At 45.9% G+C, this 283,222-nt stretch overlaps 9 protein-coding genes and 1 pseudogene across 23 annotated transcripts in view; 5 read left to right on the forward strand and 5 right to left on the reverse strand.

Annotated features, from left to right (window-relative positions):
* Positions 1-676: 676 nt before the first annotated feature.
* On the forward strand, positions 677-130,087 carry GBF1 (golgi brefeldin A resistant guanine nucleotide exchange factor 1). 10 transcript variants are annotated; one of them, XM_054581421.1, is made up of 42 exons: positions 677-947; positions 7,998-8,050; positions 12,592-12,697; positions 14,257-14,323; positions 97,825-97,956; positions 103,236-103,354; positions 103,898-104,006; positions 104,497-104,557; positions 105,834-105,888; positions 106,607-106,705; positions 109,687-109,834; positions 110,200-110,423; positions 110,944-111,112; positions 111,537-111,748; positions 112,089-112,187; positions 112,792-112,986; positions 113,222-113,411; positions 113,984-114,130; positions 114,447-114,535; positions 115,606-115,808; positions 116,260-116,383; positions 116,664-116,789; positions 117,057-117,139; positions 117,794-118,030; positions 118,494-118,587; positions 118,953-119,129; positions 119,445-119,509; positions 119,595-119,718; positions 119,912-119,983; positions 120,115-120,209; positions 120,470-120,623; positions 124,598-124,823; positions 125,335-125,495; positions 125,625-125,883; positions 126,007-126,212; positions 127,181-127,331; positions 127,438-127,568; positions 127,749-127,850; positions 128,118-128,231; positions 128,378-128,558; positions 128,705-128,833; positions 129,255-130,087. In XM_054581421.1, the coding sequence occupies exons 3-42, from the start codon at positions 12,602-12,604 to the stop codon at positions 129,533-129,535; spliced, it is 5,706 nt and encodes a 1,901-aa protein (XP_054437396.1). In that variant the 5' UTR covers positions 677-947; positions 7,998-8,050; positions 12,592-12,601; the 3' UTR covers positions 129,536-130,087. The 10 variants fall into 10 exon arrangements, with proteins under 10 accessions (XP_054437396.1, XP_054437397.1, XP_054437392.1 ...); XM_054581422.1 differs by lacking the exon at positions 7,998-8,050; XM_054581417.1 differs by lacking the exons at positions 677-947; positions 7,998-8,050 and adding an exon at positions 9,181-9,205.
* LOC129077021 (guanylate kinase-like) lies at positions 55,509-55,981 on the reverse strand (annotated as a pseudogene).
* A 6,541-nt stretch (positions 130,088-136,628) lies between the features above and the next one.
* Positions 136,629-143,047, forward strand: NFKB2 (nuclear factor kappa B subunit 2). Of its 2 annotated transcripts, none has more exons than XM_054581736.1 (22): positions 136,629-136,895; positions 137,173-137,254; positions 137,372-137,412; positions 137,658-137,756; positions 137,835-137,986; positions 138,238-138,344; positions 138,438-138,596; positions 138,894-138,998; positions 139,127-139,212; positions 139,295-139,433; positions 139,671-139,799; positions 139,925-140,134; positions 140,220-140,361; positions 140,713-140,827; positions 140,920-141,133; positions 141,274-141,443; positions 141,542-141,644; positions 141,761-141,912; positions 142,042-142,111; positions 142,272-142,444; positions 142,578-142,689; positions 142,777-143,047. In XM_054581736.1, the coding sequence occupies exons 1-22, from the start codon at positions 136,875-136,877 to the stop codon at positions 142,899-142,901; spliced, it is 2,706 nt and encodes a 901-aa protein (XP_054437711.1). In that variant the 5' UTR covers positions 136,629-136,874; the 3' UTR covers positions 142,902-143,047. The 2 variants fall into 2 exon arrangements, with proteins under 2 accessions (XP_054437711.1, XP_054437712.1); XM_054581737.1 differs by having other exon boundaries at positions 142,780-143,047.
* Positions 143,048-143,622: 575 nt separating this feature from the next.
* PSD (pleckstrin and Sec7 domain containing) lies at positions 143,623-159,650 on the reverse strand. Of its 3 annotated transcripts, none has more exons than XM_054581739.1 (18): positions 159,514-159,650; positions 158,555-158,615; positions 156,618-157,354; positions 156,236-156,338; positions 155,381-155,741; positions 154,212-154,652; positions 152,846-153,040; positions 152,602-152,682; positions 152,308-152,420; positions 151,603-151,661; positions 151,420-151,509; positions 147,541-147,584; positions 145,909-146,099; positions 145,756-145,826; positions 145,489-145,646; positions 145,173-145,317; positions 144,752-144,895; positions 143,623-143,931 (listed from the first exon to the last, which is right to left on the reverse strand). In XM_054581739.1, the coding sequence occupies exons 3-18, from the start codon at positions 157,269-157,271 to the stop codon at positions 143,701-143,703; spliced, it is 3,081 nt and encodes a 1,026-aa protein (XP_054437714.1). In that variant the 5' UTR covers positions 157,272-157,354; positions 158,555-158,615; positions 159,514-159,650; the 3' UTR covers positions 143,623-143,700. The 3 variants fall into 3 exon arrangements, with proteins under 3 accessions (XP_054437714.1, XP_054437715.1, XP_054437713.1); XM_054581740.1 differs by lacking the exon at positions 159,514-159,650 and adding an exon at positions 158,930-158,983; XM_054581738.1 differs by lacking the exon at positions 159,514-159,650 and having other exon boundaries at positions 158,555-158,653.
* A 1,260-nt stretch (positions 159,651-160,910) lies between these two features.
* Positions 160,911-162,974, forward strand: FBXL15 (F-box and leucine rich repeat protein 15). The gene is made up of 4 exons (XM_054581741.1): positions 160,911-161,036; positions 161,216-161,369; positions 161,681-162,186; positions 162,645-162,974. Exons 1-4 carry the CDS (start codon positions 160,996-160,998, stop codon positions 162,832-162,834), a joined length of 891 nt encoding a protein of 296 aa, XP_054437716.1. The 5' UTR covers positions 160,911-160,995; the 3' UTR covers positions 162,835-162,974.
* A 123-nt stretch (positions 162,975-163,097) lies between these two features.
* Positions 163,098-169,939, reverse strand: CUEDC2 (CUE domain containing 2). Of its 2 annotated transcripts, none has more exons than XM_054581742.1 (9): positions 169,833-169,939; positions 164,975-165,061; positions 164,480-164,623; positions 164,327-164,388; positions 164,112-164,239; positions 163,846-164,028; positions 163,647-163,708; positions 163,510-163,570; positions 163,098-163,429 (listed from the first exon to the last, which is right to left on the reverse strand). In XM_054581742.1, exons 2-9 carry the CDS (start codon positions 165,046-165,048, stop codon positions 163,283-163,285), a joined length of 861 nt encoding a protein of 286 aa, XP_054437717.1. In that variant the 5' UTR covers positions 165,049-165,061; positions 169,833-169,939; the 3' UTR covers positions 163,098-163,282. The 2 variants fall into 2 exon arrangements, with proteins under 2 accessions (XP_054437717.1, XP_054437718.1); XM_054581743.1 differs by having other exon boundaries at positions 164,975-165,058; positions 169,833-169,917.
* A 9,031-nt stretch (positions 169,940-178,970) lies between these two features.
* CUNH10orf95 (chromosome unknown C10orf95 homolog) lies at positions 178,971-179,642 on the reverse strand. The gene has a single exon (XM_054581219.1). The coding sequence runs from the start codon at positions 179,640-179,642 to the stop codon at positions 178,971-178,973; it is 672 nt and encodes a 223-aa protein (XP_054437194.1).
* A 6,503-nt stretch (positions 179,643-186,145) lies between these two features.
* MFSD13A (major facilitator superfamily domain containing 13A) lies at positions 186,146-202,322 on the forward strand. The gene is made up of 9 exons (XM_054581428.1): positions 186,146-186,229; positions 192,980-193,219; positions 193,646-193,728; positions 194,187-194,639; positions 194,764-194,887; positions 195,496-195,592; positions 196,362-196,533; positions 196,611-196,804; positions 201,344-202,322. The coding sequence occupies exons 2-9, from the start codon at positions 193,052-193,054 to the stop codon at positions 201,604-201,606; spliced, it is 1,554 nt and encodes a 517-aa protein (XP_054437403.1). The 5' UTR covers positions 186,146-186,229; positions 192,980-193,051; the 3' UTR covers positions 201,607-202,322.
* Positions 202,323-203,282: 960 nt separating this feature from the next.
* On the reverse strand, positions 203,283-220,459 carry ACTR1A (actin related protein 1A). Its single transcript, XM_054581429.1, has 11 exons — positions 220,316-220,459; positions 211,521-211,585; positions 210,329-210,404; positions 209,469-209,594; positions 208,566-208,690; positions 207,657-207,873; positions 206,833-206,925; positions 206,032-206,206; positions 205,866-205,927; positions 205,156-205,196; positions 203,283-205,065 (listed from the first exon to the last, which is right to left on the reverse strand). The coding sequence occupies exons 1-11, from the start codon at positions 220,361-220,363 to the stop codon at positions 204,963-204,965; spliced, it is 1,131 nt and encodes a 376-aa protein (XP_054437404.1). The 5' UTR covers positions 220,364-220,459; the 3' UTR covers positions 203,283-204,962.
* A 1,527-nt stretch (positions 220,460-221,986) lies between these two features.
* The window catches only part of SUFU (SUFU negative regulator of hedgehog signaling), a 95,691-nt gene continuing 34,455 nt past the window's right edge, over positions 221,987-283,222 (forward strand). For both annotated transcript variants that reach the window (XM_054581430.1, XM_054581431.1), the window contains exons 1-6: positions 221,987-222,332; positions 226,665-226,799; positions 251,752-251,888; positions 281,468-281,610; positions 282,491-282,576; positions 282,821-282,893. In XM_054581430.1, the coding sequence (XP_054437405.1) occupies positions 222,151-222,332; positions 226,665-226,799; positions 251,752-251,888; positions 281,468-281,610; positions 282,491-282,576; positions 282,821-282,893 (756 nt within the window). In that variant the 5' untranslated portion in view covers positions 221,987-222,150. The remainder of the gene's footprint in view (positions 222,333-226,664; positions 226,800-251,751; positions 251,889-281,467; positions 281,611-282,490; positions 282,577-282,820; positions 282,894-283,222) is intronic.

The following is a 283,222-nucleotide window of genomic DNA, read 5'->3' on the forward strand; positions in this document are numbered from 1 at the left end:
TGCTCTGTGAAATGAAGAGACCTGAATTAGATACCCAAGGTTTCCGCCACCTCTCACTTTTTCTATTTCTGCATGATAGGAATGGGTACAAGACACAGAAACAGAGTTGGAATGGAACAGATGAATCTGAGAAGCCAGACAGGACAGGCAGAATGAAAAGTGGGTAAGGGCAGGTTGGAATAAATTGTGGGACTGGTCCTAGGATGGAGGGAGCCTAGAAGCTGCCTCCTGTTGAAGCGTCCCCTTAAAGGGCACGATTTTGGTCTAGGTGATTTTGATACCGAGCGGCCTGGATGGGGCAGGAAGGAGGGAGTCGAGTAGCCCGCTCAGGGTCTCAAAATGCACCCCGCCCCCTTTCCAGCAAATCGTAGCTTTCCTCCCCATAATGCCCAGCAGATATTGCCAAGTTGCACTGCAACCGATCTCTAGCTAGCTCCACCTCTCCAACCGCCCAGCACAATTTTTCCCTTTTTATTGGCTTTTATTACTGTCACTCAGAGATCCCTTGTATCCATTGGTTGTTTCCTACCTACACTTTCCTTTTGCTGGTCATCTCACCTCCTTAGGCACAACCCACCTCTCGAAGCCAATTTTCTTTCTTCGATTGGATAGTTGGAATGTCACTTTTCACGGTGCAAAGTTATGATTGGCCGCGCGAGGCAGGGCTCGCGCAGTTACCAGGCAGCGGGATAGACTGAGGCTAGTTACCACGTCAGTGAGCTGACAGGGAAGGTAGCCGGCTCCACCACCCGTTCCGGCCGACTCTTCTCGGCCGCTGTGCGGTCCCTGATTACAGCTTCAACTTTCAGGAAAAGGGTTACTTCCTTTTTCCCATCTGCCATCATACTCGGGAGAGCCGCTCGGAGACGCCTTCGGGGCCCGGGCTGGACATGAGCAGCGGCTGCCGGTCCTGGGACTAGGCCCCGCCATTTTGGATCGGCTGACAGGTCAGCGAAGTCTCTTCTTAGAGTTCCAGGGTCGTGAAGGCCGCCCTGACATCGCGATAGGGAATAAGGGGACGAAGGCCTTTAAATTGGACGAGCCGGGGTGGATTAAGGGCTCAGGGGCAAGATTAAGACGAGGGAGAGAGTGCTGTGGAAGGCAACTGGGAGGAAAGTGAGGGCAAAGGTCAGGCCCCTGCCGCAGGTGGGGCGACTTAAACTCTGATTTCTGATCCCTTGCAGATGCCGGAATCCTTTTTCCCGTGTTCCCAGACTTGACTTAGACTTTAGCTCCTCTCATCCTGAGCTTTGTGCACTCTAAAAAGCATTGTACAATATCTGCTTTTCAGGGTTGATTTTTAGACCTTAGTTTCGATATGAGAGTCTCTTCAGGTTGTGTACAGCGACGACTCCTGTGTGACTGCCACATTAACGCAGCCATAGTGCTTCATTAATACTGGATGATGAACTAGTGCAACCTGGACTCCGGTAGTGAGGAGAGGTGTGCAAGGATTGAGGCCAGCAGTGTGGAGGCCTGGGCTCTGAGAGGCTTTCTTCTTATAGGGCAGCTCAAATGCCAGTCTGGATGTGGATGTGAGCTCTGGATTTATCTTCTGAGATTGTTTCTTCCTTTATACAAGTTGTTTTACAGATATTGTCTCCTGGTGTATATTTTTGGCTAGCATTTTCTCCCCAGGTCTTCTCACTTGCCTTAAGGAGATGAAGTTCAATCACAAGGAAGTCACTCTTTGATGACATATTTGGTAGAAAGCAGAGAGAGATTTGAAGAGTGGTAAAGTTTTATACTGTTGGCCTATCATTTTTAGTGGGTAAAAAGAGTCATAAGAGATGTTCAGGCAGTTTAAAAGTGTAGTGTCAAGAGAGCAGTGTGAATGATGGAACATAACCCCAAAAAGTGTAGTTCACGGCACTGTGATGACATTTGCTAAACTGCTATATTGTAAACCTTAAAGTCCTCCAAGGATAAAGAGTGCCTTTAGAAATGAGGAATAGTGTAGATAGTGTTTCTAAATGTACAACATAAAAATTTATATGCCTGAAAATAACTCTTTTATTTATTGATTTTTAGAGAGAGAAACATCGATTTGTTGTTCCAGTTAATTATGCATTTATTGGTTGATACTTATATGTGCCCTGACTGGGGATTGAACCCACAATCTTGAACCTGTAGCTTTGGTATATCGAGGACAACACTTTAACCAACTGAACTATCCAGCCAGGGCAGAAATTTTATGCCTTTAATTCAGGTGCCCAAGGCACTCCTCTGGGCTCTGTGGAGGATACAACCGAAAAGGTCTGTTTTGGGATTGCTCTGTTCAGTTTATTCACTTTTTAAAAGCAGAGGCATATACTGGTATGTGCAGTGGCCTAGTTACAGCATGTAGTAGGAATAAAGCAGTATCAATCTAATGCCTTTGAGCATGTAGTGGACACTCAATAAATGTTATCTGTACCCAGTATTAGTTTTAGTATGTGATCCTAAGTTATGACATGGTTCTGGTCCTGGCAGTCAGGACTTTTGCGTGGTGAGGTAGTAGTAACAAGGAGAGTCAAAAGCTCATTGTGTTAGAATGGGAAACTATCTGTAATCTAGACTGACTAAACTGTTTGTTTCTACCTAATGCCTTCTCCCATCCTGAAATTGTGTGTGTATGTGTGTGATTTAAAATAAGTGGGATGGAAATGGTACAGGCAACTATTTGCATTTTAAGTTGATGATCTAAGTTGCAGAATTTTCAAAAAAGTAGTTGAAAACGGGTGATGAAATGACATAGCCCAGGAAGTACCTAGGTTTGATGGGGCAGCCTTGCTCATCTGGGTTGATATGCCCTGTTAAGCCCTGTTGAGTTGAGATGCTTTGAATAAGAGACAATTTAGTCTTTGGGTAGATAGTGCAACCAATCCAGCATCTTTTCACTTTGGCCTGGAGGTGACTCAGGTATTAAAGATTTTCCCTTTTTTTAACTTAAAAAGTAATTTTCTAAATAAGAATAGTTCTTCACCCCCAGCCCTCACCCCAAATCAGAAAATTTGTACTTTCTTTAAGACTAGTGTTTGAGTTTTTTTAAAAGATGGGCAGTAGCCTGTATGTTCTAATCTTTACAGTGATGCTCATTGGCACAGTGGGAACTCAGGTTATAGACACTTCTCCTCTTGAGTAGCTGGGCACCAATCCCAGTTCAGCTTGTAGTTCTCAGAGTTCCACTACTATTTCACTTTCTTGTGTTCCAGAAGGCAGAATGACTGCCACTTTTAGGTGATAGCTTCATTGCAAAGGTACTGTAGGCAGCTAGAGTGGAAAAAGACACAGCTCCTGCTTTTGAGGAGACCCATAATATTTATACAGTACTCCTACAGGAAGGATTATTCTAGCCTTTGTATGCCACTTCTGTGGCTTGATCACAGTCTGTTCCTGTAGTTCGGTGTGACAAATTAGAATGATGCTGCCATCGGGGTATTAGTGGAGTTGAGCTGAAGGAGAGGGAAGGTTCATTTTACCCTCAGGCTGGAAGAGCTATGTAATTGTAATTGGCAGCTGTTTAGCTATTATTGTTCCGTTTTCTGTCAGTGTGTCCAACAGTAATTATTTAATTAAATAAGAATATAATAGAGCAGTGTGGGGACTTGGAGTCCCAATTATAGTGGAAGTGATCATGGAAGTAATGATTTGTTGCCATTATATAAACCAGGGATTATAAGCTCAAATGCCTGCGTATCAAGCAGGTAAATGAGTGAAGTGAGCCAAGTGGGAATGTATCAGGATGTGGTGGGGACTGTAGTTACACTGGAATGTGGGCACCGGATGCCAGGTTTCCTGTTTTCAGAAGAAATTGGAAATTCAGATCATTGGATTTGAAACTGTTGGCAACTAGTGAATCTTTAAAAAAATCTTTGCAGGTGGAGCAAAATCTGTCTGTGGACTGGATTCTGCCCCTATGACAGTGGGTGACCCCTGATAAGCGAGATGGGCAGGCCTTATGAGACTGCAGTTCTTTTTATATACTCACTCAGACTAAGTTTTTATCTTTGTCCTACTCTGCCACTGTCACCCTTATACCTTGGGTACCTTGAGTGGTTAAAAGATGAGTGAGAGAAACCTTGTTTTATTTTTCATCTTCTAACTGGCAGGTGGGACATCTTTGGACAGCTTTGGCCATATCTTACTGACTCACTTTGCAATATAGTTCTTGGGATAAACTCAGAATCTCCAGAAGGGGCAGGTGCCATGGCAGAGCTAAAGTACACTGGTCACCTGATTATCAGGTTTGGGAGGATTTTCCAGTCCTGTTCTGTCACGGCACCAGCTTTTTCCCTGGTTTGACTTTCTCTTTCCTCCACCCTTTGTGTAAATTTCTCGAGCCCAATTAGTTGTTTACTAGTGCAGTAATTCTTGGTCACTTTCAATAAAGCACAACTATGATGTGTTCCTTGGCCAGCTCTGGAAACCTTGTAAACTCTGCATCTTTAGTGCTCTTCTGCAACGTTTGAGAAATTGAGTGAAGATAAACCTTGGAAGGGCTAAGGTACCAGGGAGCTGAACAGAAAACCCTCTCAGAAAACCCATCAGCGTTCTCTTGGTTTGCAGAGCTCTGTATTAGACACAAAATCACCACGAAAAAGAAAAAAACAACAACAACTGAGTCTTTGCCTTTGGAGAATCTAATTTCTAATTTGTTAAGGACAACCCTTAAAAAAGTTAGGAAAAAAATAGCTTAAATAATGATGTACTAATGACAACTAGAACCAAAGGAAATAATATATAAACATATATGAAGAATTGACAGTTACATAAAGAATTATATACAGGGTCTGGCACAGATAATGGCCTGTTTTTGTTACAAAATCTTTTATTACAAAACCATAGCCATATACTATATTTTGCCATGTATAATGCGCTCCTGTCTATAATGAGTACCCATGTTTTTGGCCCAAACTTTCAGGAAAAAAATGTTTTAATTTTTAATTCTATTATTTATTTATTTATATTTAGAAACAAAACTGATTATTGAATTCCAGGGTATTATTTTGCATATGGATATCTTTATTGCTTCCTAGATTTACACTTTTAATGCATAAATAAGAGTTAAAAACATTTATATAGATGCAGGATTAGTACTATCCATGTATAATATGCATCCTTATTTTTCCCTCAAAAATTTGGGCAAAAAATACACATTATACATGGCAAAATGCAGTAATTCTGTAACATACCACACTCAAGCATACCATATGACATTTTAGGTGAAATGTTCAAATTAAAATTATAAATTATTACAATCATATTATTACCCTAACAACCACACTCAGGCAAGCCTTACTTCTGCAGAACCCTGTATTTCACCTAGGAAATGTGAACATGCAAATAGCATATGAGGAGACTTCAGGAAGATAGATGTAAGAATGGAAGCATTATGATTTGGTTGGTGGGTAAATGTGGATTCATTTTGTCTCTAGGGTGGCGTGTATGGAAGGTTTGTAATTTCTCGTACAGAAACAAATATGGGATGCAGAAAGGTTCGTTTGCCTGGCTTAGAGTCCTTGTCTTCTGTGAAGTTACTGTTTTCACAAGAGGTGGATGTAGCTGCACCACTATTAAAGAGTCAACCTTGGTGTTAGTTCATTAATTTTTTTGTTCATTTAGTATTTATTATTTTCTTTAGTATATATCAGACATTTGGAATAAAAATGTGAATAGTTATGGTTTCTTCTTGAGTTGCTCATAAGCTCACGGGAAAGACAGACAAAACAATTTAAATCAGTATAAAATGTGTTTAAATAGAGCTATGCACAATGCTATGGAGTGACACTAAAGGAGCACTAATACTCTCTGGGGGCAGGGGCTAGCTAGGAAATAGTAAACAGAGCTGGCATTATCATAGTAATAGCTAACATGTTTTGGGTTTTAATATCCCTGGTACTATGCTAGGTGCTTCATAGGCTTCTTATTTAGGCCCCACAACAAATGGATGAGGAAGTACTATCTCCATTTTGTGATGGAGAACTGTGATCTGGGGGTCAAGAAGTTAAGAAACTTGGCTAAGATCATATGGGTGGTAACAGTCAGGATTGGAGCTCAGGTCTGTATTGACTCTGAAGCTTGTTCTTGTCACCACTGTGGTATTCATTGAGTTTTGGATGGACTGAGGAAGGCTTTTCCAAGAGGATAAGAGTGGAGGAAAAGATTAAAAATGGAAAGGGAACAGCATGTGCAAATGCAGAGAGAGAACAATGACTGTACCTTTAAAAAGAAGGAACTTTTGGTAGTCTATTTTATATATACAAAGAATACGAGGTCTGTCCAGAAGGTACCCAGCCATGTGATAAGAAAAGTAGAGACATTTATTGAAGAAGATACCAGATACAAGAAACATTGTACATAGGACAATGATACCTCAGTTCCCTTCAAAGTAGGCACTTTAGGACCTCACATAGTTCTCCCAATTGCCATGAGCTGCCCCATTGTATTTTTCTGAATCCCATTCATGGTCTGAAATCTATTCTCTTTCAAAGGTGGTTTTAGTTTTGGGGAAAGCCAGAAGTCTCCGTGACAAATCTGGGCTGTAGCGGGGCTGAGTCCCCTGGGTGACTTGATGTTTTGCAAAAAAAACCCTGCATGAGATGTGATGCATGAGAGGACGTGTTGTTGTGATGAAACTGCCAATCACCAGTTGCCTATAGCTGCAGCCTTCTGAATGAATCATCTGGATATTTTCCATAGAGGAATGTTCAAGCTTAACACAAATTTGATGCAGATTCATTGCTCTACTCACTCAGTCATTTTGAATGCGACAGCTACACAGTATACAGCCTCACTCAGGGGCGTCTATGGCCCCCACTGACTAGTACATTGGAGTCGCCATTGTTCATACATGTGCATTCCAGTCCACTCTTCTTGGCTGCCAGGTTACATCGATGTTGCACAAACCATTTTTGTTATACTAACAATGGCTGGACTTTTTCCACGCAGACCTTGTATATATAGCATACACAGGGCATCAATATTCTCCACTCAGCTTAAAAAACAACATCACCAAAACTGAGGCCACATGTATGCCCTTTCCTGACAGTCACACCCTCCTCCCCCAGCTGCTATTCTAAATTTTGGGGGAATTTCCTTGGGATATAGTCCTAGCAGTGTAATTGCTGAAATATAGAACATGAAGTTCTCCAACTTTGCAAGATACTGTCAAATTATTATCCATGAGTTTTATCAAAATTTACATACCAGCCACTTGGTTTGCATTTTTACCAATTCTTAGTACTGTCAGATTAAAATTTTTGTCCTAACGTGGGGGTGTAAAATGGTATCTCATTATAATCTTATTTTATAATTTTTTTGATTATTAATGAAGCTCATAATCTTTTTAATTGTTTGCTGTTTGTATTTCCTTATTCTGTAAAATACCTATGTCTCTTGCCAATTTTGGGGAGGGTTTATATGTCTATTCTTATAGTTTAGTAGAAGTTATTTTATATTATGAATATTGCTTCTTTATTAGTCATGTTACAATTATTTTATCCATTTGTAATTTATCTTTTCCCTCTTTTTTATGGTGTCTTTTGAATAAATCTTTAATTTTTAAAAAAATCCTCACCTGAGGATATGTTTATTGCTTTGGGGGGTGGGGGGGCGGAAAGAAAGAAACATTGATGTGAGAGAGAAACATTGATCTGTTGTACCTTGGAGACTGAACCACAACCTGGTATGTGCACTGACCGGGGATTGAACTCATAATCTTTTGGTGTACAAGACATGACTCCAACCAGCTGAGCCATCCAGGCAGGGCTAAATGTCTTTAATTTTAACACTGCTTAATTTACCAATTTTTTTATGGGTTGTGTGTTTTGCTTCCTGACTCGGTGTTTCTCCCCTATGTTGAGATTATGAAAATATTCTTATATATTATCTTCTAAAAGTTCTCAAGTTTTGTTTTGTTTTACATTTAAATCTTTAATTTATTTGAAATAGAATTTTTGGTATTCCATGAAGTAAGGATCCACTTTATTGTTTCTGTTTCTCCTGCTTTTGTTTAGATCTAGAGGGAGTTGCTGGTTGATACAGCGATTCCGCTTTGGAACCTCTTGGGGTGAGTAACTGGCATGCTGCAAAGCGTCATTCTGAATGCTATATAGATCCGGCTTTAAACAGAGAGGACTTTTAAAGAACATAGGAGTATGTTGCTCAGAGTCTCTGGGTCAGTGGCTTTATCTGACCAGGGATGTTACTTAGTGTGTACTTTTTGGTTGTTCCTTCTCATGTTATTTCTGATACAACATAAACCTTAAGTTCTTCTCTGCCACACTTATATGCAGTCTCCACAGGTCTTTGTGACTTTGTGACAAGGGGTTCTGAGTCATTAGGTACCAGACAGCAAGTGGTTCATCAGAGCTTCCCATCTGAAGCTGAAGGACTGATTCCCTTGGAAGATTCGCTGTGTGAAGAGAGAAATACTCAGAGGCTGGAGGGAGATTAGGCAGCTGTGCATAGTCTTTAAAAATAATTCCTTTTTTATTCCCTAAATTTTTTTTCCCCTAAGAAAAGAAGTTTAAGACTTTTTTTTTCTTTTTTTTTTGCTTAGATCTTTGCTAGCTTAGAAAGTTGTTAGCTTTTGGTGCCTAATGAATTTTGATCGAATGTTAGGTTGATTACTTCAGTTGGAATCCCGGTTCAAAATTTATCTCTTCCAGGAAGCTTCCCAAATAGCATGTAGCTTCTACTAGTTATCGGTTAGTCCCATTGGCACTTTCGTTCGCAATTTGTAGTACAGTGTTGTTGTTTTCTTGTTGCTGTTGTTTTTAGTATGGGTGTTTTCTCTCATTCTTTTAGTTCTCTGAAAGAGAAATTAAGTATATTCTTATTTTACAATTCCCTTTCTAGGCCCTCCAAAATAATTTTACAATGAGGTACAATGATAGGTATTCTGGGGGCCCTGTCTTGTGCAAAATATGGAAATGGAATAATAATCTTACATTGAAGGACTTCCAAAGTATGCCCCTCACTTGCTATTCTAGCTTTACCTCTAGTTACTTCCCTAGAAATAATGTTCCAGCCAGTCTGGAATAATCATGATCCCCTAAATACATACCAAATTTTCCTACCTATAAGCCTTTATTCATGCCATTCTCTCCTTACAATTTTGACTTTCTAAACCCTGTCTTTCAGTTGCCTTTCTAGGGCTTCTGCCAGAAATAATATTCTTTTCTTCACTCCTGTAACACTGTGTGTCACTCATGTATTGGAGGTATGATATAGTTTGTGTGTATGTATATGTTTCATCTACTAGATTATAAATTCCTTGTGGGCTGGGCACAATATAGGGACCATTCTATACCACTGTGCCTAGGATTTTGCTTGGCAGGAGCTAAGGAATGTCTGATTGACTGAAGTAAATGTTATTTAATTAACTTTGCTGCTTTTAATCATTTATGGAAGGAATATTACAACTACTTTTCTAAGGAGCCTACTCATTTAAAAAAAATCAGGTAATTAAAAATTTAAAATAGGTAACAGGTAATACATGTATGTGACACAAAATTCAAAAAGTACAAAATAATGTACAGAGAAAAGTAAGTCTTCCTATCACCCCTCTTCTGCAGTCCCCCAGTTCTTTTCTCTGGAAATAGCTTCTGAGTTTCTTAAAAATCCTTCCAGAGATGTAGAGCATACGCATCTTGCCTAAATAATTTAAGGAAGGAGGAATACTAGAGATTTATCTTTACTGATGCTTTTAATTATTTTCAAATTTCTTCTTGGTTCCCCTTCTCCTCAAAAGAAAAGTTATATATTCTCATTTTTTAATCTTCTCAGAAAGAGAACATTGTTGTGTGCCTAAGCCATTTGGAAAGAAGATAGTCTTCTAAGACTAAGCTAGTTATTTATTTAAATTGTCATTAAAATAAATTCTGTCTTGCCCTTGCTGGATGGCTCAGTTGGTTGGAGTGTCATCCTTCACACCCAAGTGTTCTGGGTTGAATTCCCGATCAGGGCACATACCTGGGTTGTAGGTTTGATTCCTGGTTGGGGTGCGTGTGGGAGGCAGCCAGTTGATGTTTTCTCACATCCATGTTCCTCTCTCTTTCTCTTTCTCTCTAATCAATATCACATGTCCTTGGGTGAGGATTAAAATAAATAAATGAACAAAATAAATTTAGTCTTGTGTTGGATTCCATTATGGATTGGGGAAGGTGTTATGGGCCTGGACAAAATTTGTACCAGTTCTTTCCTTTATTGTAGTGTTTTTCATACTTCTTACTTTCTGGAGGGCCCTGTCTTGTGTAAAGTATGCAAATAGAGCTACTTGCAGGATTCATTTTTTTCTCTATAACTCTGGTTCAGTTTTCTTTTAGATCTCACTGAACTCTGTAAATGCTTTATGGGCAGAAATGTACAGTAATACATTCTTCTTGTAAAAAAAATTAAAACATTAGAGATAAGGCTAGAATATTCTCTGATTATATTCAGATTTCACAATACCTTCTCTAAAGATAACTATTATTATTGAGGTTGGGGTACATTGCCCAAGACCTTTTATTCTGTGTTTATATCTGTGTGTGTGTGTGTGTGTGTGTGTGTGTGTGTGTACACACCCCTGTATAAAATATATTTAGTATACTTAACAACATGGATGATTCGCAAACATAATGTTTCAAGGGAAAAGGGCAAATTACAGAATATATATGATATATTAGTTACATAAAGTATAAAAATGCAGGATAATACTGTATATTGTTTAAAGATACATACCAATGAAGTAAAAGTATAAAACAATATAAAAGTTTAATAAACATCAGATTTAGAATAGTGGGACCTGTGGATGAAAGGGAGAAGGATATGATTAGGGAGGATACAGAGAGACTTCAGTTGTACTATTCTTAATTGGGATACTGGCCATAATATTACTCTTTGTATCTTACCATATGTTAAATACTGCATTTTAAAATTTTTATTTATTGATTTGGGAGAGAGCGGGGAGGGGAGAGAGAGAGACATTGATTTGTTGTTCCACTTATTTATTCATTCATTGGTTGACTTTTGTATGTGCCCTGATTGGGGATTGAATCTGCAAACTTGATGTATCGGGACGATCCTCTAACCAACTGAGCTACCTGGCCAGGGCAATATTGAATATATGTGTGTGTGTGTGTATAAAAATACATATATATATAAATACATATATGTGTGTATATGTATACACATACACAAATTAAGCACAAATCAGAGTAGCCAAGACTTTTTTCTTTAAAGATTTTATTTATTTTTTTAGAGAGAGGGAAAAAGGGAGAGAAACATTGATCGGTTGCTTCTCTCATACCCCTATCTGGGGACCTGGCCAACAACCCAGGCATGTGCCCTGATTGGGAATCAAACTGGTGACCTTTTGGTTCGCAGGTGGGCACTCAACCCACTGAGCTACACCAGCCAGGGCAGTATTGAATATTTTTAAAAACAAAAATCTAGGGAGGAGGGGACAGTGGAGGAAAAATGGAGGCAAAATCTGCAATATTGTCAACAATAAAAATAAAGAAACCCTCCCCCCCAAAAGCTAGCCTTTTGTGTATGATGGGTTGGTTTCTACGTTAGTGGTAACACACAGTACGCCTGACTGCTCTTTCCATGTCTTAATTTGTTTTGTATCGTTAGCACTCAGAAAGATGTTTTATGCATAGTAGGTCCTGGAATTCCTTCGCTTACCCTAATAGCTACACTATTTAACTTTCCTTTAAGCCTGATCTGAATGTTTGTCTAACTGTATACAATACCACCCCCTCCTTTTTTCCCCCTTTATTTTTAAAATTTTGTGTTTCTGAGGAGGGTTTCTAAATAATGGAAAGTGGTAAGTTGGTTTTACATGCTTTTAGGGTTTCTCTATGCCAAGAAGAAATTCTGGGGGTTTTTTGTTTTTGATTTTTGGTTTTTAATATTTTCACCTGGGAAGAGAATGAAATATCTTTCCCAAGTGCTGTTCTAGACATCAAAGAAAGTGGTAGTTAAGTGGTAATTAAGTTGGGAGCACTTAAAATACTAAAATAGTATTTCAGCTTCTCTTCAGAGATTCATATAGAAGCAGTTTTAGAAAGAGTCTATCTTTCAGTCTGCTTATTAGAGGTTTCCTGCTATAAGCAAATGAACTTGACTTTTCAGAACTTCTTAAAGGTTATATCACTGCTACTGTCCAGTTTTATGGAGCTGACTTGGTAGAATGGATGTAGCCTATAAGTTGACATTGTAACTGTGGTTCTTAACTAAGGCTATTTTTCTAACAGCCCTCATTCTTTTAACTTGAGCTTTTACTATTTATTGAATGAATAAAAAAGAACAAAGGGAAGATCTGAAATATTGATAATATATCTTTAACAACAGAGACATACCTGCATACATTATGGCCTCATAGGAGAGAATTTTGGGGACCATTAGCTTTGAAGAATTTGACATGTTTACTAGAGATTGTTGATGGGCCTTTGAGAAATTGTCTGGATTGTTGCTTGTTGGTTTATATCTTAAACTTCCAGAAATCTTGGTACTGAAAAGTTAAATTGTAGTTTTAACCTTACCAGCTACAGATTCAAGTGTGGATATGCTCTGCATAAGCAAATATTAACTAGACTTTTTTCTTAACTGTTTTGATAGGTTTGCCAGGATGGTGGATAAGAATATTTACATCATTCAAGGGGAGATTAACATTGTGGTTGGGGCTATCAAACGAAATGCCCGATGGAGCACCCATACTCCATTGGTAAGTGAGGAATAGTCAGAAAGCTTGGTCACTGATTTGTTGTTGGGGATCTGTGCATGGTTAAAACAGTAATCAATTGCCCGGTAATAATGAGAATAATAGGAATTCAGAGTTGTTCTTGGTATCAAGGACCCTTCTGTTTATTCCAACTAGTGTCAAATTTATAGGCTGCCTTTTTTCTCTGAGACCCAAAAGATGAAACCATTCTTTTCTTTATTTTTAAAGCAGTCTTTTAAAAATTTGATTTAAGGGGATGGAAGGGGAGGGCACGGGGGGAGAGAGAGAGAGAGGGAGAAACACCAATTTGTTGTTCCACTTATTTATACATTTATTGGTTAATTCTTGTACGTGCCCTAACTGAGGATCAAACCCGCAACCTTGGCATATTGGGACCAACGTTCTAATCAAGTGAGCTACCTGGCCGGGGCCTGATACAGATCTTCAAACTATTTTTGTAAACAACGTAAGCTAGTATTTGGGACTTCTTTAAAATACCTAAAAATTTCAGAAAGAGTTCTTATCTTCTAATTCCCTAGGGCTATCAAATTCATTTAAGTTAGTTTAGTTATTTATACATGGAGTATGGCTTGGTAACGGTACTCCTTGGGAGTTCAGCAAGCTTCTATATATAGAGCAGGCCATATCTTGCCAGTCAGATGAATAAGAAATTTACCTACTGTAAAGCTGGCTTCTTTGTTGCATATGTTATGTTCAAGGTTTTGTTTTTTTTTTTGTACAGTTGTACAAAACACTTTGTGGCACAATTGTAAAAACAGGTTTAGACATTTCCAACTTGGTGTTTGGAAATTTCTTATGTTTATTTATAAAAATTGTTTTAGAAGTGAGATGGGGTCAGGAACATCTTTGAAATGAATATGTGTGATTATACAGTGAGTATGAAGAAGGAGAAGAGATAGAATAACACACATGTCTTAGTCTGTTTGGGGCGCTATAACAAAATACCACAAACTGGGTAGCTTATAAACAACAGACATTTATTTTTCACAGTTCTGGAGCCTGAAAGTCTGAGATCAGGATGCCAGCATGGTCAAGTGGGGGCCCTCTTCTGGGTCTCAGACTTCTCGTTCTGTCCTCAACATGGTGGAAGGGGCAAGGGAGCTCTCTTGGGCCTCTTTTATAGGGCACTTATTCCATTCATGAAGGTTCTGCCTTCATGACCTAATCATCCACCTTTTAAAGAACCCCACCTTCTGATACCATCACCTTGGACATTAGAATTTCAACATATAAGTTTTGAGGTGACACAAACATTCAGACCATGGCAAATATGAAGGACCTGGCAGTCTGTGGTAGCTTGAGTGCTGTGGTCATGGTATTGATTAGTATTTCAGGATTTACTATTTTAGGTAAGCCCAGAGGACCTCTGTGAATTAAGAAATTAAGGAACTGAAAAAGTGTACAGCTAACTTTTTTTCCTAAAAAGAAAAACTTACCGGATTTTCTGGTTGGATTCAGAGAAAGAGCCCTTGATCGGACCTTTATTTCCCTCTTCCTCTTTGTCCAACATTGACTTTTTAAAAAATACCTATGTGTTACAGGATGAAGAACGGGATCCTTTGCTGCATAGTTTCAGTCATCTGAAGGAGGTTTTAAACAATATAACAGGTAAGTCTTCACATCTATGTAGACTATTTATCCTGGTTAAAAAAAACCAAACAATAAAAACATGTGTTTGATTTACTGCAGGGATAGACAACTTTTTCTGTAAAAAAGTGTTGCAGGGATGGACAGACTTTTTCTGTAAAAAAATGTTGCAGGGATGGACAAACTTTTTCTGTAAAGTAAATATTGTAGGCTTTGCAGGCCATAGCAACTGTGCAAGTACTCAAATCTGCCATTGTAGTTCAAAAGCAGACATAGATAATACTTAAATAAATGAGTGATAAATCAAATAAAAAAAGAAGGTTGCAATCCAGGTTTTACCCTCGTGTGTAGATTGCCTCTGGTTTACTGTATTGCTGGTCCTTTTCCTAGAGTTACTACAAGGGTGTCCCACTTCAGTGGGAAATCAGCATTCATACAGTGATAAATTTCCTTCATTATTTGTAAGTTATTTTGGTTAATTTTTGTTTTGTTTTGTTTTAACTACTTTCTTTGTGTACCTGATGCATGCTCTGAGATGTAGGAAGTTTGCGGCACAAATAAAGTTTTTAGTATTTGCAACAAAACCTTTCTGTTGTAGAAAGTCATTGTCACTTTTAGGGCCTTAACGTTCTCTAATGCAGATTTTTCATTCTCCATGTGTTCCCAGAAAATTTTTTCCCACCGTGTTTCCCTAATCATAATAAGCTTATGTAATATTTACGGGGGTGGGGGACCCCTCAAAACCCCCAGAATTTATTTATAAAAATAAACAAGTGCCTAATTTTGTATAAAATATTGTGTATTTATTCTTACGTGTTTAAACTTCAGTCACCTCTCTATTAGATGCAATACACCTATTGAGATGTTTTTTCTACTGCTCAAAACAATTTTTGAGCTTGTCAATTTTGATACCTTTTAGTACTTCTGCCGTTTTTTGTTTCACCACATTGGCAAAGCATTCCCCTTTAAGGACTCTTTTCATCTGGGGATACAAACAAAAAAAGTCACTTGGGGCAAGATCAGGTGAATAAAGGAGAGTGGCACACAGGGGTCATGACATTTGTGGTCAACAACTACTGAACTCTCAGTGCAGTGTGGACAGGTGCACTGGTAAATCACCCATCATGAAATGGGCAAACGTGTTGAAAGAGTCTTAAAAAAAATCCACTGAAGCTGAACACAACCTTTCACAACCACACCAGCCGGTACACTGATAGAGATGGGTTCCTAGAACACTCACCTAGTGGGGGAAGCTTGCTTGTACTAGAAGGGGTCTGTCCTCCAGAAAATAATTCTGGGTTTTTTTGGGGTCCCTCTTTGTATATGTTTAGAATTTTAAAATCCACTTTCATGTTTATTACGTTATTGAACTCATACACTACCCTGTAAGGGAGGCTTGGCGTATATTGTCCCTTTTTATGAATGAAGTTGAAACCCAGAGACTTTTTAAGTGATTTAGCTGAGGTCACACTGATCCTAAGGGGTGGAGTCAAAGCTAGAATTTGGTCCCTAATGCCTGGTTTAGTACAGTGTTTTGTATTGCTTCTGTTCATACAATTAGAGGAGAATGTACAGAGGAATTGCCTTATGTATGTGTATATATGTGTGTTTTGGGGGAGGCAAGTCTCAATACTGTTGGGTTTTTCAAGGAGGGAGGAGGCGATCAAGACTGAAACGGGAAGCCTCAGAGCTGTGCTGCTCTGTTGACTGTAAGGGACTTTTGCAATGTTACATCCCTGGAATGGTTTTTAGCTAATAACAGATCTAAGACCACAATTGAAATTGTTTTTTAGGCTTATGGAAATTAAGTAACAATAAACAAATACATTTCCTTCTTTCATGAGGAATATAGGAGAATATCTGGAGGGAAAAACATCTTTTTTACTTTCCTAAACATTGGCTGAAGTTATCTAAGGATTCTCTACATGTTTTCTTTAAGAGAGTAAATTCCAAGCTATTGAAAAGCATTGGAAATGTTAGTCAAGAAGGATCAAGTATAGAGGAGGTAGTTGTTAGCTATTTAGCAGGGTGAATGTTGCAACTAGGTGGTAGGTTCTTATTTTATGGCCTATATTGTAAGTGACTTCAGTGCTTTAGAAAGGGTTGTCTGCTTGCACAGTTTTATTTATTTTTTATTTTTTTTTACACTTTACAGATAAAGCTTACATATCCAAATAAGAAAGAAAATATAGTGAGTAGATATTTACAGCTCTTCTTGGAGGGTCAGAATTCAGAGTACTGTCTAAGAGCTGTTAAGTGGATTAAATAAATGAATATATTTAGAAACATTTAACAACTTTTAAACATTTATTTTTAGAGAGAGGGGAAGGGAGGGAAAAAAAGAGAAACATCAATGTAGTAGAGAAACATTGATCAGCTGCCTCTCGCATATACCCCAATCAGAATCTAAATCTGCAACCTAGCCATGTGCCTTGGCTGGAATTGAACCATTTGCTTTGTGGGACCACATCCAACTAACAAAGCTGCAAGCATCAGAGCTGGCAAACATTTTATACACAGCCTGGGATTGTTGTATTGGTTAGTAACGCCTTCAAATGGCTGAGATCAGACTGGAGTAGCCTTGTAGGCCTTTTGGACACTCTGTGGACATAGAGGAGCTGAGGTGGTGCCGTTATCCTGACAGCCACAATTCCTGTTTGCCATCCAATCCATATCCCATACTTATTTTCTCTACCCTGACATACCCTGAGACTTCAACTCAGAGGCTGTATCTGTGGTGAGTAGTACAGTCCAGGACTTGGGTGTCGACAGACCATGTAAGAGCTACCAGGCTGAGTCTGCTGCCTAATTTTCTTACACCCTTGAGTTAGGAATCCAGGTTATCTGCTGCTTGAAACTAATATAAACCAGAATGTGCTGAGAAGCTAGTTCTATTAGTGGTACTAGGAACATACCTGGGTGTTACCAAGCTTTCCTCTGGGGGAAGGAAGAGGGTGCTAGTATTTTCTAGGGGCCAACAGTATGGCAAATGCTGAAATTGTGCCTGCCAAGGTTGTCCCATTGGTCTTGGGTTTTAGCATTTTACCTGCCTGAGAAAATGACAGAGTGGACCCAAAATAGAGCATTTCATGGTCTTTTGATTGGTTCTGACCCCCCACACAGTGCTGGCTTCTAGGGCAGGTTTATGGGTTAGCTGCCCCTGTGGTCCTGGACTCTGCAATCCATGACCAATTCCTTGTTCCTTTTACTGAAACAAACAGATTTTTCTGATTGGCAGTGTCAGGAGGACTGCTTTCTTGGAAGCCTGTTAATGGTTGGAGGCTGGGAAAGGGTTTTGAACTTGGAGAGAGTAACTAATGAGACTGCTCTTGCTCTGTGACTAGAAATGGTGTACTGCTTAGATTGGAGGAGGTATGGCAGGAATTCTAGGACTTCCACTCAATTTAACTCATGAAACTCACTTCGGCATGATGTGTTTTTACAAAGGCTTTCTATTTGCATTCTTCTATGTTTTCTCCTGGCTTAGTTGGTTAAGAATATTACTTTTGGAAAGAGGTGCTTCATTGGACATTGTCAGTAAACCAAAATGATTTTTTTTTCTTTTCTTGTAAGTAGTCAGAGGATCATTTAAATACATAAGCACTATCTATTCCTTCTGGAGTATTTGAGCATTGTGAAGGAAATAAGTCCATTGTCTCTAGTAAGGTTGGCTAAGTTCATACCTTTTATTCTCACAGATATGTATCTCTGGACCACATTTGGAGTCAGTATTTGCCCACACTGCATGATGACTTCATGCTCTGTAGCATTTGGAGTAATAGAATATTCTAATACCAAATCTAAAGACAAGGTTGCACTTGGAAGATACAGGGTGCCTAAGAGCAAAGTTTGCATATTGCTACTTTGGGTAAAGCTTTTGTTCATGACCAGTGAGACCTGACTGCTGCCCCTTTAAGAATCCTTTTAGGAGGTTATTCTGAAAAAGTTAAAGCATATATGTTGATTGCTGGGGGTGGGGAGTCGGGGGTGGGAAGGGGGTGTGGAGAAGGGGTACAGGTTTCTTTTTGGGGTGATGAAATGTTCTGGAATTAGATAGTTGGTGATGTTTGTAGCATTCCATGAATATAGTAAAAACTATTGAATTGTACACTTCAACAGGGTGAATTTTATGGAATATGAATTATCTTGATTTTTAAAAACAGCAAATGTAGGTTGGAAAAGTGATGGGGTTTACCAGTTCTTTCTCAGGGTTCAGAACTATGGAGGGAAGCCTCTACTGTATTTGATTCTGTGCTTTAAACCCATTGTCCAGCAAAGGCAGTGTAAGGCTCTGTTCAGTCTCCTGGCCCAGTTTGTCCTTTTATGTCTCTCTCATTAACTCCAGAAGCACATGGCTTTTATATTTAAATTTATTCAAGCTGTAATCTTTGACATTTGAGTTAGCTTTTAGTACAGTTTTGCATTTATAGTAATATATATTATGTATTTTCTCTATCCCCAAAGAATCCATTTTAATCTTTTCCGGTTGCAAATTTCAGTCTGTCTTGTCCCATCTTCCCTCTGTTGCTCTCTTTCCCCTCCCCCCACAGAGTGTGTTTGATCAGGTGTGGCAGGAATATCCACTGTCAAGCTGCGCCCTTTATATTAGTCAATATTATCTTTCTCCCCCCTCCCTGTCTGTCTGCTCCTTTGGGCTTTCCCAGTTGATTTATAATTTTGGAATTCTCATCGGAGTCTGTAATACAGTTTGTTCATTATTTAACCAAAACCTGTTTAATGAGCAGAGAGAGGCAATGTAAATGTTAGGCATGTTGCAGTGAGGTACCTTTGTGCTTCTCAAAGCGGGTGGGTGGTTAACTCTGTGCTGCCTGCAGGGCTGGGGAGTCCTGGCCTTAGGGGCAGAAGGACCACTGCCTCTCCTTTTCATGTGCTTAAGCCCCTCCATGGGGTTAGATTCCAAAGACACGTTTCCTTTTATCCTTCTAGAGATCTTGTAGGGGCTCTTGCAAAGTAAAGGTATCTTCAGTCTCAGCTAGACTGTGTGGAAAGATCTGTGGCATGCGATGGGGATGGAAGGGAAAGTGAAATATCAGAATACTTGATATTGCTCTCGGTTTTAGGTCTGAAGAGAGTAGATGGTTTAAAAGAATCCTTCCAGGTGACATGGTCTGTGATCTTTGATTTCTTTGTTCCCGGACTAGACAAGTGTTTGCAAACCTTAGTGCCCTTCATCCAGTGAGCTTCATTGAAAAGGCTCTAGTCAGTTGTGATTTGTGGTGTTTGGCTGTGGTCATTTGCCTCCAGGTTTAGGCTACCTCTGTCCTTGGTCTTAAACTTAAATCATTACAAAGAGATTCTTTTCCAGAAAATGTTTGGTTTAAAGAAAAGAGAACAGTCTAAAAAGTCTAAAAGTCTAAGTAGCCTAAAAGTCACAACCAGAATTTTCTCCTAAGGAATCACCTCTCTCTTTTTTTTTTTTTTTAAGACTTTATATATTTATTTTTAGAGAGAGGGGAAGTGATAGAAAAAGAGAACGAGAGAAACATTGATGTGAAAGAGAAACGTCAATGAGTTGCAACCCAAGCATGTGCCCTGACCGGGAATTGAACTGGTAACTTTTTGCTTTGCAGAAGGATGTCCAACTTACTGAGCAACACCAATCAGGGCAGGCATCACCTCTTAAAGACTTTAAAGCCTTCAGGGCCAGGGCTTGAGGAACACTTCTTAGTGGTGTGTATGTTGGGGGTGGTGTTGGGGTAGGTAGTGAGTTTGCCTTTGGCGATTTAACCCCAGGTGTTTTTAATTTTGAGGAACTCTGAGGAATGAGGGTATTCAGCATAAGACTAAGGTGATCTTCAGGTCCAGTACAAGCACATGTAGTAATTATGGAACTGTTTTAGCTTCTTAGACCTCTTCTTTCTGGGATCCACCAAGATTTGGATTCTTTCTGGTTCTTACTTATTGAATTGCTTTTAACCAATATTTATTGACTGTCTGTTATGTGGCAGGCATTTTGCTCAGGCACGTAGGCATTGGGTCTGTCATAATAGACAAATAGGTAAACTTTCTTCCTGCCCTCATAGCCACTGGTTTACAAGCTTAGTAGCTCTAGTCGACCATTTCAAGGCTAACCTTTGTGTCCTGTACTCTATGGCATATGGTTCCCTATCAGGTATGGAATGGATGATATTGAAAGGGAGCAATCTCTTGACATCTTTTCTTACCTTTGCTAATGAAACAAGCCAAAGAAATGAACAGAAATTATAGCTTATACAATTGCCAATTTGACTTTCTCATTTAAAACCATTCTTGCCAGAGTTTAGATATTCCCAAAGACTGGTGAGTTGCATAGAGTAACTCTGAGGGATAGGCTTTTTCTTTATTGAGCTTACCTGGACAGCAAGATATGGCATATTTGAGTTTAAGGGGGAGAAGCAGGTGCCTGGAGAAAGTGGATATATCAGGAATTTATTTAAGTATAGTTTATCCTGGACAAACACACCTGTAAGATACTGTCTATCTCAAGCTTTGTGAATTAAGAGTCGGAGCTAGGAGGTTTGAATCCATGTAACCTCCAGAGGTTTGCAGAGAACATTTAAACAGAGTCTGGATGCCGACCTGTGAGGAACTAATACCTAACATTTATCTGGCCTAGGTCTCTTAGAAATAGCCTTCTAAGTAGAAGTGAAACTATCCAAGTATGCATCATACCTGAATTTTAATGTTTCAGTCAGAAGATGGGGAGGTATAGGGAAAAGAAATTTTAGTAGTCATTGTCTGGAAAAAGATTGAGTAAGGATACATGAAAAAATTTTTTACCAGAGTTACCATCTCCCATACTGAGTGAATGTATACTTTTCATTTTTTTTTTGTAGTTGCTTATGGTTTGGGGAATAGTAAACAATATATCACTATTAATCAGTATGAGAAGAAGAATGAGCTTTGTCCTACTTGGAATTGAGCTTGTGAACTGTTCAAGGCGTGACTACCTGGAGGCTAAAAGAACCAAGTTAATAAAAATTGGCAGACAAATTCACATAATGGGCTGAGTGTTGGAAGAGGCAAGGTTGGACACACTTATGCAAGTATCTATTTCCAGTGCGCTTTTTGTTTTTCTTGTTCTATGGTAAAATATAAGACTATATTAGTTTGGAGATTATTGAGCAACACATTAGGATATGACTTGAGTTTGAGTCAGACTGATTTTGGCACTTTAGAATCTTGGTAGCTTGATTGGCCTCAGACTTGTGGGCATTTTAGCACAGTTAGAGGAAATAAAAATATTGTGATTCTTTATTCCCCAGGTAATATTTATATAAATAAGGTAGCTTCAAGAGGCCCATATTTTGATCACTTGTCTCTGTCATTTCTTTTTTACAAGGGCCTTTCCCAACTGAGCTGAACCCTCTTGACTTGACATCTCTAAACAGTGAAGTTCTTCCAAACATTTATTTATCTTTGGGGTTAGAGAATGAAGACTTTCTTGAGAAAATGCAGCTCTGCATAGTCTGGCTTCTTATGGGTCCAGCTCTCCCTTTTTCTCTTCCTAATACTCAAACTTAGCCATCAGAACTAGTCTGCTGGCACATTTTCCACTACATGTAAAATGAAAGGGGGTTGTAAAAAAAGTAGGGGGAGGGGGTCATTCTTACTAGCTTGACTCTCAAAGGCAGCGGCAAAGGAACCTAATTTCTAATAGAGGTTAGGGAAGGGTAGGGACAGTGTGGTCTGTGGTGTGTTATAGTTGCTGGTATTGTTCTCATTGCCATTGTCCTCTTGAGCACAGTCACCTCTTTAGAGTCCCGAAATTATTCTCTGGGTATGTGTCCAACTTGCTATGACAGCAGTTAGATGAGTAAAAAGAGGAAAAGCCAGCTGCTGCTTTGTTTTTAACAAGGAGGCAGGCAGAGTCCCTTTCTTTTTTTCCACCCACTCAAACTCAGGGCAAGTGCCAGGAGGGTTTCAGAAGAAGCCAAATGTTTGAAATTCAATGTGCAGTTTTGATGAGAGATAGTAAAAGGTTATTTGTCTTAGCCTTGCCCCCTGTAACCACCTCTTTATGTTCATAGATGCTTAATTGGTCACATTAATTTCTAAAGTGATATTGAATATGTGTATGGAAAGAATAAGTGCATTTGTCTTTTCTCCCTGGCGCCCCGTTGAAAGATAGAGCTGGGTATTCATAAAACAATATGGAGATTGTATCATTTCAGCTCAGATCACCTCATTAAAAAAGGGTGGTAAATGGAGAACAGTGACTACCTTAAGCTCTCCATTTTGCTTCTGGAAACTAGGTGATAAGATGTTCCTTACCAGTTCTGAGGCCTTTGTTTCTTCACTTTGCTCTTGAGAGATCCTGAAGGACTTAGATGGACAAGCACTCCTGGCTGCCTGTTGGCTGGCTTCTCATTGCATCTCTTCTGTAATACCAGCCTTCTCTTACCACTGATACTACTGTAGGTTGAGTTGTGAAAGGTTGCCACATGTGCACTCCTCACAACTGACCTTTCCTTGTTCCATGCCTTTTGAGCGATTAATTGACCATTTGTGGAACTCACATTATTGCCTTGGATTTTTGGCCCAGTGTGAAGTGGAAGCATCCAGGAAGTGGACTGATAGACTGTACATCAGAGGGCAATAAATTGGCATTTGATTTGGTGGAAAGGCAGGGCCAGATGTGGTTGTGGGAGCAAGTGTTTTTCTGCAGTCAGCCATGCAGCTTGCCTCCAGGTGTCCTGGAAAGCAGCTTGGGAACTGGAGGCTAAGGGTAGTTGGGGACATTTGTTGTGGAGGAAAAGGATCAAAGGGACTTCTATGTTATTTGCCCTGAATTGGGAAAAATCCTCTAAAAGTAGGATGAATAAAGTTTCCCTGACATTATTAGGAATTGTTCTGCTGATTATTCTTATTTTTCAAATAAAGTGAGTTATTAATTGGCAGGAAAAAAATATAAAATTTGGGAGACTCTTGACAAGGGCTTGCAGAATAAGAAAGCCTTATCCCACCGACATGGGCATTTTCATGAAGGTTCATTCTCCTTTTTGGGCAAACACAGGTTTAAGAAAACTGGCTCCAAACTGATAATAATGTGAGAACTAAGATATTACTATGACTGCCCTACCATGGGCTACAAGTGGTATTTTTCAGTCTGTAGCTTGCATTCCATTAGTGGATTGTGATGGTATTTTAAAGGGTTGCACAGCATTTTTCCTCAATTTTTTTATTATGAAAAATTTCAAACATACTAACAATTGAAATAGTATACCACAGTGACCACTCACATCCACAATAGGAGTCAAAATTTTTAACATTTAGCCATATTTGCTTTATCCATATATATGTGTGTTTTTTCATAAGCCATTTGAAAATAAGTTATAGACATGATGACATTTCACCCTCAAATACATACCCATAAATAAGGACATTGGCCAACATAATTATAGTACCATTATTACACCTAAGAAACTTAACAGTAATTTACCTATATTAGCTAATATGCAGTCTATATTTTAATATTTCCCATTTGTCCCCAGATTTCCTTTTGTAGTTATAGTTGGTTTCATAAGCCAAAATCCAAGCAAAATTGTCATTTCATAAGGCAGTTATATCTCGTTAGACTTTTAAAATCTAACACAGTTTTCTCCACCCTTTTTTTCTTGGCATTGACTTTTTGAAGAGACCAGGGCATTTATTTTTAGAATGTTCTACAATCTGGGTTTGTTTTTGTCATTGTGGTGTCATTTTACTTGTTTCTCTATCCCATATATTTCCTATATTGTAGAAGTTAGGATTAAAGGTTTAGTTCGATTCAGGTTAAACATTTTTGGCAAGAATATGTCATTAGGTGCTACTATGCACTTCGTATTGTATCACCACATACTGTCAGGTTGTCCCCACTATTGGTGGCATTAAGTTTTACTTCTTCTGGTGGTGACTGCCATATCTCTCATTGTACAATAACTTTATTTTTCTCCTTGCATTTAGTAAGGATCCTGTGAAGTAATAATTTGGCACCTCCTGAATATCCTGTTCTGTAATTTTCTTTTACCTAATGATCATTCACTGATGAATTTTTGCCAGAATCATCTATTCCAGTAGAGGTTGAAGAATGATGATTTTCTTATTGACATTCTTTCTACATTTATTAGGTGACATTCTTTGTAAAGAATTTTTTCCTTCATACACTGAAGAATGAACCACAATTTCTCCTAAAATGTCAGGGGAAATGCTTAATTTTTTTCCTTTTAATTGCCAATTTTCAAAGTAAAGAGTTAGTGTTAATGACCACTAATGTTTGCAAATGAGGAGTTCTCCCCCTTTCTGGGCTTGTGAATATTTATTTATTCAGTCTTTTTTAATAATTACATTTATGATTATTTTGGGGGCTCAATCATTCCAAGTTTGGCCAGTGAGAGCCCCTTCAAACTAGTTTCTTTGTTCCTTTGATTATAACCCCTTTGAGCACTTCCTTGCTTTCTGGTACAAGCCATAGGCATTAAAGGGGGGGGGGGGGAAGAAATAGAATAGAAAGCATCAGCGTATCATATAATAAGGCTACTATTTAGAGAAACTTTTATTTCAGTTAGAAACATGTACATGTTCTGGGTTGCAGTGTAAATTGTATTCATTGCAGTGAAACTGTATTTCTTTCTGTAGGTCATGGTCCAAAAAAATTAGAAAGTTCTGGTAGAGAGAGCTTGTGATTTACTACTGTTCCAGCACTGGTTTGAATTTGTCTCTTTGCAATGTTATTTCTTAGGCAAGGAATCAAAGAGGGTGTTGAGTCAGGGTGCCTCTTCCACCATATTCTTGGCATTCTTTGAGGGACTCTGTGAAGGTGCCTTCGCCCCTCGGTCCTTAGGACTGTTACATCTAGGTTTCATCTCCATTAACTTTATTTATTATTACATATTATTTCATCCCTCCAGCTTTACTGTGATACAGTTGACATGATACTGTGTTAGTTTAAGGTACACAACATGATAATTTGATACATGTATATGTTGAGAAATGATAACCACAATAAGGTTAGTTAACACAACCATCATCTAACATAATTACAATGTGTGTGTGTGTGTGTGTGTGTGTGTGTGTGTGTGTGTGTATGGGGGCAGTGAGAACATTTAAGACCTACACTTGTCCTGACTGGTGTGATTCAGTGGATTGGGCGTCATTCTGAAAACCGAAAGGTTACCAGTTTGATTCCTGGTCAGGGTATGTGCCTGGGTTGCGGGCCAGGTCCCTGGCTGGGGGCATGTGAGCAGCAACCAATGTTTCTCTTACACATTGATGTTTTTCTCCCTCTCTTTCCCTCTCCCCCTCTCTCTGAAAACAAATAAATTCTTAAAAAAAAAAAAGACCTACTCTCTTAGCAACTTTCAAATATATAATATAGTAGTTAACTATAGTTCCACCATGCTGTATATCAGATCCCAGAACTTATTTATCTTACAACTGGAAGTTTGTACCCTTTGATCAACATCTTCCCATTTCCCCTGTCACCTAGTCCCTTGGTAACTACCAGTCTATTCTCTGTTTTTATGAATTTGGCTTTTTCTTACATTCTGCATATGAGATCATATATTATTTATCTTTCTCTGTCTGATTTATTTCACTTAGTATAATGTTCTCAAGGCCCATCCATGTTGTTGCAAATGGCTGTATTTCCTTCTTTTTTACATCTGAAACAGTTCTATTTTTATGGTTGTTTCTCTCTGGATTAATCAGCTTTCTTAAGGCAGAGATTAGTTTGAGACCATTTGAGTCATAATAATCCTAGAGAATGTTATTCTTCCTCAAGGAAATAAGGATTGGGGATGTAATTGTGACTGACTAGTCACTTTGCATCTTGTACCTTATCCCTTCTATGTGATGTCAAGTTGATTGTCCAGGGAAAGGGAGATAGCAAGTCATGATAGACATGGTGTGGCTATCCTTTTAAGTCCTTTTGGTGGGTTGAGGAAGAGTCACTTGTCCTGGAAAAAGTCCAAAACAGCAACTTCTCCAGGAACTTTGCTCTTGGCACTTAATGTGTGCCAGACACTGAACGTGTGCCAGACACTGAACTCTAGGTATTAGGGACCTAATATTCAAGGAGACAGACACAGTTCCTGTCCTCCTAAAGTTTCTTGTTGAGTGGGCTGGTGTTTTGAGAAGCTCTGGAATTTGAGTAGACAGCTGGGCACTGGTTTGAAGTCTGCCCAGCTTCCACATGTGACCTCAGGAAATTATTGTATGCCCTGTGTGCTGAAAGAGGTTCTAGGACGGTCTGAAGAACAGCAGTGGTATTTGTATGCATTGTCCATCCCACCCCCACCTTCTTTCCCACCTTCTGCCTGGTAGTAACTGAGTACATGGGGGTTTCATTAGATGCTTAAAGGTCTTGGATGTCTTAGGGCTCAGTTAGTCCATTTTTACTCACCTTTGATTAATCAGTCTGTGCATCGCAGAACTGGATTGACTAAAACTGTACTGTAGGAGAAGATGTTGTGAAAATTAATAAACAGAAACCTCATTTAAAATGTAATGGGGGGCTATGAGAGAACTCTCACAGGTGTCATTCAATGCACATTAACCCCAACAGGAAGAGATGTACCTTGCCTTTCCAATAGGAAGTGATACTACCTTGTTAGGTCAGCAGGAGGAAGAAAAGATTCCTCCTTACCCAGTGACAGCTCAGCCAATGACAGACTGCCATAACTCAGCCAGTGAAAAGGTACTGTACTTAGAACTTCACTTTGTTCCAAGACACTCCCAAGTCCATAAAAGACCAGTCCTCTTATTTGTTTTTCTTGTGTTTGCATGTGGTCCACCATTAGACTTACAGGTCCTGAATTGTAACTCTTTGTTGCCAAGTAAACCCATTTTGCTGGAGAAATATCTGGCTCTTTGTTTAGGGTCAACAATGTTAGTGGCTGATTGACTTTTCTAATAAAATTTAGTTTTGCATGTAAATCTTCTCAGGCTTGGGCTTCAGACAAAATTGTTAGGATTTTGAAGTCTGGGGACACAAAACAAAGATTTTTAATAGCTAGCTAAGGAGCTAAAAGGATAAGGAATGTTCTTTTCAATAGCTTAGATGTAATAGTCCCAGTTCAAAAATAACATGAGCAGTTTTTAGGAGCAACCCATTGTCTTTAGCCCAAGGACCTCATGCGAGGAAAGAAGTATCAAAACCCATGTAACTTTGTGTAGGTCTTGACTTAAGTAGTTTAACATCCCAACATATATTTATCTTTTGAATCTCAGAGAAAACACTCATATTTAGACTAGGCCTTGGGAACCTTGGGTCCTTAGAGAGAATACTCTGAAAAAATGTCCTTTTTTCCTTAGGAAAGGTATTCCTAGGATTTTCAAGGGCTGAAAGAGATAGTGAGGCAGTGGAGCAATTAAATAGGGGTTAAGATTGTTCTAAAAGAGAAAGTTGGAGTGGATGTTGGAATATAAATGTATTCCGTGGAAAGACCTGTGAACCTATCATTTTCTTAATAGTTTGTGTTCTGGATTTAAAGTGAATTTCTCCTTTGCCTCTTTTTTTTTTTTGGTATGAGTCTACATCAATGGGAATACAAGGTATGTCATTAATACCTCTTTGCCAAATATGTTTTGTGACCAGAATCTGGTGAAAAGAAGATCCTGGTTCCCTCTGGCTCTATTAGAAAACTACTTGGTTCAGCCCTGGACAGAAGCATTGTGGGGAAAGTAGTCAAGGGAAATGGATTCTTTTGCCAGAATTCAGATATGGCTCATTAATCCTCCCAGGTCAGCCCAAGATTAGCATATTACTCAGTCTCATTTCAAGGGTTTTAAAGACTCATTCTGTTCTCTAGGTTTATTATAAGGAAGTGGCTGCATTAGGTAGAACTCTTCAGTATCTAGAGATGGGAAACATTGCCAGGGTCCTGAAGTGTTTTAGGTTGGCTGCAGGCTAAAGAGTCAACAAAACTGTGTTGTGTGCATGCAGTAACAGAAGGCAGAGAGTGGGAAATACTGTATTTATGTTGGTAATAGTCTTCCTCTAAGCTCCCAGAAAGGAAAAAGTTGACTTGCTCCCCTACCAGAGGTTGTTTTAGTGTTATCTAGAATGTGAGTTCATCCATATTTCCTCTTTACCTAATTGATGTCAGGACATTTAATCATGTCAACTGATGATGAGTGTGTTGTTTTTTTTAAATCCTCACCCAAGGATATGTTTCTATTGATTTGAGAGAGATAAAGAGAGAAACTCTGAACTTCTGGCCAAGATGGAGGTGCAGGTAGATACACTTTGTCTCCTACACAACCAAAAGAAGGACAACAACAATTTAAAAATAAAAAATAACCAGAACTGCCAGAAAATCAAACTGTATGGAAGTTGACAATCAAGGAGTTAAAGAAGAAACATTCATCCAGACTGGTAGGAGGGGCGGAGATGAGCAGTTGGGGTGGAGAGAATGCACAGCAAGGCGGCAGCGGCTGGAAAACCAGGAGGGCGAGGTGGCGGCTAGCGGACTGGTCAGTCCCACATTTGCATGCAGATAAACTGGGAGGGACAGCTGGGGAGTGAGACAGACTGTGCAATCCAGGATTCCGGTGTGGGAAAATAAAACTTCAAAATCTCTGGCTGTAAAAACCTGTGGGGGTTTGTGGTGGCAGGAGAAACTCCCAGTGTCACAGGAGAGTCTTTTGGAGAGAATCATGGGGTCCTAGAATGTACACAAACCCACCCACCTGGGAATCAGCACTAGAAGGGCCCAATTTGCTTGTGGCTAGTAGGGAAGTGACTGAAAGCTGGCGAGAGCTGAGCAAGGGGCATTGTTCCCTCTTGGACCCCTCCCCCACACATGGCGTCACAACACAGTGACCTGGGTTGCCTCGCCCTGGCAAATACTTAATGCTCTGCCCCTTCCAATGTAACAGGCATGCTGAGACAAAGAAATATGGCCCAAAATGAAAGACTGGATCAAAGCTCTAAAAATAGAACTAAGTGATGAAGTGATAACCAACCTATCAGATGCATAGTTCAAAACACTGGTAATCAGGATGCTCACAGAAATGGTTGAGTATGGTTGCAAAATAGAAGACAAAGTGAAGGCTATGCAAAGTGAAATAAAGAAAAATATACAGGGAACCAACAGTGAAGGGAAGGAAATCGGGACTCAAATCAATGATTGGGAGCAGAAGGAAGAGAGAAACATTCAACTGGACTAGAACGAAGAAACAAGAATTCAAAGAAATTAGGAGAGGCATAGGACTCTGGGACAACTTTAAAGATTCCAACATCCAAATCACAGGGGTGCCAAAAGGAGAAGAGGAAGAGCAAGAAATTGAACACTTCTTTGAAAAAAATAGTAAAGGAGCACTTCCCCAATCTGGCCAAGGAAATAGACTTCTAGGAGATCCAGGAAGCTACAGTCCCAAAGAAGCTGAACCCAAGGAAGCACACACCAAGATAGCTCATAATGACATTACCCAAGATTAAAGATAAGGAGAGAATCTTAAAAGCAGCAAGAGAAAAGGAGACAGTTACCTACAAAGGAGTTCCCATAAGACTATCAGCTGATTTCTCAAAAGAAACCTTGCAGGCAAGAAGGGGCTGGCAAGAAGTATTCAAAGCGTGAAAGACAAGGACCTACATCCAAGATTACTCTATCCAGCAAAGCTATCATTTGGAATGGAAGGACAGATAAAGTGCTTCCCAGATAAGGTAAAGTTAAAGGAGTTCATCATCACCAAGCCTTTATTGTATGAAATGTTAAGGAGACTTATCTAAGAAAAAGAAGATCAAAAACTATGAACAGTAAAATGACAACTAACTCACAACTATCAACAGCTGAACCTAAAAACAAACAAACAAACAAACAAAAAGAAAAACCAACTAAGCGAACAACTAGAACAGAAACAGAATCATAGAAATGATGATCAGAGGGGAGAGGGAGAGGAGAAGAATGGGGAAAAGGTACAGGGAATAAGCAGCATAAAAAGTAGGTACAAAATAGGAAGGGGGAAGGTAAGAATAGTACAGGAAATGGAGAAGCCAAAGAATTTATATGTACATTCCATGGACATGAACTAAGGGGAGGGGGGAATGCTGGGGGGGGGGGGTGCATGGTGGAGGAGAATAAAGGGGAGAAAAAAATGGGACAACTGTAATAGCATAATCAATAAAATATATATTAAAAAACAGAGAGAGAGAGAGAAACATTTATATGAGAGAGAAACATTGATTAGTTGCCTTCCATATGTGTCCCGACTGGGGCTTGAACCTGCAAACCTGTCTATGTGCTCTGATTGGGGATTAACACATAACCTTTTGATGTAGAGAGTGACGCTCCAACCAACTGAGCCACCTGGCCAGGACTGATGGCGAATTTTTATTTGAAGTAATTTCAAATTTACAGAAATGTTGCAAGAATAATACAGAGGTCTCTCATACCTTTTGTGAATTGTTTTTATTATTTTCTTTTTCTCTGTACACACACATACATATGTATGTAAAATTTTTTCTAAACCATTTGAGAATAGGTTATATACATCATGACCTTTTTATTCCTTAATACTTTAGTGTATATTTCCTAAGAATAAGGATATTCTTTTACATAATTTATATTTAGTACAGTTATTAAATTTAAGAAATTTAATATTGTTACAATACTTTACTATTCATCTTTCAATTTTGTCAATTGTCCCAATTAATTAACTTAAGAAAATTTTCCACCTTCAAAAAAAATTCCCCCCCCTTTCAGTCAATGATCATATACTGCGTTTAATTGTTATGTTTCTTTAGTCTCCTTTACTTTGGAACAGTTCCCCCGCCTTTCTTTATCCTTCATGGCATTGACATTTGCTATGAACACAGGCCAGGTTTTTCTTCCTTCCCTTCCTTTCATTACCCTCCCTTCCCTTCTTCCCTCCCTCCCTTCCTTTCTTTTCTCTCTCTCTTTCTTCCTTCTTTCCCTCCTTCTCTCACTGTTCCTCTCTTCCTTTCTTCCTTTCCTCCTATTTCCCCTCCTTTTTTTTTTCTTTAGAATGTTCCTGATTTTTGATTTGACTGATGTATCCTCATGACTAGATTCGGGTTATTCATGTCTGGCATGAATCTACATACCACTAATGATAATAGTATCCTTGTCGGGATATATGTGGAGATACCTTCATTGGTGATATTAATTTTGATCAAGATGTTACTGTATTTGCCACTCAGTAGATAACTGATTTTTCTTTGGAACTCATAAGCCGTCTGGGGAGTCATGTTAAGACCATACTTTGCTCCTCATTAAACTTTCCCCCCACAGTTTATCATACATTGATGATTCTTGCCTGAACTATTTTCAGGTTGCAGTGATGGTTGCTTAAATTACCTATTCTTAAAGTACTTGTCCTTTAAGAACAGAAATGTTGACGTGAACTATCTCCCCAGCTTGCTTGTGTTAAGAGTTTCTCTTCTTTTTAAGAAACACCATTGCATGCCTAAAGGTCTGTATTTCTTTATGGCTTTGGTGGTTCTGTTTTAAGAAACATTAACTAAAAAAGAGTTTTGAAAATTGATAATTTTCTAGAATATGACAACATCACCCATCACCCATGAAATTTGTTCTCCATTCAACAAACAGCATAAATGCTTCTCTAAGCCAGAATGGGAACAGCCATGTCAAGCTGATTCCCTTTTCTTTCTCTCTTTCTTTTTTCTCCCTCCCTTTAAATATTTTATTTATTTTTAGAGAGAGGGAAATGGAGGGAGAAACAGAGAGAGAGAAACATCGATATGTGAAAGACACATTGATTGGTTGCCTCTCACATGCCCCCAGCCAAGGACCTGGCCTGCAACCCAGGCAGGTGCCCTGACAGGGAATCAAACCAGTGATCTTTTGGTTTGCAGAATGACGCCCAATACACAGAGCCACACCAGTCAGGGCTCTCCCTTCTTTTAATAAGTGGGATAGCAAATGAATTCATTATAGTATTTCAACTTTTATTTTCCGATCTATTTTAAAAGCCTGATTGGGCACATTAAGAACTTCTATGTCAGCTTTTTAAAATCTGCAATTTTAAACTGTCCAGGAGCTTTAAGAGAGAAATGATAAAAAAAACAAACCAAAACAAAAATAATTTCTCCATTATTTACTATTACCCTTTTCTCTCCTTTTCTTTTTTCTCTGCATTTTTCCTTTTGCCTCTACTTTCCTTTTATTCTTTTGAAGGATCTGATCAATATGCATGACTGTCTCTTCTTAAGAAAAGAAAAGGCGAGAAAAAGAGGTGTTGCTCTTGAGCCTCAGGTTCTTTGCTGTTACTAATGTGAAGAGTAAGCTAATGATATGATATTACTAATGGAGGCTTGTCAGCTAGTATTATGTTTTGTTGAGGGAATCTTGCCCATGATAAGTAGAAAAAAGATAAGTAGGAAAAGAAGAACAGCAACTAGAGAGGCAGGAAGTATGGAGAAATGAACAGAAACGAGCATAAAAAAAGGACTTTGGGACTGGGGGTACCGACATGGGTGGGAAGGACCAAGAATACAGAGTTAAAATAGGAAAATGGAAGTGAGCTCTAAAATTTACCTTTGGCCAGTCCAGTGTTTGGGCGTTTCCCCTTCCAGTAGAGTGTGTTACAGAGTAGTGTGAGGTAGAGTGAATGAAATGGTCCCATTCTTGACTCCTTGGATCCATCTACCCAGAACTGAAGAATTTACCCTGTCATAAGGTGACTTGATAGCCTGATCCTAATAGGATGGGGTGGAAGAGGCTATTAAGTCATGCTTTTTGGGTAGCTAGCATTAACAGTTATTTTTAATTTCCCATTTCAATCCCTTCATTGTTTAGCCTCCTCCATTGGTTACCACGAGCGCAGTCAAAATTAGCAACTATATAAAATGAAGTACCTCTTGTCTCCCCAGTCACTTCCAAAATAAACAAAGAGTAATACTGTCCATATTTTGTCTCACTTTACTCTGAAGGCTACTGATAGAGGAAGCATGGATTAGTGTGTAGTGATTTCTAGGCTCTGTGTTCTGGACAGATTCCCCTCTGAGTGCTGTGGCTGAGTGACAGGACCATGTGGCAGGAGTGCAGCTGGAAGTATATCATCGGCAGATTTGGGTTGAGTAAATATAGCAGGAGCAGGATGTCAGTGTGGGAGATGGATTGTTCTGGGAAAGGAAGTGTTGTCTTTCGTCTGAGAAGCAATTTCCTGCACTTCTGGGACTCTTGCTTTCTTCTTCTTCTTCTTCTTTTCTTCTTTTTTTTTTTATAAGGGCAGAACAGGAGTTGGCAGGGGTTGGGTACACTTGCTCTATTCTATCTCTGGGTGTCTGTCTGAGACATTTGAAGTTGGAAGTAGATGTGTTCTCAGATCTATTTCAGCCAGTTAAGAATGGACCCAATAAAAAGCCATACTATGCCTTCCAGTTTGCTTTTTACAGTTAAAGCACATACCTGCATAGAGTCTCTTAAAAAAGTAACCATTCTTTTAGTAATACAGACAGGTTGAGAGACAAAAATAATTATACAAAGAAAATCAACTCTATTGAAAGTCAGACATGAGACACCAGCTGGCAGGAAACAGCTGGGATGTTTCTGGGGGCTAGGCTCTTCTATACCAGAACTTAACTCTTCAAGCTATCTCTTGTTATCTGAGCTACTTAAAATGGCTGCCCACTTACTAACAATCTACGTAAAAGACTAAATCTACTAATTTTATGTGGTATTTTATAATTGACTAGAACTTTACAATTTATAAAGTGCTTTTGCACTTTCTGCTTTTTAAAATAGCCTTTTTATTTTAGAATAGATTTAGGTTTATTGTAAAGAAGTTCCCATATTCTCCACACTAAGTTTCTCCTATTATTAACATTTTTATTAGTATGGTACATTTGTCACAATAAATGAACAAATATTGATGTGTTATATTAACTAAAGTTATTTTTTAATTTAATTGTTATTGTATGTTTTCCATTATCATTTAGTCCCCATATGGGGTCTACACCTCCCTCCTCCTGCAGTCACCACATTGTTGTCCATGTCCATGAGTCCTTTTTCCTTTTTGCTCAATCCCACCACCCCTTAATCTCCTCCTCTACCAGCTGTCATCTGCTCTCCATCTATGAGTCTGTTTCTCTTTTGCTTGTTCAGTTTGTTCATTAGATTCCACATATGAGTGAAATCATATGGTATTTGTCTTTCTCTGGCAGGCTTATTTCACCTAGCGTAATGTTCTCCAAGTCCATCCATACTGTCACAAAAGATAAAACTTTCTTCTTTTTTTACAGCTGAGTAGTATTCCATTGTGCCAATGTCCCATAGCTGTTTTATCCACTCATTCATTGATGGACACTCAGGCTGCTTCCATATGTTGGTGATTGTAAATAACGCTGTAATGAACATAGAGGTGATTATGTTCTTTTGAATTAGTGTTTTAGGTTCCTTTGGATATATTTCCAAAAGTGGGATCGCTGGATCAAAAGGCAGACCCATTTTTAATTTTTTGCAGTATCTCTGTAGTGCTTTCCATAGTGGCTGCACCAGTCTGCACTCCCACCAATAGTGCAAAAGGGTTCCCCTTTCTCTACGTCCTTGGCAGCACTTATTGTTTGTTGATTTATTGATAGTAGCCATTCTGACAGGTATGAGGTGATATCTCATTGTGGTTTTCATTTGCATTTCTCTGATGATTAGTGACATTGAGCATCTTTTCATATGTCTATTGGCCATATGTATGTCCTCTTTCAAGAAGTGTCTGTTCAGGTCCTGCCCATTTTTTAATGGTGGTGTTTGTTTTTTTTTGTATTGAGTTTTGTAAGTACTTTATACATTTTGGATATTAACCCCTCAACAAATGTATCAGTGAATATGTTCTTCCATTTTGTGAGTTGTCTTTTTATTTTGTTGATGGTGTCCTTTGCTGTGCAAAAACTTTTTAGTTTGATATAGTCCCATTGGTATATTTTTTTATTTTGTTTCCCTTGCCTGGGGAGATGTAGCCAATAAGAAATTGCTGTGAGCAATGTCTGAGATTTTGCTGCCTATGTTTTCTTCTAGGATATTTATGCTTTCAGGTCTAACATTTAAGTCTTCGAACCCTTTGGAATTTATTCTTGTCTGTGGTGTAAGAAGAGAGTCTAGTTTCATTTTTCTATACACATCTGTCCAATGTTCCCAACACCATTTATTGAATAAACTATTTTTAGCCCATTTTATGTGCTTGCTTCCTCTAACATTAATTGACTATAAAAGTGTGGGTTTATTTCTAGGCTCTCTATTCTGTTCCATTGATCTGTTTTTATGCCAGTGCTGTGCTGTTTTGATTACTGTGGCTTTAAAGTTTATACTTTATTCAAATTTCTTTGGTTTTTATATAATGGCCTTTTTCTGTTTTAGGATTACATCCAGGATACCACATGACATTTAGTTGTTATGTCTCCTTAGGCTTTTCTTGGCCGTGACAGTTTGCATATATTTTTTCATTTACCTCTTATAACAACCTACAAAATAGAATGGGCCTTTGTTAAGTATCCCCCTCTTACAGATAAAACTCAGGCTTTAGGGAGGTTAAGTGACATGTTCAATGTTACACAGTAAAAGCTTCTATTAAAGTGTGATTATGATATATAGAAAAGGCAATGAGGTAACTATTCATTTGCTTTTTATGTGGATGAGGGCAGAATGTAGCTAACTTTCAGGTGGGCTGTTTGCAGAAGAGGAACAGGAGACAGGTGAATATAGCTTCTTTCTGGACAATTCTGTCTTACCTGGATACAAATTATTATTTTAATCATAATACAGTTTCTCTCTGTAATTCTGCACTACCAAAGGAGGTGATCCCAGAGAATCGTGGGCTGCCTGTCCAGTTACATTCTCTAGCAGCAGACTTCATGGGTCCCTGTTGTTAAGACACCCAAGTTCAATAGGAACATCCACTGAAAACATGACATACACATTAACACAAGCAGGCTGTTTTTGGCATGTGTGAAAGGTTACTATCTGGGACAAAAGCACATGAGTTTTTTAGTTCTGGTGTTTAGTTGGGCAGGCTGAAGTTCTGGGATGGGGTTAGGTGATTTGCAGAACTGTAATGCTGATAGTAGAAAAATAAAAAATCTAACGACTTGGCAATTACTAGCAATGAATGCTCTACTCAAAGGGATGAGTGAGAGGGAGGGGTAAGAGAAGGTAAAGTATAGTATGTTACCCATGATTCTAGATACTACTAAAAGGTCATCCCAGGGTGATGGGAACTGCGGGGGCACAAACCATGAGATCTTAAGGGAGGGAATAACACCTGTTGCCTATAGAAGTAGTCATAGGATTGTATTTGTATCCTAAAAGGCAGCTTTTAAAATGCTCCAACTTAAGCTGACAGGGTAAGCAAATTATTGATGCCATTAACAACCACTTTTATTAGAACAGTTTTGTTTTGTTTTTTTTTAATTAATGGGGATGGGGATACTTCTCAGTTGATGCTTTTATGATATGTTTCTGTGAGCCTAGAGGCTGATTTGGGAAAATCAGTAGTAGTGAGTCACTGTTGCTCTTTTTTGTTGACTCTGAGGCTGGGAAAAACCTGATGTTTTTCTCCAAAAATAAGCTAAGAAAATAGAAGGGAGTAAAACAATGAGGAAGAGCTTTAGGAAGTTTGCGTTATGTTGTGTATCTTCCTGGCATCATGGAGTGGGTTGAGGGCAGGGTAGGTATTTCAAACCACCAATTGTAGGAGTCTTTGAATTAAAGATACGGGTGACTGAGGCCTCCAGGAGGATGGAAGGTTAATAATGGGAGCAAAGATCACAACAGGTATTAAACATCACAGATTGGACCTTATACTGTGAAAATGCTTTGCTTCAAAAATTTGAAAGAAAAAAATGTGAAAGACAAGTGACAATATGAAAAAGGACTATTTGAAGTTCTGCCAGAAAATCCTATCCATTTGGTGAGATTTAAACTGTCCTTTGGTAGGGGAAAAGACAGGGAGAGGATCTCTTATTTAGAACCAAGTATAAGAGATGATTAAGTACTGTGGTCTTTGATAATGTGAAATCTTCATACGAGTTTCAGCAGATGTAGTCTCCAAGGAGGAGTTTGTGGCTAGCTGAAGCAGCTTGGGTTCAGTAAGCCTCCACTGAGATTGCAAGACAGAGATCAGAGATGGCTCCCTGACATTTTTGCTTTGGGGCAACCAGTTTTGGTGAATGGAAAGCTACCAGGTCTACTTCACTTTTGCAAGAATCCAGAATGATCCCTTTGCGCTATGGGCTGAGGTGACTTCTTGTCTCTACAAAAGCTACAGAAAAAACACCACAGGCTTTAACTGGAATTTGTTTATGGTTTCCCAGAAGCAAAGCTCTTACTCTGTTAAAGCACTTTAGAAAAATAAAGCAGAATTAGAGATAAGAAAATCTTTGCTTTCATTTTCAAGAGCTTTTTTTTTTTTTAAAAAAGGGTAAAATTCATAAAACATAAAATTAATCATTTTAAAATAAACAATTTAGTGGCATTTAGTGCATTTACATATTGTACAACCACCATCTCTACGTAGTTCATTTTCTTTCTTTTTTTAAAATCCTCATCTGAGGGTATGTTTATTGATTTTAGAGAGTGAGGAAGGGAGAGAGAAAGAGAGAAACATTGATGTGAGAGAGAAACATCAATCCATTGCCTCTTGTATGTGTCCCGACCACAGATCAAACATGCAACCTAGGCATGTGCCCTGACCAGGTATTGAACCTGCAACCTTTTGGTATGTGGGACGGTGCTCCAACCTAGTTACCCAGCCAGGGCTAGTTCATTTTCATCACCACAAAAAGAAAGCCTGTATCCATTAAGTAATTGCTTCCCCTTCTTCCTTCCCTCCAAACCTGGCAACCACCAATTTGCATTCTCTCTCTATGGATTTACCTATTCTGGATATTTAATATAAACAGAATAATATAATATGTGATCTTTTGTATCTGGCTTGTTTGACTTAGTATAGTGTTTTCAAGGTTCATCCACATTATAGCATGAATCAGTACTTTATTCCTTTTTATGGTGAATCATATTCTATTGCATGTATATACCACAGTTTGTTTTTCCATTCACCCACTAATGGACACTTGAACTGTTTCTACATTTTGGTGATTGTTAATGGTACTGCTAAGGAATGTGTGTATGTATATATGAGTACTTGTTTTCTTTCTTTCTTTCTTTTTTTTTTTTTAAGTATATACCTATGAGTGGGGTTACTGGATCATATGGTTAGTCTAACTTTTCAAGGAACTGCCATACTGTTTTTCACAGTGGCTGAACCATCCTATAGTCCCAGCACTAATGTGTGAGGATTCTGGTTTCTCCACATCCTCACCAACACTTGTGATTTTCTGTTTTGTTTTGTTCTTTTTCCTGATAGCTTCAAAATATTTTGAGATTGGATACATAGGAATTTGATGATATAACTTCTTCCAGTCCTTATGGAGCTCCTAGCATGTTTTTCTTGAAGTAGCTGGATCGCTCTTCTAGGCCAAATAAAGCATTGCAATGGTTCTAGCTTTGTGCTGAAGAATGACTTCTAAAATTTGCAGCAAACGTGATTACAGCTGATGTGGGTTGCCTAGAGAGGGTCGAAATCTGATTTGCCAAAAGTGTCGGTTACACTTTGGGTCTTGAAAGTAGATGATGGTATTTCAAGTTTCATCCGCAGTCAGAATCCTCAACCAGGCAATGGTCTTGCTGACTATACAGGAGGCTCAGTTTGCTTACATATTGCCAGCTTATTATCGTGCTTGCTGAATAACCTTCTGGAGATGGAGTTAACTCTAATTCCTCAGTGACTGGTTCTGTAAAAGGCATTATATAAACTGATTTCAGTTGTTATTCCATTACCTCTTATATGAGATTACATACAGATACTAAAACTAATGTTCCCATTTCTTTGCTATCTGGCAGGATAGTTTCTTATTTTGCTGTCTTCTGCATCAAATTATTGAATTCCTAAATGCTTTTTACTTACCTTCTCTCTTTTTTTTTAGGCCATCAGTTTCTACTTGTGTCTATATATTATGATTTGTCTAATAGTAGTCGCTATGGTTAATGTTTTAGCATGTCTTATCTAAATTTATTTTTCTTTTATGAAAATTCTTCTTGCGGAAGGAGAAAATTGATGCTGGGGTCTAGGATGCTTGAACTTCTAGTTCTTTCAGGTTATGCTATAAATCTAATTTTCCTTTTTTTCTTAACACTGCTTTCTCTAGTTTATGTGTTGGGTGGTCAGTTTTTCTGACTCTTAGAAAAAAAGTTTGCTACTGTATTGTTCTCTGTGTTTTTTCCTTATAATATCTTAAATCAGAATGTATTTCAGTGTTTATTGCTTCCATTGGTTATTTTTTTTAAATGAGTTTGGAGCAGTTTTCAAAGTAAACAAAATTGTAGTCTCTACTGTATCTTCCCCTCATCCCCATGTTAGATTTGCAAATGTATCCTAACCATTTGATCAAAGTCAGTCTTTGAATAAGGCTTTATATTATAGTCAGGTGTGGTTGAATGACAGGTATGTCTGGATTTGGTCTCGAGAGATTTGGGGATGTACAAGTAGGAGGGTTTTTTCTTTTTCTCTCTCTTCCAATAATGTGGTATGGTCTATAATAGGTTGAGTTGTAACATTCATTAAACCACTTCTTACTTCGCCTGTTTTCAAAGCTTATCAGGATGACTTTGATTTAGTTATTTGGAACCAAAAAGGCAGTTTGTGGAGCCCGATCTGGAGTTGTGGAGCAGTAATATATCAGAAATCAGATTTAGGCCCCAGTGGGATTATTCCTTGAGATTTATTTGCGTGGAAGTACACACAGCAGTCAAATGGTATGTATGGAAAGCTTTGCTGGAATGCAAATTAGACGCATTTTGTTGGGACCTGTAGGGGATTTTCATTGCTTCGTAATTTTTCAAAGGTTTGTTATACATCAGACAGTCACTGCCTCTTCTTTAAATCTTTAAATCCCCCCTCTTTTTCCTGTTGTAAAGGTCAGATTTTTTTTTTTGACAACTGTGTGCAGGAACAAGATTTGCTAAATCCCTTCATTTTTATTCATACAAATATCAGCATTCAGTGAGCATCAGTTGTCCCAGCATTTAGAAGTAAGGAAAACTCAGGGAGAATCTTGTGAGTCTCAGCCCAGTGCCAGGCATATATCTCTGGGGATAAGTTTCCTGCCTCAACTTTAACCCTTGACTGCTCTGATGTGGGACAGCACCCTTACAGTGGCTAGCATGTGAAGCCTACCCTTTACTCATCTGATGTCAATGGCTGTAGGACAGATAATATAATTAGTGGGAGGGAGCTGTGTTGGACTCTTCTAATGGGGCTTCTGTGCCTGCGAAAATCCTTAGTGTTGGAGAAGGAAGACAATTCATTCCTTTCATTAGTGCCCCTTTAGCCTTACTTAGTTTTTAGTGGTATCGTGGGCAGCAGATCACTTTTAATTTGAAAATGATATTTTTTTCACCCAGTAGGTGAAGTCATGATATTACCATATACTACAGTTTCCCATCAAACTTGTTTAGTTTGAGATTATGTTATCATGTCATCTATCTATAGGTATATAACAAAATACCCTAAAACTTTAACTGCTTAAAAATTGTTTTATTATTTCATACTCTTTCTGATGGTCAGGAATCTGGGAGCCACTTAGCTAATGGTTCTGGCTTATGGTCTTTCAAGATGGTCTACCAGGTCGGTAGTCACGGCTTGGCTGGGCTGGAGGATCCTTTATGAAGCTCACTCATGTGGCTCTTGGTAAGGAGCCTCAGTTTCTCACAGGCTCCTTGTCCAGAGGCCTCAGTTGCTCACAGTGCGGGCCTCTTCATAGCACTGCTTGCAGTATGGCAGTTGGCTTCCCCCTAGGTGAATGATCTAAGGGAGAACACAAAAGCCACACTGTCTTCTTTTGACCTGGTGTCTGGAGTAATATACATCACTTCTGCCATACTATATTGGTCACCCAGACCAACCCTGATACAATCTTAGAGAGGACTACACAAAAGTCATTGTCATTGGGAGTCATCTTGGAGGCTGGCTGCATAGGAAATTAATTGGAAACTTTCAAATATTCACTTGGACTTAAAGACTGATTTTATTTTTCCCCCACTGGCCAGTGTGGCTCAGTTGGTTGGGCATTGCCCTGTAAGCCAAAAGGTCATGGGTTTGATTTCCGATCACGGCATATGCCTGGGTTGCAGGTTCGGTCCCCAGTCGGGGTGTATATAGAAAGCAGCCAATTAATGTTTTTCTCTCACACTGGTATTTCTCTCCCTCTCTTTCTCCCTCCCTTCTCCTGTCTCTAAAAATAAAAAATAAAAATAATAAAATAAAAAAAATTGCTTTTTTTCCCCCTGAAAAATTATGTTTTTTGCACTCAGCCCCCTCTCTCTTTTTTCAACTGTCATGTCCCTGAAATTATCCAAGGTGTATATGGCAAATATATGTGTGAATATTGCTTCAACATGTGACTTTCTTTCTTTTCCATTGCCATCTTAGCTCTAAGCACTAATTAAAACCTTCTCTTTTTCTTTGTCTAAAGCAAGCCAGTAAGCTTTCTCCCTCCCTCCCCCCTTTCTCTTTTTTACTTCCTTTCAAGGGGGCATCTGTAGAAGCTGGTCTAAGGAACTCTCTCATGAGAACTTGTTACCTGGATTCAAGTAATCTTTTGTTTCCTCAACCCATTTACCACAGATCCTGTAAAATTTAGAGCAAATAGATGAGATTGACCAGAGTAATGAGGCCACCGTTGATCTTCCAGACTGAGATATGTAATGATATGAGCTCTTCTTGGATTTTATCCATGAGCTCTGAAATGTAGATAAATGCCTTATACATGGGAGATATTTTTAAACTAAACTATTTGTCTGTTACTTGATGGTTTCATTTGGTCCTTTGTATACCAATCAGAAGAGAGCCTGAAGAATTATCTGAATGAACTCTGGTCCCATGTTCCTTTTGCCATTGACTGGCCTAGTAGCAAATTTATACCTGGGAAAATCTGTTGAATGCTTTTTTGGCTTAGACTTTACAGAACCAGAGAGGATCCAAACTTGTGCAGACCACATGCAGACCAGGATGGCTATGAATGTAGCCCAACACAAAATTGTAAATTTACTTAAAACATTATGAGATTTTTTTTGTGATTACATACCACAATGTATTTAATGTGTGGCCCAAGACAACTCTTCTCCAAGTGTGGCGTAGAAACGCCAAGAGGTTGGGCACTAACAAAAGTAACAGAGTAGTCAAACAAGAACAAAACTTTTCTCCATAAAAGCACTATTTACCTAACTCACTGACCTCCTTTAATCCTTACTATATATACATAACTTAAATAGTTTAATCGTCATTTTTGTTCCTTTTAGTCATTTAGCATAATTTAACCCATTTCTCCTTTGCCCTGAGAATACTCACTGGCAGCACTTGTGGCTGCAGCATTTACCCCAAGATAATTCGCGGATTACAGTCCTAACCTTACTCATGAAATATCTCACTTTTATTATTTTTGCATCACTCTAGTATATCGATAGCATTTGGAAACAAATGACATCATTCTATTTATAGCATTCTGTTTTTAGTAATGACAGTGAGCTACCCTTTTTTTTCCTAAATGGGAAATGATTTAATATAGAGTTTTCAATCAGTTTACCTACATATTTATCATCTTTAATGGCACTATAATAATACATCAAGTTAGAATGCCATAAGTTAATTATTCTTTTTAAATTTTCAATTTATTACATATAGTGAACTTTAATTATCTTTGTACTGATAACATTATTTCTCTTTCTAATTATTTTCATGAAATAGTAGCCCCAGTAGTAGAATGACTGAGTTTTATAGCTGTGCTGTATCTGATGTTGAGTTTTCTAACTTATTTTATTTTTGCTAATTTAGTTGACAAGGTGACACCTTTATAATTTGTTTTAGATTTTTTAATTATTAGCAATTTTTAAAGGAATTTATTCTTTGGCTATTTTCCTGTGTGAATGGCTGTGTGTCTGTTCTTAATTCTTGGCCACTTATTTGATGGAAACTGGATAGTGTCCTTTCAGATTTGTATTAGCAACTTTCGTACTTGGATAATGCTTTTTTATCTTTTCATATTTATTGCCAGTGTCCTTTTCCCCCTATAACTATGGACTATTTGAAACCTAAGTTAAGTAGAGATATCTTTAATCTTTACAAAGAGATGCTTGGGCATCAACTAGTTTATTTGCATTTGAAGTGCAGAAATGAGAGATCCTGTGAGAACCTTTGGCTCAGAGTGTGCATGGGAGCCTTTCTGAGTGGAGAGGAGGCAGTCCAAGGTGTAAGGAGGGGAGATGAGGACAAGGCTGACACCAGAGCTATAAATAATCTAAGGTTTAGCTTTGTACTTTGAAATAGGAATTAGCTCACTTTATTGTCTTCCCCAAGTTATTCACTGTTTGGCCATGAAGAGGAGACATTAGGATTTTTGGAGAAAATGTTACAGTTTTCAGCTCTCAGAAAGTGAAAAGTGCTAATATGGGTCAATTCTGTCTCTTGTTTTCTCATTTCTCTTAGAGTGAGATGACTGAATGAAAAGTGTGGGTTTCAGGATTTGTTTAACTAGATATGCTATCCAGCTTCCTAAGTAAGAAATGGAATTCTAAATAGTGAAAGGTCCTGTACTCCTTTGTCATGGTACCATGCCTAGGACAGATTGACCATGTGAAAGATAGAGCTAGTAATCCAGCATGTCATTTTCCTCACCATTGAGCAAAAATTTTTGTTTTACCTCTATTATCAACTGACATGCCTAATCATTTTCATTGGTCTCTGCAGAGAGTTAGAGGCCCAGACTCTTAGAACTTTTTCTGGGGTCCTACATTCTAGAATTCTCTCTGGGCTGTCAGTGTTCTTCTCTAAAATGAGAAAAGTATACCAAATGATCTCTAATGTCCCTAAAGTTCCAAGATTCTTTGGGTCCATAATCCTGTCACAGTTTAGAAATACTTTCAGAGGGATTCTATTGTATATGATTGCCATTGCACTTATTTGTAATGAAAATTTTGATGTTGGAATATTACAGAATGTAATTTAAAAAAGAAAATATACTCACTACTTACTTCCATGCATTTTGAGGTAGCCTAACTTTTCAGTTTCCCTTTGTCTTGCTCTTGGCTAGTAAGGGCAATTTTCAGATAAACTGTGCTTCATACTTGTTATTTAATTTTAAAATGGCCATTTAGCTCCAAGCAAATGAGTCCAAGATTTTTGTATCTTTTAAAATTTTTAATAATTCTTGAAAATGGATTAATACTGCTTGAGTTCCAAGTGAATGTGTTCTATTCTGATTTAAAAATTTTTACTCGTTAAAATATCTTACATTTCATATATTAATATATATGTGAATATATATAAATATATCTCAGTTAAGCTTCACAACACTCCTGTGAGTTAGGCATGAGGATGTGGAATAGCAGTCCTCGATACCTACTCTTTCCAACTCTCTGTCAAGATGACAGCATAGGTAAACATGGTACTCACCTTCTCCCACAACCATATCAAAATTACATCTAAGTTACAGAACAACCATCATGCATAACCACCTGAAATGTGGCTGAATGGACATCCTACAACCAGGGAATTGAAGAAAAAGCCACATTGAGACTGTTAGGAGGGGCAGAGACATGGGACTGGGTGGTCCCACCTCCATGGGTGGCGGATAAAAATTGGAAGGTTTACCTTGGCTGCAGAGATCCCCCAGGAGCAAGTGGTTCCAGCCCCACATCCAGATCTCTAGCCCAGGGTTCAAGTGCCAAGAAGAGATGCCCCATAACTTCTGGCTGTAAAAGCCAGCAGGGATTGAGGCTGAGGGAGACAGAGGGCTTCTGGAGTCCCAGGCAGATCCTCCTAAAGGGCCTTCATGAAAACTTACTTAGACTCACTCCCTCTGAGCTCCGACACTGGGGAGCAGCTTAAACGGCACCTGGCATCAGGGCAAGACAAAAGTGCTGGCAGAGGCTATTGTTCCTTTGATGAGCTCTCCCCTCAACAGGGCCTGCAGGTGGGGACCATATCTGAGACTCCATCAACCAGGTTCTCACTGTCCTCCCTAACTTGTTGATTCCCTGGGGTCCTGCCCCACTAGAATTTTGGCCCCACCCAAGCTATTTCCAATGGCTTTTCCATACGAATCGTCTGTCTTGGCTTATGCCTCAGATTTTCTGAAAATCTCTCAAACAAGCAAGCAGCTGGTTTTAGCGTATTCTATACCTTTTGCTAAGTGAGTGACACCAGGCCTGGCACTAGCAGCAGCAGGCCTTGGTTCACAACTTGGCCTCACCTGGACACCTCCAAGCCCAGCACAAGTAACAGCCATCTGCAGCTTGCTTTGTAGCTCATGCCAGTGGCTCCTGGCAGAACACAGACAATGGCTGACCTTGGCCTGTACTTCTCAGGAGGCCTGAGTCAGAGCACCCAGTGGATAGCTTCAGGCCATACAAAGCACCACCACCCAGCCACTTGCACAAGCAACACACTTAAGGGGTGGACTCAGTGGGCACTGGAGCCTGGTTGAAGTAAGTCCTGCTCTGTGGATGGGCCCCTGCACAGCTGATTGTCCACGGTGGTCAGTGGGCACAGCCAGTCCTTGTAAATGATTGACCTGGGGGTAGAACCCTCGCATTGACATGTCAACAGCAATCAAAGCTCAACTGTAATAGGATGGTGTACACAGCCCACAGGGAGATGCACTTGGAGTACCCAGATTGAGTGATGAGAGAGGTTGTGCCACTGGACCCTACAGAACATTTACTACATGAGGCCACTCTAGCCTGGGAGATGTAGCAGTTCTACCTAATACATAGAAACAAACATAGGGAGGCTGCCAAAATGAGGAGACAAAGAAACATGGCCCAAATTAAAGAACAGAACAAAACTCCAGAAAAAGAACTAAACAAAAGGGAGACAAGCAGAGTTCAAAACACTGATTATAACAATGCTCAGTGAACTTACAGGAAGAATAGATGAACTTAGTAAGAACTTTAACAAAAAGGAAACAAAAACAGAGATAGAAAACAAACTTCCGGCCAAGATGGAGGCGTAGGTAGATTCACTTTGCCTCCTCGCACAACCCAAGAGGACAAAAAATTTAAAAACAAAAAATAACCAAACTGCCAGGAAATCAAACTGTATAGAGTCTGACAACCAAGGAGTTAGAGAAGAAACATTCATCCAGACTGGTAGGAGGGGTAGGCAGCGGGGGTGAAGAGGATGGGTGGCAAGGTGGCAGCTGGAGGACTGGGCAGGCAAGGCGGTGGCTGCAGGTCAGGTGTGTGGATAAACCAGGAGGAACAGCTGGGGAATGAGACAGACTGCGCAATCCAGGGTTCCAGTGTGGGAAAAGAAAGCCTCAAAACCTCTGGCTGTAAAAAATCCGTATGTGTTGCATTGGTGGGAGAAACTCCCAGCCACACAGGAGAGTTCATTGGAGAGACCCACAGGGTCCTAGAATGCCCACAAACCCCCCCACCCAAATTGGCACTGGAAGGGCCCAATTTGCTTGTGGGTAGCAGGGGAAGTGACTGAAAGCCAGCCAAGAGGTGAGCAAGTGGCATTGTTCCCTCTCAGACCCCTCCCCCACATACAGCACCACAATGCAGTGATCCGGGTTGCCCCACACTAGTGAATACCTAGGGCTCTGCTTCTCCCAATGTAAAAGGCCCGCTGAGACAAAGAAATACAGCCCAGATGAAAGAACAGATCAAAGCCCCCAAAACAGAACTAAGTGATGAACAGATAGCCAACTATCAGATGCACAGTTCAAAACACTGGTAATCTGGATGCTTACTGAATTGGTTGAGTATGGTTGCAAAATGGACGGAAAAGTGAAGGCTATGCAAAGTGAAATACAGAAAAAATTAAAAGGGAACCAACAGTAAAGGGAAGGAAACTGGGACTCAAATCAACAATTTGGGACCGAAGCAAGAAAGAAACATTCAACCAAAACAGAATGAAGAAACAAGAATTCAAAAAAAATGAGGAGAGGCTTAGGAACCTCTGAGACAACTTTTAACCTTCCAACATCCAAATCATAGGGGTGCCAGAAGGAGAAGAGGAAGAGTAAGAAAGCAAAAATTTATTTGAAAAAACACTGAAGGAGAATCTCCCCCATCTGGCAAAGGAAATAGACTTCCAGGAGATCAGGAAGCTCAGAGAGTCCCAAAGAAGTTAGACCCAAGGAGGCACACACCAAAATAGCTCATAATCATATTACCCAAGATTAAAGATAGGGAGAGAATCTTAAAAGCAGCAAGAAAAAAGGGGACAGTTACCTACAAAGGAGTTCCCATAAAGCTGTCAGCTGATTTCTCAAAATAAACCTTGCAGGCAAGAAGGGGCTGGCAAGAGGTATTCAAAATCATGAAAGGCAAGGACCTACATCCAATATTACTCTATCCAGCAAAGCTATCATTTAGAATGGAAGATCAGATAAAGTGCTTCCCAGATAAGGTAAAGTTAAAGGAGTTCATCATCACCAAGCCCATATTATATGAAGAGACTTATCTAAGAAAAAGAAGTTCAAAAACTATGAACAGTAAAATGACAACTAACTCACAACTATCAACAACTGAACCTAAAAAAAAGAAAAAAACCCCCACCCCAAAACCAAGTAAGTAAACAACTAGAAAAAGAACAGAATCACAGAAACAGAGATCAGTGGGAAGAGGGAAGGAGAATGGGGGGAAAAGGTACTGGGAATAAGAAGCATAAATAGTAGGTACAAAATAGGGGAGGTTAAGAATATTATAGGAAATGGAGAAGCGAAAGAACTTACATGTATGACCCATGGACATACATGGGTCCATACTAAGGGTGGGGGAATGCTGGTGGGAGAGGGCGTGCAGGGCAGAGGAGAATAAAGGGGAGAAAAAATGGGACAACTGTGATAGCATAATCAATAAAATATATATATTTTTTAAAAGGGGGAGTATTGGAAAAAATAAAAAGGAAAATTTTAAACCAAAAAAAAGAAAAAAAAGAAAAAAAAGAAAACATAAAAATGAACCAGTCTGAATGAAGAATACTTAACTGAAATGTAGAATATATTACAGGGAATCAACAGTAGAGTAGATGAAGTCAAGAATGAAACCAGCAATTTGGAATATAAGGAAGCAAAAAGCACTCAATCAGAACAGGAAAAAAAAAAAAGAATTTTTAAAATATGAGAATAGTGTAAGGAACCTTTGGGAAAACTTCAAGTATACTAACATTCACATCATGGGAGTGCTGGAAGGAGAAGAGAGAACAAGAAATTGCAAACTTATTTGAAAAAATAATGATAAAAATTCCCGAACTTGCTGACGGAAGTAGACACACAAGTCCAGGAAGCACAGAGAATCTCAAACAAGATGAACTCAAAGAGACTCATACCAAGACACATCATAATTAAAATGCCAAAGATTAAAGACAAAGAAAATTTTAAAAGCAGCAAGAGAAAAGGAGTTAGTTACCTACAAGGGAGCTCCCATAAGACTGTAAGTTGCTTTCTCAACAGAAATTGCGCAGGCCAGAAGAAATTGGCAAGAACTACTCAAATAATCCCAAATAATTGCTTGGGCTAATTATTGAGATGGGTTTGGGGTACTTGGAAGTTCATTGTACTAGTCTGTTTGCTTTCATATCATTTAGAACATTTTTATAATAAATGTTAAAAAGTTATGTATTTCAGAACCTGGTCACTTTAGCACAGGAGATTTAAAATGAGGAGGAAAGGAATCCAGAATAGGCTAGAACAAAGGCACTTCTATTACCTATACTGCTTAAAGGTTGTCACCAGACTCTTAATAGTATATTCAGTTAAATAGGTATTTATTTGGTTTCTTTTTGTTTTTTTAAATTTCTTGTTGTATATTCATTTGTCTAGTGTATTCTGTTAAATAATCACTTGTGTAGTCATTAAATATTTATTTCTGTTTTTTAAAATTTATGGATTGAGAGAGAAATATTGTTTTGTTGTTCTACCTATATATGCATTTATTGACTTCTTATAAGTGCTCTGACTGGAGATGAAACCAGCAACCTTGGCATATGGCAACAATGCTCTCACCAACTGAGCAACCCTGTCAGGGCCCCGCCTCATCATTTTACAGATGAAGAAACTAAAGCCAGAGTGGTTATGATTTGACCACAGTCACACAGCTTATTAGTGGGGAAAGCTAGAACTCAGGTCTCCTGAATTCCATATCCCTTGCTTCTTATGAGAAAATTGCCCAACTGACTTAAATAAGAAAAAAAGATTATGGTTTTTCCTGGCAGTTTTCTTCTGTTTCTTAACCTTAGCTCTTGTTTTTAGAACACTGGCTAGAGGTTTGGCTTCTCTCTTTTTGTAAGGTGATAGGGATAAGAGAGTCAGCCTTAAAGTGTGATAAAAATCCAGGGCTAGGGATGGTTGTTTTTCTTAGAATGATAAGGAACTGGAGAGTTTAGGCAGGCAAGTTACAAGCATAAAACTTTAGATGAGGCAGGACTGGAGAAATGAACCTCTTGGTTCTCTTTGATCTGCAAGTGAGATTTCATTCCCACTAAAAACTACTTCTGTGTGTAGAATTTAGCTTTTTTAAAAAATGGTTTCCTTTATCTCCAAAGCACTAAGCCAGTAGCATATCTATACAGACTTGCCAACTGTGATGAATATGTTGCTAAGTAGCTGTGACAGAGCCTTGGTAAAATGCTTTGCTATAGAGCTGTGACTGCACTTTGATACCAGGTCAAGTTGGGAAGTAAGGATTTGGGCAGATTTACTTTATATATGTTTTATTTACGTGCTTAATTTAAAAGCCTAATAAACTTGAGCTTACTTTCGGAGAGTTACTGCTTTACTGGCAAACATGTACATAGTAAACATCAGTTGAAGGAAGAGGATTTATAGAAAGCACCAGAAGAAAGCAGAAAAACTCTTATAGATAGATGTTAATAGTCTTTTCCCCATTCCATCTTATTCTCCTATTTTTTCCCTTCTTACCCCACGCCTGTTTGTTTATACATTTTCTAAGACCAGAGGCAGGAGGGAAGGAAATGATCTTACATAATTCCTTTCAGCAGAGAATTTGAGTTCTTTTAGACTTTAGTTCAATAACCCTTTTGAAACATACCCTGTTTTCCCAAAGAACGAGTCACTTGTCACGTGTCACAGAACTCAAGCTTTTATGTATTTTTCTTCCTCTCAGGTGTCAAAAATTATGCCATATACCATTTTGAAATTGATACAGATACCTGGAATGAAAGAATTGGAACTAGTAGTTTTTAGAATACATCCTAGATATTGACTAGTAAAGATTTTGCCCCTACCTATGCCAGCGGACTGTTCTAGACCAAAAGATGGATAGATTCCATACCTGAAACTTCATTCTTATTTTTTTAAAAAATGAATAGAAAATGAAAGCTATTCGCTATCTCTATATATTATTTATAGATCCAGCCACACAATTTAGTATGTTATATAATGGCATCCATTCTATTTTTAGGAAAGTGTTTGTCTCTTGAGCTAGAATATATGCTTCATGTGTTTAAGGACAACAGCTTTTATGTCTTTCAGAGCTTAATAAATACTGTCTTGTATTTTTAGCAGGTACTTTGGCATGTGTTTATTGGCTCTATTCAATACAGGACATGATAATATTATGGTGTGTCAGGAACTTTACATATATCATCTCATTTAATCTTTCCAACAATATTTCAACATAATATCATCCTTATTTTATAGAAGAGGGAACTGAGGTTTCAAAAAGTTAAGGACTTGTGTAAGGTCCATACTTTTTAAGTGGCAGAACTGGGATTCTAAACCTAGGCCGGTTTCACTAATGATAGCTCCTGCTCTTACGTCCATATCATGCTCTCCTAAGAGCTTTGGGATGATTGCTAGAAGTCTTGACAAACTTCTCAGTCTTCTTTTTGGTAAATATGAAACTCATTATTCTGTTGTTCCAAAAGAGTCCTTCATGTTTAAATCAGGATTATGGACTTCTCTTCTGGGAGCCTATGCTAATAGGGGACATTATAGCATAGTAGTTAAGAATGTGGGTTCTGGAGCCACACAGAGCTGGGCTGAAGTACTGTCCTCACCTTGGTGACCTTCAGTAGGTTACTTAACCTTTTTAAACGTCAGCTGCTTTATCTGTAAAATGAAGACAGTATGGAATACTACTCAACAATAAGAAGTAATGAACTTGATACACATAAGACCTTGGATGAATCTCAAAGCCATTATGCCAAGTGAATGATTTCATTATATGGTATTCTGGAAAGGCAAAACTATGGAGGCAAGGAATATATTATGATTGCCAAGGATGAGAGGTGGGGACAAGGTGTGACTACAAAAATGGGCAGTTGAGGGAATGTTTGAGGTGATGGAACTCTTCCATGTATCCTTATCGTGGTGGTTACATGACTTTATTTATATGTTAAAACTAATAGTAAAGTACACCAAAAAAAAGAAGGAGGTCAATTTACTGTGTGTTCACTATTGAAAATAAGTAAGAGTAAAAAATGGGGAAAATGGGGATAGTAATGGGGATAGTGATCTTTATTATAAGATCATTGTGGAAATTATAAATGAGATAATCTATCTAAAGTGTTTATCACAATACCTGGTATGTAGTATATGACTAAATGATTGTTTATTGTTATTTTTATCATTAAAAGTATGATATTAAATTTAGTGACATTCATTGAAAGGACTATGGAGTCAATTGTCATACCATCTGCATGGGTACAGTTACTAAACAGGATAATGAATAACCATGAGTCAGGTGGACTGTGTTTTCACATGACTCAGCAAGGGACTTGAGGTCTTCTGGAAGGTAGGAGAAGATTAGGTCTGGTATTTCTGGAGTATCTTGTAGCTGGCTTCTCCTCTGGCTGTGTATACTGTTCCCTTGATATTATTCTTTAACAAAATAGCTTTGGTCTTGGAAGCCACAGCTCCTTTCACTGGCTTCAGATTAGATCTGAAATTCTGATTGAGCAAACTGATCAAAGAAGGAGCTGGAAGTGGTTCTCATACTTGGAAGATGGTAACTGGTTTGTATAACAGCTGTGGCTTCCAGAGCCATTTCCTCCCGCCAGCCAGTCTTTGGATTAGTTACTGACAGTAGCAGGGCAAACATTATTCAAGAGCTAAAGAAAAAGAAGTTAAAGTCAAAGTGGTATTGTAGTTGTACTAGCAGTGAAAAAGAAGCTCTAAAGTGAAACCTTGACCTTTCCATAATGTAAGTTGGTTGTCTTGTACAAGAGCTCAGAACCTGAATCAAAACAAGTTGAATTCATAGTAAAAAGGATTCTGACCTTACAATACTTGCTACAGTAGTTACTTATTAGTCTTACTAGCACTTACTGGTCTGTGAATTATATTCATTTTAGCTAATGACACTGAAATTCAGGAAACAGAAAAAAAAAGGTTTGGGTTTCTTGGTATAGGACTTTGGTTTAGGAATGACTTATTTTTTCCTAATTTCTTTACAGCATTGACACTAAATTTCAAGCAAGGCTTTATCATTTGATTTGTTTCTTTCATAGCTTGTCTTTTTTCTATATGTGGCTAAGTCATTGATTGCTATAAGGAATATTACTTTTTTGTAGGTTGTGAGGAGACAATGCCAGTGTGACTAGTCAATTGATTTGCTTTGGTTTGGGTTTTGGTGTTTAGTTCCCTGGTAGTTATGCCAAGTGGTTGGTTAGAACAATGGTTTAAAATATAAGGGGATCAGTAATTGTCAAAATCATCATGGTTAGTTGCACAACTCTGAATATACTAAAAATACATTGAATTATATACTTTAATTGGGGTGAATTGGGGTAAAAGGGGTGAATTGTATGTGAATTATGTCTTAATAAAGTTGTTACCAAAAAAATGCCATACCAAAAAAATCATTATACTGATCTGTGACCTTTTAATGGAAGGATTTGGACTAAGAACTTTTCAAAATGGCCCCTGGCCGGGTGGCTCAGTTAGTTAGAGCATTGTCCTAATACACCAAGGTTGTGGGTTCAATCCCCAGTAAGGGCATATACTAGAATCAACAAGTGAGTGCATAAGTAAGTGGAACAACAAATCGATGTTTCTCTTCCCCCCCTTCCCCCCCTTCCCCTTCTACTCCCTCTCAAAAAAAAAAAAATTATTAAAAAGGAACTTTCAAAATGGGACACATTTCAAAGTGGGACTAACTGGTGTCCTGAGATCATCTCAAATGATGGATTATGGAGTATTAAATGACTTTTCTAAACAGTTCTTTTACTTTGTCTACTATGGAAATAACCATTCAGGTAATCATGGCATAGGAATTGGTAATTTTGCAAGGATCCAGGAGGATAAGGAGCATTATTTAATCTAAAATAATGATTGTCAACTGGGTGATTGCCTCCCAAGGGAAATCTGGCAACATCTTGAGGTATTTTCGGTTGTCAACACTGAGGAGAGAGGTGTGCTACTAGTATATAATGGATAAAGGTCGGGGGGGGGGGGGAGGATGATGCTAAACATCCTGCATGGCACAACAAAGAATTACCTGGCTCAGACTGTTATTAGTGCCAAGGATGAGAAACTCTGGTGTAAAATTTACACTTATGTTTTCTTCTAAGAGTTTTATTGTTTTAGCTCTTACATTTAATTTAGGTCTTTGATGCATTTTGAGTTAATTTTTGTATATGGTGTGAAGTAGGGGTCCAACTCCATTCTTTTTCATGTGGATATCTTATTAAAAAGACTACCCTGTACATATAAAATGGTCTTGGCACTTTCATCAAAATCAGTTGACCATAAATAACTCTGGTGTAAAGTGACTTTGTATCTATCAGATTTTTGCTAGAGAATCCTTACACAGCCTTTCTAAAGTCTTTGATAATCTTGATGACTGTACTGCTTCAGCTATTTGAAGAGTAACCCAGGGTATTTCCATACAGATGCTGCTACACCTGAGTGAGAACAGGTTAAGGGTTATGGTGTCTCTAAGCTTCTTCCAGTGATACATTCAGGCATCTCATATCGTGCAGCCTCAGGATTCCCCAGGCTAAGATGTAGCATTAAAGTTGTGAAGAACCCTAATGATCTTTTGACCTAATTCTCTACCAAGTACTGAAATCTGAATTCTGCCTAACATTATATTTTTTTAAGATTTTATTTATTCATTTTTAGAGAGAGGAAGGGAAGGAGAAAGAGAGGGAGAAACATCAGTCAGATGCCTCTTGCAACCCCCCAACTGGGTACCTGGCCTACAACCCAGGCACGTGCCCTGATTGGGACTCGAACCAGAAATCTTTTGGTTTGTAGGCCAGCACTCAGTGCACTGAGCCACACCAGCCAGGGCTGTCTAACATTATTGTTTATAATGCATTTCAATATACAAGGCAGGTTCCCTCTCAGTACCTAGCTTTTTCAAAAATTTTCTTAACTATTCTTATCTGAATGTTTTATATACATTATTCTATTTAATTTTGAGGCAACCCTATGAGTTAGGGTTATTAAAATCTCTGTTTTACAGATCCGGAAACTGAGGCTTAGAGAAGTTTATTTGCCATGGTCGTACCAAAACTGGGATTTCAGTATACACCTTTTTGAGGCCAAAGTTACTGCCTTTAGAGAGCATATAATGAATTCTCCATCTTCACATAAAATTGAGTTCTTCTAATGGGAATAAAATAACTACAAAAACATATGCAAACAGAAAAATAGTACATGAGATTTAAGTTTAAGCCAATATATGCTAAGAGGAAAAATCTAAACTATATTAAGAGTCATTAACCTTTTATACAGAAAGAAAATGTAAACTGTTCTTTGAATACACTGGCTTCTGATTTACTCTGTTGCTAAAAAGGTCCTTACAGTAGTGGGCCTCATCCTGCAGGATTTTGAAAACAGAATTGAAGCATGCCAACACCTCAGATACCCTATGTGGTTCTGGTTACAACATCTGAGAGAAAGAGAGACAGAGAGACAAAGAGAGATCTAAAAAATATTCAGAGAATGGTAAAGTAAAATGAAGAAGGAACTTCCAGGTCTCGGAATATTACAACTCTGGAACAGTATTTTTCAAAACAATTTATTGACACTCTGACCAGCACCTCTTTATTAGGACGCCTGCCCAGCTCACACAAGAGAGTGGGGTTGATCAGGGAGTACCCAGAAATGGGCATGTAGAGCAAGGTGAGAGGCAGACAGACCCACCTGGCCAGAGACAACCTCACCCCTGGGGTGGATGCAGGGTCCTATCCAGGGAGGACACAGCTGTTGGCATCCTCAGGAGCATCCAGCCCCTTGAACCTTCCATTTCCTCAAGAGCGCCTTCTTCGGGGCCCAGTAGGCCTTGTCTGGGCTGTTGTTGATGATGGCCAGGTCAAACAGGCTGAGCTCCTTGCTGCTTTCCATGCCTGCCAGGGCAGTGGCAGCCACTTGGCCAAGCGCTCGTCTCTCTTCGTGTTCTGCTCCCGCATCCTCTGCCCCTGGACTTCCAGTAAAGGTGGTTGCACAAAGATGGGCCTCAGGTTGGTCTTTTTTATGTTACACACCCATGTCACACTGCGTTACCTCCCTGGTCACAAAGTAAAATAGTAATCTTTGCTATTCTCCTTTTTTGGGCCTCAGGTCCTTTGTGGTATGGGACACACTGAACCCAAAGATGCTGTCATGCTCCTGCAGGAGTCTCTTGAACAGGGTACTCTCTTCCCAGCCCAAGAAGGTCCACTCAGAATTGTAGGCCTTGGTCCTGACATCTCTTGGGGAGAAGTGTCAGGCTTCTTCCCCTCTCTGCCCCTCTGCATCCTTCATGGTCTACAATGGCATCCAACATGAGGTCCACAGGATTTGGGGTTTTACAAGCTGTCTGGAACTTTCCATGCCAGGAGAATTTCCACCTACATTTTGAGAACTGGCTCAGAGGAACCAGCTTTTAACGTGATGTCCAATGGGGTACAGCCAGCAGGTGCTGCAGCCTGAAGGAACAAGGTGAGAGGCAGGCAGAGCCAGCACCGCACCAGCCCACTTCTGCTTGCAGGGCCTATGTCAGTGCCTGGAACATAATCTTGAAATTGGAATTAGGTATAATAAGAAAGAGTTCCTCCTTGTGTAGCGTAAGTAAATTTGTAAAATTTTATACAAGAGAGCAATTTAAGAAGGATTGAAATCAGACATTCTGATCTGTGGTCTAGGAATGGGATTCAGGGGATTAGACATCCTGAAACCATGAGGTCTGTCCTGAAAGTATCCAGCCATGTGCTATGGAAAACATATTTATTGAAGAAGATACAGGATACAAGAAACACTGTACATAGGACACTGATGCCTCAGTACCCTTCAAAGTAGGCACCTTAGGACCTCACACACTTTTCCCAGTCTCCATGAACTGCCCTGTTGTATTTTCCTGAATCTCATCTATGGTTTGAAATCTCTTCCCTTTCAATGGTGATTTTAATTTTGGGAAAAACCAGAAGTCACGGGGCACCAAACCTAGGCTGTAGGGGGGCTGAGTCACCTGGGTGATTTGATGTTGCACCAAAAAGCTCTGCACAAGACGTGATGCATGAGAGGGCACATGTCATGTTGAAGCTGCCGGTCGCCAGTTGCCCATAGCTGTAGCCTTCTGAATCATCTGAATAGTTTCTGTGGAGGAATGCTCAAGCTTAACAGAAAATTTGATGCAGATTTGTTGCTCTACTTGCTCAGTCATTTTGAATGTGACAGCCACACAGTACACATGCTCAGTCAATGGTATCTACTGCCCCCACTGACTAGTACAGTGAAGTTGTCATTGTTCACACATGTGCATTCCAGTCCACTCTCCTTGGCTGCCAGTTACATTAATGTAGTGCAAACTGTTCTTGTTATATTAACAACAGTTGGAGTGTTACTAGACAGATGTATGCACACACACACTTTTCTGGGGAAAAGATTCATGTCTCATCAGCATCTCAAAGGGATCTATTACATTCTATATTTGAAAGCTCTGTGAACTTCGGACAAGTAACTTTACCTTTTTGTGCTTCATTTACTTTCACCTGTAAAATGATGGCGCTATCCTGTGATCCTTAGTTTCTTCCCAATCCTGGTGTTAAGACTTCCTTTTTTCTATGAATTGGCATTCTCGGTTCCACATGCCTGATAAAAGTGTAAGCTTTAAACTCAGTCACCTCAGCGAAAAAGTATCAAGAGGTACCACTGCATTTCTAATAATGAACATTGTCTCTTTCCTAGCTTTAGAAGTTGAAGTCCTTTCAACCATGTTTCTCTTCTAAAGGTCACTTCAATAAATTTTTATTTAATGTCTTCGCTATGCCAGACACTTTTGGGTGCTTTGTGGAATACAAAGGTAATCATATTTAATGGGTGTCATGTACTGTCCTGGACAGATAAAGAATAAAAGGTGAACATTCCTGCCGAGAGGATAGAGGTAGGACAGTGCAAGGTGTGGGCAAGAGCAGGGAATCCAGTGGGAGTGAAAGGTTGGATTCATGTTATAGACAGCCTTAACTGCCAACTGAGAGAAGTCCCTAGTATAATGGAAAGAGACCTAACTGGAAACCTGAAGACTTGAGATATAGATTGGCCTTTGTCATAATTATATGTGTGATTTTGAGTAAGTGACTTAATCTCTCTTGACTTGAGTTTCAATACATACACTCACAACATTCTCTAAAAATACTATGCAGCCTCATGGTACTTCTCTAAAATTCTATTATTCTTTTTAATTCAGTTAGAAGTGGGAAGTAACTGAAGGTTTCTGAGCATGGTAATTTTTATCAGCAGACTTACTGCTGTTTCACTGCTCAGAGGCTCCTATTAATACTGTTTCTTCCACTTTGATGTGATTGCTCTGGAGGTATTGTCACTTTAGATAGTTCTTGATGTGGTCAAGAAGTTGGCTATCATTAACATTATTAGTTTACATTATCAAGAACATGGGAATTACCAGGTGTTTGTTCTTGAATGGGATCTGAAGCTAGTCTTGTTTCCTCATGTTATCAGTCACTGACCTGAGAGCTAGACCGAATATCTAGTGTGTGGGCAGCAGGTAAGTGCTGACATTTTGATGGCCACATCATATTTCAGGGATCTATGAGAAGGCCCGTAATGACCATGGACAGCCAGCCAAGAATCTCCTTGCCATGGACAAATGGGAGAAGTTACTAAATTTAGCTGACATTAAGCCGCAAATTATTTGAAAGGTGGAAAAGGATTCTATTCAGAGGCTATCTAGAATTTCCATTTACTAACCAGGCCTGTGTGCTGTAGGGACTTTCATCCCAGGAAAAGTATTTCTTTCTCTCTTCCTCTTTCCCCACACTTTGTCCCTGTTATATTGGGAAGATGATTTGCAGCTCTTATTGGGACCTGGCACTTTAGTGCTTCCTGCTATTCTTAGATGCCCAGGACCTCAGGATGATAGAATCAAAAGTTGGAACTGCTGGTTAAAAATCAGAATGTGAGCTTATTTGGACTTGAGTTTCATCCAGAGAATGACAGAGACATGTATGAAGTACAGTACACTCCTGATTGTTGAGAGGAATATTTCTAGCAATATTCACAAATCACCAAACTTGGCAAACAAAAAAAAGTCTCTATAAGAACTTGTATAATCAGTAAGGGCAGATTTACCCACAGAAAAAATGGACAGACTTGAACAGATACCTCACAAAAGAGTATACCTGAATAGTCAATAACCATAAGAAAAGGTGCTCAACTTCATTAGTCATTAGAGAAATTCAAAGCCACACTAGAATACTACACATAGAGTAGAATGACTGAAATGAACTGATACATTTACACCCTGTAAGCCAGCAATTCCTTATCTAGAGATATGCACAATAGGAATTTATACATATGTTCACCAAAAGATGTGTATGGGAATATTTATAGTAGTGCTAATCATAAAAGTCAAAAAAGAGGAAGCTATCCAAATGTCCATCAGAAGTAAAATGGGTAAGTAAAATGTGGTGTATCCTCACAATGGAAGACTACACACAGCAAGTAGAATTTAATGAACTACAACATATTACAACACAAATGAAATATTAAGTGTTTTTCATTGATTATGCAAAGTAAATCAGTGGTATTAAAAGTCAAGATAATGGTTAACTTTGGGGGGATTGTGACTGGAAAAAATCATGATAGGGATTTCTGGGTCCTGGTAATATTCTGGGCGCTGGTGACATGAGCGGTTAAGCTTGTAAGTATTCCTTGAGCTGTATATTTAATGATGTTATGTAAATTAACAGTTTCTTAAAATGTGGAGGATGGGCTTAAATTTGCAGATGCTGGGCAGTTTTTCAGGCTTACTTACAAGCTAAATAACTTACTGGTACAAATTAATCTTAGAGCAGTATTCAAACTTTTGTCTCAGAAAAGTTATTAATTAGTTTATCTTGGATCTTCAGAGCCACTCTTAGTAGTTGAAACAATAAATACTAAATCTTTGGATGCGAAGGTATATATTATTTTGGTCATCAATACTGATAAGATGGCCTTTGGGGAAATGAGTGTAAGATCACTAAAATGAAATGGCAAGAAGAGGTCTCTCATTATTTCCCCTGATAATACTGGTTTTCTCCTGTATGAGAGTCAGGCTTCAGAGGTTGTAAATGTGAAGTTCGCTCTTTCTCTTTAGGCAGCTCAGTGTGTGGCTTTCTTAGCTTTGCCTCACTATCCTCCTTTGTAATATACTGCTTGCCCACTTTCCCTGGCTGATAAGCAGTTCTGATGCACTGTATTTATTTAAATTAGGTTGCCATTTTTTATTCTTTTGAGAATTTTTGGTCTTTCTAGTTATGACTGTTGTGTGTCCTTGTGGATCTGGAACTTAATAATTAGTTGTGGAATGAAAGGTAAGATATATTTTGTTCACCTGAATTTTCTCCCTGTTATAGGTCTGCAGTTATAAAGCTTTTAATCAGAAGCTAATTTAATGATGCTGGGTTAGGCTTAGAAATTGCCTTCAGTTCAAGTTTAATTTATTCTGTGTTTCTGGGTTATAGACAAATCTCATTTTATGATTCTTGGTTTACATTTGTATAATTTAGTTTATACAAATTCTTGGTTTACATATGAAAATATGCCAACCTATATTTTAAATATATATATACACACACATACATACATACATATATATATATATATATGTCTTATCTTTTCTGTTGGGCTAAAGAGCTGTGTTGGATATTGTTAAATCAGTAAGAGGCTATGTGGATATTTATGGGATTTAGGCAAATTTGTAGTTAATAGAAGTAGTGAATTGGAAAAGTGGTAGGGTGCACGTGCTTCTTATTCAAGTCTAGTCTATGGCTGCTGTTTAATGTCAGAGTAAAAAGTGTCAATAGCTCAAAAAGGCAAAAGCATCCTGACAGACTGGAAAAAGTTGTGCTTGGTATTCTGTTGACCAAAAAGAGGTTATATTTTCAAACTAGCTCCCTGAGATGAAATTGAAGTTGTACACCTGCCTGCTTATTCTTCTTAGCCCTGATTTTAGTTTTCAAATCTTCCCTGCTAAATATTATATTAGCATTGAATATTTCAAAGTCAGCTATGCTTGTATTGATTGAGATTCCTATTAATCTGTGTTAGATTTCTGGTCTGTGTTAGGTCATTTCTACTACTGGTCTCCCCTAAAATAGAAGCATGCATATACACTTGTATTTTGGTGAGTATGAGCACTAGGATTTTTTCCTGGGACTGTTAGAGAACCTTGTAGTGGAATTAACCTAGGAGAGATTTGGGGTTTGCAGGTAACTAAGTGGTGGCCTCTCTACCAAGACTATTCTTTATCAGCCCCAAGCTACAGGGGCTGGTAAATCAGCCCCTTGAGGAAGAGGTTGATTTTCTGTTTATTAGAAGTGACATGAGCAGTGGGGCAGTGGCACAGAGGCCATGTTGCCCTTGCTAAATATACATCCCTGACAGTTGGATAATAGGTTCCAGGAAGTTCAGTGGAAAATTAAAACAAAGCAACATTTATAGTTGATTGAACTTGAAAAGCCATTTTGGTGTTGAATGGCAAATATGTAGACTTCAGCATTCCTGGAGCCTGATGCATCCCGCCGGATGGCCCTGTTCCTGTGTACATGATGGCCTGGGGACTCAGCAGTATGCAGGGTGCTCTTTTTCAGAGTGTTTTGAGAAAAGAAAGTTTGCTGCTGCTTACAGAAGTCCCCTTCCCATAGATTTATGCAACACAGGTTCCTTATGTCTGGGGGGCATCTTTCCTCGAATGGTTTGAGGACTTCTTTGTTAGAAGGACAGGAATTTCTGGCCAGAGACAGAGAAGCTCTTAAATTCTGTAAATACTCCTAGTCATTCTTTATTGGGGCTGAAGCTCTAAGCCAGGGGTGTCCAACCCATGGCCCACCGGCTGCATGTGGCCCAGGATGGCTATGAATGTGGCCCAACACAAAATTGTAAATTTACTTAAAACATTACTTAGTTTTATACTAAATTTTATTACATAGATATGTACATTTTCTATATTAGTGATCACTAACTTGGGACCTGCTCAACGATTTTGAAAGATTATCAAAAGAGCCGCTGCATAATTAGAGTTATTATGTGAGGACATTTTTCCTTATCTGTGGTGGCAGGTATCACAAAAATTACGCATGGACCGTTTTTTGTTCATCAGCTTTTGTTCGTGCTTGTGTATTTAATGTGTGGCCCAAGACAACTCTTTCCAGTGTGGGCCAGAGACGTCAGAAGGTTGGACAGCCCTGTGTCTAAGCAGAATGCTGTGGTATATACACGTGACTCCTTAGCATGGTAACCCTTCTGATTAATGTCCCTAGCTGTCATGAGGCCTCTGGCTTGAGCCTTAAGTTGGGCTGATTGGCTGAAAAAAGGGCTTTAGACCCTATGTGTGGGGTGGTTATTTTCCTGGAACCAGGAGAGGGACTGCAGGGGATAGGAAGATGAAGAAATGATATAGGGAATGCAGGCAGAGAAAGACAATTAGGCCTTTTGCAACTATCAAGAAAAGTTCCTCCATATACCCATCTTTTTCTCCATAATGGTCTCATGTTGCTATTCTTTTAAAGATTTTTTTTTTTTTTGAGAGAGAGATAAGGGAGGGAGAAAGAGAGGAAGAGAAACAGTGTGTGGTTGCCTCTTGTGTGCACCTTACTGGGGTCTGACCTGCAACCCAGGCATGTGCCCTGACTGGGAATCAAACTGGTGACCCTTTGGTCAATCCACTGAGCCGCACCAGCCAAGGCTCATGTTGCTATTCTAATGTATCTGTCTTGTGGACAGTGAGGCATGGATATCTGATGGGAATTTAGGAGCTTTAGTTTGGTTAGGATGATAAAGCTCCTATCACTTAATGCCATCAACCCCTCAGGGAACTTCATGCTAACCAGCCTGGCTGTCAGGAAAACATGAATTGTGGATATGGATCTAATTTTCTTCTGTTCCCACTCAACTGAACTGTCTTTGTTGGCTGTAGAATAAGCAATCCCTGTACCCTGTGAATTTTCCCAAGTTGAACTACATCAGTAGAACTGAGAATTGAGTTTATAGGTTCCTGAGCTTATAGGTTCCCTAGTTTATCAGGGCATTTTCCCAGCAAATGAATTTTCTCCCTTTGCATCTTAACTGGAAAACAGAGATCCAGCCTTAACAATCTCCTCAGCTCCTCCTTTACTTAATGAAGAGCTTGAGTGGGCCCCACTTTTAGACATGGTTCCTTGTTATGGTGGAATGTTTATAAACTTAGAAAATGTTAAATCTCTTTCTGCCCCCACTCTGCTGTGGGGTTGAGGCATAATACATTTAATGGGCCTCTTCCCTTCTCAGCTGTAGCCATGGCAGTTCTATGCTTAGGTTCCCTAGCAAGTATTTATAAACGCAATAACCTGGCACCAAGCCCTTGGTTCACTTATATTTTAATGCTATTGAAGTTTTGCTTTTAGTTCATAAGGGCCTAACAGTTTTAGTTGGCAATCGTATCCATTGCAAGAGAATCTTAGTGGCTGATCCACTGTTGTCTGTGTAGTTTAAAGGGTCTTTAACTGGAGTAAAACCATTTTTTTTTTTTTTTGGTGATCCTAGACTGTGAAACCGTGATGCAACGAGATAGAAACAGCTGTTTCACCTTGGTTTCTCCAGCAGAAACAGCTGTGCTCATGGTGTTTTCCTCAAGTGCCTGCAGTCACTAAGGAAGAAAGAGGTTTCCAGTGAATCGAGTTTAATTGTGTCCTATTACTTTTTCCTAAGCAGGTTATAGCAAAGATGTGCCTTGTCCTGTGGAGATCTGAGGCTGGACTAGGCTTATCTTGGTGGTCTCCTAATCGTGAAATTAGGGCCAAGTCACAAGGAAATGCTGGTTCCTATTGTGTCCTGTGGATATAATAGTCCTTCCTAGTCAGTGCTCACTTCATCAGGACCAAGAAAGAAGTTCTGAATGTATACTCCAGAGGCCTGAACAAGAGTAGCGTGCTGTGGATGCTAATGAAGAGGAATTGTGCTATTAGGCAAAGGAAAGATTTCATGACCTGAAGAAAGCAGGCTTCTTGTATTGGGGATACCAGGGTATTTTCCCAATTTGTTGGAAGAGACACTACACCAAGAAGCTTCATACTATTCTGAGTATACACCAGTCCAAACTGCAGTTAGTAGATTTATGAGGTGTGGGCCCTTACATCACAGAAAACAAAACCAGCTGCTATGTGGTCTGGTAAAATTCTTGTGCCATCTCAGTGGTGTGGGTTTACAGGAGGAGAAGATGGAGAAGGCTAGCTGGCCCTCCCTTGCTGGGGCTCAGCTGCCCCAAATACTTGCGATATTATGGGTTATTTATGAGCTCGTCTGGGCTGGGATTCTCTACCCTGCACCCTGGTAGGTGAAGATTTGCAGGCCGAATGTAGAAGCCCTCATTAATCTTTCTGGTCTTGTTGAGGATTTCTTGCCAGCCGGGGCTCCTGTTGGAGAACAGACTAGCTTTTCCCACTGAACTGCAATGACTCAGATTAATATTAATCCTTTTAATGCTGCAGTTCATGATATAGTCATTAGGTGACTTGGAACTAATCCTGTCCACCTAAGTAGTGTGATTTATTAAATACACATGGAGATCCAGTCTGAATACAGCCAGGCAGAATCAGCAGCAAATAAATACCTCTGTGTATCTGTATTAATACTGGTTGATTGGGACACAATTGCAGGCTGGGCTGGGGAGAAACAAGGGCAAAAGGAGGCAGAGCTCTCTAATCAACAGCATTTGCCCACCCCTAGCCTTTACATGGCAGAAACTATAAAAACTCTAAAGACTATGCCCAAACTAAGGAGGAAGAATTTCCTTAAACATGTAAATTATTTGAATGATATTCTTCCCTTAGGTTTTAAAATAACTATTGAAATGGAACTTTTTCTGTGACTAAATTTACGTAGATTCTTTGGAGTTCTTAATCAGTAGATGCCTGAAGCAGAACACTAGGCACACTGGTCTATCTCCTCTCCTGGCTTCAGGGCTTAAATTTTTCTTTTTGAAAGGGGCAAGGAGGAAGAGCAGCCAAGCCTGGCAGACAACAGTTCTTTTATTTGATATACTTGCCCAAGCTAGCAGAAGCATAATTTCTTTTGTAAATAATTGAGGTTTATCATTTTCCTTTCTCAAACCTCCTTTTCCTCTCCATCTTTGCTCTTTTAGCAGACATGGCATTAATATGAAAAACATCTACCTAGCTGGCTTCGCTTAATCAGACAAGTCTGACATTTGTAAAACCTCTCATTAACATTTTCCCCAAAGAGCACAAAATGGCCTCTCCTCCATCTCCCCTTCCAGTACAGCCACCTCAAAGTTTAGGCTGCTTTCCATCACCGTTGGCAGGCTGTTCCCAGAGATGTTACTTCTGTAAATTTTCACTCTTGGCCGACAGCTAGTGGTCACATATGGGGGACCTTCTGTGTGGATGCTGCTCTTCTATTCCTTGTAAACATTACTTTTTATGACTTTTTCCTGGAAGTGACAAAAAATCTTTGGTAGGAAATGGATTGGGGTATGGGGTATGGATTTCTTTAGTACTTCCCTGTGACCTTTTCTAACTAATTCCAAAGTATTGGTTGAACAGTACTATATCCATGTGTCAACTAGACACTATTAATGCAAAACCAAAGGAGCTTTGTCCCTTTTTGCCTTCCAGGAACTGACAGACTACAGTTATTTATTTCATAAACCAGAATATGCTATACTAAAGCAACAGCACTCTAGAAGTACTAAAAAGGAAGCAATTAATTCTGGTAGAAAGAGATCAAGGATGGTTCTCTGCTGAAATTGAGAAAGTGTGTAGCGGGAAAGGTGAGGCCTGGATTCTTGGGAAGATCTTTGTTTTCTTACTACCTTCAAAGCAGAGAGCCTTGTGTACCCTTTGCCAGTGGATAAGAACTAACCCAGGAAAGGGATCTTTACATAACAACGTGACAGTAGTGCTTCCTGCTTTACTGCAAGGTAAGCATTGGTAATCCTCTTTATTGTTTGCACTCCTCAGTTTTCTTTGTCATTCCTTTTTTCCACTTCGTTTTTATAAATTTTACTTATTTATTTTCAGAGACGGGGAGGGGAGAAAGAAAGAAGGAGAGACACATTGATATGTGAAACAAATATCAATTGGTTGCCTCCTGCACACCTCAACTGGATACCTGGCCCGCAACCTAGGCATGTCCCCTGACCTGGAATCAAAACGGGGTCCCTTCAGTTTGTAGGCTGGTGCTCAATCCACTGAACTGCACCAACCAGGGCTCCATTTTATTTCAAAGTGGCATTCTAATTCAGATCCACGTGAGGAGGGACAGTGGTATTTTATCAGTTACATTATGTTTAGAACATACTCTTGAGAGGCTCTACTTCTCTAGTTTTTGATTGAGTATAGTTTAGGTAAGGACATGAATGGCCTGCTAATATTTCTTGGTAATTTCAGTTGTCCTCTTCCCTTTTCTCATACTCTATCTCATCCCAGTATTAGTAACTATTCAACAGCATTAGGAGCAGAACCACCATTTAGATCCTAAGTGAGGTACAGATTTAAAGTTGTGCTCCAGTTAATAGGTAGGAACACTTGGCATGCCTAACAACTATGAATCATAGTCATTAATTTCAGAACTGTATAGACATTTCTAGTTTCTATCCTTTTAGATTAGCAATTTTCAATCTTTTTCATTCTTATGGCACACATAAAGTAATTACGGAAATTCTATAGCACACCAAAAAATACACTTTTGTCAATCTGACCCCCCCCCCCAAAAAAGGCATAATTGTAATTCATTTACACCAGGTAGCTATTATTGTCTTCATTGTTTTCACTTTTTTTATTTGACAATCCAAGAGAAAAGAGGTCAGTGCCACTGACTAAATATTCAGGTATTGCATGTTTTAAAAATTCTTGTGGTGTACTAGTTGAAAATCACTGTGATAGATAGATAGATAGATAGATAGATAGATAGATAGATAGATAGATAGAAAGAAAGAAAGAAAAACTAATAAATTAAGATCCAGAAAATCTTAAAGTTTCGCCATGGTCATACAAGCTAGTGAAATCTGTAGTTTGTAAGCAAAGATGGTGGGTTATTCATCTTGGTATCTTTAAAGTCTAGCATAGGGCCAGTTCCACAGGAGAGATTTGAATCCAGAAAGGCCAGTATTATTTCAGTGATCTTATAAGAGCCAAGTTTTTATGATTTTTTTATAATAATATTTATTTTTCAACCATAGTTGATGTACAATATTCTATGAGTTTCAGGTATATAACCCAGTGATTAGACATTTATGTAACTTATGAAGTGACCACCCCAATAAATCTAGTACTCATCTGGCAACATACCTAGTTATTACAATATTATTGACTCTATTCCCTATACTGTACTTTACATCCCCATCACTATTCTCTAGCTACCAATTTGTACTTCTTAATCCCTTCCACTTTACTCATCTCACCTAATGCCATACCCATCTGGCAACCATCAGAATGTTTTCTGTATCTATGAGTGTTTCTAGTCTCCTTGTTTGTTTATTTTGTTTTTTGGGTTCTACATATAAGTGAAATCATATGGCATTTGTCTTTCTCTTCTGACTTACTTCACTCAGCGCAGTACCCTCAAATCCATCCATGTTGTTGCAGATGGCAGGATTTCATTCTTTTAGTTTTTTGGCTGAGTTATATTTCATTGTATATATGCACCACTTCTTTATCAGTTCATCTATTGATGACACTTAGGTTGTTTCCATGTCTTGACTATTGTAAATAATGCTACAGTGAACATATAGATCCATAGATCTTTTGCATTTAGTGTTTTGGGTTTCTTCAGATAAATACCCAGGAGTGGAATTGATGGGTCCTTCATTGTATTGTTAATGCCTTTGTTTTAAAGTATATTTGGTATAAGTATTGATACCCCAGCTTTTTGTTTGTTACCATTTTCATGAAATACCTTTTTCCATCTTTTTAACTTCAGCCTGTATTTGTCTTTCAAGCTGCAATGAGTCTTTTAGAGACAACATATGTAAGGGTCTTGTTTTGTTATCCATTCAGCCACTGTATGTCTTTTGATTGGAACATTTAATCCATTTGAATTTAAAGTAATTTTTGATAGTATGTATTTACTGCCATATTATTATTCATATTTTTATTCTTTCTTCTTCTTAAAGAAGACCCTTTGACATTTCTTATAATACTGGTTGAGTGGTAATGAACTCCTTTAGCTTTTTCTTGTCTGGGAAGCTCTATCTGTCCTCCAATTCTAAATCATAGCTTTACTGGGCAGAGTAACTTTGGTTATAGGTCCTTGCTTTCCATTACTTTGAAGATTTCATGCCAATTTCTTCTGGCCTGCAAAGTTTCTGTTGAGAATCAGCTGGCAGTCTTATGGGAGTTCTCGTGTAGGTAACTAACTCCTTTTCTCTTGCTGCTTTTAAGATTCCTTCTTTGTCTTTCATCTTTGGCATTTTGATTATGATGTGTTTTGGTGTGAGTCTCTTTAGATTCATCTTGTTTGGGATTCTATGTGCTTTCTGGACTTGTATGTCTATTTCCTTCACCAGGTTAAGGAATTTTTCCATCATTATTTGCACCGTCATTTTCAAATCAGTTTTCAGTTCCTTGCTCTCTCTTTTCCCTTCCAGCACTCCCATGATGTGAGTGTTGGTATGCTTGATGTTGTTGAAGAGGTCTCTTATACTATCCTCATTTTTTAAAATTCTTTTTTCTTTTTGCTCTTCTGATAGGGTGTTTTCTGCTTCCTTCTCTTCTAAATCTCTATCTTGGTCCTCTGCTTCATCTACTCTACTGTTGATTTCCTGTAATGTATTCTTCACTTCCGTGACTGGTTCTTTTTTATGTGTTCTATCTCTTTGTTGAAGTTATCACCAAGTTCATTGAGCATCCTTATAACCAGTGTTTTGAACTCTGCATCTGGTAGGTTGCTTGTCTTGATTTTATTTAGTGCTTTTTCTGGAGTTCTGTTCTGTTCTTTCATTTGGGACAAGTTTCTTTGTCTCCTCATTTTGGTTTTCTTCCTGTGTTTGTTTCTATATATTAGATAGAGGTGTTATGTCTTCTGGGCTTGGTAGAGTGGCTTTATGTAGTAGGTGTCCTGTAGGGCCCAGAGGTAGAGTCTCGTGGGTCATCCCAGCTGGGCACTACAGGTGTGTCCCTTGTGTGGGTTGTGTGCACCCCACTGTTGTAGTTGAGCCTTGATTGCTGTTGGCACTCAGTGGGAGGGACTTACCCCTGGGCCGATGGGCTATGAGGACTAGCCTCAATTACAGCTCATGAGCTGCTGTGCATGGGCTGACCCCACAGGTCAGGACTCACTTTAGTAGGGCTCTGGTGCCCAGTGAGTTTGCCCCTTGAGTATCTAGTAGAGGTGGTTGGGTGGTGCTCTGGTGTGGTCTCAAACTGACCACTGGATGTGCTGGCTCTTGGGCCTCCTGGGAGATGTAGGCCAATGTCATCCAATGACCAGGACGGTCTGGCTAGAACTACATAGCAATCTGCAGATGGCTGCTACTTGTGCTGGGCTTGGCAGTACCCAGGAGAGGCAACGCTGTGAACTAAGGATGGCTGCCTCTAGTGCTGGGTCTAGCACCACTTAGCAAGAAGTATGGGGCACAGTGAGGTGAGATGCTGCTTGTTTGGAGTTTGTGAATCTTTGAGAAATTTTAGCAAAGTTAAAGCATGAGCCAAGGCAAGCAGTTTTTTTTGGAAAAGCCATTGGAAACATCTTGGGTGGACCTGAAAGTTGGGTAGGAGTCCCAGGGAATCACCATGGCTGAAGGGTGAGGGAGTAGCCAGGCTGATGGAGACTCAGATATGGCACCTGCCTGCCAGTTCTGTGTGGGGAGGGCTCAGCAAAGGAACAGTGCCTTCTGCCAGCACTTCTGTCTGGGAGAAAGCTGCGCCTCCAACACTTGCCCCAAAACCATATGACTCAGTCCCTCCCTATGTGTCCCTGGCACCTTTCTAGTTGCTGCCCCAGTGCTAGAACTCAGAGTGAATGAGTTGTAAGTCCATGTCTTGGCCCTTTAAGGGGAATGCCTGGGACTCTAAAAGCCCTGCCTCTCACTTAGCTACCATCCCTGCTGATTTTTACAGCCAGAGGTTATGGGGACTTCTCTTCCTGACAGTGGAACCCTGGGTTCAGGGGCCTGATATAGGGATTAGATTCCTCAATCCTCAGGTGGGGACCTTTGCAGCCAAGATAACCCTCCTGATTATTAACCGCCACATGTGGATATGGGACCAGCCAGTTTCGAGTCTTTGCTCCTCCTACCGGTCTCAGTGTGGCTTCTTTATGTACTTACTTATAGGACATCGGTTTAGCTAGATTTGGGGCTGTTATGAGTGATGGTTGTTCTGTAGTTTAGTTGTAATTTTGATGTGGTTGTGGAAGGATGAGAGTACTGCATTTACCTATGCTGCCACCTTGATGTGAAGCCTATGATTATTTTTAATTTCCTAAAAATGAAGGGACTATTATAGTGAAAAGTCATTCTTAGCTATTCATAAACAACAGAATCAGTATTCATGTTAAGTTTTGGTTAATTGACAATTTTTCTAAAACTTAGTGATATTATTTCATCAGACCCTGTGATTTACGCTGCCTAACCTCCCTTTTTTCCAACTAGCTTTTTATAAAATATTACAAATAATTTTCAGTAATTATAAATAATATAATATTCCATGTAGTATAATTTGGAAAATACAGGGAAATATAAAGAGGCGGAAATAAAAACCATCCATGGTCCTGTCACCTAAAATAATTTTTTTTTTCCTGTGTACACATACACACAGCAACTTCCTTTAGCAAAATTGGGGTCATATTCTGTATATTTTTGCCTCCTGCTTTTTTCTTTTATCATGTATTATGGACCCTTTCCCACATCATTACATATTCTTAGAAAACAAGATCTAATGATATTCATTGTATGAATGTTTCAAAATTTATTTAGGTTTCTATCATTGGTTATTTATATTATTTCCAGTTTTTCAATATTATAAGCAATGTAATATAAACATATTTGTACAGGTTTTTTGACTATCACTCTTATTTCCTCATGGTAAATTCTTTTTATCTCTATTTAGCTAATAAATAGTTTTAAAAAGTCAAGTAGTGCACCAATACCTGCCCTCCACCCCCACCTTTAAGGCCTCCTCCCTAAACTCTTTTAGCTATTTGTTCAGGTATTTATTTTTACATTTCTAAATAATATACTGGTACCACCTTTTTAAAAATAGAATTTCTACATTCAAAGCAATGTCTGTGTTGACTTACTACTCAAATGTAGAAAGCAGTTTTGTAGTACTTGCTATTCCCATTTTTCTTCCCTCCATCCCCCCAATATAGTTATCTCTCCAGTTGGTTAAATCAATACTCAGTCTTTACCTTATTAAGATCTTAAGCATTATTCACCACCAAGTCAATTATTCCTTCCTCTTTAAAAAATATGCTTAATTTTTTGAATATTACTATCAATATCTCTTCTCAAGCTCTACATATAGTTTTTAAAACTCTCTAATTATTGTTTCCCTACATGATCAGACACACAGCTCTTCTATTGCAATTTTCTCTCTTCTTAGAGACATCCTTCTCAGAGCCTCCTATCCTCTTCTTTCCTCTTCTTTCCTCCTGCATTGGTTGTTCTCTAGGAGTCTGGCACATTGTTGTTGGTTGTTTGTTTTTTTAAGATTTTCTTTATTTTTTTAGAGAGAGGGGAAAGGAAGGAGAAAAGAAGAGAAACATCGATGTGCAAGAGAAACATTGGTTGGTTGCCTCCTGCATGCCCCCGAATGGGGGCCTGACCCACAATCTGGGCATGTGCCCCAGCTGGGAATTGACCAGTGACCCTTGGGGTCACAGGCCAGCACTCAATCCACTGAGCAAACCAACCAGCCAGGACGCATCTGTCTTTCTTTTATTTTTTTTTTAATTAATTAATTTATTTTTTTCAAATACATTTGTCTCTGCCTACTCCCCACGCATCTGTCTTTCTTGAACTTGACCTTTCTCTGTACTTCTTTTTTCTTGACATGTCCATTTCTTTCTTTGTTCACTCTCTCATTTTGGCTTAAAATAAAAATCCTCCAAGGGCCTAGGAATAAACACCTGTGATATAAATTTTTTTAGAATCCTGAATATCTGAAAATATTTTTATTCTATACTGACTCTTGATTGAAGATTTGATAGGATACAGAATTCTAGTTTGGAAATTCTTTTCATCCAAAATGTGGTGGCTTTGCTTCTTTGTCTTGTCATCTCAGTGTTAATCTTTAATAGTCTGGTGCCATATTGATTCTCAGTCCTTTGTATTTGAACTAGAAGTTTCTGTTTGTTCTTAGTGTTTGAAAACACTTGGTATGGGTATGTCTCCTTTTATTCATTATGCTAGGGTCTTTTGATCTAGAAAATTATATCATTTGACGTGGGGAGATGATCATATATTAGTTCTTCAGTGACTCTCCTTCTATTTTTTATTTTTTCTCTGAAGTGGTCTTCCTATTTCCTCACCCAGTTAGTGCCTCCATTTCAGACCTGGTTTCTTACTGGTGATTCCTTGTAAAGGGAGCCTTTTCAGCTCTACTTCCATATCCTTTTTTTCTGCTAAGAATATGTTGGTGAATCTAATTCACTATATTTTCTTCCCCTAAAGTCACTTTCTTTTACCTATTAAATGTTCCAGTATTTATATTTAAATTTTTTAAAAATATATATTTTATTGATTATGCTATTAGAGTTGTCCCAATTTTTCCCTTTTGGCCCCCCCAACCCAGTACCCCCCATTCCCTCCAGCAGTCCCACCCCTTAGTTCATGTCCTTGGGTCATGCATTTAAGTTCTTCAGCTACCCCATTTCCTCTACTGTTCTTAACATTCCCCCGTCTCTTCTGTACATATCAATTTGTATTTCTCAGTCCCTGCATCCTTGTCCCCAATTCTCCTCTTCCCTGCCCTGATAACCCTCCAAATGATCTCCATATTTATGATTCTGTTCTTGTTCTGCTTGTTTGCTTAGTTTGTTTTTTTAGAGTCAGTTGTTGATAGTTGTGAATTTATTGCCATTTTAATGTTCATAGTTTTGATCTTTTTCTTCAGTAAGTCCCCTTAACATTTCCCATAATAATGGGTTGGTGATGAATTCCTTTAGTTTTACCTTATTTGGGAAGCACTTTATCTACCCTTTGAATCTAAATGATAGTTTTGCTGGATGGAGTAATCTAGGTTATAGTTCCTTGCTTTTCATCACATGGAATACTTCTGGCCAGTCCCTTCTAGCCTGCAGAGGTTCTTTAGAGAAATCAGCTGACAGTCTTATGGGAACTCCTTTGTAGGTAACTGTCTCCTTTTCTCTTGCTGCTTTTAAGATTCTCTCTTTATCTTCAACCTTTGGCATTTTAATTATGGTGTGTGTTGGTGTGGTCCTCTTTGGGTCCAATTTGTTTGGGATTCTCTGTGCTTCCTGGACTCATATGTCTGTTTCCTTCACTAAATTAGGGAAGTTTTCTTTCATTATTTTTTCAAATAAATGTTCAATTTCTTGCTCTTCCTCTTCTTCTTCGGGCATCCCTATGATTCAGATGTTGGTACATTTGGAGATGTCCCAGAGGCTCCTTATATAATCCTTATTTGTTTAAATTCTTTTTTCTTGCTATTCTGATTGAATGCTTATTTCTTCGTAGTGTTCTATATCATTGATTTGAATCCCAGCTTCATCCCCTCTGCTATTGATTCCCTGTAGATTTTTATTTCACTTACTGTAATCTTCATTTCTTTCTGGGTCATTTTTATGTTGTTGCTGTACTCACTGAGTTCTTTGAGTATCCTGATCACCAATGTTTTGAACTCTGCATCTGATAGGTTGGTTACTTGAGTTTTGTTCTGTTCTTTCATTTGGGCCATATTTCTTTGTCTCCTCATTTTGGCAGCCTCCCTGTGTTTGTTTCTGTGTATTAGGTAGAGCTGCTTTGACTCCCTGTCTTAGTAGCATGGCCTGTTGTAGAAAAAGCACCTGTAAATTGGGTGGGACGGAGCCTTAGGTAATCGCCAGGGCAGGGCCACCTGATTCACCACTTTGTGGCTCTGTGTTAGGGGGCTCAGAGAGGCACAATGCTGCTGCACGGCTTCTGGAGATTTGCCCGGCTCTTGTCCTGTTTCCAGTCACTTCACTTACTCCCCTTATGCGACTGGTGCCCTGCCAGCTGTTGCCCTTGCACTGAATCCAAGAGGGGGTGAGTCTGCATATGTTCTAAGTCCATGCGAGCCCTTTAAGCAGTCTCCTGAAAATCCAGCAGTTCCACCACCCCAAAGCCTGCCGGTTTTCATAGCCAGATGTTATGGGGATATCTTTCTGGTGCTAAAACCCTGTGTTATGCGGTCTGGCTTGGGACTGGGATCAATCACTCCCAAGGTATCCCTCCCAATTTTTATCCACCATACATGGATGTGGGACTGCCTGTTCCACATCTCCACCCCTCCTGCCTGTCTGGATGGATGTGATTTCTTTAATTCTTCAGTGGTTGGGCTTTAATACAGTTAAATATTCTAAGAATTCTCGGTGATAGTTGTATTATAGTTGTAATTTTTGCTGTGGTTGTGTGAGAAGGCAAACCATGTTTACCTACGCCTCCATCTTGACCAGAAGTTCCCATTTAACTCTTGAACACTCTCAATCACCTTACACTTATTCATAATACTTCTGTGAGCCCTGCCTAATGTTGTCTTCCACTACACAGGAAACTCCATGAGGGCAGGGATTGCACTGCATTGTTTACCACTACATTTCTATTATCCAGCCCAGTGACTGGCACAAAGTTTGTGCTCATAAATATTTGTTGAGTGCGTTAATTAGTATCTTCCTTAAATCAAATAGCATTTTTTTCGTCAATTGGAATGAGATAGGAATTTAACTACCCCTAATAATTAATCATGTGTTACAGTACCATTTATTTAATATTCTTTTTTCATATATCATATACTACATATTGTTCTGTCCTTTTGCTAGTAGTATACTTGTTCACTATAGCTTTATAATACATTTTTCAATGATACTGCAAACTTTCTGTCATTAGTTGTTTTAAAAAATATGGCTATCCTCATCTAGTTACTCTTTTACATGAAGTACAGGGTCACTCAAGTTTTTGTTTGTTTGTTTGTTTGTTTAAATTCCCATTGGATTTTGATTAAAAAACATAAGTTAATATGAGGAGAATTGACATCTTTATCATGTATTTGGCCTGTCTATCCAGAACATGTTATATAGCTTCTTCATTTATTCAAGACTTCTTTTGTGATGCTAGTGAAAAATTTTTTGTTTTTCTTTTCCCCATTTATGTGCCATAAATTTCTTAAGTGTATTCTTAGGCATTTAAAATTTTCAATTGTTACTGGAATGAGATTTTCCCCCATTATACATTTCTTTTATTTTTCTAAAACTGGGTTGATTCTCTTGTATTACTACAATACAGTGTATATTGTATACTCAGGACAAAAGAACTACTAGCTTCGTTTTCAACAAAAGCCAGCCTTTTCAGTTACCTACCGCTGCATAACAAACCACTCTAAAACCTTGTGTCTTAAAATAACAGCCATCTTAATATGTCTCACAGTTCTTGGCTGACTAGGGCTCATCTGGCCGGTTCTTCTAAAGGTCTTATTTGGGGGTCTCTCCTGTGGTGACAGTCAGCTCTGGCTGTGGCTTGAATGTCTGGCATCACCTTTGAGGTGATGCCTGAGTCTCCAAGGCTTGTCTTTATGACCTCTTTCCCTGAGAAGGAGGTTAGATTTTGTACATGGCAGTTCAGATCTACAATCTGGGCATGGAAGTCCCGGATTGTTACTTCGTCTACATTGTATCTGTTAGAGCACTCACAGGCCAGATTCAAGGGGAGCAAACCTAAGCCTCCACCTCAAGGGTGGCATTCTATGGGACTGTCTTTGGAGACTAATTATCATGAAGGCACTTGTTCATTTGTCCTTACCTTCTTCCTTTTCTTCCTTTTATGCCAACTAGCTACCCTAGACCCTTAGGTTCCCACAAGTATCTTTTAGTACTGGTCAACTTCTAGTACCAAATCATTATATTCATTGTTACAAGCAGGAGTCGGTTGGAAGGGTGCTTGCAGAGGTTAAACAAACAAACAAAAAGCAAAAACAAAAACAAACAACAAAAAACCCCAATGTTTCTACCTTCCAATTTGTTGTCCTGGACAGAAATACAGAGTTCACTTGAGCATGAAATACCTACCAGACAAGGGGCAATTGTAAATTGGCCTTGTTTTCCTGAATTCTGCCTACTCTCCAGAAAGGACAGCCTTCCCCTTCCTCCCCAGCAGAAGTCCAATCCCTTCCTTCATTATGGCTTGTCAAAGTGTTCCCTCTCATGTTGGTCTGAGTAGAAATGAGAAAGTGTTATTCCTTTCCTTTTTTCACATAATACTTCTTCCTACTCTGGGTTTATTAACCTCTGCCTTAAATATGCACCAAGCAAAGATGTATAGTCTTCCTGCCCTTCTCCCCTCAGCTTAGTCTGAAGGAAGGCAGCAGGTGATGGAATGCATTAAGGACGGGGGTATTGGAGGGGGAAGAATCTTTTCTCACACACTATGGATGTTGCTCAACAGAACGGGTGTGAAATTTAGTCAGAGCCACAGCATGTGTTTCAATTTTCCAGGGAATTTCCTCTTCCTAACTGTAGGTTTAACCCTTTCTTCTGTGTAGTGCCATGGGCAGTCAATATATATGAAATGAGTTACTTGCAAGAAGACAGTGCTAGGATTTCACAGAACCCCTTTGATATTTAAGATCTCCATCTTATTTCCTGCCAAATTGTTGTGTAAAAATCATAACTTTGGACTTGTATGAACCTGGGTTCAAATCCCATGTCTACCATTGGATGGTCTTGGGCAGTTACTTGACCTATTTGAACCTCCATTTTTCACCTGTAAATGGAGATAAAAATTTGTCTTACAGGATCTTCTGAGGATTAAATGAGGTGATGTGTTCACGGTGCCTAATAAAATGCATACCTGAATATAGCAGGCATTTGACATACATTTGTTTTCTTCCCCAATCTTCCCACTGGATTTTGAAGATATCTAGTCTTCTTTTATCCGGTGCCACCTTGGGTTTGCGATGTAAGCTGCTTCTTACATCTTAGATTTATTGCTTTTCTCCCTTACTCTAATTCTGTAAGTGTTTCAGAGGGAAGAAATCATTCCACATGGCATGCAGCATCACTCTGGTATGCCGTCTCCATAACAGTGCTGAGAAGTATTACAAGGCCTGGAGACTAATTATCATGGTGGCATTTGTTCATTTGTCCTTATCTTCCTCACCTGATCCTGGAGGCCATATGGACTTGTAAGGGTTATAAAATCATACAGTGGTAGAGCTAAAATGAAACTTAAGTGTCATCTTGTCCATTTTATAGAGAAAGAACTGTGACTTTTAGAGGTCTCATATCTTGTGCAAGGTCTCATGATAGAGTAGTGGCAGTTCTGGAACTAGAGCTCTGACTCACTTGGCTGTTACTACGATTATAATTTAATTTTTAGAAGACTGAGTTTTAAGTCCTGAGGGCCTAGCTTTTGTTATATGTATCTAAACTTTCTTCTTAATTGAAACCCTGATTATACTTTTAGCAATGGGGAAGTGAACAGTGTTGAAGACATTTTATTGACACTCCTTTGGGGAGTAACAGGGCTCCAATCTCTTCTTTCCCCAAAGGTTGCCCAAGGGGCACTGAGGTGGCAGCTCAGCTGTCTTTTGAGCCTCTGCTCTCAGAATGGTGAGTTGAGAAGCAAATTGGTTTCTTCTATTCTATAACTTAATTCTACAAATAACGCCAAGAAGGGGAGGCTCACCCCAAGCCCCAGCTCTCTCTTTTTTAAAAAGAGAGGTTTAATTGACACACAGTAAAATTCATAGACTTTTGGTGTTCAGTTGATAAGTTTTAATAATTTGTATAAATCCATATAAGCAGCATTAAAAAAAGATAAAAAATATTTTTATCACCCCAGAAAGTTTTCCCCCCTTTAGCACTTTCTGTGTTCTATATGATATATTAGTTTTGTTTTTGGATTCGATGTAAGGGGAATCATACAGGATTTTGTATCTAGCTTATTTTCACTTAGCATGTTTTTGGAATTTATCCATGTTGTTGCATGTATCATTATTTCTTTTTATTTTGTTTTGTGTTACTGAGTAGTATTCAATTGCATGGCTAAACCATAAGAGAATTTACTCATTCTGTTATTGAAGGACATTTGGATTGTTTCCAGTTTTTGTCTATTATGAATAGGCTGCTATAAACCTTTCTATACAAGTCTTTTTGTGAACATATGTTTTAGTTGCTCTGTATAAATACTTAAGAGTGAAATTGCTGGTCATAGGGTAGTTATGTGTTTAACTTTAAAAGAAACAGCTCTTCAAAGTGGCTGTACTTCACAGTCTATCTTTCCCTTCCCTTAGGGGCAAGGCTCTTTAAGTTGAGGATTTGGCAGGAGAAGAGAACCTACATCATCAGGGTCCCTGCTGCCAGAGCACAGTGGCTTGAAGCGGACACTTAAAAAGCTGAAACAGGTGTTTGAAACCCTACTCCAACCTCCCTATTTGATGCCAGCCCCCTGAGAGGCTGGGACTTGGCCAGCAGAATTCAGACCTAATCTAATGGAGGCTGGATTAAGGGCTTTTGCAGGACATGGCTACATAATGGTGTATATACTCTGACTTGGTGCATTTGAAGCAGGTAAATGAACATCTTCATCTAGGAGAGGGGCTTTTGGTGGTCCAAATGCTTCTTGAGCATGGGACAGTTAGTCTGTGTGCCAGATGAAAGCCCCTCACCACTCTTGCTTCTTACCCGCTTTATCCTTGAGGTTGTGTGTAGTAGAAGTAAGCACTTCTCTTAGCGATGTTGATACCGCCAAGGGCTTTAGCCAGGTAGGATTTGGTATCCTCTGTGGTAAATATTATAGGAGATAAATTATTCCCTGGTAAATTCTTTCTCTATATTTTTAATGTTTCTGTCTTACTTAGGTCTTGAGGAACTAATTCTGATGGGCCAGAGATTAAAGCAAGAAACCTAAAGTTAGGATGTGAACTCCCAAAGCCAAACAACTTAATATACCAAAGCAGTAGTTTCTCTAACAACGCTGAGTGGGGTTGAAATTGATAGAAATGTGATCTGTCTTAACATGGCTGCTTCAACTGAAGATTTCAAAAGACTAGCTTCCAGTTCCAAATTTTTTCTAATATTGGTTAGAAGAGCCCAGGGAGAGAAGAAATGGACGCCCCAGGCCAGTCTAGCCTTTCTGCAAATCCTTGAGGGGAAAGTGTGTTTCTGAATTCAGGTCTACCTTACAGGTGGCCATTCCCTTAAACCTAATCTGGTTATCTTCAGACCTCAGCCTTGGAAGACAGGGCCAAGTTTTAAACTGCATTATGTGGATGCCATTCTTGGTATGAATAAGATGAGATTTGTAGATTAATATTCTTTTAACACTTCTTTTTTAGTATTACCATATAGTAAAATATACAGTTCTATGAATTTTAACATATACATAGATCTCTGTAACCACTGTGGCAATCAGGATACAGAACAGTTTCATCGCCCCAGAAAACTTCTATAGTCAGTCAAACCCCCCCTCTACCCGTAACCTCTGTCAACCACTGCCCTTTTCTCCATCACCATAGTTTTATCAAGAAGGTCATATAAATGGAATCATACAGTATGCAACCTTTTGAGACTTGTTTCTTTCATTCAGCCAGATGACTTTGAGATTCGTCTAAACTGCTGCAGAGATCAATAGTTTGTTCTCTTTTTATTGCTAGGTAGTATTTCTTTGCATGTGTGTACCACAGTTTGTTTATCCATTCACTAGTTGAAGCACATTTTGCTTTGCCAGTTTGGGGCAACTGTGAATAGAGCTGCTATAAACATTGGTATGCAGGTTTTTGGTATCTCTATGTGGTTTAAATTTGCATTTCTCTAATGCCTAGCGACATTGACCACCTTTTTTGTGTGCTGATTTGCCATCCATGTATCTTTCTTGGTGATGTTTCTGTTCAAGTCTCTTGTCCATTTTTTAACTGAATTGTTTCCTTACTCTTGAGTTTAGAGACTTTTTTATCTATTCCAAATTCAAGTTTTTTATTGGCAATACAATTACTTACAAATATTCCTCCCAGTCTGTAGCTTGTCTTTTCAATTTCTTAACAGTCAGTATCTCTCACAGAGCAGACACTTTTACTTTTGATGAAGTCCAGTTTATAAATTTTTTTTCTTTTATGCATTGTGTTTTCAGTATCTAAGTATTCTTTGCCCAATCCCAGGTCACAAATATTTTTCCTGTTTTCATCTCCTCCCACTCCTCTACCCTCCCCCTCCCCCTTCTTATTCCTTCTTGTTTCTTCGTCCTTCTTCTTCTCTTTAATCCTCACCCAAGGATATGTTTTTTTCATTGGTTTTTTGAGAGAGAAACATCAGTTGGTTGCTTCCTTTACGCACCCCAACCAGGAATCAAACTTGCAACCTAGGTATGTGCAGTGATTGGGAATTGAACCATGACCTTTTGGTGTAGAGGATGACACTCCAACCAACTGAGCCATCTGGGCAGGGCTTCAGTTGATATTTGTATAATACATGAGGCTTAGATCGAGGTTCTCTTTCTCTTTTTCTCTCTCTTTTTTTTCCTTTGCACATGGGTGTGCAATTGTTCCAACACCATATGTTGACATCAGTGCATTTTTAGTTACAAATTCTCCTTAGGGCTGTACCTTCTTTACGAATGAAAGAGTTATAAAGGATTCTTAGGTTTCTCTTTTCTTTCCAAGAATCACCCTTGTCCCTGTCCCTTGTTTCTTTCTGAGTCTTTCAGAATTTGGGTTTGTTTTTAATGACGTGTAATGGAGTACTCATTATTTGTAAATGGATTAAGTACAAAATATTTTGTTGTAAAGTGGCTGTCTGTCACAAGGAGGCATGTGGGCTATAAAAAGCATTAATTGATACATCCTTGGCTGGAATGTAACTTTACCAGAATAACACAGCTTTTGTATTGTGTACAGTTTGGATAAAATGAGACAGAGAAAGGTATTGGGAGAAACATCTATTGGTTGACTCTCGCACGCCCCCAGCTCGGGACCTGGCCCACAACCCAGTCACTTGCCCCTGATTGGGAGTCAAACCAGCAACCTTTTGGATCATAGGCCAGTCAGTGCTCAGTCCACTGAGCCACACCAGCCAGGGTCCATGGTTTTATTGTTGTTGTTGTTGTTGTTATCCTCACCCAAGAACATGCTTATTGGTTTTTAGAGAGAGGGGAAAGGAGTGAGAAAGAGGGAGAGAAACACTAATTGTCTCTTGTAGACACCCCAACTAGGGAACAAACCCCCAGCCTAGCCACGTGCTCTGACCTGCACCCAAACCTACAACCTTTTACAGGACAACACTCCAACTAACTGAGCAACACTGGCTAAAGCTGTCCCATGTTTTCTGAAGTTGTTTCTCAATCTTTTCAGGATTGTTCCTACAGATTCAGCTGTCCTGAAGATTCTCTGGGCACCTTTCAAAGTAAATTTGTTCATTCTTCAACTCCCAGACGTATCTTTAGAAGGAAGTGATTGGAGTACTGGTTCTGGACCTTATGGGTTACATTTTTGATGCCTTTGTTTTCCCATCAGTAAAATAAAATGGGAAATGTCCCTTATCGTAAAGTTCTCAAGCCCGTTAGTATAATGGCTAGTTGAGCAAAATAAGAATTCCTCAGTCCTAGTGTCACTAAAAATTTATACTGCTGTAGAAACCATTTGCAGCTTTTGGAGAGAGGTGAATAAATAGGATTCTGTACACTTAAGGGACAGGGAGAGATTGCCTACCAGTCCCATAATTGATGCTCTTTGAGGATTCTCTGATTCTTCTCTAAAAGCTTTGGCTTTTGATCCTTCAGTCTTTTCCATCATCTGTAGACTTTGCTAATGTCAGTTCAGAATTTACTTCTTTTTTATTTCCTCTTACTTTCCTTCAGGGCCCTTAGAGGAGCACTGACAGGATCGTAATTGATAATAAAATATGATTGCCCTCTCTTCTTGCTATTGTTGAGCAATGAAAATTTTTTACTAGACTGTGAAAGAGGAATTTGAATTGAAGAAGTTACTCCAGCCCTAGCTGGTGTGCCTTTAATGGGTTAGGTGTTGTCCTGTGAACCGAAAGATCACTAGTTCGATTCCCAGTCAGGGCACATGCCGGTGTTGCAGGCCAAGCCCTTGGTTGGGGGCGTGCAAAAGGCAACCAATCGATATTTCTCTCCCTCTCTTCCTCCCTCCCTCCCTTCCCCTCTCTCTAAAAATAAATAAATTATTTTTAAAAAGTGCTCATATTGGAAAAGTATAATGAATGCATAAAGCTGGAGTGAGTTGTTCTGTTTTGAAGTATAGCAACAGAAGTTTTTAATTTCTTCTGGGCTTTCAAATTGCCTGCTTAAGTTTGGGCTTGGTCTTATATAGTGCATGCAGAAAGTGGCAAGGCAAAGAAAAGAATCACAGGTGCTCTGGTTTGCCTGTATGTTACTGTCTAATTTCTTTCTTTTCAATATGTGCCTATTTCCTCTAGAAGGAAGAAAACTAGTATTTAGAGTTGACACACATCAAACATGTGCTCTCAATAAGACACATGGATCAGTCTGTCCTTAGCCTCTGCGATATGTTTGAGGCCAGTCCCTGTGAGCCTCATTTAGTCCTGCTGGCCTTGTTAAAGGGGCCTCTATCTTTCTCTTGGGTCAGGAGGGAACCTGGGCAAATGTGATGCTTAATTTGTATGGCAGTTCTAAACTCAAAAGCAGTATGTAGTCATTGGTTAGGAGGAGGAATGGTGCAGAAGAAATTTCAGTTCTAAGATAGTTAAGGTTTCCTTTCCTTCTCTCTCTCTCTCTCCCCCATCCAAGACATGCAGTTAATATATCTAGTAGTAAACCTGTAGCAAGAGTGTGGTATAATAGTTAAGAATATAATGCAGTGTTTAGGAGCATGGACTTTGGAATCCAAAACAGATCTGGGTTTAAGTTCTACCTCCCTGACTTATTGTATAATCTGGGCAGGTCATTTAACCTTTTAGATCTTTGGTTTCCTTATCTGTAAAATGAAAACAGTAATACTATTTCTCAGGGTTTTTTGGGAGGATGAAATAAATAATCTGTGTATAATAATTACACTTAATAATCTATGTAGCTGTTGCTGATATCTAGACAGATTAAGGTTTTTTTTTGTTCTGGGCAATGGAATAGGATTCTTCTTGTAAGGGTGAGGGATAGCTGCTCCTAACAGCAAGCTAAACTGTCTATTTAGTAGGAATGCCAAAGGCGGGAAGCTCATTTCTCTTCCAGTCAGGATTCATACTTCATATTGGAAAAAGTCACGAAACAAACTAATTTTTTCATGTGTATGCTGCTTTTAAGTGCCTGTCTTATATTCTGAAAGTAAAGGGTAAATATGACTTCAGTCAGAGCAGGGTTGACCTACTCAATAAGAAGGAGATGGTAAAAGTGAAGATTTCAGGAGCAGAGATTTACTGAAAGCAGCCTGCTATTGACTATATATGCTGTCGGGCATTTCAGTCCTGGGGGGAAATTATCTTCCTGTCTTCTCACTAAGGAGAAACGGGCCTGCCATAGGCACAAGGTCCTGACAAAGGGTTTGAGCCAGAAAGCATATGTAAATGCCAAATACTCTTTTCCTTATTGATCATCTTAAACTTTTTTGGTCCACATATCTAAGAAGGACTTCTCTCATCTTTGGCTTAGGTTGGGACCTCATGAACATGACCTTTCTATAAATTGTTTATCAAAGATAATTCAGAGGAAAGTATGAAATTGTGATTTCTAATCATTGGGATTTTCAGACTTTCAATAAAACCCCAAGTTGCATAAGTGCAGGAATTGCTCATGTTTAATCAGAGAGAGTGTTAATTTTTTTTTTTTTAATTTATAGAAAGAAAATTGGGTTGGTATTTGAGGGAGATAGATCAGTCTGAAAAATGAATACTTCATTTTAAAGAGTTTTTAAGGATGAAGTGTTAGAAATAATTTTTCCTTTTTTAAAAAAGATTTTATTTATTTGTTTTTAGAAAGAGGGGAAGGGGAGGAGAAAGAGAGACAGAAGCATCAATGTGTGGTTGCTTCTCACGTGCCCTCCACTGGGGACCTGGCCCGCGACACAGGCGTGTGCCCTGACTGGGAATCGAACTGGCGACCCTTTGGTTTGCAGGCCTCTGCTTAATCCACCGAGCCACACCAGCCAGGATTAATTTAGTGTTCTTAGTATAAGGTGGTCTATAACATTATCTTCTACTCCTGGCCCTAGGAGGACCCATCGACCCACCTTGTGCCTGGATGCCATAGTGCTTAAGCCATTGCAGTGCTTTGTCTCTTAAAGAGTCATAATAGCAAAGATAACCTCCCCCGTCCCCTCTCTAAAGGCACTTTGAGAAATAAAACATGTGTTTGAGAAAAGAAAATAGATCTGGGAAACTGTTAGGTGATAGCTGAAAAAGGAAGATCCACTGTCAAGAGCTTAGATGAACATATTGGGTTGCTTTCCCCTCCAGGCTACCTTTGTAACAGACTGTCTGCATTCATGTGCCTTTACTGGCAAACTGTAGTTTGCATTTAGAATATGTTTTAGGGATCTAAAGGAGCCTTAAAGAACTTAATTAGCTCCTGCTGATGTGGGTCAGTAGATTGAACACCGGCCCACAAACCGAAAGGTCACTAGCTCAGTTCCCACTTAGGGCACAGCCTGGGTTGAGCGCCACCAGGTCTCAGGTTGAGGGCCAGGTCCCCAGTTGGGAGCCTGAGATAGGCAACTGCTCTCTTTTTTTCCCCCTCTTTCTCCCTCCCTTTCCCTTTTCTCTAAAAAATAAATAAATAAAATCTTAGTTAAAAAAAGAATTCAATTAAACTACAACCACCATCATCTTCCCCAGGAAATCCCTGTAGATGAGGAAGCTGGCCCAGAGAAGTGATATGTTTTTCCCAAGGTCACATAATTAGTGATAGACCAAGACTGGCCCTAGTGCATTTCTTTACTTCATTTCTCCTGTTATATAAGGCAGGATTGCAAAGGCTTGTCGCGGTTGAACCGTTAAGCCTCCACTAAGTAATAACATTTCTCTGAAAGCTGCCCTTTGCCAGTTTTCTCAAGTCAGTTTCTGAAATCAATCCTAAATGCCCACCTGACCATTCAGGATCTAGAAATAAAGGTATGGAAGGTGTGGCATATATTCCAGAGGCTTCTGGCTTCACCAGTAAATAGTTTTGCACATCCTTTGGACTACTGCTCTTAATGTCCTCCAGTGAGCAAAAAACACACAGCTTCTTCATACCAAACTTACAGTGTTTCACAAACTCCATGTGCCGATAGTTCTCAATCTTATTTTTACTTTTAGAAGAAATATTCCTGTGGAACTGGAGAGCATCATGCTAAGCGAAATAAGCCAGGGGGCGAAAGACAAATACCATATGATCTCACCTATAAGTGGAACCTAACCAACAATGCAAAGATGCAAGGAAAATATGACCAGCAACACTGAAAGGAAAAGAAATCAACAGAGAGAAGAGGGAAGGGGGGGGGGGCAGGGAAAGGGAAGGGAAGGGGAAAGTCAAGGAACATATAGCAAGGACTCATGGACAAAACCAAAGGGGAAGAGCTGAGGGAGGGAAGGAGGGAGGGGGCAAGGGAAAGAGGTAGGGGGGAGGCAGAGACAAACGTATTTGAAAAGTAAATAAATTAAAAAAAGAAAAAGAAAAAGAAAAAAAATATTCCTGGATATAGCATAGTCAGAAAAGTAGAACATGAGAACTAACACTTTCTTCTAAAATGGAATGTGCAGGCATAGACAGAAAAGCCAAAAACCAAAAAGTTTTTTATGCTCAAATAATTTTGTCCTGTGTCTGGGTCCAGAAATGTCAAGAGGGGTAAAGGAACTAGGCTTCTGTTCTTATCATGCTCTGATTTATTGTTGTTACATATGACATCTTGTGAATGATCATATTCTGTCTCCAGGAACATGAGCCAATATTTGCAGGAGGAGGAGCTATGATGGGAGCAGGCTGATAACCCTCTAGAGTCTAGAAAGCAAGAACGGAGAAGTAGGCTCTGAGGGCAAAAGGATCGAGACAGGCATTTCTGGAGCCAAATGGTGTTGAAATAATATACCTTTTTCCTTGTCAGCATAATCCAATTGAGAATGCCCAACGGCCCTGATAAGAGTCACTCAGGAATGAAGAGCCTTGCTACCAGGGAAAGCAGCTTATGTGTGCATTTTGGCTCAGGAATGTGCCAGCCCAGTGCCGGCCAAATGAGGAAAGGCTGCTACAGGCTGGAGAACACAGGCCTCCTGGGGGGACAATAACTGCCCCCCTGTAGGCTAAGAAGAGAGTGTTCCCTTTTGTCTAAGGGCAGTGCTTGATGCCACATGGTGAGGCCTTTGACATATTATTGGAGAAGGTGACAGTTATGACATGAAAAAAGAAAACCTTCTCCGGATTCATCCACTTCTGGACAGGTCACCATCTGAGAAGATGTGACTTAAGGGACATCTGCAGATTCTCAAACTGACATTGGGCCGAACTGAGTCTTCTCTGTTTTAATGTAGTAATAATGTAGGGAGTTATAATAATATAAAGAGTTGAGCTCTCTGCTCATTGGTATTGAGCAGAAAACCACCAAGACATCTCTAAAGGGCTTTCACTCTGCCTTTGTGTTGAAGTGGCCTATGAACTTCTCCAGAAAATGGTTTGATAGTTCTTCTTGAACCTTTTCTTATTTGGCATTGACTAGCCAGAAGGTGGACCTGGGTTTGATTTTAGAATCAGGTGGCCTAGTACTAAAAGGATCCCATGTGTTCTTGTTCCAAATGGGGGTTAATTTACCCTTTTGATATCCATTCCTTTTTTTTTCTTCCCATCTTAGAACATGAACCAGTCACCTTCAGAGCACCCCTCTACCTGATCTGCACTCTCTGTGTACTGGACTGTTTGTGCCTTGAGGTTGGCAGCCTTCCAGGGTGGGAGTTTTGGCTGCTTGGCAGCGGTGTCAGTTGTCTCCTTGGTTGTAAAATTACTCACCCTCCTTACTATGAGTAACATCATGGCACCTTTCCCCAGAAGAACTCAGACAGCTCTTCTCATTCTTCTGAAGAAGATCAAGACAATTGAATCTCAGGCTCAGGCAGGCCAAGCCAAGAAGGAGAAACCAGAAACTTTTCTGTTTTGGTTTTAGGAAGCAGTAGAGTTGAATGGCTAGGAAAACAGATTGGAGTCAGATGAATCTAGATTTGATTCCCATTTTCACCGCTTGTTAGTTATGTGATCTTAGTGAGTAGATTTACTTATCCTTTCTAAGTCTCATTTTCATCTTCATAGTGGGGATAATTATGAAGAGAGAAAGTATATAAAGTACTTAGCACATGACATGGTACAAGGTAATAAATGGTAGCTGCCATTATTATTATCTCTATCTCTTCTAGAAGGAGGAAGAATATTCAATCATTGATTTTTAAATGGAAGCCTATTCCTTTTTTCTGACACCTTGTATGTATACCTTGGATAAAGCTGAAACCCTCAGAAATTTAAAGACCTATTTCAATTTGTACCATATATAAATAATATCCTTAACTTTTATCCCTTTTAAGGTTTAGTAATCAAAGGTAGAAGGCTCACTTTTGAAGTTTTTGATATTTATTTAAATCTTAAGAAATAAACTGAACTTATAGTACCTTATTAAGAACATTGGATTTGGTAGATTACTGGAAGTCTCAAAGAGACTGCCTAAGGTCAGACAGGGTCAACATCTGACATCAGAGGAAGATCCACAAAGTAAAAATAGTGGTCTCCAACCAGAGAAGTTCACACTACAAAGTCAGGAAGTCAAGACAGATCAACTTAAGAAATAGAAGCAAAAGAGAAGAGTCTCACAAATAATGGGAAGGCAAAGAAATACCCCCCACTTGAAGGGAAAGGAGGAATCCACAGAAAGAGAACTAAATGAAATAGAGGCAAGTAAACTATCAGTTACTGAGTTCCAATAACAGTTCTAAGGAAGCTCAATGAGCTCAGTGAAAATTACCAAAACCTATAGGGAAACTATGAGGAACTTACTGCACACTATATCAGCATGAAAAAGGACATAGAAACTATCAACAAGAGGCAAGAGAAAATGAAGAATACAATTTCTGAATTGAAGAACACAGTAGAAGGAATCAAAAGCAGGCTAGATGAAGCTGAGAACCGAATCAGCGAACTGGAGGACAACTTAGAAAAAAGTTCCCAGAAAGAGCAAGAAAATGAAAAAAGACTCAGAAAGAATGAAGAGGCATTGAGGGAAATGCAGGACAACCTGAAACGTAATAATATCCGTGTAATAGGGATACCAGGAGGCGAAGAGGATGAGGAAGGGATAGAGAACCTGTTTGAAAATATCATGATGGAAAACTTCCCAAATTGGAGGAAAGAAAAAGTCACACAAGTCCAGTAAGCACAGAGGGTCCCATTTAAAAGGAACCCAATGAGGCTCACTCCAAGACACATCACCATGAAAATGGCAAATATCAAAGACAGACAGAGAGTCCTAAAGGCAGCAGGGGAGAAAGAAGTAGTAACATATAAGAGAGCCCTGATACGGCTAACAGCTGACTTCTCAACAGAAACACTGCAAGCCAGAAGGGAATGGCAAGAAATATTCCAAGTCATGAAAAGCAATGGCCTGCAACCAAGACTCCTCTACCCAGCAAGGTTCTCAATTAAAATGGAAGGTGAAATAAGGAGTTTCCCAGACAGAAGAAGGCTAAAAGAATACACCTCTGTCAAACCAGTACTGCAAAATATGCTAAAGGGACTGCTTTAAGATGAAGAAAAAGTTTCTATGAATACCCAGTTCCTTTCAGAGTTGCCAGTACTTGATATTACCAATAGTTTTAATACTCATTAATCTGGTTTTGACAATGATGTTATGTTAATTGTTTCTTTACTCCTTGTTGAAACTAAACCTGTTTTAGTATATTTCTTGCCTATTGCTATTATTTTTTTTTAAAAGCTTTAAATGAATTTTTGGTATTTTTTATCCATTTTTTTAATTAAATGTTTGTAGAATGTTTTCCCTAAAAAAAAGAAAACAAAAAACCGTTAACCCTTTTTTAGATGTGTTGCAAATACTTTCCTATTCTATTCCTTGTCCTTTAACTTTTTTTATACATATATTGTACAGTTTTAAATGTTTAATATAGTCATATTGTCAACATTTTCTTTATAGCTTCTGGGTTTGAATATTTTACTTAAGGTCATGAAAAATATTAGTCCTATTTTCTTCTAAAACTTCTTAGATTCTACATACTGATTTTTATCTCACCTGAATATTTCTTGTATAATGTGTGAAATAGGATTCTATATTTGTTTTATTTCAAGTAATAGTGGTCCATGTACCTTATTTGTTGAATAAGCCTTATTTTTCCCATTGATTTGAAATATCAACTTAATCATATATTACATTGTTAGACAGATATATACGTTTGTCTCTAGAATGCTCATTATATTTCATTGATATACTTGATTATTTCTGTGCCGGTGTCATGTTGGTTTACTTGCTGAGACTTTATAATGGTTTTAATTTTTAATATTTAATAACTAACTTTGGCATTTAAAAAAATAAATAAAATCAATCTGCATTTAAGAAAGAAAGAGAGCTGGAACTCCTACCTATTGTGACAACATGGATGGAACTGGAGAATATTAGACTAAGTGAAATAAGCCACTTGATGAAAAACAAATGCCACATGATCTCACCTATAAGTCGACTCTATTCAACAAAGTAAACTAACGAACAAAATAAACCACAGGCACGGAAACATGGAACAGACTGAAAATGAACAGAGGGGATGAGGAAAGAGACAATGGTGGAAAGAAGGAGAAGGGACTAGACAAAGAACGTGTGTGAATGACCCATGGACATGGACAACAGAGTGGGAATTGACTATGGGAGTGGAGGGGGGTAAAGGGGTAAAATCTGAGACAACTGTAATAGAATAAACATGATTTGTAATTTTAAAAAAAGAATCCCAATTGGATTGGGATATTCTAAAACTAAAAAACTAGAATAATAATATCTTAGTTATATTGATTGCACATTTATTTCATGTACTTGTACAGCATGTTTTACATGCATCAAATGAGATAAATATATAATTGCTGAGCACAGTGCCTGGCACATAGTATTCAAGATCTGTCCGTAAAAAGTCCAGCCACTGTTAATATAATGAGAATGGTTTGCATGACATCAATGTAACCTGGCAGCCAAGGAGAGTGAACTGGAATACCCATGCGTGAACAATGACAAACTCTACTCATCAGTGGGGGTGGTAGACATTGAGTGAGCATGTGTACTGTCGCATTCAAAATTCATTCAAAATGACTGAGTGAGTAGCAAAATTTGTTCCGCGGCTTCTGCAAGCAGAGCAGAAGGAACACCTTGCTGCAGTTACTAATGACTTGATTCAAACCACCACCAATGACCCAGATTTCTTCAAGGTCATAACCAGAGATGAATCGTGGGTTTGTAGCTATGATCTGGAAACGAAGGCTCAGTCGTCCCATGGAAGTCGCCTAGTTGTCCATGCCTGGAGAAGACGCTGCTGTAAAGTCGCAGGAAGATCAAGACCATGTTAACTGTGTTTTTTGATTGGGATGTTGTTATCCATTATGAGTACACCATTGTAACCAAAAAATTAATGAGTACCACACCTCAATGTTCTTTGTTGGTTGAGAGTCATAATATGATGAAAACAGCCACAGCTGTTTTCTTCCCAAGATCCTGTGTCAAAACCTCGGACACAGTAGTTTTTGGAATCCCCAGATCAGCTTCTGGTTCTCGCACTGTCAGTTGCCCATCTTTGTTGACTGCAGCCCATGCACATTCAACATTCTCAAGCATTCTGTTTGAGCAGGCCTTCCAGAACGTGGATCACTTTCAACAGATTCTCGACCATCTTTGAAGCATTTGTGCCACGCTATTATTTGTGCTCCATTCATTGCATCACCCACAGAAGCCTTCTGAATCATTCGAACAGTTTCTGCGGAGGAATGTTCAAGCTAAATGCAAAATCTGAGGCACATTCGTTTCTCTACTCAGTCATTTTGAATGCGACGGCCACACAGTACACATGCTCACTCAATGTCTACCACCCCCGCTGATGAGTAGAGTTTGTTCACACATGGGCATTCCAGTTCACTCTCCTTGGCTGCCAGGTTACGTTGATGTCATGCAAACCATTCTCATTATATTAACAGTGGCTGGACTTTTTGGGGACAGACCTCATTTACCAAAACTAAATGAGGTTTATCCTGGGAATGCAAGGATGATTCACTATCTGAAAAATCAATCTACAATATTAACATTCTAAGGAAGAAAAACCATATGATCTTATCAGTAGATGAAGAAAACATACTTGACAAAATATAACATTCATTAATGATAATGAGTATCTACAAAAAACTTATGGCTAATATACTTTGCAGTGAAACACTGACTGCATTTACCCTAAAATTGGAAATAAGGCAAGATGTCCACTTATTTTTAATTTTTTTATTTTTAGAGAAAAGCAGGGAGAAATAGAGGGAGAGAAACATCAGTGTGTGATTGCCTCTCAGGCGCCCCCAAATGGGGACCTGGCCTGCAACCCAGGCATGTGTCCTGACTAGGAATCAAACTGGCAACCCTTTGGTTTTCAGGCCAGTGTTCAATCCACTGAGCCACACCAGCTCGGGCAAGATGTCTACTTCTATAGTTCTGGAAATCCTAGCCAGTACAATGAGACAAGAAAAGGAAATGAAAAGCATGTAAATTGGAAATGCAGAAATAAAACTATCGCTATTTGCAGATAACATAATTTTCTATGTAGAAAACCCCAAAGAATCTACCCCAAAAGATCCTAGAACTAATGAATGTGTTTAGTAAGATCACAGAATACAAGGTCAACACACAAAAAATCAATCACATTTCTGTATACTAACAATGAACATATTAGAAACAAATTAAAATACCATTTACAAACATGCCAAGTAAAATTAAATACTTAGATATAAACCTAACAAAACATATGCAGAACCTGTATGCTGAAAACTACAATGATCAAGAAATCAAGATCTAAATAAATGAAGGCATACCATGCATGGGTTGGTAGGCACAACATAGTAAAGATGTCATTCCTCCCCAGACTGATCCATAGACTCCGTGCAATTCCTATCAAATGCCCAACAGTAGTTCTTGTAAATATAGACGTTTATCATAAAATTGAAATGGAAAGGCAGAGGAACTGGAATACAGAAAACAGTACTTAAAAAAAAGAGAAATAAAGTTGGAGGAACCACACTACCTGATTTTAAGAATTAGAATAAAGCTATAGTAACCATAGACAGGTAGTTCAGTTGGTTACAGCATCATCTCGGTACACCGAGGCTGCATGTTTGTTCCCCAGTCAGGGCCCATATAAGAATCAACCAATGTACAAGAATGAATCAATAAGTGGAACAACAAAACAGTGTTTCTTGTTTCTCTCTCTTCCTTTCTCTCACTTCATAAAATCAATACATTTTTTTCAAAAGGAAAAAAAATATATTAAGACAGTGTGGTAGTATCATGGAGTCAAACATAAAGATTGGTGGAACAGAATAGCAAACTGATTTTTGACAAAGGTGCAAAGATAACTCAATTGAGAAAGGATCATTTTCTTCAATAAATGGTGTTCGAAAAATTGGATATCCATATGCAGGGAAAAAAACCCTTGAACTAAACCTCATACATTATATAAAAATTAACTCAAAATAGATCATAGATATAAATGAAAAGCATAAACCTGTATATCTTTTAGGAAAAAAAAAAAAAACAGGAAAAAATCTCTGTAGCCTGGGATTGGGCAACGAATATTTAGATACCAAAAGCACAATGCACAAAGGAAAAAAATTGGTATGCTGGACTTCATCAAAAGGATCGTAGTTTGCCATGTATAATGCGCACCAACGTTTTTGGCGCAAACTTTGAGGAAAAACTCTTCTGTTTTAATTTTTAAGTTCAATTATTTATTTATTTACTTCCAGCCAAGATGGAGGGAAAGATACACTTTGCCTCCTTGCACAACCAAAAGAAGGATAACAACAAATTTTAAAAACAAAAAATAACCAGAACTGCCAGAAAATCAAACTGTGTGGAAGTCCGACAACCAAGGCACTAAAGAAGAAAAAATCATCCAGGCCGACTGGAGGGGCCGAGACAGGCAGTCAGGGCGGAGAGGACCCATGGCAAGGCAGTGGCTGGAGGACAGGGCGGTCCCACATTTGTGTGCGGATAAACTGGAGGAACAGCTGGGGATTGAGACAGACCTCACAATCCAGGGTTCCAGGGCAGGAAAAGAAAGCCTCAAAATCTCTGGCTGTAAAAATCTGTGGGGGTTGCAGAGGCAGGAAAAACTCCCAGCCTCAAAGGAGAGTCTGTTGGAGAGAACCACAGGGTCCTAGAACATACACAAACACACTCATCAGGAATCAGCACCAGAAGGGCCCAATTTGCTTGTGGGTAGTGGGGGGAAGTGACTGAAAGCTGGCTGAGAAGCCAAGCAAGTGGCATTGTTTCTTTTTGGACCCCTCTCCCACACACGGCGTCACAACTCAGCAACCTGGGTTGCCCCACCCTGGCAAATACCTAATAACTCCACTCCTTCCAAAGTAACAGGTGCTCTGAAACAAAGAAATATAGCCCAAATGAAAGAAGAGATGAAAGGGCTAAAAATAGAACTAAGTGATGAACAGATAGCCAACCTATGAGATGCACAGTTCAAAACACTGGTAATCTGGATGCTCACTGAATTGTTTGAGTATGGTCGCAAAATGAAGGAAAAAGTGAAGGCTGTGCAAGGTGAAATAAAGAAAAATATACAGGGAACCAACAGTGAAGGGAAGGAAACTGGGACTCAAATCAACAATTTGGAGCAGGAGGAAGAGAGAAACATTCAAGCAGAACAGAATGAAGAAACAAGAATTCAAAAAAATGTGGAGAGGCTTAAGAACCTCTGGGACAACTTTATAACGATCCAACAGCCAAATCATAGGGGTGCCAGAAGGGGAAGAGAAAGAAATTGAAAACTTTGAAAAAATAATGAAGGAGAACTTCCCCAATCTGGCCAAGGAAATAGACTTCCAGGAGATCCAGGAAGCTCAGAGAGTCCCAAAGAAGCTGGACCCAAGGAAACACACACCAAGGCCCATCATAATTAAATTACCTGAAATTAAAGATAAGGAGACCGATCTTAAAAGCAGCAAGAGAAAAGGAGACAGTTACCTACAAAGGAGTTCCCATACGGCTATCAGCTGATTTCTCAAAAGAAACCTTGCAGGCAAGAAGGAGCTGGTAAGAATTTTCAAAGTCAGGCAAGGACCTACATCCAAGATGACTCTATCCAGCAAAGCTGTCATTTAGAATGGACGGACAGATAAAGTGCTTCCCAGATAAGGTAAAGTTAAAAGAGTTCATCAGCACGAAGGGCTTATTATGTGAAATGTTAAAGGGCCTTATCTAAGAGAAAGAAGATCAGAAACTATAAACTGTAATGCACATCATTATTTTTCCCTAAAAAATTGGGGCAAAAACGCACATTACACACTACAGTAAAAGTGTGTATTATACAATACAGTAAAAAAAGTTTGCTCTGTGAGAGATACTGATTGTTAAGAAATTGAAAAGACAAGCTACAGACTGGGAGGAATATTTGTAAGTAATTGTATTGCCAATAAAATCTTGAATCCGGAATAGATAAAAAAAGTCTCTAAACTCAAGAGTAAGGAAACAATTCAGTTAAAAAATGGACAAAAGACTTGAACAGACACATCACCAAGAAAGATATGTGGATGGCAAATAAGCACACAAAAAAGATGGCCAATGTCGCTAGCCATTAGAGAAATGCAAATTTAAACCACATAGGGATACCAACGTTTTTCACACAAAAACCTGTATACCAATGTTTATAGCAGCTCTATTCACAGTTTCCCCAAAACTGGCAAAGCAAAATGTGCTTCAACTAGTGAATGGATAAACAAACTGTGGTACCTACATGCCAAAAAAAAAACCAAAACAAAAACCAAAACACTACCTAGCAGTAACAAGAGAACAAACTATTGATCTATGCAGCAGTTTAGACGAATCTCAAAGTCGTCATGCTGAATGAAAGAAACAGGTCTCCAAAGGTTGCATGCCACCCTGGCAAGTGCGGCTCAGTGGCCGGCGCCTGCAACTGAAAGGTCGCCGGTACAGATCCCAGACAGGGCACATGCTTGGGGTTGAGGGCCAGGTCCCCAGTTGGGGGTGTGGGAGGGGCAGTAGACCCATGTTTCTGTCACATGTCATTGATGTTTCTCTCCCTCTCTTTCCCCCTCCCTTCCCCTCTCTCTAAAAAATAAACCTTTTTTTAAAAAGATTGTGTACTGTATGATTCCATTTATATGACTTTCTTGATAAAACTATGGTGATGGAGAAAAAGGCAGTGATTGACAGAGGTTGGAGGGGGGGGCAATGTGACTGACTAAGGGATAGCAGAAAGGATTTTCTGGAGTGATGGAACTGTTCTGTATCCTGATGGCCACAATGGTTACAGGGATCTATATATGTGTTAAAAATTTTTTGACCTCTCTATACCAAAAGAGGCAATTTTACTAAATTAAAAAAAAAATGGAGAAGCAGAATGCACATTACCCTGAAAGTATTAAACCATGGCTATAAAATTGCCCTGGTCTTTCACCATGAAAGAAGACATGAAACAAGTATAATAATAGCAATTGTATGAAAGGTCAGAAGACCTGTATCCTGTCCTACCTCTCAGTTAAACTTTTTTTCTCCACTTAGACTTTTATTATCTCAAATATACCAAATATTAGGGGGATCCCCCCAAAAAAAACAGAATTATCTTCTGGCAAGCAGGCCCCTTGTAACACAGGCTTCCCCCGCTAGGTGAGTGTTCTAGGAGCCCATCTGTATCAGCCTACCAACTGGCATTGTTGTGAGTAGCTGCTTTCGGCCTCAGTGATTTTTTTTTAAGACTCAACACATTTGCCCGTCTCATGAAGGGTGACTTACCAGTGTACCTGCCCACACTGTACTGAGTGTTGAGCAGTTTTTGACCAAAAATGGCACAACCCCCATGCCATTTTACCTGATCATGCCCGGAGCAACATTTTTTGTTTGTTTGTTTACCTGGATGAAAAAAGTCCTCAAGGGGAAATGTTTTGCCAGTGTAGAAGAGGTGAAATAAACAACCAGCAGAAGCACTAAAAGGCGTCAAAATCAATGAGTTCAAAAACTGTTTTGAGTAGTGGAAGAAATGTCTAAATAGGTGTATTGCATCAGATGGAGAGTACTTTGAAGGTGACTGAAGTGTGGAACATATAAGAATAAATATACAATTATTTATAAATAAATTCCTGGTTTTGAGGGGTCCACCCTTCATATGACCATTTCTTAAATGACAGGCCCAATTGTATGTAATATAGTTGTGTTCCTAAAGCAGGAACACTAGATTACTTCAAATGTTTTAATGAGCTTTTTAAGTATTAAAGATGTTAAGACTATTAAGAAAAAATATTTTATATTTTTTGGTTTTTCCAAATATTTCTGTTCCTTATATCTCAATCCTATGCCACCTCACACACAAAGGTTTTTCTGTTTTTTGTTTTCTTTCTGCAAATTGTACAGCTCTAGGTGGGGGTAGTGGGGGATAAGAAGCAGGTTTTGTACAGCTGATGTGATCACTGTACAGACAAGCTTGGAAAATGCTATTCAATCTGCCAATTAATTAAAGCATTAATCTAAGAAGCAGCCGGGCCCAGGGATTGTTTACCCAGGGGATGGTGGTAGTAGAAATTAAGTGGGAAGCTCCCTGCATTTACAGGAAAATGAAGGTGCTTAGGAAACCTAGCTTCCTTTTGTCTGTAAAGGTGAGCAGCCTTGATCTTGCCCCTAAATATTTTTGGCCTATTTGGGACGCCTTTCAGGGAACTGGTCTCTGAATAATGAAAGCACAGCATACCCTAGAAAAACTAATTAAACCATGGGCAAAGTAGGGTGCGGAGCAAGTTCAGTGTAGCATAACTTAAATCTTCTAAATTCAGGAATATGTGGAGGTAGTTAGGTAAAACAGATGTCATGGTTTTACAAGTTTTGGAGCTGTATATTATATAGACTAGGTTCAAATCCCAGCTCTGCTTTTTATCAGCTGTGTAATTTGGGGCCAATCATGTATTTTTTATCTGAGCCTTGTTTTTCTTATCTGTAAAATAAAGATTATGAATTGTCTTTCATCTCAGGGCAGTTAGCCCTCTGCTTACTCTATGCAGGAAGGAGGCTGGAGAGTGGTTAGGACCCTCCAAAATTACAAACTGCCTCCCTGGGTAGGTATTGTGCAGCCTTTTGTTCTTTTCAGGTTTTTTGTTTGTTTGTTTGTTTGTTTGTTTGTTTGTTTGTTTTAGCAAGGTTCTGTAAACCTCACTGTTAGCGCTCACCTTCCTGTGATGCACTACATTCTTTATCTCTAAGAAACGTGACCTTGGTCATAACAGCAAAAAACAGAGGCAGCTCACCATGGAATCTCTTTGACCACATCGGTTGTACCCAAGAGGAGGTTTACCTGCATATCACTAGGGAGGGTGAATATGGAAATAGATATGAAAAATTGACCCACCAATATTTGATGATATTAAAGAATTATTATTTTTTTAAAATTGTGGTATTATATACCTATTATAAAGTCTACTGTCTTAACCATTTTATTGTTAATTTTTAAACCATGATAATAATACTCTGGTTTTTTAAGCTTTTTAATCTCATAGAGCTATATACTAAAATTTTTACAAATTAAGTGATAGTGTCTAGGATTTCACTCAAGGTAAAAGAGGGAGGAAGATTGATCCAGCAATGAAGAACTCGAGCCTCATGACAGAGATAAGAAAGACCTTTTTCTCGGGTTTAGTTTTTTGTTAGATGGCACCTGTTCATTCCTATATCTTTTCTTCCAGAACTCTCAGAAATTGAGCCCAACGTGTTCCTTCGTCCATTTCTGGAAGTGATTCGCTCTGAAGATACAACTGGCCCTATCACTGGACTGGCGCTCACCTCTGTTAACAAGTTCCTGTCCTATGCACTCATAGGTAAGAACTCAGGCTTTTTGGATGACCATAGCACTTCATCTCCTGCCTTTCCTGGGCAGGTCAGGCTTTAGGCAATGAGGTGGTGGTGCTGGAAAGTTCTTTTCCCAGCCATCTGCTTCCTGGTAGAAGAGAAATAGGATTATTGATTACTCGTGCTGTTGACTCAGGTTTTACAGAGTGGGAAGGAAGGGGAGGTTTCTTGGGACTCTTGATTTCTTTATGCTTTGTGGGGAGGGAACAATATGGTGAGTGTTCTTGGAGGTTTGGTTTGGTTTATTTTTAAAGTTATTTTTAAAATGCAATGCATGCTTATTTAAAGAAGATAATAATAGTTAATGGACTTTTCTGTGTCTTTCTCAATTCTACTTCTTCCTTAGGTCAATAATATTGACAGACTGGTTCAAATCTTTCTATACCTGTCTCTACATGTATATAAATATATAGAGTACCATCTTTCTTTTTTTTTTTAAGATTTTATTTATTTATTTTTAGGCAGAGGGAAAGGGAAGGAGAAAGAGAGGGAGAGAAACATCAGTGTGCATTTGCCTCTCATGTGCCCCCAGCTGGGGACATGGCCCGCAACCCAGGCATGTGACTTGACTGGGAATTGAACCGGTGACCATTTGGGTCACAGACCGGCACTCAAGCCACTGAGCCACACCGGCCAGAGCAAGAGTACCATCTTTTTAAAAAATAAAAATAAAATAGGATTGTGTCCTACATATTTTTTTTACATAATAGTATTAACTTAGAAAAATGTGCATTATATAACTATCTGATTTCTCCTCCCTTGGTTTTATTGAGATAATTGACATATAGTGTTGTATTAGTTTAAGGTATGCAACATAAGGATTTGATATATGCATATGTTGTGAAATGATTACCACAGTAAACTTAGTTATTAACATCCATCATCTCATATAACTACAAATTTTTTCTTGTGATAAGAACTTTTTAATATCTGTCTTAGCTTCTTTCAAATACACAATGCAGTGTTGTTAACTATAGTGAACCATGCTGTGCGTTACATCCCCAGAACCTACTAATTTTGCAGTTGGAAATTTGTATATTCTTTTTTGTTTTGAAATATATATAATATAAAATGTATCATTTTTAATCATTTTAAGTATATAATTTAGTAGCATTAATTACATTCACAATGTTTTGCAACCAACAGCACTATTTCCTAAACTTTTTCATCACACCAAAAAAAACCTCTAATCATTAAGCAATAATATACCATTTTCTCTTCTCCTCAGCCCCTGGTAAAATTTCTTTTCTTTTTGCTAGCCATATTATTTCCATAGTACAGATGTAACACAGTTCATTCAATCATTATCTTATTGATTAATACTTACTATTTAGGTTGTTTCCTATTTTGAGCCATTATAAATGCCAAAATAAGTCCTTGTTCATATATCCAATTTATTAATTTTCCTTTTGTATGACAGATTCCTACACTTGAAATTTCTGGATTAAAAGGCCATGTGCTCATTACGTTTTCATAGATACTACCAGTATTTTATAGATACCTTGCCAAAAGATTGCAGCAGTTGCACTTCCAACAGTAATGTTTGAGAGTTTCCATTTCCCCATACTGTCACCAGCACTGAATATTATCAGTATTCTTTATTTGTGCTAATTTGTTGGGTGAAAACTGATATTTTGTTGTTTTTATTTCCTGGAGGTTGAACATTTGAATTTCTTCTTTTTTGTCTATTATTTTACTGAGTTTTTCTTACCAATTTGTAGGAGTTTTTGCTTAGTGGGAATACTAACCCATTGTCTATCACAGTATTACAAATATTTTCTCCCAGTGTAGCCCAAATATTTTATCCTGTCTATTATTTATCTCTGAATTTGTTTATGGTGTCTCCTTTGGATTCCTTTTTAGCTGGTCTTGTCATTCAGGATCCTGAATTCCTTTTCCCCTATTGACAGACCTTGTGCAAGGGTAAGGAACATAGAAAACAGGCAGCTGTCTCTGTTTCTAAGTAAGGAGACAAGGAAAGAAGCACTCAGACTGAGCAAGCCAGAAAAAAAAAAATGACCTTCAGTTTAGGGCAAGAAAACTGTTTGTTTTCTAGAAAGTTGGACTTGCTTAGCTGAGGTATTCCTGAATACCTCCTGAGCAGGAATCCTGGGTACCAGCTAGTTTCTGAATAGGTGTACCAGCCTCTCCAGGCACCCTATTCCTAGCTTCATACTTTTCCTAAGCAAAAATCAGGCCTAGCTACTTCCAGCCTTGTCCTGAGCACCACCTGCAGGTCATCTCTCTTCACAGCCTCCAGCAGCTGCCCTCTGTGTCTTTTCCCTCTGCTGTCCAGTTGATGTAACTTTTTCCCCTTCCTGGACTTGGCAGACAAGCTGGTCATTGGAGACCTCAAGCCAGCTGGTCATTGGAGTTTCCTGTGGTGGGAAAAGAAAATGCTGGAGGTGGTGATTGCAGTGGGCATGAGAAAAGAAGCAGGAAGGAGTGTATGAAAGCCAGAATGCAAAGGAGATGAGATTGGCAAATTTCCCTGCAGTGTGCTCCAGAGTAGCCAAGAAAGGACATTCTAAGGGGTCCCAAGAAGCACAAGGTATGCTAAGTGAGCCCAATACGCTCCTTTGTTTAGGCTGCCTTTCTGGAAGAAACCCCCCTCTACCCTCAATCCTATGGCCTAAGGCCTCTAGGATTATTTTACGTCTTACTCCAAGAACCAACCTTTTATTTGGCTCCACACAGCTGCCAGACCAGGATTTGTGCCATTGATTGCCTGGCTTGCTGGCGGGCCATGCCAGTGGCTCTAAAGACCTGTCACTCTTACTTGCCTTTTTAGAAAATTAACTGTGCTATTTCGTTCAAGCTCAGAGGATAAGAGCTACAAAAAGATTTGGTAGAGCTTAAATTATTTTAATAAGGGAGATTACTGAAGGAGGGGAAGAAATGGGCCCCTAGGAGCCTTGTGCAATGGGAGCAAGACTGCCATTCACTGGGCTCTGAAACCGCCTGCAACACTGAGACGGACCTGGATTTCCTGTACAAGGAAAGGTCCCTGAAGGCCTGGAAAAGGACTATTGGGCAGGACTGAGAGAGAGGATTCAGACAAGAGCCTTGAGAGTACAGCCATACCTCACAGATACTGTGGGTTCAGTTCCAGACCACTGCAATAAAGTGAGTCATAATCTTTTTACTGGTGGAGGGTCTTGCCTTTCTACAGAATGCATCTGTAATGTGCAACAAAGAGAAGTGCATTAAGGCAAGTTACGCCTGTATAGGACTTTCTGTGTTAATTGGGAGAGAAGCAAGGAGAGTTGTGATAGAAGGAGCTGGTTTACTCTGTATGCTATATGTCATCATGAAATTGGTTTCCTTCTTCATGACCTCTAAAGTAGCCACTCCTGATGCTGAGTAAAGGCACATTGTATTGGGCTGGCCAAAAAGTTCGTTTGGTTTTTTCCATAAGATGGCTCTAGTAGCGCTTAGCTGTTGTTAACTTTATTTGAAACAATTTCGTTAGATTATATTGCGACAGCCATCATATCAGCGTGTATTTTTTAAAAACTTATTAAAATTGGTAAATTTTTGTGTGGCCATTTTAATATTGAAGATGGAAGAAAATATCCAGCATTTTTGGTATATTATGCTTTATTCTTTCAAGAAAGGTAACACAACTGAAACACACACACACACACACACACACACAAGATTTGTGCAGTGTATGGAGAAGGTGTTGTGACTGATTGAATGTGTCAAAAATGATTTGCAAAATTTCATGCTGGAGATTTCTTGCTGGATGGTGCTCCGTGGTTGGATAGACCAGTTGAAGTTGATAGCGATCAAATTGAGACGTTAATTGAGAACAATCAAAGTTATACCATGCGGGAGGTAGACAACATAAAATATCCAAACCCATCAAGTTATTGGTGAAAATGAAAAGTGTGTCTTTTATTTTATGGAAAAAACCATATGGACTCTTTGGGCAATCCAATAAATAGGACTAAAACAGCCTAAGTGTTAGAGACCAACCAGGACTGAAAAGAAAGAAGAAAACCACTCACAATTAAGGGAAGTCTTCTCACTCATCGTTGCAAGAGAAATGTTCTGGTTTCTCAGCCATTCCCTGACCTTTAGGCTCAAGAACTCTGTTAATTTCAGGTAACAGGAAAAAGAAAATGCTAAGAATTTCTTATAATCCCCACTACTTAAAACTACAAGGTGCTCCTACATTACACCATGGTACCTCCAGAGCCACTTCTGTCGGTGGAAAAGCTTTATCATGTGCTTACCCCTTTTTTTTCCTACTTATACTACCCTTCTAAGGGCAATCCAGATAGTTCTGAGGACCCCTGTAGGCCCTTGGGGAGGCCACTTCTTTGGCTCTTCCTTGTGGATATTTACGGCATGAATGAAGCAGTGCCCCTCTAGGCAGCATTTGTGTTAGGTTCTAGCCTTGTGCTGTTGTCTAACCTCTAGCTTCTCCACTTTTCTTATTCACTGTTGAAATTTTCTCTCCCTCCTGTTCTCCAAGTAGCCAGCTCCCAGTCCTGTTTAGTTTGACTCTTTTCTCTCCTAATGCCTGTTTAGCTAAGCTGGTAACGGGATTCTTGCTCTGCGTCATGTTGTTTTAAATAACGAAGAGGTCTTTGATTTGATGTAATGTGGCACCCAAAAATGAGTATTGGCAGCAGCAACTGTCCATTTCTTCCCCCTGCTTCCCTACCTCAGTGGCATATGAACACAAAACTCCAGAAGCAACCAGAGAAAGAGGTGTTGAAGGAGAACACATGAAAAGAGGAAGGCTGTAACCTTGGCAGTCAAAGATCTTGCCCTATTTGGTCCTTGCTCTGGGACAAAAACTCCTATTTCCAGGCCCTTTATGAAATGAATAGCTTTACACCAGTGATTCCCAAAGTGTGGTCCCCTGACCAGCAGTGTCAGTGTCACCTGGGATCTTGGTAGTAATGCAGATTCTTAGGCCTTATTCTAGACCTGCTAAATTAAACATTCTGAGAGTGGGTGCAGCAATTGTATTTTTTAACAAATCTTCCAAGTGATTTGATATATGCTTAAGTTTTGAGAACCACTGTTTTTACACAGTGGAGTTTATGCTAAGGAGCTCATTAAAGTCATTTATGGGCAAAAAATCTCAGGTAGCCCAAGGAACCATGGATTAGGAAGTTGAAGAGGAGAAAAACCAGTCTCCTCTCTCAGAGCAGTCCCTAGACAGGATAACTTGCTTTTTCTCTCTTCTCTCCACAACATTTAGTCAATCTTTCCTTTTTCACTGGAACAGATCCCACCCATGAGGGCACAGCAGAGGGCATGGAGAACATGGCAGATGCTGTCACCCACGCCCGTTTTGTGGGCACGGATCCTGCCAGCGATGAGGTTGTCCTGATGAAAATCCTTCAGGTAAATGGAGAGGAAGAGCAATTAGGCTAACGGCCAGGAGCTGATGCCACTGGCTCTACTTGCCCCAGTCTGGTAGTCTGCGGGCAGCATGAAGCTATGTTTTGACTCCACTGGGGCTTAGGGAGCTACTTTGTTTCCAAACAAGCAGCTCGAATACCCAAAGTAAAAGCTTTTTCTAAGGAAAATAATTAAAAGCTTTAAAAGAATTGCTATCAAGTCCCAGAAGCCTTTAATACACTTGTACCTCTGGCAGCCTGTATCTGTGCCATCCATCTGTCGGGCTCATGGGCTGGGGCTGGAAAGAGTGCTGAACTATGTCAGGGTCATGCAGCGTAAAGACACAGTTCCCAAGACAAGCCTCTGAGAGACACCCCCATGCCAGACTAAAGTAAGGTCAGCATTCTTGCTAAGTTCTCTTTCTAACCCCAAATGCTTCCATAGAAGACTGGAGGAACAGGAGGCAGCTTCACTCCCCCCAGGTACACACCCTCCTTCCTCTTGGCTGCTTTATTTATCACAGTATCTCCTCTTTCTTCCTGGTAGGTGCTACGGACTCTCTTGCTGACGCCAGTGGGTGCCCACCTGACCAATGAATCTGTATGTGAGATTATGCAGTCTTGCTTCCGGATCTGCTTTGAAATGAGGCTCAGTGGTAGGTGCTTGAATATTGAGCCCTTCGCCTTTCCTGGGGCTGTTGTGAGTATAAATACAGGATGCTGTCCCTGAACCCAGAGAAATGGAAGACTCAGGATTTCTCCATCACCTACTTTGTGAAACCGTAGGGGTTTGGAAGTCTCTCTCTACTTGTCTGTTTGTTGTGCAGCCAGAATAGAGAATTTAGCCCATTGTGCCAGGGCAAGAATTAGAATATATCCCTGACTAACCCAGCCCAGGCACCAAATGTCCCTCCCCTGAGGTCTCTGGGATTGACACCCACCTACAACCCCCTTTTTTCTGACTCCGTAGTGCCACCTAGTGGGCCAGTGAAATTATGGCTGCCAGGCTGAGCTGGATAGAGCTGGTTTTAATAAGTTTGGCATAATCCTTGGTAAACAAGGTTTGGAGGGGAGTCTGCTCTGAGAAGCCTCCTGATAATAGCACGGCAAGTAATGACACCTGTGTTATTTGTTTTGCCTGTGCAGAGTTATTGAGAAAATCCGCAGAGCACACTCTCGTAGACATGGTGCAGCTGCTCTTCACAAGGTAAACCTGCTGCTGTTTGCTTCAGCCCTGCTGCCCAGGCCTCTTGAGCCTGCCTGCTTCCACACAGCCACTTCAGGGACCTGGCCAACCCTACAGCCACATCAGAGGCCAATGGGATTTGGATGGGGCTATTTCTCTGGGCCCAGGGTTACCAATCAAGGGAGAAGGAGGAGGAAACCGGCTTGGCCTCAGGAGGAAGCAGAGGGTTGTTCGATCTAGACTAACAGACCTCATTCTGCTTCCCAAACTTTTGTCTTTTTCTGTACAGGTAGCAGCTGGGAAAGGGAACTCAGAGAGGAAGCCAAACTCAAGGGAGCCTAGAACAGCTTGCCAAGCTCCTAGAGCTCAGCCCCATTTTTTGAGGAAGGACCAAGGCTAGAGTTACCAACAATCCCGTTTTGCCCAAATTGTCCCAAATTGAGCACTGAAAGTCCCATACCCCCTCAAATCTCTCAGTCTCAGGCAAACCAAGACTGTTGGTTACCCTAGTCAAGGCCATCCACTTTAGGACCTAGGAGGTCTTTTTATACTGTGCCTAACTTTCTGTTTCCTGTACCTCCTTTCAGTAGACTGTGAGAAGAGCTGAGGTAAAGGCTTTAAAGCCCCCCACCCCTCAGGGGATATTGATAATGGGGGAAGTTATGCAAGTGTGGAGACAGGGGTTATATGAGAAATCAATGTAACTTCCATTTGATTTTGCTGTGAACCTAAAATTGCTCTAAAAAATAGTCTATTTTTTTAAGCCTCTTCCTGGGATTTCTTTTTGCTCCCAGATCTATAAATAATCCTTATTATCTACAAACTACATCTGCCCTGGACTCTGCTGCAAAGTTTCTTACTTCTCTGGCTCAAATGTCCTGGTCTCAAAACTTCAGCCTGCCTTTTACTTCTTATCCCATGCCCAGTCTCCTGGAGTTTTGATTAACTGTCCTCTCCCCATCTCGTGGCTTTCAGCAATACTTGCCAAGTAAAACAGGAAGGAGTGAGTTTAAGGATGAAAAGAGCCTCCACACTCCAAGGGCACATAGTTACTTTGCCCTGGTGACTACCTTCTTTTTTAGAAAATGTCTGTGTCATATGTTCCCCAACTCCTGTAGCTCTTTGATGAAGCTCTGCAAAGGGTGAAATTAGCCTTTTTCCTTCTTTCCTTCCTTTCTTGCTATTCCTAAGAGACAGGCATACTCTTTCCCAGAGCATCTTTGGGCTGTGGTTGGCATGGAAGGGGCAATTTTGTTATTATTTCTAATGATAGTCCATGGGATTCTCTGTACTATAGGTTACCTCAGTTTAAAGAAGAACCCAAGAGCTACGTGGGGACGAACATGAAGAAGGTATGACCTGCTGTCCCTCATCCAAACTTTGATCTCCCAATGTCAGTGCTATGGGGATTTTCCTGGATATTCTTGCTTAGCAAAAACATACTTTTGCCTAGACAGGTCTGCTTAGAATCTAGAAAGAGCTGTCACAACTCTAGTGAGAAATTTATTCTTTCCCAGATGCCTTTCCTCCCCCAACATTTTCTTTCCAGCCTATCTTGTTGACCCACTATATAAGCTGGTGAGCCAGTCCTTCCTAAAAAAACTGGATGAAGCTCATCAAATTGGGCTAAAAATGTATGCTGATAAAGATGAAAGACCTGCTATCTTCTCAGGGCCCAGCCTTGTCAGCAGGTGGGAAGCATAGAGAGCCTATACCCCAAATCCCATCCAAATGCTGGATTAGACTGGGCTCATGCTTGGGCTAGTCTCTGTTGACAAGCAAATCAAGCCTGGCTCCAGAAGGTTGTCAAACTGCTAGAAGAATGGTGGTCGGAAGAATGGCCTCTTCCTATCTTGAACAGAAGCTCTGGACTTCACAGGCCTCTCATGAAGATTCTGCTTGCGGCCCTAAGAGGTTCTGCCCATGGAGATGACCCTTGGCTGTTTGGTGCATGCACCTAACCTTCCCCTTTCCCCTGCTATCCATCCCCATTCCTGCCCTGTGCCCTGTTGGCATGTGTCTCAGTTTATTTCACTCTGTTTAAATCATTCGTTTGCCTGTCTTTCACAGATTTCTCCATGTCTCCTCAACAAACTGGAGCTAAATAGTGGGGAGCAGACCAAAGCCCTGAACCAGTTAGAGAGGGTACTACTCTTTAAGAACCTCAAGGTCTCTCTCCCTCTCCTTCCCCCCTTTTTATTTATTTACCTAAATGTTGTTGGGTTTTTTTTTTAATGTAACATCTGGGTCCCATTTCCATTGTGTAGAGCACACTTACCCCTTCCTAGTAACAGCATGGCTTTGGAAGAGTTGCATGTGTTTATAGCTTTGCAGTGTTGATAATTTTCCTGGGGCATCTAGTTGCCTGGAGGCAGAAGGAATCCTTGAATTGGTGGTGTACCGTACAGTGACCCTAGAGAGTCTGGGTCCTGCTGACATATTATGGGTAGGCTTCATATTTACCATTTTTAGGGGAACCATGAGGGACCTCCAAGCAAGACCCTTTCCTCTTCTACCCTTTTTCTGTCTCACAGCTGGCATAGAGAGCTTACGCACAGTCCTTGACTCTCTCTGATACCTGAACTGGGTTTGGAGGGAAAGGGTATTCCATCTAGTTGGGGGTCTCTCTTTTTGCAGGGTGAAGGTGTTAGCATTAAAGGGGTCATTCCAACATTTAAGACTAGATGAATGGAAAGGAACCAGGTGCGAGAATAGCCCAGGACACTGAGAAAACTTTGGGATCTGCAAAGATGCTCTCTATCTTTTAAAAGTCAAGGTGTACAGGAGCTTAGTGGAGAGGTCCAAGCTAAAGATTACTCTAATATCCATTCCCCTGCCTTAGAAAGAAGAGAGAAGAAGGTGTGAGCTCTCTTGGCTATCTATCACAATAGTGTGCATACTAGCAATATGGTTTTGAACATCAGGGTCATTGAAGTTAAGAAGAGAGTGTGTGTGTGTGTGTGTGTGCGCGCGCGCGCATGCGCGCACACACCTAGCTGGGTAGTCCATAGGCCTTGTTCTCTTTGCATGTGTTGCCTCAAGTTCCATTGTGTGCTTGCCCAATCTCAAGTTGCAGGTCTCTTCATTGGCTACCCAGCATTTTACCATGATTATTAATCTAGGACCTGCCCGTTCTTTGTAAATCTTATACTGTCCTTTGGAAATACAGTTACATGACTCTTACATACACTTACATGGTGGTGAGGGTTCCATGAACAAGTACTGCCCACCCCTCCCCTCCCTAGGACCTTAGGACTGGGAGCACAGCTATACTTTTTAAGGACTGAGACATTTGTGAGAACTGGCAGCCTCTTGGCCCCTAGTCCAGCCAGGGTGGGCAGAGAACACTCACTGAAATGATCAGGTTGGAGCTAGCTTTGCTGAGGATAGAGAAGGAAACCAGAAAGTCTGAGTCTAGTGTGGGAAGGAATCTTAATGAGTGATTAGCTTCTCAGTGGAAGTAGGACTACTTAAAGTCCCTGAAACGGGTAAGGGGGTGCTGCCTGGAGAGAAGGGAAATCTCATAAAAGTAGTTTCAGATGTTAGTGCTTTTTGGCGGTCAGTGACAATTGCCAATAAGCCAGGAGGTTCTTGTTTTCTCTCATTGATAGCTTGACCTTCTTACCTGTCTATGTTTGGCTGACTCTTACCTCCAGAACATTTTTTATCATGAACTTGATCCAGATGAGCCTCAATGGTTCCTGGAGATAGTCTCCTATTTCCTGCTTAGCCACAGTGCTCAGAGTATTTGAAGCTCTATTCTAGGCACATGACCGCAGGTATTTTGGAGCTGAACAGATAAGCGGTGACCATGAAAGGCTATTGCTGTATTATGAAAAGCTAGGGGCAGAGCTCAGCTCCTGGGCTGTCTTTCCTTTATGGGTGGAGCTAAGGGTAGGGAAGGAAGAATTATGTAGTTTCTAAGTAAGGGATCAAAGGTTATCCAGGTTGGGGAGGGCTTGGGGAGGTTGAAAGAGGGGGCCTATCCCCCAAATATCAGAAGAAATTAAACAAGCCAAGAATAATAGTCTTTAGAAAGTCACAGTAAGGAAAAGGGCTTCTACTCTCTTTAGAGTCACTCCAGTGGTTCTGGAAGAGAATTTCTTTTGCCCAGTCCAGGAATGGTCCACCAGTCTAGGAATAGTTTGGTATAACTCTGTAGAAGGGCTGGTTTCAAATCCTAACCAAAAAGGCATCAGGACTAGGAAAACAATATGGGCCTAAACAAAGTCACTGTGAACTTAGGGTGGAGAAATGCATAAAAACTTTTATCCTAGAGTAGTCAACAGATGATAAAGATTTTCCTTTGTGACTAAAAGGAAGCCATAGGAAGATGAGATATACAGCAAGCGAGAGGGAAATGGAATGGAGAAAAGGCCTAAGAAATCGGTAGCCTTACCATCTGAAAATATAAATTGCTTCTAGAAAGACCCTAGTGAGGGTCAGAGACAGGAGATCCCACTGATATACAAAAATTGGAGCAGCAGAGAGCAGAGCAAGAGCATGACATAACCCTCCATCCTTAACTCCACAAACCAGCTAGGATGCTCCTCCTTCCTTAACTCCCAGGAATGAGCCTTTGACCAATTTGATGCAGAAATTCCAGAGAGTAAGGGGTATGTTTTAAGATTTAGGCCTAGTTCATGAAGCAGTAGGAAAGCTGAGTCTGACTGGGAATGAGTAGGTTCTCATAGTTGGATAAGAACTAGGAGTAGGAGGTTTCTCTGTAGGTAATTGAGGAAGAAAGCCCCCCCCAAAAAAGTGCAGGACCTGTAGATTTAAAGCTCCAGGCAAAAGAGCCACTATCCTTACCCTTGTCTGCAAGGGGGTCAGGCACCATTTATAGGTCTCAGGATTGTCACCCATGACTCGGGGGAGCAGAGCGATGTGTGAGGGCTAGCCCTGTCAACAACCAACCTGAAAGGAGAATGTAAGCTTCCACATGGAGGATGTGAGGCTGACCTGTAAAGTGGCCACTGTAGAAGCCAGGTTAGAGGAGTAGGAATGTGCTCTCATGGTCTAGATTCTTCCTTTGGAACAGATGCAGGGTATAGGCTGTTCATAGGGATAAGTAGAACTAAGAGAAGGGAGATTTCTAGGGATAGAGTTTTTGTTTGAATACCAGCGCTAATGAGGTGTGATATTTCCAGCTGAAAATGAGAGCAGGAGGCATGAGTGATTCATCCAAGTGGAAGAAACAGAAGAGATCCCCCCGGCCCCCACGCCATATGACCAAAGTTATACCAGGTTCAGAGCTGCCCACCTCCAATGGAACCAGCTTATCCTCTAACCTCACTGGTGAGTACCCTTGGTTGCTTCCTGTGATTAAAAGAGAAAGAAGAGCTCTGTCTGGCATGGCTCAGTGTGTTGAGTACCTGCCTGCGAACTGAAAAGTCACTGGTTCAGTTCTCAGTCAGGGCACATGCCTGGGTTGTGGGCCAGGTCCCAAGGTAAGGGCGTGCAAGAGGCAACCGCTTGATGTTCTTCTACCCTCTCTTCCCGTCTCTCTAAAAAAGTAAATAAAATCTTTTTTAAAAAAGAAGAAGAAAAGCTTCTTCCTCTCTAAGGATTGGTATACAGTCCAGGAAACCATTCTGGTACCTTAAAGCGTAGGTGCTTTCCACAGAGTCTCTTCTTCGAGCGTCACTTGCTTTGCTTGGCAGGTGGCATGCCCTTCATCGATGTGCCCACTCCCGTCTCCTCTGCAAGTTCAGAAGCTGCCTCAGCAGTGGTCAGCCCCTCTACAGACAGTGGCCTGGAGTTCTCCTCCCAGACCGCTTCTAAAGAGGACCTCACTGACCTAGAGCAACCTGGCTCTCCAGGGGACAGCACAGCTGCAGAGCCTGGCAGCAATGAGCTAGGGGTTCCTGAGCAGCCCGACCCCCAGGTATGGCTTTACTTTCTAAAGGCCCCTCTCCAGTCTTCCACTGTGGGAATTGGCTTGGTCCTTTGCCTCCTTTATGCATTCCTTGACTCAAAAGAAGGTCAGGGTAGGGGGTGCGGCTCTTCCCCATTTCCCAGAATTTGCTGTGCTGCCTAAAAAACCCATGGCATGACTCATTGTCAGAGGGAGCTCATGGAATTTATCAAGTTATACATACAGGTAGTGAGTACTTGGCAAAGGTGAGGGGGCTGGCCATGGCTTTTTCTGGAGGGTAATTACCTAAATCTCAAGCTTATGAGAGCCTCTATTGCTTCTAGGGTTTGAGTCATTAGAGGTTAATGATGCCTCAGGAGGTGTTTTATGAGTCCGTCATCATACTTCTCCCATTGATTCGTAGCCCACTGAGCTGGCCCTACACCTGCAGTTCGTTAGAGACACTTGGAGGACAGATATTTCAGGGTAGTACGTTCCAAGTTGCTCTTGCTTCATCCATCTTCCTATATCCCCCTGCTACTGGTCATAGCAGGAAGGGGCCCCTGTGGAAAAGGCTCAATCAGCATCCGTGGAGTCTATCCCTGAAGTGTTAGAAGAGTGCACATCCCCTGTTGACCGCTCTGATTCCGCCTCTGTCCATGATATGGATTACGTCAATCCCCGGGGCGTGCGCTTTACACAGTCCTCGCAGAAAGAAGGTGAGTACACTTGGGCAGGCCCTGCCTGTTCACCTCCCCTTTCCAATCCACTGAGCTGCCAGGGTCTAGCCTGTCTTGGACCCACGGCATCTGCTAGTTCAAGTTCTAGTCAGGAAATGGAATCAAGCTTGAGGGCTATTGGCATGAATGGAGCCCTTCCCTAACTTATACAGAGAGGGAGTTTGGTGGACAATAGGAATTGAGAGGGAAGAATAGAAAGCTTTTAGCAAAAAGGTAGGATTGTCATTTCTGCTTCCTTTCATTAAATGAGGTAAGTCTCCTAACTTCCCCAAAAGAAAACATTTTTTTTTTTTCTTGAAGAGTCACTAATCTGAAATTGCCTTGTAAAATGCAGGGCAAGTTAGGCCAAGCTATTAAGCCAGTTGTTCCTTAGGAGTCCCACTTCCCTCCCGGCCTTCCCCAGGTACAGCTTTGGTCCCCTATGGTCTTCCCTGCATCCGTGAGCTCTTCCGCTTCCTCATCTCCCTCACCAATCCACACGACCGCCACAACTCAGACGTTATGATCCACATGGGACTGCACTTGCTGGCAGTGGCTCTTGAGTCAGCCCCTGTAGCCCAGTGCCAAATCCTCTTGGGCCTCATCAAGGATGAGATGTGCCGCCACTTATTCCAGGTAAGACTGGATTTCCAGAGGGGCTTAGAGCCCCTGGCCGTTTTTCAGGGTCTCTCAATGGGCAGGGGAGCATAAAGAGGTTTGGCTGATTCATGGGAAGACTGTAGGATCCAGGAAATAACCTTCCTCCCCATTTGTCCAGTAGTCATGGTAAAGATGACTCCATCCATTCCTGGGGCCTGTGGCAGCCCAAGGGAAATAGAGGAATGGCTGGATAGAAAATCCCCTCAGAACACAGGACCTTAGTGGAAACTTGGCACAATTTGCTCTCCTGCTTTTCTCTTGGTTGTGCCATAGTCAGGTTCAGAAACCTAATGGCCTGCCCTACTCTGATCTGCAGCTACTCAGCGGAGAGCGACTGAACCTTTATGCTGCTTCCCTGCGAGTATGCTTCCTGCTGTTTGAGAGCATGAGGGAACACCTCAAGTTCCAGTTGGAGGTGAGTTTCTCAACTTTGGAAGAGGAAGAAAAAATATAGGAAGGTGTGGGCCCTCTTCAGTGGGGCCAGTTCTGCCATGCTGCCGGGTAGAGTTTAGAGGCGTCTGTAGGAGAGTGCTTCTAGCCTCCATGGTTTGGTTCATTGGCTGGCCTGTTTAGTTGGAGAAGTTCAAAGGACCCTAGAAAAAACTGACCGGCTATAAAATGTGAGAACCCAAATACGAGCACTGGCAGGTTACCTCGCCATGACTTGGCACAGCTCTCCTGCCTAGCAGCCTCTTTGCAGCATAGGCAGGCAGATCAGGCTGGCTTTACCACTATAATATAAAAAGAACTCCGGGTAGGACCAGGTCAGGCTCACAGAGAGAGCAAAAGGGCAACTGGCAAGTTGTTTTGGATCAGGCATGAGATAAAAAGCCAGGCCTTTTCCCCCAACATGGAAGCCAAAGAGGGGATATATTTAGGAGATGGAATATCTGTAAGTGTCTCTTAATGCATGTCTCCTGGCAGGGCTTCTTCTTCCTGTTTAATGTTTTTTCTGTCCAATTTTGTCTCTATTTTGAATCCTTTACACACCCAAATGGCAATTAATGGGTGATTGACAGATGTACATTAAAAAGCTCATGGAGATCATCACTGTGGAGAACCCCAAGATGCCTTACGAGATTAAAGAGATGGCACTGGAGGCCATTGTGCAGCTCTGGCACATCCCCAGCTTTGTCACGGAGCTCTATATCAACTATGATTGTGACTACTACTGTTCCAACCTCTTTGAAGACCTCACCAAGCTGCTGTCCAAGGTGCTGATCCTTATTACTGACTAGTAATAGGAAGGCTGTTTTAAAGAAATCTCTCTGGTGGTAGTAAGGATGCTATATACAGGGAGGGAAACACTTGAGAATTGGGGAACAGGAAGAAGAAAGGCATTTTCTCAGAGCAATTTAGAAGTTATAGGAAGTTGGGGATTTGGGGGAAAGGATCAGTTAAGTGTAAAGCATTCTCACCTCAAGTCAAATGGATATGTTTACTTTCCAGAATGCCTTTCCTGTGTCTGGTCAGCTCTATACAACACACCTACTGTCTCTTGATGCCCTGTTGACAGTGATTGATAGCACAGAGGCCCATTGCCAGGCTAAAGTCCTCAACAACCTTATCCAGCAAGAGAAGAAAGAAGCATCCAGGCCCAGCTACGAGGCCGTAGATGGTACCCGAGAAGTCAGCAATAGTAAGAGGCATTTCTGTTTTTGAGGACCCCAGGGTTCTATGCTTATCCTTTCTCTACTGTGAATCCTTTTCCTGCTGTTATATCACTTCCTCTGGAGTACTACCAGTTCTGTGTTTTTGAGGTTTGGTGGTTTGAATCACAGGCCAGGCAGACAGGTTAGCGGGACTCGTAGACTTTGCCCTTCTCCTCCTCCACACTTTGGCTTTTTCACAGAATTGTATATGGAGAGAAAAGAAAAAAGATTGAAGGATACAGGACTTCTGTCCCTAAAAGTTCCAGGTCCTACCTTCCTCCACCCCCAGTATCTGACTCCATTCTAATTAATCTTCTCAAATTTCACCTTGAAACTGGGGTCACAGAAGATCAAGGAAGCGACTGGGTAATCTCTGTTAGATTATATAATCTAATGCTTAGCTGACCTGGGGCAGTGACTGTTTGCACTTGGGTTTGTCCTGTTCAGGACTGGCAACCTATGTGGGAGCAGTCTCCTTGGCCAGGCACTTGATTTCTCCTGCAGCTCTACTTGGCTTCCTGCTCCATAAGTCTTCACTTATCTTCTTCTCTCTTTCCAGCTGAGAGAGCAGCCAGCGACGGAAAAGCTGCAGGCACAGCCCCAGACACCCTGGGCCTGCATCTTCCAGGTTCAGGCGGAGGGCGGCGGCCAGCAGAGCATGGGAAGCCAGGAGGCGGTGATCCAGAGGAAGCTGGTGACTCTGGGGGTGGGTACTGAGGGTCTGTAATCCTAGGCCCCCTTCACTGGCGGGCCTGATGGAGAGCAGAGGTAGGGTAGCAGACACGCCCTGGAGCAATACCTGAGTGAACCATAGCTGCTCACCATGCCTTCAGATGCAGAGAGAGAAAAGACATTTGGGATCCTAGAAAATAAGACCTCTAGGGAAGTGGAAGACTAACGAGGACAAGAAAATTTCTGAGGCATTCTTCTTTCTCACTGCAGAATATATCAGCAATTCGCAAAAGTTGCTTCCTGGTAAAAGAGGTCTTATGGGGTTTTCCCTCTCTTCCTCCCATTTCTAGCTGACATAAAGTTTACCCGGAAGCCACCTCGATTTTCCTGTCTCCTGCCAGATCCACGGGAACTGATTGAAATTAAAAACAAAAAGAAGGTACATGCAGAGTCTGAGTGTTCTTTGTAGGATTTCTATCTTACAGGATGAGGGACAGTCTAGCAGTTCATTCATTGTACTGCTTTCTAAGGCTAATCTTTGGGCTCATTGGGACTTCAGCAATCCCCCAGTCTCCTCTGAAGCCCTTCTCTTACTCCAAAGACATGTAGTTAGTCCTGCTGTATGGACTAAGTTCATGTAACTGTGAACTTAGCTCATAAAGTTCAAATAACTGGTTTTTTGTTGTTTTTGTTTTTTCTGGGGATGGTTCTTAGTCCATCCCCTACTGTGTGCGCCTGTACAACTGCTGTTGTGAGAGCCAAGTGTTACTAGTGGTCATAGGAGCCATGGCCGCTGGTATTGTGTGGTCCACTGAAGGTTATTTGTCTGGTCAGCTCAAGCTCTGGGGTGATGCTTGGCAATAAAAGGAAATTGACATTAATTCGGGTGCTTTAGTATAGTTCAAATAACTGTGTTTGTTGTTGTTGTTTTTGTTGTTTGGGGGGGCAGTTCTTAACACTTTCTGTTTAACCCTTTCTTCCTCTTATTGCTAGCCTAAATGACTTTGGTTTTCATGTTCCCTTGATTGCAGGACTGTAACTGGAGATACAAAAAGTTATCTTCATACTTAGTTCACCTTCTCCTTCAAACCCCAATGCCTCAAGAATTAGGAAACCAGAGAAAGACAGGGAAATCAAGATAGGCTATGAACAAGATGCTGGCTGTAAACAGATGCCAGAAGTAACTAAAACTGTAGAGAAGAGAACTTTCTCTAGTCTCTTCCCTCTACTTTTTTCTTTATCCTATTGTTGTAGAGTAGGCTATCCTACGCATCTTGAGCATTCAGGAAAGGAGTGAAAGGAGCACCTCAGCCAATTCTAATGAGACATGAAGACTGAGGAAAGCTAGGGCCAGTATGATCCAGCCTTAGACCTGGAGTCACTTAGAACCACATTCCCACATTCTAGGAGCCTGTTGGGTGACAGGCTGTGGACTGTGATGAAGTCCAGCCTGGCCTTGTCTGGTTTGGGGGCAGAGCAGCTTCTGACACACCAGCATTTCTTCTCCAGCTTCTGATCACTGGCACAGAGCAGTTCAACCAGAAACCAAAGAAAGGGATCCAGTTTCTGCAGGAGAAAGGCCTCCTCACCATCCCAATGGACAACACAGAGGTAGCCCAGTGGCTTCGAGAAAACCCTCGGTTGGACAAGAAAATGATTGGAGAGTTTGTGAGTGACCGCAAAAACATTGACCTGTTGGAGAGCTTTGTGAGGTAAGGCATCTGCAAGAAATATGAGCCATAGTTGGTGATCATTCGGAGAAAGAGCATCCTTCCCTCACAGCATTCTTAGTCAGTTCCTACTGGTGACCGGGGTCACATGCTTTTCCTCTTCCCATCTTTTTTATCTGTTGGACCTGAGAGAGTCTCCAGCAAGATAACTTTGGAAGTCAGATTGGAGCAGGGTCCCTGAGCACAGGCTAGGGTTTCAGGGGATGAGGTTTCTAAGAAAGGCAAGAGTGCGCTGATGTGAAAAATACTAAGGTCAGGAGTTGTCAAATTGTGACCTGTGTTAGAAATGGCCAGGAGATACCTCTCCTTCGCTAGAGCCCTCAGCCTGCTCAGTTCCAGTAGGAAAAGGTTAGAAGAACTGTGGCTAATAGAGAGCCCAACGTTTGCAGCTTATATATCTTCAGCATCTTCATCCTTCTTCCTCTCCCTGTAGCACCTTCAGCTTTCAGGGTCTTAGGCTGGATGAAGCTCTTCGCCTCTACCTAGAAGCCTTCCGCTTGCCTGGGGAAGCACCGGTCATCCAGAGGTTGCTGGAGGCATTCACAGAGCATTGGAGGGTGAGTTTGAGTGGCAGGGGCTGAGCCCAGGCCTCCCAAGTTAATTTGACTGAGGGATTCTATGGCTCCAACTGGAGGACCCAGCTGCTGTCTCCTAAAAGGCTGAGAGTATCATCAGTGAGCTTTTCATAGAGTCTAGCTTTTGTTAGGAGTTGGCAAGAGGTTGGCTGCTTTCTGGGTAGTACCTCCCCTCTGTGCCAGCATTGACCAGTGGGTTGGTGGTGAGGGTTTAATTGGCCAGAGAAAGGCATTGACACAGGTGGGGTCTTTGCTTTTTCAGAATTGTAATGGCTCCCCATTTGCCAATAGTGATGCCTGCTTTGCCCTGGCCTATGCTGTTATCATGCTTAATACTGACCAGCACAACCACAACGTTCGCAAACAGAATGCACCCATGACCCTGGAGGTAAGCTTGGATCCCAGCCAAGGCAGAGAAGACCCAGCAAGCTTTGGAGAGAGCAGAGATGACATGAGCTGTCCAGTGGGCATGGTCGACAGGGTTCTGTCCATGGGAATCAGGGAGGGCTGGCCAGTCCAGAAGAGGAACTGGGATGGGGAGGTGGCTTCTTTCACTGGTTGCTTCCTAAGTCCTATTTACCACAGACTCAGGAGTTCCTTGGGTGGGGCTTCGGTGTTGACACATGAAGGGGAAAGCTTACTGGTCTGTCTCTAGGAGTTTCGCAAAAACCTAAAAGGTGTGAATGGAGGCAAGGACTTTGAACAAGACATTTTGGAGGATATGTACCATGCCATCAAGTGAGTATGTATGGAGGATGGTGTAGCACTTCTGCTAAGGAGAAGCGCACTGCTCCCTTTTCCCGATTGTTAGAGCCACATCAGACTGCAGTGACTCATATGCCCTGTTCTGAGCCTTGGGACTTAGTGGGGCAGCCCTGTCTCTCCCAACTCATTATCTTCCTTAAAGAAGCCTGAACGATATTGGGACTCTAGTACTTTAAGGATGCAAGCTGTCCCTGCTAGGTGGAATGCCATGTCCTCATTTCCCGAACCCAGAGCAGCTGGGTTTTCCTGTCTAGCTCCCAAGTTGCGTTTTGGGGCTGGTAGAGAATCCAAAGTGAGCACTAGGGGGCGAGGTTTGGATCAGAGGTCAGAGATGGGACACTTAGTTCTTTACTACAAATCAGAAAAGGTAGAGAGGATTGTTCATTCTGTCATACTCAGAAAGAATGTGACATCTTACCACAGAACTGAAGGCCCCACTTAGTGATAGGTCCTTGAGATTATAGGGTACCCCTTTTCTTTCTCCCTGGTGTGTGCGAAGCAGACCACTGCACTTCAGTTTTGATGACCTCTCATTGATGGAGAGTGCCACAGTAGAGCCCCTTGTCCTAGCTTGTGAGCAGTGAGGTCCACAGCGGCGCGCATATTCCTTACCTTACCTCCTGACAGGAATGAGGAGATCGTGATGCCAGAGGAGCAGACAGGCTTGGTTCGGGAGAACTATGTGTGGAATGTACTGCTTCATCGAGGTGCCACCCCAGAGGGCATATTCCTACGTGTGCCTGCTGGCAGCTACGATCTTGACCTCTTCACCATGACATGGGGCCCCACTATTGCTGCTCTCTCTTATGTCTTTGACAAAAGCCTTGAGGAGACAATCATCCAGAAAGCCATCTCAGGCTTCAGGTAGCCCTCCTCTGGCTTGGGAATTGACCTCTTCCCACCTCTCGGAGCTAACATGGTTGCCTCCATATCTCTTTGAATCCTACTCTTTTCTTTTTTTTTTTAATTTTTTTATTATATTTTTTCCATTACCATTTAGTCCCCTTATACTCCCTGCCCCCCATAGTCACCACACTGTTGTCCATGTCCATGAGCCCTTTTTCCTTTTTGCTCAATCCTTCCACCCCTCTAACCTGCCCTCCACCTTAGCCTACCCTTATTTTCCTCAGAGTGGGTTCTTCCTGAGTTTTTGGAGGGAGGTTAAAACTTGGAAACTTGGGAAAGATCAGTCTTAAACAAACATAAGAGTTAAAAGTTTCCTCCTCGGACTGATTGGGGGAGAACCCCAAGCAAGCCTCCTCAGGCACTTGGAAGGATTGCCTGGCCTTCCAGTGACTCTGTTTCTGGGATGGGGGTGACATTACAGGAAGTGCGCCATGATCTCTGCCCACTACGGCCTCAGTGACGTGTTTGACAATCTCATCATCTCTCTGTGCAAATTCACAGCTCTCAGCAGTGAGGTGAGCAAGGGCAGGAACTATGTGCCTGGAGTTCCAAAGAAAGACCCCTCTTTTAGCCACGGATTACTCTTTAGAGCTAGTTTCCCTGAGCATATTTCTTCACCTCCCCCTCAACTACAGTAGAGCGTAGGCCACTTCTGTCTTGCATACCCTATGATGAGAATAGATCACCTCAGGTATTGGGGACGGGAGAGGAGATGCAATAGTGGGGAAGGCCTTATCCAGGTTAGCCCTTCCCACTGGTATCATGGGGGATTGAAGCAGAGCCAGCAGAAGGACCCTCAGGAGACCATAGGTTGAGGCCTAAGAGCTTCTCTTTTTCAGACATTTGCCAGACCCTAAGTGTCTTCTGATCTTTTTTCTAGTCTATTGAGAACCTTCCCAGTGTGTTTGGAAGCAACCCTAAAGCTCACATTGCAGCCAAGACAGTATTCCATTTGGCCCATCGTCATGGCGACATCCTCCGAGAGGGCTGGAAGAATATCATGGAGGCCATGCTGCAGCTCTTCCGAGCCCAGCTGCTGCCCAAGGCTATGGTGGAGGTAATTCTTGGTAGGATACTAATCAACAGTAACAAGGCAAGAGCTCCAATGGTATATGCTGTTGGTATATGGAACTGGCTGAGAGCAGCACTGGGCCTGAGGCTTACCAGGAACACCTCAAATGTAAGGCCACAGACCTTGAGTGGGGAGACAGCTGTCAAGGAAGACTGGTAGAAGCCATCACCAATCACCACATGGAGGGGCCAGTCAGTAGGGTAGGGAAGAGAGCTATAAAACGAAAGCCAGAACTTTGCATGGGGGAGCAGGAAATACAAAAGGCATATAGAAAGAATTATTCTTGACCTGCTTTTCCAGGTTGAAGATTTTGTAGATCCCAATGGCAAGATCTCGCTACTGCGGGAGGAGACACCATCGAACCGGTGAGGGCAGATCAGAGACTGAAAGCCTTAGAGAGAAAGGGTCAGGACTCTGGAGCTCACCAGAGTTTGTGCTCTGTTTCTACAGAGGAGAGTCGACAGTGCTGAGCTTCGTGAGCTGGCTGACACTCAGTGGCACCGAACAATCTAGTGTACGGGGCCCATCTACTGAGAACCAGGAGGCTAAGCGAGTGGCCTTGGACTGTATTAAGGTAACTGCCTACCTACCCCTGGTGAACGAGCCCGGACCCCTCCCTACTGGACAGATGCCCTGTGAAGTGAAGAATAGAATCATTGAGGGCTTGCGACCAGAACTGACTCCTTTTACTCTCTCCCTGGCACTTGGGAAAGTTCTCTTCACTCCAGCCCTTATCACTGGCCCCTTCCTTTTCTCTTGTGCCCCAGCAATGTGACCCAGAAAAGTTGATCACAGAAAGCAAGTTTCTCCAGCTGGAGTCACTGCAGGAGCTCATGAAGGTACAGAATGAAGAAGAAAGAGAGGGAAGGGCTGGCTGAGTCTGGGAGGGGAGACGGGGACAGTGTTGTATACTTCAGTTCCTGTCAGGTCAGGACCATCGGCTGCCTGCTTTCCTGTTGTTTTCCTCTAGGCTCTCGTCTCAGTGACACCAGATGAAGAGACATATGATGAGGAGGATGCTGCTTTCTGCCTGGAGATGCTGCTGAGGATTGTGCTAGAGAACAGGTAGAAGGCCATCTTTAGGCAGGCTTCACACTGGGCTTACTCCAAAGGGAAAGAAGTCTGGAGCCATCTTGCTGAGTGGGCTGTAGGGGCAAGAAGCACATGAAGCTGTAGGCAGTGGAGGAGAAGGTTGCTCGTTAATGCCTGTCTGCTTAGGGTATAATACCAGTGGGCCCTAAAAGGCCTAGCCTGAATCAGACATGAAGGCTTATTGCCCAGTGACTTCCCTAGCTGAGACTATCCTCATCCTTTATGTTCCTCAGGGACCGTGTGGGCTGTGTGTGGCAGACTGTTCGAGACCATCTATACCACCTGTGTGTCCAGGCACAAGATTTCTGCTTTCTTGTGGATCGGGCGGTGGTGGGGCTACTGCGCCTGGCCATTCGGCTACTCCGGAGAGAAGAAATCAGTGGCCAGGTAAGCAGAGTACAGCTGGGAGGGCAGGAAGATATGCAAGGGACTAAAGTCGCAGTGTCAGTGTAGATATGGCCTGAGACAGGGAGTAATTTAGTGCCCCATAGCATAAGCCAGGATACCAACTAGGGCTGGGGCAATCTAACAGGTAGCATCGGAGATGAGTCTGGAATGGCCTTTAGGTATGAAGCTGGTACTCATCACTTCTGCTGGCTCCTATACATCTGCTCTGAGGGCTGGATGGCTCTGCTTTGTGGCAGTCCGAGCCCTATACCTGGTTTCCTCCCGTGCTTAGGGCCCTCCTGAGATCTCTTTGCCCACTATAAAAGATAACCAGCACAGAACTAATGAGTGAGTTTAGCAAGATTCCAGGTAATAAAATGAACGCACAAAAACTAATCACATTTCTATATACTGACAATGAACATATGGAAAATAAAACCAAAAACAATACTGTTTATAGGTGCTTCAAAAAAAAATGAAATACTTAGATATACACCTAATAAAATGTATAGGGTCTATATACTGAAAATTACAAAATGCTAATGAAAGAAATCAGGTAAATGAAAGGGCATACATACCATGTTCATGGATTGGAAGACTCAATGTAGTAAAGATGTTAATTCTCCCCAAATTGATCTATAAGTTTAATGCAACTCCTACGAAAATGCCATTAGGGGTTTTTGTAGACATAAACATGCTTATTCTAAAATTGAGGTGGAAAAGCACAGGCCCTGGAATAGTCAAACATCTTGAGAAAGAAGAAAGTGATATTGAGGCTTACTATATTGCTACAGTAATCAAACTGTGTGGTATTGGTGGAGGGATACACACATAGATCAATGGTACAGAAGAGAGAACCCAGAAATAGACCCACACAAAAATGCTCAACTAATTTTTTGGAAAAGGTACAAAAACAAATTTTTACAAAAACAGTACAAAAAAACAATTGGGGAAAGGTAGCTTTTTTAATTGCCAGAGCAATTGAAATTCATAGTGAGGAAAATCAAATAAACCTTGACCAAAGTTTCGTACCTTATACAAAAGTCATCTGGGCCCTGGCTGGTGTGGCTCAGTGGATTGAGGGCCAGCCTGTGAACCAAAAGGTCACCAGTTCAATTCCCAGTCAGGGCACATGCCTGGATTGCAGGCCAGACCAGTTGGGGGCATGTGAGAGGCATCAGCAGATGTTTCTCTCATATGTCAATGTTTCTCTCCCTCTCTTTCTCCTTCCCTCTCCCTGTCTCTGAAAATAAATTTAAAAAAATCTTTTTTAAAAAACTAACTCAGGATATGAGGGGGGACCCCAAACAATGGAATTTATTTATAAAAAAGTGTGTATTTATCCTTACATGATTAAACCTTAGTCACCTTTAAAGTACTCTCCATTCGATGCAATACACCTATCGAGACTTTTTTCCCACGGCTCAAAACAGTTTTTGAACTTGTCGATTTTGATGCCTTTTAGTGCTTCTGTCATTTTTTGTTTCACCTCTCCCACACTGGCAAAAAGTTTTCCTTTGAGACCTTTTTAATCCAGGGAAATAAAAAGGAGTCGCTTGGGGCAAGATTGGGTGAATAGGGAGGGTGGGGCATGGGGTTCCTGCCATTTTTGGTCAAAAACTGCTAAACATTCAGCATGGTGCGGGCAGGTGTGCTGGTAAATCACCCCTCAAGAAGTGGGCAAATGTGTTGAAAGAGTCCAAAAAAAAAATTCACTGAAGCCAAATGCAGTCTCTCACAACAGCACCAGCTGGTACACTGATACAGATGGGTTCCTGGAACACTCACCAAACGGGAGAAGTCTGTACTACAAGGGGGCCGCCCTCCAGAAGATAATTCTGGCTGTTTTTGTGTGCCCCCTAGTAGATCATGGATTTAAATGTAAAATTGTAAAACCTTTAGGAGGAAAAACGTGGATATTTTCAAGAGCTAGACAAATAGTTCTTAGACTTGACACCAAAAGAACATTCCATAAAAGGAAAAAATGATAAATGAGACTTCATCAATACTAAAAACTTCTACTCTATGATAGGCCATGTGAAAAGGATGAAAAGACAAAGAACAGCTCTGGCCAGGTAGCTCAATTGGTTAGAGTATCATCCCAATACACCAAGGCTGCCGGTTCAATCCCAAGTCAGGGCACATACAAGAATCAGCCAATGAATATATAAATAAGTGGGACAAAAAAATTGATGTTTCTCTCTTTCTCTAAAAAATAAATAAAATTTTTTTGAAAGACAAGGAATACATGTTTGCAAATCACATATTTGAGAAAAGACTAGTATCTAAAATAGAAAAAAAACTCAAAACACAACAGCAAAAAAGCAAACTAGAAAATGGGTAAAAGACCTAAACAGGCATTTCACTGAAGATACACAGATGGTAAATACAAGGGGCAACCCCAAAAAACAGAATTACCTTATGGAGGGCAGGCCCCTTGTAGGCTTCCCCCACTAGGTGAGTGTTCTAGGAGCCCGTCTCCATCAGTGTTACCGGCTGACGTGGTTGTGAGAGGCTGTGTTAGGCTTCAGTGGGTCTTTTTTTTTCTTTTTAAGACTCTTTCATCATGTTTGCCCATTTCAGGATGGGTGATTTATGTGCACACCTGCCCACACCTCGCTCAGTGTTCAGCAGTGCCCCACCCTCCCAGTTCACCCAATCTCACCTCAAGCTACTTTTTTGTTTGTTTCCCTGGATGATGAAAGTCCTCAAAGGGAAACATTTTGCCAATGTGGAAGAGGTAAAACAAAATACGCACTAAAATGCATCAAAATTGACAAGTTTAAAATTGTTATGAGAAGTGGAAAAATGCCTCGATAGGTGTATTGCATCAAATGGAGAGTACTTTGAAGGTGACTAAAGTGTGGAACATGTAAGAATAAATACACAATTTTTTATAAATAAATTCCTGGTTTTTGGAGAGTCCCACCTCATAAGCGCCTGAAGGTATTAAGTGATGCTCAACATCATTAACCAGTAGAGAAATGCAAATTAACCTGTGATGAGATATCACTACACACTTCTCAGAATGGTTAGAGTAAAAATACCAAATGCTAGCAAGGTTGTAGGTTACTCACACATTGCTGGTGGGAATGTAAAATGGTATAGCTACTCTATTGACAGGTTCTTATAAAACTAAATATGCAATTACTACACAATTCAGCAGTTGCATTCTTGGGCATTTATCCCAGAAAAATGGAAACTTACTTTCTTATAAAAACCTATACATGAACATTCATAGAAGCTTTCACTGTAATAGCCAAAAACTGGAATTGGCTCAGATGATTTTCCACAGGTAAATAGTTAAACCATAGTACTTATGTACCATGGAGTACTTAATACTCAGCAATTAAGAGCAACAAACTATTGATACATGCAACAACTTGGAATTATGCTGAGTGAAAAATGCCAGTCCCAAAAGGTTATATACTATATAATTACATTTATATAATGTTTTGAAATGACATAGTTTTAGAAGTTGTGGACAGATTGCAGGGGTTACAGATGGGCGCAGGAAAGAATCAGGTGTGGTTATAAAGTGGTACCATGAGAGTTCCTGTGGCGTTAGAACTATTCAGCATCTTGACTAGTGGTGGATACAGACCTACACAGGTGATTAAATTGTGTAGAACTTAACACACACATGAATAGAAGTAAAACTGAGGAAGCCTGATAATATCAGTGGATTGTATCAATGTCAATATTCTGGTTATGATATTATATTATAGTTTTGCATAATGTTACCATTGAGGGGTTATTGGGCAAAGGGTATAAGGGGTCTCTTTGTGTTATTTCTTATATGATACATATCAAACTAATTATCTCAATAAAAAATTTCATTGAAAAAAAAAGACCAGCAGCTGTACCCTAAGTTGAATCCTAGTCATACTGTCCTCACTGGCCTAGGAAGACTGGTGGGAAAGGAGACTAGACAAGAGTTGTGTGCCACTTCCTACTTCCTGCCCCCACCCCAGGTGTTGCTATCCCTGCGCATTTTGCTACTAATGAAGCCCAGCGTGCTGTCCCGAGTCAGTCACCAGGTAGCCTTCGGGCTCCATGAACTCCTTAAGACCAACGCAGCCAACATCCACTCGGGTGATGACTGGGCCACCATCTTCACGCTACTGGAGTGCATTGGTTCAGGTGTAAAGCCTCCAGCTGCCCTGCAGGCCACAGCCAGGGCGGATGCACTTGATGCAGGTAAGCCTTCTCCCAGGGAGACCCACGCTGGCAGGTAAACCAGTATGGCTCCAGGGGTTGAGACAGGAAGACAGAACAGGTTATTAAGGGCAGCAGATTAAATGCCCATGGCTTCTGCCTGCTGCCTCCAGAGCTTCCTCTAACCACGGGCCTCTCCTCAGCACATCCCCAGGTTAAACAGCATGAATGCAGGTAAGCAGCAGAGAAGGCTGTGGGGCCAGGCTTTACTACTGTACTGAGGACTGTTTTCTCAGAAACTGTGAGAAACTGCCTTCCCTGACAGCTGCTGCTAGATGCCATCAGGAACCCAAATTAGCCTGCTGCCCTATTTGGTCAAGAGAGAAGCTGTCCAGACCATCCTTCAGCCCTCTGGTGACAGGGCTGAGGCTAAGCCAGGCCAAGAGAGAGAGGAGCGGCCAGTCTTCAGCACCTTCTCCTGAGAGCTGAAATCATTTCCTTGACCCCATGTCCCGTCCTCACTTTGACTCTGCCTTTCTACCTGCCGGCTCAGGGGCCCAGTCAGACAGTGAACTCCCATCCTACCATCAGAATGATGTGAGCCTGGACCGAGGGTACACTTCCGACTCAGAGGTTTACACTGACCATGGCAGGCCTGGCAAGATCCACCGATCAGCCACAGATGCCGACATGGTCAACAGTGGCTGGTTAGTGGTGAGTGACCATGTGGGCAGGGGTGAGGCCTCCCTCCTTGGCCTGTGGGGAAGACTCCTGGTCCTCTGAGAGGGCATCCAGGGAAGACCCAGTTCAAGGCTGCGCTCCAGCCCTCTGTGTACTTTACAGGTGGGGAAGGATGACATCGATAACTCCAAGCCAGGGCCAGCGCCCGGGACTGGGCCCAGCCGGCCAGGCCCTTCACCCCTGGTCAATCAGTACAGCCTAACAGTGGGGCTGGACCTGGGACCACATGACACTAAGTCCCTGCTTAAGTGTGTGGAATCGCTGTCCTTCATCGTGCGTGACGCCGCCCATATCACACCCGACAACTTTGAGCTCTGCGTCAAGACACTCCGCATCTTTGTGGAGGCCAGTCTCAATGGCGGTGGGTCACCCAATGAAGGGGCAAGTGGGGAGTAGCCATGTGAATATATGGGGACAGGGAGGAAAAGGCAGGCCATCTGTGCCCATGGACACGGAAATGTGACCTGGATCTGGCTCTGCTCAGGGTGCAAGTCCCAAGAGAAACGTGGCAAGAGTCACAAATATGACAGCAAAGGAAACCGCTTCAAGAAGAAATCCAAGGAGGGCTCAATGCTTCGGCGGCCTCGAACCTCCAGCCAACATGCCGCTCGAGGTGGGCATAGTGACGATGATGAGGATGAAGGCGTGCCTGCCAGCTACCATACGGTGTCTTTACAGGTCAGTCAGGACGTAAGTATGACACCCTTTACTTCCTCTTCTCTCCCTGCACCTGACTTTGGGAACATGGGCTGGCCAGGGACAGCCAGGACTGGGCGGAAGGGCCTAGGCCCTTGGCCACCACCTCCACAGTTTTCCTGCTATAAGTCTTTGTTTAATGTTTAAACTAAGGTTTATTTTTTTGAATAGATAATATATGCACATGGTACAAAGTTCAAAAGGTACAAAAGGGTAAACAGATAAAAGTCCATTCCATTCCTGTCCCTAAGCCACCATTCTCAACCAGAGGCAACCACTGCCACCAGTTTCTTGTCTATCCTTCCAGGGTTATTCTGTGTCTATTTAAGGCATATAAAATAGCCTTAGAAAAACGATGAAAACAAATTATTAAATCTGGCCAGACACGACCTCCCATCAAAGCCTCTGAGCCTAAGATGTGCTTCCTGGTTTGTTTCGTTTTTTGTTATTTGATGTTAGAGAGAGGGAAAGGGAGGGAGAAAGAGGAGAGAAACATTAATGTGAAAGAGAAACATCAAATTGATTACCTTTTATACACATGTGAACCAATCAGAACCTAATTTGAAACCTTTTGGTGCGCTGGATGGCACTCCAGCCAAGCTACACCAGCCAGGGCTTCTTTCTGTTCTTATAGTGAGATTAACATGATGGGGTTTTATCTACATCAGGTGTGAAAGAGAATTTCAAAGGAAGTATCTTTCTCACTGTGTAATTCAGTGTTACTACGTACTTAGTCCACATCCCTTCTCAGGTCTCCTCCACTGGGAGTAGCACCCAACTTTAGGAAACGCTGGCCAGGACTGGGCAACTAGCTCAAAGTCGAGAAGGGAGTGGTGGGAGGGGTGGAGTATTGTGCGGCTGGTAGTGGGGGCTCCCTTGAGGACTCAAGTCAGGGACAGTGCGGGGTAGGGAGTTGCATCAGAACTAACCCCACTCGTCCCCTGCCCTCCCTGTGACCCCAGTTGCTAGATTTGATGCACACCCTGCACACGCGGGCAGCCTCTATCTACAGCTCCTGGGCGGAGGAGCAGCGCCACCTGGAGACGTGTGGCCGGAAGATCGAAGCAGATTCACGCACCCTCTGGGCCCACTGCTGGTGCCCTTTACTGCAGGGTAAACCTTGGGGAAGCAGGCAGGGCAGGGGCAGAAGTGGAGCTGAAGCTTGGGAAGTAGCAAGGTCGGGACGCCTGAAGGACCCTGAGCCTGTTCTCGCTCTCAGGTATTGCCTGCCTGTGCTGTGATGCCCGGCGCCAGGTGCGAATGCAGGCACTGACCTATCTGCAGCGAGCACTACTGGTACATGATTTGCAAAAGCTAGACGCCCTGGAATGGGAGGCCTGTTTTAATAAGGTAGGACTTTCCTCTAGTCTTAGAGTAAAGTTCAGATCCTTAAGGAGAGCCCCGAATGGCAATCCGCAGCCTGCAGCATACCTTCCCTTCCGCTCGGTACCCGTCCACCCCAGCCCCTGGCTTCCTTGGGGCAAGGCTGCCAACTGACCCTGCTAGGAGATGTTGGCGATTACCCACCAGGTGCTGTTTCCTCTACTGACCAAGCTCTTGGAGAACATCAGCCCTGCAGATGTGGGCGGAATGGAGGAGACCCGGATGAGGGCTTGCACGCTGCTCTCTAAGGTACTTCTTAACCACACTACACCCACCCACTCTCCTGCCTTTTCACAAGGAGGGAAACCAAGGCTTTCGGTAGGACTTAGAGATGCAAGTAGGTGTTCAGGACCCCAGCTATGGAGACTCAGTGGGACTTTGGCACCTGGGAGGATTCTGGAATTCAGAGGGATCTAATCTAAGATTCCCATACAAGATAGGGCAGACTCCCAGCCTTGGAGTGGGATATAGAAGGCTCCTGCCTACCCTTGGCTGAAAGGGGCCGGCGGGCCATAGGTCTTCCTGCAGCACCTGTCTCCACTGCTGTCACTCTCTACCTTTGCTGCCCTCTGGCTGACCATCTTGGACTTCATGGACAAGTACATGCATGCAGGTTCCAGTGACTTACTGGTACGTTCTACCTCAGCTTGACTTCTGCTGCCTGCATCCTCTCCCACATGCTGGGAAGACTTGCTGTTTCCCCCTTGGTGGCTGCCTCCTTCTTACCATATTCCCCCATGCCCTCCCTGTTCTCATGGCCCCGCTGCCACCTGCAGTCAGAGGCCATCCCTGAGTCTCTGAAGAACATGCTCCTGGTGATGGACACAGCAGAGATTTTCCACAGTGCAGATACCCGAGGAGGCAGCCCCTCAGCCCTCTGGGAGATCACCTGGGAGCGGATTGACTGTTTTCTGCCCCACCTAAGAGATGAGCTCTTCAAGCAGGCTGTCATCCAGGGTAGGGGGCTCAGCCCAACTCCATCAGAAAGGGCCTGGAGCTCACTCGTTCTCTGTTCTGGGAGGGTGGGGAGACTGGTGGGTAGTCAGGACCTGGCTTGAAAGAAATCACTAATAGCTGCCATCTCTATTCTTTGCCCTCCCCAGAGCCCGTGCCCATGGAGCCTCATGGCCAAAAGCCTCTAGCCTCAGCCCACCTGACTCCTGCTGCTGGGGACACCAGGATACCCGGCCATCCACCTCCCCCAGAGATGCCCCCTGAACTGGGGGCCTGCGGTGAGTCCCTCTGGGCCAGCCTGCTGGGTGTTGAGCAAGAAACGGGGGCCTAAGAGGAGACCCAGAGGAGCGTGGGACTGCTGCTGAGCATGGGCTGTGAGCTGGGGGACGTGGGGCACCAGAGAGTCCTGTGTGCCGCCTCTTCCCATCAGAAATGGCAGGGCCAAATAAGCTATGATGAGCTAGCCGCTTGGGAGAAGGCTGGGTGGGGGACTTGAAGAATATGCAAAGGTTGTCATTCACGGAATCTAGTACAGACCAGACCAAAATTAACCTGAGTAGAAGTACAGCAGAGAAGGTAGCTGGGCATTGGAATGAGGTTCAAGGGAGACTCCCAGCTATTTTGCTCACGGGAATGGGGAGGAGTAATGGTGGGTATGGGAGGGAAAGAGTGACTGTAGCCACCTTGCTCTCCCTATAGACTTTGAGAAGCCCGAGGGCCCCCGGCCCGGCAACAGCAGCTCCCCGGGATCACCAGTGGCGTCCAGCCCCAGCAGGCTGAGCCCGACCCCAGACGGGCCTCCAGCCCTGGCTCAGCCCCCACTGATCCTGCAGCCCTTGGCGTCCCCGCTGCAGGTGGGCGTGCCGCCCATGACTCTGCCCATTATCCTCAACCCTGCTCTTATTGAAGCCACCTCACCAGTGCCCCTCCTGGCCACTCCCCGCCCCACAGACCCCATGACCACCTCCGAGGTCAACTAAAACAGGCCCCTCAGAGATCAGGACCAGGACGACCAGGCTGTCCCTACCCCCACCCTCCCAGTTGTCCCATGGGCCACAAACTCTTCAGGCCCAGTCCCAGCTAATACTGCTGCTACTTGTATGGGGACCTGAAAAAAAAAGAACTTTTGTAACCCTTCCCGGGACCCGCACTCAGGCTGCAGGACCTTTTCTGCTCTCCATCCTTGGGGACCCGGCCTGAGAGCGCACTCAGGTATCACCTGCAGCCCGGCAGCTTCGGGGAGGCCTCACTGTGCCAGCCCTGCAGCGCCTGCCCTCGCGCCCCTCCTTCCAGGGGCCCGGCGCGGAGAGCCGCGCCGACCACTCTGCACTTTGCTTCCCTCTCCCATCCCCACTCCCGTCAGCCCTGGGCCACCGCCTCCAGTTCTTCCTCTTTTATTGATTGGTCAGTTTGGAGAGCTGATTGGCACCATGGAGGGTGGGCAGGTGGGGCTGGACAGGGGGACTGCCCACAGGAGCATGTACATACGGAAAAACAGAACAGTGGACTTTTTATGATGTAATAAATGTCTTAGTACCATCATCAATGCCTTTCCCTCTGGTTTCTTTCTTAAACTTGTGGGCACCGTGTTATTGGGATACCCAGGCCTTGGACCTTGCACTCTGAGCCTACCAAGAGGCTGGCCCGTGTGGCCTTTGGCCACCAGCCAGCCAGATGCCAGGACGACTGAGGTCAGGAGCCCTTTACCACTGCTGCTGCCCAACCGCCACCATCAGCACAGCAGCGTGCCCTTGTCTCCAGGGATGGGCCAGGGGTGTGGGCAGTTGTCCTCTTCCTTAACTGCTCCAAGGGAGACACCTGAGACAACACAGACTGAGGTCAGAGGGAAACCAGAGCTGCGCTGCAGTCACTCAGAAGTCTTCCCTCTGATGAGCGTCATGGTCCAGGAGCACAAGGAGCCTGTGGGGCTTAGGAGGTAGGCCATCTGGCCCACAGCTGTGATCCTGTGTGTCTGGGCACAGGGCATTCATTTTGGCCCAAAACTAAGGAGGGACAATTCTTTCCACCCCGCAGCCTCCATCCATCCCAGTCACTGAACAGGATTGGAGAACCCCTCCCCTTCTCTCCCTTTGCATCAGGGTGAGGCGGGAGTGCGCATGCACGGGGCAGGCCTTGTGGCCCCTGCAGGGCGTGGGTACTGTGGCTGCGATGCAGAATGCTATATATTAAGCTTTCCCAAGTGAAGAAGCATCTGCATCATCTGGGCTTCCTCCTCCACAATGGTCCCGCCCCGCTCTGGGGGAAAGCTGGGCAGGGAGTGGTACTCTCTTGTACTACCAGCTGACCTCACGGAGAGTTAGGAGCACTCACCCTCTTCACCTGGTCCCAGGTGGCTCTGTGATCAGTCAGCACGTGGGGCTTCCCTTTGCTCAGCACAACCACCTGGATGTTGCTGGAAGTCTGGACCTCTGTAAGTGCCTCCCTCAGGTGTATCAATAGAAAAGGGCGCCTTGGAAACGGGAATAGCCTAATGTAGAAAAGCACTGACACTAGTTTCTACCTCTTCCTTTCCTTGTCCCCCAAGTAGTTCAGACCATGTCCGGTTTCCCAACCCTGACCATGGAAAATCAGGAGTATGACTGCACTTCTAATCTGCACTTTTCTGTACGAGTGCAGAAAAGCCAGGATCTATAGTCGGGTAGACACTAGGGTCCTTGGCTCGATAACAACTATGATGACTCTGTTCTACCATCTGAGCCCCACCCACAAGATCTGCCTTTAGACGCCTGCATGTGTTTTGCAGGGGTGGGAGGGTGAATAATGCTGGCTGCTGCAAACAAGCCTGAGAGCCATCCTATGAACAAAGGAATGTGACAAGCCTGTGTCCCTCCGCTGGTCTGCAAATATTAGGGAAGAAGCTGGAGTGATTGCAAACTGACCCTCTATGCTGGGTAGCAAAAACATTTGTTTTAAGTCTCATTTTGTTACAGAAGGGTCAGCTGGCTGGCATACATGACGCGTTCTTGGCAATGTTATCTCTGATAAGTTGAGGGAGCTACAAAAAAAAAACTAATGTTCGGGCTTTAATTCTCACCAACAAGAAGAGTGGCTTGGTGATGTGGAAGTGACAAAAAGCCTTGTGGGAAAGTAGTGGAATAATCTGGAAGGAAATGCTGACCTTAATGATGTTACCTGTAAGACCTCTAGGATAGCAGATTTCACAGAGTTCAGAGGAAAGCTAGAGACCTACGACACTACCATGGAGACATGACTTTGTTGGAGTCTTCAGTGTGTGTCAATATTAAGAGCATGCTCACATAGCTTTGTGTGAGAGGCATGTGCTACTCTTACAGATGAGGCAATGGCTTCAGAGACACCAAGACCCTGGGAAGTTAGGAATTTGTGACTCAACCCCAGGTCTGTCTCACTCTAAACCACATGGTCCTTCCTATAACACTTCCTCAATTTGACAGTAGTGGTAGCGGTGCGGAAACCCCCCCAGGCTGCCGGCACTCCGGACTTACCACAGCTTGCATCCCAATAAACCCATCATAAGCTGAAAATACTATAAATTGAAAATGCATTTAACGTACCTACACTACTAAACTTCATATCTTACTTTAAACATGTTCAGATCACTTACATTAGCCTACAGGTGGGCAAAATCTTCTAACACAATGAATACACTATAGAGTATTGGTTGTACACCCTCATGATCACGTGGCTGATGGGGAGCTGAGACTTGCTGCCATTGTCGAGTAAGAAAGTATCATACAACAAGCATATCCCTAGCCTGGGAAAAGATTAAAATTCAAAATTCAAAGTATGATTGCTACTGAATGCATATCACATTCACACCATTGTAAAGTTGAAAAATCTTAAGTTGAACCATTTTAAGTTGGGGACCGTCTACACATACATTTTCTGTAGCCTCTCATGAGAAATAAAAGGTTGAACATCTGAAGAAACAGGCAATATATTACTTAGTGAACTAAGAATTCACTAGAAAATGGAAAGCAATGCACACAACCAAGAATAAATGTAAATTTTCTACACACATAAGAATATCTGGAAGAATGAATCACTAAAGTTTTGGGGGAGTCAAAAGTTATACATAGATCTTTGACTGTGGGGGATGTCAGTGCCCCTAACCCCCACATGCTCAAGGGTCAACTACAGAATTAGCTCCAGCTCCAGCACACCTCACCCCTGCCCCATGAAAGAAAAAAAAAAGGAACAACAAAAAAATGTGACTAGACCAGCCCTTGGATATTTACCTTTGCTTAAGGGCTCACTGCTTGGGAGACAATGGCCTTAAGGAAGCAGAAGCTCTGAGCTCCTGTGCTTCATTTGAGAAGAAACTTTAGTTCAAGTAAGCAATTTATCACCCCTTCCTTGAAATATTCTTCTCTTGGCTTCTGAGACACTAGTTTTTCTTGGTTCTCCCTTCCCTCGCTGGCTATGCCTTTTAAGTTTCCTTTGTTGGCTCCTCCTTATCTCCAGCCTCCGAACATTAGAATGCCCCAGGGCTCAGCCCTTGTCCCCCAAGTCATTTCCCTACACTAATCGCTGAGTATTGTTGTTGACTGTCAAGACTTTAAATACAATCCATTACACTGACTTATGTCCAACTACCCACTGGGTTTCCACTTGTATGCCTCATAGCCTCTCAAACATAACAAACAAAAGGAGAAATTCTTGATTACCCCCTACAAATCTCCTCCCCCAGTCTGCCCCATATCACTAAAGGACAACTCCATTCTTCTAGGTTCTTAGGCCAAATTGACCCTGTCTTTTCTCACATTATATATCCAATTGCTCTGCAAATCTTGTTGCTTCTATCTTTCAAATCTATCTAGACTGCGACTAATCACTCTCCTCACCCGCTACCACCCAAGTCTAAGCCACCAGTCTGCTGGTCACCTCCTGCATTCTAGTCCCTTGATCTCTATACTCTCCACACGGAAACCAAATGGATCTTTTTAAAATATGTCCATCATTTTCCCTCCATTGCTCAAAATCTGCCAATGGCTTTCCATCTCATTCAGAATAAAATTCAAAGTTCTTATTTTCTCCCACCTACCTAGTTTTCTTGCTGTTCTTCAAATACGCCAAACACATTTGTATCAGCCCTTTACACCACTAGTTCCTCCACCTGGAATGTTCTTCCCTGAGATACCCACAAAATTCACTCCCTCACTTTTCAAGTGTTATCGGAAAAGCCTTTCCTGCCTGCTACACATAAAATCTTTATCACTCTTTACCCCCTTTCCTACTTTATTTTTCTTTACAACACTTAGCACCAACAAACATATTATACCTCCATTTGATTTTTATCTGCACATAAGGAACATCGTTTTCTAGAGTAGGCCCTCACTGCTCATTGATGAATGAATAGAGGGAGTTTATGGTGCCTCTGCTTTGGGCCAAGTGCTAGGGCTACATACAAAATCAGATGATCATTAGGATGGAAATCAGTGAAACACAATGAAAAGTTTCCTTCAGCCTGGATAGATGAGGCTATAACAACCGACAGTAAATTTTGAGCCAGTTAAAATTTCCAGGCCAACATTGGGAATGGTTGGAGCTGACTGATGGATATGGGGTTCATTATACTATTCTCTCCACTCTATGTTTTATACAAATTTGTAGGCAAAGAGTTTCATCCTAAAATTAACAGACTGGCTTTGAATTCTCGTTCTCTTTCTTAGCTGTATTACTTCACCTCTCTGCAACTTAATTTCTTCATCAGTAAAGTAAGATAGTATTTATCTCCTAGAGTCGCTGGGAGGAAGAACAAAAACTTACACTGAAGTACCTTAATATAGAACCTAGCACATTCCATTTGTGGGCAAGATGAAGAGAAAGGGGAAGAAACAGGAATTAGAGAGGCCAAATCAAGGGCCATAATAGTCTCCCTTTATGCAGAACTAGTACAGACCTGTAATTGCATTAGGAAGAAGGTCGGGGGAAGTTGCAGAAAAGATCTGAAACAACATCCTGTGTTGAATTGTGGGCCCAAAGTAGGTCGACATCAGGAATGGAGGTTACTCATGGCACCTCCTAAAGAGAAACTCTGCCAAGCAGAGATGTCTAGGCTCGGAGTCAGTACTTTGTAAAATCCTGTACTGACCTTGCTGCCACTAGAAGTGTGCGAGCGGACGCTGGGAACTACTGTACAAAAGGCAATTTCCTACATCGGAGGAAGTTTGAACTATTAAGACTGTGGATACATTTTTAATTCTAATATTCCAAATCTCTGTAATGGATGAGCAAAGCCTTTCCAGGTGCAGAGCTCCTGGGCTCAGTCAGGTCTGAAAGTCTGGCCCGCTGTGAGCCTGACATTTATAGAATAAGTTTTAGATCCAGATTGTCTCTTCCACTGGAGTTAGAGACTGAGGATGATTACGGAGTCTCCTTGCGACTCCAGAGAGGCCGCCAGATGGCGCCCTGGGACGACTACAAGATCCACTTCCTTCCTCTTCCTCTAATTCTTCCCGGCAGCGTGGCCCCGCTCCGGGAGGGGGACTGGAGGGTTGGGGCCCGTCAGCTTCCTCTTGGGGTTCCCCGGCTTCAGAGGTGACCAAGCGTTAGGCACAGCACAGACCGAGTAGCCGTGGGGTTGCCAGCTGTTTGAGGCAGGCCTGGATGAGTGAGGACACCGCAGTCGGAGCCCTCGGCCCGGGGTTGCGCTCATTTAACTTATCCCGCCTCCCGCTGTTTTCCCCGCTAGAGACCGCGCCTCCGGACAGTCACCTCCACTCCCCGAGCTGCGCGAATACTTTCCCCTAAAGGGCACGCCTTAGTCGCTCCCGATTGGCTGTGAGTGTCCGGAGTTAAACTTTCAGCCAAAGAAAAAGGGCATGGGGCCTGACGTAGGGAAACGTCACGGGAATTCCCCCCTCGCGGGGGCGGAAATGGGGATTTCCCCGCTGGAGCCCGGGTGACCGTAGGGGTGTCACGACCCGTCCGAGGTGGGTCGGGCCGGGAGAGAAGCCGGAACCGGAGCCGCCGCCGCGGTGAGTGGCCGGGTTCAGACCCCTGGGGGGCTGAGACACGGGGAAGGGCGGGAGGAGGGCCCGTAACTGATGGAGCCCCAGGACCGGAGAGCGGCATAAGCACACACACGCAGCGCACGCACATGACCAAGAACCAGGATACACATATCGCCATCCTTGTACAAAGACACGCGGACCCGTACGTATGCCGGCGAGTGCACAGCATCGTCCAACTACGCAGACTCGCACACACATGCACACGCAAACATGTTCACTCGTTCACAGGTACCTGGACCCATACCTTTCACGCACAGACTTCAAAGAAACGTTCACCTGGAGGATATCAAGACTAACTCAGACATGTGTCCACACTGAGTTTAAGGACGCTCACCTGTTGCACACGCATGTTGACGCCATGCACACACAACATGCACGGCAGCACATGGGCCGAGACACACTTGTAAACCTCTGATATACACACGTACTACACACGGCTATGGGACTGGGGCAGGGGCGTGTTCACCCATAGCAGGTGCGGCGTGGGAATCAACCACTATCGACAGGTTTCGGGGAGAAGGGCCCATCCCAAGGGGAGACTTTTCCTCGCCCCCTAACCCACCCCAAACCCCAAGAGACCTGCTCTTGGGGCAGAACCCCGGGGCCCCCCACTGGGAAGAGCCCCCGCCTACAGGCCTTTGGGGAGGAGGCCATCCTATAGCAGGAATGTCCCCTCAAAAGCCCCCGAGTGAATCAGCCATGGCCTCCCTCTGGGTAGAAAATCCCAAGGTTGCTCCTGGGTGGGGGAAGGGAAGGGGGTAGGAGGCGGGACTCGCCCCCCGACTAGAAGTCTCCCCGGGCCTTGAAAGACCCTCTAGTCCCCGACACCTGCCCTGGAGGGAGGAGTGGGGCCTAACCCACCCAGGGGCTTCCCTGCGTCTGGATACCCCTCTGCCCACGGAGAGGCTGCGGGTGTGCACCAGCCACTGCCGACCTGGCGCCCCTCCCGCCGCAGGGGCGTGGACAGTTGCGTCATTTCCAGGCCCGCCCCCTCCGGCCCCGCCTCCCCCTGGTATTTTCGGGACTTTCCTAAGCTGTTCTAACTTTCCTGCCCCTTCCCCGGCCCGGCCCAGCCTCGGGTCTCGCCCTCCACCGGATCTCTCCCGCCACACCCGGACGGGTGGCTGGAGGAGATCCGACCCTCCCCCAAATCTGAGCCCCCCTTTTCCCTGCACTCGGGACCTGATCGGTCTCTCCCTCCCCGCGCCACTCCCCCCCACCTCCACCTAAGGCGGGCGCCTGAAACTCTGGGAAAGAGAACCCGGCCGGAGCCACCAGACGGAACCGGGCCTAGCCCAGAGACATGGAGAGTTGCTACGACCCAGTGAGTCACTTCTGGCGCCAAAGCCAGTCGGCTGCCTCACTGCGTTTGTTTGCTTGTCTGCCGGTGGGCCGGAGGCCCCTCTGCTCCCCCTGCATCCGTAATGCCCTCAGATAGTCTCAGCCTGCCTGTTTTCAGTTTGTCTGTCTGCACCCTGCTTCTAATGGGAGCTCTGGGCATGAGGAGAGGGGGCGATTACCGAGGGCTTAGAGAGCTGGGAGGCGGAGGGCCCTGGGGGTGGCTCTGAATCAGCTGGCACCCCCTTCTGTCTGCAAACCAGGGTCTGGATGGTATCATTGAATATGATGACTTCAAATTCAACCAGTCCATGATGGAGCCCAAGGAGCCTGCCCCAGACACAGGTTAGTAAGTCTTCTTACCTCTCCTTGTCTTAGAGGGTAGGGGAGGGAGAAGCATGTGCCTTCTGCCTTGGGGATGGGCACAGAAATCCTGGATCAGCAAGGCCCCTCTGTCCTCAGCTGATGGCCCCTACCTGGTGATCGTGGAGCAGCCTAAGCAGGTGAGTGAATGGAAGGGGTGGTGTGGGACCGCTCAGCTTTGGGAGAAAATGGGGTAGTTGTAGCTGAGTGGCCAAGGAAAGGGTCACTGACCACAGAAGCCACTTTGGGTTGGGATGGTCATGGTTCAGGACAGACACTGCCAATCATTATACTCACTGCTGGCAGGGGGTGTGGCTGGCTCTGGGGTGAGGTGGGGATGGGAATCTCTCCTGGTCATAATGTCACTCTACCCTGGGACCATCAGCGAGGCTTCCGATTTCGATATGGCTGTGAAGGCCCCTCCCATGGAGGACTGCCAGGTGCCTCCAGTGAAAAGGGCCGGAAGACTTATCCCACTGTCAAGGTGAGCAAGGGTGCTGCCTGAGGGTGGGACAGTGGACAGTGTATCCGGGGTATTCCTGACAGTCCTCTACCCTCCCAGATCTGTAACTACGAGGGACCAGCCAAGATCGAGGTGGACCTGGTAACACACAGCGACCCACCTCGTGCTCACGCCCACAGCCTCGTGGGCAAGCAGTGCTCGGAACTGGGGGTCTGCGCCGTGTCTGTGGGGCCCAAGGACATGACTGCCCAGTAGGTGCCCCCTACGCTTGGCCCCCACTGGCATGCCCCTTCCTTGCCTGCCACTCCTGGCCCCACCCACCTCTCTCAGCCTAGCATCTGACCCAAGGGAGAGACTTGGGTTGGCCCCAGAACCCAAGCCCCAAGTAAAAACCAGAAAAGCTTCCTAGAGGAAGTAGGGCTAAGCTGAGCCTGGGCAGTGGGGCGGGTACCTCAGGAGGAAAGAACTGCCTGCAGTACCTCTGACTCCCTCCCCCACCCAGATTTAACAACCTGGGTGTCCTGCATGTGACCAAGAAGAACATGATGGAGATTATGATACAAAAACTTCAGAGGCAGAGACTCCGCTCCAGGCCCCAGGGCCTTACGGGTATGGTGGGGAGGGAGGAAGTCATGGGAGGTGGTCATGGAAGGAGTAGAGAAGGAGGAAGAATCCAGAGGTCACTCTGTGCCCACTACCCAGAGGCCGAGCGGCGGGAGCTGGAGCAGGAAGCGAAGGAGTTGAAGAAGGTGATGGATCTGAGTATTGTGCGACTGCGTTTCTCTGCCTTCCTTCGAGCCAGTGATGGCTCCTTCTCCCTGCCCCTGAAGCCCGTTATCTCCCAGCCCATCCATGACAGCAGTGAGTATCTTGAGTACCTGGGGTGCGAGACCTGGGTGTCAGAGGGAACATGAAAGGCAGCCTCAGACTGTGGTCAGTTAGGCCTAGGTCTGAACTTGGCCGCACCACATGCGAGCTGCATGATCTTGAGCAAGTCGTTTTCCCTCTCTGAGTGTGGCTTCTGTCTTGGGTAAATGACAATACTAGTGGTGTCTTTACCTCTTAGGGTTGTTCAGATAATGACAGAAAGCACCTGGCTCCATGAATGGGGCCATGACTCTTACATCATCTCAAGTAATCGATATCTCACCCCCATAGAGTCTCCTGGGGCCTCGAATCTGAAGATTTCTCGAATGGACAAGACAGCCGGCTCTGTGAGGGGTGGAGATGAGGTTTACCTGCTTTGTGACAAGGTGCAGAAAGGTGAGGCTGGAGCCAGTGCTGGGAGCTGGGGATGCTAGGGGTCAGGATTAGGAGCCAGGGCAACTTCAGGACAAAGGGCCTTGGAGATTCCACTAGGTGCTGTGGCCAAGCTTCAATTTCCCCTGTAGATGACATTGAGGTTCGGTTCTATGAGGATGACGAGAACGGATGGCAGGCCTTTGGGGACTTCTCTCCCACAGATGTTCATAAACAGGTACCCTAGGGACACAGCCAGGGCTGGGGAGGCCCATCTAGGCCAAGACCTCTATGACACCTTATGTCCTCCTCCTGCTCAGTATGCTATTGTGTTCCGGACACCTCCCTATCACAAGATGAAGATTGAGCGTCCTGTGACTGTGTTCCTGCAACTGAAACGCAAGCGTGGGGGGGATGTCTCTGACTCCAAACAGTTCACCTATTACCCTCTGGTGGAAGGTGGAGCTGGCCTGAAGATCCCAGGGGGGCTGTAGGGTGGGGGCTGGGCTGGAAAGTCCCAAGAACTAGAGCAGGGTACCCATGAGTCAAGTTAGGAGTGGGGAAGATCCCAGGAAGAGGTGGTCCCTGAGAGCCAGCCTGAAGGCTTTGGGGGGAAGGGTTATGCCCACCTTGGGACAGGGCTCTGGAGTGCCCCGTGCATTGGGGTTCTAACATTTCATTTCCCTCTGCCCCCAGACAAGGAGGAGGTGCAGCGGAAGCGGAGGAAAGCCTTGCCCACCTTCTCCCAGCCCTTTGGGGGTGGCTCCCACATGGGCGGAGGCTCTGGGGGCTCGGCAGGGGGTTATGGAGGAGCTGGAGGAGGAGGTGAGGGAGAGCTGGTGGCATGAAGGGCGATGGAGGAGGGACGGGTAAAAGGGAGAGAAGTGGGTGAGGTAATCTGGAAGAGTTCTGGCTGATGCCGCCTTCCCACCGACTGCTTGTCTCCACAGGTGGCAGCCTTGGCTTTTTTCCCTCCTCCTTAGCCTACAACCCCTACCAGCCCGGCGCGGCCCCAATGGGCTGCTACCCGGGAGGCGGGGGCGGGGCCCAGATGGCCGCTGGGGCGCCTGGCGGGGATGCTGGGGAGGAAGCAGCGGAGCCCTGCACGCCCTCCGAGGCCCCCCAGCGCAAACCGCATCCCCCGGAGCTGCTACAGCAAGGTATAGCCCCCGGAATTCAGGCGGTGGGGCACTGCCGATGGGAGACCCAGCCCGCGCCCACGCCCACGCCCCCTGTCGCCCACAGCCCGGGAGTACAACGCGCGCCTGTTCGGCCTGGCGCAGCGCAGCGCCCAAGCCCTGCTTGACTACGGCGTCACGGCAGACGCGCGAGCGCTGCTGGCGGGACAGCGCCACCTGCTGACGGCGCAGGACGAGAACGGAGACACGTAGGTGGGCGGGCGGCGAGGAAACGGGCTCCCAGGGTCTGGGGTCCGGGACTCGGCGTCCCGTGGAAGGTCATAGGGTGCTCTGGAGTTAAACAGACTCACTTTCAAGTCCGGGATCGTTGTGTACTAGTACTGTTCAAGGTATTTGATCTCTTTATACTTCAGTTTCATCAAGTGTTAAAGGGGCACAGTAATAGTGCTTATCTCAAAGTGTGCTCAGGAAGGAAAAAGTTCAGATGCTGCCTTGCCTTTGGAGACGTCTCAGATTGCGGAGGCTGCGGGGCTTTCAGGGCTGGAGATGCTCTGACTGGCTGGGCGTGCTAAACCAGAGTCTCATTCCCCAACCCCCAGGCCGCTGCACCTGGCCATAATTCACGGGCAGACCAGCGTCATCGAGCAGATAGCCCATGTCATCTATCATGCCCGGCACCTCGGTGTGGTCAACCTTACCAACCATCTGCACCAGGTTAGGGGCACCTATTGGTGAGGGGCTAGGGGTTGGGAGGCAAATGGGTCTAGGCAGGGGGTCGTCCTGGCTCACTTTGCCTGCATCCCCAGACGCCCTTGCACCTGGCGGTGATCACTGGGCAGACCAGCGTGGTGAGCTTCCTGCTGCAGGTAGGCGCAGACCCGGCGCTGCTGGACCGGCATGGAGACTCAGCAGTGCACCTGGCGCTGCGGGCAGGTGCCAGTGCCCCTGACCTGCTGGGTGCACTACTGCAGAGTGGGGTTCCCACCATGTCCCACCTGTTGCACATGCCAGACTTCGAAGGTGAGTTCTTTATCTCATCTGGACCAGGGGCCAGGGTGGGGACCAGGGAGGGTAAGTGGTGAGTGCCTGGAGTGGACATAAGGTGTGGAGGTCAGCTGGTCAGGGGTCACAGCTGTAAGGAAAGTATCCTGTGTCCCCAGGGCTGTACCCAATACACCTGGCAGTCCGTGCCCGAAGCCCTGAGTGCCTGGATCTGCTGGTGGACAGTGGGGCCGAAGTGGAGGCTGCAGAGCGGCAAGGGGGCCGAACAGCCCTGCATCTAGCCACAGAGATGGAGGAGCTGCGGCTGGTCACCCATCTGGTCACCAAGGTGGGAAGAAGGACTGTGGAGGGACCAGGGAAGGTGACGCACGGAGAGGAACAGCCAGGCAGTTGGTGCTGTGACCAATCACTCCCTTGCACCCACAGCTCCATGCCAACGTGAATGCTCGCACCTTCGCGGGAAACACACCCCTACACTTGGCAGCTGGACTGGGATCCCCGACCCTCACCCGCCTCCTTCTGAAGGCTGGTCGGTCTCACCCTCAGGGGCATGTGAACAAGACTGGGAGGAGAAAAAGAGGTGCCTCGTAGACCCCCCACATTGCAGTCTTTAATTCAGGCTCCCCTGGCACCTCCGTCCCCCAGGTGCTGACACCCACGCAGAGAACGAGGAGCCCCTGTGCCCACTGCCTTCACCTCCCCCCTCTGGTAGTGACTCAGATTCCGAGGAGCCTCAGAGGGACACCCAAAGTAGCTTCCGGGGCCACAGGCCTGTTGACCTCACTCGCAGCTCCAAGGTGAGGCCAGCCCGGGACTAGAAGTACCAGGGGACAGGGCATCTGGGCTTAGGGATGTGGCCCAAAGTATCTGGTACCTGGACTTAAGGACTGGGGTGGGAGTAGTCAAGGCTGAGGCTGTCTCTCCAGGTGAAGACCTTGCTGCTAAATGCTGCTCAGGACACCACGGCAACCTCCCTGACCCTGCCCAGCTGTGCAGGTGAGAGCTCTTCACTCATGCCCACCCCCAGCCCCCCGCTCACAGAGGCCTCTTCCTTCAAACCTCTCAAGGGACCTGCCTTGTGTGTCAGATTGCCATGGGGGAAGAGTGGTGCCATCTCTGGAGGTAACCGACATATCCGTGTGTATGTCCCCTGCAGGGCCAGAGCTGCCGCTCGAGGACACAGTCCTACAGAACCTGGAGCATCTGCTGGATGGGCCAGAGGCTCAGGGCAGCTGGGCTGAGCTGGCAGAACGGCTTGGGCTGCGCAGTCTGGTGGACACATATCGAAAGACAGCCTCGCCCAGCGGCAGCCTCCTCCGCAGTTACAAGGTCAGTTGGGCACTGTCCCCTGCTCCGTGCCTGGCTTCCTGTCCCGTCTCAGATCACAGGTGTTTCCTTGGCCCCCGGGCTCCTGACCCCACATCCTAATTGTAACTCTGGTTCTCATGCCTCTTCTCTCCAGCTGGCTGGTGGAAACTTGGGAGGCCTGCTGGAAGCGCTGTCTGACATGGGCCTGGAGGAGGGAGTGAGGCTGCTAAGGGGGCCCGAGGCCCGAGACAAACTGCCTAGCACAGGTAAAAGGGTCCTACCTAGAAGATCATCTGGGCCTATAGGGTGGGAGACCTAATGCCTTGACTCTTCCCTTGTGTCCACTTCCCCAGCAGAAGTCAAAGTGGACAGTGCATATGGGAGCCAGTCAGTGGAACAGGAGGCCGAGAAGCTCGGCTCGCCCCCCGAGCCACCAGGAAGGCTCTGCCATGGGCACCCCCAGCCTCAGGTGCACTGAACTGCCATCCATCCCTCAGCCCCCTCCTGGGCCCCTCTGTACAGCATCCCTACCTATTCTAGTCCTTATTTAACACCCCATGTCTACCCCTCAATTGGGGTAAATAAAGGATTCTCATGGGAAAGGGGGGAGCCTCGCCCCCTCCCCAACTCACAGCAGCACTTACGTGACTTGTCCTACCCTGGCCCCAAGCTAGGCGCCGGAGGGAAAAGGAGGTCCAGCCAGCAAGTCCAGAGCAGTTTTAATGGGGGTGGAGGCTGTACGAAGGGCAGGGCCCACTGGAGGAGGGAAAGCAGGGCCATGCTGTCCCGGCCTGTGTACAGGGGCCTAGGCATGGACACGTTCCTCTACCTCTGGAAAGAGAGAGGGTGAGCCCTCAGAGAGGGAGGGAGGAAAACCAGCTCACCCCAACTCCTGGCCTACGTCTGAGCCAGGCCCCAGGATGGAGGGGGATTGCTGGTGTCGGGCGGCGGTGGTCTCAGCAGAAAGCGGAAACGTTATCAGGCCTCCCCCACAGAAAAAAGCATCAAAAGTCCAGGGGCCCTGGCCCCTGTTGCCCCAGCCCCTAGTACGAAAAAGTGCAAAACATTATCACAAAAAGGGGGTCTCAGAGGGGCCCTCAGCCTAGGCTCCCGAGGCCCATGCCCTAGCCCTGCGCTGCCCCGGACACCGCGTCCGGCGCGGTAGGGCCCTGGGCCGAGGGGCCCTGGGGTGGCCCGAGGCCGGCCCGGGCTCAGGCAGGGCCATGTCATGCAGGTGTCCAGCGGGCACCAACCCCCCACACACTCCCACTCCCAACTCAGGGCTTCCGCCGCCCACTGCCCGCCCCTGCCCGAGGCTCTGAGCCATGACACTGAGCCCGGGGCTGGCTGGAGGTATTGGGCTGCAGGGAGGGACTGGAGTGAAGTGCGGGGGCTCCATCCTCTGTGCTCCCAGCCTGGGCCAGTGCTGCCTCCACCACGTCCAGCTCCTCGCTGCCTGCCTTCAGCTTGACCCGAAGCAGTGCTGCGTATGTGCCGTAGCGGGATTTCTGAGGCAGAGGGGCAGGGACTGTGAGCCAGCGCTTCGTCCTCCGCCCGTCCACCCTATCTCCGTCCCGTCTGGACCAGGGAGGGACACTGAAGAAGGCTGGGAGGTGGCAGGTTCTTGCCCACTTCTGAAGCCCCCAGATCCCCCAGGACTGTGACATGATCCCGTGGCAGGTTTGGTGACCCTCCAAGGGCTCTCTCAAGATTGCCAATTTTAACAGCCCATGTTTCTTGAGCCTTTACCAGAGGTGGGAAAACTGAGCACTTGACCTACATCTCACTTCACTACCCTACTGAGTATAGAATATTCTCCCTGTTCCACAGAAGAGGAGACTAAAGCTGAGAGGGATTACCTTATTTTGCCCCATATAACGTGCTCCCATATACAATGCGCACTCACATTTTTGGCCTAAACTTTCATGAAAAAAAGCTTTCGATTTAATTTTTTAATTCATTTATTATTTATATTTAGAAACAAAACTGATTATCATATTCCAGGGTATTATTTTGCATATGGCTATCAGTATTGTCTTTTAGAGTTAACACTTTTAATGCATAAGCATAAATAAAAGAATTAAAAACATTTATATAGATATGGAATTAGTACTACCCATGTATAATGCGCATCCTTATTTTCCCCTCAAAAATCTGGGCAAAAAATGCACATTAAACACGGCAAAATATGGTAAATAATCTGCCCAAGGTCACCCAGCTGGTCCCACTCTTAGGAGTCCTTGCCCTTAACCACTAGCCTGAGCCTATGTCGGGACACACAGGTCCTGCTATCGGAGAGAGAGGGGCACCCAGGGCCCGGAGGCTCACCTCGAACTCCAGGTAGGCCTCCTTCTGCCGCTGCTCCTCGGCCTCCTTGCCCCGCGTCTTCTTGCCCAGGAGGGCAGCCCGGTGCTCCCGCAACTCGCTCGCCATGGCCTTCAGCTTGGCCTCGTGGGTCCGCACTTGCTCCTCCTAGAGGCCAGAGGGAGCATGGTCAGGGCTTCTCTAAGCACATGCACTACTTCTGTGCAAGTTTATTTAAAAGGTGTCCCTCCCTTAAGATGAACAATGCACCATATCTAGAGTCACAGCATGGCACGTGGAGCCTTCCAACTCGCCTCCACCCCCTCCCTTGGCCAGCGTCCTGGTGCAGTGGGCATCCACATAATCCTAGCCAGCAGCCTTGAATTCGGTCCGCCTGGGCCTGCCCTACTCCATCCCACTGCCAGGTGGACAGAGCTGGGAGTACCTGAGAGAGGCGGGTAGCAGCGCTGGGCAGCAGAGGGCGGCTGAACTTCTTCTGGGAACTAACAGCAGCTGGGAAGGGGGGTGCGGAGAACATGGCGGCCACCACATTGATGCGAGTGATCCAGGACTGCATCTGCTCCAGGCTCCTGAGGAGACAGCACCATGACTTGGGACCTGGGGCCCGTGTTGCTATCCGGGAGTGCCAGTCCTGGCTCAAGATTTGGCCTGAGAAGGAAAAATCAGGCCGGGGACAAGGGAGGGGAGCAAGCTGGGGACGGAAAGAAGGGGTCTGGGATGGGCAAGAGGGAGACACTCACGGAGCCTGGAAGAGGAACACCCGCCAGTCAGCCGTGCGCAGGTAGAAGACGTGGGGCCTTTTGCTGTAGTCGTTGGCGCGAGTGGCCAATGCGTGGTGGATGCTGATGGCATTCTTAAGCTCCGCCTCTGACAGGGCCTTCCCAGGCTGGTACTCCTCCTGGGGGGGTGCCCGTTTCGTCGTGGCCACAGTCCCAGCCTGGCCTCACCCAACCCAGCCACACTCCCATGAGCTAGCTCAGCCCCCACCCCTTCGGTGGGCCGCGAACCTTCTGCAGGTAGAGGATCATGCCCTTGAGGATCCCGTGGAAGCTCTTCCAGCCCCGTTTGCCCCGAGGTGCTGGGGGAAAGGAAGACAGGTCACCGGAGGACTGGGGACAGGCCCACTCCCATCCGTCCCCCAGACCCATCAGGCCACATACTCTTCCTGCAGTCAGGGTCTGCGTGCACCTTTCGCACCAGGGCCCCGTGCTTGTAGACGGCGGCTCCTGGCTCGGGAGTCAGGTCCAGGAAAGGGCTGGAGCCGCTGCCACTGCCCCCGCTGACCCTCTTGATGACCTTGGGGTTGGGGTCGGCCAACTCAGACAGAGAGCGTCTCAGCTCCTCCTCGTCTCTGCAGGTGTGATCACCTCAGAGGGGGCTGGCTACGAAGCCACACCCCCCCTTTCAAGCCTGGCCTCTGCCCACCCAGGAAAACTCCCCTGGCGTTTGTAGAGCTGGAGGTGGGGGAACTGCCATTCTTAAAGGGCATGGCTCCCCAGTTGGGGCGCCTGGAGCCACGGCTCTCACCTCAGACCAGGTCTCCCCAGGAGGTAGCTGTGCGACCCCACTCAGATCAGGGCCCCTTGAAGCAGCAGGGCCCCTCCCTCAGGTTAGCGCTCCCAAGGGTGGAGCCATGCCTGTCCCTTCCTCCCCTCGCCTGTCACCAGCCCCATCCTCTCCATTTCTGAGCACGCGCTCACGCACACCCCCAAACCTCACGCCCTTCTCCACCAGGACAGACCCATGTCTGACTCAGCTGTCTCAGCCACACCCAGCACCAGCTCACAGCTTGTTGGCTAGCAGTGATGGAAGCAGCTGCTTCCTAGCGGTCCCCTAGTACCTCCTGGTCTGCAGGCTCTGACACATATCATCTAAAAAGTGTGATTCTGTCCGGTCAGTCCTTGCTCAAGAACCTGCAAGCTCCCTACTGCCTCCCACATGCAGCCTATAATACATCGCCGCCAACACTCCCTCCTTCCGCTCTCCACTCCAACCAGGCCTGCCTCCTGGTCTCCCCGGCCCATACTCATTTCAGCCACCACGTATTTGCCTCCCAAATACCAACTTCCCACTTTCTCTTCCCAAACAAATGCTTCCCCTCTTTCAAGGCTTGACCCCCAAGTCCCAATCCTCCAAGAAGCTTTCCCTGCACCCCGCCCCAGTCCTAAGCTCTGCCTTTGCGGAGGTCTTCCCTCCCACCCACTGGGAGCTCCAGCAGTGACTGGACTCTTGGCACAGACCAGAAAATACAAGTGATCTATTGACCGCTTAGATGAGGGCCCTGCCCTCAGACTGGGAGAAGCAAGGCTAAAATTGGACCTTCTCTCTCAGACTGGACTCTTCAAGACTTACGCTGAGTCTCTGTTTCCACTGAGGCTGTAAGAGTAGACAGTGCGGTCCCTTGTTCTGTGACACTATGGGCTCACTAGGACCCAAGAGGGGGGCTCTCACGCTATTGGCCCTGGGCCCTTCTGCCAGAGACTTCTGCTTTCCCACTAGGACTGCCAAGGGACCTCCCCCTCAGCACCCCTCCTCCCAGGCAGGACGACAGCGGCTACTCACCCCAACCCAGCTTGTCATAACAACCCACCTAGAGACAAGACACAGAGCTCCAAGCCCAAGCAGGCATCTCCAAAGAAGGAAGTGAGGCCGCTTCACAGCCTCTCACGGCCTGCCCTACCTCCACTGCCCACAGTCCCAAGACTGTCAGAGCCCACCTCACCTCTCTCCACTTCTCCAGGCAGACCCTTCCCCACAACCCCGCCCCCTACCCACACAGCCCCAGGACTCACATGGCCCACTGCAATTTTTCATTCTTGATGGAGCTGTACAAGGCCTGGGAAGGGAGGAACAAATCAGGGCAGTGTGGGTCAGTCCTGGGGGAAGGTGCACCCCGTGTGCCCCAGTGCCAGAGCTCGGAACCCTCCCTCCCATCCTGGGGGAGGAGACAGAACTGGGGGGAGGGCGGCAGGGTAGAACGACCGAGAACACAGGCTCTGGAACAGAGCACTAAGACCCAGGCTCTGCCACTTCAGCTGCGTGACTTTAGGCAAGTATCCATGGGGAAGAACAAACATAGTAACACAGGTTTAATGAAAGGCAAGCAATAGCACAGGGCATCCTGGGGCATGACTGATGCCCGACAAATGGCAGCTGCTATTGTTATCTTTACTGCTGTTATTATTGTTAAGCGGCAATCCTGCGCAGGTCCTGGGTGGGAGAAGCATGGCTCTGGAGGAAATGGAAAGAGCAGCCCAAGAAGCTCTCCTTTCCCCACATATGTGTTTGTTCCACAGGATGAGACCACACAGAGCATACAGGGAAACTGAGGCCGAGAATGGGAACTCACCCTTCAGCACCGTTCTTTGGTTAATGAGAACACACTCTGGCTCCCACCCTCAGGACAAGCGGTGACCTACCCCCGACCCGGACTGCCCCGCCAAGCCAAATGTCAGGGTGGCCTAGCCTCCAGCCCACTCCCACACTTCATGTTACTAGGGTGCGCACATTACTTTAAAAGGCAGTAGTTTCAGCCCTGGCCGGGTAGCTCAGTTGCTCAGAGCGTCACCCCAGACGCCAAGGTTGCAGGTTCCATTCCCCCCACCTCAGGGCACATACAAAATCAACCAATGAATGCATAGATACATGGCACAACAAATTGACATTTGTTTCTCTTTCTCCCTCTCTCTTGCCCCCCTTCTCTCTCTCTAAAAATCCATAATTTTTTATTAAAAAGGAGGGGTTTTTTTTTAAAGGAAGTAGTTTTAGCTTCCAAACCGTGCACACCCCAAGCTCCCTGTGAGTTCCTGAACCAGCCACTTCCCCTCAGTACGGCTGGCCTGGGCTTTAGGGTGGTCAACGGAGAGAATGGGCCAGTAGTGGAGGAGACCTCTCTTCTTAGGAGTGGCCTGCAACATGGGTCCACACTAGTACTTCCCACCGAGTGGGTGCTTCCCAAAGCCTGTCTGTGAGTGGGTGTGTCCCCAGCATGTGCGTGTTGGGCTAAGCGTGTGGCATGTGATGCTGCCTGCGTGTGCGCTGGATGAAGTGGTGACGTCGGCGCCTCCTCTGTGATGGGACACAGCCACCCCCCAACACACCAAGGTCTCTGACTCTCACTCCCCGCCGCCATTCCAAACAGACCACATGGGCACACCCTGTCCGGGGCTGAGTACACTCCACAGCCTCCACCCCCCACACACAGCACAGCCCAGGCTTGTGCACACACAGCTTCCCAGCACACATCCAACTCAAACCCAGCATAGCGTGGGCTCTAAACCCTCACTCTTCTACTCTGGCCAGCAGGCTGAAGTGGCCTCCGACATCCACCGTACAATCCCTATCTCAAGCCTTCCAGTTCAATCCTCTGCCCTTCTGGCCCCCAACCACATCTTCCTTTCAAAGTCCTAAACCCCATCCGCGAGCCCAAAGCCATGCACCCATCTAGAAAACCCCACGGCCCTTCGGTTCGAGATGCCTACCTTGGTCTGAGGGTCTGTGCTCTCCCTCCTCCAGTCCATGCCCACCCCTGACTACCCATGGGCTCCGTCCCTGCTGGGCTCCCCCCTCAGCCCCAGCGATGCCCCCCTCTGCTCATGCTGCCTAAGGTGCCTCCCTCCAGCCGCCCCCTCACCGCTCCGCCCCCGGCAACCCCCTCGGTACCCCCACAGCCTGGCGTGGGCCGCAGCCCCAACGCCCTCACCGCCTTTTTCTTCTTGCGGCTCTGCAGGCGGCTGACCACCAGGTCGGTGTAGAGCACGGGCTTGAGGCTGCGCGAGCGCTGCGGCCAGCCGTAGCACAGGGTCTCGGCGCCGCGGTGGGTGCGCCCGTAGCGCACGGAACACAGCGAGCGCGAGCGCAGCCGCCCCGCGCTGCTGTGGATGCTGTTGACGCCGATCATGCTGGCCCGGCCGGCGCGCCACGGCCCCCGGCCATGCCCCCCCCCCACCCCGCCCTCGGCCCGGACGGCCGGCGGACGGCTTCCCCGACAGCCGGAGCGAGCAGCCCGGCCCGGCTCCCACCAACGCAGGACCGCGCGGCAGCAGCGGCGCTGTCGGCTCTGCCGGCTCTGCAGCTCGGCAAGCAGGAGGGGGGCGCCGACCGGAGGGGAGGGGAGGGCGAAGGCTGGGGCGGGGACGGTGCAAAATGGAGGCGTCGGACTGAGAGGGGGCCCCCCTTCGGAGGGCGCGCCGCCACGGGGGAGGGGCCTGGAGAGGCTAGCGAGAAGCACCTGCGTGGGGGCGGACTGCGCGGCGGGGCGGGGCGGGGGGGCGCGTTGGCGCTGGGAGCCCCTAGGCGGGGGAAGCGGGTGCTGCGAAGGTAGGCGGACCCTGTAGGGTCTAGAGCTCCCGCCTTGCTCGTCAGGGTTGGGGGGAAGAATGAGGAGAGGCCAGAACGCCTCCTGGCGGCCCTTTTTTTCCACCGAGCCGGGATCCGCCACGAGGCTAGACGACGGCGCAGGACGGGGAAACCTTGGAATAGCACTGGTCTCAGCCAATTTAGCTCATGTACACGCACACCCCAGGTTACAAACATACACCCCAGTTTACAAACGCACACCCGAACTAACCAGATGCACCAATTCACATTCACCCCAGCCCATGGACACTACCAATCCAGATGCACACCTCGAAGTTTACAGTCTTTAACTCACACACACCCTCTGCTCACAGACACCTGTCATAAGACAGCCAATTCCTAGATGTACACCCCAACCACGTAAACAACCAACCTACACCCCAACTCAGACACCCTCCACGCATAGGCCTAAAGCACAAACACCAAGCACAGGCAAACCCCCTTGATTCGCTGACACCCTAAATCATACATATACAACTCAAATCAAGCACACCCCCAATTCACACCCGCACTCAGATACACTCCCAAACTCAGAAATCTAACACAGCCTGAGCTCACAGACAAGCCCAAGGACACGCCTATGCTGTCCTTTTTATGCGGTGGCCCAGGGACCACTTTGCCAACCCTGGGGGTTTCAAGTGAGTCCAGCTCCCTGAATGAAACACCATCAATCAGGACAGGGCGAGAACCCACAGGACCCGATGCCCCTCCTACTCCCATCCTACCAGCCCCAAGGTAACCAGCCCCTCAAGGGGCCTGGGCGTAGGCCTGCCGATCAGGGAGCCAGAAGCGCAGTCTCTAGTTCCAGTTTGGCGCTAACTCACTGCCACAACTTGTAAAAGCCTTTGTCCTTCTGAGGCCCCTATACCTCCTTCGGGTGCCTCCTGCGCGGTGGTACGAGGATGGCCCTTGTGATTGTAAACCGAGGCGGGGGGAGTGGAGGCAAAGAAGGGAAGCGTATACCTGTGTGCCCCCCACCCCACGCAGAGACCCCTCCCATCCTCAGAGAACACAGGGGGAGGAGCCCTGATGAAGACAAATGCAGGGTCCAGGGCTGCCAGATCACGCGTTTTCTAGAGCCGCCTCCCCTCCCCCAGCCGTCGCTGCCGCGACTGCACACCAGTGCGCATGTTCGGGAGAGCTGCCTGTGAGGCTATGGGGAACGGGTGGTACCCAGACTGAGTCATGAGAGTCCAGACTCCCGAGGCCTGAGTTGGGGGCCCGGCAGGCCCCTCAATTCCCTTCCTCGGGCACCGCTGACAGGTCCCCCCATTCCTCCCCTCCAGCTACCTGTACCCTGCCCCGCCCCCCACCTTGAGCAGCTCCCTGGGAAAGTCGCCGCCTTCGTTGAGCCCCTCCAGGTTCCCGATGAAATCTCCGCAGGTCATGCGCTTCCCGATGTTCTAAGTGAGGGAACAGAGAGAGGCTGGTGAACCTGGAAGTCTCTGGACAGGGTCTGTTTTCGGGGCTCCTTCCCGCCGCCAGATCCCACTCACATGGCCATGGAGATCCGTGTTCAGTAGCATGAGGGCGCAGGTCAGCGTGTGCGCACCGTCTGGAGTAGAGTTGACATTCAGCCTCCACCCCTTCTGAGGGGCTCTTCCCACAGCTACCTTCCCCAGACTCCCAACTCCTCCCCTGATCCCTTTCAGAACCCGTTTGGCCCACAACCACACTTTTGTAAGTTCTGAAGCCCATTGATGGATGGTTCCTCAACCACAGACCTCTCTTTCAGCAGATTCTCAGAAGGGACCTCACCCTCTTTTTAGGCCACCCTCCCCAGCTTCCTCAGTTGCTGGGGGTTGCCCACTGCCTGCCCCCCCAACACCCACATGCCAGTGTCTCTGCACAAACACAAACAAGTGAGCCTCACACAGTTACACAGACCTGTGCGGCCAAAAAAAATCCCTACTCAAGCCAAGCACTGTTTTGCACGTATATGTGAACAACAGTATGCAAACACACCTGTCACCTGCCTCTTCCCAACGCAAGCTAACTAGACCCTAACAGCATACCTGCCCACGCGCACGGTTCCATAGCCCTGTAGCCACGTCAGCACTGTTTGTACACATGCACGCTCATGTGCCTGCAAGCGCGTGCATTCACTCATTCCTGCACGCATACTCGTGCACCCCTCCACACACACAGTACGCATGTGCCTCAGCGACCAGCCGGGAAAGCCCTACCCCTGGCCTCCTCACCCTCTGAGGACAGGGCTCCAGGGTTGCACTGGAAGTATCTCTGGGAGAAGTGGGCCAGGACACGCTCCCGTTCCTGGGTCTCACCCATTAATGCCAGCTCCTTCAGAAACACCCTGGGGAGGAGGGAAGGAGCATGTCACCCAATATACAACGTCCTCTTACCAGATAACCCTGGCTCTTGACCATGCATGGCAGCCAGCTTGGGAAGGGTGTTGTCAGGGCAGCTTAGGGGAGGCGCAGGGGCCCAGAGGAGGCTCGGGAGTTTGGGCTGCCCTCAGATGGCTCAACACCCACCTGAGAGCTTGGTCCAGAGTCATGCCCGTGAAGACAAAGAACTTGAGGTACTCTCCAGCCACAAGTTTGCTGAAGTCATTGCTGTGGGCAGGGCAGAGAGACAGGTGGAATCTCAAGGCGGTGTGTCAGGGGGCAAAGTGGGGGTTACCTAGAAACCTGGGGCATTAGATACAGGGGGTGCAGAGGTGCTACCCACAGATGCATCTCCCTTCCCCGCTCCTCAGTCCCAGCCCAGGGGCTTTACTTCTTGCCCAGGTGCCGAGCCACATCAGCCTTCCTGAAGCCATCTAGTCGGTACAGCCTCTTAGCCAGGCGCTGCGCAGCCTCCAGGTCTGCTTTCTGCCCATTGGACAAGGTGTCCGTGCTTCCCAGGGCTAGCCGCTCTGTGCTGTCCAGCTCTGAGTCTGAGTCAGATACCAGCTGGCTCAAGGGTGGTTCGCTGCCAGGGCAGAACATCAGCTCTGAGGTGGGCAGGTTCTCAGGGGCCATCCAGATCCTTCCTCCACCTCCAGACCAGGATGACAGAGAAGGGGAGACTGGGGAAGACATTTTCTTTTCTCCAGAGAGAAAATTGTACAGGTTCTCTCCATCATTACCACCTCTCCATGTCAAGTCCTGCCTCAGGCCTAACCCATGTCCATCTTACTACTGTGGGAGTTCTGGCTGCTTCCCCAAAGTTCCCTAAGTCTGTTGTTAGACATAGATTTCCCATCACCGCACTGGCCCTACCCAGAACATAGTCTTCTGTCTCTAAGAATATGGGCAAGGGTGGCACCGATAGGCTATTAGGGAGGAACAGTAGACGGTCAAAGATTTGAGGGCAAGAGGGACACCTTACTGCTCTTATGTCTTCCCTCCTCCCACCTACTAGGGAGAGAAGCCTCCTCTTTGGTCCTTCTTGTCTACCCACAAAGAAGTAGGCTCTGGGGTAGAGGGGACTGGGGGTCATAGTGCTCCCCCTCATCTCCTGTCTCCTCCTTTCCTTCCCTTCCCACCCCAGCTGCTCTCCTTGCAAAGCCACCTGTCACCCAGAGACAGAGGCCGGAAACTCCTGTTGCTAGGCAACCCTGTCTCCCTAGCCACCCCCTCCTGTTGCCATGGCTTCCATGACTGAGAGGGTAGCTGGCAGGAGGGAGAACAGAAAGGTTAGACTGATGAATGGACTTCCTGGAGAAGGGTGAGAGACTCCTGATTGGAAGGGGAAGCGGCATAGGAGGGAGGTGATAGGAGAGGCTGGTGGCTGCATCTTTGGGAGAAGCCTCCGGGGGCGGGGCGATATCACAAGAATTCTAAGCAGGTTGGAGGTTATGCCTGGGGAGGAAAGGGCCCTCCTGGAGAAAGAGGGGAGTGTTCTTTGGGCATCCTTCAATTCTGAATCATGGTTTCTCAAGTCACTGGATCTGAGACCAAGGGGGCGGAGTGTAAGGGCCCCTCCCACATACCCAATGGAAAGTCCTCCAAGTGGGAAAACAGCGCATCTGCATCCCCTAATCACCCCTTCTGGGGGTCAGTAATGCAAACTACGTCTTCACACTCACACTCTGTCCCTGGCACAGCCCTGCCTGAAGCCCTGGGGGCCTTAGGTCTAAGAAACCAAAGGAATCACTCACCTGCCCAGGGGCGCCACCCCAAGTCCAAAGCTGTCCTCTGAGCGGCAGGGACTAGGGGGCTCCCTCCCTGGGGCCTGCTTGGCTGCAGCCTCTGCCTCCTCTTCTTCCCCTCTCTGGGTCCAAGGCCCATCTGCAGCAGAGCTGGTACCAGAATCCAGTTCAAGAGGGGCAAGTGGGGCAGGAGCAGGGGGGTCAGGCCGGGGCGCGGGGGGTTGGGGAGGCAGCTCGAAGGTGAAGAAGGGGCTCTGGGTTGGGCCAGGTGAGGCCAGGGCCTCCAGTGAGGCAAGGCTGGTGTAGGAGGTGCCCTTGGCTCGGTGTGACTCCAAGATGGCTTCGAACACGCAACTGAAAGAGTCAGGCCCATCAGCCGAAGGGCTGGTCCCAGGTAGAAAGGGCAGAGGCGACTTGAGAGGCCCTGGGAGAGGCATCTGGGTGCCTGGCCTGCAGGGGCAGGGAGAATCTCTGATCAGGGACCCAGAGGACAGCTCTCAGGTAGCATTTCATTGAGCTTTTAAACTGACTTTGTGAAGGGTATTATCGTCTCCTCTTCATGTGCCCCCAACTCCCTAAAACACAGCCACCTGGACAGGGGCACCCTACCAAAGGGTCTCCAAGCTATTTGGCGCCCCTAGGGTATGCCATCTCTAGGATCCCCAGCACCCAATCCCCTCTCTCTCTCCCTTTCTGCTAATCTCCCTTTCTCCTCCTTCTCCCTGATCCTCTCCCTTCCTGCCATCCAGTTTCTATTTCTGGGAACATCTTAGGAGAAGAAGATGAGGCCCCAAGCTGCACCGGGGTGTGAGACGGAGAGGAAAGCCCCACACTCCCCACTCTCCCACCAAGATCCGCGATCTGGAGTGATGCTCCCCCCGCCCAGGCTTGATTCTGGCCTCTGGTGTCTCGCTCAGCCCCGTTACTCACTAGAACCCCTTTTCTCCCCTAGCCAGGCTGCCCCTGGTTCTTGCTGGTGCCCCCCACACCCCCAGTATTCTGCCAGGCCTCAGGCCTCTGTCCAGAATCTCCTGCCACGCCGCCCTGTTGGCACCACCAGCTTGGTGCTGACCCTCCCAGCCCCACCCTCATCTCTATTCTAGTCCCTTTGACCCCAGCTCTGCCTCTAGGCCAGCGGGAAGGGACAAGCCACTTTTCTCTCCCACTCCGCCACTCACCGGGCCCCCTCCGAGGCCTCAAACACCTCGTCGTCCACATCCTCTTCCCCACCTGCCTCATCCTCATCCTCATTGCCACTGCCCAGGCTGGGACGAGGGCCAAGGCATGGGCCAGGACGTGGGGCAGGTGGGCGGGCAGTGCCAGGCAGGCCCTCAGAGCTGGGCTGACTCTCGATGGCTGAGTCAGCCTCCTCCCGCTCGGCCAGCACTTCATCGATGTTGGTCTCGCGGTAGCACCTCAGGGGCACCGTGTCCAGGTCCGTCTCGGAGTATTTGGTTGCTCGCCCCACAGCCACCCCAGAGCCCTGCCCTGAGCCCACCCCAAGCGGAGATGGGGGGGCCTGCTCTGGGGGCTTAGCACCTGCAGTATGCACAGGCATCCCAGTCAGGAGGTTATCCAGGGCAGCTCCCTATCCTGACTGTCCTAGGAGGGAACTTGCCTCACTGCCTCCTATTGGCAGGAAGCCCTTTCACTGTCCCAGCTGCCATTCCTCCTGCTACAAACTCAGCTTCTTCCTGGTACCAGTGGAGCTCATTTCAAATCAAATTCTTGTCAGACAATTTTGAGGGGCCTGAGGAGATCAGCCTCTTTTCTCCTCCAAGGACTGACCCTTCGTACCCTGCCGTCCCCTCCCTCCACTACTTAGCTTCCTGCACGTGCCCAGCCCAGCCGCCATCCCCCAAATCCTCTCCCCCATCCTAACACAGATGGAAAGATTGAGGCCTGGAGAGGCACTAGCTGACTCAGGAGCCCAGGAGGGGATTGGGGAGGTTTAAAGGAAGGCTCCCTACCACGCCTCAGCGGCTCTGGAGAAGGGCCTGTCCTGCTCCCCTTGCCTCAGTGCCAGGACTTACCTGAGCTGGGGGGGCCCAAGGAGCCATAGAAGAATTCCCATTTGGCTCGAGCAATTCTCTGGGCATGAGAGGAGACTTCCCGGGACGAGGACCAGGTGTCCACCTAAGCCAAGGAGGGAGAGAGAGACACACAGACACCCAGAGATAAAGGCAGACATACAAAGACACAAGAACATGGGACAGAAACACAAAGAAAAACACGCAGGGACAGAGATGGAGAGGCAGAGGCAGAGGGCCAAGCACAGAGGGCAAGAAAGAGACGGACTTAGGGTAGATTGAAGGATTCAGTGAATAGCCCATGGGTCCAAAACTGCCAAGGAGCCAAGTCTTGCCCCTTCACTGGGACTCTGGGGTTCCAGGGAGCCCAAGGGAGGTCGCATACCTGGTTCAGGAGTCCAGTGTCAGCAGGTCCTCGGAATAATGTGGCCAGGTGCTCAGAGGGCCCTCCCAGCCCATTGGGGAGAGAGGAGTAAAGGCCATCTGCGCCAACCTGAGGCTGCGCTGGTGGCCCATGTGAAAGGCCCTGGCTGCGAGGCAGAGCCGAGCCTCCTCCAGCTGGGAGTGGGTCTGAAGTGGATGCCTCCAGCCGCAACTTCCGGTTGGAGCCAGGCCCAAGGGCTGGGGCGGGCCTGGGAGGAGAGAGCCCACCCAGATCCCAGCTCCGGCTCAAGCCTCCGGGAGCAGGCAGCCCATTCAGTGGCCTCACGCTGGCCTTCTCCACAAAGCGGGACATGACCACGGAGCTCCGGGCCCCTGGGGGAGGCTGCCCAGCAGGCGAAGAGGGTGCCCAGGGTGAGGGAGCGACATGAGGTGAAGGGGGGCCACGCAGAGGTGTACAGGGTGCTGTCACACGTCCCAGTTCCCGGCCTCGGGGACCTGGACCTGCCACCCGCCGGAGCAGGGAGCCTGTGCTGCCATACATGCTGGCTGGGGGACTCTGGGGCACAGGGCCTTCGGGGAGCCAGCGGCGCGGGCATCGTGGCGGGGAGATGGCACAGTCACCTTCCGAGCAGAAGCGCATGGCACCCTGGGCCATGCTGGGGCCGGGGGTCAGGCTGGGGGGGCAGGGATGGCGAGGTCAGGCGGGGAGTGAGGGGGCAGCATGCTCTTCAGACAGGCCTGCAAGAGAGGAAGGGAAGCAGGGGCTGAACTGCCGGGGAGTTGGACGGGCAGGAGAGCAGACACAAGGAGGGGAAAGCTGGCTGGGGCCACTGAGCACCAGGGGCCTAGCCCACCTTGATGGCATCATTGATCCCACCCCTGGAGGTGATCACGCCTCCTGCTTGGGCTACTTTCATGGAGGCCTGAGAAGAAAAGATTGCCCCCCCCACCCCGCAACAGGCCCCTGGATCCTCTCCTTCTGCTTGGGGACCCTGAGCATCGCCCTGGGAGGAGAGAGGAAGCTATTTCAGAAGTTGAGGAGCCCAGAGTCCCTGTAGCATTTTGGAGCTCCTTCAGCGGGGGAAGGGAAGGGCTGGCTCCCCACCCTGTGGCCCGGGAGTGTCAGCCAGCCATCACTGTCATACGGCCATGAGTACCCCACAGTTCCTCTATGGAGGCCCCAGTTCAGGCCCCCGGAAAGAGAGGAAAGAAGAATTGGGGGAGGAGGATTAGCTGAGGGGCATAGGGTAAAGGGGAGGAAAAAGACCTGAACAGAGGCCACTACCTCTAATACATAGGTGATAAATGGGAAAGGACATTTTTGTTCTTAATACAGGTACATACACACTCATGCACACACACATCTTAAGGACAAATCCACATTCATAGGCTATACCTTCCAGTACACACAGATACAGACACACACACTGCTCAAAGACACACCCTCACACACTCTCACAGTCATAACAAATATGTGTGTAATGGGAAGGCACATGCTTGTTTTACACACACATTGTCATCAAGCAGGAACACACAAAGAGATACCTAGATATACATACAGGGGCCCTCATTCTCCAGTGCTTACAGACACACAGGCAGGTCAGATACAGAGACCTACTGGTCACAATTACAAACACAGATGCGTCCTCACAGCCATACTTAAGGAGGGACACACACCCTCTCTCCCAACCCCCACCAGTAACTGGTCTCTGGACGGGGAGGCTGCACCAGTCCCCTCTCTTGCTCTTCTCCCCACAGGGGTACGACAGATTTTGTCCAGCCCAGGAGGGACCACGAAGGGGTAAAGGGGCCTCTGTTGGCAATGCAGGATAGGGACAGAGGTCAGGAGCAGCAACCCGGCCATTCAGGTTACTGAAGCTCAGTGGGGGCCCAGCATATCCCCAGTGCAGCCCGGACTCAAGCCGCCTCAGTACTCACCGCTGCTCGCCTGGAGCTCGGGCCGAGGAGAGAGGCAGGGGAGAGGCTGGGCCCAGCTCAGCTGTGAAGGTAGCGCAGCTCTCGCCTGCTCCCGCTTTCTCCAGGCCCTCCCGCCCGCCTCTCAGTCCCCCCTCCTCCTCCCTAAGCGCAGCTCTGGCAGAGCTAATCCCATCCCTCCAACCCCCGCCCTCTCCCAGGGCCCTGAGCCCAGGAGGCTGATCCCCCCCCCCCACCTCTGGACGTTAGGTCCCCGCTGGGCTCTCCCGCCAACCTGAGACCCGCCCCTGACAAGGGGGAGGATGTATGGAACCACTGTTTCTGTTCCCCAACCCTCACGTGCCCCACCCCAATGGTGTCCACATCCCTCTCACCCACCGCCCCCTGAGCCACACGCAGGGCCCAGCTTCACATGCGTGTCCTGCTCCAGACCACACGCGTGTCCCTAGGAGGTTGCCACATGACCTGTTACATGCCACACACGCTCCCGCCCCCACGAGCACGCGGCCGCGCCAAGCACACGGTATGGGTGTAGACGGGACCCGCCCCCTAAATACAGTAGACCGTCAATTTATGCAAGAGAGACTTAGGGTGCACTGCCTCAAACCATCAGGGGCTTCTGAATCTTGGATTCAGGAAATGCAACCCTGACCGCTCGCCCAGGATGCAGTAGGAGGGATGTTAGCCAGACTTCAGGAAGAACTTCCTTGATGCCTGAGTTAGGTGTCCTGCCCTTCTAAGGGTAAGGGGTTAGACAGGATGGCGCCGGGACTGAAGGTAGCAGGGAAAAGGCAACCCTTGTGCCCTTGGCCAAGGTAAAAGGAGGCCTATCTATTTTTAAGAAAAGGGCCGCTAGAGTTACTATGGCAACTGCTCTCCTAGGGAAAGCCAGGGCAGGCAGATGGTGACCTCGGAAGGAAGAAGGGGTCTGTTTGGGTGGTCGGGGGACGCGCAGGGCTCACCGCGGGGAGGGGCGGCGCCGGCTCCGCGTGGTGCTGAAGGGGACAGCGCCAGATTTGTCGCACTGCGCAGGCGCAGAGGCGCTAACAAAGCGGGGAGGGGGAGAGGGAGCGCGGTCCAGTTGGTGCGTACCCACGGGGCTCTCTCTTAGCAGAGGTGGATCCTTCCAGTTATCTCCTCCCCAAGCAGGCTGAGGAAGAAGGAGCAAGTCCCTCACCCAAGATGACCCGCTTTGGTCCTTCCCTGCTGCCGGTTTCTGTCTTCTCGCTGCATTGGGGAATAAGGGAGTGTGGAAAGAACCCTGGGAAAACCAGGATGCTTTAGTTTTTTATTCCAACGCCCTTGACCCTGGACAAGACGCTTCCTCCCCAGGGTTTTGGTTTCATCTTTGAAGTAGAGTGACAGCACAGACCTGCCCGCCTTGCAGAGGTGGCCGAAGCCTGATGAGATAATGGATGGGAAGCAGTTTTCGTTATAAAAAGGCAGGTGAAGCGGCTGCACCAAGTGTGCAGCCCCGCTGGGGGGCAGCCTTCAGCGACACTAGTAGCACTCGGCGTCCTTCACACCTTCGCCACCAAAGGGAGATAGGGAAAGGAATGCTTCAAGGATTACTCGGAATGGATCCTGGAACCAGGACCTAGGGACACGGTGAGAGGGCGGCCCAGAGTCTGAGTCCAGAGCTCAGGGGCGTCACTGCGCCAGGGCGGCTCAGACCCAGACCCCACAGCCAAACCCCCAGGCCAACCGAGAAGCACTACTCCTGGCCGGCTAAGCTGAGCAAGCATTCTTCCCAGGACTCTGGACCTCCTGCGGAAGGAAGGAGACCCGGCTAGAGATATAGTCCTTGTTAGCGCTCCATTTATCTCTCCCCACAAAGTGTAAACCCGTTCCAAATCGTCCGGGAGAGGAAGGGGCTGGATAGCTCTGTACTTCACAATTAAACGGGGATGGGAGGTTTGGGTTAAGTTTGCTTGATGAAGGAATTAAAATTCTAGTTTTGTTCATTCAATTCATTAAAAAATTATCAAGCACCGACTACATGCCAGCCAGTAAGAAATAGTTTCTTCCCGTTTTTCAAAGTCGCTAAAAGCCACCAGAAGGCAGTGGGTAGGCCCAGAACATTTGAGTTCTGGCTCCTCCCTTCTGCCCTTGGCTTTGCCTGCTCCTCCCATCATCGCTTCGCTCAGAGCCGTTCCCTCGCCCAAGACGAAAAAAGAAGCCAGTCTCTGCTGCATATCGCGTTCTCTAGACTCGGGTCTCAAGCCTGTAGAGAAGGAGAGATCTAATGCTGCACCACCGGTCTGTTTCGCCCTCAGTTTCGGAATCTATCCGGAACGCTTTCAGATCGGATCCTCAGTGAGACGGCACTCGATTGAATCGGTCTGTCACTACAACCCAAGGAGGCGGGTTCGCGGCAGCTGTTCCTAAGTCAAAGCGAGAAGACCTTACTGCGCACGCGCAGTAGACAGCTGAAGGAGCCACCGATGGAGCCGTCCGGAGGGGAGCAAGAGCCTGGAGCCGTCAGGTACCTAGCACCAGAGGAGCCGAAAGAGTGAAGAAGGACCTGGGGGAGGGGAGTTTAACAGGGACCAGGCCTGGGGGCCGCTCTTAGGAGACAGAGCGCAGGACCTTAACGGAGGCGGACTTGCGGGTAACAGCGGCCGGGGGAGGCCGCCGCCGCCGCCAACGCCCCTTTTCCCACAGGCTCCTGGACCTGCCCTGGGAAGACGTGCTGCTTCCACACGTCCTGAGCCGTGTCCCGCTGTGCCAGCTGCTCCGGCTGCAGCGCGTCAGCCGTGCCTTTCGGGCCCTAGTGCAGTTGCACCTGGTGGGGCTGCGGCGCTTCGACGCCGCTCAGGTGAGCCGGGGCCGGAGCCCCGCCCCCCGTCTGGGTACTGCCCCCGCCCCGCCTCCAGCCCAACCCCCAGTCCCTCAGGGTACCCTCCGTACCCCCAAGAATGCCTAGGAAGCTATCCACCCAGAGGGAAGTATTCGCAAAGGGCGAATACCGGGTATCAATTCAGAGGGAGCGTGGGGTCTCTCCTGGGAGGGCAGGTGGCAAGCCTCCGAGGGCCGGCTGCTGCTAGGAAAGAACTCATCAGAGGCAGATAGGCAGCGCGCACTTGTCCCCGGCATCAGCTGAAAGTCGAGCTGCCTCCCCGCCCGCAGGTGGGTCCGCAGATCCCGCGGGCCGCATTGGCCTGGCTGCTGCGGGACGCCGAGAGGCTGCAGGAGCTGGCGCTGGCGCCGTGTCACGAATGGCTGTCCGATGAGGACCTGGTACCGGTGCTGGCGCGGAATCCGCAGCTGCGGAGTGTCGCGCTGGCCGGCTGCGGGCAACTGAGCCGCCGCACGCTGGGAGCGCTGGCAGAGGGCTGCCCCCGCTTGCAGCGCCTGTCGCTTGCGCATTGTGACTGGGTAGACGGGTTGGCCCTGCGCGGTCTCGTCGACCGCTGTCCGGCCCTTGAGGAGCTGGACCTCACCGCCTGCCGTCAGCTCAAGGATGAGGCCATCGTGTACCTGGCACAGAGGCGCGGCTCGGGGCTTCGCAGCCTCTCGCTGGCGGTCAACGCCAATGTAGGGGATGCCGCCATCCAGGAGTTGGCTCGGAACTGCCCGGAACTTGAGCACCTCGACCTAACCGGCTGCCTCCGCGTCGGAAGCGACGGCGTCAGGTGCCTGGGCCTGGGGTCGGTGGCATGGGAGGAGGGCAATGATTTAGCGTCTGGGGAAGAGGTGGGCAGCAGTCAAAAGGCAGAATTAGGGTTTCTGGATCTTTGTGCTACGACGGCACCCCCATTCTGAACAGGAAAGGCCTCTAGGATTGCCTCGATCAGAAAGCCCAGTTTAGAAACTTTTGAACCAATGTTCACACATTGGCAGTTTTCACGTACAAAGTCAAATTGCTGGCTTTTCTTCAATCAGGGGTGCTGAAGAACAGTAACCCCTTTAAGAGACTAAGTCTCCGGTTCACTGGAGGCATTAAGTGCATGACCCCAATCCAGGCTCTCTCCCTCGGTTCTGGAAGAAAAAATATGCCCTGAGATACAGGGATACATAGGGCCTTTGCTGGCTCCCCTTAAGGTGGGTGTAGTGATTTCGCGCCCTTAGCCTCACCCAACTCCTCCCCCAGGACATTGGCCGAATACTGCCCTTCGCTGCGCTCACTGCGGGTGCGGCACTGCCACCATGTGGCTGAGCCCAGCCTGAGCCGCTTACGGAAGCGGGGCGTGGACATCGACGTGGAACCTCCGCTGCATCAGGCCCTGGTGCTACTGCAGGACATGGCAGGCTTTGCACCCTTTGTCAACCTGCAGGTCTGACCCGCCCACTCACGGGGCACAGCTGGACTGTGTGTCAGGGCCTGGCTATGAACTGTAGGGAAACGGGACTCTGCGGGCCTCTGGTGAGAGGCCGATGCCCTGCCCTACCCCACCCCGGAGCTTCAAATAAAGAGCTTTTTACCCCCTCCTGCCTGGCGCTGCCCTGTTGGCGATAGGGGATGTGAGGTTGGGAGAGAAGGTCAGAAAGACACAGTCCTCCAGCACCCCAGCTCTGAGGCAGAAATGACCAGAACACGCTCATCTTCTTGGGGCCACCTTTACTGTGCCCATAGGCAGCTCCAAGAGGAGGTTAACACGGTAGGGCAAAGAGGTAAAAGAAGGGGTTGAGAAGGGGTCAGGAGTTAGTGCAGCCCTGTGTGGAGTGTAGGGCTCCTGCATCCCTCTGGGGTCTGAGCCTGGAAGGCTCTAGCAGAGTCCAGTGAACACCTCAGTGGAAGCGATACTTTCTGGCCGGCTTGAGGTTGATGTATGTGGACTTCATCTCCTCGGCCTCAGGGTTCCGCACATCTTTGAATCTCTCCCCCTTGGTGCTCACTACCTGGTTGTCGATGTATCGGATCAGCTTCTTGGGGGCCTGTCAGGCAATCAGTGAGTAGCAGAAGCCAGGAGACAGTCCCACCCGCTCCACACCCCTAGCAGCCCCAGCTCTCTCACCTCCCTGGGAGCCATGGGCCGGTGAATCTTCTGGTCCTCTGCGCTATCCACCATCATGTACCTGCCAAAAACTGGCCAGGTGAAGCTCCTGCCACCCTGGGAAAACCCTTTAGGAGCCCAGCCCAGCCCAGACTCACTTCTGTAGGATGAAAGACTTCAGCTCATCTTTTTGGGGGCCTCTGAGGCGCCTGGGCAGGTCCTGCAGAGCGAAAGCCTGGTCTAAACTCTCAGGCACCAGTAAGAGAAGCATATGGCGACAGGCCAGGGGTGGGGGCTTAACCCTAAGGAGGAATGGAGCTGGGCCAACATGGGTGAGGGGGGCATATCAGAGGATACCTGGTTGGGGCCATCCCAGGCTGGAGGCCCCTCCGCCTTCCCCTCTACCAGCATCTGCACAGCTTCTTCCAAGTCGCCCCGAGCTTTGGCCAGCACCCACTGGGCCTGCTCCACTGAACAGGTAGGGAACACCTCCAGGAGGACGTCCACCCCTGGCAGCAACTCCTCCTCAGCACTGGCTGCCTGTGGGCACAAATGTTGACAAAAGGCAGTGCTTCCTCCTTTCCTGCCCCCTAGCTCCCTCATTGGTACCCTCCTCTACCGACCTCATCTTGGGTGTTCCCAGCAGCAGGAGAAGCCCTAGTCTCTTCTTTGAGCTTATCAGGCTGCTGCAGGGGCTTTGGAGAGATGGGCACCTGGCTGTGGACCTCAGAAGTCGGTGGCTGCAGGTTCTCTAATAGAGGTAGAGAGAGTACCAGGTTTGCCAGAGCTTTGGGGCTGGGGGTTATGAGTCATCCAAGTGCCTGATCCGCAGACTCACCTTTGTTCCTAGCACCACTCAACTGCCCTGAGAGCTTCTGCATCATGTCCCCTATTGTACCCCTGAAAAAACAAAGAGGGCAGTAAGAGGAGAGCTCTGCCCAGCCTCCACAGCCAGCTGGCCCCTCTCCTCTTGGCCCTGGGCAGGCCCCACCTTGGGATGTGGGCGAAGCCAGGCACATAGGCCTCCATCATCTCAATGAAGGCCTCCATATCGAAGTTCTCCTCTGATGGGCCCGAGGGGCCCAAATCCTCCAGGACCCCAAGCACATAGGAGAAGATGACCTCATCCAAGCCGCTGCAGGAAGGGAACAAGACAAGCCATGGGTAAAATGTTGCAAACCTCCAGCACTCCCCCCTCGCCCACGGCTCCAGTCCCCAGCTTCATGGGATCCATGAGTCGGACCTCAGGCATTGAGGCTAGAGAATATCCCACCCTCCCTTGGTGCTTTGGTTTTCCATCTGCCCAAAAAGTGTGGCAGAGACAGGATAAGAAGTAAGGCCACACCAGCAAATCATCGTCAGCCCTCCCCATCTCAGGAATAGGACTGTGTTCTCATCCCGTCTTCCCACTGGCCATGGCCCGGAGCCCTGCCAGGCAGCTCCAACTCTGGCCCCAGCGCAGTCTTTCTAGGAGAGCTGCTTCTACCTGAGGTCAGCCTCTGGGAGGTGCGTCTGGACAAAGGCAAGGAGGGCGGCACTGACAATCCTCTCCAGCTCCATGCTCTCTCCACTTCTGAAGAGACACAAGATGTAGGTTTATCAGGCCCTCTCCTGCCTGCCCCTGCCCCCTGGGCCCGGGGTGGCCAGCTCCTCCCCGCTGCCCTGCTGTGAAAACCGTTTGTTGACGTTGCCCAGAGCTTCCAGCTCCCCAGCCCTCCTCTGCTCTCTAAGCAAAGCCACGGCCCCTCCCTGCCCACCTCTCCACCTCCTCTAGCCTGAGACTGTCAGGAGAAAGGCTCCAGAACAGCCGTTCCCCTTGCCACTCCCCCGACCTCTCTCCATCTCCCCACCCCATTCCACAGCAGCAGGCCCAGATCCTCTGGCAAGAAACCAAGGTCTTGGGGTCACATGCCTCCTGGCTCAGGAATCCTACCACTGAGAGGGCCACTTGGCCCCCAAGTCTAACCACAAAGGGCCCTTTGTCCAGCCCCTCCCCAAGGAGCAGGCCTCAGGACCAGGCACAACCCTTCCCCCACACAGAATGGGCCACCCACCTTCTGGCACAAAGGGACTTTTCTGGCTCCAGGGCCTGGATAGAAGGGGCAGTCTTCTACCAGTTTGCTGCCTCACCAGTCCTTGCTCTTCTAGCAGCTTGAGACTAACTACAAAGGACTTTCCATCTTCCTTCCCAAGGCCTGTGGAGCCCTATAAGATCTGGTCTTTGCCTTCCTCTCCAACCTCCCCGCTCCTCCCTCATCGCTCCACTCCCACCCCACCAGGCTCCTTGCTGTTCCTCAAACTTTCCCAGCTTTTCCCTGTCTCCTCCAGACATCCACATGGTTTGTTCTCTCAGCTCCTCCAGGGCTCTGCTCAAATATTGCCTCTTCATCTTCCCTGATTAACTTAGCAAACTAGGTATTCCTCACACGCCCTAATCCATTACCCTGCTTTGTTTTCTATATAGCATTTACTGCAGCTTAATGTTATTTTATGTTTATTTGCTTATTGTCTGTCCTTCTCCATAGGATGTAAGCTCCAAGAAGAAGGAGGTGGGGAGGACTTTGTCTTATTCATTGGTATAACCCTAGTTACAAGAAGAATGCCTGCATTTCGCAGGTGCTCAATAAATACTCGTTGACTTCTCTCGTTCCTGCCTACATGTGCTTGGCTCCCATATCTGTACTTGGGAGTCAGGAATATGTAGATGGTAATGAATGGCTCCAGACCCACAGGTCCACAGGTCAGCTCTCCATCCCACTCACAAGACTCAGAGGCACCTTAAATTCTACCTAGTCCAAACTCACTATACCCTCCCAGTCTGGGTACACTTCCTCTCCGAATATGCACCTCCCATTTCACCAGCTGACACAACCGCTCACTCACTCAGTTGCCAAACCTGAAACTTGGGGATTACCCTGGATTTCGCCCTCTCAACCCCACCTGCTGCACTCAATCAATCACCAAGTCCTGTCCACTCTATTCGCTTATTCGTCTCCATTCTATCCACTTCTTCCCACCTCCAGTCTGGCTTCTGCCCCAATGTCTCTACCAAAATTTCTCAGGCCAAGGTCATGAGTTACTTTTTTAGGTTTTGCTCTAATTAGGTTGAACCATACAAGCTTGCCATCATTGCCCGTTTTTGATTTACAAAATAAAAAAGAAAGAAAAAGGCAATTTCTTACGGTTTCATCTAACAGTTGCCCTTTCAAGCAGCATCAGTGTTAGTTCCTGAGGTATCACAGTCTCCTGTTTCTCTTCCACCTCCCTGGTCATTTCTTCCCAGAGTCCCCTCTCTGCTGCCTTGTAAACGTGGCAGCAAAGCTCAGGCTCAAGCTGCTCCTCCTCTCTCCTCTCTCTGTTCTCTCTCTCTGGAAGCTCTCATCAGCACCCACATCTTTATGGGCCAACTCCCAAAGTCCAGTCCTCTAAGCCCAGTCTCCCCTTCGGCAGCGCACCCAAGTATTTTACTCCTCCAAGGCTAAATGCGTGTCCCCACACGCGGCTGTCCCTGCCACAAGTATGGGAGTTATCTTTCACGCCACCCTACTCCCTCCCTTCCCACATCCAGTCACCAGCCCTGACCGTTTATCTCTCAGCACGTCCACTTCCCAGCGTCTCTACTCCCACTCTGCTCCATTTCTTCTTAACTGCAAGAGTTCCCCCATCTTTCTCCCTCCCCACTACCATCTTTCCCCCAACAGCCCATTCTCCACAAAAATCACAGCTGTGTGACCTTTACAAAAAAAAAAATGTTTTTCCTGCTTAAAATCTGCCAGACTTCCCACTTCCCTTCAGGTAAGTCCAGATTCTTTTTGTGGCCTTTGATTCAGGGCCTTACCCCTGCCTCCCCCTCTAGCCTCACCATGCGCCACGCCCTCCCTGGACCACGCCTGTGCACACCGGCTCGCTTTCAATTCTCCAGCACTCAAGCTCTTTTGTGGCAAGAGCCTCTGCCTAGGCGACCTCCCACCCCCACCCCTTCACTTGTCTAATTCCTTCGGGTCCCAGCTTAAAGTTCCGTACCTCAAAGGATGTTGTCCCTGACCTCCGGAACTCGTTTGGTCCCCTCCTTTTTACACCCTCATTGCAGCCTGCGTTTTCCTCACTTAGCAGCACCTTTCACAGCTGTAATTAACTCGCTATTGGGGCAATGCTAGATGTTTCATGAGGGCAGGGACTGCACACCTGGCTCACTCATCACTGTACACTCATCATCTCATGAGAAGTAGACACTCAATAAACAGTTACTGCCCGCTTTACAGATGAGGAAACTGAAGCTCAGTGGGCTGAATGACTTGCCCGAAGCACCCTGGCCTGACTGTGGTAGTTAAGATTTAATTCCAGGCCGCCTAGCTGAGTGCAGATTCCAGGGTCTACTCTGGGGACAGAAGGACATCAAAATCTCTAAGTGGGTTGAGAAAGGCCTACCATCTACGATCAGTTTCTTGGTCCCCTGAGTGTAACACAGAGTCGCTGTGACAGCACAGGGCCATTTTGGACAGCTTGGCTGAGAAGCCCTGGTCTAGCAGGGGAATGCTCTAGACCTTAGCACAGGCTCGGGGGGTGCGGAGCGGGCAGTACTGCTCTGACCAGGCATACAGGATCCCTTCATGCCGCTCCACCGAGAGGTCCGCCCCCTTCAGAGACCAACATCTACCTTGGGTTAGAGCGAATCATGGCTGCTGTCAGTTGCCTGGCAACCTCTGCTGGGACAAAGGCCCAAGGATGGTGCGTGAAAGCCCAGAGTCAGGGAAGTGTCTGATGCCTCCAGGTTTCTAACCAAGGACTGTCATCCAGGGGGTTGTTATTGGGAGACTCCTCACTGTCCTCAGATAAAATGTCTTCCTCTACTGAGCTTTTTGCACCACCTTGTCTCCCAAGGGAACATCCTCCCTCCTCCTGTTCTTGAGCCCCCCAATCTCTACCCAGCCTTCGAGGCTTGCCACTTCTTTTTTTCACCCTTCTCCATCCCCCTAGCCTTCGTAATTTGTTCCTGCACAGAGGCCTCTCCTAGCATTTCTCCTCCACAGTCCCTGAGTTGGGGCAGTGGCAGCCTGGGCAGCCAGCCTTCTTTAGGGTAAGAACATAATTTCCATAAGGCTCTTCAAATTCCTATGTAGGCCACAGACCCCATTACTTCCTGGCGGCTCTAAACTGAGACTCACTGGTTAATGGCAAAAATGAAATGCAGTTGTGGTAATAATAGTTAGCATTTACCGACTGCTTACAATGTGCCAGGGATTGTTCTGTGCACTTTGCATGTATTAACCTACTGAATCTCCAAAACAACCCTAAAATATAGATACCAATATTATCATATTACCCCATTTTACCCAAAAGGAAATGGGGAACAGATAGGCTAATTAACCTGCCCGTAATTAACCAATGCCACGTAGTGAGTGAATGGTAGAATTACACCCAGGCAATCTGGCTCCAGAACCCTCGCTGTTAACCACTACACTGCACCACCTCTCATGATGTAAATCCTCCTCTGGGGCTGGGCTAGCCCTCTTGCCCACCTCACACTCTTCGCTCCCCACTCACAACCTCTTTCCCTCTGCTTCTCATCCTGCAGGACTCATTTCCTCCCTGCAGCCAACACTGACTGTCCTGTCCTCACTGCCCCCAGCAGGCCAGAGAGCATCCCCAGGACCAGGCACAGGTCTGGACTCTCCACAGGCTCCATACAGCCTCTCTGCACAAACTAAGTGAGCCTGAGGTAATGAGCACCATGCTGTTCCCTTGGGGTGGAGAAGTGCTCAAGGTGGAGGGACAGCAGAAGGTAATGTGGGAGGAGTCCTGGGAAGGAGTGTGGAAGAAGTCCTGTGGCACTCAGAGGGTCTAGGATGGAGGTCTTCACTGCTTCTCCAGCCCCTATGAAGCCTGGCTCCTGGAGCCCAAGTTCCATCACGCTGACTCCGGAGGACATCATTGTCCCCTCATCCCCAAGTCAGGTCTTAAAGGCGCCAAGGACACTGCCGGGCACAAGGGATTCCGGCATCCAAAGTCAGGCGGGAGCACAAACGGATGGAGGGGGCAGCACAGGAAGTGGGGCCGCAATGTTAGCCTACCCCTGAAGCAGGAGCTCCCCAAACAAGCTGGCGGGATACCCTTAAGAGTCCAAAATAGAGGGCCTGGGGGCATGGGGATGCGGTTGCGGCCCTGGCGAGGGGGACGCATGACGAGGGAGGCCTGAGAGAGCAGGGACGTGCCTTGATACAGGCCACGGAGAGAATTAGAAACAGGGGTCCGGGGAGGTACCGTGGGGGAACACCAGGAAAGGTACCCTGGGTCAACTCTCTGCGACTCTCCTAGCCTGGGCCGGGGGCTGCAGGGGAAATCACCTGCTCCGTCGGGCGCCACCGGCAACTTGTCCCGCGCGACGCAGCTCTCCTCCCCCAGCCCCACCAACGAGATCAAAGGCGGGGCCCAGAGCGGTTTGCTTCCAGAAGCGCCGCGGTAGCCATTTTAGAGAAGGGCAGGTGCCCATAAATGGGCGTGTCTTCTGCTCCTATTTTCATTTGTTTCAGGGCTTTGGACGGGGTCCCTCAGCGGCCATTTTTGCTGCGAGTAGGGAGGAGCTGGACGCGAAGGTCCCGCCAGGGGGTGGTGTCGCAGTGTCTGATTGTGTCACCACCTAGTTCCTTGTCATCTGCCGAACACTAAGAACTTTTTGATCCCATCTAGTGTCTTCCCATCCGCCACATTTCTTTGACCCAAAGTCCCCACCCCTCACATCCTATAGCGTTTTCCTATTCTCCCTGTTTCTCCGGTCCCACCGCAGGTCACTGGCTCCCTGGTAGGACATAGTGGCCCCTTCTCCCAGACCTGGTGTTCTTGCCCAAATCCCAGTGTCTCTTCCCCTTCTTGTCCAGTCCAGGGTGAGGCCCTCTCACCCAATCAACTCTTAGGTGCTCACTTCTCCACCGTATCTGTTCGCTTTGCATTCCCTTAACAGGGGTGTCTCCTCAGGATTAGGGTGGGTTAGAGTCTGGGTCTTGGGACGGGAGCCTGGTTTGAATTGGGTGGGGGTGGGGTGGGAGTTGGGGGTGGGAAGAAGGTGCTCCGGATAAGGATTGACCCGAGCCCAAACTCAGGATGGCCTGCCGACCATGCTTACTGCGAGTGCCTTCACCCCCGTGCTGGCAGGGCTTCTCATTTAAGGCAGGACATCTGAATTCCAGGGCCCAGAAAGACCCCAGCTTCCTCTTTCGGTTCCTGCTGCCTCAGCTTCCCGGCGCTACCCTGCGGGGAAGCCCACAGCCATCTGCTCCCACAAACCCCCACAATGGGTCATGAGGGAAAGAGTTCCCTTCAAGGATGAGTTCACCCATCCCCAATCAGCAGTGATGAGTCCCTTTTCAGGGCTAGTCCCCTTGTAGGGTGCTGAGGACCCAGAGACTGCCCCTGCCCTCAGGAGTCACAGTCCAAGGTAGAAAGTCCCTAAGGACTTGAGGCAGTACCAAAATATGGAGAAAAGGGGGATCACCGCTCCCTCTTCCAGTCTTGTTCCTCACTACAGCTCCCACTGCCCACCAGGGCCCCCTAACCTCAAAAAGAGCAAGATGGTGGCTGCTGGAGAGGATGGGGAAGAAAAGGGAGGGGGGAAGGAGGGAGCACATTTGGCATGGCCTGTCCCATAAAAGCACTGCCGCTGCCCGCCTGGCGCTGCCAGGGTTAATGAGGGGTGTGGTAACAGCTTCTTTGAACTCCAGCCAGACAGGCCCTTGGGAAGGGGGTGGCTGCCCCAGCCCCCAGCCCCCGGCCTCTGCCAGCCCTGTAAAGACTGACCATTTCTCCTCTTCCCCAATCCCTTATCTTCCCAGCTATGCAAGCCACCCTCCCCCCTTACCCGCCGCCCCCTCCACCATTGCTCAATACTGATGATGGTTCTTCTCTCCCTACCACACCCATTTCAGGAACTTTCAGGTTTCCTCAGCAGAGCTGTTCCTAGCTCTGGCCCAAGACCCCTGCAGCCATCCTTGACACTGTGCCTTTCTCCCTCCCACATGGACAGTTTCTTGGGTGGCAGTTGGATAGATGGGACTAGATAGCATTATTGGAAAGAATTTCCTGAGTTTTGAGGAAAGGATGATGGGTAAGACCTCTTAGGGGGGGCCCCTTAATTTCCAGCTCAAACCCTGGAGAATGCCAACTCTGCAGCTGGGGGGTCAGGTTATGGGATCAGAGGGCAAAGGGTGGGCTCAGGAGAGGAACAGCCACAGACATGAGGACACATGTGAACTGTAAGGTAGGGGCTCCAGGGAACTCCTATCCTGCTCAGCATTCTGTAGCTGGCTGGGCCGTAAGACCTTTAGTTTCCATTCCCTCAGCTCTCACTTTCTCCCTCCCCAAAATGGGAACAGACTCCACCTGTGCTTTGGGTGCTGCTTAAAGCCACACATCGTGAAAGGAGGTAGGTAGAGTGATGCTTTCTCTCTCCCCATTCCCTCGCATGTGTTTTGTAGCTGGTGGTAGGGAGCCTGTGTCCCCTTGGCTGATGGGAAAAGCTAGAACTCTGCCTATGTTTGAGAAGTTAGGCATAAAGGGCAGATTTCCCAGACATTAAGAGCAGATAGAATGCAGTTGGTAGGTCTCAAAGGCTGGGAGGGACTCAGGGACGGAGGTGAGGAAGGAGACGTTTTGCGGGAGTGCGGGGAAGGGGGTGGGGCGGCAGGAGCAGTGTCCCGACTCTTGCTTGAAGTCAGAGACGGCTCTCTGGGCAATGTGCCTGGCCCTCCCACACCTTCCTCCTTTCTCAGAAGAGCCAGGATGGGGCGGGGGTGGGAGCTGGCTGGGCGGAGTGGAGGCCCTACTTAAGGAACTCCCTGAGAGCATCACTGCAGATCCAGCTCCTGGAGCCAGAGAGGAGGTTCATGGGTAAGTGGCGCCCCCTTTCTCTCAAGCCAGGTGAGGGTAGGGTGGCTCCTGAGCCTGCTGGCTTGCGTTTCCCTCTCCAGGGATAGGCTACAGCTCAGCTTCATGAGTGGGAATAGTACCCAGCCCTCCATTTAACTCTCTAGAAAGTGAAAGTGTGTTTCAGGGAAATCATCCTCTGCCATCTCCTATCTTTTGAGTACTTCAGATGAAGAGATTTTTCAGAGAGCTGGGACTCCTGGGCCCCTATCTCGGGGATCCACATTTTGGGGATCCCCTCTGGCTCAGGAAGCCCCTTAGTCTTTAGCAAGATGCCCTTCTCAGTGTATGTGTTCTCCCAACCTCTCGCTTCTCCAGCTCCACATCTGGTCCCACTGAGAGCACATCTGCGCATGAGATGATGGGACTGACTCAGCAGGACCCACAGGATTCTTGCCACGGCCTTTAGTTCCCCCCTCATATCCTACACCAATTCCTTCTGAAATCTAAAGAACCACCGCCCCTCTCCCTAGCAATGGGGCCTTATTTTCAGCTCCAAGCTAGACCTTCCCTGGGATAGGAGGAATCTTGAGATCCCATGTTCCTTATCTGGCCCATCCTGGAGATGGGGGGAAATTCGTGGAAGAGAGCATGGGAGGGCACCATCAAGGCTGAGAGAACGTCAGCCACCTGGCTCTGAGAACTGAATTCCATAGGCTGTGAGCTCTAGCAAATGCCCTAGGGACTCAGTTCTGGTGCCCGGCTGTGCTACTACTCCACCAATACTCAGGCAACTGGGACGCTGCTGGCACAGGCTCGCAGCATCCCAGCCAGGTGCTCCTCTTCAACCTGGGCTGCTCTTCTGCTCAAAGACTTGACTGTTCCCCCCAAACTCCCTACCTTGTCATGAAAGTGTTTTCAAAAACGCTTTTAATCCTCACCAGAGGATATTTCTTTTTCATTGCTTATGAGAGCAAGCAGAAGGGAGAGAGAAACATCAATGCAAGACAGAAGCATCGATTGGTTGCATCCCGAGTGCATCTGGAACAGGGATTGAAAGTGCCCGTGCTTGGGCTGGGGAACGAACATGCAACCTGGGTATGTGCTCTGACCAGGTATCCAACCCGCAACCTTCTGGTTAAAGGACAATGCTCTAACCAACTGAGCCACACTGGTCAGCCATTGAAGCCTTTCGTAGGATGGCCTCCACTTCGCTTTCCAGCCTAATCTTCCAATGAAACCTGTTGCTTCCTGCTTCTGCCGCCGTGCTTTTCCTCATACTGATCTCTCCTCGGTACTTCTTGGGTCCCCTCCTTCCCATCACTGTCAGAACCCTACACATCCTTCAAAGCCTCTGTCAGATGCCTCTTTCAAGAAGCCTCTCTCAGTTCCCCAATGGTGCACATGATCCCCTGAAAGCCCCTCCGTCACAGCTTGATTCAGGAGCAGCCCCTTAGTGTCTAGTCCAGTGTTCTGCATGTAGTAGCTGTTTAATAAATGTTCCTTAAAGGTTACTGAGTGTGTCTCATGTATGAAGAAGAGGCAGTTTAGCCTAGAGGTTAAGACTACAGTCAGATCTCCCAGATGTGTTCTCCATGTGTGGCCTTGGGTTAGTTGTTAACTTCTGCAGGCCTCATTTTCCTCATCTGTAAATGGGAATAATAATTATGTGCACATCAAGATTTTGTGAAGATTAAACTGAGTTAATAGTTTCTATACAGGGCTTTAGCACAGTACTGGCATATAGTGTGAGGTTGTTAGGATTCTTATTCTACTCTCTTGAGCAGAATGCGAGCTATCTAGTTGAGAGGTAGCATAGGGCTAAAAACTGGTCAGTCAAAATTCACTGAGTGAAGGCTCCAGACCAGAGGCCAGGCCTGGGTATTTCTGAGACAAGGCCAGGAGGAGGAGGCCATCAGGATCAGGGTTTGGTGGCCCAAGGTCTGCTGGGATCTAGGACCTCTGGATTCCCACCTACTGTGTGACCTAGGGTGAGTCTTTCCCTCTCTTTGGCCTTGGGTTCCCAGCATAATGTAAATTGAGGGGGTTGGACCCAATGACCAGCAAGGTCCCCAGCAGCCCCGCTGTTTTATGATTTCTAAGCGTCTGAGTGTCAAGTTCAAAGAAAAGAAGGAAGCATCTGGGCTCCCTGAAGTGTTCCTTACGTCTACAGGAACAGGAGCAAGCACTGGGGTTGGAAGTACAGGCCATGCTGAACTGAACTGAGTGGGGGTACCCGCTTCAAAAGCCCGTGATCAGAGGATAGGGATGAACTTGTGTGCAGCTTACAGACATTTCCAAAGCATAAGTGGAAGCCTTGGGAGAAATGTCTGTGAACAATGTGGATCCTCAGAGATGGGGGCTTTTCAAGGGTCTGGACCCAAAGGGCTAGAGAGAGGAGGGGAGACAGGACACAGTTTACCTGGTGTGAGACCCACAATTGACTTGAAACCTGCCTTGTTTCACAGAAGGATTTGAGGGGGCTTACAAGCATGAAGGCAATTCTCCAGGATTAAAATCTGGAACATAGATATGTAGTACATTTTAAATGTATATCCTTTTGACCTAGAGATTCAATTTACTTATTATTATATTTTTATTTGTAGTTAGAAATTATTTCAAACTTACAGAAAAGTTGCCAGAATAGTGCAAAGAACTCTCGCTTCTCCTTCCACCAGATTTGCCAACTGTCAACCTTTTGCTTGTTTCTTTCTCTAATCTATAGGCCTTACTTCAAGTCTTGTTATTTGTCCCAATAATGTCCTTTATAACAATTTTCATTCTGGTCCGAGATCCCAAACGGGATCATGCATTGCATTGTTTTCATGTCTCTTTAGTCTCCTTTGACCTGAAACAGTCTCCTTGCCTCCCTTTGTCTTTTATGACATTTTTGAACAATAAAAACCAGTGGGGGTGTGTCTCGTTTTAGGTCTGTCTGATATTTCCCCATGATTACATATGACTGCTGAACTGATGTGCTGTTTTCCAGTTTAACAGATCAGAAATCACATGATGTTGATGTGTCTCTGGTAAAGAACAAATTTTCAAGACACTTATTAAAGATGGTTAGAAACACTTTATTCAAAGAGTATTGCAATGGGGTTAGAGTGTCACTCACCAGTTTTCCCTACTGTACTACTAGGTTACTATTTACTTTGTAATTAATAAATACCTTGTTGGAACATACTTTGAAACTATGTAAGTATCCTGTTTCCCATCAAACTTTCACCCATTAGTTTCAGTATCCATGAATAATTCTCATCTCAATCAATTACTGTGATGGTTGGGAATGGCGATTTTCTAACTTCATTATTCCTTCTAGTGTAAGGAAGAGTTTTTCTTTAGTATTTATTTATTTAGATAATATTCGTATAGACCTATGTATCCTTATTTCAGTCAGGCTGTAATGTTTTCCTGTGGTTATATGCTTTCATGCTTAAATTGTCCCTGATGTGACTCGTGGAAGTCCCTTCAAGCAGGCTCCTTTGTTCATTTGACATTTTGGCGTAGTCCTTCATTTTCTGGCACAAGTTGTTCCAGGCTCATCTTCTACCTTCCACAGCCTTGGAATGAGCCATATTCCAAGGGCTCCTTTTAGTGGAGAGTGGAATTTAGAACCAGAGACCTGGGAGCTGGCTGTGCTTGTTGCTACCAGGGTGTCATTGTGCAATGATTCAGTCTCTAATTCTAAGACTTTATATTCTACAATATAATTTAACACTTGTGTTTGTGAACAAAGCTGCATATTCAAGGATATTTGTTTTCTTCCCACCCTCATTCCTTCCAGATATGACCATACCATCATCTTATTTTGCCCATGTTACTTCAAAAGCCTCCTCACTGGTCTCCATGTTTCCACAATGGCCCCTCTGCAGTCTCTTTTTCATACAACATGCAGAATAATTTTTTTTAAAGTCTGATCACTATTTCTCCTGCTCATAACCCTCTGCCCCAACCCCCAAAAATAAAGTCCCAAATTCTCAACATGCTTTCAAAGTGCCAAAGGACCTAGTTTCATTTTTAACTTCGTTAACTACCACTTTTTCACTCACTCACAGGAAAGAACACTCCAGCCACAGAGCTGTTGCACCTGCTCTTCTCCCCCCAGTATTCAAATAGCTTATAAAGGTCGTCATTTGTCCCCACTCAAGAGTCACTTCTTTAGAGATGCCTTCCTTAACTATCCTACTGAAAACAGCAATCCATCACTTATCACTGACATTACATCATATAATCGCCCATTTGCTTGTTGTCAATCTATTTTTCTACAGTGTACCTCTACAAGGAAGCTCCATGAGGGCAAGGACTTACTTGGCTTTCTCCTATAGCCCCAGCATCTTGGATACTGTCTGGCATATCATGGGCTCTCAAATGCCTGTTGAGTGAATGAAGACTAACTTTCGCTCCTTGGGCTTTGGCACCCACCATACCTCTGTCTGACTTCCCCCTCACCCTTCCGTTTGCATGGCTAGCTCCTTCATATTCTGTAGATCTCAGCTTAAATGTCACCGCCTCAGAGGAGCCTTCCATAATGATCTTATTCTAAGTTCCACTGGCCCACTTGCATTTTTTATTTCAGCCTCTGTCCCCCTGTACTATTTATAACAACTTCCCTTTATCTATTTTCCTGTTGCCCCATCCCTCTCTCTCCCCACTAAAATGCCAGTTCCATAAGGGCTGGGACTGTCTCATTCACCACTGTATCCCCAGGACCTAGAACAACTTGCTGGCAAATGATAGGATCTCAAGAAATTTGGTGGCTGGACTTTCAAAGGCTAAAAGCTGGAAGGAATCCAAATGTTAAAGAATACTGGGAGGCTATTAAAGAATGAGGTAGCTCCATGTGCCTGGGCATGGAATGATGTCCAAGGCATTCTTAACGTGAAATGCAAGTGGCAGAAACAGCGAGATTCTTCTTGTGTAATTAATACCACGTGTAGAGAAAAAAATAGATTGGACTCCAGTGATCATTTGAGGGTGAGGAATTAGAAAAGACTTTAACTTCCTGTATTTTATACTTCTGTATTACAACCTTTTAAAAAAAAAAATCACTTATATTTGAGCACTTAGTACATGCCAGGCATTGTGGTAAACATTTTACATGCAGGATTTCATGGCATCTTCTTGAAAACCTTATGAGATGTTTTAATATCATCACCTCCTCATTTGCAATGAGGAGGTTAGTTCAGGGACATTAAGTAATTCACCTAAGGTCACACAACAGAACCATCACACTACACTATCCCTTGTGTTTTTGTAATTTAAAAAAAAAGGAAAAGACAATAAGATGACAGTGGAGGTAACAATCTAGGATCCAGGCTTTGCACAAAAGATGCTAAGGAAATTGGGCTCTGAGCTCCCTAGAAACCAGGACAAAGAGAAAACATGATGAGTTCTGAGATCCTTGGTGCTTCAGAGATAAAAGAAAGCCACTGACCAGGACAAACACCTTTCCCAAGCGCTGAGGTTTAAAAGACCTTTTCCATGAAGCTCATAACAGAGCAGTGTACAATCAAGTGGTCTACAGCTTCAGTTGACATAGCTGTATACCTTGGTGGCTGCTGGCCAGTTACAAATGGAAGTTCAGTAAAAGCAATTCCACAAGGAGCCAAATTTATACAGCCTGAGGTGGTCTGGTTAGACCCATAGTTAAAATTACATGTGTGGCCTAACCCTCCGGCAAACTCCCACAATATTACAAATTCAACCTATTACAGACTATGAGCAAGAATCGAGTCAAGAAGTGACATTCATCTTAAACCTCAGCTCTAGTGAATTTTCCAAGTAGGTTGATTGGTTTTATGCTTCTTTTACAAAGAAACTGACTCATAGAAAGCCTAGTTACATGTCTAGGGTATGTCAGCGCAAGCTCTATATCCGTCTTAAATATCCCTTCCCCAGCCACCTGTGCTTCAACAACAGTTTACGCCCTCAGAATCTCTCTGTGGGTGGTGGGTCGCAGGACCCAGGAGGGTGCCATCCTACACACAGCAGGAGAGTGAAGGGGGCTAGGCGCAGCCAGTGAGGTCCACACTTTTTCCGGAGGTCCGCTCTAATCCTTCTCAACTCCCTGTGTCCCCGTCAGGGAAGTAAGGCTCATATTACACAGATGAGGAAACACTGCACCCCCAAACATAAAAATACGATCTCGCAGTATACATTTGACTTTGCTCATTTATTTACTTTCATTACAAGCTGGGGATAGGTGGGTCTCAGCTTGGGGAGTTTGGGAGGTGTGCTAGAGGGAGGAGAAGAGAAAGAGAAAGTAGGGGCTTCTAAGTGGAAGAAGATGGGAAGGAGGAAGGAGAAGGGAACAGGGTCCAGACCCTACTTCCTCCCTACACCGAGACTTCCCAAGCCTAAGTAGAAGAAAGGAGCAACAGGACACCCTCCCAGAGATGTCCTTGATTCCCCCCTCCTCCCATCCCACAATAACCCGAAAGAAATCAAGGAAGAGCAGGAGGCGGGCGGCGGGCAGTCTTGGTAAAAAAAAAAAAAAAAAAAAAAGGAAAAGCAAAAAGAGGTCAGGTGCACCCAGCCCCAAGCAAAGCTGAGGTCTCTCCCCTTGCCAGGGAGGAGAGCCGTGCGCATGCTCCCTCGGGCCGGCCGCCGGCCCTGGGGCGCCCTCAGCCCAGGCCTTTTCTCTTCTTCCGGCTGCCGCGCTCCACCGTTTCTCTGGCGAGGCTGCGGTCGCCGCCGCCGCTGCTGCCGCTGCTGCTGGCAGTCGGGCGCTGCAGAGGCCTCTGCTCGCTGTAATGCGGCTCCCTGACGAGCGGCACGGCCTGAAGCAGGAACTCACCGCCGCGGAAAGTGACGCGCACGTCGGTGCGTGGGTACGTGCCGTACACGCGCCGCAGCTCCCGGCGCACCACGTCCGGTAGCTCTAGGCGCGGGCCTAGCGTGTGCTCCACGTGGCCCCAGCGCAGCTGTGCCTGCAGGCTACTGCCCTCCGGCCACTGCGCCCAGCTCTCCGGCGCGGGTGTCCCTGCCTCAGCGGGCATCTGCAGCGACGGCCCCGAATAGCCGAGCACGGGGAAGGGCTGGCGCAGAGTCGCGACGTAGGCCTGCGGGAAGGCCCACCAGGGGGTCGCGGCCCCCAGGGGTGCGCCCGGGCCGTGGAAACAGTGGTATTCCCGCGGGGCCGTCCAGTCGCCGGTGCTCAGGGCTTGGGGCCAGCTGCAGATATTGTGGGTCTGCACGGGGGACAGCAGTAGGGGGCCGGACAGGTAAGTGTAGGTGAGGGGCTGCAGTGGAGGCCAGACGCTTTCCCCGGGCGCCAGGCCGCTGTATGAGTACATGGCCGGAAGCTCAGGCGGCAGGCGTTTTCACTGAGGCCTGGTCCTGGTCCAGACCTGTAGTGGGAGGGGTGTGTGTGTGGATACACTTGGTTCTTATTAACACCACCCATCCCAGCGGCCTGCTCACCCACCGCTCTGGTTCATAGGATGAGGCCGAGCTAGTCTCCTGGCCTTTGAGAATCCTTCCTAAGGTGTTCAGCTCCTCTCTGTCCCAGGGTTGAGCCTGAAGCCTAACCTCCCAGCACACAATAAGGACCCAGTGCCTTTTCAAGCCCTCAGTCCTGAAATGCTCTTCCACTCACTTATCTCCTCAAGCCGGGGGTAGTTGGTCCTCAGCATTTCCGCGGGGCCAAGGAGGTCCAGAGTGGGGCTCCTCTCCACCACTTTTTAGTTGAGCTGGTCACCTCCATGCTCTGCCTCGGCCACACCTCCCCGTTTCCAGGCAAAGGAAAACATCTTGAGCTGGCCAGGAGCCAGCCAACCTGTGTCTACACTGTATGAGCCAGCTAGTTGAACCCGCAGTAACCTAGATGCTCAGTGGTCAGCGATGCCCTCACCACAGCTTGCTCAGACTCACAGTCAGTAATGGTAAGAGCAAAATTCAGCCCCATGTCTACTTCAGGACATTAGCTTTATTATCAATTCATGCTAAGGCTTCCTTGAAGCTATCATCTTACAGTCCTCCTGCTCTAGAATGTTACATAAGAACTTCTAGTTCTTAATAACCGTGTGCAGTACATGTTGGCATCATTCTCATTTATTTTTATTTGTTTAGAAGATTTTTTTTTTTATTTTTAGAGGGGAAGGGAGGGAGAAAGAGATGTAGAGAAGCACTGATCGGTTGCCTCTTTCCTCTTGCCTGCCCCTTGCTGGGACCTGGCCCACAACCCAGTCATGTGCCCTGACTGGGAATCGAACCAATGACCTTTCAGTTTGCATGAGGGCACCCAACCAGCGGAGCCACACCAGTCAGGGTAATAGCTAAGGAACAAGAGACTCATCCCAGGGTCAGAGTCAGTAAGTAGAACTGGGATTTGAACCCTGATTCTAAAGCCCAGAAGCTAGTTGGGGGAAGCCAGAAAGATGGCTTCATCTAGACAGGGTGGGCCCTGTCTGAGTTCCAGTCCCCTATTACAGGCCACTACCCTCTACCTTTTTCTTCCTCAGTTGGTTGGGCGGTAGTTGCTGGATGATTAAAACTGGTGCCCTCTCTCAGCTGTTGGGCTGCTAGGCCATCATACTTCCCTTCCCCAATCTGTTGACTCGAGCAGCATTACCAGTAACCCCCACAGATTCTCCTAGATTCTTAGCACCCCTCAAAGGCCAGCCACCCTCTGGGAAGGTCCCCTACTCTTACCCTCGCCCTCCTTTCCCCCAAGATATCCTTGGCTTAATCACTGGGAATCTGTGAATATATTACATGGCAAGAGGGGATTAAAGTTGCAATGGTATTAAGGTCATTAATTAGCTGACCTTAAAATAAGGAGATCATCCTTGATTATCTGGGTGGATCCAGTGTAATCTCAAGGATCCTTAAACCTGGAAGAGGGAGACAGAAGAGTTGGAATGATGTAATACGAGAGTCGACTAGCCATTGCTGGTTTTGAAGGTGGAAGGGGGTCAGGAGCCAAGGGATGCAGGCTACCTCTAGAAGCTGGAACATGCAAGAAAATGGATCCTTCCCTAGAGCCTCCAGAAAGGAATGCAGTCTTGCCAACACTTTGATTTTAGTCAGTAAGACCCGTTTTAGACTTCTGACCTCCAGCGCTGAAAAGTAATAAATCTGTATAGTTGTAAGCCACAAAGTTTGTGGTATTGCAATTTGTTACAGCACCAGTAGGAGATTAATATGCCCCTCTACTCCTGTTTATAACTTGGCCCTCTCCAAATCTCTGTACCTGAGGTATGTCCAAGACTACCTGTACACTGACACCCCAGCCTGGAGCTCACTGAGGGACCCTGTGGGACTTGTCAGTTTCTCCACCTGCTACCACTCCCCCATGGGGATCTGGCTGAGACTGGGTGGGAGGTGGGGAGGTTGTGAAACCAAGCTCAAGGCGGAGCCTAGAAAGATGAGAAGCCTTTGCTTTTAAAACTGTTTATTGATTGACTTGAAAGAGAAATGTCATTTTGTTGTTCCTCTTACCAGTGCATTCACTGGTTGCTTCTTGTATGTGCCCTGACTGGGAATCAAACCCTCAGCTTTGGTGTGTTGGTCTAACCAACTGAGCTACTCAGCCAGGGAAGCATACATTTTAACACTGGTCCCTACATGCTTGCTGAAGGCCTTTGCCAGTCTGGGGAGGGAGTTTACAAGCCAGAGGAGAAAAATAAGGACCAAGCTGTGAATTTTTCAGCATTCATTCACCCTGATTCCAGTAACAGCCCCCAGATTTACTGAGATTAAAATGGTTTTAGGGCAGTTGGCTCCATTCCATCATTAAATTATGGGTATAGGGCTAAACCAATCAGCACTGTCATCCCTCTGGCCACAACGATTGGTTTACACTCGATTTGGGCCAATGGCAGCCTAGCCCAGAACTTTGTTCTATCGGGTGGAGGAAAGCGCTCTCTTTCTCCAGGACAGAAATCTGAAAGATCGCAACCTGGGTGGAGAGAGGAAGACCTATCTGAGCATGCAACCATGGAAGTGGAGCCAAGGGACAGAGAGAGAAGTTGGGTCCTGATGACATTGTTTGGATGCTGGATTTTAAAGTCACATAAGCCAACAGTTTTTTTTCTTCTCCAGGGTTTTTTTGTTTTTTGAGATACTGACATACACTGCTGTATACGTTTAAGGGGTAGAGCACAATGACTTGACTTACATATATTATGAAATGGTCACCACAATAATTTTAGTTAATGTCCATCATTTTATTTAGATTAAAAAAAAAAAGGAAAAATTTTTTTGTAATGGGAACTCTTAGGATCTACCCTCTAACAGCTTTCAAATATACCACAGAGCAGTGTTAACTATAGCCATCCTGTCGTCTGTTACATCCCTAGTACTAATGTATCTTCTAACTGGAAGTTTGCACCTTTTGTACCTTTGACCACCTTCATTCAATCCCCTTTTACCACCACTTCCCAGTTAAATACCTTTCTTGCTTAATCTAGTTTGAGTGGCATCTTTTTTTCCTTTCACACAGGGCCAGCTGTGTTTACTTCATGTAACTTTACAGAAGATATATTGAAATGGACATTTTTTAAAAATTATAAAACACCATCACCTTAGTCTTTAGAAAATTAAATATTTGGGTTATTATACAATGGGGCGGAGTCCTCTTGCTTGCATCAACAATACACGCTGCGTGTTCCCCTCCCCCCAGCATTTTATTATGAAAACTTCAAAAACAGTAACCTGAGTAGTTTTTGATCCGTGAACCCCATGATCCCCCTGCCAGAGGCTCTCTTGTCCACAAAGGAGAGAGCTGTCAAGAGGGAGGCCAGTCTCCTCCAAGACTGGCTTCCAGTGAGGCAAACTGACAGACAAAATAGGCACGAGGGAAGGAAGATAGAGACAGGAGCAGATTCACCTGGACTTGATCTAAATAACCGCCTGGCTGGAGAGGGTAAAACCGAGGTGGATAAGTTTTGGGCTTGGCTGCCTAGGTTGGTAGTCAAGACAATCCTGGAGTTAAAAAAAAGAAAGCAAACAAAAAGCTGTAGTCAGCAACTGGAGGTTGAGGAATGGGGAGTTCAGTTGGGACATTTGGGGAGCTGTCCAGCGGCAGGTTTATATTCAGGCGGGAGATGGGAGGTGGGGTAGTCACTAAAGAAAAGGGAGTAGGTGAAGTTATACCAGAGCAGCTGCTGCTCAGCCTGCATCACGCTGTGTCATCATGGCTGTTCATTTACTGGGTTCCACTTACGCCTTTTGAGGGCGGGAATCTTGTTTGTGAAGTCCCCTTTACTCCCTGTAGCTGATGGCCTGACAAGTCTGAGTGAACAAGTGGAAAGAGTATCAAAAACTTGGAGGACCCTCCCTCTGCCTTTAGAAAGCCCTGGGGAAAATGAGAAGGGGACTGAGGAGAAGTTGTTAGCTAGGAGGAGAACATGGTGGGACCTAGATCAGAGAGGTCGGGAGCCAAGGAAGGAGAGAATTTCAAGGAGAGTGTGTATCTATCTGTCCCAGGAACTCTCATACCACTTAAGAAGCCAGGCAGGCAAAGTGACCTTCAGTCACACCCCGTGTCTCCTCCCTGTTAGCTCTGTGCTTGGCAACCAGGAAGAGAAGTCAGATAATTGCAAGGTCTAGCCTTGGTCACAACACAAAACGGTAACTGGTTATATTGTTTGTAAAACCAGAGGGCTCCGGAGCCTCAGAGTGTAACCACGGGGCAGTAAGTGCAATGTAGGGGCCAAAGTCTGTCCTACTGTTTCACATCTAGTTCTAGCCCTTTGGCAGCACCCCCACCCCCAATCCCTGATTCCCCAACTAGATGCCCAGGGAGGGCTAAGTAAAAACTCAGGGTTTGCTTTGAAATAAGGCACGTGCCAGCCAGAGATATAAAGCCAGGAGCACTCCCTTAGTCAATTTATGAAGGCCCTACCGTGCCAGGCTCCGTGCTGCGTGTGGGGTTTCTTGCCCTCTATTCTCACAGCCAGGAATGCACAGATGAGGGTAAGGGTAGAGAAATGGCCACCTTCCTTCTAGTCATGAGGGCTCTCTGGAGCAGGAGGGGTTGCTGAAATTGCTTGGAGTCTAGAAGAGATGGGGGGCAGGGTGTAGCTTAGGAGAGACATAGGAGGTACGAAGAGGGTCTGAAGGGGCAGGAATGGGGGGAGGGAAAATGGGACATGCTGGTGGGAGATGAATGCTAAAGGCAAGGTTCCAGAGATCACTGGGGACTCCCCAAGAACTGGTTGAACATACTCTAGCCCCCGCAACACCAGGGCTCTTGTGTTGGACCATTTGCTAGGGATGGGCCCTTTACCAGGTTGTCAAGAAGGAGGAAGAGAATAATATTCTTGGTGACAACAAGCAATAAAGGCATAAGGACCAAAAGTCTGGAAGACTCTTATGCCCTTGTTTCTCATTTAATATCCTCAGAATCTTCATAAGGTATAATATAGAGGCTCACAAAACGAGGGTCCCATAACAAAGAAGTGGTGGAGCTAGGGGACTGAATCTCAGGTCTGCTAAAGGCCATTCTCTTCATCCTATCTCCCAGGGTTAGGAAACAGCAGGTATGGGGTGTGTGCTGTTTGATTGCCTGGAAATTTAACCAGGTTACAGGCCAGTTGGGAGAAGACATGGGGCATCCTCACCAGATTGGACTGAGCAAAACAACTGAGGGCCTGCAAGGGTAAGAAGAGGAAGGACTTCTATTCTGGAAATCAGGAGAGCTGAATTCCAGCTGGTCTGGACTTCTTGGTTATAGTGTGGATGTTACTGAATATCTTTGAACCTCAGTTTCATCTGTAAAATGGGTATAATAGCACCTACCTCCAAAGAAGGATGTGAGAACTCAATGGAGAATGCACATAAACTTCTTGACTCAGTAGAGGGCACATAGTGAGAGCTCATTACTCCTTATATTTTATTATTATTATTATTATTAATAGGAGGAGGTTGGGCTGCATGGTTGCTCTCTTAGGGCCTGGCACCTGTGCCCACAGCTGAAGCTGGGTCTGTCTGCTCTTGAGGGTCTCACAATCCAGCATCAGGGAGTCGCAAGTGGTGTCACTGCTATTTCCTTATCTGCCTCCGCTGTGTATCCAGTAAGATGACAGGCCTGAAGAAAGATGCTGAGTTCTCTTCATTCTCTGAACTAATACTAAGGAAGGATGGGGAGAGGAGAGGGGATGCACAAAAAAACCTTGTTGATTTAAACTTGTCAGCTGAATGTAAATGAATCAGGAGACTTTGGCTAGAAATAAATGATACAGATTTACTTGAGGGTCTTGAGACTTACAAATGGGAAATACAACTAAGTAATAGCCAGGATGTTCTGAAGAATAAAGAAAAGCTGAGCGTTCTTATAGTAAAAAGTATATTCTTGAGAAGAATCAGTCCTGCACGCTTAGCCTCTCGATGTGTCCGAGATGGTAATCTTCCAGATGTCAGGGGTTCTAGACACTGAACGTTCTTTCCTAAGATCTTCAGGGGGTTATCTACATATTCACATACATATCTTCAGCATTGATGCACAACCGGAAAGTTCGGAAGTCTAATTCCCAGGCTAAAGCAAGAATAGAATCATTTCCTCATCCTCAGCCTACTTTGATTTTGGTAATTTAGCAGTTTGACTACATTGATTCCATTTTATTCACTGCTTCCTCAAACTGAAATGACATTAAACTTTGAGGAGGGGATGAGCAGGTCAGGAATCCAGGCAACCTGTCCCCTTCTCGCTAACATCCGCGTTCTCTTCGGTACCTAAGGGCAAGCGCCCATGACAAATATGGCGGCGGCAGCTTCGGGCGCGGGCACCTACCTGCCAGGCGGTCCCGGGAGCTGCGCAGAGCCAATCGCTGGGCGGGGGCGGAGGCAGGGGCTGGGGAAGCAGCACTGAGCGCGCAGGAACACTGGCTCGCACCTGGTTCCGGGCAGTGGCGAGTAGGATTCTGTTGCCACGATTGCGGTGAGGGATTGAACGCGGCGAGGTTCAGGGGCAGGAGCGGGCCGCACTGGGGGCCAATCAGACGCGAAGGATAGACCGAGGGGGACGGGAATGCGGTCTCCTCTGGAAGTCCCGGGGGCTGTCTGCGGGGGTCCCCGAGGTGATAAGGTTGTAGGTTGGAAGAGCCCTTGGGGCAGGGTGGGAGAAGCTTGGGTTCGAGCGGTGAAGGTGGAATCCTTGCTTTAGGGCTCCCTGGGGCTGGGGTCGCGGCATGCTTCGGGTCCGGATCCATTTTATAGATATAAAGGCCCTTAACTCAGGTGACGCAATAGAACCACTTGGGGAGCTTTAAAAGGACACCATGCTGGGCCCCGTCCCTAGGAATTTCAGTTTTATTGGCCAGGGGTGAGGCCTGGGCTTGGGTGTTTTTGAGCAGGTGATTTTAGCATGCAGACTGGCTGGAGAACCACTACGTGTTTCAGGGCCAGCTCCTGAGTAAAGAGCTCCTGGGTTGATCCCAAACTCCTTAGTGGCTTGGGTAGTACTAATGTGAAGATGCTGACCCTCGCGTACTGCTGTAGTAACCTGCGGGGGAGGGAGAGCGAGAAGGCCCCTCCCCCAATACGGTGAAATTTCATTTCCAGCCGGAGGAGGAGGGCAGGCCCACCAGTGTGGGTTCTCCCAACGGCCCTGGCCGGCTGGGCCTTGCTGCGGGGAGATTGGGCAGGAAGACAAGGCTCTGGGCTGTGAAACAGGAAACAACAGGCAGATCTGAGGTCAGCTACTGGTTGAGAAAAGGGCACACCTAATACTTGTGCTTTTCGTTTGATACCCCTGAGGAAAGGCTGGGAATGGATTTGTTTCTCCTGCTTTATAGATGTAAGCATAAACTCAGGTAGCTGGTTAGTGATAATTTAGACGGCCTGGCGCACCCCAAATTCAGATTTTGCTTCTTACTAGCTTTTCCCCTCTGCGCTAACTGCTTCTCATACAGTCTCTAGTCTTCAAGAAAATCAGAAGCAAACACCCACCTTCCTCTGATACCCCTCACTCCAGGGGCCCTGTCTGGCACCCTTGGTTTCCTCCGCCAAATCCATCGGTCCCACTCACCCAACCAGGGAGAAGCTACTGTTCTCATCCTTTCCTTGTTCTTTATCGCCCAGAAGCCTGACAGGGAGAAGAGGGGAGAGTTTCACATGATGCCAGGGGGCCTTTCCAAACAGATCTGATTCTGTCACTTCATCACCTCCTATCCCATTGTCCTCAGAATAGAATCTTATGTGTGGTTTTCCACTCCCCAGTCTAGTGTCTTTCTACCTCCCTGCTCTGAGCTCTCTTCCCATACTGTTTCTATGTTTCTTAGCACAGCACCCGGCACATGGTAAAAGCTTAATAAACATTACTTTTGTTATTCTCACTAGTCCTCTTTGTGCACCTCTTGCCTTGCTGTACCTGTTGTACTCAGCAGGGTACATCATAATAACCTTGATGGACTCCCAAGGTGGCCAGTTTCTGAATCCCAGCCAAGCAGGAGGCGGAGCTGAGGGGCACAGTGGGATCTGGGCGTGACACCCCTCCTACAGCTGCTGCTCTTACCTAGGGCTCGGGAATGCTCCCACTGGCCTTCCAGGGGCAAATCAATCCAACATGTATTAGTTGGGCACCTACTGTGGTGAGGGAGCCTGGTAGAGGCAGGGAGCAGGAATCAGAGGCGGGTCTGGCCTGGCCTTGCCCTTAAGGAGCTTGGGAGCTGGAGGAGGATAAGAGACGCATTTGGATCTGATAGAGGAACCAAGGGACCTCACAAAGTGAGAGAACACTGATAGGAGTCCTCCGGAAGGCTGGTGCCACTGACCTCCGCTGGCCTGGGCCGTGAAGAAGCGGGATTTGATAACGATGGTGGGGGGGGAGGTGGGCATAGTGATGTGGGCAATGTTCAGATGTTTTAGTCAAAAACACCAGTTTCGAATCTTGGCTCCAGTCCGTAATACCTCCGTGATTTGGGGCCAGTTATTTAACCTTCTGAGCCTTGGTTTCTTCATTTATAAAATGAGGATGGCGGTAGTAACCAGAGTTGTCAGGATTCATGGTAGTAGATATAAAAGCCCGGCAAATCCTATACCCGTGAGAAATGATAATAGTTACAGCTAGAATAGTGAGGGAGAAGAAACAGAGTGAAGGAAGGCGTGGAGGTGGCATTTAAAAAAGGATCCGAGGGACAGCAGTCTGTGCCAGGCAGCGAGCAGCATCAGTGTTGGGTGCTGGAAAGACAACTTCAGTCGGGTTTGGCAGAAGGGACACTGAAACCCTTTTAGGAGCATGAAACCAAACTTCAGAGATGTGTAATAATAGCAGTAATAATCGCTACTGTTTAGAGAGGGTCTTCTGTGTGCCAGACACTATGCTTGGTGCTGTGTATACCTTTTGCATTTTAGCCCACAGCAATTTAAGTGGTTGCCTTTATCATTCTCATTTTATATTGGGTCGGCCAGGAAGTCCGTTGAGGTTTTTTCTGTAAAATAAAAGACACATCTTTTATTTTCACCAATAACTTTATTGATTTGGATATTTTCAGTATGTCGGCTATCTCTTGCTATTGGCTTCTAGTGGGTAGAGGCCAGGGATGCTGCTAAGCATCTTCCAATGCATAAGACAGCCCCACAGCAAAGAATTATTTGGCCAAAATGTCAATAGTACCAAGAAACTTTGCAGACCACTTTTGATACGTTTGATCAGTCACAGCACTTTCTCCATACAGTGTACAAATTTTTTTGGTGTTTCAGTTGTTTTACCTTTCTTGAAATAATAAAGCATAATACACTGAAAATGTTGTGTATTTTCTTCCATCTTTGATATTAAAATGGCTACACAAAAACTCTCCAGTTTTGATAAGTTTTTTAAGTGTGTACTGATACGACAGCTGTCACAATATAATCTAACAAAATTGCTTCAAATGAAATTAGAAACAACTAAGTACTACTGGAGCCATCATATGGAAAAAAAACTAAACGAACTTTTTGGCCAACCCAACAGATGAGTCTGAGGTCCAGGGTATTCTGCTGCTGCTCCCCTGATCTGTTATAAGTGAGCTCAAGAAAAAGCCAGTTTCTGAGCACCTTCCATGTGCCTGGCATGGTGCTCGGGGCTTCCTGGACATTAGTTCAACCCTCCTGACACTCTAGAGGCAGGCATTATTACCCCGTTGTCCAGGTGAGAAAACCAAGACTCAGACTGCTGAAGTGACCTGCCCAAAGTTACATTCTTAGTAGGAAGTGCATTTGGCATTAAACCAAGGTCCTTCTGTTCACACAGACATACCCTTTCCATCTCACCCCCTTAGAGGTTTCCTTCTATTGCCCCAGAGTGGGAGCCTGGAGCTTGGCACTTTGCCTGCAGGGTTCACCTACTCTGGCAGCTGGGCAGCTCACTAGACATCTGGGTGGAAAGGGGGAGCTTCACTCCCTTCGCCGAAGAAGGCTTTGGAGGTAAGGTAGGGAAGTTCTGATTCCCTGCAGAATCAGAGAAAGCAACCCCAGTTAAGGATAGTAACAGAGGTGTTGTGCACTATGCTTTATAGCTCCAAAGCACCTTTAGATTAATCCCACTCCATTCTTCTGTGGTGGGTAGGGAAGGTTTGAGAGGTTCAACAGTAACACTCTCTAAAGTGCTCTCCACACTTACCATGCTAAGTGCTTTAGAGTCTTTTCTCATTGACCGCTAATGATAATAGCCTTAGGAAGGTTGGCCCCATATTACAGATGAGAAACAGGCACAGGGAGGTTAAGCAAATTGCTCCAGGGCACACAGGTACTAAGTGGTAGAGGCAGGACTTTGGCGACCTCCAGTGTGTCTTCTTTCAGCGATGTTACTTAGAAGGTGCTGAGGAAACTTGTACGGTGACAGATATGTTCATGATCTCAAAAGTGATGGCTTCACAGGTGCACACATCTTAGAACTGATCAGATCGTACACTTTGAATACATGTAGATTTTTGTATGTCAGTGGTACCTTAATAAAGCTGTGGAGGGAAAAAGAAAAGCATTTCCCACCAACCATTCCTTTAGGGGCTCAAGGTTGTGGGAGAGGCCACCTGACTGTCTTCCTGCTCTGGGGCAAGGTAGGATCACTGTGGCCTGGGAGAGATTCTCATACACTAGTGGCTGGTTTCAGGTAGTTTTGGCGGCTTCTCCTTCTCTCATCTCTTCACCACTAGGCATAGACTGGTGCCAGGCTGGAGCGGGGCTGGGAGTGCATACAGGTCTCTTGAGCAATTGCTCCTTGGCTTCTAATGAGTCTGAGAGTGACCCCAGGGAGATTCCCTCCTGTTCTCCCATCAGAGCCTCTCTCTCACCAGTCATTCACTCCCAGAGCAAGAATGGTTGAGTCCAGTCCATTCTCCCGCAGAGCGAGGTGGCGGGAGGGGACACAAGCCCTGCCTTGGGAATCCTGCAGTGGCATCAGGCATGAGAGTCTGCTGTGCAGGGGCAGAAGGCATCGGTCAGGGCTCATGGGGCTAGAGCAGGTCTCCTGGACCCGGTACTGGCTCCCAGAGGATGGGTGAGACAGAGACAGAGGCTATGAATGCGGCCCAACACAAAATTGTAAATTTACTTAAAACCTTTTTCTTTTCCCCTGCTCGTCAGTTTCCATTAGTGTTTGTTTTTTTTTTTTATTTAATGTGTGGCCTAAGACAACTCTCCTTCCAGTGTGGCTCAGAGATGCCAGAAGGTTGGACACCCCTGACAGAGGAATCCTTCCTTGTCTTGCCCAGCGTCTGGTGGTTGCCCCAGTCCTTGGCATTCCTTGGCTTGTAGCTGCCTTCTTCTGGATTCTGCCTTCATCTTCCTTCACCTGGCGTCTCTGCTGTGTGTGTGTGTGTGTGTGTGTGTGTGTGTGTGTGTGTGTCTCTGTGTCCAAATTTCCTTCTCCTTATAAGGATACCAATCATGAGATTAGGGCCCACTCTAATTCATTGTGACCTCATTTTAACTTAGTTACATCTACAGAGACCCTATGTCCAAATAAGATCACAGTAGGTACTGTAAGTACCTACTGTGAGTAAGGACTTAAACATATCGTTTTTGAGGGGTGCAATTTAATTCACAACCAGGGGTTTGACAGGAGGGAGCCCCCAGAGCTCCCTGCTGGGGGTCAGGCAAGCACATGTGAGATTATTTTTCTGAAGCCAGAACAGCAGCTTTGACCCTAAAAAAGAGACAGCCTTTATGCCTCTCCATTTAAAGTGTGGGCATGGACCAGCAGCATGGTGTCACCTGGGAGCCTGTTAGGAATGCAGTCTCAGGTCCCTACCCAGAACTACTGAGTCCAAGCCTGTATTTTAATGGAGGCCTCGGTGACTTGAAAGTACATTATGGTTTGAGAAGCAGTGCTCTATTAAAAATCCGACTGTTACTTCCTTTCCCATCCATGATGGTCAGTATGGCCTGCCAGTCTCTGCATGAGTCAGCCTGGCTGGAAACCAGGCACCCGCGCTGTCCTCTGCTTTCTCTTTTCACATAACGTCTTCTTGAGTTTCTCTCCCATGTGTCAAGTTTACCCGTGTGCTTCCGATTTCTGGAGAGTGTTGGGCTTGTTCAGCCAGTCCCTTTGTTGTGTTCTTGGGGTATGTCCAACTTTCTTTTTTTTTTTTTCTTAATTAAGCAGTTTGGTTTTTTTTAAAGATTTTATTTTATTTTACTTTATTTTATTGTTTTAGAGAGGGGAAGGGAGGAAGAAAGAGAGGGAGAGAAACATCAATGTGCGAGAGATACATCAATGTGTTGCCTCTCGGACACACCCAACTGGGGACCCTGCCCGAAACCCAGGCATGTGCCCTGACTGGGAATTGAACCGGTGACCCTTTAGTTTGCAAGCCAGCATTCAAGTCACTGAGCCACACCAGCCAGGGTGTACCCAACTTTTTACTGTATATAAATGTTGCTGCCATGAACATCTCTATATACATGCATTCCTTTGGGATTAGTTCCTTGAGGTGGAATTTCTGGGATTAAAGTGCACAAGCAATTGTGGACTCATCATATCTCATCACTCTTCAATATCTATGGAACTTGACTTCACAGCAGGTTTCTCTCCATCCTGCCAGTGCATAGGAACCTGATTTATGAGGTCAAGTGGCAGGTAAGGCTTTGAAGCCAGACAGGCCAGCGTTCAAATCCAGTACATTTTTGCTGTGTGACATTGGGCAAATTACATAACACATCTGAGCTTGGTGTTGCTCTATAAGATTGTTACACACTTTGTAGGGATTTTATAAAGATAATAATGACATCACCAACATCCATTTATTGAACACTTTCTGTAAGTTACCTTGTTTAATCTTTAAGTTTCTCTGTAGGGTAGATATGATCATCTCATTTTCCCTACTACAGAAGAGGAAACTGAGGCTTGGGTGAAGTAGCTTGCAGTTACATCGTAGGTACATTGTGTGTCCAAGCCCAAGGTTGTAATATACACCATTAAGGTCAGATAACACGGATAAAAGAAGACACTGAGCACACAGCCCAAGCAGGGTTGGATGCTTGCTTTTGCTTCCCACGCCTTTATCGGTTTCCTTGAGTTACTCCCTGGTAAGGTAGCCAGCCCAGCATTGTTTCTGCTGTGTATCATTAACGAGTCCCCGGCTTTGTTTTATTTGTTTTACGTGCAAACTTTCTCTAAGTTGGAAATGAGTTCTTAAAATGACTCACAGGTCTGGAGTTTGGAGCAGGGCTGGCTTTGATCTTTGTAGCTTACTGGCTCTTTCTTCCCCAGGGACAAGGATGGCCAGGCTGCCCGTGGTCATGAGCACTTCTCTGCTCCGAGGCTGAGGCTGGGCTGGCAGCCATGGGGCTGGGCGGGCCCCAGGCCTGGCTGTTGCGCTTGCCCACAGCTGTGGTCTATGGCTCCCTGGCCCTCTTCACTTCCATTCTGCACAACGTGTTTCTGCTTTACTATGTGGACACCTTTGTCTCAGTGTACAAGATCAGCAAAGCTGCCTTCTGGGTCGGAGAGGTAGGTCAGTGCTGGGGAGGGAGCTGGGCAGATTGCAGGGCTGGGTCCTGCCTAGCCAGGAGCTTGGCGCAGGCCGGGCTGCCCGTCGGGACTCAGCAAGAAAAACTGGAGCTGGAGGCCTGGATGGTTCCTCTGTGGGATGACACCAGCTCTGGCCAGTGCCCTATGAGTCAGGGACTGTTCTCTGCATTCACATATATCAGTTTATCAGCTGGATACGTTTGTCCACCGGGCCCTGCGTGGGTGGGAGTTTGATGGGGGCAGTGGCCTGTAGAGTGGGTTTGAGCAGAGGGACTGACCTGAGCAAAGGTTTGCAGGCAGGAAAGCTGGTGTCACCTTTGAGGGGTGACGAGCATGCTGGGCAGGGAAAGCCCCGGAGAGGGGGCTGCCTGGAGCCCACCTGCCCCATCTCCCCTCTGCCCACAGACGGTGTTTCTCCTGTGGAACAGCCTCAACGACCCCCTCTTCGGCTGGCTGAGTGACCGCCAGTTCCTCGGCTCCCAGCCCCGGTGTGTCTTGGGGAAGGCCCATGACGGGTCCTGCCCGGCCCCACCCTTCCTCAGGGCTGGAGGACCCCCACCTGTGATTGGGGTGGGGAAAGAAAGGGAGACCATTTTCCGCTGGAAGGGGAAGAGGCCGACCCCAGCTCCGCTCGCCTGGCCCTCAGGACTGGGCGGTGCATCACCACTTTGCTGCTCCTGGCAGCTCCCTTCCCCGCCCCCCCAACCCTGGCTTCAGCCCATCACTACCCCCAACCCTGAGAAAATCACACCCCACTTTGGCCTTCAGCCCTGGCAGGCTGGCAAGGGAGCAGAGGAGAGAGTACCCACTGGCTAGCTGTGTTTCCTAAATTGACAAAGACTGAGGATTTGGAGTTCGTTGGGACCACCTTGGGCTCGGTTCCTCTTCTGGGGACTGGGCCCAAGGCTGCAAGGGCATCTTCCAACAGCCCTCCTCTCCCCGGCAGGTCGGGCACTGGGCTCTCCTCGAGGGCCGTGGTGCTTGCCCGGGTGCGGGCCCTGGGCCGGCATGGGCCGCTGCTGGCGCTGTCATTCCTGGCGTTCTGGGTGCCCTGGGCCCCAGCCGGCCTGCAGTTCTTATTGTGCCTGTGCCTCTATGATGGCTTCCTGACGCTCGTGGACCTGCACCATCACGCCTTGCTGGCTGACCTGGCCCTCTCAGCCCACGACCGCACCCACCTCAACTTCTACTGCTCCCTCTTCAGTGCGGCTGGCTCTCTCTCTGTCTTTGCCTCCTACGCCTTCTGGAACAAGGAGGACTTCTCTTCCTTCCGTGCCTTCTGCGTGGCACTGGCCGCTGGCTCTGGGCTAGGCTTTGTGGGGACCACACGGCTGCTGCGGCAGCGGGTTGAGGCAGCTGGTAGGGAGCCAGGGTGTCCAGACCTGGCTGTGGAGAGCGGGTGAGTGGCCAGCACTGTTCTCAGTCTGATGTCAGCACCGGATCCCCTGTCTGGTGGGCGGCTCCCCTGGGGGGGTGGCTCCGGCCCAGCCCCAGGCCGTTCCTGACTCCCCTCTGCCTCATAGCCTGTGTGGAGAGGAGCTGCTTGTGGGCGGCGAGGAGGTGGGCAGCGTCACCTTGGGCCAGTACCTCCGGCAGCTGGCACATCACCGGAACTTCCTGTGGTTCGTGGGCATGGACCTGGTGCAGGTAGGGGGGCGGCCACCCCACCCAGGATGGTGAGGGTATGCCTTGCACAAGGGAACAGGTTTCTCAAAACCTGGGCAATCAGTTCTGGGTCTTGCATGATGACCGCAGGGTGACCGGAAGGCAGGAACACAGGTTGGGTAGTTAGAAGACCTGGATTCCAGCACCACCTGAGCTCCCAACTCCTTGTGTGATCTTCGGCAAGTCTCAGCTGCGAGGGAGGCCGGGGGGTGGGGCAGCCGTGTCCTGCAAAGTGAGGACGTGAAGAAGAGGTGCCCCTCTGGGGGCTCCATGGCAACCTTTTTAAAACATCGAGTGCCACACCAGACATACATGCAGTATATAAGCTAGTCAAATTTAGAAATAGTTTTCAGGTTCATAAGCTTGTTTTACTAAGGTGTTTGTAATTGAAAAGAAAAAACTTTTAATTGTGCTAATGACAATTTTATCCTTGCTTCTAACTATTAGCAAAATTAGATAAGCAACAGGAATTGGTTTTAGGTTTTCTTCTGGCATGTTTCATGTTGAGGGACGTGGGGGTAGAGGCCGCTGTTGCTCCCGCTCCTGGCACCCCTCCCGCCCCAGCCTCCTCACTGCCGGTTGGGTTACAGGTCTTTCACTGCCACTTCAACAGCAACTTCTTCCCCCTCTTCCTGGAGCACCTGCTGTCCGACCACATCTCCCTCTCCACGGGCTCCTTCCTGTTGGGTGAGTGAGTGACTCGGGCAGGCTGGAAGGACAGCGGCTTGCACCCGGAACCCCTGGCTCAGCTGCAGGCGCAGTACCCCCCTAGCCGGGGCCTGGGTGGCAGGGGCTGACGCTGCTGTGGGGTTGCGCCTCCAGCCCCCAGTTCTGTCTTCCTGAGGAAGGGGCAGAAGCCTGCTGTGGGTGTGAGGGGGCAGGGTGCTCTCACGGTGCTCCTCCTGGTGACGGTGCCACCCAGAGACGGTGGGGCACAGTGTCTGGTTAACAGCAAGGACTGTTAGTCACTGTTGTGGGCCTCAGTTTAAGTCAGTTTTACTTATTTATTTTATTTATTTATAGAGAGAGGGGAAAGGAGGGAGAAAGAGAGGGAGAGAAACGCCAATTGGTTGCCTCTCACACGCCCCCAGCTGGGGACCTGGCCTGTAACCCAGGCTGTGCCCTGACCGGGAATCAAACTGGCAAACCTCACAGGCAGGCGCCCAGTCCACTGAGCCACAACAGCCTGGGCGAAGCCTTGACGGCTTATTTACTGTTCGGCCTTGGGTGTGTTTTATGTGATCTCTTTAGGTCTCCATTTCTCATCTATAAAGTAGGAATAATAATAGTACTTACCCTAAAAGGCTGAGAGGATTAAATAAAAGGATGCAAATTAGCTCTCAGCACAGAGCCTGGCAAGTAGTTACGCAACCTCTGATGCTGATTGTTCAACTGTGGGGAAAATTGTGGGAGTCACCGCAGTGCCCCCTGACAAGGCTGCACCCCTTCTCCTCAGGCATCTCCTATGTTGCTCCCCATCTCAACAACCTCTACTTCCTGCCCCTGTGCCGGCGCTGGGGCGTCTACACTGTGGTGCGGGGGCTCTTCCTGCTTAAGCTGGGCCTGAGCCTGCTCATGCTTCTGGCTGGCCCCGACCGCCCCGGCCTGCTCTGCCTCTTCATTGCCAGGTATGCCCTGCTCTCCCTCGCCCCCACGCCGCCGTCCCGCCCCTTCACTCTTGCCTGCTTTCTCTCTCTGCTGCCAGCAACCGTGTCTTCACTGAGGGCACCTGTAAGCTGTTGACCTTGGTGGTCACGGACCTGGTGGATGAGGACCTGGTGCTGAACCACCGCAAGCAGGCGGCCTCGGCGCTTCTCTTTGGCATGGTGGCCCTGGTGACGAAGCCAGGCCAAACCTTCGCCCCGCTGCTGGGCACCTGGCTGCTGTGCTTCTACACAGGTGAGGGCCGGGGGCTGGCGAGGGGCTCTCGAGGCTCCAGGGGGCACAGCTTATCTGGCGTAGCAACTGGTAAGCTTGGTTCTAGGTCCGCTGAGGGGGAGAGGGGCAGCTGCCTGACACGGGCTGGGCCTGGGCCGCCGTGGGCTGCCGCAGCTCCTCTGCCTCTCCCCACAGAGGCCGAAGAACTGGGTCTCTGATTCTCCCGTTCTTTCAGTAGTTCATTCACTGATTCAACACGTAGGCGGGGGATACCACCTCTGCCAGCTGCTGCTCTGGGTGCTCGGGAGGCAACAATAAGACGTACAAGGTCTTGGCCATCATGAAGCTTATATTCTAGTCGGGGAGGAGGGGATGAGGTGATAGACGGCCAAACAAGACACTGGCAGGTAGTGATAATGCAGAGGCAGAAGTACAGCAGGTCTTCCGTAGATGTGGTTTTGTTCAAGGTTGTAACTCTTGTTTATATCAATTAGCCTATGGTAAAATTGGTTTGTCATACATTGTTTCACTTAACGCCACAGAACGTATTGACAGCATTGAGTGAGGATCTAGTGGGACTGAAAGCTACTTAGTGTGGTCTGGGAAAGTCTCTCTGAGGAGGTGACACCCAGGATGTAAACTGAATGGGAAGGATTTGGTCTATAAAGATCTCGGTGAATCCCAGACAGAGGAGCGACAAGCGCAAAGGCCCAAGATGTTAGGAGTGCTTACATGAAGCTGGATAGAGGCTCTAGGGAGCAGGGCATAGTTGGGATTTTATTCCCAGTTCATAAACTGTTGGTGGGCCCTCTCTCGCGGAAGCACACTTGCGCCCTTCCCTTCCCCTGTTTCCTTCCCCCGCAGGCTTGCATCTCCTCAACTCTAGGGGTCCCCACAAGTATTGCCACCAGGGGAACAATGGGCAGCAGCCAACCCCCTGAACCTGTGTCCAGGTGCCCTTTTCTCCGATTTCTCAGTGAGCCAAAGCAGCCCTGTCTAGTCCCTTTCCTGTCGCATCTATCCTAAGCCTTACCTCCTTGCTTCACTGTCCCCAGCTTTAATAAATGTCCTCTTAAAAAAAAACCCAAAACCATAAATACAAGAAACTGTTGGAAGAGTTTTAAGCAGGGGGTGACATGGTCTGACATTTCTTTCTTTCTTTCTTCTTTTTTTTTTTTTTTACTTTATTGATTTGAGAGAGAGAGGGAGAGAAAGCATCAATTTGTTGTTCTATGTATTTATGCAATCATTGGCTGGTTCCTTCTTTAAAAAAATTATATTTTATTGATTATGCTGTTACACTTGTGATTTTTCCCCCTTTGTCCCCTCTCCACCCAACACCCCACACTCCCTCAGGCAATTCCCACACTATTGTTCACGTCCATGGGCCATGTGTATAGTTCTTTGCTACTCCATTTCCTACACTGTACTTTACATCCGCATGGTTTACATCCCCTTCTGTAACTACCTATTTGTACTTCTTTTTTTTAAATTAATAATTAATTTATTTACTGTTTGTACTTCTTAATCCCCTTACCTGTTCACCCATCTCCCCACACCCCACTCCTATCTGGCAACCATCAAAATGCTCTGCAGCCATGATTTTTGTCTCTGTTCTTCTTGTTTCCTTAGTTTTTTAGATTCAATTGTTGATAGATTTGCATTTTTTGCCATTTTGTTGTTCATAGTTTTGATCTTCTTTTTCTTAAATAAGTCCCTTTAACATTTTTTTTTTTACTTAAGATTTTACTTACTTTTAGAGAGAGGAGAAGGGAGGGAGAAAGAGAGGGAGAGAAACATCAATTGGTCGCCTCTCTCACACTCCCAATTGGGAACCTGGCCTGCAACCCAGGCATGTGCCCTGACTGAGAATTGAACCGGCAACCCTTCAGTAAGCAGGCTGGCGCTCAATCCACTGAACCTCACCACAACATTTCATATAATAATGGTCTGGTGATGATGAACTCCTTTAGCTTTGCCTTGTCTGGGAAGCTCTTTATGTGCCCTTAGATTCTAAAAGACAACTTTGCTGGGTAGAGAAGTTTTGGCTATAGGTCCCTGCTTTTCATGACTTTGAATATTTCTTGCCAATCCCTTCTAGCCTGCAAAGTTTCTTTTGACAAATCAGCTGACAGTCTTATGGGAACTCCCCTGTAGGTAACTTATTTTCTCTTGTTGCTTTTAATATCCTCTGTTTATCTTTAACTTTTGGCATTTTAATTCTAATGTGTCTTGGAGTGGGCCTCTTTGGGTCCATCTTGTTTGGGATTCTGTGTATCCTGTGGACTTGCATGTCTATTTCCTTCCCCAAATTAGGGAAGTCTTCTTTCATTATTTTTTCATATAGATTTCCAATTTCTTGCTCTTTCTCTTCTTCTGGCACCACTATGATATGAATGTTGGAATGCTTGAAGTTGTCCCAGAGGCTGCTCACGCTATCCTCATTTTTGTTGTTATTTTTTAATTTTTTTTTCTTCTTGTTCTGAATGGTTGTTTTTTGCTTAAGTTCCAAATCATTGATTTGATTCTTGGCTTCATCTATTCTACTATTATTTCCCTGCAAATTGTTCTTTATTTTAATTAGTGTATCCTTCGTTTCTGACTGGATCTTTTTTATGCTGTTGAGGTCCTCACTAAGTTCCCTGAGCATCTATAACCAGTGTGTTGAACTCTGCATATGATAGATTGCATATCTCCATTTTGTTTAGTTCTTTTTCTGGAGTTTCTGGAGTTTTGATCTGTTCTTTCATTTGGGCCATGTTTTATTGTTATCTCATTTTGGCAGCCTCCCTGTGTCTGTTTCTATGTTTTAGGTAGAACTGCTTTGACTCTTGTGTCTTGTCTTGGTAGTGTGGCCTAATGTAATAGATGTCCTGTAGGGTCCAGTGGCACAGCATCCCCTATCACCCAAGTTTGGTACACAAGGTATGCCCTTTGTGTGGGCTAAATACATCCTCCTCTTGTAGCTGAGCCTTGGTTGCATTTGGCTGAACAATGGGAAGGATTTACCCAGGCCAGTGAGCAGCAAAGATTGGCTGTGACCACTGACCACTAACCTCTGCACTCTGTGGAGGATCAGCTGTGCAGGGGCAGGGTGGTGGTGCTCAGATGTGGTCTGTAGCTGTCCACTGAGTGTGCAGGCCATGGGGTTTCCTGGGTGATATAGGCCAAGTTCAGCCTCCACCTGTGTTTTGCTCAGGGCTGTCCTTCCTGAGCTATAAAGCAATCTGAGATGGCTGCTACTTGTGCTGGGCTTGGAGATCCCCAGGCAAGCCAAACTATGAATCTAGGCTGGCTGCTGCTAGTGCTGGGTCTGGGACTCACTAAGGCCAACTGTTGCTTGTTTGAGAGAATTTAGGAAGTTGTAAAGCATGAGCCAAGACCAGCCATTCATATGGAAAAGCAGCTTGGGTGGGCCTATAAGTTGGGTGGGGCAGAGTTCTGGGGATCTCCAAGGCAGGTCCAACAGTGTTTCCTGGATTGATGGAGTCTCAGATATGGCACCAGCTTGCCAGCTCTGTGGTGGGCAGGTTTAGCAAAGGGACAATGGCCTCTGCTTGCCTCGATGCCAGGCACTTCAGTTTCTCCCTTTCAGGCTGCTACCGCAGTGCTAGAGCTCAGAGGGAGTGAATCTGAGTAGGTGAGTCCACGTGTGGGTTCTTTAAGAGGAACTGCTTGGGGTTCCAGAAGTTTCTTCTATCAACTCAGTTCCTACTGGTTTTTGCAGAAGTTGTGGAGACTTATCTTCCTGGCACTGGAACTCTGGGCTGGGGGGCCTGGTGTGGAGCTGGGGCTCCTCACTCCCGAGATTCCCCTCCCGAATTTTTATCCACCACACGTTGGGTGAGGGGCCAGCCCACTTCATGTCTGCGCCCCTCCTCTCAGTCTAGATGGATGTGGTTTCTTTAATTCCATAGTTGTCAGACTTCCATTCAACTCAATTTCTGACAGTTCTGTGTGCTGGGTGTTCTGGATTTAGTAATTTTGATGTGGTAGTGTGAAGAAGTGAGCCATGTCTGCCTACAGTGCCATCTTGGCCGGAAGTCCTCACTGGTTGATTCTTTTATGTACCCTGACTGGGGATCAAACCCACAACCTTGGTGTATGGGGATGACCCTCTAACAAACTGAGCTACCTGGCCAAGGCCTGATATATATTTTTAAGAGCTGGCTCTGGTTGCTGTATGGAGAATGGGTTGTACGGAGGCCACGAGAGAGGTGATAGAGGCCTGGACCAGGGTGGTCCAGGCTGGGGGCCTGGAAAGGAGTATTTGGATTTCAGAGGTGTTTCTGAGTTGGGTAGAGGTGAAGGATTGGCTATTGGGGAGCGCTGAAGTTAACCAAGGAATGTAGGAAGACTTTAAAGTTTTTGGTCCCCGTTATTGGGTGGATGGATGATGGTGATACACATACATAACCAAGAAGTGAAGACCGGAGGAGGGGCAAGGTCGGAGGAGGGATAAAGTGTTGTTCCGTATGGGTATCATTTGAGATGTGGCTCTGTGCACTTTGCAGGAGCCTAGGGCTGACCCTGTTCTTCCTGCACACTCTCTTGTCCTAGGTCATGATCTCTTCCAGCAGTCCCCACTGATCCCTGTTGGCAGTGCCCAGCCCTGGCCAGAGCCCCCAGCCCCACCCCCAGCTCAGGCCCCAACGCTCCGCCAGGGCTGCTTCTACCTGCTGGTGCTGGTGCCCATCACCTGTGCTCTGCTGCAGCTGTTCACCTGGTCCAAGTTCACACTGCATGGGAGACGCCTGCACATGGTCAAAGTCCAGCGCCAGAATCTGTCACGAGCCCAAACCCTGGACATTAAGACAGTGTGAGAGGTGCAGCAAGGCCGCCCTGATGAGGACACTGCCCACAGCTCTGGGCAGGAGCCACTTTTGCCGGCCTGGCGTCCTGCTCCCCTGCCTTCCTGGGTGCAGCCTGGAGGACAGAGGGCAGAATGGGCTCCCCTGGGTCTGAGCCACGAGTGTCACTGGGTCTAAGACCCTGCTTGGCTCTCTGGCCCAGCTTGGGCAAGGGCTGGGCCAAATCTGCTCAGGGACCTGCTTCCCCCTACGGGGCAAGAGTAAGAAAAGGACCAAGAAGGGATGGGGATGCCCTGTGGTCACATGGGGTTGCCACAGGATGGAGGCCTATCCCACCACCTGGCTGGGGCTGGCACTTCCTGTGGGCTCAGGGACCACTGGACACTGCGGCTGCGCCCTTTCACCCAGTCACGGGAAGCTGACTGTAAGCCTCACCACCCCCTCCCTTCACCCTTCCAGGGGTGTCTCTGGGTTCTCTGCTTCAACTGTGCCTGAAGTAGCACGCCCCCACTGCTGCGGGGCTTCCCTACCCCCACCCGGCCCCTGAAGACATCCCGTTCAACACAGATGATCAGATTCCTCCTGTTCCCACTCCTGAGGTCTGTGCTGTGTGTGGGAGTGGTGGGTTGGTGGGGCTGGTGAATAAGATTCCTCATTAAATATGAAAAGCACTGAGCATTTTTACAAATGTGAGTTGGGGGGCCACCCACATCAGGTTCATGGAGGTAGCAGGGAGAACACGTGGACTGGTGGCTGCATGGGCACTTGGAGCAAAAGGCTCAGGCCTGCAGCCATAGCCCCACTGCTGGACACGGCGGCCGAGGAAGAGCGGCTGCCCTCCCAGATGTCCTCAGCCTTGGAGACACCGGGGGAGCGTTACGAAATGGTGACGTCTGAGCTCGCATCCCTAAGATTCTGCTCTCATGGGTCTGGGGTATGACTTGAGCAGTGGGTTTTTGGAAAGCTCTGGTGATTGTACCTCTGCTCTAGGCCAGTGTTCCTCAGCCTTGGCACCCCTGGCCTCTGCTTAGATGCCAGTAGCACCTGCGCCCCTGCCCCCTGGCGTGACAACCAGAAGTTTCCAGGAATTGGCAAATGTATATGGGGGCCAAACAGACCTTGACTGAGAACCAGTGCTCTAGGCCAATGATTTGTTGAGGGTCTGTGTAATGTCTAAGAATGCAGGCTCTAGGGCTACATTGTTTTGAGTCCAAACCCTAGCTAATAAAGGGCAGAGCTTTGGGAAATTATGTGATCTCTCTGTGGCTCTATTTCCTCATCTATAAAGTGGATGATAAAAAATATGTCATGTAGGGTTGTTGGATCAAATGGGTTAATACTTGTAAAGTGCCTGGCAATTTCCCTCCAATTATATAGGTTTAAAATGGAGAACTGATTAATCAGAGTATCTGAGAATGGGCCCCAGGAACTGCATTTTAATAAGCTCTTGAGCTTATACAGATGGAAGTTTTGGGAGACTGACCTCAGGGATGTCAAATGCTGCTCTCCTCATTTGGGTGGAGTCTCACCCAAGGGCTCAGCAGGCTGGGACTTGGGCTAAGGCTGGCCAAGTCAGGCTGGGGCAACAGTGCCCTCTAGAGGGTAGACTAGGCCCAGTCACCACTTCAGGCTCAGGGCCCCCAGCTCCTCCCTCTTCCCACCCAGCACTGACTAGACAGAAGCCCAGCTGAGGTGTCTATTGGAAGGACTTTATTTAAGTACAGTGGGCCCCACCAGGCAACGTGGTGTGTGCGAGGCTGTGCGAGGGACAGGCTTGGGCTAAAAGAAGGGAGGTGAGCTGGTTAAGCACGCTGCAGTCCGCGGGTTGCCACATCGCTTTCACACGCACCTGCTGCCGTGGCCCACTCCCGGCAGGGCCTTTGGTCGTTGGATGGCAAGGGGAGAATACTGCCTGGATCTGGGGTTGGGGCAGGTCTCGGTGTCAGGCGAGGGTGCCGATGAACATTTGCTAGCCCCAGCTTTGTACCATCTGGGCTTAAGGGCCTTTGGACCACTGCTGGGTCAGCCTGGTCCAGGGTAGGCCCCTGGTCCTACTGGACCAGAGATGAGCCTGAGCCTACCAGCTCCCGGCACCTAGGTCTGGCCTCCTCCCTCCCTAACCAAACAAGCCCGAGGTCAAGTATGGCACAAAACCAGCCCAGAGGGGGCCTTCTCATCTCTACAATCGAGCCCCTTAAGTCAGCTAGAGCGGGAAAAGGCAACTTGGTCAATTTCGGCTCTTTCTCCAATCCTAAGGGGGCTAGATCCCCAACAGCCCTCCTTTGCTAGGGCTTCTGCCAAAGAGCGATCCTACCTCCTGTTTCTGAAAATCCAGCCAGCAACCAGCCTGTTGATTCCAGGGCAGTGAGTGAGTGAAGAGGGAGAAAGAAAGAGGCTGGTGGGAGTGTCTTGGAGTGTAGCCTCCGCCTATGGATACTGTCAGTTCACCCGTAGCAAGGAGGCCCTGGAGGCTATATGAAGCTTAGGTGCTGTAAACATTAGTGTTAAAAGGGTGACTGGTAGGCAGGAGGCAATGAGCTCCCTCCCTCCAGTCCCCATACTGAACAAATACTTCAATAAATAAAATTGAAGATGGCATTGCCCAAGGATGGATGGAAAGCAAGTAGCAGGGCCTGGAGTCAACAGGCTCCTTAGACTCCCCAGAGACGCCCTGGATGGGGGCTTGGGGCTGGAACATTAACTCTGCTGCCATTCAGTAGTAGCATTACTCCCGCTCTCCCCAAATGCCCTGTGTGGCCCTGCCCCCAGGTAAGGTTAAGGGCATCCTGCTCCCTCCTGACCCTGGAGTCTCAGAAACAGCCTTTCCAGCTTCCCAAACCCACACTGCAATCAAAACCAGACAGAACTCAGCCCCATTTCCAGTCCTCAGTCCATGATCGAGAGGCATCAAGAACAGAATGATGAGCAAGGAAGGCAGCAGCTGCCGTGGACCTCAGGGCGCCCTAGGGGTGGGTGGGGGTGGGGCTTGTCCAGCCTAGGATGGGCGGCAGCCAGGTCTCCCGGGGTTAGGTCTACCTCCCTCTGTGTTCCTAAGGTAGCAAACGGAGCCCCACACAGCCAGGCCCAGGCCCAGCGGACAAAGGAGTGGGGCCCTCTGCCAGCACTCTTCCCTGTCAGGGGCCAGTCAGTGGTCAACCCCAGGCCTCAGGCCGTCACCATCATGGGTAGTTCATCGTCCTTTCTGGGCCCTGGGATTCCCGGGCCACATGGCACTCGCATAGGTGCACATCCTCATACCCACACACACACTCACACACACAGGCAGTTCCTCGCAAACACTCCAACTCAAGAAAGCGAGTTTTAAAGTGGAGTTAACTTCAGAGAAAGGTGAAGATGATGTTCCGACATTAGAAAGTTTTCCTGTGGATGGATCGGGCACCGTCTTCCTCATATTCCTTCTTGGAGACCCACATCTTCTTAAAGGTGTCCAGGGAGGCGAGGATAGAGCCCCTGGAGCAGAGGGAATCCAAGGGAACATTGTGAGAAAGAGAGTGTGGGGATTTGCTTCCTGTTCTACTTATTCCCAGAAGAACTACTCACCCAATCCACGTGGAATACAGTCTCTCCTGAGGTGCAGATATCTGCGGGGTGGGTGGAAAGAGGAATCAGAGACATTGATCCTTTCCCCTCACTTCCCCTTCCAACCCTCCTCTCTACAGCCAATTCTCACCACCAAGGCACTGGACACATTTCACACAAAAAAGGCCCATCCCTTGTGGACCCTGGGGCCTCTCTGGTGGTATTGCGGCTAGTCTGACACCCATCCTGAGAAGCAGGTTCCCAGCAGCCCTAAGTACATTCCCAGAAAGGCTGGGGCTCTCTCTGGGCGCAAGATTTGGCTCTGCCGGGGGTCAGTGGGAAGCGGACTCCACAGCAGGAACTGCGCGCCTTCACTGAGCACCCCCCGCCCCTCAGGCCGGCCAGCTCCCCTCAGCAGTCACTAAGATGCTGGACTATGTTGCAGGGGAGTAGCAAGTCAATCTCCTATCAATGTTAGTTTCCCTGAAAGACCACACATGGGGCCCTCAGCCTTGCACCCCACCGCATCTGGGTATTACAACCGTCCCCCTTTTGTGAAGAGGGACAGTGAGAGTGGGTCCTCCACTCTGGTGGACCTCAGGGTCAGTGTGGAAGTGGGAGCCAACTGGCAGCACCTATATAGCCGAACTGGAGGGAAGGCCGCACCTTGTGGCACTTTGGACCCCTGGAGGCCCAGTGCCACCCAGCCCCAGCCCGCACCATGCTCCTACCCTGATCTTCACATCTTTCGGAGCCAGTTTCTTCACTTCACTCAGTAACCGGTCACCAAAACCTGAATGGGCAGGAAAGGAGATATCTCAAGTCAATCCTCTAGGTGTCTAGGCCTAGCAGGATCTGGAAGCTTCCTGGGGAAGGGCCCTGAGAGCAAAGACCAACCTTTGAACAGGGTGGAGCCTCCCGAGAGGACGATGTTAGAGAAAAGCGTGCGCCGCAGGTCCATGTCAGACTTCTGGATGGCGAACACCAGCACCTCATGGATGCCCTCACTTTCCTCGCCGATCAGGTCTGGCCTGAACAGAAGCTCAGGTGCCCGGAATCGGGAAGGACCAATCTGTAGGGTGGAGGACAAGCTTCGAAGACTAGGGCAGGGGCTGAGGTCCCTTGGGGAAGGGGAATGGAAGAGGCGCCTGTGCCCACCTCTTAGTAACCAGGTGGCTATGAAGGCCTGGCTTAGGGAAGACCTTGGATGTCAAGGGCTTCAAGGAACAAAGATAGGGCTCTTGGGGACGAAAAGGGAACAAACAGGGCTCCCAGGAAACTACAAAGAGGAAGCTCCTATGTTTAATCCTTGCTCTGGCATTTCCCAGCCAAGAGGCCTTTGGCATTAATACATGGATTCATTCATTCATGGAAAGGTCTTCCTATCAATGGAGGTCTGGGGAGAGGCCACTCAGCCTATTCTGTGCTCAAGTGCTGAAGGACAGCATTAGCCACCCGCTTCCTAACCCTAGCCTGACCTAGGAAGATGCCGCTGCTGCCTCTGCTCCCCCTACAGGAGAAGCAAAGTTGTGGGCACGCCTCGCCAGCGGAGACAGTGCTGCTCGAGGGCTCCACTGCTCGTGGCAGGGGCTGAGGGAGGACTGGGACGTCTGACGCCAGCCTCCCGACGGGAGTTCCGTTTGGGCCCAGAGCTTTTGGGGGTCAGAGGGCACTGGCGGGAGAGGTCCGGTCGCCTACCTCAATGGTGCTGCCGTCGGGCAGGTAGTACTGAGCCTTCTCTGTCTCGAGTGTCTCATCCTTCTGGGGGTTTATGGATAGGTAGCAGGCTCTCTGTGGAACCAAGCGTGAGTCAGGCAGGCGGGAAACCTGGCACCTACCTGGTCAACGTCTCTGGGGACTGACGTGCTGCTGCAGAAATCTGCCACGGCAGTGACGGCCCTAAAGATCATTAGAGCTGCTGCCCTAAAGCAGGGGCAGGGAGATTTCTGTTGGCGTTCACTGGGTGGCATTTTAGGAACTGAGTTCCCACCTATTGCACCTTTTTGGCGGGCAAGTGTGGAGACGTGGCTCTCTGGATCTGGGTCTGACTTCACAACCTAATTTTAATCCAGACTCAGGAGTCTTTCTTTTACGGCTCATACGGTCCTGGGTCCCACTACCCAGTTCAGAGATTAGCCTACAGCCGCAGGTGGCAGGATGATTCTGTTACTCAAAAAGAAAAAATGTATTCTAAATTCCTCAAGGATGTGGAAGAACGTATGTAATTTGCACATGAGGTCTGAAAAACATTATGATCACCACCACCCAGCTTAAGAAATAGAAGCAGCTCTCTTTCCCCTCCAAGACGGCAGCCCTTTGGGAAGGTGAGTCCGCCGGCACCAGGGGCCCAGCTGCACGCCTGCAGCTGTCAGGAGGCCTGGCTGGCGGGGGCGGGGGGTGGCAGAGCCCCACCCCGGTCCCCCAGATAGGGGCTTCACCTCTTTCCACTCCAGGCCCTGGAGGTCCTGGATGATCTGTTCCCCCTCCCTGTCCCATCCCTGGGCCCCGGGGGCAGCACTCACTTCTTTTATGGCCTTGACAATCTCAAACTCCGAGGATGAATGGAAATCGTAGCCCTCCTTACGCAGGTAGAGGCGAAGGAAGCGAGAGACGTCCCGGCCGGCGATGTCGATGCGCATGATTGAGTGAGGCATGGCAAAGCCCTCATAAATGGGCACGGCATGGGTGACGCCATCCCCGGAATCCAGCACCACGCCTGTGGTCCTGCCTGTGGCATAGCTGAAGCAAAGGGGGTCAAACCATCACTAACCTCGGCCTCCTCGCTCTGGGAAGAAACACTTCTTTCAGAGTTCAGTGCCTGCTGAACTAAAGCTGGGCCTGCCCTTCCCGGGGGTCCAGGACCGGGCTGAGACCGAGGATGCCCGAGCACCCGGCAGGCCTCGAAAGGCCTGAGAGAAGGGAGCGGCGCCTCGCCAAGCCCCCGCCTCCCGCCCGGAGGAGCAGACCTTCCAATCTCAAGAACCAGCCTGGCCTTCAGCGGTTTCAGGGACCTGGCCTGGGGGCAGTTTTCACTCTCTCAACAGCGGGGATGGGGGGGGACCTCAAATGCCCACAGGGCTAGGCAGGAAAAGTGAATGAGTAAAGGAAAATGAGAATAATTTCATTTCCACAAAAACTATTTCCCCACATGACTCTCTAGGTCTGTCCTTAGTTTTTTCTCTTTTGGTAGAGAAAAAGGGACAGACCTTATTTCTGTGACATGAGAGGAAAAACCTCGTAAGGTCTGATAAATAGCAACTGACACTCTGCCTTTGTGCTGGGAGGGCAGGGAACGGAGTCTACGTGGCGAAGCCGAGCTAGCCAGCTCTAAAATGGCGGCTGCCATTGTAGCTGCTGTGTTGCCCTGTACGAATGCCAAAGGGCTGCTCTCCCCGCAAGGGGCCAGGCTAGCCAGCCAGGCCGCTACTCACAGGCTGAGCACAGCTTGCATGGAGATGAAAAGGGCTGGCACATTGAAGGTCTCAAAGAAAACTTCGGCAGCGCGTTCTCGGTTTTTCCGTGGGTTTAAAGGCGCCTCTGTCAGGAGCACAGGATGCTGGTGAAAGATACCCAGGCAACAATCAGCAGGAGGCCAGATTCCCACGCCTTGTTAGAGCCGGGGAGGAGCCCGTGTGGCCGGCCAGGGGCTGTGTCAGCCTCCCTCCGAGAAAGGCCAGCGGGCCATCACTTAGCCCTGCCCAAGTCAGCGTCTCAGCCTTCCAAAATCACACCCCCTTTAAAGTTTCATTCTGTCCTCACCTCCACTGCTATACTCCCCTCCTTTTCTTCCAAGATTCTTACATAGATCCCCATGTCTACTATGTATCTCCAACTGTCAAGAAGATTTTGTTCATAAACTCTTAGAATTATTATGATAAAAATAATAGTTAAAGTTGTTTTTCAAAATAGAAAGTTAAATTTCAATATTGAATGCACTTTTAAAAAACAGAACATATCCCTCCCCTGGAAATTCTGATATATATAACATGCACACGCTCCTTGGTGTTTCTGAGTGGAGAGTTACCCCTTAGAAGCTAAAGAGTGTAGGCTCTGAAGTCTGACAAACGTGGTTTGAACCCCAGCTTTACTTTATGCACTACTTGGCTTCTTTGAACTTGTTCTCTTGTTTGTAAACTGGAGATGATATCACCTATATCTCATAGGAATGGTGTTAAGATGAAATGTGAACGTGTCTAAAAAGTGCAAGGGCTGATGCCTGGCACACAGCAATACTCAAATACTGTTGGCAGTTACCGTCCTCTTCCTTATCTCTGGGGTGGGGGTCTGACTAGCTCTGCACCCCCAGCAGGGCTGCCCCGTGCACAGGACCTCACCTCTTCTGAGAAAGTCTGCAGCTGGTCCTTAGAATAGACATACTGCCAGATGCGCTCCATGTCATTCCAGTCCTTGACGATGCCGTGCTCCATGGGGTAACGGATGGACAGCAGCCCTCGGTGCTCCTGGGGACAGAGAGCCAGACTTGCAGCAGTGGCCAGCCTCTCAGCTGAGCTGGCCAGCGGGCCCTGTTCTTCTAGGACTGGGAGTCTCGCTCCCCCGACACAGTCCTCACCCTGGGCTAGGGCGGGCGCCCATTTATTCTCTGAGTCTCCCACTGAACAGCTGTACACCGCTACCCAATCAGCAGGCAAAGTAGAGGGCTTCTGCGTTTCCATGGGTCCTAGGCTGCCCCCAGGGCACGTGACAGGAGACGTCCTCTTCACTGCCTGATCCCCGCTCCCACCTCTGGGCCTCAGCGCTTCCAGCCAAGACTGGCAGCTCCAATTCTGTCGTCCTGCTCCTGGAGGCTGCCTGAGGGCTCTGCCAAAGCGTGTTATTAACGCAGCCCCAGGGCGCACTGGCCAGCACCTAGCTCCACTGCCTTTTGCCAAAAAATAACCAAGCCTGTCAATCTGACCATTGGCAAAGTAGTAACAGAACAAAGAAGGGAGGCAAAAGCCCTGTTTTCTAAAATAGAAAACAGAGCTATTACTCTGTTCCCCAAATCAGGGTTTGAGATTTTCTTTCCAAAACCAGAAGCGGCTCCTGGGAGAAATAAACTGATGAGGCCTAGGATGAGAGATCCAAAGGGGAGCGTTTAAGAGGAAAACACTCCTTCCACTCATGGCCGTGCCCGTTGCTGGGACGCTGTCCACGGGAGAAATAATGGTCTGTTGGCTCGAGGACTGGGAATTACCTCAGCTTTGGGGCCAATGAAGATGTCACCTTCGAGGGCTCCTGCCATGACACGAACGTGCTTGGGTCTGCCCACACTGCAAAAGAGAGCAGGGGGGACTGTCATTTTTCTTTCTTTTTTAAAAGATTTATTTTCTTTTAGAGAGAGAGGAAGAGAGGGAAAGAAACATCAATGTGTGGTTGCCTCTTTCATGCCCCCAACCAGGGACCTGGCCCACAACCCAGGCATGTGCCCTGGCTGGGAATCAAACCGGCAAACTGGCAACCCTTCAGTTTGCAAGCCGGAGCTCAATCCACTGAGCCACACCAGCCAGGGCAGGACAGTCATTTTTCATTTCACAGCTGAACACATGGCAGAACACAGGAAGGATATATAGAGGCACATACTCAGACAGGAAGAAAAATACTCAATTCTACTGTGGTTTTCTTTATGGAGTGAGGTTACAGTTGATTTTGATTTTCTTCTATTTTTCCTACAATTTCTACAATGAACATGTACTTAGTTATTCATACTTTTTACTATGTTGAGTATTTATATTATTTAATAAGTTATTAAAATAAATTTTAGAGGATTCAATACCTCTAGTTCTCTTTCCCCAATGTATGTGAAAACCAAGAGAGACAAGGAAACAATTTCTAAGTGAATGGTTAACTCAGAAAATTTTAGTCTCCTTAGCCCCCTGCCCAGGCCTTCTACTAAGTGAAACTGTGTTGTTGTAACTGTGACAGGCGGCCTTCTTTTTCTCCCACTTTAAGCCCCTTCCCCAGGTGCCTGTGCCTTTCTCCTACCTGCAGTCTTTCTGCCTTAGGGGGGAAGTGCCGAGAAACTCATTTTCACTAAGATGGTAGGTGTGGTTTAATAATTAAACCTCACCCCAGGTGACAGGAGAATTTGAGGAAGAGGGCTCCATGAAGGGGCAGTCACTAAAAGCAATGAGTTACCAATGATAACATTTTCGGCATCAAATAAAATCAAGTTTTAGAAAGACGCCTCTTGCCAGTGCCTCTCATATTGTACCATGTAGGCAACTATTTCCTTTGCTTCCTCCAAAAGCCAGCTCCTGTCCTTTGCTTGCTGCTTTGAGTACCAAGACTGGCCTGAATGACAGTTCCCTTCTCCCTGAAAGATGGGGGACTGACCCCCTAACAAAGCCGACCAACTTCTGAAGCTTCTAAGCTACAGACTGACTTACTAGTTTGGAAAGCAGTATTTGGGTATCTGATCACCAGCAAAACCAGCTTTAATCACACCGGATCCCTGAGGAGAGAGGAGAAAGAAAAGTCAGAAGTATCACGACAACAAGAGCAGATGTATATTATACAATATGTACATGGTTCCATTTTCATTTTAAAAAGAGAGAAACCTTATAGTTGTGTATATAAATATATACTTTAAGATTTTACTTATTTTTAGAGAGAGGGAAGGGAGGAAGAAAGAGAGAGGAACATCGATGTGTGAGAGATATATCAATCAGTTGCCTCTTGCAACCCCCCAACTGGGAACCTGGCCTGCAACCCAGGCATGTGCCCTAACTGGGAATCAAACTGGCAACCTTTTGGTTCACAGGCTGGGACTCAAGCCACTGAGCCACACCAGCCAGGACATAGTTGTATATAATACATCTACTTATACGAGGTCTGTCCAGAAGGTATTCAGCCATGCAATATGAAAAAGAGACATTTAGTGGAGAAGATACAAGAAACATTGTACATAGACGATGACACATCAGTCCCCTTCAAAGTAGGCATCTTGGGACCTCACACAGTTCTCCCAGTTGCCGCCAACTGCCCTGTCTTATTTTATTGAATCTCATCGATGGTCTGAAATCTCTTGCTTTTCAAACATAATTTTAGTTTTGGGGAAAGCCAGAAGTCGCAGGGCACTAGATCTGTGCTGTAGGGGAGGTGAGTCACCTGGGTGATTTAATGTTTCACAAAAAAACTCTGCATGACCCCTGGCTGGCATGGCTCAGTGGATTGAGCGCTGGCCTGCAACTCAAAGAATTGCTGGTTTGATTCCCAGTTGGGGCACATGCCTGGGTTGCAGGCCAGGTCCCCAGTGGGGGAGCGCACAAGAGGCAACCTCACATTGATGTTTCTCTCCCCCTTTCTCCCTCCCTTCCCCTCTGTCTAAAAATAAATAAATAAGATATTTTTTAAAAAGCTGCATGAGACATGATGCATGAGCGGGCACATTGTTGTGATGGAGCTGCCCATCACAAGTTCCCCATAGCTGTGGCCTTCTGAATCATTGGAACAGATTCAGCTGAGGAATGCTCAAGCTTAACACAAAATCTGATGCAGATTCATCGCTCTACTCACTCAGTCATTTTGAATGTGACAGCCACACAGTACACATACTCACTCAATGTCTACCACCCCCACTGACTAGTTCAGTGAATCTGTCATTATACGCACACCCCAGTCCACTCTCTTCGGCTGCTGGGTTACTTCAATGTCGCACAAACCATTCCCATTATATTAACAATGGCTGGACTTTTCCCAGACAGACCTCATATAAGCACTTGCATAGTGAATGCATGCCAAAGGGAAGGAAGCGGGGCTGGAGAGGCTGAGGAGAGATTTCACTGTCCACTCAAGGTGTTATTTTATTTTTCTGTATTCTTTGACTTTTCTACATTGAACATGTTTTACTTTTGGCATCAAAAAATAGTATTAATAAAGGGAATAAAAGGAGAAAACTTGAGGAGAGGAGAGGAAAGTAGCTACAAGCACCGAACCAGCCACGTTCAGGGACACAACCAAGGTGGGAAGAGTGCAAAGAGCGCGTGACACAGTTATATCACCATGGGATACCTGAACTCTCCCTGCCCTCCAGGGTGTATATGACAGACACCCCCATGAGCATTGCCCCGGAACACACCATGTCTGGTTCTTACTGCAGGGACGCAGACCACTTTGCTTTGCAGGGAGTTTGCGGTTATTGGGGTTGTTCTTTTTTTTTTTAACCATGCTTTGTTTTACTTGTTGGTCTCCTGATGATAAAGAGCGAGGAAACCCTGAAGCACTGTCTGAGAAAAGAAGAGACCCAACATTACAGTCCTGCTGCTCCAATCCTTGTTATGTTGGCTCGGCTTGGGGTGGTATCAGAAATGCTGATGGGAGAACTCAGATTCTTTTCAGTAAACACTGACTCGTATATACACGGATACTGACTGCATGCAGGGCAGCTGTCGAGGCTTGATACTGCTTGCAGATACATCCTGTTCTCTTCCCTCTTAACTCTTCTGCTACCGCAGCTGATACCCTTGTCCTTTCAGCCCAGCACAGTTTGCAGCCAGTTGGGACAAGCCTTTTCCTGCTGCCTGTCAACCACTTCTCCTGGGGCAGAGTGTGGTATTTCCAGGATCCACACAGCAAGCAGTAAACACATCAGGAGATGCTAAATAGCCCAGGTTATCTCTGCACCAAAGGCTTCCCAGCAACACCCCCGGTTCCCTCTCTGTCTCTCATTCCTGCTCTTCTGTGGGAGAAGGGGTTGAGATGGGCCATCCTGGTGCCTGACTCTGGCAACACAGGAAAAGAAGAAAGAAATGGTCAAAGGACAGGGAAAGCAGTAAGTTGAGCAGGGTAAGCCTGTTCTCTAAGACAGGAGGAACGTCTGCTAACAGAAAAGAGAGAAAGCAGAAGATTAAGTGCAAACTCATCGGCCTGAGCATAAGAGCAAGAAGCCTGGAGAAGGTGCAGCTGCACACTGAGCAAGGAGGGAGAACTAGCCCAAGGGCTCCGGGGCAGGGGCAGGGATAGTGAGAACAGCGCTGTACAAGAGAACTCCAGGCGCCTGTTAGCTCCAGCTTCCTTATAATTGCTCACTGCCTCATCTGGGTGTGGTGGTGCCAACAGACTCACTGGGTATCCTGGCAGAGGCTGAAAACAAGAAGAGTAAAGATGAGACCTGTACGTCAGACTCTAAATATTTTTAAAAGATTATTTTCTTGGATATTTAATTTTGAGTTCATTAGCAAAGGGACTAGAGTCTGAGCAATGAGGCAGATTAAGATGGTAGGTTCATTTCTTCCTCTGTCCTTCCTAGCAAGACTGTAACAGGCCCAGTTCCAATTATCACTGCCTTCCTCCTGAAGTAGTATCCAGATGGACTTATTTTCCTCCTATTATCTCATAAAACCACCATTACCTATACCACTAGGTAGCATGCATTTCATTCTGCTCTTTGACTTTACGGTTTCCATTTTTTTTTCTCTTTTCTGCCTGAGTTCCTCAAGGACAGAGACTATCGATGAGCAGTATCTGGCATTTGTAGGGTACTTAAATAGATGCTGGCTGGCTAACGTAAAAACCAAGCTCAAATGATTGGCGGTTGACTTCTAATATGTGGAACCTGAACGAGCAGCTGGAATGCCAGAAGCCCCAGGCAGAGGTGGTGCAGAAAAGGCCGACGCAGTGTTGAGAATGATGCACAACACCCAGGAACCAGACCCAGCTTGTCCCTGCGGCCTCATGAGCTGGCTTGCCAGGCCAGCAGTTGGGTGAAAAATGGGTGGTGACTGGGGAGGCAGTTTCTTCCCTCTGTGTTGCCAGAGTCAGACACCAGGATGGCCTATTTTGCTCAAGTCATACCGTGAGATCATATAAAGAGGTGATGTCTATTTCTTTAACAGTGTTTATAACTAGGAACTGTGTACCTGGCAAATGGGCTGCCACTTTCTCTGTTATTCCCTCTGGCAAAACCAAGTGAAGAAATGCCTTGTAGAGGCTTCTTAAAAAAGTAGTCTCATTAAATATTTGATTTTTGAGGACTCACGTCTGCTGCCAGCTACCTCAGACTATTCATTCTCCTTCTGCTGCAGGTAAACAAATAGCAAATCCCTTAGCAAGGCTCTATACCTGCTGGCTATAGGCCTATGGCTTGGGCAACCTTTATCCAAAACTCTGATTATTCTGGACATGCTGGGAAGCTAATTATCTCCTATTTTATTTATTTATTTATTTATTTATTTATTTATTATTATTATTTTTGTGAGAGAGACAGAGTGAGAGAGATTTGTTGTTCCACTTATTTATATATTCACTGGTTGTTTCTTGTACATGCCCTGACTGGGGATCAAACCTGCAACCTTGGCATATAGGGATGACGCTCTAATTTAGCTACCTCACCAGGGCCTCTCTCATTTTACAAGTGGGAAAATGACGCTGAGAGGTGGAGCCTCAGATTTAAGGACATTGGTGGGCCATTTTGGCCCCAAAGACATATTATGTTTCACCTACAGAGTGCTCTTTTAAAAACAACTTTATTGAGATAAAATTCAGTTTACCTACTTAAGGAGCATAATTCAAGGGTTCTTAGTATGTAATTTTCAAACTTTTTCATCATCCCCAAAAGAAACTCTGTATCCATTAGGAGTCATTCTCCATCCCACTCCCTGCCACTCCCAGCCCTGGGCAATCACTTGCCTACTTTCTGTATCTATATACCACGAACCACTGTTACACTAATTTTTGGTAGTTAAAAATTGAAGGCTGCATATGAAATTTAAAATTCCTGATTTCTCTTGAAAAATCAGATCTGGTAACACTGGGCCTGCCTTCCTGCATGGGAGCAACGGGCTGGGATTGAGAAGCAGTTGGCCCCTTGGTCGGACATGCTCACTACGGCTTCCAGACTCCTCACTCCACCTTTAACGCTGCTCTCTTCCTCACTCTTTTTAATATTCCTGCTTGGCCTCAAAAGGCACTGAGTTTAAGACCCGTACTCTCGGCATTCCCGGGAAGTAATTCATGATATTTCTCCTTTGACATCATGTCTGATTCCTTCCTTACCCTCAGAGCACTTAGCTTGGTGTGAAGCACATCCTTGGCTGTCAAAATACACGTAATTGAACAGTGAGATATTCCTACAAGTCACCTCCTCTTCACCCTTTCTGTCAAGCTAGGGATAGATTCTTGCTTAAGTCCTACAACCAACAGCTTTACTGTCACATCAAAACTGTCTGTCTTCATTTCTTCAGCTACTTCTACTGTCCCTTAAATTAAGTGAATAGGCAGATCTTAAGAGCTGATGACAAGTTGTAAAAAAAAAATTGAGGTAATATGTGAAATTTGAACATTGACTGGATATTTGATGACAGTAAGGTATTACTGGTAACTTATTAGGTTTGGTAGTAGTATATTGATTATGTTTTGAAAAGAGTGTGAGAGATGGAAGTGGGTGGGACTGTAATAGTTAGAAAGACTGGCCAAGAGTTGATAACTGTTCTAGTTAGCTGATTAGTATGTGGATGTGTTTTATATTAGTCCCTCTCCTTTTGTTTATGTGAGATCTTCTATAATACAAAGAAGAGCCCTGGTTGTGCTGCTCAGTGGGCTGAGCGCTGGCCTGGGAACTGAAAGGTCACAGGTTTGATTCCCAGTTAGGGCACGTGCCTGGGCCAGGTTCCCCGTTGGGGGTGTGCGAGAGGGAACCAATCTGTGTTTCTCTTGCACATTGATGTTTCTCTCCCTTTCTCCCTTCCTTCCCCTCTCTCAAAAAAATAAATACAATTTTTAAAATAAAAAAAGAGCTAGCAAATAAAATGCGAAAATTCAAAACACAAAGTATATAGTATATAATTAGTATACTTTCACATGCACACACAGTATAAAGTTACGGATGGAAAGGAACACATCGATTTTATGATTATAGTTGCTTTTAGGATTACTTCTGGAACAGAAAGAAAGGATAAGATTGTGAAGGAATATAAAGGGCTTTCAAATATATCTGTAATATTTTATTTCCTAAAAAAATATCTGAAGCAAAGATGGCAAATGTCAACATTTATTAAATCTGGTGGTAGACACATGCTATATCTACATGGGTGCTCATTACGTACTTCTCTGAATTATTTTTTGTTTAATATATCTCATTTTTTAACAAGGGGACTGTAACAGCATAACATTCCCTGAAACAGTGAAATACTTATCTTACTGATGACCTTGTAAAGATCTGATACTGTTCCTGCATCTAGACCCCCATAGTCACAAAGACGGTTTTATAATTGGCCAGAATGCTGATCTATTTTAGAACAGAACTTAACAGAATCTAATCAAAGTGCTGTAGTCCTCCAAATGTTGCCCGGGAGCTTCCCTCCTCTCGTATTACTATTGTATTGTATTGTATGCCTTTGGGAAAATAACTTACGTTTAGTTTTTAAAAACACCTATCAGTTATTACTGACATTCAAGTACAGGCATGCACACCCTCTCCCTCCACATACACACCGTCCCCAATTTCTTCATTAAATTCTGATGAATAGGTTTGGTGCCAGAACAGGATGAAAAGAGTGGTCAACAGTTGCTGTAATAGTGGGAAAGACTGTGAACTGGTAATTAGGCTCTTTTCCCTGCTTTCTTTGTTCTCCTTCCTTTTAATTACACTCTAGTTAGCCCAGAAATAAAATTGTAACAACACGTTAAGCTATGGAGCTGTTAAATCTGCTAGAGACACATTATTCTCATAAAGCTGGCTCACATATTTCAAATAATGTTTCCTATCCATCCTTCATTGTGAAACAAAACAAAACTCTCCAAATGTCAAACACCAAGATGTGGCAGGTGGTCCATAAATCCTAATGAGAAAATTACTTAAGTGTCTCCTACTTTGCCTTTTGGCACAATTGTTTGGCACAATAAAGGAAATATTTTCCCAGAGGGGAGAAAAAAGACTATTCTTTAACTCTTAAAACTGAAAATGCACCACAGCTTTGATGCATTTCGAATACACTACCAAGAAAGAGAAAGGAAAAACTAAGAAGCATTATTAGCTTTAGTGACATTAAAGACAATGGCTGGAGATGAAACTTCTCCCCAACAATTTAAGAAGCAAAGGATCTGGATGGACAGACTGCTTCTTCTACGTTGCTGATGAAAAAAGGAAATTGCTAATTTCTATTTTTTCTCCATTTTATTTATTTTTAGGGAGAGGGGAAGGGAAGGAGAAAGAGAAGGAGAGTTACATCGATGTGCAAAGAGATACATCAATCAGTTGCCTCTCACACACCCCCAAATGGGGACCCTGCCTGCAACCCAGGCATGTGCCCTGACTGGGAATCAAACCAGCAACCTCTAGGTTCAAAGGCAGGTACCCAATCCACTGGGCCACACCACCCAGGATTCCCATTTTAAAATTATGAAAAAGGCAGATGAAGCATATACAAACTGGCTGAAGACAGAAATAGTAGGTTTTCTGAAAATCAACAAGAACAATGAGGCCTACTCAATCCTCTGAAGTAACTAACTAAGGGGTCGGTCCCTCCATCCTTTATTTAGGGATGTCTTTGTTACTGTGAAAGAGATAATCATTTGTCCACCCACCCATCACTGAAATGAAAAAAAAAAAATTTATTGAATACCAAGTGGTGCCAGACCCTAGATATTTTGTGTGTGGAGAGCGGAGGGGCAGGGAAGATTAAAGAAAAGATTAAAGATTAAAGAAAATTAAATACCATCTTTTTCCACAAGGATTGAATAGTCTACTGAGACTCCCCCAAAACCCTCCCAAAATGCAGGTGTCTCATTGAACTCAACCTTCTGCTTTTCGAGGTAGAAGCCATACTCCTAAAAGAAGGAAAGCTAACAACAAAAAAAGCACCTTTCCCTGAAAACAGTGAGAAATTTGGGATCGTTCTCAATTTGAGTCTTGGCTCCTCAACTCACAATCCTGGTGGTCTGAATATTGTCATTTAATTCCTCCAGGGCTCATTTCCTGCATAAATTGGGGATAGTCATTTCCATGTACCAACTGGAGTTTAAGATTACATGGAATGATGCAACATGCCTAAGGTCCCAAAGGTGCATCAACAGAGCGAATCTACGAGCTTAGGACAGAGGGAATTGGCAGTTTTGCCTCAAGGGACTTAGAAGGGGCACAGAAAAGGTATCAACCAATCTCGGTGGGGCTAAACCTTCGAGTGGAAGACAGAAATGCAGTTGTTATACAATTGTCCCTTTACGCCCAAAATAAAAGCAGTATTTAGGGTCCTTCGGTTTGTCACTATTTATGCATTTTCGTGGGAGTATTAGTAAGAGGAATAACGGATAAAGCACTGCATTTAGGACACCTCTACTGTGCAACCTTGGGTTCACTTTACCTCTTTGGGCTTCAGTTTCCTCATTTGTAAAACGAGAATCAAACTTCCTGCTTGAACCATCCACCCAGCTTTTTTAAGGATCCAACTCAAACGTACGTGAAACCCCTCAGTAAGCGCTAGGGAGTCTGGCAAGTATGACGTTAGTAATTATTTTCACCAACAACTAAGCATGCCTGCTTGCTTTGTCACTCTCCTTTATTCTCGACCTTTATTAACGTTGTAATTTATAATCGCAGAAATAAATGAAATCCTGTGCCCATTTCTGGCACCAGGTTCTCCGACCCCACCCAGATAGATACACAGCCAAGCCACCCCGGCGGCTCCACACCGAAATAAACTTAGCCCTCTCCACCCGCGGGCTGGCCCTAGCCCTTCAGGCCCAACCACCGAGAGTTCTGGAAACCAATCCCCGCAGCCCTCGTGCACCGCCCCTTCAAGAAGAGAAACACTTATAGCGACCCGGAAAAACTGCTGGGACGCAAGCCAATCACTGCAGAGGGCCGCCCACATCCGGCAAGGCTCAGAGGCGGGGTCATCGGTCAAGATGGACGGCGAGAACAGCCAATAGAGTTATCGGAAACTGGGCAAGGGCGGATGCCGGGAGCTCACAGAGCGGTTAAGGCCCCTTGAGCCACCGGCCAAAGGGCCCGGCTTGGACTACAAGTCTTCCCTTTATTCACCCCCAAGCTCTCAATCCCATGGTTGCTGGCTGGCCGCCCTCCCTGCGGACTATGGGTGGGAGGAGAACGGAGACAGCGGCGGCTGAGCCCGTATGACAGGCCAGGCCAGTGACAAAGAGCCGGCGGCCCAGGCTGAAACCGGGAAGCGATTTCTTCAGGGAGCAGAGCGTGAGATCCTTTAGAGATAGGAAAGACGCAACTCACGTTGTCGATCACAACAGGCTGGTTGGCGATCACATCGTAAGACTCCATGGCAGAGGAATCTCTCCTTCCGAGGAAGGAACTGCCTGCCCGGTCCGCTGCTAGCGCCACTGACACGCATGCGCAGACTAGCCGCCGGTGCAGGGCGGTCAGGGAGCGGCCCGATCTCGTCTCGGGAAAACTACAACTCCCAGCTTACGTTACGCCTGCAGTTAGAGGGCCAGGAAGCTTCGGAGCCCCGCCTAGTTTTAGGAGGCTGGCGCACAGTATCCTGGGTTTTGTAGTCTCCGTGAATAGACGCGGACGCAGATTGATGGTTGCATTGAACGCTTTGATCTGTAGTCCCTTAGGGATTGGCAGAGCACGTTTAAGTATTTTCCGTAGTTCGCTTCGGGTTGGCCAGTAATTCGTGGGTGTTTGGATTTTACAGATCATTCCTGCCACTTCCCACCACATCTCCTGGATAAATGAGGTTACTATGTTTTTATTTGGTTCCATAAAACATTAATAAACGTCACTATGACACTCTTAATAAAAAATTTTAGTACACACCCAGATGGGGAAGGACGTATTACCACAAAAAAGGAAAATAATTTAAATTGCATAAAATTTGCCTTTTAGAAAAAATATGTACACTTTTTTTGCTTTTTGCATTTTTTTCCCAGATAGGTGGAAACTTTGCAACAGGCTAACATTTGATGACTGGCATTTGGAACTACTGGTATAGAATTGACAGTGACAAGTGAGAACATAGAGGTGAAGAGAGATTATATGTCACTGCTTTCAAATGAGCTCAATGCATTTTTCTGTAGATTATTTCCTCCCCGCTTCAAGCAGCAGGAATCCTTTTAGTCAATAGCACTAGTAGTCAGGACTCTCTTCTTTCCCTATCTCTTGGAATTTCTTTAAGATCATTGAGTGGAAGACATTACGTTTTGAAAAATTATTATAAGCAGGAAAATAATCCTCAACCCGGTTCCTCAGCAATTAAAAATTCTTCCAGTAAAGAGAGTTAAGGTAATGCGGAAGGGCAGGCCCATAGTAGGTAATGAATACTGGTGTTCCTCAAGGCAATCTGCATACATCTGCCCAAAACTCAACAAAGAAGAGACTGTCATCACTAAAACATTTATTACGTAATTATCTAGTTTAAAAAGTTGATCCTAGTTTGCCTAATTCTTGTTACTTCCTGACGGAACTCTAAAGCAGGTATTTCAACATATGACCCCTGAATTTGGCGGTGTGTCAGTCAATACAGTTAATGGACATTCACAGACGTAGGCAATATTCAGATTTAAAACTAATGCCATACGGACGAGTGAATCAACCCATTACCAGATTTATGTTTAAATCCTTGTTAGCTCCGCGCCAGCAAGCCAATGACAATTCCTACGCCGGCCAACTGTCCAGTTCTTTCGTGGGACCCTAGCACCTCAGAAGGATGCCTCCACATCTCTATTTAACCCTGGGTTCCTTCTAACACTAGGGGGAGACCAAGAGCCTTGGGATGCCCCCAACACAGGGAGAGGGAGGCGGGACCTATTGCCAAGGCACGCCATCTCTGTGACTGGCACAGATATTAGCCAATGGAATAAGGGATAGGGTGCGCCGGTGCCCCGCCCCCTTGAGCTCCCCGCGGCCCCCAAGACACCCTCTGGCCTGCTTCTGCGGCGGCGACGGCCTGGGCGGACGGTTCGCTGTGCGCAGGCGCGGATCGTGGACCTCGCTGCAGCCCCCATCGCTTCGGGTAGTCGCACTTACGGGGTCCACCCGCTGGCGCGTCAGTTCTCTCCCGCTCGTCCGCCCTCCCGAGTCCTCCCAGCGCTCTACGCGCCGGGATGGCGGAGCTGCGGCCTAGCGGTGCCCCCGGCCCCACCGCGCCCCCGGCCCCTGGCCCTACTGCACCACCGGCCTTCGCCTCGCTCTTTCCCCCGGGACTGCACGCCATCTACGGAGAGTGCCGCCGCCTTTACCCTGACCAGCCGAATCCGCTCCAGGTTACAGCTATCGTCAAATACTGGTATGCCCTGGGCCGCGGGAAGACCGACGCGGCGGGCTGGGAAGAGTTTAAACACCCGGGGCGAAGTAATTTGCGGGGGAGGAAAAGGAGAATGGTTAAAGTACTCGGAAGGAGAGCTTCCTGCTGCGAGAGGAGTTAACGCTCAAGTTGGAAATGGGGACAAAGGGGTTAACGGAGCCTGTGGGTTTCGAAGGATTAACGAGGGTGGAGGGGTGTTGAAGAGTTAACTGGGATTAGGAGAACAGGGTGAATTGGGGGTGTGTGTAGGAGCCAAGCGGGGATCGATAGGAGAGAGGGAACTGTAAACGTGGTGAAAGGAGGGGGCGCCTGTAGGGGGTCATTAGTGGCAAGGGGAAGCTGGAGGGGGAGGCGAGGCGGAGCTTGGGGAGCATTTGAGAGGGCTTTGGAGGAGTGCGACTGGAGGAGCTCCGAGGGCAGGAGACCGCACAGGGTAGGGGCGGGTCTGGGGACCCGGGCTGTCCTGTAGGTTAGGAGGGGAGCAAATTGTGAGCGTCGTGCAAGTGATGAGGAGGAGGTCACCTTTTGATACTTTCCTAATGAGCTCAGACATCGTTATCAGTGTACTGCTTTTGTGTTCAAGTTTCACGAAACAACTTTTTCTGATAAACTTTCTGCTTACTCGGCACAGTTCTCTTTATGCAGAGCTTCCTCTAGCTCTGCAGCTGCTTTGCTTTAAGATATTGGCTAGAACAGAGACAGGGTCAGGGAGATCCGTGGTTTGGCTGAGGATGGAAGGGGACCACATAGATGCTGAAGATCCGGGGACTTGGACAGGGTGGAAAGAAGGCAGTGAGATGTTGAGCTTCCTGGCCACAAGCTTCAGGATTTAGGCAGCAGTTTCTCAGGGAAGCTGAGAGTAACCTTTAAGTAGCTCTGTGAAGAATGGGACCTGTTTACTGATGGGCTGCTCTTGGAGCAGAAATGGTCTTCTCTAGGTTCCCATTCCTGCTTGCAGCCTGTTTCTTCCTTCAGCTTCTGGGCAAAACTGGTGTTATGGCCACTGTGGAAGAAAGCCTATCTTCATGGTCTTTCTGGACCAAAAGTTGACTGAGAAATTGGTTGAATCTGTCCAGAACCACATTCTTGCAGGCATGGTGTTATATGGCCCCCTTCACTGAGTCCTGAAAGACTGTAGACAGCTGCTTGGGGTATGGTCAAATAGGAATTTCCCCGAAGGGGGAAATGAGTGCATGTCTTTGCTGGTTACCTCTCCCTTTAGGACTGAATCTTTCTCCTCCCGGACCATGTCTTACCTTTCCAGAAATGTCAGAAGCTAGGCTCTATAGGACTGAGACCAGTTCCCTGTGTTGATGGGAGCATGTCAAGAGGCTGACAGTGTGGAGGGCCTGGGGACCAGCCCCCTGCTCCTTAGGGATGATCATGGGAGCAGTCTGCCTCTGGTAGCGAGGAGGAGGTGTAGCCAGTGGTACAGTTCTCTCTGGTGAGCAAACTGTTCTCTGGTTGAAAGGAGTTTTTGAAGAGAGCTTCTGAGTGAAAAGCAGCTCTTGATAACTTAATCCCTATTCTAATTGCGCCTCTATATTTAAATATGTATTGTGATGAACTCTATTGGATTGTGTCATGAGAAAAGTGGGCCTGGCTCTGCCGTGCTGTTTATTCAGGCCTCATTTGAGCGTAAGGAGAAATTTCTATACAGACTTGGGCAACTGTTTTTGTCACCAAGTGGCCATGAAGGATAGAGTTGTGGGTAAAAGGTATTGAAGCACATGCAAAGGACTAAGACTGGTTTGGGCAACTTTTTTTTCTCTTCTTGCTGCAAGCTTGTTAAACCAGGCAGGACTTACCTTCAGAGATGGTCTAACATGTAATGATGAATAAAGACAATTGTACAGAACTCTGTGAAATTAGAAATGCTATCTACATGCAGAAAAATATAAGAGGGGACAGCCCTGCAACTAGTTCTTCCTAAGATTTAAAGGATTTTGCATGATTAAGATCCTTAAATTAATTCACTCATGTCCCTCACATTTGGATTCCACAAGACCTCTTCAGCTCTCATAGCAGGATGCCTGACCAAGGCTGCCTGGGTCTAGCTGTGGCCCAAGGAACCTTGGGATTCCTTTTCTTGGGACAGAAGGGTGGCTCTTTGGCTAGTGGACCCTGGTCGGCAAGGACGTGCTGGCTGAAAGCTGAGACTTAAGTAAGCAGGGAGCAGAAGCAGAGAGGCAGAGCCTGTGTTCTGGGGCTGCTCCGCTCCTGCAGCTGCTGTGGGGAGTGAAGTCAGGTGTTCAAGGAATTAAGTTGAGGGATGCTCTGGGTCTCTGAATAACATCTTTTTCTAAATTCCAAATATGAAAAATTTCTGCACACTCATCAGCTTTCCATCAGGTCTCTAAGTAAGTAAAGCAGAATTCTCCATGCTCAGGGATGAGATTCATTTGGTCTGACTCTTGATCATTCCCTGCAGTTGAAGCTTTAAGTTAAAGTCTCTTTCCTTGATGCAGTACTTCCTGGGAGACTTGGCGAGAAAGAGGGCTGCAGTGGAGTGGCAGATGTAGCATGGAACGGTGGATGCAGTTTTGCCTCTTGTTGCTGGGCGGACCAAGGCTGAAGTGGGCGGGGGGGGGGGGGGGGATAGGAATTTGCAGCAGGACACTGGAACAGGCATGGAGCTTGTAGCCACCACCATCTGTTCCTGGGCTCTGTAGCTATCATGGGGTCCTTGCAGAGCAGCTCCCCTTTTCTTTCCTCCCTCCTCTGACAAGCTTTCCTAAATCCAACTGGTTGTGGAATTAGTGAAATGATTTGGCAAAATCAGAGTTAAGGAAAGGCATGGAGATTTGTTCCTTTTCCTAATCTGCTCAGTTGAGATTCTAAGCTATTTGTAGCGACTTTCTTACAAATTCTATAAATAACTTAGCATTTCCTAGCACAGAATAAGGATTTTTACAAAAGTAAATAATATCCTGGCAAAGAAGATGAAACCAGACCTACTGGTCTTTTTCTTTTCTTATATTTGAGAGAGAAAGACCAACATCAATTTGTTGTTCCACTTATTTATGCATTCATTGGTTGCTTGTATGTGCCCTGACTGGGGATCAAACCTGCAACATTGGCATGTGGAGATGATGCTCTAACCAACTGAGCTACCTGGCTGGAGCCCTACTGGTATTAAATAGTGTTTTAATTACATGGTGCTGGCATGCTTGCTGGGATCACATGTAACATGCCTTTAATTTGTTGTTAGTGTTCCTTTAGCATACGACCCCAATTGCAAAGTGCACTCCATTCATGTCCCAGGGGCAGCAAAGTTCCTGCAGTCTGTGGAGTAGTCAGATGTATGAGGCAGCTCAAATGCAGAGTGTTTGTGGGCTACCTGCAGACTTCCTTCCACTGATAGTTTCCATTTCATCTGTTTCTCAAGTCTACCAGTTTCTCTATCCATTCTGAAGAAAAGCAGTATTTTTTTAATAGAGCATTAATTACTAAATGGAACCCTTATTGAATTAAATCCTCAGAGTGAGGATTTGACTGAATCCTTTCCTCAACTGCGTCTCTGTTGGAATTATGGGGAAAGTTTAATGTGATCCTTAGAGACCCCAAATAATTGAATGTTCCAGCTCTACCTTTGAGAGGGCAATCTCCTGGGGTCATCTTTCAGATCCAGGCACTCACAGGGCTCAGCCTGGCTTCTGCTGCAGTTTTGTATCTTTATCTGTGCAGGGCTGAGCTAGCCTAAATTTGGCCTTTGTCTCTTGCATGATAAAAGACTAGCTTTAGTCTGTGGGGTATGGGGAATGGGTGTGGAGGCACTGGGTTTGTTTAGAACAAACTGTAATTAACATAGGGCACAATATAGTCTTTCAGGAATTAGCTCTCAAAGAGGCAGGAGTGGAGCTGAGCCTCTCCTTCCAGGAATAGTGTCCATTGGGGATGCTCAGGATAGGCTTCCAACAGAGACCAGTTCGATTGACTGGTGCACCTCTTGCCTTGAAGCATGAAATGTTTGCAGGCACGATGGAAGAGAGATAATCCCCGCCAGACCCATTTGGGATTAGTAATTTGAAACAGAAAGAAGCAAAAGGGGCAACTATCAGTCTGTTTTATTTCTAAAAGAGGTCCTGCCTGCTGGGCATAGGAGAAAGGAGTCTGTCGTGCTTGTGGAATTGCACAGCTTCTAGCCACCCAGACCTTGGTCTTATCCCAGAGAAGTGTGGCCTCCCTTTACTTATCTTTTACTCTAGGTTCCTCCAGTTTGGGGCCCTTCAGGTTTGTAAGGCAGAGCCCTTTAGCTTCCACTGTCTGCATTCAGGCTCACACTGACCCCCCTCCGTGCTTTGTCTTTTGCAGGTTGGGCGGCCCAGACCCCTTGGACTATGTTAGCATGTACAGGAACGTGGGGAGCCCTTCTGCCAACATCCCTGAGCACTGGCACTACATCAGCTTCGGCCTGAGCGATCTCTATGGTGACAACAGAGTCCATGAGTGAGTGTGTGCCATTTGCCTCCCACCCTCCTTCTTCACCTGCCTGTTCCTTAGCCCTGAGCCTTCTTTTTTTTTTTTGAGATTTTTCCTGAGGAGGGGTGATGTCTCAGTTCTGTAGAGTTGGCATTTCTCAGATGGAACTTCTGGGTTTCTGTATCCTGCCCGTGTCTACTTGTGCCAGCGTGGTCCAGGTCGGCACCTGAGCTCTGCTTATCTGGTGCAGGAGAGTGTCGATGATGAGCAAGAGATCTAAAACTGCCATATTTTTCCAAGTTTGCCTTGGTATTTGAGCTCAGAGGACAGGCAGCATAGCTGTGACCCAGAACTTGTGTTGATGCTTTTCATTTTCTTTCTTTTTTTCTTGCTAACTTATTATGAAAAATTTTATACATAATGCAAAGTTGGAAGAATTTTACAGTGAACACTGAAATACTACCAAGATTCTACCATTAACATTTCACTCTGCTTGCTTTATCACGAATATGTTCATCTCTGTATCTTTCTCTATTCCTCTGTCCATCTTACCTACTTTCTACTGTGCTCAGATTAATCACAGTACATTTTTTATCCTGGTCCTTCTTCCATTCGCTGCCTTGTATACTTCTAAATCCTACTTGCCTCCCCTATTTCTTGCTATAATCACTGATTTTAAACACATTTTAATATTAAGTTAAACATAATCAATCTAGGCCCTATCCAGGTAACTCAGTTGGTTAGGGCAGAGGTCCCCAAATCCTGGGCCAGGCCGCGGGCTGGACAGTAGGCACCACCTGTGAGCTAATATGCTCACTTGAGCTCCACCTCCTGTCTGCCCCTGCCCCCACCTCTGTCTTCCAGGAAACAAGTCCCTCATGACAAAAAGGTTGGGGACTGCTGGGTTAAAGCATTATTCCAATACACCAAGGATGTGGGTTTGATCCCCAGTCAGGGCCCTTTCAAGAAGCTACTAATGAATGCATAAATAAGTGGAACAACAAATTGATCAACTTGATGTTTCTTTTTCTCTCTCTCCCCCAGTCAATACATTAAAAAAAAAATTTAACTTAATAGTAAATCAGTTAAAACAACAGCAGCAACAATAATAGTAATAAAAGCAAACATTTATCTAGCATTGATTATGAGCCAGGCATTCTTCTAATCACTTCACATATAAATACACTTTACATGTAAATACATTAACTAATTTTATTTTCACAACTGTATAATTTATTTTCACCAGAAGCTGGTGTAGATACTAATATTTGCCCCATTTTACAGATGGGGAAACTGCAATACAAAAAGGTTTCATAACTTGCTTAAGGTCACACAATGTGGAAACGATGAAACCAGGATTCTCACACAGGCAGTGTGGCTGCAGTGTCCATACTCTTTCAACTGTGCTCTGTTGCCTCTTAAACAATTATGTCACCTACTCTAATAAGCTACTCTCTGTAATTTTAAAAAACAAATTTTATTTCCATCTATACTCTTTTGAGGGAGGGGCTCTTTAAATGCTGTCTTTCCTTCCCCTCCTTAGCATGATTAACTAAGAGCTGATTCTATTTCTATTATATCCTCTGTTTTTGCTTTCTATACTTTATTTATTTATTTATTTACTTAGGCCCCTTCCACCATTTTTTAGTATCTTGGTAGTGGCTATTTAGTGTGTGGAGGCTGAAAAAAGAGCAAGGCTCTTCCTGCCCTGCCTCAGCCCAAGGGGCTGATGGCGGAAGCCATGATGATGGGGTGATAAAGAAGATGATAATAGTCTTTTTTTTTTTTTAACTTCTTATTGTCTTTCGTATCATTGTGTCAAATGCTTTACATTTTTATCAAGTTCTTTGTTGCCTCCATTTTCTATATAAAGACACTGAGTCCCTTGAAGGGTTGAATGAATTGGCTAAAGTCACACATCTAAGCTGTAAAAGTTAGGATTGAATTGAGCGTTCTGAGTCCATAATCTGAGCTCCTAACCATTGGGCTGTACCACCTCTCTGATCACGTGCCCTACCCAACTTCCTCTTTTCCCTTGTTAGGCTCAGGAGTTCCAGGCCTCCTCTCCTCACTGATTAAGAGTCGGGAGCTGTGCCTGAGCCTATCTTTGCAGCCTTCTGAATGGATCCATTGCAATGTCAGCAGAAGGCTTTGGGAGCAGGGAATTAATCCTGCTGAACAGGGACCCTGCATTACAGTATTAATAATGGAGCGAGAATAGCAAACAGATGCAGGGAATAAAGGGACTATGCTGGACTTAAATTTATACTCTTAATAAGAACCTGCAGAGGGTATTTAGTGCAGCTAGGCTATACCTTTTTGTTGACAGATTTATAATAGTTTAAAGAACACCATTTCCTATGTGGCTTAAATATTCTTACAGTCTACCTGCTTATCAGATAGGGATTCAAGGCCCAAAATGACGTGAAGAACATAGTTGAGAAAGCTTCATATTTCCAAAGGGGCAACCTCAGTTTGAAAGAGGGTCTTCCTTACTGTTTTTCCTAGTTTAACAGTACCCTTGAGCATATGTATCATTTCTGTATTTCTCAGTCACTTTGATATTCATGTCATTTATGACAATAATGAGACCTTCATTGGGCTTTCACTTCACCACTCAAGCCTAGTGTTTTCTGGAATCATATTCTGTCACTGGAAGGACATGATGGAATGTTCTTGGGAATTTACCCAGTTCTTGGGTATATTGCACGAGTTAAAAAATACCTTTGTAATTGGCCTTGCACTGGTGTGACTGGTCTCTTCTCAATCCTGGTAAGTTTCTTGAAGAAAAGTTTGCTTTTCCAAACATTTCATGTGGCAAGGCCACTTTGAGACAGACGCACGATTCTTACTTAATTTAGTGCTCGAAGCTGAGGTCAGAAAGGCGAGTGTTCTGCCTTCCAGTATAAGTGCTAAGAGGTGTTAAAGGGGAATTATAGCAAGTGAATTTCTGGCAATGTTCTTCTTCCACTGTCTTTTGTCTCCTCATTCAGTGAAAATATGACAGAAGCCTTGGTTCATTTATTCAGCATACTTTGATCAAGCGCCCGTTTTGAACTAGACACAGAACATCATAATAGGTATGTTGGGAATAAAATGCCAAGACACAATTCCTGTCCTGAGCTCCTGTTCTTGAGGGGAAGTCAACTAAAGAGGTGGTTATAGTACTGGGTAATTGGTGCTTCACTGCATGGATACAGAACATACTCTGGCAGCAGAGGGGAGCCAGTGGCTGCTAGTGAGGCTGCTGGATCTGAAGAAGCTCCAGGGAGGGGGTGAAGTTTGAGAGGACTCTTGTGAGCAGGGCCGGGGGCCAGATGTGGAGCCCGACACTCTAGGACACCGGCATCTCACTGGGAGGACACAGAGAGAGAGGCTTGAAAAACCTTCTAGCCCAGTGTTCCTAAAACTTCCAGTGCCGCCTGAGTAATTCTCACCGCCTATAGTATGTTATCTACTGTATGTTCTCTTTAAATTAACCCTTCTTTTAAAAACTAATATAAATAAATTTTTAGAAGTCAAATCACTATTATGTTTATATACGGAAACCAGTATCACTTGCTATAATTTAAAGGTGATTATTGAAATAAACATATGTAATAACAAAGCACTGTTATTAAATTCTAACTTAGGTAATTATGGAAATAGCACAGCAATAACAAAGCAATGTTATTAAATCCTAGCTTAATACTGTGGCCTGTCACAGATTCTAAGCCTGAGGCCACTTTTCTCTTTGTTCAAGAGATCAGCAGGAAGTATGAAAGAGGTGTTAAAAAGGTATGCTAATGCCAAATAGAACCTGACCCTAGACATGATTAGAAAAACTGAAAGAGAATTGAAAAGGGAACTTTTTTAAAAAAAGTATGATTCAGAATTATCTGTTGTCACAGATAAATAGGAAACACTGATCTAGCCCATTTCTCTTAATTGTACAGTTGAGGAAAGCCCAGCAGGCTGCCAGCGGCCATAGAGCAAGTTTGTGAGAGCAGCAGGCTCTCCTGCCATCCCTGCTGCTCTATGTGCGCGCAGTCCTGATTGGGTAGATAGGAGCAAACGGGGCCTTGTTTGTCTTTAAGATGACAATATAAGCAAACTTTTTTTTAGTTTTTACTATGTTCCATGTTAATGCTAAGTTCTTAATATAAAATTGTGATTTTTATGTTATCCTCAAAGTAATTTTATGACATAAAGAATTCTTATTATCTCTTGCTATAAATACAGAAATCTAGACTTAGAGAACTTAGTGCACAGGTGGTGAATTAGGAGCCGGGTCTAGCAGCCCCAAAGGCTGTGTTCTTAGCCCCGGTGCTGTATCGCCTTTCCATTTTAATTGGTCACCAGCATTTATTAAATGTCTACTGGGTGCCTCCTCCCCTTAAGATCTCCTCCTCGCAGCTTGTTGAGGATAGAGACAGCAGAAGCCCAAGGATTCCCTGCGTTTCTTGCCCCTGGCAGTCTTGCTTTGGGGGCTGCAGGGGAGCCCCGTCCTGGTAGCCCTGAAAAGGGTTAAGAGTAAACTGATTGGATGAGCCCTGGGATGGCCAGTTCCATCCAGGTTTTTCCCTGTTTACCTTCACGAAAGGAAACGGGACAAGAGAGCACTTGTTTGGATTAAAAGGTTCTTAAGAGGCTGTTTCTGAAGTTAGAGAGATGGAACAAGTTCCAGCTCGGGGCAGCCACAGGGGAGAATGGAGCGCTTTTCTAGGGACCCCAAGGCTACTCCCAACTGACTTCAGCAGCAGAGACAGCCCTGTTGCTCTTGCCTGGACTTGGGAGGTGTGAGACAGCTGAGCCCCAGCTGCCAAGTGCCCGTCGGAAGCCTGCAGCTCTGGCTCTTTCCTTTGTGGCCAGGCGGCTGTGGACTGGAATGGAGAGGTTTGTGGGGCTGTGCAGGAGGTGGCTCTCTGTGAGGATTTGGGCTGCCCCTGCTACTGCCAGCGGCCCTGGCTGGACCCAAGCTGTGTGTGGCGGCGGTGCGGGGGGGGGGGCGGGGGGGGGGGGCGGGGTGCCTAACCGTGGTGCAGGGGCCGGCTGGGCCGAAAGGGCCATCTCAGGCAGGCTCCCTGAGTGAGGCCGACTTCCCTGGGCAGGGCCCCTGCTGCACACCTCGGGCTGGTTCCAGGCAGCCTGTGTGCTGTTGGCCCAAAGCTGGCAGCTCTGCAGGGTAGAGTCCCACTGTCATGGCGGTGTGGGCTCTCTCCCCCAAATGCTGGCTTCTCAGCAGGTCCGTCCATGGAGTTGGGAGTCGTTCTTGTTCCCCCCCTTGGGGCCTGGAACTGCTGGCGACTGGTTTCTGTGGCTGCCTCTGCTGGGTTGGTGGAGAACCTCCTTTTCCCTTCAGATCCCTCTCAGCTGGGCTCTGCACTGAATGAGTTATTTATTAAAACACTGGATACAGATTAACTTTTCCACTTGTTGTTTTGTGTGATCTTGGTCCCCTACAGATGGGAAATGCTAATTTTTCCTCTTCAAAGCTTAGTTTGTGGGAACTTTTTGTGCCATTTCATCCCCTGGGGCTTCCAGTGGAAATCCTTGCTGTGACACACCTGTCCCAGGAGCATGGTTCCCCCTCGGCTGGGCGGTTTGCTTTCATCCCAGAGCTCTCCTGAGGCCAACAGCTGGCATGCCTCTGTGAGCCACACACGCAGATGGCAGGTCCCCGCCCTACCCCCGGCTGGGCACAGCGGGCTGAGGAAGGGCTGCTGGCTCACTGGAGGGCAGGCCTCCTGGAAGCTTTGTCCCACTGCTTTTCAACTCGGAGGTGTTCACGTTTAGGGTACCTGCTGGTGTGACGCGGTGACTGCTTTCTGCTAAGGGAAGGGGCTTGGGGCTACCCAGAACGAGCGGGGCACCCCTGGTTTGGCCCAGGGTGGGAATGGGGGCCAGGGCAGGGCTAGAGCTCTTTCTGAAGCTGAGCCCACCACTCTGGGCTGGATTTCAGGCCCCAGAGCTCTGAATTTTGAAGCGGTGAGCATCCCTTTTCTTCTGTAACCACAGGAACACCTAAAGGCATTGTGGGGCTCCCAGCAGGTCTGTGTGGGTGTGTGGTTTCATCCTTTATGAAGCGTTTCATTCACAAAGCATTTCATTCCCAGCATGGATTAGCTCTTCCACCATGGGGTAGGGATTCCATATTGTTCAACTGAGAGTCCCTCGCCAGTAAAGGGACAGCTGGGGAGAGGCTCCTCGAGCTGGCCCGGTCAAACTCACTTTAAAAAGTCCGAGAAGAGATGATGACTAGGCTTATTTTGGTGACTACTTTGTAAGGTATATAAGTGTTGAAACTGTGTTGTGCTCCTAAAACTAATATAAATCTTTATGTCAATTATTTTTCTTAAAAGAAGTCCAAGAGGCCTGACCATTGGGCAGTGACTGTCACATCAGATTGGCTCCCTAGGCTGACCAGCACCGGGAGATTTCCTTTTCTTCCTGCATAGAGAGAGGCAGAAGCTCATAAGCCTTTATGGGTTTGACTTGATCACATCTCTCAGTCCTAGGATTCTTCGCTGTTCAGCCCATCCTTCGGGTCTCCCATCTTTCACATCCGGCTTTTCCATATTGAATGCTGGCCATCACACCTGCCATGTTCTAGGTCTGGGTTTGCCAGCATCTCCCTTGCCTAGCATTCTGGCTCAGGGGTCCTGATTCTGGACTTTGGCCTTTGACTCCCAAACTCATTCCTCTGTCCTGCCTCTGTGGTATCCCAGTCAGCTACGTTTTTGTTTCAGTACCTCAGTTCTGATGTCTGGTCTTACGATGTATGTGGAGTGATCTTGTCCTCTGACCTGAGCTCTGGGGAGCAGTCTTTTCAGCCCTGCACACACCTTCACAGCTCCCTGGCCTGCCCGCCGCGCTCTCCCGCACGGAGCGCTGGGCTGTGCAGCACACCCCGCCAGCAGGCTTTGTCAAGTCTGCAATACAGGCAGAACCTTGGAGAAGGCTGGGTTTAGGGGACCCGAGGAAGTCATACCTGACTCCTGCCCTTGGAAAACCCAACATCTGTGTGGTAAGAAATGGCAAAGTCCCTGGGAAAGAAGGTAGTGAGGATTGGGGCTGGGAGCAGCTTTTGGCTTCGTCTGGCTTCTGTGGCTTTGAAGCTGTCTCCTCTCACCCTGTGATCTGCAGTGCGACTTCAGTAAATGTAATAGCCCTGGCTGATGTGGCTCGGTGGATTGGGTGCCGACCTGCAAACCAAAGGGTCACCTGTTTGATTCCCGGTCAGGGCACGTGCCTGGGTTGTGGACCAGGTCCCTGGTAGGGGGCACGTGAGAGGCAACCACACATTGATGTTTCTCTCCATCTGTTCCCTTCTCTCTAAAAATAAATAAATAAAGTCTTTAAAAAATGTAATAATAATTGCAAACACAGTTCTTAACTTAGAGTAATGCAAGCATTATTCTAAGTACTTTTACGTAAACTCATTTAATCCTCACAGCAGCTCTATGGGGTGGGGATCATCAGTCTTATTTTACAAGGAAACTGAGGCACAGAGGTGCTGAGGAACTTACGTACCTAGTTAGTGAATGCTGGAGCCAGAGCCGGAGCTGGGCTGTGTAAACCTGGACCGCCCTGCTCCAGCCGTCCTCCCGCTCCTCTACCTGTGTCCAGAGTGGGCTGGAGCTGGGGGCCCCTATTACAATTATTCAACTAGGTTCAAATGTATCTTGGATTAATGGAGTGTGAGTAGTGAAGCAGGAGGTGCTCTGCAGGGGAAGTGTGAGCTGGATGTTGAAGCGACTTTGTAAAGAGGAAAGAGTCCTGCTAGGTAATGGCAAGAGGGCAGAGCTTGAGAGCACGTGACAGAATCCTGTGTCATCTCTCAAGTCAAGGCCAGGAAAGAATGCAACTCTTAACAAAGGTGGTGCCTCCTGCGTAGCTGTGCAGTTTACATGGTCATGCTTCTCGCGTGGTCAGGGCGCTTCGTGCGAGGCCCCATGAGCATGTGTTGACCAGGATGTGTGGGTGTCTGATCATTCTCTCGGGGGGAGATGGAGTAGAAATGACCACGTAGAGGCACGGAGGACGCACGCCAACTAGCTGAGGTGTCGGCAGTGCCAATCTGCGAAGGATTTTTGTGCTGATAAGAAGGTGTCTTGTCATCCTGCAGAGGATATTTTTTTCTTTCTGTCCTTATATTAATGCAGATCTTCATGTCTTTAAGTTTCTGTAGTGGTTTTTAAAATTTTATAGAATTTAAGTTTAAATTTAAGTTTTGTAAAAACTTATTTTTAGAGCAGTTTTAGGTTTACAGAAAATTGAACAGATAGTATAAAGAATTCCCTTATACCCTTTCTCTTCTCTGCTTATAGTTTCCCCTATTATTAATGTCTTGCTTTAGTGGTATCTGTGTTACAATTGATGGACCAGTACTGATACATTTTTATTAACTAATGTCCCTACGTTAGGGTTTGTTTTGTGTTACGCAGTTTTATGGGTTTTGACAAATACACATGTTGTATCTGCCATTACAGTGTCATACAGAATAATTTTTCTGCCCTAAGAAATCCCTGTGCTTTGCCTTTTCATCCCTTTCTCCCTCCTCCCAAACCCCCAAACTCCTTCCTCCCAAACCATTGATTATATTATTGTCTCTTTAATTTTGCCTTTTCCAAAATATCATTTAATTGGAATCATAAAGTAGCCTTTTCAGACTGACTTCTTTCACTAAGCAATATGCATTTAAGTTTTCTCTGTGTCTTTCAAAGGCTTGATAGCTTATTTCATCTCTGAATAATATTCCATTGTATACGTACTGTAGTTTATCCATTCACTTATTGAAGGATATCTTGATTGGTTCCTGTTTTTGGCAGTTTTCAATAAATCTGTCATAAACGTTCATATTTAGGTTTTTGTGTGGACATAAGTTTTCAACTCATTAGGGCTAAATTGCTGGATCATGTGGTAAGATTTTGTTTAGCTTTGTAAGAAACTGCCAAACTGTCTTCCAAAGTGACTGTACCTTTTGCATTCCTACCAGAAATGAATGAGTTCCTCTCATTCTGTGTCCTCACCAGCATTTGGTATTGTCATTTTTTTTGGATTTTAGCCATTCTGATGGGGGTGGAGTGGTATCTTATTATTGTATTAATTTGCAGTTTCCTAATGATGTGAGATGTTGAACATCTTTTCATATGCTTATCTGCTCTCTGTATCTATTCTTTGGTGACGTATCTTTGTTTTTGTTTCTGTCCTCCTCCCACACCCACTCCGTCCCTGACCACATATACTTCTTTTTCTTTCTTGCATCATGAGTTTAGACAGTGGAACTAATTATGTTTTCTGGCATATTTTCCTTTTGGTCACTTTTCAAGACAATAAGTGAGTGAGTTCCCCTGAGTAAGTGCTAGGTCCACATCTGAAGTCTTCTGTCCCTATTGGTTTTAACTGGGGTGGCTCATGAGTTCTCTACCTCTTTTCCCCAACAGTGGTATCTTCCATAAAGCCTGGAGCTGGTCCTAGGGCCTAGAACCTCATCCCCAAGGTTCATGATTGGTTGCGTCCTCCAGTACAGACTATAGGGAGATTGGTATGCAGACTTGCCAACTGCAGACCCCAGCTGGTTTAACCTTGTCTTAGGTGAGAATGAGTGCACCAGGCTCCTTGACATTCTAGCCAGACTTCCAGCTCTCTCTTGGTCAAGAGGATTTTCCAAAATCCAAAACTTTCCTGGCTTGTACTTTTCCTGCTCTATCCATCATTGTCACTTTTCAGTTATAAATTTGCTTTTTTTCATTTATAAAGACAATTGACCCATGTTACCAAAAATGTTGGAAATTAGAGAAGGATTTATAAAAATTCCTAATCCTCTCACCTTTTGTTTGTGGTCCTTATATGTCTTCTTGATGATGTCTGCAAGCAGTTAATCATGAGTGATGCTTTCCCAGGTGTGTTTTTAGGGCTTCTGTCTTGTGTGAGTCCCATCAGTTTGGGACTTAATATCTTCCAAGGCTTTCCTACTATCTGGCTAACACTGTTTTCTAAATTCAGCTGCCTCATGACTGCTAGGGTTTCCAGATACTGAAAACAGCACATTTGTTCGGGAGGATGGCTCCTACCCCTTGCCATGTTGTGTTAACTACATTCTCCCCCCACCCCCCTGCTTTTTTTTTGCTGCTTGACTGCTCATAGAGGTGAAGAGCAGTTTAGGTAGTATATGTACCAGTCGCGCTGGCTGCCGACCTCTCAGTTAACATCTTGATTTTTTAATGATAGATTACCATGCCTGATAGTGATAGTCCCAAGGCCATGTGTTCCTGTTGCTGATTTCCCCTTAGGAAGGTGATCAGTGTTTAGATGTGGTGGTCACTGTCACCTGGAAGCGAACACCACGGGCCTCCTTGTTTCTCCCTTTCTTGGGTGTATGGATACAGAAAACGTGAGGCTGGACTGACAGAGTACCCCAGGCTCCTGGGACCCAAGGTTGCAAAAGGTTCACAGGTATAAGCACAGATGCCAAGATAGGGGCAAGATAACATTTCAGGCAATTGCCTGAAATAAATGGCTACCATTTAGGGCTCGTGAGGCTTTCTGCCACAAATAGGAATCACATAATGTATTCATACTTTATGTTTGCAGGAGGATCTGGTCAATGAACCTGGGAAAAAGGGTGGTCCACTGTCTTCTCCTGGCACTGGGTCTACCGGATGGGGGGTGGTACTCTTGGTTCCCATCCAGTGTTAATCACTGGCCTCTCTTCTTCATTTGGAGGGCCAGCCATTCACTCATTACAGAAATGCTCATTGTTGGGACAGTTCTGCGCATGAGATAATCAGTAATGAACAGCATGCTCCTGTCCTAGACTTCATGGAGCCTCCAGTCTCTTTGGCTGAAGGGCCCTTTAACTGGAAAACGCTGTGGGGAGGTGGGCCTGATGCAGCCTCGGAGCCTTAGGTCACCGTGCAAAACCTCTTTGCCTCCTTTTCTGTAGTCCATGCCTGGAGGCCTGATGGAGGGCGCTTTGAGAGCAGAAGTCCTGAGGCTCAGAACTGGACCATGGTCAGGACTATGTTTGGGGCTAAGCCAGTTCCCCATTTGTCAGTGAGAAATATGGGTTTATAGGAGCTTCTCAGAGAAATGTGGTTCATTGGACTCCAGGCCCTTTATTGGAATGTTAGTAAAAGCTAGTGGCCTGCAAAGATCCCTTACCTTCCTACTCTCTCCCATGTTATTCAGGCTTCTTAAGTTCTGGGCCATAGAATCAGCTTTTCCAACCAGAAGGCCAATCGAGGAGATGTCTTATTTTTCCAGTGCTGACTCTGAGGGTGCTTGGACCCCTGCTTCTGACCACCAGTTTCCCTTACTCTGATCTCAGGCTTTTTAACATGAGGTTAGGCACTCAGGAGCCATGCCTGTGAGGAGGGGTAAGTACTAGAGAATGGGGCCTGCCCCAGGCTCCCGATCCCAGGGGTTCAAGCTGGCAGGCTGTGTGCATTCTGCCTGTGATGGATTTGACTCATAAATGCTTCTGAAAAACTTGGTGGTGAGAGGAAGAAACATAATGGAAACTGACAGAAGACAGCGGTAGCTTGCCCTAACCCCTTCTCCTTCTTGCTGTAACTTTTCCAATATATCCCCGCCCTGTTGAAGCTAGTGTGGCAATTTCTATTCTTGTAGCCAGGAGTTTTGCACATAGAAAGGGCCCAAAAGGAAGACAGTAGCTGAGCAGGGAGCCTTTGGCATTGGAGCTTTGCAGGAGCATTGCCAATGTGGGTCCTCTCATTCTGCGCTAGCTCTGTGGCTTGGGGCAGTGTTCATAGCATCTCATGCATCTCACTTCTTTGCTTAGAACCATCCAGTGGCTTTTTGTGCAATAGGTGCTCCCTCAAGTTGCACATTGCTCTGGTCACTCAACCATGTGAAGATCGTAGTTAGTGAAAATAGCTAGTACAAAGTCCCTGAGGCGGGAACGGGTCCAAGGAACAGAAGGCAGGCCAGTGGGTTTGGCGCTTGGTGAGAGAGAAGAGTGGGGCAAGATAAGCCTGGAGAGTTTGAAGGCGCTGGAAAGAATGTGACATCTAACAAATTGCCTGTTGACTGAGGAGGGAAGCAAAGGGATACTGTGACGTGGGGCAGGAGTGGAGCTGTAGGGAACTTCGGCAGCACGGTGGGGCCTCAGCACTGGTAGAAAAGCAAGGGAACAGAAATGAGTGATGGTTTTATTTCCCTAAAAAGGAAACAGCAGCAAAAGTGGCTCAAAGGAAATGCCATTAAGATATTTGAATCTGACTTTGATAGTGACTGAGAGGAAGGCTCATTGCTTTTTAATACTGTCTTATCTTGCTTGTCATTGACTGTCTCAGCCTGATTATCTTTTTGGACAGCAATAGGAATATCATAACCATTCAGCGCTTGTTCAGCTGTGACATGATGTGCCCATGTACAGAACACACAGAAGTACAATCCTTGGGGAGCTGAGATGCTGAAAAGACTTGTTTCTTCCCATTGCCTTCTCTCAGATGTCTTAATCCTCTGGGGCATTTGGCTTCCCAGACTCCTGAAGGACGGTGGGCAGACAAAGTCCCGTGGGCAGAATGCCTTGCTCTTGGGCATGCAGGAAGCCCCTAAGCTGTACACCTGTGTACGGATGGCACCTCCCTTCCCAAATCTGACTGATCTTGCTGCCGCTGCCTAGCCTGTGTTTTTTATTTTTAAAAAGATCTTTGTATGAATGTTGCTTTAAGCCAAAGCCAAGAGTTGCAGCTGTCACAGTGATGCCAAGAAAGCCGGGCACCAGGCTCTTCGTCAGCCCGGAATTCCTAGAGAGCGCCACCCTGGCTTGGCATCCCCCAGGGGACCGACTGACCTTTCAGTCGTTTGGTGGTGGCTGGGAATAGAGGGAGAAGGTACAGTAGGTCTCCACTAGGGGAGCGTGAGCTGTGAGTTTTCACCATCCTGCAGAGAAAGGGTCTGCTGCTCCGGGCTGGCTCCATGCTTTTGTTTGCTTTAGTGTCTCTGTCTGGGGAGCTCTTTGCTTCCTGCGATAGAGTTAAGCCACCCAAGTGTTGGGAGCCAGGTGAGTTTGTTTGGCTGGATTCTCAGCTGAATGAGTTTTGGGACTTACTATTTTTAAACCTGAGGAATGCTGTGGGAATGTGGTCCTTGGCTCCCAGCAAGGGACCTCAGAAAACATCTACTTGACTGAGGCAGATACATTTCCCAAATCTGGTTGGATGGCGTGTAGTGGAAAGGGCATCTACTACTCAAAGTTAAAACTCAAAGGTGACTGCCCTGCACTCCAGCCTCCCTGGCCTCCCAGCTTAGTGTGAGTGGGCAGAGTCTCGGCTGATGGGGTCCCTCCCTCCCTCCCTTTCCTCCTCCTCTCCCTCCTTCCTTTCTTTTTATTATTTTTAAAGATTTTATTTACTTGTTTTGAGAGAGAGAGGGGAAAGGAGGAAGAGAGGGAGGAAAACATCAATGTGTGGTTGCCTCTAGCACACCCCCTACTGGGGACCTGCACCGCAACCCAGGCGTGTGCCCTGACAGGGAATGGAACCTGCAGCCCTTTGGTTTGCAGGCCAGCACTCACTCCACTGAGCCACACCAGCCAGGGCTTGCTTTCTTGTTTTTAATTAAATTTTTTTTCAATTACACTTGACATTCAATGTTAGTTTCAGGTGCATAGCATAGTGGTAAGACATTTATATAACTTAAAAAAATGATCCCTCAGGCAAATCTAACACCCACCTGACACCATACATAGTTATTCAAATATTATTGACTGTATTTCCGACGCGGAACTTTGCATCTCTGTGACTACTTTGTAACTGCCAATTTGTACTTCTTAATCCCGTCACCTTTTTCCCCAGCCCCTCAACCTCCTTACTGCCTTGTTCTTTCTTTTTTTTAAGGTTATACAAAATTAATATATTAGAGCTGAAAGTTAAAAAAAAAACTTAGCTATGTCAGAATATTACTATATAAACATATTTCAAAAGAATTTTACAAAGCCTTATATGTAGTATATAGCACTTTTGCAGTTACCAAGCACCACTTCAAAACTGCTAAGGAGTCTCAGTAATTATGAATGGTTCAACATAAAAACATCGTCTTTGCAAATGTTTACTTCGTAATTGCTCACTGAATCCTGTTGCGATGGCATCACTCAGGGCATGGTAACGGTCAGGAAGAGTCTCAGGCCTGGTCTGAGGGATCTGGGAAGGATCCAAGGTCAGGAATGTGGGTGAAGCCGAAAGACCCGGGCAGCTCTTGAAGGATGGGGCTGATTAAGCTCCAGAGTCCAGAAGTAGGGAAGCTGGAGGCATCTGCTGATGTTTTCAGAGAGAATTGATGAGAGGAACTGTTTCTAGTGATCACCAACTAAACAAATGAGAGGTGAATGCTGGTAGCTTCCATGTATGAGTGGATGCTTGCTGGGTGCTAGACACTGTGCCATACCATTAAAAGCCTCCCAGTCACTCTGGGAAGTAAATGCTCTTTTCTCAGCTTAACAGGTGGGGAAACCAGTGCACATGGGACTTAACTTGCCCAAGAATCAGCTGGACAGTGGCGGAGCTGGGGTTCGTGTTAGCTCTGGTGACCTCTGCTGCTTCTGCACTTGCCATTGCTGCTAGACTCCCCTCTGACCGTAATCAGTTTCTACCCTAGGTCCACCCTGGGGCCTCCAAAGAGTGCAAGGAGCCCAAGACTAAGAATCTCTGATGTCTACCTGCCTCGCTTCTCAGTTTCTCTGCACTGCCCGCAAGTTCACTGCTCTGCCTGGGTCCTTCAGCCCATAACCTTGGGCTGCCATTTACCTCCTTATCTCTTACCCATCATTCTAAATCTTGTAAAATTTTGCCTCTTTTCTCAGATTTAGTCTATTTACTAAACATTTATTTGGCCTCAGTATGTACATGTCACCTATAGTCAGTTGATCACTAGCTATTGAGCGCCTAGTAAGTGCCCACCATTGTTCTGTGTTCAGTGTTTGTCCCTTTGGAGGACTACAAAGGAGAAAAAGAATGGCAAGAGTCCACAGTATGATGTGAAAGAGCCCTGTTTAAAGTGTAAGGAAGACCACATGAAGTGCTGCACTAGAGATAAAACAGCTTTGAGAAAAAATGGTGTGGAAAAAGAGCATATTTTGACTTAAAGATATGGTAATTAGAAGGGCTTTGACAAGAGGATTTGGGAAGGTAAGGCTGGACTAGAACAGCCTTCCAGACTGAGGGGCCAGCAGCAGTCATCGCAAGGGATAGGGAACAAGTTTGGGGAATGGGGGTCGGCTGGGGTCACAGCACAGGGCTGGTAACGGTGTGGGTGTAGAGGGACCTAAGGGTGGAAAGGCAGGTCAGTATCAGAAACACTGTCCAACCCCTCTGGTCTGCCTTGTTTTCCGGATCTACCCAAAAAAGGGGATGAAGTTAGTCACATATGATACCATGATGTGCACACATGTGCGCTCACGCACACACACACACACAGAGCTAGCTTCTAGCGATAACACCTCCTTCCTGAATACTCACAAACCAACTTTTAAAGTATTATAGGACTCCTAAATGTGGATTATTTGAGGTGGGGAGAGGGGAAAGAAAGACAGACTACATGCATAAAGATGTGCGATGTGCACCAAAGGAGTGCAGCTTTAGAAGCAACCTCATGTCTAGCAAGAAAGCATGGTCAAGTAAAATGGTCAAGAAACTCGTTTTCCTGTTTCTGCAATAGATGATAATTATAGTCCTCTCATAATGGGGAAAACATTCCAGTATGAATAATTTACCCACATTTGGAAACCAAGAGAATAGTAATTTCTTTATTGTAAATTGATGGATTGGTCAATTTTTATTTATGTATTTATTTTTAACCTCACCCGAGGACATTTTTTCATGGCTTTTAGAAAGAGAGGAAGGGAGAGAGAAACATCGCCATGAGAAACATCTATGGGTTGCCTCCTGTAGGCACCCAACCAGACATTGAACCTGAAACCCTTTGGTTACAGGACGATGCTCTGACCAACTGAGTCACACCAGCCAGGGCAGATTGATCAGTTTTAAAATACTTGTTTTAGAATCTTGACCTAAGTGTCAGGCACCCCAGTAGCCGGTGTCAGATGCTGTAAATTGTGGCACACTCGAGAACCTAGAAGGAAAGACTTGTATAGTGTCCTTCTCCAGAGTGACCTTTTATCGAGTGGTACAGCCAACCCCAGGCAACCCCGTAGGGAGGGAGCTCTAGCCTCTCTCTCCTCCCTCCCTCTGATTTCCTGTCAGGGCTCCTGCTGGCTGAGCCCTATTGGTAGCCAGAGGTCTCAGGAGCCGCATGCAGGTCAGCCTTGCAGAGAAGAGAACGAGGTGGATGGATTGTGTAACAAATTTCCACACTTAGCAGCTTAGAACAGGAGTCCAGGCATAGCTGAGCTGGGTCCTCTGCTCGGGACCTCACAAGGCTGCAGTCACAGCGTCAGCTGTCCTACATTCTTATCTGAGGCTCTCCTGGGGAAGGGTCTGCTCCCAAACTCCTGCAGGCCGTTGGCAGAATTCCTTTCCTTGCATCTGTAGGAGTCAAGAAAACTTTTTTAAAGCAAGCAGCAAAGAGAGACTGCTAGCAAGATGTGGCCTTAAATAACCTAGCATGACCATGGGAGTGATATTCTGTCACCTAGGACAGCATTCAAAGCAAGTCACAGGTCCTGTCCTCACTCAAGGAGAGAGGATTCCACAAAGGCATGAGCACCAGGAGGCAGGGATCGTGAGGACCACCTCAGGATCTCTCTGCTGTGATGGGGGTGGATAGGAGTTGCAAACAGAAGATATTCAGCTTAGGTACCCAGCGCAGAGAGGGTGGGTAACACGCGGGCCTTCCTGAAGATTAGCAGAAGGCAAAGAAAAAGGGAACCGCCTCGGGTGCAGCCTCGGGTGAGGAAGTCGTAAGCATGACCTGAGAGAGATCTGCCATCCCATTGCTGGGCCTGGTGCTTAGAGTGTGAGGCAGAGGAGGTGAGTGGGGCCCAGTTTGTGGTGAGGGTGGCTGAGAAGCCTGGGCTTTCTCCTGGAAGCTCATTTTCGTGGGCTTTGGAGGATTTTTAAGCAGGGAGTATATCGTATTTCCGTTCTGTGAACATCAGAGCGAAGAAGTAAATAGGGCAGGAGGCAGGAGATGAGCACTGGCCGTGCCAGCGAGGGAGGCAGGAGGCTAACCCAGGTGTGGTAAATGGCTGTTCGGGCGGAGAGGACAGATTTGAGAGCTGCTGAGGAGGGTGGAGGGGAGTTGACAGCACAGGGAACAAGGCAGGACTGGAAGGTGACTCCCAGGATTCTGGCTTGGTGGCTGTATTAGTTGCATATTGCTGCTATAATAAATGACCCCATATTTAGTGGCTTAAAACTACACGCCTTTATTATCTTACACAGTTCTGGAGGTCAGAGGTCTGACACTGGTCTCATTGGGCTAAAGTCAGGGCGTCAGCCAGGCTGCATTCTACTCTGGAGGCTCTAAGGGAGAATGGATTTCTTTGCCTTTTCCATTTTCTCAAGGCTATGCACATTCCTTGGCTCATGCCCCTTCCTCCATTCATCAAATGCAGCAAGGGCAGGCCAAGTCCTCATATCATATCTCCCTCCTTCCTACTTTTCTACCTCTCTCTTCCACTTTTAAGGACTCTGTAGTTACAAGGAGTGTACCCAGATAACCCAGTATAATCTCCCCATCACAAGATCTTTAATTTGCCCTGGCCGGGTGGCCTGGTTGGTTGAAGCATCATCCCGCACACCAAAAGTTGTGGGTTTGATCCCCGGTTGGGGCACATATGGGAAGCAACCCATTGACGTTTCTCTCTCCATCTCTGTCTCTGTCTCTATTTCTCCTTCTCTTTCTTCTCTCTCCTTTCCTCTCTCTCTAAAATCAATAAACATATCCTGGGGTGAGAATTAAAAAAGTTTTTTTAAAGGTCTTTACTTTAATCGTATGTGCAAAGTCCCTTTTGCCGTGAAGGTAACATATACAGGTTCCGGGGATTAGAATGTGGACATCGTTGGGGAGCCATTATTGAGGCTGCCATGCTGGTATTTTTCTACAGTTAAGGAAAAATAGAGAAGGATCAGGTTTGGGACGATACCGAGTTCAGATCTGCTTAATCTGAGTCTGAGGTGTCTGGTCTGGTTCTTTGCTTGGGGGTAAACTAGGGAGCCCTCAACAGAGGCATGATGCCTAAAGCCACTTTATGAGGTTACCAGGGAGACTGTGTGGAAAGGAGATAGCAGGGATGGGCCCTGGAGAAAGTGGGGCTCTAGCTTTTGTCCCTCTTTCTTTGCCTAGAAAGTCCCCTAGAGGACAGGCGAGGCCATGCACTGGGGAATGCTCATGTCTGTTTTTTCTAGTGACATGGTTTCTGGTGGTGCCCTCCCTTTGCCAGGCAGCTCTTTATTCTCTGCATAGAGTAAGGGGCAGAGCAGTGACTGTTCTCAGGGCATGATTGGACTTGGGGCAGCGCTGAAGGCATTGGAGCATATCGACCTGAGAAACTTGGTGCAAATGGTGAAGGCAGCTGGTGCGCCAAGCATGTGCTGGAATTTGGATGCGTGGTCCTCAGACTTGCTTGCTTGGCACTGCTCCGGGAAGCAGAGGGGGGAAGGGGCAGGCAGCCTCCTATGCAGAGTCCCAGAGCTGCTGGAACTCTTTGGTTTAGTTCTCTCTATGATCTATGGGCCCAGCTGGGGCTAAGGCTAGACTTTGCCCTACACATACTAGGGACATGCATGGGGCATGGATGTGCACTTGGAGGGCGGTCACTGAAGGAAAAAATCTGCAGATCTGTCCCCTGTGACAAGACCTAGAGGCTCCATTCTTCTGGGAGAGGATATCCAACCCAGTATGGCAGGGAGCTAAGCCTAATTTCTGAGGAGGAGAGCTGGAAGACCAACCCCAGGATAAAGGACTGGTCTGCCCAGTTCTGGATTGTTGCTGGATATTTGCCACTTTCAGGGAGGAGAGTAAAAGAGCCCTGGACACTTGAGCTGGCTGTCACCTTCCTGTCCTCTGTAGGATGCTTTTTCAGCCCAGAGCCCAGCTGGGTATGATCATACAATGCCAAGAGTGCTTGCCTTGCATCTCCAGTGTGTTGCCGTATCCTCAGCTGTGGGCTTACAGTGGGCCAGCCCACCTTTAAAAGGCAGGTGAGTGGTCACATTTGTGAATGAGATGGGTGGGGCTTGTGGGCCAGCTACCCTGTAGAGATGCGAAGAGCACTTGTACAGCATATCAGAGGAACTGGAGGCCAGCAGGGACCCTTCCTCTGAGGTCGGGCTGGATCTTGATGGAAAGGGCTGCTGCCTGGGCCTGTTAGAGCTCATTCACTAAGTCCCTATCGAATACCTATGATGCACGAGGATATGTATTCAAAGAAAAGTCACACATGCACACAGCTAGCCCCACAGTCCTTTTCACCCCATTCCCACCTACTCTCTGTAGGTGACGAATCTTACTAGTTTCTGATTTCTTTCCTTTGTTGCCTTTTGCACAAATGAGTGTGTGTGTGTGTGTGTGTATATATATATTTTTTTTCCTATTTTCTTTTTTTCTCAAAAGGTAGCATACTATAGTACTTTTTGCTTTTTTTGCCTAATAGTATCCTTATCAGTTTGTAGAGCCCTTCCTTATTCTTATAGTTGCATTGTACTTGTTAAACCACTGTCCTGGGAACGGGCATTTGTGGTGTTTCCAATATTTTGCAATTACAAATTCTTAGAAGTGGGATTGCTGGGTCAAAAGTAAACATGTATATAATTTTGTTAGGTATTGCTAACTTCCCCTCCAAATAGGTTGTACTGTTTTTGTATCCCCACCAGCAACATGTGAGAATACATCTTTTCTCACAGTCTCGCCAATACATGTGATATTATACTTTTTAATTTTCGCCAATGCGATAGGCAAGAATGGTATCTCATTGTTGTTTTTAATTTGTATTTAAACTGTATTTCTCTTATGCGTGAGGTTGAACATCTTGTGTGCTTAACATGGATGTTTCTGTGTCTGTATCAATATTTATAGTTTGTGATTTTTGATTTTTTTTTTTTTTTTTTACTGTGAGCCTTTAGCTTTTTCCCTCAATTTTAAAAATCAACTTTAGCCCTGATTGGCGTGGCTCAGTTGGTTGGGCGTCATCCCACAAAGCGAAGGGTTGCCGGTTCTATTCCCGGTCAGGGCGCAAGCCTGGTTTCAGGTTTGGTCCCCTATCAGGGTACTTGTGAGAGGCAGCCAGTTGACGTTTCTCTCTCACATCAATGTTTTTCCTCCTCTCTTTCTACCTCCCCCCTCTCTAAAAATAAATAAGTAAAATCTTTTTAAAAAAACAGCTTTAAAGTATACAGTTTTTTTGTATTATCTTTTTTAAGTATGTTTTACTGATTATGCTATTACATTTTTTCTCCCCTTTGTCCCCCTCTGCCCTGCACCCCCCACCTCCAGTATTTACCCCCTTTACTTCATGCATAAAGTATATAATTTAGTGGTTTTTAGTATACTCATAGTTACATAACCATCACCATAATTTAATTTTGGAACTTTTTCATTATACTAAAAAGAAACCCCATACCCTTTAGCAAGTACTCCACATTTGTCCTCAGTCTCTCTGCCCTAGGCAATCTAAAATCTACTTTGTCTCTATGGATTTGTCTATTCTGAACATTTTGTATAATGAATATATAATTTATATTGCAAATGTATTATTTATTATATCATATAAATGGAGTTATAATATATGATCTTTTGTAACTGCCTTTTTCCACTTAATGGTAGTGATATAATGCTTACAGTGTTCCAGTTTTTAAACATGTAATCCTCATAATAACTCTGAAATAGTTATGTTACTGTTATTATCCCCATTTTATAGATGAGAAAACTGAGGCACAGAGAGGTTAAATATGTTGCCTGAGGTCACACAGTAATAAGAAGATGGGCTTTGGAGTTAGGCAGACTTTAAATTTAAGTTCAATCACTTGCTTGCCATATGACTTAAGGAGTATTACTTAAATTCTCTCAAATGGTTCTCCCCCCGCCCCCATATATTTAGTTAAATGGCTGAGGCATAGAGTTGTTGGAGAAGTAAATGCTGCATAAGAAAAGTGCTTAGTCCAAGGCCTCAAACTTAGTAGGTGTTCATAGTTTATCATAGTAGTTATTAAAAGATAGAACCAGGTAAACCCACTGACTTTGTATGGTAGGCCTTGCCTGTCCTAGCATTTAGGTGTCCCTGAGATGCCAGCCTTTTTTTTTTTTTTTTTTTTAAAGATATAATTCACATACCATGAAATTCACTGTTTTAAAATGTACAATTGAGTGTTTTTTAGTATATTCACAAGGTTGTACAGACATCATCACTATTTAATTCCAGAACATTTCCATCATCCCCAAAAGAAACTTTACCCACTTAGCAGTCACTCTCCATTCTTTCCTCCCCCTCATCCCTGGAAGCCACAAATCAACTTTCTGTCTGGATGCATTTGTCTATTCTGGACATTCCACATAAATGGCATCACACTACTTGTAGCCATTTGTATCTGGCTTCATTTACTTAGCATCATGTTGTCAGGATTCACCCATGCTGTAGCATGCGTCAGTACATCATTCCTTTTTATTCCATTGTATGAATATGCTGCATTTTATTTATCCAATTACCCACTGATGACATTGGGTTGCTTCTACTTCTTAGCTGTTACGAATACTTCTACTAGGAACATTAGCATACAAATTGTGTGAACATGTGTGTTCAGTGCTCTTGGGTATGTACCCTAGGAGTGGAACTGTTGGATCATACGGTAACTCTATATTTAACTTTTTGAGGTCCTGCCCAGCTGCTTTACAAAGCAGCTCCACCATTTTACTATCCCACCAGCAGTGTATGAGTGTTTTAATTTTCTCTACAGCCTTGTCAACATTACTCATTGTCTTTTATTTTAGCCATTTTAGAGCATGTGAAGTGGTACCTCATTGTGGTTTTGATTTGAATTTCCCTAATAATTAATGGTGTTGAGCATGAGATGCCAACTTTTAGATCAGCCCTTTCCTGCCTACCCCAGCGGTTGTGTTTTCTCCAGAAAAATCTTTCCTGTTCATCTTCAGCCTGAAGTTAGTGATCATTTTGTCCTCTCGGAGACTGGGTGAGACCTTAGCCAGATGCTTCGATACAAACGTTTGGGCAGTTCCAGGGCAGGCAGCTGTGTCTAGGACTTAAGGCGCATGTTCTTCCTGTCAGCGGGTTTGGTGTTGCTCCTAAGGCTGGCACAGCCATTCCTAGGCTCACCGAACTGCTGGGGCGAAGCCTTTCCTCTGGGCACCCTGGTGAGCAGGACCAGAGGTTCTTGAGCTAAAAACAATTTTGAGAGGCCACCTCATTCATCCTTCTGCAACAAGACAGTTGGAACCCCTCACCCCCTCCCTACCAGGTTGGGGAGAAACTGTAATTTTTTTTTTTTTTTAGTTCCTGTTGGAAGAAACCCCATGGGCCCCTTTTCCACCAGCCAGTATTTTAGCAGCCCCGTGTTAGAAAAATTCTGTGCTCTGACCCAGATCCCACCTTCTGCCACACAAGCCAATTTCCTCTCACGTTTTCCTTTCTTGGAAGATGGGAGAGACAGCTGCTCCCTAGGAGGGGCTTCATCCTCTGGTCGGACAAAAACCTCTCTGGCTGGAGAAACTCTCATGTTGAGGAAGTCCAGACCACGCCAGGCCCCTCCAGGGGACTTTAAAGGCTGGATGATCCTGTCACTTGGCTGTTGCCTGGGCAGTCTGCTTTGAAAAAGAGACCTGACAGGCTCCAGGTTGTGTGTTTATCCTGAGGCCGGGCCAGTCCAAACTCATGTTCCAGAGGTTTTAGAGGTTTTGTCCAGCCAGCCTGGTGGGTGGTAATCAAACACAGGTGGAGGCCATCTGGCTGGGCCTGTCCCTCCCAGCGAGCCCTGTGACGGCTGGCCTGCCCACCACAGAGCTGGCCTAGAAAGCGCCCTGTGTGGAGGCAGATGGCATACACGTGCGCGTGCGTGCGGGCACGCCCGTACATGCATGTGCATGTGTGCGCAGCCCTCCTTAGAGAAGTGGTGCTGCTTGGATGCATGTGATTTTCTTCTCTTTGCACTCAAGGGTTCCCCCCATTGCGATTCCCAAGGAACGTGTTTCTTTTAGTGTGTTTCTCAAGATTTTGTGGTTAGAAATCATATATTTATCTTGGCCCAAGATGAAAGCCCTGGAGTAATAGTCTAATACATTTTACAAAGCTGCCTCTAATTGGTGGCTGCTTGAAATCTTCCCTTTGACCTAGTGACCCATCTCCTTTTGCAGAGTTTTAACTCCCAGTCAGCCTTGCATTTACCCAGATTTTCACACGCCTGTCATACCTGCCACCCCGGGAGACAGCTCTTCTAGCCTCAGTGTGCTTAGCTACACCCTCAGCCTGCCGGCAAGGAATTGCCCCCAAACAGGGCAGGTCCACAAGGAAAGGCAGCAGCTTCTGCTGTGTCCTGCTGTGCATCTTCCGGCGTGGTCTCAAATTCTAGGTGTGTACCCTCAAAATGAATCTTGGTTCCCAAATTGTTAGGCGCTCAGAGGAAATGCAAACTGGGGACACCTCCTTTGAATATAATTGGGTATGATTATGGTGACTGTAAGGATGGATTCCTTCTCAGTCCTTTAGCGAACTTAGCTATGAGGGGTGATCTCCCCACCTCAGTGAGCACAGGAAGCCTGAGTTAACGCAGGCACACAGCAGGGTGAGGGCTGATGCCAGAGTGTCTGCGCCTTTCAGTACCTTTCTGTTTGGCCTCTGGGCGTGGCCTCTTGGGGTTGGTGATGATGATGATGGGGAGGAGGATGAAGAAGAAGGAAAGATGCCACGTGGAACTCCAGAGTGGGCATTGACTGCATCGCCGTTCCAGTAGCTTGGCTGGCAAGGAGGTGTGGGCTGTCATTCTAGTTTATGGTTTGTATTTGTATGCTGAGGAGCTTACACATGTATAATCATTGTGGCTCATGTTTGTACAAGATATAATTACAGAAAATTATATCCTGAACGTAGCTTAGCTTTTAACCCTTCTCGTGCTGGCGAGCCTCCTGAGCTCAGGACCTCTCCCCGGCTCCTCCCACCCAGGGAGGTGTGCCGCCCCTCCCCGGGCCTGGCCCTCCAGGCCATGTCATTGCCCTCTGGCAGAAGGCCATTCCAGGGGCCTCCTTGGAGACTTGGGGCCCCTGAGCATTTCCCAGCAGACAGGGAGGCAGGCGTTCTTTGCCTCAACATCACTGTGATGAGTGTGGCCACAGAGGCAGGAGCTCTTATCATCCTGGGCTACCTGGGGATGGGAAAGAGGGGCACACCTTGTTACCTTAAGTTTCCAGTGATCGAAGGGTGCGCACGAGGTGCCGGACTCCAGGAATCACATGCGCGGATTGATGGGGGCACATGGGGTTCTGGGTTTCAGGAGGAATCGCAGGCCCTGGCAGTATTTTGGAGTCTGCCCTGGGACCTCTCTGCAAATGCTGAGTTTGGAGGCCAGGCAATCCAGCGCAGGGCTTGGACCCTTGTGGGCCCGTGGGGAGGTGGGAGCAGAGAAAGGCTGCCGTCCTCACAGAGCGCACAGCAGGACTTGTATCCTTAGCAAACGCAGTAGGTGCTTATCAAGAACTTGGAAGAATATGGAGCATGGATAAGGAAGATTTTCAGCAATGGACCCTCAATCACACAGAAAGGAATGTTTCAGAGCCACAAAATGCGGAACTTGTAATTCAGAGCGCCAGCAGGGCAATTTGATTGGCTGGCCCAAGGTCATACACAAGTGCTACAACTGACTGAGGGGTGAGGCTAGAGTTCTGGTTCCTTCCAGGCTGTTCAGGTCCCTTTTCCCCTCAAGGTTCACACACTGGGCGATTCATCTGACTCAGGGGTTTGGATGCTAAGGCCACCAAGAATAAGAGGGAACTTTAATTAGACTTTTAAATCATTGTTTTTCTTTTTCCTAAGGTAGTTGAACTAAAAACATTTGCCTTTTATTTCTTTCAGATTTACAGGAACAGATGGACCTAGTGGTTTTGGCTTTGAGTTGACATTTCGTCTGAAGCGAGAAACAGGGGAGTCCGCTCCCCCAACGTGGCCAGCAGAGCTAATGCAGGGCTTGGCCAGATACGTGTTCCAGTCAGGTAAGAGCCCGAGAGCCGGCCGAGGGGGTGGTTTATTGTCATGAGTTTGATTGGCTTTGGGAACGCACAGATATGTTTTGATGTCTGCGGGGGGACCTTTCCTGGGAGCACTACACCGCATTTGTACCATGGGGGTGACTTGCTTTGCCTGGTGGTTTGGGGTGGAAAGCCACCTGGGCCATGGAAGGGAGGGGCTCTGCCACTGCGACCTCTGGCAACAAGTGAGAGTCCGTGCTGCTGTTCTGACACCCTGAGCCCTTGTTACAGTCTGCCAGCCGTGCTTCTGATTCCCAGTGAGCCAGAGGCCAACTTGGCATGGAACTGACTAGCTCTTCTCTGCCTGCCCCATTTTCCATAATTAGCACTGTCTTTGCTCCCTGCTGCCAGTGGTCTAAATCATCCCTGTTTCTGGGGCCGCAAACACGCATGTTAATCTTGACTAAGGCTTGGGCTAACAGTAGAGGGTGGGGGCAGAGAGAACTGCCAGGAGCTTGCTCCCTCCCAGGGTGAAGGAGAAGCTGGAATCAGGGAGGATCTTAATAAAGTCAGAAATGCTGTTCGATTCAAGTGCGCTCCAGGGGGTGATCCTGTGCCCCTGTTGCCCACATTGTCCCCTGGAAACTGCTAATATGGAACCTGAAGAGGGGCTTTGTGCTGGGAACCTCGGCCTCTCGCTCTTGGCTCAGCCTTCCTTAGTCCTGCAGGGGGAGGAAACGTGGGAGTGCAAATGAGTGCAACCTTTTATGAAAGGTTTCATATCATCTGAATGTTTCTGTGTGGCTCAGAGACATTTCCCAATGACCTCAGATTTTGTTTCTTTGGTTTGATAAGTAGCCTAAAGTGTAGGCCAAGAAACTTTATTCAACTCTGTTGCTCCGTGATGGCTTATAGATAAGGGCAGAGCAGCATCGAGGCCAGGTTCTCTCAAAGCGTGGTCCTCGGATTCCCTGCATCAGAAGCACCTAGAGCGTTGGTTGCAAACACACATGGCCAAGCCCCACAGGAGACCTCTGGCTCAGAATCTTTGGGACTGATGTTCTCTGGTGCTTCTGGTAGAGACAAAATTTGGAGAACCATAGATCTGGCAGCTTCTCTTAAGTACAGTGACTTTTTTTCAGCCTCTAGTAGGTTATAAATTGGGGGTTCAGTAGAGCCTGTGGGTTGAACTCCTCCGCTCTCATTCCAGGCCCTGGGAGTCAGTTGTTGGCAGGGTGGCTATCACATACGGGACTGATACTAACTGCTGTGTACTATGGGTTAGTTCTGTTTTGGAGGCTACAGTGGGTCTTCTGTAAGCAAAGGTTCCCAAACCTGGCTGCTCATGAGGTCCCCTGGGGTGCTTGTCAGCACACATTCCCAGAGTCCTCCGCAGGGCACTGATTCAGTTGGTCAGAGGTGGGACTGGGGCATCCGTTTCTAAAGCAGCTTCCCGAGGGGACTCTGAAACAGCCGCTCTGGGGGTGGTGTTTGGGCCCTAAGGAACTGTTGACCAGGAAGGAGTGATATTCACAGGGTCAGGCAGAACAGGCTGCCTGAAACAGCTGGCACATGTGAGATGGTATTCTCCTAGTGTGGTTTGAAGAATCTTTCAAAATTGTGCCAAGAAAAAAAAAATTGGAGCCAAGAGTCTATTGCCTGGACACTTCGTGTCGCTCCTTGCTCTCTTCTTGGGATGCCTGAAGCTGACTTCATTATAGAACTGTCTTTGGAAAAATAGACTTTTCATTTTTAAACAAATTTTTAAATTTACTTTTTTTTTTAGAGTGTGGAGAAGGGAGCAAGAAAGAGGGAGAGAAACATTGATGTGAAAGAGAAGCGTCTATCAGTTGTCTCTCATACACAACCTGACTAGGGGCCGAATCCACAATCCAGGCATGTGCCCTGACTGGGAATTGAACCAGTGACCCTTTGCTTTGTGGGACGATGAGCCACACCAATCAGGGCAAAACAGACTTTTTGATGTGGAATTTGATCTGCTAGGCAACCTCTTGCTTGTATAGACAGGTATCTCCTTGCCCACTGCTTAAACCAGTGTATTTATGTTTGTTTCTGCTTAATGTACTTGCTCAGGTGGACAGAGATCAGAGAAATGTAAGACGGATAGGTATTGTGAATCAGTGTCAGGTAGGGTCAAGCAGATGAACTTCTGATATATTTCTGATATTACAGTTATGAAATAATAATGTAGATGAGTGAAAAAATAGTATTTGATTTGTAAGGGCTCATTTCACCCACACCATAAAGATCACCAGTGACCATTTTGTATACTAATGTGTTCACCGGTTCAGGCAGATTATCAACAGATGCTATAACCATTGGATAAAAAGATTTTTGGGGAACAAGATATTCACAAGGAGTCAAAGGATCCCTTCACAGATTGCTTATTACAAGGAGAAAAAGAATTCCTTTACAATGAAAAGGTTTGAGCGGATATCACTTTAACCAACTGATCAAATGTAGCAACAACAATAATGGAACAAATTATTATTATGTAACTTTGTTGCAATGTAAAGTCTAAAATTTCAATTATATAGACAGTATCAACTATGTAGCACTTTCGCAAAAATGTTTCACCTGAATTGAGTCCTCGGCGAACACACAAATCCAGATTGTAAAACAACTGCCTGGACTCTTCAGAAAATGTCAGTGCTATGAAAGATATAAAAAGGCAAGCGTAGGAGCTGTCCTAAATTAAAGGGAAAATGGCAGTTTAAATGCAATATGATCTTTGTTGGATCCTAAACTTTTAGGACAATTGGAAAAATATAAATATAGGCTGTGTATTAGGTAATTGATTGTATTGTACAACTGTGAAATTCCTTGGGTATGATATGTATGGTATTATGGTTATATAGGATGATGTCCTTATTCTTAAGAGATAAAAGCTGAAGTATTTATAAATGCAATCACACAAAGTCTACAACTTAATTTTCTGATAGTTAAGCAAAATAAAGTATGTGTGGAGAGTGAGAGAGAAGGGAAAACAAATGTGGTAAATTGTTAACAACTGGTGAATCTAGGGGAAGGGCATATTGGTATTCCTTGTACTGTCCTTCTAACCTTCCAAATTTTCAAAATGAAAAGTTGTGGCTGTTTTGTCAGTGTCTGTTGACTGATGTTTGCTCTGTAGTACTTTTTTCACCGATGGCCTTCTCACGGTGGCTCTAATGTGATGTTGCGGCTCATGCCTACAGATTGCTTTAAGCATTTCACAGCAGCAGCAGGGTGACTACCCTCCTAGACGTGTAATACTTGATTTTCTGTGTTCCAGGTTTTTTGTAATATGATTGTACTACTTAAACACTAGCTAAAACAAATCTATCTTAAATTCTTTTTAGAAGATAACAGGGAATAATAATAAATTATCTCAATAATAGGGGAGAGATAAAGAAAAGTATATAATAACCGATGTGAGAGAGGAGAGCATGGCTGTGGGCCTAAATGCTAAGGACAGGAGCTAGCATTTAGTTTGTTCTACATGCCAGGCATGATTATAAGTGCCCATTTAATATACAGCAAAGCCCTGGGAGTTAGGCACTGTGTTATACCAGCTTTATGGTTGCAGAAAGCAAGATAATACAGAGAAGTGAAGTAGCATGTTCAAGATCACTCATCGAGTAGGTCCAAAGGCAAAATTTGAGCCCAGGGAGTGTAGTAAGTGCGTGCGCTTGCACACTCGCTTGCACGCGCACTCTTTCTCTGTTTTGCTCAGATTTTATTTATTTTTAGAGAGAGGGAAAGGGAGGTAGAAAGAGCGGGAGAGAGACATTGATCGGTTGCCTTTCAACCATGTACCCAGCTGGGAACCTGGCCCACAGCTCAGGCATGCACTCTGCCTGGGAATGAAGCCAGCTACCTTTTGGTGTGCAGGAAGACACCCGATCCACTGAACCACACCAGCCAGGGCCAGGCAGGATAGCTCTTAATGCCATTCTCTGAACCATCATGCTGTGTTGCCTGAAATGCAGCTGACGTCTGGGCTGCTGAATGTCTCAGGCTAAGAGGTGAGGTTTGCGCATCATCCACGTGGGTGATTGCACTGGTTACCATGGCCTCGGGGCTCCATGATGCCGTGCTCGGACCTTCTGGGACATTTGGAAAATAGAGGCGGGTAAAGGCATTCATAGTACTACCAAAATGCTCTTACATCCATCCTTGCATTTTTAAACTTTTTGTTCATGAAAATATGTATTTAAAAAATACAGCTTGATAAGCTTTCACAAACTGAACACACTCCTATAACCAACACCCAAATCAAAAACGGGCTAGTTCTCCAGAAACCTCCCTTGTGGCTACTTTTAATCATCATCCCTTTTTTTTCCTTTTTTCTTCCTTCCTGTTTCACTGCCTAGTACAGGTCCTCAGTGCCATGTGCCTGAAGTTGTTGGCAATAGACTTCGGAGCACCCATTTCCACACCTCTCCCCTCTACTGTCTGCCGTCCTGCACGCGACTGCCAGATAGGGGGGCAGCTTAGTGTGAGCTGAGAGCGTGGCCCCTGGGCCAGACTACTGCGTGTTTATCCCAGCCCTGCCAGTTGCTGCCTCCTCCTCTTGGCATTATAACCCATTTACTCATCTATAAAGCAGGGATAATGATGGTAGCTATGTCTGAAGTTATTGAGAGGATGATATGAAAGCTGTCAAAAATTTAGAACAGTTATATAGTAAGAATTACATAATGCTACCTGCAGTTATTATTATTATCCAGTCTTCTAAAACTTTAGGTGGCCCTGGACGGATAGGTCAGTTGGTTAGAGTGTCCTCTTGATATGCCCAGGTTGTGGGTTCAATCCCCTGTCAGGGCACATATAAGAATTCAACCAATAAATGCATAAATAAGTGCAACAACAAAAATCAATGTTTCTCTCTCTCTCTTTCTCCCTTCCTCTCTAAAATCAATTTTAAAAATTTCAGAAAAAAACTTCATATGGATAAGAAAGTTGTTACTACTTTGGGTTTTTTTTTGTTTTTTTATTTTTTGCAGTGACAATAAATACCCCTTTTGACAATAAAATCCTGTTAGAAAGGAAACGTCTTACTTGTCCCTGAATCAGATGCCTACGTCAACTGATATGATGACATTTGGTGCTATTATCTTTATCCCACACAGAAAATCAATAATAGTGATACAAATAAAATGTGAATAGTTACCCCTTATTGTACTGCTTTGTAAGACTGGACTCAAGTGTATCAGGTTTTCTCGGAACAGGGCACACCCTGCGATGGGTAGGAACCGCTCTGCCCTGATTGGTTACACTCTCCAAGGCTGACACGGATGTTACCGTACAGAACATGTATTTTGTGTTTGATGTGTGCATAGATGTATGTCCACGCGTGTAACCAGCAGCACAGCTCTGTGAGATGGCTGGCCTCGCCTGTGCTGTCCACCTCCAGCTCGGTGACTCTGTGTGGGGCACCCCACCCATTTGCATGTGAGAACATGCTGAGCAGCGCTGTCAAGTAAGTGGGATGCTTAGACCTGCTTTTCCAGGGTTTTTGTTCCCCCAAAGATTTTATTTATTCTTAGAGACAGGAAGGGAGGGAGAAAGATGTGCAAGAGAAACATCAATCAGCAGCCTCTCGCAGGTCCCCAACTGGGAACCTGGCCTCAACCCAGGCATGTGCCCTGACAGGGAATCAAACCGGCGACCTTTCAGCTTTCGGGACGACACCCAGGCCACTGAGCCACACCAGTCAGGGCTGCTTTTCCAGATCTAAAAGGCATCCCCAGCTGTACTATCCAGGCTTGGAAATAGCATCATGGCAGTGGCAGGCAAGGGAGAGAGGACGGCGAGACTCGGGAGTGCAGTGGGGGGCGGCGGTGTCCACATGCGGCTGGGGGGCTGTGTGAGGCTGCCTCTGAAGGCTGCTCTGAGGAGTGACCTAGAAGGGTCCTGTAACAGCCCTGACCCGCCACAGGACGGGTCCCTTTTGGTTGGTTTGCTTAGAGGTGGGAAGGTGGGCTGTAGACAAAAGAATTAGAAACACGAGAGACCTGGGAAAGAAGAATATCCGGAGAAGGTGAAGGATTCAAGAAGAGGGGGCGAGGCAGGTAGTGTTTATTTTAGTTGGGACACTTCTAGTTATAAGAAAATGACAAACATAACTCAAACTACATTAATAACAGGTTTATTGGCTCAGGTACTGGAGACATCCAGGATTTCAGGCGCAGTTTGATCTGTATGTTCGAACAGTGTCCTCAGGGCTCTGACTCGTGCGTTGGTTGTGCACTGCAGACTGGCTCTTCCATGTGCCAGGAAAGATGAGCGCTCCCAGTCGGAGTTTCTGGCTCTCTCAGTTTGCAGTCCCAGCAGGTAGAAGGCTTTTTTCTTCCAATATTCTTAAATTAATCTTGGGAAAGGGCTCATTAATCTTGGGTGGATCATGGGACCACCCCGCTCGTTGGTGGTGGGCCAGATGGAGCACCAGGTTTTATGTTTAAAGTTCTCTCCCACTTGCCCTGGCTGTGTGGCTTAGTTGGATCATTGTTGCATAGATCAGAAGGTCACAGGTTCGATTCCCAGTCAGGGCACACATCCAGGTTGTGGGTTTGATCCCTGGGTAGGGTACGTATGAGAAGGCAGCTAGTTGATGTTTCTCACATCAGTGTTTTTTATTTTTCCTCTCTCTCTAAGCAATGAAAAAATATCCTCTGGTGAAAATAAAAATTAAGTAAATAAAGTCCCCACCACCACCCCCTTCACTTGTAACCACATGGAGTAAGAGAGAAGTCCTCTAAAGCAAAGGACAGCTACTGGCAGAACGAGTTATGAGTGGGCAAAAATCAGTTGCTCCCACAGGGCCGAAGGGAAATCTGTACCTCAATAATCCAGCTGTGCAGTTGCGCTGGGAAGTTGCATGCTTAGAGAATGCATAGGCAGAGCGGACATCTTTTCTTCTGTCCTGTTGTCCGTGCTGGGATGGCCTTGACTCCCAGCTAACAGAACACCCTGGCTAAAATGGCCTAGCAGCGCAGGCACTTACCGGACATAGCAAGGCATCTGGAGGGGAGGCAGTTCTAGGGTTTGCTGTTGTCTGTACACAGTGCTGTTAAGGACCTGAGTTCTCTCTTAACTTCCTGCTCTCCCTTCCTCAGCACTTTGACTTATCTTTTTAAACTGGGTCCTTCATATTCCAATGATGGCTGCCAAAATCCATAGCATCCTGGGATCACACTCGACAGAGTGTACCAGCAGGAAAAGAGACACTTCTGTACTCTGTCTCTTTTAAAGACCAATCCAAACCACCACAGAACTTCCCTCATTGATCTTCCCTTGTATCTTGTTGGCTAGAGTTATATCAGGAAAGTGAGACAGTCTTGTTGGTTTACTAATTAGTATCTACTTCCTAGGGCGGGGGAAGGGCCCTGGTTCCCTGAAGGTCATGGCCAAGAAAAGGCAGAGGAAGAAAATTGGGGTTCTGTTAAGGAGGAGAATTACCACCAGGTAGGCAAAGCGGAATCTGCACCCTCACCCAGGAAGTCCCAGCCCTCCCTGGGGGCAGAGGAACCTTGCATATTGGTTAGGACACTGGGTCAGTACAAAAGTGTCATCTGGAAAGACAGTGTTCCAGGTATGAGGACAGGGTGGCTGTCATCATTTTACCTGCTACAGCAGATTTAGAACCAAATCCAGCCTCAGCATGAATCATTTGGAAAGTCCTGCAGTAAATACATCAGTGATTTCACCAGTAGGTACCCAACTTCTTTCCTTCCTACCTTGCAGTTTCTCCTACTTCCCCATTCCCTTTTAATTTTATCATCAGCTTATTCTTTCTTCTTGGATTGCCAGTGACTGCTCCCCTGCCCCCCACCCTCTGGGTTTCATTAGAAAGAAACCATTCCCCAACTCAGCAGGACTTGATTTCTCAGCTGTGCTTTACAATTCTGCTGGAGAGGCTGTCTGCTCTCAGTTCTGCCATTGGTAGGCCTTAACCACAAATTCCAAGGCAATTTCACTGGAGTTTTAGGAGAAACATGGCCTCCCAACCTTGTAACTGACACTATGGAAATTCAAGTGCCTTTGCTTGCTGCCGTTTAATGGCACCCTCATGGCATGTGCTGAGTTGGCTCAACTTGTGATTCGGGCCCGAGAGGGGAGACAGGGCGGCACTGCTGGAGCATCCTGAGCCATCGGAGCTCGCGGCTGATTAAATTCTGTGGAATTGACAAGCTAACACCAGCAGAGATTTCAGTCTACGTTTTCTTTCCTTTTCCCATTTATTTAAGAAACATTTGCTCAGTATAAAAACCGAAACTTAGAAGTATGACACAGAGAGTGAAAATCCTTCAGAATTCATTCCCCCACTGGGAAAAGGTTGATGTTTCTATTTCCACATTTTCTTTTCACTATATATATGCTTCTCATACTGTTTTTTCAGCTAGCTTTTTTTTTTTTAACTTGATATCTTTTGGGCATCCTCCCACGTCAATAAGTTTTTTTCTAACTATACACTTTTTATTATCAAGATATGCTGTGTTTTATTTAACCAGTCATTTGGGTGATTTTCAATTTTTCCCTACCACACATCTGCAGTGAGCATCCTTGTGTATGTGTGTCTTTGCACTCTTCTTGCCTAAGTATTTCTGTGGGATAAATCCACAGAAATAGGATCACTAGATTGAGGGAAATGAACATTTTACATGTTAATAGCCATTGCAGATGAATGATTATATTATTATTATAATACTATTGTAATCATTTAGTAAATGTTATCATTGTTTTCAATAAACAACAGAATGATTGTTATATGAAATTATATTTATAGCAACAAAGTCCTCTCCTGAGTCCTGAGAATTGGTCCCGTTTCTTGGGTTACTTGGCCTGAGAGAGCGTTAATTCATGTTAAATGGCATACATTCGGCATGCATAGGAAGTCCTATACAGTGTCTCATGCAGTTTAGACTTAGCACAGGAACCCACCCGTCAGTCTTCCTGTCTCTGAAGTTGGACGTGGTGAGCGACACAGCCTAGAGCCTCAAGTCAGAGATTTCTCCAGATACTGATGCAGGTCAAGTTTTATATAAAGAATCTCAATGAATTGTGGAATATTCTTGAGTTTTGCCTCCTCCTACTTTTCCTAAAGTGAAATTACACACTCAGTTCAGTCTTCTTTTGTTGAGACCACATTTTTAAGTCACTTTTTTAGATTTAAAAGTAGTTAATCTAAAAGTAGTTAACATACTAGATAAAAGAGTTAAAAGTAGTAAAAAATAAAACAGTAGTTATTGAGTACCAAGCTATCTTAGGCACTTAGATTCTCTAATTTTAACCCTGTAATAAGTAGCCTGACGTGGAAGATACTGATATTGCCACTTTACAGATGAGGCAATGGGCTCAGAGAGGCCGTGGCCTGCAGCCAGTGAGTCGCAAGAGTGGGACTCCAGGCGTCCCCACCAGCACTGGTTTGCATGCTGTAGTCTCTGAGCCACTAAGGATCCACTTTAAATGAAGAGAGGACTTGGGAAAAGGGAGCTCTTTTCATTAGTTGTATTTTTTTCTTTCTTTTTAATTTTTAGAGAAGGGAAGGGAGGGAGAAAGAGAGGGAGAGAAACATCAATGTGTGGTTGCATCTCATGCGCCCCCTGCTGGGGATCTAGCCTACAACCCAGGCATGTGCCCTACGCTGGGAAACGAACCTGTGACCCTTTGGTTTGCAGGCCGGCGCTCAATCCACTGAGCCACTCCAGCCAGGGTCATTAGTTGTATTTTTAAGTGCTGTTACATGGCAAGGACTCTATCAGATAGATCTGATCTCTACCAAAAGCAATAGAGAGAGAGGCTGAAAACACAGGTAAATAAATATTTGATTCGACAGATCACTGAAAGGGAAAGACCAGGGTGCTCCAAAAGAATAAGGTGGTAGCCCTGGCTGGTGTGGCTCAGTGGATTGAATGCAGGCCTATGAACAAAAAGGTCACTGGTTCAATTCCTGGTCAGGGCACATGCCTGGGTTACAGGTCAGGTCCCTGGTTGGGGATGTGTGAGGGGCAGTGGATCCATGTATCTCTCGCACATCTTGGTATTTCTCTCCCTATCCTTCCTCTTCCCTTCTCCTGTCTCTAGAAAGAAATAAAATACTTTTTAAAAAAGACTAAGGTGGTAGACACATTTTTGGATTGTAGATTTGGGCCAGGACAGGACTGAAAGCAAAGAGAAGGATTTTTTGGCAGAGGGAAGAGCATGTGGAGGCCCCTGAGGAGGGAAAGGAGCTTGAGGAATAGGAGGAACTGGCAGAAGGCTCGTGTGGCTGGAGGGAGGTGAGGGAGAGGAAAGAGCTCTGCGAGAGCTGGAGGCCTGGCGGCGCGGGACAGCACTGGGCCTTGCGCTTGTGCTAAGAGCCCTGATCGAGAGTCTGGATTTGATTCTGAGGGCCGTGGAAAGCTGTGAAAGCATTTTAAGGAGGAAGGTGAAATAACCAGACTGGGGAGCAAAAACTCTCCTTTTTAAAAATATAAATACATATTAAGACGTGCCTGGATCTGAGGTGTTGAAACCCTTGCCTGCATTTTAAGAGTGGCTCTTCCCCAGAAGGTTGCTGGAGCCGTTGCTGCACTTGGAGCATAGCCATCAGAGTCATAGATTTTTTTATTTTCCTTCTCATTCTAATTCTTGGGACCTTAACTCAGTACAGTCCTGCCCCCAGTCTGCCTCCCGTGAAGTGCCCCAGTTTAGAGAGGGACCCCTCTTCTCTCTCGTGAGTGTTAGCCTCCACATCACCTCCAACAGCACACCAGCACAGGGCTCTCTTTCCAGATCCAGGAGGTAGGGTGGGTTTTGCTTCCTCATCCCTGCCCTGCAGGGGAGTGAAGGAAGTCAAGGAAGATTGAACGAGGAGCTTAGAGCGTGCCCCGAAGTGTGCGTCGCAGCGAGGCTGCGGCTCAGCGGCTCACCGACAGCTCGCCTGGCTCTATTCTCGAGATGTCCCAAGTGTGTGTGATCTTCATGTCTTTGCCCCAAGTAAAGTTTTCTGAAAGGAGATGCTCCATCATTCCGACAAGAGCTGTCGAGCTCTCTCGTTTCCTGGTTTTGGATAAGCTGTCCATTGCTCCAGTCAGCTAACCGAAGCCAAATGGGGCTGCCTGGTTATATTAATGTCATTTTTCTTCTTCATGCTCTTTTTGATTTTCTTGACATTTTCTTTTCCTCAGCCTGATTTATCTTTTCTGGTTGCTATGGATCTGTAAAATATTTTCCCTTTCATCTGTTAGTAATACACAACTATAAAGCAAAACAATCCCTGATTTCTCTGCTCTCTCCCAAGATTTTAGGTTAATAGTTGAAAGATTGTGTTCCCACTCCACTGAAAAAGAACAGGGCAGCCCCTCTGAAATGAGCTTATGACCTAAGTGGTTTGCATGAATTAGAGTCTAGCCAATACCTAAACCTGAGTGTTCTTAGGGAAGGCTTCAGCCCTCAGAGAGGCGCCTGGCAAAGCACAGCCTGCAGGCCAAATTCTGATGGCCACCTGTTTTTGTAAATAAAATTTTATTGGACACAGCCATGCCCGTTGCGTGTTATCTGTGGCTTCTTTTGTGCTGCAACAGCAGAGTTGAGTAGTTATGACAGACTTATACAGTGGTCAAAGCCTCAACTATTTGATATCTGGCCTTTTACTGAAAAAGTCTGCCAACCCCTGACTTAGAGAGCATTTCCCACTTCTGAATAACGACCCAAATGGAGAGGTGCTCATCTTTAAATCTCTGTGGGATATCCAGCGGCCTTGCGAAATGGCCTTCGCTGGGGCCTGTGCCCTGGCCCACGGTAGAGGGATCGTAGTATGGGAGAGGTTGTTGGAGGAGGGGTGACTGCACCTCCTGCTGAGCTGCTGCTGGATTTGAGGCAAATTCCTTTGGCTTCCATGGGTCTGTATCTTACTTGGAGCACTGCGTGAAATGCTCTGAGCTTCTTAGTAGAGAGGGGCTGGTGGTTCATACCAGCATTAAGCGAGGATAATTCACCCTTCGGCTAATTTGCTTATCTCTGGCCCCCTGTGGAGTTGTAATTGGCTGGCTCTCTCTCTCTGACTCCTTTGTCTCTAGCACCTGCATTTCAGGGATCCCTGCAGTGACAGCCTCTGGCAAGCCTAGCAGAGCAGCTGGAAAGTTAGGAGCAGACAGACCCAGCACCTCTGCAGGAGGTAAAGCCCTTTGGTAGCCTGAAATGGCTCAAGACAGAACATTCCGTGAAGGGGGCTGGAGAACAGCGTGGATGAGAGCAGGAGCCCAAGAGACAGGTCGCCGGAGCGCAGTTCCCACCTGGCCGTGGGGGACCTGTGGGACCTGCGGTCAAAGCTGGACATCTCCAAGACGTGGCTGTTACTTCATCTATGAAATGGATCTACCAGCAATACAGTTAATGCTCCTAGCGTAGTACCTGGCATAATACATGGAAGCAATTAATATTATTTACGTTGTCATTTAGGAAGCATATTACAGGAAAAAAGGAAACAGACTTAAAAGATAAAAAGGGTCCTACAACACTGAATAAAGTTGGGCCCTAATACTCTTAACAGTCCGTGTGCCCCCACATAGAAGGCTGGAGGTGCTGCCTGGAGGCACTCACAGAGGCCGGCTTAGTCTGATGCGCGTATGAGTTATTACTTTCCTTTTCATAGTTTATGGCCATTTAAAATTTTTCTATAGAGAACATAGGTTTTATTGTCAGGAAAGGAAAACCAGGAGGATAACCATGAGAGAATTTTACAGAGAACTCCCCAGAGCACAGGACAGCGAGCACTGAGGGGCAGCCCCAGGCGGTTACCACAGGACACGTCACCACCTCCAAGCGAGCCGTCAGGTGCAGTCGATTATTGGAACAGCTTTGGATACCGTGCAGCGACCGGCCATGCGAAGGGTCCTGCTTTCTTGCTCTGTGTCTTCATCGCTCTCAGTGGGAAATGAATGGCTCCCCTAAGCCAGACACAGCTCTCCCTCGACTCCCCTGGCAGTGGGCCTCTTCACAGAGCCCTTTCTTCAGGAATATGACAGTTGGAACTAGAACCAGAGGAGGAAAGGACACAGGAACTCGGGGGCCTTTCAAGAGGGATTGCAGCAAGCCCCGGCAGCGGGAGGCTGTTTGCTGGCATGTGGCAGGGGCCCTCCGGAGCGACGACAGGGCTGCCTCCCTCAGCCTTGTCCTGCTCGGCCCGCGGGAGCTGTGGACCGGGGCAGGGAGGCATTTCCGGCTCAGGCTGCAGCCCGGTGTCCCAGCTTTCCGGAGCCCTGGCTTAGCTCTGGCAGTCCCTCTTTGGGCTTAAAGATTTAGGGACAACAGAGCTCTTACCAACTTTCTGCCCTGGCTGGGTATGTCTGGATCCCACCAGCATTGGGACCTCAACACAGGAAGCCTTTGTCCTTTGCCTCTCTCCACTGGACCTCTCAGAGTTCACATGCGTTGTGTTCTGTCCTGCTGTACTTTTATTTCCCCAAACAAAAATAACTATTTGTCCGGTAAAAAAAAAAAAATGCTTAAAATAAAAAAATGCAAGAAAAAGCAAGTAACAGAACAGTGAGATGCAGGGTTGCATTTTTATTTGAAATGAAAAACAAATATCTAAATCCGAGCCCCTGAGACAGCCACTGTCAACATTTGGTTACCATTCTTCTAGACATGTCTCTGTGCGTAAAATAACTAGACAGTTTTACTTACTTAATAGTGTACATATTAGCATGCTTCCTTCACCCAGCATCATGTCGTGGAAGTCCTTATGGCTAAGTAAATGGAGATCGATAGCAGTGTCTGTAATGGTTGTAAGGTGTTGCATTGTAAGATGGCGAAAAGAAAATGCACTGTTTTCCTCTACTACTTTACTCTCTTATGTGACAAGAGGCATGGATTTTTTCATACCTAACAATTCTCCAATTCTCTGCAGACACTGACTGGGTGCCCTGCGATTCAGTTCTTTTGCGGAGCCAACTACCTGGAGTTAGCGTCAGATCCCACAAGGAAGGGACCTGTGCCCACTTCAGGCGCAAATTGCAGGTCCCAAGTTGTCACCTCTACTTCTGACTGACCAACTATAAATGCAGGTTCTCCTCAGGTTTGATAGTTTGTTAGAACAGCTCACAGAACTCAGGAAGACAGTTTACTTACTAGATTACTGGTTTGTTATAAAAGGATACAACTCAGGAACAACCAGATGGAAGAGATGCATAGGGTCAGGCACGTGGGAAGGGGTGTGGAGCTTCCCTGTCTTCTACAGGTGTGCTACCCTCCCAGCACCTCCTTGTGTTCATCAACCTGGAAGCTGTCCGAGCCCCATATTTTAGAGATCTTTACAGTGACTTCATTATGTAGGCATGATTGATTATGAACTCAGTCTTCAGTCCCTGCTCCCTCTCAGGTGGATGGGGAGAGGCTGATTGTTCCAAGCTTCTAATCATGCCTTGGTCTTTCTGGTGACCAGCCCCCACCCTGAAGCTAGCCAGAAGCCCCCCAGGAGCTGCCTCGAAAGACACTCCTATCATCCTGGAGCTTCTAAGGGATTTAGAGCTCTGTGTCCAGATCCAGGGTCAAAGACCAAGAACAAAACAATGCCTACAGTACTTTTATTGATTAGGAAATTATAAAGGGCTTTGGAGCTCTGGCCAGGAGCTAGGTGGGGTTAAAGACCAAAATACATATTTCTTATTACATCAATATTACAGATAGTAAGATAACAGACTGCCTCCAGGATAAACAGACTCTTCTCGATGAAGTTTCAGGTAGTTTCCAGTTTTCCCACTTTAAACAACACTCTAAGGAATATCCATATAAGAACATGTTGGCAACGGTGTTCAGTTATCTCGGAATAAATCCCTAAAGTAAGAGTGCCGGGTCACAAGGTCTGTACATCTTGCAGTTTGGTATCTCTGCCCAGTTGTCGGCCATGAAGGGGATTCCCGACGCAGCTCCTGGCCACGACCACCACAGTGCCCTCGCCCGTGGCTGTGGCCAGTTGGCAGCCCAGATGCTGAGGAAGCACTGTGTGGCCTTTGGGGTCCACAGAATGACTCACAGAAGTCTTCCAGCTTTTGGTAACTTGGAGGCCTATAAGCTAAGCAGCCTCCATGGTTCTCAGAAAGCCCACCTCACTGCACTTCCAGCCTTACTCTCACAACTCAGCCCTACCCCATCCCTCCAAGCAGGAAGAAATGTCCTGGTAAGGAGTCTGGCCTAAGCAAAAGGTTATCCCTCGCAATTTGCTGCTGCCTCTTCCTATAACCAGATCACTCAAAATTGGTTCTCTCTACACCTCTTCATGTGTCTGACTGGATAGGAACTCTGGAAGTACACGAGCAGACACGTAGACATCTGCGGGTCTGGTTTTCACACACATACTCAGAAGTAAGTGTCTGCTTCACGTTCCCTCTCCAACCCAGCAGCCCCCCGCCGGGTGCCACTCTCTACAAGGGGCATTGACAACTCAGAGCATATCCAAAGAAGAGTGGCTTTCAGGCTGGCCAAAGTTCTTTAAACTGTGGCTGGAAGGAATGGCTTTAAAACTGAGGAAACTGGAAACATTTGATTCTGAAGAAGAAAAGATTCTGGGATGATGTGTGAGGAGTGGTGAACGATGACGCACACAGGTGTTTTAAAACTGTTTGCGGCCTTGCCATATGGAAGGGGGATTTGACTTTTTCTTTGTTTCCCAGAGGAGAGAACTAGAGAGCTGTTAACTATTCTCCGGGGTGTGGAAGCCCTTCTTCACATGGCGAGGCCTCAGGAGAGGGAGCGTACTCGATACCTCTGAAGCTGGTCTGGTGAGGTCTGGGCAGCTGCTCTGGCCCAGGCCTTTGAGCAGGGGCATTGTAAGTGCTGGGCGAGGGAGTGGCGACTAGGAGCTCAGCCCACTGAACCCAGAGACCACCAAATACCTGCTTGTTTTTCTTTAATCCGGCATGCTCGGTGCTGCTGCTGCTGAGCCCCAGGCCGGCTTCCTGCGCACAGCCTCCTCCTTTCCCTTCTTCTGCGCTCTGTCCCAGGCCCTCCCCGGTCTGACTCAGCTGGACGATCTTTGAGAACACCCATAAGCACTGTAGCTGTGTTTCTTGATGTAAATTAAGGCAGAAAGAGCAGGGTTAGTTTCCCGGGCCAAAATTTAGAACCCTGGCTCCTATGGGAGCCGTCCGCTCCGCCACTGTGCGTGCGGGCTTGGTGCCCTTCGTTCTTTCCTGAGAGGGGTGGCCGTGCTTTCCCGCGGTAGAGTCTTTTAAAGAGATAGCACTTAATTTATATAGTGCTTTCAGCCCACCAGCTAATTTTTACATATTTGAATTCTTTTATTTATTCTAAAACTACCCTGTGAACTAGTAGACAGTAGCGGTGTCACATCATCATGTTTTGATACACAAAGAAACAGATGCAGGAAAGTCAAGTGACTTATTTTAAAGTCACACGGCAAAGGAAAATGCATCAGAGAATAAACCAGAGAGAAGTGCCATTCCATGAAGACTCTTCGTTTGAGGATCTGTTTTTGCCTTGGACTTGAGACGAAACACAATGTGGATATTTGGCATGATTATTTGGGAAGTTGCGGTGGTGGTGGTTATAGGTGATTCAGGATTGTATGTAAGTTGATGGTTATTGAACGCAAGGGATGGGAGTTCATTGTATTATTTTCTCTACTTTGGTTTAAGATTCACTAAAAACAAGTTACTTGTTTTGTTTGTTTGTTTCTGAAGCCTAAGCATCGGACCAGAAGCAAGAAAAGAATATTTTAAAAATGTGCTTTGGAGAAGTTTGCATTACAGTGCTCTATGGTGGCCTGGCCAGGGCCGAGTGGATTAGGTGAAAAAGAATCCCGTGGAAGCCAGGTTCCCAGCGCTTGGGTCCGGCCACACCACGTGCTTCCCTTTCTCCCCAGACGCTTTCGGTACGGCTGGGAAGAAGAATTGAGATCTTTTGGTTTGGCTTGATGGACTTATCCAGTTCTCTCTGCTGCTAGACTGAATCTAGTGACTCGCGGAGCAGTGGCCTTTTCCGGAGAAGGCCGGGGCCACACACGGGGCTCCACACCGGACCTGCCATTCAGTGGTCCTGGCTCCACTCTCCGTTATGTCTGGCCTTGCAGTCTGGATGAAGAGGGACATGTTTTCTGTAACGAGGACAGCACTTGAGTTAAAAATTTCTTTTTTGATCTACTTAACTCCTTACCTGGCTCCAGAAGGTTTCTCTCTCTCTTCAGGTTAATTTGAAACTAAATGCTTTATGTACGTAGGGCCAGGGCAAAACCAGGTTCTTCTGAAACATGCCAGAGCCACATCCTGGCCTCATCATCCGCTCTCCTGAAGGAAAAACAAAGATGCTTGTTTTGTCTGCACTTCTGTAGCCTATAAGTGCAAAGAACACGACTTTCTCTACTCCCCAAACAAGCACAAAATGACAACAAAGGCAAAAAGAGAGCAGTGTGTCCCTCCTAATTTCCAGATGTCTGTGGGGCAAGATGCCCTTCCTCTTTGGAATTTAGGCAGAATGAGGGCAGCGCTGATGTTCTTTGACTTAGGAATGCTCATAGGTACAAGTGCAGCTTTGCTTCACAGCAAAAGTGCACCAGCTCTGCTCTCGCCCCCCAGCAAATGGGAATAGCAGGTGGGTGCAGTATTTTCATCTGGGCCTGTTCAGATGTTGGCCTACAGATGTGTCTACCATTTTGATCTTAGATTTTTAGATACTTTAAGGGCAGTGTTAATCCTGAGCTGCAAAGCAGTAAAAAAAAAAAATGCTCGAAGTGCTAGTAAAAAACAATGTGCAGTGTACAGAAATAGGACTAAGGACAAAAATTGTGCCCTGGCTGCTGTGGCTCAGTGGATTGAGTGCCAGCCTGCAAACCAAAGGGTTGCTGGTTCGATTCCCAGTCAGGGCACATGCGTGGGTTGTAGGCCAGGTCCCCAGTGGGGAATGCGTGAGAGGCAACCACACATTGATGTTTCTCTCCCTTTTTCTCCTTCCCTTCCCCGCTCTCAATAAATAAATAAATAAATAAATAAATAAATAAATAAAATTTTTAAAAAATTGCGAGGGAGAGAGAAGGGATTGTTTTTATGTAACTGACCATAATCACCAAAGAAGAAGGAAAATAAAGCAATGGGAAAAGTTTGAAGTCTCTGGCAAGAGGACCAGCATTGTTAATTAGTCCTGTTAATTTAGGAGAAGATGATGCATTTGCTCAGGAACTGAAAAGCTAAGCTGGAGGAACTGTTCCTGGTGCCAATTTAGAGTGAGCCAAGGACGGCCGCCTGGATAGCTGGCCCGCTCGTGTCTTTGCAGCGCTCTCAGAGCGAGCGGTGCAGCACCTAGTGTGCTGGTCGCAGAGGCTGCCGGAGGGGTTCCTGCTGCGCTTCAGAGACAGCGAGGAAGGGTTCCTCTAATTTTTTAAGTGAACAGGTAATACATAAGTACATTTTTGAGGTTAAAAATTCAGATTCTACAGATAGAGTTTCTCATGACCATACAACCCAATATTGGGCCCCTTCCTAAGGGAACCACTTTGTCCTTTGGTGCGAGTCCTTGCAGCCATCCCAGCCTTTCTTATATGTATTTACCTTCTCCTGGGTACCTATAGAAATGTTTTGGGTTTTTCTTTTCCTCCCTTTAATGTAAGTGAAATTGTACACCTCTTCCCAGTTGGCTTTTTTAAATTAGCTCCAGCAGCCCACCAGCCTCCTCCTCCCCTGCAGTGTGTCTTAGAAATCTTCGTGTCAACGTATAAAGACGTATCCAATTCTTTTTGCTGCTCTCTGTGACTTTATAGTATGGAGAAGCCATGATTCAGCCATACTTTTAGGTAGTCCCCATTTTTCCACGGTTGCCAGCAGTGCACAGATACTGTGAGCATCCTGGTTCATTCCCTACTGTGGATGTGTTTTGCTCTAGAGTGGACACTAAGGAGCAGAATGATTAGGTCAAAGGGAACATACCTTTTATGTTAACAGATTGTGCCATGTGGCCCTCCAGAGTGACTGCTAGTTTACATGTGTCTGGCAACTACATGGATTTTCATTGTACATTTAACTAGTCTCCTCAGGAGAAAGATGAAAGGGGTAGAAGCATATGCTTGATTTTAAAGCTTCAAAGGATCCCCTGACATTTGGGGCCAGAGGAGGGGTGGTGAAATGTGTAGGGGGGCTGCAAGTGTGAAACCTCCTCAGTCACTCTGGCTTTAAGAACAGAGGGGCTCGGAATCTGACCTGCGTGTAGATGGTGACCCTCTGTGCCGGTTAAGGAGAGTGGGAGCAGAAAGGACAGGTTTTGCCCAGTTGCAAGCCTCTGGGCGAAAGACTTCCTCCCCATCCTGACAGGTGTCTAAACAGATGGAGCTGCTTTAAAAGAAAAGTGAAAGCACCTGCCAGCCTAGAACCCAGGGCTCTCTTGAAATGGTGAGCAAGGAAGGACTGGTGCTCCTGACAGAAGGGCATGGCATCTCGCGGATGAATGAGTAGGATTTGACTGGTGACGGCCACAAGCCGTGGTGGGTGAACCCCTGCTGAGCTCTGCAGCTGAGGTGCTCGCCCACACCTCCAGGAGGAGGAGGGTGTTGCACCCTGGCCCCGGGTGTGCAGGCACCAGGTGCGTGTCTGGGTCCGCAGTTCATTTCTGGGGAGGCCACTTGCTGGGCAGTGAGCCAGTCCTGAAAGTTCTGCAGCCCCCAGAGACTCACTTCTGGGTGAGGGTCCTCAGGGACTCCAGCAGTGCACCGGCCCCTATCTGCCCTGCTGTAGTTGTATTCCAGGGTGCGGAGTTTCTGTGCTTATAAAAGGGATTTTCCTTATACTTCACTATTTGCCTTTATGATGTGGCTTTGAGGGAGAGAAAGGAAGCTGGAGAGCCAGAGGTTTTGAGAAAATACATAGGGAAACAATTTTGAGTCTCCTCCGACTAGCTTTCTAATCCTTGGCGATTCCTTTGATTTCTAGGCAAAACCTAGAAGGAATATTCTTTATGTTTCCTTTCAGTTTGGTAAGAACAAACATGTCTCCTCTTGCTTTTTAAAAATTTAATCAAGTGGTACAGCACATCTCTTTCCCTCTCAGTGTCTTGCAGCCACATTTAGCCAAATTAATATCAGACAGAATTAGTTGAGAGCAGCTCTCTAACCAAACATTCAAATTAACTTTTCAAGTCACGAAACTGCATTCAGAACTTTAAAAAGGTGGCCGGGGGCGGGGGGGCGGGGGGGGGGCGGGTTAAATCTTGCTTCCACCGCTCCACCAGGTTGGAAAAACTTTACAATTGACCACCATCCAGCTCTGAAGAACTTTGCCTGCCAGCCATAAAAGCTCATAACACACGTACAGAGAATCTGTTTCTCTCTCTCTCCCATACAGGTTGGTTTGTTTTATAGTTATTTTTGCATTCTTAAAGAAGAGCTTCTGTTTTGGGCCTTTCTTCTGAGGAGCTGGATGCGAAGCCCTGCAGTGGGGCTATTGGGCAGCTGTGCTCGTGGGTCTCCTTCTCCGCGAGCGTCTGGTCTGCTGTGCACGTGTGTGGAGAGGAGCAGGGGTGCCAAATTCCATGGTTTTGTACCAGCTGAAGCCTCTAAGCTCCAGAGCATCCCACTCTTATCCTCTCCTCGCAGCACTCAGATGTGAAAGGGGAATTACCCGGGACGTCGTTATTTTTTGCTCCCACGTGATATGCATTTGTCATTGCTCTCAACTGCTGTTGGAGTCCGTAGGGTAGGTCTTGCCTCCCCACTGCTGCAAGGCTCTGAACTGAGCTCTCAGCTGTGGGGTGGGCATGGGGTGGGGAGCAGGGTGGGTAGGTGGGGAAGCGCTCACTCCCAGCTTCATTTGCCTTCCTGGAGGGAGGATAGTTGGTGTTGCCAGGAAAAGATCTGCCCTGTGAGAAGAGGGTTGGTGGCCTCCCTTTGGTGGGTGCTGTCAGGTGGGTGCTGTGGAGGTAGGGGCCGGAGGAGGCTCTGGGACTTAGGGTGCTCAGACAGTGAGGGCAGTGCTCTTTGTAGTGCCTGGGGCCGTCTCCTTCCCAGAGTGAGCAGTGACATCAGGCTGTCCTATATCCTATGACCTCTCCGTTTCTGGAAATGTACTGGGAAACAAATAGATTAGGCACACACAGCCTTGCTCCCTTCCCCCCAGCTTGGCTTAGAGCCAGGAGAAAGCCCCTGGGCTTGAGAAATTAGAATAGGATTATGTGAGGGATGCGGTGGGGGTATGGGCGGACTAAGTGGCCCCAATTAGGAGCATCTGAGCTGGGCAGAGGCCAACAGGACTGACTTTGAACTTTACCTCCTCCACTGCCTCAGCCAGAGCTGATTCATTTAGCAAAACCTCCAGGTTGTCTTCTCTTATTGTGGAGTCATGAGGCTGCCTGGGCCTATGCAGACTTGTGTTTCTGCTCCCATAGGTATATTTTAGTTTGTGGGCCTTTCGTCGGCTTTAAGGGGTTCTCTTCCAATCTCAGAGGAAGCCTTCTCTGGGCCCAGCTCCACCGAGCAGCTCACAGTGGCTGCAGCAGCGGCTTGGACCTTCTTAGGAAGGAGGGTGTGTTTGGCAGTTGTCCAGTTCTCCCCACATGTGTTGGTTTCGTCCTGGGACTTTTCGGAGACAGGAGTGCAGGCCACCTGCCCTTCCTTATCAGCGGTCTGTGTTGCTGAGGGTATGTTGGGCACATGTGGCATCTTAGAGAAGAACTGTAAGGCCCCCTAGGAACCAGCTCTGTCTTAAGATCGTACACTTGGGCCCTAATTGTTAAAGTAATTTTTGAGTACCGAGATGGCGAGAAAGAGATGGTTTCATGAGAGACTGATGGCCCTCCCATTGTTCAGATGTTTGACCTCAAAGTGGACAGGCTCCAGTCTGCCAGCCTACTTTGGACCACCTCCTATTTCCCTGGTCTTTTTAAGACCCCTCCTCTTGCAGACCAGCCACTTACTTGATGCCTGACACAGTTCAGCCAGGTGTCCTGCCCCTGCCCTCTGTCCTCTGAAAGCACATAACTTTCCCCAGAACCCTCAGAAGAGCCTTGGCCTCCTGGGCTTCCAGCCACAGCCATGGACAACATTAACCTGTTCTTCTCAGACTTGGCACGTTAATTTTGACCCCTGAGATGGGGGTAGGGGATTGGCATTGCTTTTTGAACGATTGGGTAGAACATCATTGGGGCTGTACTTTACGCAGAAAGGAGACAGTCACTCTCCAGAGTTGGATGATTAAGAACTCCTGAAGCATATATTTGTTTCTCAGTGTTTCAAAGGCAGCACTAATTATTTTGCAAACAATAGCCATTTTCTTCTGCAACTCATTTCACTAGATTTTGCTCACTTATATCTGGCACAGTCCAACTTCAAACCACCATAACTAAAGCTGGGTGTTTGGGAGATGGGGTTAGGGTCAATTTGAGGGGCTAGTTAGAATCTGTACCCCCATGCCCCCCCCAACTTTTAAGAGTTCTTGCCAGGGAGTTGTCTGTTAATGGGGGAAGAGACATAGAGTAATGAAACCCTTCCATCAGCTGAGCAAGGGGAGAACTGTACCTAGCAGTTTCTGGACACTTCGTGCCACCCTGGAGTGGTTTCCCCCGCTGGTGAATTTGTGAAAGAGGCAGCAGCTGAGGGAGGTTTTCATGGTAGTTGGAGGCAGAGCTCAGAGAAGAGGGAAATGGCCTGCCTTCCGACCCCAGAGGGCCCCTCTGCGGTGTGGTTTGGGTAGGGATCCCAGAGATTTACATCTTAATTCCTTGGTTAGGGTACTTCAGGAGCCACAGAAGAAGGGAGAGGGAGGAGCTCCTCTAACCACTGGACTGAACTGCTCAGCTCCGACAGAGGCATCATTAGCATTTGAAAACCCTCTGAAGCGGGTTGAGAGCTTCCCGGGGTGGGCGCTGGGGCCTGAGTGCTGCTGCGCAGCCCGGTGGCTTCACACAGAATGGGGCCGAGCATCCAGAAATAAAGACCGGACCGGACTCAAGAATGAGCCCTTTGTGGCTTTGTCCTGGGCTTGAAAACTGTGACCAAGGCTCTTTCATTGTTAAGAAAGACTTCCTTGGCCACAGCAGAGCTAGTAAGTCTAGTTCTCCCATCAGGCAGAGCTAGGGAAGAAAACCCTGCCCCCGGCTGGAAGGTGGTTCACCTCCTGCTTGCTAAACCTTTCTGTGGGCAGTCATACTTCCTCCTCTCCGGCACCCCTTTAGCTCGAGATGTGTTGATCCTAGAGCAGCAGCTGGGTCTGTCTCCCTTTCCTGCCTTAGGGTCTCCCCTGCCAGCTGCCTAAATTGCACTCCTTCCCAAATTAAGTGTACTTTCTGGTCATTCTTCACTTAAAGTTTAGGTTTATACAACCTTTTAAAAAAGATTTTTATTTTTGGAAAGAGAAGGGCAGGAGAAAGAGAGGGAGATAAACATTGATGTGCGAGAGATACATCGATAGGTTGCCTCTCACACACACTTAACTGGGGACCTGGCCTGCAACCCAGGTATGTGCCCTGACTGGGAATTGAACTGGCAATCTTTTGGTTTTCAGGCCGGTGCTCAATCCACTGAGCTGCACCAGCCAGGGCCACAACATTTATTTTTAAATAAATGCCGATTCTGGTTAACAAGGTCATGGCTTCAAACCTTTTGAGTCTTTTCCATTTCCAGCCTAAGTTCCTTCCAGGTTTGGGGTATATTTCTACAGACCAGAGGTCAGCTAAGATCTGGGGCACTGGAGGGGAGGAGGGAACTGCTCTTTCTTAAAGCAGGGGTGATGTGATGGTGCCACCTACTGGCACTTGCTGTTAGCTACAGGCTCTGTGGCTGGTCCCATTTCCTGGTAAATGGATTAGGACCTGGGAGGGAGTAGCTGTGCAATAACATGCAGCCGTGGAGAGCACACTGAGTGGACACATTATTTCCTGCTTACAGATAAGGAAACAGGCTTAGAAGTTGTGGTTGTACAAGTTGTCCAGGGTCAAAACTAGTAAGGGGCAGAGGCAAATAGCGACAGGGCTTTCCCAACTGCAAAATTATCCACAATGTCATGACTTGTCAAAGCCAGCAGGAGATTTAGATGGTACCTGGACAAGGCATCCAATAACGTGAATAGTGAGGACTCTTCATCTTCAGAGCTTTCACTCAATCCTGCCGATTGTGTCCGTTTGATTTGATACCCACTTTAAACCTTTAACTTCTCTTTAACCCTTGTTCATTTCAGTTTTTATAATGTTAGGTAAGCAACAGTATCTGTTAGAGATTTTAAATATTTTGTTTTCGTTCAATTATTTTGAAGTTATTAAATTCTACTTGATGGTTAGCAACACTGATTTTTCCCTATTTAGCGTTGTGATAAGTTTCCACTTAAAGTAAGTTTGCTTAGGTTTTAAAAAGTCAGTTTTTAGGGGTAAAAACATAAGTAAGAGTACAGGTAGTACACAGATGCCTGTTAAAAATCCTGACCGTGTTATGGGTGCCTCAAAAGTTCGGGAAAGGCACACTGTTCCAGTCATCACAGACTTGCCCTGTGACCTTGGGCAGTCTCGAGAACCATTTCCTCATTTGTAGAAAATGAAAATGTTGGACGAGGTGATTGTTCAGATCACGCAGGCCTGTCATAGGCTGTGATGTCTGGACATTGTGAGCTAGGTCTCTCCCAGGCTGGGCTGCTTCCCCTGAGGGGGTGGTAACCAGGAATCCAGGGCCTTGGCCTTGCTTCATTCACTTTGCCTTTCCCCCAGATTCCTCCCTTTTGCCTTCTTTCTTTTTAACTTGAGATTGAGATAATATCTTTGAGATAATATTTTTATTGAGATAATAATTCACATACCATGTTGTTCACAGTTGTGTGGCCATCAGCACAATGAACCCCAGAACATTTTCATCACCCCAAAAAGCAAACTCATACCAGTCACTCCCCATTCTCCCTAACCATTCCTGCCCTAGGCGACCGCTAGTCAGTCTGTCTGCATAGATTTGCCTGTTCTGGAAATTTTATGTAAATGGCATCACATATGGCCTTTTGTGACTGACTTCTTTTGGTTAGTGTCGTGTTTTTAAGGCTCCTGAAGTACAGTGTCAGTACTTCATTTATTATTATTATTATTATTATTATTATTTTGCCAAATAACACTCAATTGCATGGATGCATCATGTTTTATTCATCCATTCATTAGTTGATGGACATTTGGGTTGTTTCCACCTCTGGGCTATCATGAATAATGTTGCTATGAACAATCATGTACAAGTCTGTGTGGGCATGTTTTCATTTCTCTTGGGTACATACCTAGGAGTGGAATTGCTGGGTAACATGGTAATTCCACAGTTAACATTTTATAGGGTCACCAAACTCTTTTCCAAAGCAGCTCTACTATTTTACATTGCCATCAGCAAATATGACGATTCCAATTTCTCCACACCCTCACCAACACTTGCCTGTTTCTATCTTAGCCCTCCTAGTAGGTGTGAAGCGTTGGTATCTTATTGTGGTTTTGATTTGCATTCCCCTAATGGCTAATCGTGTTGAGCATCTTTGAATGTGCTTGCTGTGTATTTATGTATCTTCTTTGGAGAAAGATCTTTTCAGATCTCATGCACATTTAAATTTTTTATTACTTGTCTTTTTGTTATTGAGCTGTAAGACTTATGTATTCTGGATATCTATCAGATACATGATTTACAAATATTTTCTCCATTCTGAGGGTTGCCTTTGTACTTTCTTTTGTAAAATAATTATGGTTAAATATACACAACACAACATTTACCATTTGAATCATTTCTAAGTGTACAGTTCTGTGCCATTATGTACTTTCATATCGTTGTGCAACCAGCATCACTATCCTTATCCAGAGCTTTTTTCATCCTCCCCAACTGAAACTCTGTCTCCATGGAACACGGACTTCCCCATTACCCTCTTCCCCAGCCCCTGGCAGCGATTCTGCTTTCTGTCTCTATGAATTTGACTACTCCAGGTACACATAAGTCGGATCGCATTTGTTTTTCTGTGACTAGCTTATTTCACATGGCATGCTGTCTTCAAGGTTCATTGATTTTGTAGCATGTGTCATAATGTTCTTCCTTTTTAAGGCTGAAAAATAAACACCACATTTTGTTTATCCATTCATCCATTGATGGACACTTGGGCTGCTTCCCTTTTTTGGCTTTTCTGAATAATGCTGCTGTGAACCTGGGTGTGCAAATACATGTTTGAGTCTCTGTTTTCAGTTCTTTTGGGTACATACCCAGAAGTAGAATTGCTAGATCATATGCTATTTCTTTATTTAACTTTAGGAAACTGCCACACAGTTTTACACAGTGGTAGCACCATTTTATATTCCCTCCAACAGTGCTCAGGGTTCCAATTTTTCCACATTCGCACCAACGTTTATTATTTTCTGGGTTGTTTTTTGTTTGTTTTATAATGGCCATACTAATGGATGTAAAGTGGTATCTCATTGTGGTTTTGATTTGCCTTTCTGTTCATTTTCTTGATGGTACTGTTGCAGCACAAAAGGTTTTAATTTTAATGAAGTCCAATTTATTTATCCTTTGTTGCTTTGTGCTTTTGGTGTCCAAGAAACCATTTCCTAATCTAAGGTCAGAAGATTTACTCCTATGTTTCTTCTAAGAATTTTGTGATTTCAGCTGTTACTGTTATGCCTATGATTCACTTTGAATCAATTTATGCTTATAATGTAAGGAACTGTTCCAACTTGATGCTTTTATATGTAGATATCCAGTTGTTTTAGAACCAGTTGCTGAAAAGACTATTCTTTCCTAGATTGATTGCCTTGGTGTTCTTGTCAAAAATTAATTGGCCATAAATGTGAGAGTTTATTTCTGGACTCTAACTTCTGTTACATTGATCAAATGTTTATCCTTATGCCAGTATCACACTGTCTAGATAGCTGTAGCTTTGTAGCAAATTTTGAAATTGGAAAGATTGTCTTTCACCTCTCTTCATCTTTTTCAAGATTGTTTTTGCTGTTCTGGGTTCCTTACATTTTCATGTGAATTTTAGGCTCACCTTGTGAGTTTCTGCAAAAGAGGCACCTGACATTTTTATAGGGATTGCATTGAATCTGTTGATCAATTTGGACAGTATTGCCATCTTCATAATATTCAGTCTTTTGATCTGTGAACATTGAATAACTTTCCACTTATGTAAGGTCTTCTGTTATTTCTTTCAGCAATATTTTGCAGTTTTTACAGTATAAGTTTTACATTTCTTCTGTTAAATTTATTCCTAAGCATTGTATTCTTTTTTATTCTACTGTAAACGGAAGTTTTTAAAAATTATTTTCAGGTTATCTGTTGCTGGTGTATAGAAATACAAGTGATTTTTGTACATTGCTCTTGTATCCTGCAACCTTGCTGAACTTGTTTATCCTGATCATTTGTAAGTGGGTTTCATAGGACTTTCTATATGTAAAATCATGTCATCTGCAAATACAGATAATTTTATTTCTTTTCCAAGCGACCTAGATTTGTATTTCTTTTTCTTGTTTAATTGCCCTGGTGAGAAACTCTAATACACCATTGAATAGAAGTGGTAAGAGCGGGCATCTCTGTCTTGTTCCTGAGGGAAATAATTCAGCCCTTCACCATCAAGTATGGTATTAGTGGTAGGTTTTCGTAGATGCCCTTTAACAGATTGAGGAAATTCCTATCTATTCCTAGTTTGAGTGTTTTTATCATGAAAGGGTATTGGATTTTGCCAAATGCTTTTTCTGTGTCTATTGAGACAATCATGTGTTGTTTGTTTGTTTTTTAAAGCTTATTCTATTGACACCGTATGTTTCATTGATTTTCTTATGTTACACCAACCTTGCATTTTTGGGTTAAATCCCACTTGGTCATTGTATATAACCATATTTGTGTGTTGCTCTGTTCAACTGGCCTGTATTTTGTTGAGGATTTTTGTGTGTATGCATCTGGGATATTAATTTCTAGCTTTCTCTTCTTGTGGCACCTTTGTCTGATTTTGGTATCATGGAAATATTGACTTCATAGAATTAATTGTGAAGCATTGCCTCTTATTTTTTTGGAACCGTTTGTGAAAAATTGGTACTAATTTTTCTCTAAATGTTTGGTAGAGTTTACTAGAGAAGCCATCTGGACCTAGACCTTTTATTGTGGAGGAAGCTTTTAATTACTAATTCAGTCTGTTGCATTGTTTCTAACTTGTAGATAACACAAGCTACTAACAGGCATGCACTTCTGTAAAAGGAAAGGGAACCTGGGAAGAGTGGGCCCGGCAGGAGTTGGGAGATTTGGGGGTTTATAGTTGGCTCTGCCTGGAGCTGCACCCTTTCTCTCCTTTATTATCACACGTCTTTTAGAGGAAGAAGTCTGTCCTCTCCCTCGTATATCAGTGCTTTTGAGGTTGGGACCAGTAACCCTTAGGAAAGGTGGTGTGTAACTTCACCTGACACCAGAGAAAGTTGGTATTCAGACCAAGACAATTGAGAGTAGAAGCTTTTGCAGGCCTTCAGGCCGGGGTGAGGGAGAGAGAGAGAGAGATTGATTGATTCCTGCCTTGCTTCAAATATCGATAACAAGTGAAGGGGCATCAGCTGTTGAGATTCCCAGGTCATATGTGCTAGACCACAGTGAACTACCAGACAGCCATGTAGAGAATGAGGCAGCTTTCTGTGTGCTGATGGGAAATGGTTCCAAAATACATGAAGTACACAGAGTGGTGTGCTATCACATGTGTTAGAAGACAAAAAGTAGAAAACCATAGATGCATGCAGGCTGGTAAACGCAGAGTTCCTTTGGAAGGGCACCCAAGATAAGGGGCAGGGGTGGAGGAAGACATCATACCACAAGGGTGGTTTTTCCCTTGTGCTTACGCCACCTGAAGTTTTTCTTAAGCAATGGACCTGTGTGAAGCCCGGTGGTAAGGCCGTGCACTGGCCACAGGGGCACGTGTCTGTTGGGCAGCATGGGCACAGTGTCTGTGCCCTCATGGAAACGGCCAGCCCACCAGGTTGAATGTCTCTGCCAAGGCGTGTGAGGTGCAGTTCAGACCTCCATTTGGGTCAGGCCTCCCGTGTTTCCCGAGGAATTGTTCCCTGCACCTGTCTGCTGAGGGGAAACTGCCGACCCATCTCAAGGGCCCCACAAGGTTAGGTGTCCTCTTTTGAGCATAGTTTCTGTGACACACAAACCCTGGTCTGTTTTTCCAAGGTGAAGGCTTTCACTGCCCTCCAGTCTCCCTGCGGACCTGGGTTCAGGTGGCCCCATAATAAAGCGCTTTATTCTTTCTTGGTAGGCCCCATCGCTACGCCCCCCTCCTCCGCCCCCACCGCCTGCCTCCTGCCTCCTGCCTCCTGCCTCCTGCCTCCTGCCTCCTCAAACAAGTGAAGGTGCTGGGGAAGCGGAGCAGATGCCAGAAGGCTTTGGATTTGCTAGGCCAAACGAGCATACACGCGAGCAGCCTGTCCTTTCCTATGGAAGGCTGGGAGAACTGGCCGGCAGAAGCACATTGGGTTGGGGGAAATAGCCACACTCTTGGCTCTCATCGGCGTGAATGTTTCCCCTCCTTCACAGGGGCTACCTTGGAAGCCTGGGGAGCCTAGCAGCCAGGGCTCCTCAGATCCCAGGTTGAGTTCTAGGTCTGGATGCAGGGCCTCAGACACCGAGGACCCCTCTGTCTCTCCCACAGAGAACACCTTCTGCAGTGGGGACCACGTGTCTTGGCACAGCCCTTTGGATAACAGTGAGTCAAGAATCCAGCACATGCTGCTGACAGAGGACCCGCAGATGCAACCCGTGCAGACGCCCTTTGGGGTAGTTACCTTCCTGCAGGTGAGGCCCGGGTTGGACGTGGGCTTGAGCCTTTCCTTGGCAGTGGTCCTGGAAGGACAGGGATGTTCGGATAAGGAAAGTGCAGGGGACCGGGGAGTTCCTTGGTCTTCTCCCATTTGCTACTCCCTCTGTTGGTTTGTCAGGTCACTTCAGATGGTCTGATTGAACCTGCTGAGATGGGAGGAGGAGGAAAGGGAAGGGGCCATTTGGGTAGAAGAGAATGGTTGTGGACAAGGCGGGTAACGGGGTCTTTCTGGGAACTAGTGAAGGCCCGCGCAGCTACCAGCACAGGGTCCCCCAGCAGGAATACAGCTTTGGGCTGTGTGCCCTCCCCAGCCACAGAAGGCCTCCCTGCCATCCTGATGGGGCCGGCGTGAAGATCCAGTTGTTTCCCTTGAGATTTACTAAAGCTCAGTCCCTAATAAGGGCGAGAGCTTTTCTGCCAGCTTCATAGTTTCGAGCTTAGAGTCTCAAAATCTCCTGATTATGTTCCCCATGATCATGGACCGGGTAGGACCATCTGCCGGGGCCTCCCCTGCTTCTGTGGACAGGGGCTTGGGACCCATCCCGAGTTGGCAGGGCTGTGATTTTTCCCTCCGCAGTTTAGGGCTAGACATCGCGTCACCAGACAGCTGACCTATCACAACAGGGCAAGAATCAGGCCTCAGTGCCACATCTGAGGACCCATGCGTACCCTGGCCAGGCAACTCTTCCCTTGTGAGGGAACCATCCCATATTGGATGCACCAGCCCCTGGGCACAGATCCCGTCTGTAGTCCTATCCCCTGAGGTGACACTGACAGAGCCTGGATGGCTGACCTTCTAGGTGGGTGGGAGGAATGGCCATTAACACACAACGGCATCTTGTCCCGGGGTCTCAGATTGTCGGCGTCTGCACTGAGGAGCTCCATGCAGCCCAGCAGTGGAACGGGCAGGGCATCCTGGAGCTGCTGCGGACGGTGCCCATGTGAGTACGTCCCCTCCCTGCTAGGCGGGTGCCTGGCTTCCCAGGCCTGGGGGTGGGACTCCCTTCCCCACACGTGGGCTTTCCCTACATTGCTGTCAGGCACTGGTTTTTCACATCAGGGCTTCCTGACAACTCGTCCCCTGATGGCCCCCGACCACTAACCTCTCCCTTGTGTTCTGGGGCAGCAAACAGGGCAGGCTGTAGGCCCAGCCCAGACCCTCCTGCCCCCTTTCTTTGTCCACAGCGCTGGCGGCCCCTGGCTGATAACTGACATGCGGAGGGGAGAGACCATATTTGAGATCGATCCGCACCTGCAAGTATGTCTTGAGTGAGGAAAACCTTTCTAGCACATTGTGCCTAGGCCTCTTCCAAATAACACTGGCTTTCATCCTGGGAAAACGGAGGAGCTTTATTTGTGAGTGAGTAGAAATATGACGTGATTTGGAAATTGTCCCCTGAATTCTGCAGAGTGCATGAGGGAACAGAGATTTCAGGTCAGGAAAAGTGGTCTCAGTCACATGTGTTTTTGCATTTAAAAAGGATAATTTTATTGTATGCAAATCATATATCAATAAACCTGACTTAAAAAAAGATCACCAGCAACTACATGAATAGAGTGGGTATTGCTTGTCCAGTATTCACCTTC

Source organism: Pteronotus mesoamericanus, unplaced genomic scaffold (assembly GCF_021234165.1).
Source record: "Pteronotus mesoamericanus isolate MK-2021 breed Mesoamerican mustached bat unplaced genomic scaffold, CSHL_Meso_final contig_657, whole genome shotgun sequence".
Lineage (NCBI taxonomy): Eukaryota > Metazoa > Chordata > Mammalia > Chiroptera > Mormoopidae > Pteronotus > Pteronotus mesoamericanus.

Coding starts and splice junctions, on each gene's coding strand:
- CUNH10orf95 (XM_054581219.1), bottom strand. CDS start 179,642: ATGTACTCATACAGCGGCCTGGCGCCCGGGGAAAGCGTCTGGCCTCCA.
- CUEDC2 (XM_054581742.1), bottom strand. CDS start 165,048: ATGGAGCTGGAGAGGATTGTCAGTGCCGCCCTCCTTGCCTTTGTCCAG. Junction 164,624..164,974: donor CTCCCAGAGGCTGACCTCAG/GTAGAAGCAGCT, acceptor CCCTTCCTGCAG/CGGCTTGGATGAGGTCATCT. Junction 163,571..163,646: donor AAGTCTTTCATCCTACAGAA/GTGAGTCTGGGC, acceptor AGTTTTTGGCAG/GTACATGATGGTGGATAGCG.
- ACTR1A (XM_054581429.1), bottom strand. CDS start 220,363: ATGGAGTCTTACGATGTGATCGCCAACCAGCCTGTTGTGATCGACAAC. Junction 211,586..220,315: donor AGCCTGTTGTGATCGACAAC/GTGAGTTGCGTC, acceptor CTCTCTCCTCAG/GGATCCGGTGTGATTAAAGC. Junction 207,874..208,565: donor ATGCAAGCTGTGCTCAGCCT/GTGAGTAGCGGC, acceptor CCTTTGCTTCAG/CTATGCCACAGGCAGGACCA.
- PSD (XM_054581739.1), bottom strand. CDS start 157,271: ATGGCCCAGGGTGCCATGCGCTTCTGCTCGGAAGGTGACTGTGCCATC. Junction 151,662..152,307: donor TGGAGCCCTGTCCTCAGAGG/GTGAGGAGGCCA, acceptor ACTCTACTCCAG/ACGGTGCGCACACGCTGACC. Junction 144,896..145,172: donor CTGCTACCCGCCTCTCTCAG/GTACTCCCAGCT, acceptor TCTGGCCTCTAG/GAGGAGCAAGTGCGGACCCA.
- MFSD13A (XM_054581428.1), top strand. CDS start 193,052: ATGGGGCTGGGCGGGCCCCAGGCCTGGCTGTTGCGCTTGCCCACAGCT. Junction 193,729..194,186: donor TTCCTCGGCTCCCAGCCCCG/GTGTGTCTTGGG, acceptor TCTCCCCGGCAG/GTCGGGCACTGGGCTCTCCT. Junction 195,593..196,361: donor CACGGGCTCCTTCCTGTTGG/GTGAGTGAGTGA, acceptor CCTTCTCCTCAG/GCATCTCCTATGTTGCTCCC.
- FBXL15 (XM_054581741.1), top strand. CDS start 160,996: ATGGAGCCGTCCGGAGGGGAGCAAGAGCCTGGAGCCGTCAG. Junction 161,370..161,680: donor GGCGCTTCGACGCCGCTCAG/GTGAGCCGGGGC, acceptor CCCCGCCCGCAG/GTGGGTCCGCAGATCCCGCG. Junction 162,187..162,644: donor GTCGGAAGCGACGGCGTCAG/GTGCCTGGGCCT, acceptor CTCCTCCCCCAG/GACATTGGCCGAATACTGCC.
- GBF1 (XM_054581417.1), top strand. Junction 103,355..103,897: donor TCCTGATGAAAATCCTTCAG/GTAAATGGAGAG, acceptor TCTTCCTGGTAG/GTGCTACGGACTCTCTTGCT. Junction 117,140..117,793: donor GATATGTACCATGCCATCAA/GTGAGTATGTAT, acceptor ACCTCCTGACAG/GAATGAGGAGATCGTGATGC.
- NFKB2 (XM_054581736.1), top strand. CDS start 136,875: ATGGAGAGTTGCTACGACCCA. Junction 139,213..139,294: donor CCACAGATGTTCATAAACAG/GTACCCTAGGGA, acceptor CCTCCTGCTCAG/TATGCTATTGTGTTCCGGAC. Junction 139,434..139,670: donor CTATTACCCTCTGGTGGAAG/GTGGAGCTGGCC, acceptor CTCTGCCCCCAG/ACAAGGAGGAGGTGCAGCGG.